We start from the raw sequence: 288,358 nt of genomic DNA, 5'->3' as shown, positions 1-288,358 counted from the left end.
TGTTGGTCCAGGATATTAGAGAGACAAGGTGGGTGAGATAATATCTATTATTGGATCAACTTCTGTTATTGAAAGAGAAAAGCTTTCAAGCTACGCAGGTGTGATGTCTGCTAAGAGCAGAGCAGCTTGAAAGCTTGTCTCTTTCACCAGCAGAAGGTAGTCCAATTACTTCACCCACCTTTTCTCTCTATTATTTTAATGCAAACTTTAAACTGATACTTTTGGCCATGAACTAATAAAAGAGCTATTCAGAACTCATCTTTTAACTAACTGCTAGAGGCAGGCAGAATTGTTCTCTTTCCCCCTTTATTTATTGGCTCATAATAAAACCTCTAGAAGAAGGATCAGCCTATCATAATGGAAATTTGTCAAGCTAAGGTGTTGCATTGAGTCTTAGTACACAGTGCACAGAAGAAAATAATGATTATATATATATATATATATAGATATAGATGATATATACACACCTATGCCCTTACCTCATCCTTACCTCAAGAATATTACCAAGTACCTGAGAACATTCTAGCCTGGTTATAAATAAATAAAGACATTTATTTCTTAATAATAGTAAGAGCTTCCCACAACTGGTCAGGCTTTCTAATTATACTCTATTCTTTTTTCTTTAAATGTATATTATTCCTGTTATAAATCAAGAATATTGTCTTTGACTCTATTCTACTGTCTAGGAAGGATTTTCCTCTTTTTTTCTTCTGCTTCCTTAAATCTAATTTGTTAAATTAAAATTAATATTTTATAAGAAATGTTATGCTTTTAAACATTTTCTTTGAAAATTTTCTAGTGGGATTTTAAACAAACATTGATAAAATAATTTAGAAATTGGTGTGGAAAAACAATTGAGCCTGAATTAGATACATGTGTCAGTAGGTTCACTTTAAGATCCTCTTAAGGCTTTGGTGCAGTTTCAGTCAGATTAGTGGGGCTGTAGGGTGAGACAAATTGTCAAGACTTTTCTGAAATACCCAATTACCTCTGTTTAAGCATCAGAATTTTACCATTTCATAACCTCTGTACTTTTTATGGGCCTTTCTTAAAGGCTGAATATCTAAGGAAATAGAATAGCTACTGTATTTGATTAAGCACCTTCTTCAAGTATAAAAAGGACAGTAGACAGATGATCATGCCTCCAATACTTCATTTTGGTATGGTCATAACTTAGCAGGTATTTAGTAATCCAGCATGCAGAGACTGAAAAGAGGTCAGTCTCCTAACCCTAAATCACCTTTATGGTAATGGAAGTTTTTGTTCTTTTATTCAATTACAAGGCAAATTCCCAGTTTTGTAGAGGTCAATTCTTTCATTATTTACCACTTTGGTATGATTTAGGTGCTTTACACCTCTCTAAAGCCTTGGAGTTAAAAAAGTTATTTCATAACCAGCCCATCAGAAGAAAAATCCATTTCTCTACAGTATAGTCTTTCATCTTCTCCATTTCCAAATCTAACAACATTCTAAGACATAATTGGAAGACCAGTTCACTTTTCAGTTTCCATGGAAGAAATTTAGAACAGGAAATAAATCTGTTAAAACCAGTATCAGATAAAGTCATCATTTTGATCTTTTATTTTCTGTTAGCAGTGCTCGGGAGTAAATATAGGAAAGGAAGGTCCCAAAACATTCCCTGCTTGTGACAGATATTCGCAATTAATGTAGTAAGATTAATACAATCTAGTATAAGATGCAGGCATTCCCATCACTTGTTTGCTCTCTCACACACAAATATATATTTTAAACAAAGTAAAACTTGCATACATTTCTAAAATGATTTCCCTATGTGGTTTCCCCCCCTCAAATATAGCATGTAAGTATCATACAAGCTCCCATGTATAAACCAACCTTAGATTTTTTTCAGGACAGCTGTACTTGACATCCAATTTTCTCCTGAAACACAGGAAGGGTATTAATTATTTACTTATTGAACAGTGGCAGTATGCTTGGTTCTGTACATGCAGTTGAAGACCCAGACTGACGTACAGAATTGCCATTGTCAGCTATTTACTGTGCACAACAAGTTTTGTGAGTCCTACAAAATCAAGGAACTATGATACATATTCTTGAGTGCCACCTACTGCCATCTTGTCTAATGACTATTTACATGTATATGGATATTGAGCACTCTTGTAGCAGGTAAATTATTAATTTCCACTGGAACATTCAGTGCCTTGAAAAAAGTAATCTGAGTTAAATATCTATCACCATAAAGAAATTGCTAATTTGCCTAAAGAAGAGCTGAGACAGGTGAAAATCCTTTGGTTGCCTCTAAACATAAGTGCCCACCTGTCTGCAGGTAGATTAGATTTGGTTCCAACTAACTGTTTTTTCCAATGTTAATGGGAAGCAAAAGTATCAAGCATTGTTTGTTCTTCATTCCCATTACAACAGTGGAAGTTTGGAGACTTACATTGCAGCTGTTCAGAGTACCTAAGGGTAGCTTAGAGAGACCTAGAAGGCCGTTAATATGAAAGGGGGTACTTGCCAGATGGCTCATCTATGTGTTCATTTTTGCAGTTGTGAGGCAAGTTGTGAAAGGCTTAACCCATTGCAAGCCATGCCCTTTACAAATACCATTGGACCAGTGAAAATTAAGATCATATTTGCCATGAAATCACAATAGAGATTTCACGGGTGCAAATTAATTACTCTTCTTCATGAAAACTGTAGCCTATTATAGCATACAGAAAGTAAGCAGATTGTAACTTTGCATTATGTAGAAGACATGAATCAGTTGTTGACATAACTGCAAACTAGAGTACTTCTTCTCATCATTGGGTGGTCAGCCTTGACCACTATATTTTCACCACTACATTGTGTGAGAGAATGGGTTGGAATAGTTTACCCTACCATTCTTTAATTGCTTGCCACTGGAAATAGCTTTAACCTTTTCTTTCCAAATACCCCTAATATTAAATGACTCATGATATGTTGATTTCTCCCATTTTCTCACAGCTCTCTGTTTTAAACTTAAAGAAGCTTGCATAAGACTCATGGGAGCGCCTATTATCCTGACTTACCAAGTTATCACTGATGTTGTATGAACAATGCTAGGAAGGCAATGCAGAAGGGGAGTCTTAGAGTATGTCTACATTAGGGAAAAAAGTATATTTTACAGTGTCATAGCTAGACCAGCTAAACTGATGTAAGGCCTACACTATTAGCTATCATGTTGTAAAAACAACCCTTTTTCCATTGCTGGCCTATAATACATGGCATTTATCGAACCATTACTTAACTCTTAAAATAATCTCCTATCTGTACACTATTCCTGATTGCACATTACTAGGAGTGTTCAGAGTGGTGCACAATTGTGTTTTCATCATGCTTGCTGCTTTTAACTGAAGGTATGATCCAAAACCCATTAAAATCATTGGGAGTTTTTCTATTGATTTCAATGTTCTTTGGATCAGGCCTATAGTGAGATTGATGAATAATGTCTGTATCAATTCATAATATTCTTATTGAGATTACTATGCATGTTTACTAGATTTATGGTCTGATCACTAATTTAAACAAGCCAATCAGGTGTTTTAAAAGAAGCCCCAGTATCTTGGCGGTGCAGTGATAGAGTGATAGAGTTCATAACGATATGCAAACAGGGTAATAAATCATCAGACAATATCTTACCATCATATTGAAATATTTGATTTGCAATTACTGAAAGGAATCATCCTACTTATTCTGCCATAGTTTCAACTACATTAGTAATGAACAAAAACAAAGCACCGCTCTGCCAAACAGGAACGGCACTGAACAAATCAGATAATGGTATATGTACATTATTACCCGTATTTTTTCTTCTGTAGTGATCTAGCTATTAGGTAACATAGCAGGCAGAGAGATGAAGAATCTAGTATAAAAGATCTTTAGCTTAAGAATACTTCCACCTTGGACACACCCCTTTTATGTAAAACACACCCAGCTTTCCTACTTATGTCAGCCCCTTCCCACCCCAGCGGTGCAAAAACAACACAGTCTCTGGGGGTAACTTTCCTTCCACATGCACTTCCACCTCTTCTGTGCTTGGCACATCCATATACATGTAGCACAATCCAATACAGAATGTGAATCATTAATTATAGGGGCATATAAATGTCATTTAGAAGGTGGTCCATTATATTACACACTCATCTCTAGGCATCCCAGTGCTTAATAAAATAGACTAATCATATTATGTCCTCCCAGTGTATTAAAAATACTTCATACTCTGCTTTGCCTATCCCAGTAGTTTCTACTCCTTTTTCTGCTAGTGAAGTGACCTCGGTATATGACTTCATTTTGTCAGAGCCAGGGCAGGAGGAAGCTTTCATTAATCTTTTTATCTGAAGCCATTCATTTGGATTTGAAATTGTGCTCCCTAACAAAAAATTCATACTTTTTTATCTGTGTTCTAAGGCAGGTATGGGATGTTAAAAAACAGGTTAGCTATGGTACAAAGCAATGTGATTTTTTTGCCGCACCTTTAACTGTGTAAATTAAGCACAGCTAAGTCAATGAAAGGTGGAATAATTAGTTGTAAAGCATCTGCAGATTACTCAGAATGAAACCAGAAATTTAATCTATTCAGCTAAACGCCTGAAAGCCCAACTGGAGGCAGAGAGACAGCTGCACATGTCACCGCTGCAGTAAACAAATATGTTCTTCAGAGGCTGCAACTGACTGAATCAGCACTTTCCTAATGTCATGCCTGACAGAGGACATCCCTGGCATTCACCTCATTGTCCCCTTTTAGGGTTCTGTGATTCAGAAGCAACGCGATGATGATGTGGAAATATGTGTTCGGAACCTGAGTCAGCAGGACTCCCAGTTTGCAGCATTTTAAATAAGAGAGACTCCACATGGTCATGTGAGTGCACAAGAGACCGAGCTGTTCAAGTCATTGCACGTACCTCCGCAAAGAGATGACTAATAGTGTAACATTTAATAAACAGGTGGGATGGGATTTCCCCACGTATCTGTACCTTTCCCTGTACTATAGAGCCCCAACCGATCACAATACTTACTGAAAAGATGAAAGCCGTGGCAGATGCATCCTGACAATTCAATCAGGGACCCCAGAGATAGTCTTTGGTGCATTATTAACTCTCCACCCAATTCTACATTTAGTTGGTGATTCTTTACCAAAAAAAATTTTGAAGTAAAATGGAGAACTCCTATAGAAAAGTTGAATTCCTGTGCAAATTATAACTTTGGGTACAGGGTATAATATTAGAGATCAAGATAAATTACTTTTTGTAGTCCACAACATTTTACATGGTCTCTCAGAAGGCTACATTATTATTATTATTGCAGTAGTACACACGTCACCAACAGGTGCAGGGTCCCATTGTGCTAGGCACTGTACAAATATATGGAAATATACGATCTTTCCCCATGAAGAGTTTACAGTCGAACTTCTAACTTGATTTGTACTCTGGGTCAACCCCATTCACTGGCTCAGGTTATTTGCTAAGTGCCTCTAAGTGGACCTGTGTGGTGTCAGTTTGATGATCTTTAACACATTGGAAAAAAGGGAAATACCGTAGCAAGTGTATTTGCATCTCCATGAAATCCAGCATCTCCAAACTCAGGCACAGGCCTCTAGCACTTGAGCTCCAGCAGTAACTCTCACTAGCTGGTAGCAGTTATCCTCCATGTGGACTAGCTAGCAGAGAGAGACAAGGCACACTTTGTCTGCACAGGTGTGTAAAGAAGCTGCTGTGTCGCGCCCAGACATATTCAAGTACTTACAATAAATATAACAAATGAAATTCAATTAAAGCTATCCCTAAAACCAGTAGGTAGGCTTATCTCATAGGGTATCATCTCAGAGGTGATTCTGGTGGGTGATTTATGTACCATAAGAATCTAAAACCATCAATATTCCATAGAAAAATGAACACCAGAGTTTTAACATCTCTGATCAGCAGAATCTAAGGGAAGCAAATCATCTGCAAAGACTCAGGGTTCAACTGATATTTTCAATTGCATTTATCATTCTCTTTAAGGTGTGATTATTTTTACCCTGCATTCCTTGCAATATACCATCTATTTCTATAGTTTCTTTTTAATTTCAAATAACTTCAGACCTGGTGTAAGTGGGTGCAGCTCATTGGCCCATTGTGTAACAAAGACTGAAGCACAGACAAGTGTATCTTGTCTTTATTTTGGGGAGCAGAGCCTAGCACTTTCACTGGGCAGCAATCCCTAATAATCCTCCTGACACACCAGCTCTTCTTCCTGGTAGTGTTCACTTGCTTCTGAACTAACATCCTGTTAAAGTTGCATACCTGCAACAGCTTTACTCTCAGACTTTGAACTCTAGATGAAAGTCATTCCCCTGCACATAGGATACAGGATTAAATTCACCATTAACCTTGCAAATTCCACACTGTTTTTTAATTAGATCAGTAGCAAACAAGAAACTATCCCTTGCACAATTCTGTGTTAAGCTCATGTTGAGATTTTGGGAATAAAACTTTGCCCCGGTATCGCTGAGATTTTAAATGTTAAACAACCTTAATGTTCTTCTCTGGCAACATTTTTCAGAGGTCAACTCATTATACCACAACTCATGCAGAGAAAGATGATGAAAAGTTATGGTAAAAGAAAGGACTGGATGACAAACAGAGGTATCCCAATACCATTTGGCCTCACTAAATCAATTTAAGTCTCTTGTGTAATTTGATCGGTTTTTACAAGCCTTGTCAGGTGCAAAACAGTTAAATTGCCTTAGTATTTGATGGATATTTACTGTGTGTGGATTTTTTTATTTGACAGTTGCATGTGATTTATGGATTAAGGCAAGAGTAATGCAGAACATCTTAAATCACATTGGAGTATTGTGTTAAGTCATGTAGTGCTGATGTATATGCTAGTTGATAGTATTTCTTAATTGTGCTTGTTAAAATGTATTTTAGAGGTATGTGTCAAGCATAAAACATAAATAGATATCTCCTATTCATGAATAATAAATATTGCCTCATTCATAAATATATCTTGCCTACCAAAAGTTCATAAGAAAATACAACATCCCAGTAGCAGTCTGTTTGATTCCCAGAAATAAGTTTCCAGATGTTCGGTTTGTGTCTCTCTTAGGGTTTTCTATATTGCCTACACAGATATCATATATTGTATCTGCACTATGAGGTCCCTAGTGTTCTTGTGCTAGCAGCTTGATATTCTGCCTCATGTAAAACCTCAGCTGCAGCCAGTGGGGATGTTTTTAAGAGGCAGGAGTGGATCCCACCTTCTGCAAATCCTAGACTAAGGTCACAAAGGAAACCTGTTGCCAAGCATCCCACTGAACCCAAATCTCTCATGTCTCCAGCAAGCACCCTAACCACCAGACCATCTTTCCTCTTTTGCTTTTAGTGCTGTCCCATCATTTATGGTAACTCACCATCTAACAGCAAGTATTATGGCTGAGACTTTCAAAGCTACTTGTGGAATTTGGATATGCAGTTCCCATGACTTTGGATGGGAACCGGGAGTCCAAATCCCTTAGGTGGCTTTGTGAATTTTAGCCTCACAAGAGTTCTTAGATAACAGTAAGACTTTGTACTTATAGAAAGCCTATCATCTGACCATCCTAAGAACTCTGTAAAGGTAGGTGAAAACTAAGGCACAGAGAAGCGGACACCCCCACGACCATGCAGTGAGTCCGTCACAGAGTTGGACAGAGAACACAGAGCTCCTGGACCCTGCTCTATCCACTAGACCACGTTGCCTCACAAAGATGTGACAAATGGGTCTATTCACGTTTATTAAACAAGTTATTCTTATCGGCAGAGATGAAGTTTAAGCTCTTGACTCTTACTTCCAAAGATCTCAATCCTCCAGGTCCATTAAATGTCTGGGAATATTTCACTTGACTGAAAATTTATATGTAAATATATTCCATGAGAGATACTGACCAGTACAGATATGCACATTTCTCTTTCCGGCAGACATTTGAAAGAGTCAGGTGCAGTTATGCTTACTTGGGGCTTGTCTCCAGAAAATACTTGTCTCCATAGGTGCTAAACTTTCAAGTGGCTACACAGCCCAATACCCACACAGCTAATCTAATTTTGAAGCAACTAGAAACCTAAGCCCAAATCTTGTGTCATGGAATAATATTCTAGGGCTTTTAGTTTAGCTGCTTTTCGTGAGACCATTCTTTTGGTTAATCTAATGTGCAAAACAAGGGCCAAATGTTGCTGTTTGTGTATAAACAGAACTTGCATTGAATGCAATGGGAGATGTCTGTGTGTGCACTGATTCCAAGACTGGGACAGTACTGTAGGAAACAGGAATGAATGTCAAGAATGGGAAGTCAGGGCTTCTAAGTTCCAACCCACCTCTGCATATGACTTGTGGGATCCTGTACATGCTATTTATACCTCATCTATAATAACACTTACCAGTGCCACTGTCTGCAATGATGTGTGGCTTTAATTAATGAAGGTTTGTAATGCTCTTTGAGATCCACAAATGAAAGTGCAAAATGTTATTTATTTAAAGACGACAGTATGGCTTTACCAATAAAAACTGGAGATTTTACAAGTGCATTTACATTGTTTATGTGGGAAGAGACCAGAGTGGCTGAATCAGAGCCAGGCTACCCATAGTACATAAAGCCATAATGGAGTTTTTTAAAAAAAAAAGGCAAAAGATAAATTGAATCAATTTTATCCCTTAGCAAACTTGGAAGAACCCAAGGAATTGATGGTAGATTTTTTATTAGTATTATTTATTATTTATTTTATTATTGGACAAAAATACAAACTAGAATAAATCTAATTACAGTGATTTCACAGTCGGCTTCCCTTTCAGAGCATTGCTGCATAAATGGCTTGCCTCCATTTTTTTGCTGGGATAGCTCCATACATATGATTTTACAACCCATCATGTGCCCGGATACAAAATATCTTTATCAGAATTAGCTCTTTGATTAGTATGTGGCCTGCACCACCTCTCCCTTCAGCCCAGCAGGCTCAATCACACCAACATCTAGCCTGGCCTAATGTTTGAAAGAAATGTGTGTGGGCCTCAAAGTTTCTTGCAAATACGGTTCCTGAGACATTGCTATGGTGTGGCAAAGAGCTTCCATATCACTGATCATTTCTGCTTGTTCAATTTATGCTTTATTCTGCTACTCGCAGGTCAGTATTTGTACATTTGGTCTGGAATTGTTCAACTATAATGAGCAATGAAAATCAGTGGAATAATTACTAACGAAAATCTAACCTATTCTATGTATAATTATTTTCTATTGAAATCTGAATCCTTATAATGTATATAAATTGACTTGGTTCTCCTTTAACTGGAAATTTTAATGTAAAGGCTTTAACAAGCCATGTCAGTTTTACAAAACAGGATGTCCAATTGAAAAAGCAGCTTCTTTCCTTTATAGATGCATACCTTCTTGAAAACTAATATACCGTTTCAAATGAGAAATTACTTCAAAGTGACCTGAAAGTATGGAGAATTATTTGTACCGAAAGGGCCCCATCTTACAAGGAGCTGAAGCTCCAGTCATAAAGTCCACAGAAAGATCTACAGGAGGAAAGCCCTGATCCATTCAACCATCCAAGGATTCCCACATCAGAGGAAAGATTGGCCCTGAAGAACTCCTAAGCTTCTCAGGGCTTCCCCTACGATCCTAACTCAAAGAGGTGAGCAGCCAGGTCCAGTGCAAGCCTGTGGAGCTGAGGTGTTGCTGATGATTTTTGAAGCCTTGTATCTCAGACCTAGGTAGCTGATCAATTCATCACCTCCTATCTCCTCTCATATCAGCTAAGTTCATCTGGCAGACTCTGGCTGTTGGTTTCTGATGTCTTGCCAGCAGATATTTTTCTACCAAGGGGCTTCTTGACTGGAATGTGCTGTCCTTTGTGGTCCCTAACAAGCTAGCCTTTCTACCAAGTGTAGAGGCATGATGAAATCCATTATTTGAGGTTAGTTTTTTTTATTTTTTTTTTTTGGTTGCTAACATTTCTGGAACCAGCAGCATCCGTTCTTCCATGGTACCTGATTCTTCTGCTTGTTTTTGTTTGTACATTATGGTTTTTTTTATTTCAAGTTTTATTATCAATCATCATCTCACTGCAAATAGAGCTCTATAAATCAATGCAATAAGTAAATGGAAGTACTTAGATTTGGATTTGTTGATTATGAAATCCATTATTGTAAGTGGACGTTGCAATACCTGCACACGTAACGAGCTAGGATCTCCTAGAGATTTTAAACTCCAGGATTCATATATGGCAAGGGACACTCATAAAATCTGTAGAGATTATTGGATTTTCTTACTTCTAGGTCTCTTCTTCATTGATGTAAAATCTGATACCCAGAAGGCTTGCTGACAGGATGCATTTCTTTTACTGGGAAGAAAGCTACTCAGCATCCTACTTCTTCCGATTTTGGTGATGTGCATAATTTTATGTACAGACTTTTAATAATGCACCAAAAGGATATGCCAGTTAGTCAATGCCATTTACTTGCTTGAAGTCCATTTCAATAATTCTTGTGAGATAAAGAAAGGATAAACTATATGTATTCATTTGGATCAAAAGAGCATTGAATACAAGTTTTTAAGGATACCTCGAGTGCCTAATTTGTTCTACAATGTAAATCTGAATGGGAAAAAAATGTGCAAGAGCAAAATGAGGTAGCATATACTGGGTACTACTTCTACTAGACAGTTTATAATGAAGTCTAGCAAGAAGTCTATCACGCACATGCTGTTTTGGACCTTCAAAAAATATTAAATTCTTCACCAATTATTCTGACCCAATGTCTTGCATGCATTCTGGGATTAAATACGAATGTTTTAAACACACTGGAGGTTACAACATATACATTTCTGTTAACCAATTGGAGATCTCCAGGCTTTTTTCATGGCATGCACCCTGAATTTAGAAATAATTAGGGTCCAATGTACATTGAGGTGGCCTGTCACATTCCAAAGGCACACACTTGTGCAGCAAATAACATATATAAATGTTAATAGACCAGTCAAGGCTATTTTGTACATGCTAACATACAAAGTTCACTGCTTCCCAGATACCCAGGCTAAGTGCTACCTACTGGTATCTCCTTCAAGTCTTTCAACAATAAAGAAACTAAAGCAATGGCTCTTCATCTGGGAAAGTGAGGATGAATTATGACAGCAAGGGGTTCTTGATTCAATTTTTCAGATGCATCAGAAAATTCAAAGTGCCTCCATCTTGACAGTCTTGGAATCAAGCAAAGAATTTTTTGATGTGTGAGGGACGCTTGATCAACTCACCACAAACTCTCTAGCTACTCACTCACTGCAAACCTTGGTTACATTTCATCTGAAAGATAGCATCTCCATCAGTACGCTAGACTCTTGCATTGTGGTGGAGCATTGATTCAGAATTGACTCACAGGGAAGAATGGCACCTACAGAATCACCAACACCTTTCCTGCAGCCTAGGGTGATGCCTGGGCTATCCACGCCAGGGGAGGGTGGGTTGTTCAGTGGTTGCTTGGTTTGTAAGATCTGGCAAGATCACAAACCAAGGAAATACGGCTTCAAACACTATCAAAGAGGACAGGATAATTTAGGGTGAACAGGGACCTTTGTCTAGGCGGGCATGTTCTTGTAGTCCTTACTAATGGCAAGGAACAGATAGTGTTCTTCATTATCATTGTACTTTTTTTAGAGACTCAAAAACATATCTAGTATGATACAGTTGCTGGAAACCACCTGTACATGTTTATGTTGCACAGTTTGGCAGAACCTAGGCTCTTTACAGTTACTGAATTGTCATTTTAAATTATTTTAAGTTCTAGATACTCTACAATGGTAATGCTCATTTAAACAACTAACTGATCATGAAATTCCCTACTTACACTGACTTTTGTCAGCAGAATATGGTGTAACCTTAGGCAGAGCAGTCCATTAAACATGCCAAGCAAAAGTTGTTGTCTTTCAGTCTGTTTGAACCCTGAAAATGACAGTTGTAGGTATTTAATTGTTAAAGCAAAAAAAAATTTTAAAAAAAATAAAATAAAGAGCAGTAAGTCTGAAGATGCCTGCAGGTGCTGTCATTTTCAAAAGCTTGTATGAAGGACAATAGCAATTGGAAAGTTAAAGGAAAACCATAAAGTTGATTGGAGTATTTTGCAAATTCTAGCTGTATACATTCCTATAAGTGGCTGAAATATTCAGAAATACTATTAAAGAAAAGTATCTATAATGATGATTAAATCTGAATTTAATTTATGGAGATTTCTCTCACGGCAGATTTCTGAAATTATTAAAGAGCAAGATTAATAGCTTTTTAGTATTCAACAAATGGCAGCCAAACAGAAAAGCAACTTTTTCTTCCTGGTCCAATTAAGAGGTATACTTTGAGTTCCTTGTTCAAGTAAAACTGTCCATAAAATCAACTGGAGGTTTTGCCTGAAGGACAGAGTGAAAACTGATTGTGGATTACAGGATTTTGCCACATATATGTAGGCCTTACCTTAATGGCCCAAACCTCTATACATCCTATTAATAATAATGTGTTCAAGCCTATTGCATAAAATATATACTGTAATAAACTTGTAATTAATTTAGTTCAGATAATAGAAGAAATAAAACAAGGGATTAGCAGAATGCACTTTGGAACCATTGGTATATGTCAGCCAGCTCATCTCCACAGAAAACAATGAGAGAGCCATCACCATTGCAAAAACAATTAACTCATTGTGGCTATTCCAGTGGAAGTGGACCTCCGGCCTATAGTTCGGACGTTGTTTGCTTTTAATGCAATTAGTAACCCCCACTGTAGTCCTGGGATTGTGTTGTTGGACAATAAGCCTTTTTTTAAAAGGCAAAAAGAGAAATGAAATGAAAAAACTGCTGACTAAAAAAAAAAATTTTGTCGGCCTTGCATGAGCAATGAAAGAAAACAGAAGTAAGGAAACATAGATTAACAATGGACAAAGCATAAACTCACAGGTGGTTTTATAAATAATATATTGTTAGTAGATTAAGAAATAATAAGATAATATGTGATAAGCTTGTACCTGCTGCTTTGCTTACTAGCATACTTTGCAACTCATGGACAGTTTCTGATTGGTCTACTAATTTTTGTAACCAATCCCTGTACAGATCATAAAGTGCATGATATGATGTATTAACCAATAGTATTGAGCATAAGTGTGTATATAAGCTGGTTCATTAGGTCCTGCCTAGTATATTTCTGGGAAGTATTTATTATTAGAATGTCAATATTATTCCTTCTTTGAATTATTTGCATGAAAGTGTGTGCTTGCTATGGATATTTATGTATTGATGGTGCAGGTGTGATAATAGCTGCTCCCTGAAGTATTACCAAATAACCTAGCTTTCATACCCTAACACTGCAGAACAAGAGATCTAATAAGGCTCATTAAACAACCTGAAGGGAGGCTGAACAAAGAAAATCTTTGATTTCCTCTTGTTAGAGACTGGCCCACTAATCCCCTGTATGGTCACCAGTGTGTTGTAAATGGATCCAGTCACCAGGCACAGCCCCACTGATTTCTGTGGGGACACCCCACACATTGTAAATTGTAGGATTGGTGTTTTAGATTGCAAGCTCTTTGGGGAAGGAACTATCACTTATTAGGTGCACAGTACCTTGTACAATATCCCTTTATCTCAGTTGGGGGTCAATATGTCTACTATTACACAAACACTAAATAATGATGGTAATAATGGCATACAGCCAGCATAAGCAAGTCTTTAATACAGATGTCAAAAAAGAAAAGTGTTTATTGGAGAAGTTTGTATTTCAGCAATGCAGTATCATACTGAAGAGAACTCACTGTCTTAACTGAAATTAGTTATATGGCTAGAAGCTACTTGTTCCTTTAGTGTCTTGTTCTCCTGTTTATTTCCCTGTCTCAGAAAACTTTCTTCCCAGTGTTCTTTCTAGACTCACCAGCCTTTTGTAGGCAGGTCCAAAATATATTTTAAACCATATCAGCTGTTATTCAGTGATAAAATTATACACTTTCAGAAATCTTTATCAAAAAACAGCTCTACCTATTGTGCTGAGCCCTGTAACCTAGGATGGTATTTTGGATTATCCAAAGTGGGAAGTAGGTAACAAAAGGCCACGGTGATCTATAAACATATTACTTTAAAATTGTTTATAAATAAGAATAAACAGAGTTGAAAAGGTTTGGTGCAAAGCAGATGTGTTTAAACTGAAAGAACTGCAGTTAGTTAGTTTCAGGGCTCCCAGAAATGTCATGCAGTTTTTTTAACAGCACAATAGATGACGTTCAAATGGGTAGACTTGTCCAGACATGGGCACTTGGATATTTGTTTTGATTGGTCAGTGTTCATGGGTTGAGGGATTTTTCCACAGGGGAAAATCTGGTAACATGTTTCAGGAAGGACCTGAGCAAGATTTTGCTGCTGAGCAGAGGAATGCGTTTTGAAGAGTTTGCAGCCATGGGGCAGTGTTGTGTGGTTGAAGGTGCGCACCCACAACAGACCAATTCAATCCATAGTTTAGGAGTGCTATTTAGGAGTGTTGAGGCTAATCTTTCACACAGCAGCACCTGTGAGTAATGCTTTATACCATCTCAAGTTGGCTGGGAGACTCCATCCCATCCTGGCAAACAATGACCTGGCCTCAGTTATTCATGCCTTTGTCACCTTCCATCTGGACTACGGCAATTCAGTATACCTGGGCATGAAGCCATCAGCTCTTAGGAAACTCCAACTAGTGCCGAATGGCGCAGCTCTAACAGTAGAAAGATATCTGTCTGTCTGCCTGTCATTTTCAAGACAGCCTCAAGCTGACTCGTAATGTCACAGTAGCCAAGAGAAAGACAAATGAACTTAATTAAAGATAATGGGGAAGCAGGGATGTCAAAGTTGCCTAAGTGATTTAGAGTCACAACGCCTGGTCATTTAACTGAGAATTAAATGTCTAAATGTTTTACATGCTTTTGAAAATCCCTTCCAATCATTTTTCTCTAGGTAGATAAACATCATTCTACCTTGATGTCCCTTCTTCCGCATTAGATAAGAGGCTGATAAATAACATGTGACAAAGTAACTCCATAACACACACTCTTTTTATACATTTTCACAAGGATAAAATAATACCTTTGTAAAAAGTTAAAATGGTTTAATTCTGCCATGTATTAGTAAATATTTAAACCATAAGACAGATATTGATGTCTTGCCAAATCTCATTTGGGTTAGCACTTTCCAAGTCCCTCTTCCATTTCTGTTTGGTTTAAAGGGTCAAAGAGGTTCCATTCCCCAATAAACCCTAATAAATTGGGGAGATTCATCTCTCAGATTCAAATTGAATGATGATTAAATACTAAAAACTGTATTTATGCTAGAGTTGGGCCAATACTATAAAAAAGCATCCACACATACTCATTTAAATAAACCAGCACATTCATTCAACAGCGCTCACAATCCTTTATATTCATTCTCTGTGAATGTTCATAGGAATGGCTTTTTTTCAGCCCTGATGATGGAATGTGATAGTTGAATCTACACTAATGTGCTTGCATTAATATTTGTGCAACCCACAATGGGAGAGTGTGAGTTTTGTTCCCTTCTAGTGTCACAAAGCTGCACCAAGGGTGCTCCAGCTCATCTGAGGAGCTTCCCCTTCCCTGGGATAATCCAAAGCCCAATGAAGCCAGTGGAAAGATAACCATACACTTCAGAGGGCTCTGGATCAGGGTCTGTTTACACTAGTCACAAAATTTAAAGTTATGATCCCCATGCCAGCTGTAATTAATTCCCCATGTGTGCCTATGCAGTACTGTGTATTATAGGTAGTGCAAGTAGCAACACCTTTAGTTAAGGTTGTTCGACACTTTTTATGTAAGACCCTGTTTTCAATTACTTGTAACTTTGCAAAAATTAAACTATTTGAACTGAAATTTTCCATGCTGAGGGTCTGCCTCAAGTTGAACTTCTTTTCCTTTTTGCAAAGTTTCAACTAAAATCATTTGGCTGTTTCTCAGAATGAGGTTAGGGGGAAATACATTGTTTTGACAAAGTAAACAATTCTCACAACTGCTTAACTGAGAAACCAGAGACTTGAAATCTGGCAAAGGGGTCTCGCTACTGTCAGGCATGTGCCTTTTGCCAGCTTTGTGAAAATGTATCCAGATTTGGCCAAGTGCTAGACCTCTGAAAAATCTCAGCTCACGCATGCTCAGTAGAGACTTGTTAAAGTTTGGCAACTAAATTCTCCAAAGATTCTATTTGTACTGAGCATGCTCCAGCCCCTCATATCTCCTGCTTCTGACTGGTCTATGGATGCTCCATCCCCACAGAGTGACAAAGCTTGCTCCAAACTGGGGCTGTAGGGACAGAGAAAGACCTTCTCTGCTTTTGCTCCTCCCAGCTGCCAAGGGCCACCAAAGTGCAGGACACAGTCTCTTCTGAGCTCCCAGTGTTCCCCATGCTGGTAACCAAGCAACATAGATGGGAAAGGAGAATGCTTCCTGACTTGAATACAAAGATGCAGGGCAGAGTTACAGGAGTAGGATCTCAAGAGGTGGGATGGGGCAGGAGCAGAGGAGGAATAGGAATAAGGGGCGGGCAGAGGCCTAAGAGCAGAAAGAGGTGAGGATAGAAGCCTTATTAATTATAAAACCCTTTCTAATTCCCAGAGTGCATGTTCTGTACACTGAATGAGGCCGGGGTTCCTGTGGAAAAATAATGTATGATAGTGTAAATAAAAATTGTATCGTAATACATACGCGCCAGAAAGGGGGTGAAGGAAGGTGGTGCAGGCAAGCTTAATATTAAAATTTTCTAAATTTTGAGTGCTTGACTTTGCAACCTTCACATTTAATGCAGATTTCTTTAGATGTATTTATTCTATTTAGAGTTGACTTTTATACATTAAAATCTGATATAGTGTGTGTCTATTCTTCATCTGCTTTCACATGCTCTCTCACACATTCAAATTAATGTAAATTTTGGTTAAAAAAAGTAATCTTTCAGGTTGAAATGCCTTATGTTTGTGCACAGCCAAAGGTGGGGGGAGAGGTATGGTTTTTGTTGATATTTGAATGGTAAGAATCCGTTTGGTAATTTGATTTATTAGAGCATGGAAAAATATGTTATACACCAATTAATTTCAGATGCTATATTTGTGCTCAGATAACGGCTATAAATTTGCCTTTATTTAGTTCTTAATAAGATCAAATGCCTTAGGCATGTTTAATGAAATCTGGCATAGAAATAACAAAGTTATACATATTTGAAAATCATATACTTAGTTCCATTTCCATTATAAATGGTGCCCAGCTGCAAAATTTAAACCTGCATCTAGATCCAAACTTTCCAAAATTTCAAGATGTTTGCATCTGGTATTTCAGTTTGGCTCATTATAGCAGTACCAGCCCGCTATGCAGTTTAGCTCTACATCTGAAATTCCTCAAAGGCTGAATGTGTTTGGCTGAGTAAGGCCCATTTCTAATTTCCCTACTCCCCAATCTTGGCTTCTGAGAAAAAAAATAATGCATTTCTAGGGTGACCAGATAGCAAGTGTAGAAAAATTGGGATGGGGGTGGGAGGTAATAGGAGCCCATATTAAAAAAAAACCCCAATATCAGGACTGTCCCTGTAAAATCAGGACATCTGGTCACTCTATGCACTTCAGAACAGACAAACTGAAGTCAGAAATATAAGACAGGGGGACCGTGTGCTGAGCAGCCTGCTAGGCAAAGCTGAGAGTTTCTTAATGAGACTTTGATCCCTAAGCCCTTTAGCACCCATCAACCCTTAACCAGGGGGCAGGGCTACTCAGGAAGACCAGGGCTTTAAAAAGCTCGCTCCTAAGAGACCAGAGGAGCTAGTGAACAGCAGCAGCTAACAGGGGAGTTTTGTGAGGGAGTTTAGAAGGGAGTTTGAGTGGTGGCTAGATACAGTTAACATTCTTTAAACTTAAAGCCAAAAACACCACAAATCAAAACATCAACAAAGAAAGGAGCTGTAAGAATAAAAAGAGAATGCAGGCAGAAATCCAGCAACAGAGTGGGGGCTATCCAGTTTATTGCACCCAATGCAGCATGTATGATTACCTGCCCTATGGGCAGGTCACATATGTGTGCATTTGCTGCAAGGAGCTCCTGGTCCTCAGAGGCTGTGTACAGGCTTTGGAGACCAGAGTGGTTGAACTGGAGGAGTTAAGGGAGACAGAGAGGTACATAGATGAGACGTTTTGGAATACAGTAGAATGGTCCCACCCCTGGTCTGACAGCCTCTGTTCTGTTGAGGAGGGTGAAAGTCTCAGGAAAGGAGAACTTCCAACTGGATCAGAGGGGAACAATCCCATAGTGGGACCCTCCTTCCTGATGATGTCGTGGTATCCTCTCGCACTGAGGAACCTCTCTGGGAGAAGGAACACCAGTTATTAGGAAGAGACAGGTAATAGTTATGGGGGATTCGATCATTAGAAACATAGATAGCTGGGTTTGCCATGACCAGGAGAACCACATGGTTACTTGTCTGCCTGATGCGAAGGTTGTGGATCTCTTGAGACATCTAGATAGGCTTATGTGTAGTGCTGGGGAGGAGCCAGTAATTGTGATACATGTAGGTACCAATGACCTAGGGAAGGAAAGGAGAGCGGTCCTGGAGGCCAAATTTAGGCTGCTAGGTAACTCGGGCAAAGGCTTTTCCCATAATACTAAGAAGGGAAATGCCACGATAGTTGTTACAGTCCCTCCTGTCACCCTTGCTTTTATAGAGTGTGATGATGTTGACATCTCTCATTTCTTGTGGTAATTTACCTTCTTTCTAGCACAGGCAGAGCAACTCATGAAGATGTTTCAGTAGAATAGGTTTATCACATTTTATGACCTCGGATGGTATGCAGTCTTTTCCAGGGGTCTTTCCATTGGGGAGGCCATCTATGGCAAGGCTAAGCTCCTTGACAGTCGGTTCATCGTCAAGTTGGTTCATAATGGGCAGCCCTTTTGATGGCGTTGATGGCTGCGTCAGTAACAATATTTTCATGGCAGTAAAGCTCAGAGTAGTGTTCTACCCAGCAATCCACCTGCTTGATGCGGTTGTTGATTGTTTTCCCTGTTGTTGATTTCAATGGGGCTGTCTTCTTTGAAGTTGGACCCAAGGCTTTCTTGATCCCATCATACATGTTTCTTGTTGCCTGCATCAGCTACTGCTTGGATGCTTTCATATAAGTGCAGCCAATAGTCATTGCTGCAGCGTCGAGCAGTTTGTTGTACCTTGGTTCTCGCCACTCTCAACGCTTGTAAGATTTTTTCATTTGGGTCTCTTGTAGTTGGTTTTGGCTGTGCATTTGGCCTCTATTACTGGTGGCAATAAACTGGAATACACGTCAAACCAGTCTTTGGTCTTGTTTTCCTTCTTCCCAAAGACTGACAGAGCTGCATGGTAGATTGTGTTCTTCAGTTGTTCCTACTTCACCTGGGCACTTGTGGCACAATCACTGGTGTCAAGGGCTTTTTTTTATTATGTTCTTGTACTGCTGTGACTTTTCTTGGTCTGCTATGGCACTGACGTTAATATGAAGACATACATATCTAAAGTAAAAGGATATTTTCTTTGGTTTAAGTCTAACCTTCCTGCATACCAGAGAGCAGTCTGTGTCGCAATCAGCACTTTGATAACTGTGGGTAATGAGGACGATGTTAAGGTTGGCATGCCTTAGTGATGATAAGATCCAGCTGACGCCAGTGGCCAGATCTGGGATGTTTCCAAGACACTTTGTGTTGCGACTTTGTCTGGAAGAATGAGTTTGCTACAGAGAGGTAGTAATAGGAACAAAATTCTAGCAGTCTCTGACCATTTACATTCATCTTACCAGTTCCAAGTTGACCAAGACAGTTGGTCCATACTTCGAGATCAGCTCCCACCCTTGCATTAAAGTCCCCTAGCAGGAAAACATATTTGTGTTTCAGAATCTTGCTGATGGTGGTGTCCAACTGGTTGTAGTATTGGTCCTTGAGGTCAGAAGACGAGGAGCATGTTGGGGCATACACACTCACAAAGTTTGCTGGGCCCTCAGATGTGAACAATCATAGTGCCAAAATTCTCTCTGATCCATTTGTATGTGGCTCAATCATCCCCAGAAGTGAGTTCTTGATGGCAAATCCCACTCCATGCTCTGACGTTTCTTCTGCACTTTTTCTCTGCCAGAAAAATATGTAGTCTTTTTCTTGGAGAGATACGCTTGATGCTAGCCGTGTTTCTTGGAGGGATGCGATATCTACATTGAGTCATTTCAGCTTATCATTGATCATGGTAGTTTTACGTGCATTGTTGATCTGTTGAATGTCCTCAGATAATCCAGTTGTCATGGTGCGAATGTTCCAGCACCCTATCGTTAAGGAAGTTTTCTTTCTTTTACTTGATTTGCCTGGTGCATTGGTTACATTCCACTTGTCAAGTTATAAAACTCTAAGCTCCAAGCACCAATTGAAGCAGGCAGACTGTGGCTGGACAACACCCTATTGTCTGCAGGCTGCCCAGTTTTATGGTGAGCGGTGGTTGTTCAGTGAGATACGATGATCTCTCCCACCATCGGAGACAGCCTCTTTCGCTCAACTCTATGCCAGTCGAGTAAGAGCTTAGAACCCTGCTGCCTCCCATGTTGTGTCAATGCTCAAGGCAAAGCTGGAACCTCTCCAGGGCATAAGCCTGGGCAGATGATATCGAGGCCCTGAGTTGCCCATGAATCAGGACCCCCCCCTCTCAGCATCACCAGTGAAATCCAGAGGAGAGGAAAAACCAGTACACGTGGTACCCGATCTGCTGCAGGAGTTGCCAGAAAGATACTAAAATATTAGTACCTGAACACCTTAGGGGCTCCACTCCAGATTTTCTGTCTGAGTTTACTCTCATGGCCTTACATTCTCCCAAATTCCCCCACAAGGCAGTGGGGCTTTTCTGTCGGGGGTTGCTCCCTTAGCCTTATAGCTTCCTGGGCTACCCACAAAACAGTGGGTTTGATGAGCCACAGGTAGTACCATCTACCCTCATTACGGTAGCAGGCATAGCCTGACCTGACTCTTAAAAAAAACCTCCCCATATTGACTGGGTACATTGTCGCCTCAGGAAGGAGTGTAGAGATAAAGTTTCTTGACACCTTAAATGACTACTTCTTGGAGCAGCTGGTTCTGGAACCCACAAGAGGAGAGGCAATTCTTGATTTAGTCCTAAGTGTAGCACAGGATCTGGTCCAAGAGGTGAATATAGCTGGACAGCTTGGTAATAGTGACCATCATATAATGAAATGTTTCATCCCTGTGGCAGGGAAAACACCACAGTATCCCAACACTGTAGCATTTAATTTCAGAAAGGGGGACTACACAAAAATGAGGAGGTTAGTTAAACAGAAATTAAAGGGTACAGTGCAAAAAGTTAAATCCCTGCAAGCTGCATGGAAAAAATTTTAAAACACCATAATAGAGGCTCAACTTAAATGTATCCCCCAAATTAAAAAACATAGTAAGAGAACCAAAGAAGTGCCATCGTGGTTAAACAACAAAGTAAAAGAAGTAGCGAGAGACAAAAAGGCATCCATTAAAAAGGGTAAGTTAAATCCTACTGATAAAACTAGAAAAGAGCATAAACTCTGGCAAATGAAGTGTAAAAGTATAATTAGGAAGGCCAAAAAAGAATTTGAAGATTAGCTCGCCAAAGACTCGAAAAGTAATAGCAAAAAAAAATTTAAGTACATCAGAAGCAGGATGCCTCCTAAGCAACCAGTGGGGGCCACTGGACGATTGAGATACTAAAGGAGCACTCGAGGATGATAAGACCATTGCGGAGAAACTAAATGAATTCTTTGCATTGCTCTTCAAGGCTGAGGATGTGAGGGAGATTCCCAAACCTGAGGAAGTGTCCCAGATTGAGGTGTTACTAGAGGAGGTTTTGGAGCAAATTGATAAACTAAACAGTAATAAGTCACCAGAACCAGATGGTATTCACGCAAGAGTTCTGAAGAAATTCAAATGTGAAATTGCAGAACTACTAACTGTAGTCTGTAACCTATCATTTAAATCAGATTCTCTACCCAATGACTGGAGGATAGCTAATGTGACACCAATTTTTATAAAGGGCTCCAGAGGTGATCCCAGAAATTACAGGCCGGTAAGCCTGATTTCCGTACTGAGCAAACTGGTTGAAACTTTAGTAAAGAACAAAATTGTCAGACATGTAGATGAATATAATTTGTTGGGGAAGAATCAACATGGGTTTTGTAAAGGGAAATCATGCCTCACCAATCTACTAGAATTCTTTGAGGGGGGTCAACAAGCTTGTGAACAAGAGGGATCCAGTGGATATAGTGTACTTAGATTTTCAGAAAGCCTTTCACAAGGTCCCTCATCAAAGGCTCTTAAGCAAAGTAAGCTGTCATGGGGTAAGAGGGAATTGCAAAAGGTTCAGAAAAGGGAAACAAAAATGATTAGGGGTATAGAATGGCTGCCGTATGAAGAGAGATTAATAAGACTGGGACTTTCAGCTTGGAAAAGAGACGACTAAGGAGGAATATGATGAAGGTCTATAAAATCACGAATGGTGTGGAGAAAGTAAATAAGGAAGTGTTATGTACTCCTTCTCATAACACAAAACTAGGGGTCACCAAATGAAATTAATAGGCAGCAGATTTAAAACAAACTAAAGGAAGTATTTTTTTCACACAACACACAGTCAACCTGTGGAACTTGTCAGAGGATGTTGTGAAGGCCAAAACTATAACACGGTTCAAAAAAGAACTAGATAAGTTCATGAAGGATAGGTGCATCAATGGCTATTTCCCAGGATGGGCGGGGATGGTGTCCATAGCCTCTGTTTGCTAGAAGCTGGGAATGAGCGACAGGGAATGGATCACTTGATGATTACCTGTTCTGTTCATTCCCTCTGGGGCACCTGGCATTGGCCACTGTTGCAACACAGGATATTAGGCCAGATGGACCTTTCGTCTGACCCAGTAAGGCTGTTCTTATGTTCTTACAGGGTGGAAGGAGAATTAGCCAAACTGAGTTCTGGAACCCAAGGATGATCAAAAGTTTTAGGAAGAGAGATGGAAAAATTGAGCATGGTGAATTATTTCCTGAGTAAACCCGGAGTCTGTTATCTCTGACAACTGGGGAAAACAAACATTTTAAGAAAGGGAAAGAAACTAGTTCATTTACCTTCTTAGAGACCACCTTTTGTTGCTTGTGTGTGCAAACTCCCTGTTTCTCAAACTTTCCTCCTCTGAATCCTCAATCCAAGGTGACATCTTTGGCGGAGGGAGGAGAAAGGTTAGCAGTAAGAGCATTCCAATTTGGCAGTAACAGTAGCAAAATGGCATTGTAAAATTTACATGCCCAGGGTAACAAACTAGTCAGTAGGATAACTACTCAATCACAACAAAATAATATTAGAACCTTTGTTGTTGTTATTACCAAGCACTGAACAAAAATCCATCTGAAAGTCATTTCTTTCCATTTCTTTATGGTTTACAATGTCAGTGCCTTATACTAGACATTAGCTCTAAAAACTATGATATAATGGCTTCTTACCTAATCTTAAGCATTGACATTATAAGCCATTCTGGTATATTTTATAGAGTCAGTGAAAATCTCATTCTGTGAGGGATTGTAATAGAGTAGAGCCCTTGATATGAAATACATGATGAAAAGTACAGCATACCAGTGTGTGCCGTAGATACTATAGAACAGGAGTTATTCAGAAGAAATTAACTTTCCTGATCACTGACTCATGGAATTTAATAGGCCTCTGGAGCTCTGAGGCCATCTGGTTCTCCTCTGTGTTGATGGTTGTAACTGGGTTGCTTGCCTATGGGCTGAAGAACCTGGGGCTAAACCAGTCCTGATTACAAGATGAGCCCCACCTGATTAGAGGATGAGCCCCGTCCCACCAAGGAGGAAAAGGTGAAGCACTTCAAAAAGTGGGGAAGATCCAATGCCTGTCTATCACCGCGATGCTTCCCACTTGGGCTGCCAGTATAATTATGTTGCCAGTCCTCCTGGAGGGACACACTACCTCCAGCCTGGTGGATTCAGAGTCTGGTCTGGAAGACCTAATGTCCTCGAAGTGTTTGCAAAAATTAGATATTTTTTGCATCCATGGTGATGAAAAACTATACTTTACTGCAGTTGTCATAATGCAGGTAGGAGAACATGAAGATGAGATCTGAGTAGGTGTCTCAAAGAATTTACCCAGGCCTTTTGTCAAAGGACAGGACTGGAAACAACTCCAGAAGCTGCTTTACACCTGCCCCCATCAAAACAAAGGCGGGGAGAATTCCTCAGATGATCTGGCATGCATAGTCCCCCTAGGAAAAGCAGACCTTGCACATTTCCCATCTCCTAGAAATCTCGAAAACAGAGGTGGGAGGCCAGAAGACCAGGAATACTAGCTCTAGTACGGGAAGTTTTTGGAAGGTCATCCCCTTGGAATACTAATGTATCCCCTACATACTCCAGATGAGAGAGCAGCTGGAAACACTGAGCCAAAGAGAACCTAGCCAAAGCACAACAGTCTCAGGCAGAATGTTATAATAAGCACTGCCAAGAGAAAGTATTCCAACAAGGGGATAAAGTTCTTCTCCTCCTCCTCCTCTTCCCGCTCTCAGAAAGAAAATTGCTAGCGAAGTGGCAAGGGTCATATGAACGAGTGAAAAGATCATGAGATTTGCTGTCCTGACTAAAAGAAAAAGCATTTTCCTTGTGAACCTATTGAAATCCTAGAGGGAGCAGGAAAGCTTGTTCATCAATCCAGTCCCCCAGGCATCACGAAAAGCTGGACTTATGTCCAATATGGACACATTTGAGAACAAAGAAGCAAAATACTTAGGATACTTGATGGTGAATGGACTCTGATGGACAAGGTTGATGCCCTAGAGAAAAGACCTGTGCCTACCATGATGAAACAAGTACAGACATTTTTTGGGTTTAGCCAGATATTATCAGCAGTTCATGCCCCACTTCATGATAATAGCCTCCCAACTCACAGATCAAATAAAATAGTCAGTACTGACATGAGTACGTTGGACCTACCAATGTGAAAAAGCTTTTAAAACATGAAAGATCTCTTGTGTTCTCAGTTGGGGCTATGGAGCCTGGATTTCAAATGATCCTTTATATTGCAATCTGATGCAGTCCCAGTGTGGGAGTGGGAGCCTTTCTGTCACAGGAACTTGATGAGGAAGAGGACCTCATTGTGTTTCTGAGTTGCAAGCTTTTCCTCAGAGAAATATGTTATTTGACAGTTGAGAAGGAATGCCTACCTTACTGGAAACCTCTTCACACTTGTCACGGACCATGTCCCATTAGGTGCCTTAAAGCCATGAAGGGCACAAACTCCAGAATCACACACTGGTACCTGGCTCTGCAGCCCTTTTCTTGTAAGGTGTAACATAGGCCTGGGAAACAATGTAATGCAGATTTTTTCCCTCAGGTTGGACTCGCTGAAGCAAAGCACAGAGAGTAGAACCCCAGGGCTGTTCGGCGGTGGAGGAAGGGTGTGTAACAGGGTGGTCTGCCTAGGGCCTGGTGAACCTGGAGCTAAGCCAGCCCTAATCACAAGATGAGCTCCACCTGAGAGGAATGTTTGTTTGGGATTTTCAAGTTCTGTTTTTTGGCAAACTCTGAGGAGAACTTGTGGAGAGTGAATTAACAGATTGAGTTTAGAAGGTCACTGGAGATTGAGTGAGTTCTTAAAGGGGCCTAGATGGGGCTAAAGCCAGGGAACAGCCAGAGAGGCAATTGTAGCCACACAGGAGCCAGTAAGTGGTTTCCATGCTACAAGGGGTAATTACCCCATATGTAGCAGTCAGAGAACACCATAGTCTGTAACTCTGCCACGCCTGCTCATCATATATCATGTTATTTGGGAATCCTCAACTAACTGTCCCTTCATGAGGATGAATTTTAAAGGGGAAGCTGCTCAAAGTTATCAGACACAACACTTCTGAGCTGTACAGAAGGATCTGCACAGCGCAAGTTCATGCCCTCTCCAATGTGAAGAGCGATATGCACAACTCCTAGCCCTTCTCCCCCCCAGTTAGAAATTGCACAAACTGGTTTTAATAATAAACAAAACAAATATATTAACTTTAAAAGGAAGATTTAAAGTGATTATAAGGGATAGCAAACAGAACAAAACAGATTACTGAGCAAGTTAAATAAACACGCATACTAAGCTTAAGATCTTAAAGAGACTGGTTTCAAGAAGTAATTTCTCACCCTAAATGTTATTTTAGGCAAGTTGCAGAGTTTCTGTAGCTTAGAGTTCCAGTTATTTCTTCTTACAGACTGGACCCCTGTCTTAGTCTGGACTCACCCTTGCCTTTCCCCTCAGGTTAGTTCCTTTGTCCCATCATAATGACAGGTTTCAGAGTAACAGCCTTGTTAGTCTGTATTCACAAAAAGAAAAGGAGTACTTGTGGCACCTTAGAGACTAACCAATTTATTTGAGCATAAGCTTTCATGAGCTACAGCTCACTTCATCGGATGCATACTGTGGAAAATACAGAAGATGTTTTTATACACACAAACCATGAAAAAATGGGTGTTTATCCCTACAAAAGGTTTTCTCTCCCCCCACCCTACTCTCCTGCTGGTAATAGCTTATCTAAAGTGATCACTCTCCTTACAATGTGTATGATAAACAAGGTGGGCCATTTCCAGCACAAATCCAGGGTTTAACAAGAACGTCTGAGGAACAGTGGGAGGGTGGGGTGGGGAAATAATAAACAAGGGGAAATAGGTTACTTTTTATAATGAATCAACCATTCCCAGAATAAGTGGACACAAATCAGATGTGAAGAATTATAACATTCATAAACCAGCCGGAGAACACTTCAGTCTCTCTGGTCACTCGATTTCTAATCTCAAAGTGACTATCCTTCAACAAAAAAACTTCGAAAACACACTCCAATGAGAGACTGCTGAATTGGAATTAGTTGCAAATTGGATACAATTAACTGAGGCTTGAATAGAGACTGGGAATGGTTGATTCATTATAAAAAGTAACCTATTTCCCCTTGTTTATTACTTTTCTCTTCCCCCCTCCCCCCACTGTTCCTCAGACGTTCTTGTTAAACCCTGGATTTGTGCTGGAAATGGCCCACCTTGATTATCATACACATTGTAAGGAGAGTGATCACTTTAGGTACGCTATTACCAGCAGGAGAGTGGGTTGGGGGGAGAGAAAACCTTTTGTAGGGATAAACACCCATTTTTTCATGGTTTGTTTGTATAAAAACATCTTCTGTATTTTCCACAGTATGCATCCAATGAAGTGAGCTGTACCTCACGAAAGCTTATGCTCAAATAAATTGGTTAGTCTCTAAGGTGCCACTAGTACTCCTTTTCTTTTTGTCCCATCAGGTACTTTCAGCAGTCTTTTTTTCTTGGGTAGGCAATGGAAGAGCGCCCAGATCAACCCCATCCCCAGCCTTTAAAAGGATTTACCTGTGGCAGGAAACCTTTGTTTGATCCCTATCCCCCTGCAGAGGAAAAGTACCAGTAGTGTCCAAGGTGGTATTTTGCATCAGGTGATATTATCACCTGATCTTGTAGTGTCAATGCAGCATCCCAAGAAACTCCTCGGGAAGGTGGGAGATTAGTATCTTCAGAGTTCTATTGTCCGTCTTAAATGGCTTATTCTGGATGATTGCCAACGGTCTGGTGGGCGTTTCCCCAAATACACACACAGTTGTAATTGTTACATAGTCAATATTCCTAACTTCAGATGCAGAAATGATACATGCATACAAATCGGATAATTACATTCAGTAAATCAGAACCTTTCCAATAATATCTTACAAGTCATCGTGCATAAAGTATATCTTAGTTATGCCATATTTATATCCTAACTATATTTCTATGAAGAATACGGGGTGTAATGTCACATACACTTCTTGAACCATGGAGACACGTATGAACAGAGATCATGCAGAGGGCTTCCATGGAGTCAGAGAGAAACGAGATGATGCCACTTGGTCTCAGTCCAGCAGGATTTGATCAAAAGGAGCAGGTTTTCCATTCCTTCCAATATTCTCTGTGGCAAACAGTAGCGAGGATGACATGGCCTGATCTAATTATTCCTCATCATAACTCTATGAGATACTGAGTGGCATAAATGAGAATCTTATGCAGAACCAACTATGAAAATTCATGCCTTCCATAACGCTTCTGAATTAAAACGTCTAGATGTTCTAGACTGTTCGTGTCGTAATGAATATTGAACAGTCAATAAGGCACTGATCCTGAATCCAGGGCCATGTGGGCAAAGGGGTGCCTCTGCACAATTCTCAATGTGGTATTGATGTGTAAGTGTGATCAATACACTAATCAACGTTATTTCCCTCATCAATTTAATAGACATTTTTAAAGAGAAAGTAGGAATTCTCCCCCTCTCCCACCCATAGAGAGGAACAAAATGACTCAATATACTAAATCTGACAGGTAGGACATGGCTGATCTGTGTATACTCTCAAAAGACCTCAACCCCTCAAGTCCCCACAGACTCATGCTTTAGACTGAAACTATATTTGCATCATTTTTGCATCATTAGGTGTAAACAAACATTTACACCTAATGATGACAACTGTATCCTTTTTATGCCATAAACAATTGATTTTCAAACAAAGATAAGAGAATTATATGTTTTGTATTCCAACTGTACAACTAATTAGCTCCTTTGATTTAGCTGAAAATAGGTGATATTTTTTTAAAGCACAGCTTTACTGAAAATTGACCTTTCCATCTACAAACATACCATTTAATTTACAAGAGAAACAAACCCTTCAGAATTCTATTTACTCAGTTACTTTAATAAAGGTCAAATCTTTTCAGAAACAACTGTAAATGTGGCATTTATTCTTTCATATTTTGGAAAGCAATACTTGAGTCTCCTTGTCCAGATAGAACATTGCTTTTGTTTGGTCTGAAAACAACTAAATAAATAAGAATAAGGAGCTTTTTAAAAAATTCTGTCTATGTAAGGAGATGTTTTAGAGACCAGTCTCGTACATTTTTCCAAGCCCTATTTCCCATTAACATCTGTGGTTGTTTTAAGGATTGGGCCCTACATGGCATACATTCATGGCATGGCATTCAGGATTAATTAAATATATTTTAAAAGAGATATTTTAAAGAGTCACCAGGAAATAGGAAAGGCCATTATTTTGACATTTAAGAAAGAAAGTTGGTACGTTTACTGAAGAAAAGCTTAGTAATTTGAAACAGAGGCCCCAGTCCAGCAAAGCACTTAAATATAACATGAACTTTAAAAGCACGAGTAATCCTATTGAAGCAAACAGGACTATTCGCTTGCTTAAAATCAAGCAAGTGCTTATCATTATTTAATATTTGTATTGCAGTTGAGCTGCAGGAGTCCAATCATGTAACAGTTCCCCATTGTGCTAAGCGCTGAACATAATATAAAGAAACGTGCCCTGAAGAGCTAACAATCTAAGTAAGTGGTTTAGAACTTCTGGATCAGAACTTCTGAGAGACCATGAAATTCTATTGTCCTTAGGTCAAGCATATTAAGGAGCAGTGGAAAAGAGTTCCCTTGTTCACCTGTTCAGTGGTAAGAGAATCTGGCTCTTAATCTACCATTTTTCTTATAGAAACAACAGCAAATTAAATCCATATGTATAAACTCTCCCTGTCATTTGTACAGCATGGCTAAATAAAATGAAAGACCAGGCAAGATTTAAACATGCTGATTTTACTCCTATTTCATTTAACTTCCTCAGAGACCTTTGAAAGAACAGGCCTATCTTAGGGCAAGCAGAGGAGATCACGCAGGGAGTTGTCTCCCCTCTATTCATGTTGCTGGAGCAGGAGACTGGGTTGCAAGTTGCAGTGGGCCCTAAGAAGTTGCTTATTCTGAAGAAATACCAGCCCATCAGAAATACTTGTGATGCTATTCAGTGCTATCCATAAGCAACTGCACAACCCTTCCAAGATGTTCAGTGAAGAAAGGATTTACATAAATCCAATAAAATAGCTTACATTGTGTCATCATATGATAACATTTCAAACTAGCTTGTGGAAAATACTTCTTAATAGAATTAGCCAGAGAATTGGATTGCTCAGTATATTTCAGTCAGATTAATGCTAATCTTACAATGATTTGCAATGTGAAGGGAGGTTAGAGAATAAACATTTTGGAACCAGTTCATTACTGGTATAATTCTATTGATTTCAGTGGCATTACACCAGGGTTGAAATAGATTTGCTGCTTTTAGGAAGCCAATTAAATTTTTTGTGCACCCCAAGGTATCACTTCTTTAAGCCTCTCTCAAATTTTCATGACAGGCCTGATTTTAGTGGATTAAGAGTGATTTAAGTTTGGGGACTGATGAGGCAATGAATTTTGCAGGTCCACCAGAAAATACTGAAAAAAGTTCTCAATGTGAACACCCATGGTAAGGCCAACCGCTAAATACTTTGTCACGCTCAAATGGTTCAGGTGCTTTTGACTACTAGTGCCAGATAAGATTTCAGAAGCATCCCCCCTTCCCCCCCCAAAAAAAAAATTACACAAATGTCTTGGAGAAGAGGTGAACAAAGTCCCCTGATAGTAAGGCAGGACACATCACCACCATATATTCAAACGAAACCACTCCCTCCAATCCACTAGCATCATCTGCATCTTTCCTGGAATGAGCTTCATTCTGCTCACTCTCATTGAAGTTCCAGTCTCAGCTGGGCAATAGTAAAGTAAGGAGACTGTACCATCTAGTTATGACTGAAAAAGTTATCCTCATATACATGTTGAACAGGAGAGGTGTCAGAAGAAAACTTTGCTGTTCACCACATGGAACATCCCTAGCTGAAGAAGAGCAATTTCCCTAAACCTCCACCTGCGATCTCTCAAAAAACCAAGAACCAGAACTACTCCAGAGTGGCATCATTCAGTCCAGCTATGGTCTGCAGAAAAGTCAACAAAACCTTACAATCTATGGTATCAAAGCATAAAATCAGCATGGTTGTGTGACCTTTGTCCATCATTCAGCTCATCAACCAACAAGACGAGTGTGGTGAAAGAGAGATCAAGAAGTTTGAGGACTCAAGATAGCACCAAAATGGGTTTGCCAGAACCCACTCAATAGTCTTTCCCAGAAAAGGAATAATAGGTGCAGTGAGATTAATTGTCGAAATTGCCATTGTCCAAGAGACAGCTTCTTGACCATGGCCCGAACAACTGAGAGAATGAGCTGGTATCTGGCTGTCCCATGGAGAAGCATTAATAATATTGACTAAAAGCAGATATAATACCATTCTGCTTGATTTCACTAGCCAAGAGGGGCTTCTCATGAGAGGTTGGAAGTCAAAGCTCCATCAGCACCTCTAAGAACTCAGTGAGCAATACTGGTCCAAACTCAAATAGAGAAAACATTGCTTTGGTTACCACCTGCAGACACGTTTCCACCACCACAAATAAAACCAATCCAATCTGAGTCCAATTGCTTGTGTCCAAATAGGAGTTCCTTACAGTGAGGCAAATCTGAATCTGTTTCCAAGCAGAGTTGGACAGGACTCACCAAGTTTTCAGTCTGGGGCAAGGACTTTGCAGACATAATGGTGACATAGAAGGAAACTTTCCACAGCCAGGACAGAGGTGCAAAAGAACAAGGCCAGCATTGTGGCATGCAGGGCCCTAAGATGCTGCAGGGCACGCAGCATGTGCTCTCCCCTCCAGACACAATGCTGGAGAGAAAAGTCAGACAATCAGTCTGCCTGCTGCAAATGACCTGACTCGGAGTGTAATTTCCTCATGCCATCCATTTAAACTGTTGGCAGGTTACATGTAAACCGAGGCAAGGGGTTGGGGTTGGGGTTGATGCGGACGATGTTCAGGAGCCACCGTTATCAGTGACTGAGTACAAAAGATGTTCATAGAGTCTTACAGGGTTATCAAAACATTTTCAGACTTTGTTGTGTTTGAAACCTTATTCTGGGTTCAAATTCTGAAGCTTGAGCCCATCTCTAGTTAGAATGGGAGAGTTTCTGATAGTTTAACTATTGAAACTGTTTCTTCATTAAGTAGCTAGAGATTTCACTTGGAGAAATTTAATTTTCAACTCACTTGCTCTTACTCCAAGTCTTGGCTCACACTCTGATGTACTAATTCCTAAACCTCTGAATGAATTAATGGATCCAATAATAATAATTCTAACTAAGGAACCTGAAACATTTTTTTCTGTAGGAAAGATCAGCAACATTCAAGGATAAAGTATGTAGCTCATTATACAAAGAGTATGAATTTCATCTTATGGTAAAATATACCCTATAAGTAAGGGATGACTGTACTTGTACAATACAGATGTTCTTTTGTGTGATCAAGGTTACGCATACTTCACCTCCAAATCAGGAACTGTAGCCTTACAAGTCTTTTGAAGTCCTTTACAGTGTTGTCACTAAAAATACAATCTCACTCAAGTCATTCACATCCTGTGTGAAGGAGAAGTCAGTAATAACTCTCAGAACCAGCAGAAGGAGCCTTTGTAATGTATTTTAAGCCGAGCTTCTGTCTTGTCATTTGTCATCTGGACAGTAATAGAATGGCAGTGGTTGGCATGACACTAGAAAGATCAGGCGGTTTTAGGTTGTCTGACAACTTGCACAACTTCATCATACATATGCATTTTCAGGCTAAGGGAAAAAAAATCTTATTTCCCAGAAACTAAAACAATTAAAAAAAAAAGGGGGAGAAGCAGTGGCTTGCAATCGTCAGCTAGTACCAATAACGCCACTGAGACAAAATCCAACCAGTTCTATCTGAGCTCACACATGCTCTCATTGTCATTGTTTTAAAGCAGAGTTTCCTTCCAGGTTCTCTATCCAAAAGGTGAAATCCTGGGGTCTCTTTGCTAGTGCTCTCTTTGTTTCTGAACTGAAGAAGCACAGTGTAGCTTGCACAACATAGGGATGGAAAGGAGTGTTCTGTGTATAAGGATGGAACACAATGCAAGAAAGATGAGGGGTAAGGGGAAAAGACTGAACATGTCAAATTATTGGATATATAAAGGAAATCCATGATGTTATTTCCTGATCTCAGCTTTGGAAATAAAGCTTAAACATTAATAGATTTCAAAAAATCCTGAAGAAACATTAACTTTTGGGGAAACCTAGTGTTCTCAAGTTACCCTATTTTGCAATAAGCACTGCCTTGAACCAAACAGTAAAAGAAATCTAAGTGTGAATACTAAAAAGGTTCTTTTATTAATTAAGAAATCCCTTAACAAAAAGCTAGAAGAGACAAATACAGCCACTGTCAAGCACCAGCTGAGCTAGAAGCTTCATGTTTATCTTATAGAGACCTTGGTACTAAAATGTACCCTTCACCCTCTGAGACTGGGCATGAATATTTCAACAAAGGGAATTCTGAAAATACTTCCTTTCCTCTTTTGAAGAGAGAGTTGGGAGGGGCAGGGGGGAAGAGGGAGAGAGAGAGAGACTGTGTGCGTGTTCGCGTGTGTACTTAAACTTTCAGACATTTGTTATTGTAACATTATTTGTGAATGGGATTAGTCTTCATATCTTCCATGCACCATTTTTAAAACTCATTCTTCAGGGATTGCAGATACTGTACTTGCAAATGTAACACTTCTGATTGCAGTATTGATGATTCAACAGCCTGTAGAGGAATAATTACTGTGGGAGCTGATTTGAAAAAATGTGCTTTGAAGCTTTATCAAACCTTTTTTAAAAGTGCTAATATGTTTTCCCTGGGTTGATACAGATTTCTCCAAAATAGAACAGGTTAGAAATTGAGGCAAATATAACAAATACCTATGCAGCCTTTTGCATATGCAAAAGTCCCATTGATCTGAGTGGAATTTTTGCATATGGAAAGAACTGTTGGGCTGGGCTGGAACCAAAGTGTATATTTGAAAAGTGGCAAAAAGATATTATTCTAAGATTTAAACATGATTAGAGTGCAACTGCCACATCTTTCTGCTCAGTTGCTGTCCTAATCCAGACAGATGGGCATCATAAAAGTGAAATAAATCAAAGAAACCTATTAAAACCAAAAAGTGGAAGCCACCACACCATTATCTACCTTAAGCATTTGTATTTCTTTATTCTTTCTCACATCTGTCTGGAGGAACTAAACAAGAGAGACTGCTGCATCTAAAAAGAGTGTGTGGGGTACAAGAAAAGTTGAAGCTAATTATTACTTTACTTAGCTCCTGTCATATTTCAGCTCTCCAGTATTTATACTCCACCTGTGGCTTCTGAATTGCTCCGGGCTCTTTTCTCACATTTGATTAAGGCATCACACGATGTCCTGACGGTGATATGGCAGCTGCCCCCAGGCAATTTAAAACAAAACATAAAGGTGCAAGTACACCCACACATATATACACACACACACACGGATTGCACTGAAAGACCATAGAGCTGGTCTTCTTGAAATGGATGACAGATGTCGAGCGATGCTCTGTCTCTGGTTGAGCCCTGAAGAACACTACTCCAACTGTACCTTTTACTGACTTGTTTGCAGTAGTGTATTAACTCTCCAATAAATTAGCTGTGCTCACTTTTCTGTTTTAAATATGGTTCATTCTTTTGTGACTTTGTGAGCCTGTGCTTGATGCCCAATTAGCTCTTTGGTTGTTGGAGGCTGAATGCCACTTCTAGACGGCATTAAAGCTTTTTGTGCCTAGCTATCAGTGCATGCCAGTGCTGAACAGCAAAATGATGAATTCACAAAATGTACTAGCTGCCTAGAATTAAAAATTCTGCACCACCATGACGTGATCATTTTGCAGTAAGTCTGCATGATTTTTTGTCTTTTGCTGTTACAAAAGGTATCTGTATCCCAGGGGTCTAGACCTAGTTCTTTAACCCTGACCGACATGAGTAGGTGCGTGCTAAAGCTACTGTGAAGAGGTATTTGCTGACATGTGTTCATGTTGATGGTATCTGTGAACCCTGTCGTTCGCTTTTCACAAACACTAGTGAGAGAATAATGTTATTCACAAGACGGTTGGTGGAAAGGGAAGGTATCATATATGCATATAAGATATCACATAATCCAGTATGTATTCATTCTGGAAGTCTTTGGAGAGTGTGGTAAACCCAGGACAAACAGCTACAAAAGGGGGGGTAGTAATTAGTCCCAAGGGATTAAAAGGCCCCTCCCTATCCACTGAGGAGAGAACCAAGGGGCAATAAGATTCAGCTGGAAAAGGGGTTGCTAAGGAACCAGTTAGGTTCAGCTGACTCCAACTACTTGGGACCTTTTTAAACCCTCCCCGGGTGGTAGGAGAGGGAGAGTGATGGGAGTAGGGAAGTTGCCAGTAGGCTATTTGCAGCAAGATACTAGACCTTCCCAGTAGGGAGGCTGTACTCGCTCCCCAGAAGGGAAGGAAAACAAGCACAAGGGACTGACTGAGGAGAGGAGTAGCAGGACCCTGTGCCACCTATAAGGATTCGTCTTGCCCCAAACCTGAGTCTCCAAGGCTAAAAAGGACTGAGCCTACTGAGGTGAACAAGGTATTTTGCCACAAGAGCTATCCTGAAAGCTCTTGTGGGTTAGCAAATCATACAGTTAGGGAACAGAAACAATACCATCTGGCCTAGATGACCAATAATACTGCCCAAATAACAGTTTCCTGCAAACTTGTATCTAGTTAATCTCTGCTTAGTTGTGGTACCTTACATACCTGAGCAGCCAAACTATTTTAATGTTACCTAACTGTTCCCTACCAAGTGCCTATATTCTGCTTCATGATTGTTGTTGTTATGTGGATGGTACTGGTGGTGGTTGTGAGTTTGCAGGGCTAGCAGTTTGAAAACACATTTTTTTTACTGGTAAATTGAGCATATTTAGTGCAGAAAATATTGAGACAATAAACATGGGACCCCACAATGCTATTTTTACAGAGTTGCTGGGAAGTAGTTCAACAATCTTTCAGTTTGAAGAAAGTTAGTGAATCACCAACACAAACTTCCTTTTGCAGTGCATAGTACTGTATATTTGAAAGTCCGGTAATCATGACCCAATCACAAGAGACAATCAGCATCAGATTAGAGTAATGATGTTTCCTTTTTACTTGCGACAGCAAAGATGGACTAGACGATCCAGCAGGTTCCCCGAGCCCAAATATCTATGATTTTATTATTGTGATTTTAAGTTGTATGCTCTAGACACTTGTCAAGATTGTCTGTCTGTTGGGCCAGAAGGTTATCTGATTTAGTGAGAATTTAATTTGGTTGGATCCATAGTTCAACCAAAAATACATAGCAAACATATGACTTTACTGTGAGACTCAAATTAAAAAAACCTTTCATTTATGCTATGATAGCAAAAGCAGGTGTACAAACAATTTGCTTGCTGTGAGTCTCACTAGTAAAGAAAGGAAAGATGGATTGAGGACAGATTGCAATGGATGAACTGTAATACTGCATTAGCAATTCCAGATGTGTCAGTCACGCTAACTAGAATTTTCCCTGCTTAACTTCCTTGTAACTCATATTCCACCTTGTGGTTTAGGACCCAATCCAGTGCCCATTGACTTCAGTGGACATTGAATCAGGCTATTATCAAAGAACTACAACTTTAAATTTTTAAGGCCTAATGGCTGTCAAGGTAAGCCAACCTTTTGATCTAACAACACTGACAGTGTCTTTTTAAGCTTCATTGTAAATTGAATAATTTCTGATATTTCATTGTTTATTAAAATATCTGACCCCAATGAAAGGCATGAAATGAGTAGTACAATTGTATGAGTTATACTGCACACATCCCATGGGATAGCTTTCTGGTCCAAGTGACCTCTCTCTCTGTATTCCAAATCCCTTCTCAAATATCACTATTTCTGCAAAAACCTCAGTGATAATCCACTAAATTGAAAGTGCATATCCTCTGAACCATATTTGAACATTTTCATTATCATTTGTCATCAAAAATGGCAACAGTGGATAGATCTGAGAAGTTCCATGAGCTGATCTTTGTGTATCTTAAAATAATAATTCTGAATAAGGGAACTAACTCTTTTTGAGTTTAATTTTAAAATTTTAAACACAGTGGCCTATGTCAGAAATATTACCACAGCCGTCATCATCTTCGTATGACTGATTTAGATGTAGAGCAATAATTATAATTTTACATTCAGATGATTAAACCAGATAATTGTCTGGAGGAGCAGATTGTATTGCTGTGATGCCTCCTTCATATTTGTGAATCGGGCATCAAGTTGTGTGTTCCATGCTCTGTTATGGATCGCTACAGTTGCACACTGGAGAGTCTTTCATTTTTTTCATTTGTGCAGCAAGCGTCCGCATCTGCCATAGTTTGTGCGGATGCAGTTTAGGGTTGCCCATGAGCTTCATGGGAGATCAACACCAGGGATTTTCTGCATTATTTGTGACTTCTTGTGAACTCCATTCGGCTTTCCAAGCTTCATTAGGGTTGAAGTTGCATTATTAAAGGTTAAACACGTGGGTCTAAAAGGGCTTACGCAACTTCAAGCGGCAGTGAGGGACGTTGTTAAGGTCCTAGTGGATGGGAAGACATTTGTTTTCCATGATCCTCTGGGATTCCTGAAGGGTTGCAGCATACGACGAATGGATGAGAGATCAATGTGACAGCACCAGCAGCCAATGTATTGGGGTCAACTTGAGGGTTCCAGTGATCCACCACCTTGCAATGTTCAGTTGGACATCAACAAGTCTAGTGTGGCTACTTCTGGTCCATAGCAGTGCATAGTATTCACACATTACCACAATGTGTGCATGTCTGAGAGTGAAGATTGTGGTTGTTTAGCTAGAGGAACATAAAAAAGTGAGAAAAATAGGGCAGAATTTCTAAAAGGGAGCATCTGTAAATATTTTCACTGCAAAATTTGGCTAATATTTTTCGTACAGAAATTACATAGAAAACTTATTTGTCCTTTGAAGAGTTATTATGCATAGAATGGACGCTAAATTCAGCCACTAATATGTGAGACAGCAGGATTTTAGTCCTGCTTTAAATGAAAATCTCAATTCATCTTAACTATGGAATTAGTAGTGGCACCTCTAGTACATAATAAGGCCAAATCCTGCAGTCTTTTGCTCAGGCAAAACTTTCACTGACGTCTGGAAGGTTTACCTGGGTAAGGATTCTCTAAGGGGCTTTCACTTTTGACAGCAAAATGTTTTCTTAAGGAATAATGGAAACATATGCTTTCGTAGGGGGAGATTTCTATCACGTCTCTTGTTTATGTATATTTAATATTTTAAAGCTGTATAACAGCAATCTGAACATTTAGAGCACTGAGGAGACCCATTTAGCAATGCCTTGTGCATTACCCTACTTTGTTTGGTGGTTGGGGGGTGGGGAGAGGAGGAGTTCAGCCGCATAATTATGGTAGGAATAAGGAAAGCAGTGATGTATTCTTGGTCCAATTCAATAGGTCCCAACACTTTGCTAAAGCACTGCAGTGGATCAATTGGAGTTAATTATTATACAAGATTAACCTGCAAATAACTGCAGTACATCAAAGTAATGTGGAAGGCTTGCTTTACAACACAAAAGGAAAGAATTTCAAAGTTAAGTCAGAAATTATGTGTTTGCATTCCCTAAACTCACCCCCTTGCAACTAAGTATTGCAGCACAAAAGAGACCTGTTGTAAGATCAGTCACTGCTTAGTGACCCCCTCCGCCCCCACAGCAAGTAAAAGCTTATTAAGGGGAGGTTATGTAGCATTAACTTCATATTGTTGATTGGTTCATGGGTTTAATTAGAAACCAATTCTGTGGGATGGCTGATTTCAGTGAAGCTAATTGCAGAGTAAGGTGCAACTCAGCATAGTATGTGTCTGAGAATCAGGCCACAAAAGGCAGCTATATTGATTATGAAGGGGATTTTTTACATAACTGTTTAGGTTCAGCCTGTGCTTTATAGGTGACCTGCCAAAAAAACCCAAAAAACCAAGCAATGCCTGTGCCTTTTTTTGCTACTTTATGGTGTATGCAGAGGGGCTGAGAATTTTACCAAAATATTTGTTTTACATTGTGTATATATTAGAAATTCAGGTCTTGTTTCTCCCAGTTTTTCTTGAAAGACTTTATGGACATTGAGGGAATAAAATGGACTATGGACCTCATCCAAAGCCTGTGGAAGTCAGTGGAAAGATATTCATTGACCTCAGACGTTCTTGTTAAACCCTGGATTTGTTCTGGAAATGGCCCACCTTGATTATCATACACATTGTAAGGAGAGTGATCACTTTAGATAAGCTATTACCAACAGGAGAGTGGGTTTGTGGGGGGAGAGAAAACCTTTTGTAGTGGGAAACACCCATTTTTTCATGCTTTGTGTGTATAAAAAGATCTTCTATACTTTCCACAGTATGCATCCGATGAAGTGAGCTGTAGCTCACGAAAGCTTATGCTCAGATAAATTGGTTAGTCTCTAAGGTGCCACAAGTACTCCTTTTCTTTTTGTGAATACAGACTAACATGGCTGTTACTCTGAAACCTGTCATTGACTTCAGTGGGTTTTGGATCAAATACCACAGCATCAGAAGTACAATAGAAGTAAAAGCAGATTAACTGAGAAAGGAAGGGATTTTTATTCACAGTTTTTGTGTTTGTAAGTATCTGTTTAACTCAAATAACCCATAAACAAGTTGGAGACAATCTCTTTGTTAAAGATTCATCTCCTCTCCCCAGCAAAGAGTTGTGAAATCTCTCACAACAGTTCTCAATGTCCTCCAAAGAGATCTCCTGTGACTACAGTCAGATTAGATTTGATATTCTTAATATTTCAAAGATAAGAAACCAGGAGAAGAAAAAATATTTTCTTTAAAGCAATCAACCTTCCAGGCTTTCTCTAAAGATGACAAAGAAGAAAAATAGGCCAAGCTCATTGTTTCCTCTTTTGCAGGTGCCCTTAAGTGCTTGTGGCTCTTTAGGCCTAGTTCTCTGTTTGCATTCCATTGGATTTATTTTTAAATACAAACCTTGAATAAAAGAACATTCCTGCTCAAGACTTCATCTCTGGAAATGCCCAAAGCATTCAGAGCATCTTTTCACCTTCTTCATGAAATAATCATAGGCGTGTGCACGGGGTGTGCTGGGTGTGCCCAGGGACACCCTAATGCAGGGCAGAGTTCTGGGGGGGCGGGGCTGCTTGCTGACCCAAACACTGCTAAGAGCCTCATGGTTAGGGGGCCAGGGGCTTGGATAAGGAGTGAGGGCAGTCAGGGGACAGGGAGCAGGGTGGGTTGTGTTGGGGACACTGGGGCCTGGCCACTAGGTAACTCGAGGGGATGGAAGACCATGAGTGTCGATGAAGCCCCCTCGCACTAGGCCCAAGTGTCCTTGGGGGGACCCCCCTTGCCTGGAGGCACTCGCAGCAGCTCTGCATACTAGGCCCAAGTGTCATTGGCCCCTCACCTGGAGGCACTCACAGCAGTTATGCTGAGGATCTGCAACAATATGCTGCAGAGTCAGATTGCCTGAAACTAAACAAGGCCAAACAGGGCAGATATGGAAGAACAATGCTGAATAAAGCAGCTTTATGTATGGTTTAACAAATGATACAGAGAACAAGGGAACTAGCTGGGAACTGGATTGGCTGGCTATATGGATACTTAGGGCAGCTTGCTATTGGATAAGTATGCTGGGAAAAAGGATGTATAAAAGCCTGTGTAACTTCCTGCTCTGTGTGCAGGATTTGAGATTTTATTCTCCCTGGACCTTTCTGGAGCTGCAAATAAACTTTTCTGCTTCTCCACCCTGTTGTGATGATTGGGTGTAGCACACCGGGCAGCGAACCAACTCAAGCTGTTGTTCAGCCTCTCGGCACTGGATGCCGGCAACAGCTTTTGGCGTCCCTGGGTGGGTGACGAGGCTGCTATTTAGCCTTGCCTGGACCCCTCCTGGAGGTCGAGGATTGCGGCGAGAACCGACGCCCAGCGCGCACCGGTGAGTTCATCGGGGGCCTCGGAGGAGACGCGATTTGATCGACCCCGGAGGGCACAACAGTGCAACGCACTCATATAGTGGAGAAGCAGCTGTGGACGACAGTGAGGAATCGGTCCCTTGGATAAGGTAGGAACCTTTTGAAATCCGGATTGTATGCTCTGTTGGAACCTGGGGATGCCCAGAGTTACCCTGTAGGTATGGGACAGGGACAGAGCTCGGGGATTAGGGCACGGTGTACACCCCTAGAATGCATTCTAGCAAACTGGAAGGTATTTGGTGCGGATCCGATGACTAAGAGCCAATTAAAACGATTCTGTACAGTTGACTGGCCTCAATATCAACTAGAGGACCAGGAGTGGTGGCTACCAGGAGGGTCAATTAATTACAACACGATCCTCCAATTAGTTTTGTTTTGTCAGTGAATGGGTAAATGGAATGAATATTTGTATGCACAAGCGTTTATGGCTTTAAGAAATAGAATAGAGCTGTAATTCTGCAGAGTTGTAATTTGACTCCGACTGGTTCTGTAGCAGCTAATGTTAGTCCCCAGACCCCCACCCCTACTGTAATGGCAGAGCCGGTGTCCCCTTCGGCCCCCACACCCCCACCTTATAAGGGTAGGATGCTTCGGGTTACAGAGAGAGAGTCCCACCGAGGGGGCAATCCTTTGCTTACCAAGACTGTTGTGGCTTGCCCAGGGGCAGAGGGATGTCAGGCTACCACTCTGCAAGTTTACACCCATGTGCCATTCAATCCAATAGACTTAGCAGGCTTTTAAAACACAGGCTGGGGAATTCTCAATGAACCCAAGCAGGTTTATTTCAGTCTTTGAGCGGTGCCTCAGTAGTCACAAGCCGGATTGAGACGACTGTAATTTCCTCCTGAGAACCCTGTTGTCTGAGGTAGAGGGATCAGGTTACAGCTAAGGCAAGGGGAGCGTCGGCGTTCAAGCGGGGGAAAAAAAAAAAAGAAAGGAAGTTATCTGTCAAGTTCCTACCCCAAGTAATTGTAAGTGGCTCAGGGCATTTCTGGGTATGGCAGGCTTTTGCAGGATATGGATCCCAGAATTTGGACTGTGGGCTAAACCCCTGTACGACTGTGTAAAAGGAGCAGATCATGACCCCTTCTATTGGACCCCAGAGGCTGACAGGGCATTTAAAATCTTGAAAATTTTTGGACCTGCCGGATCTCTCTAAGCCATTTCAGTTGTATGTACATGAACGAAAGGGGGTGGCCCTAGGAGTGCTCACACAGCTGTTAGGAGCATGGAGACGTCCCGTGGCTTATTCTTCTAAGCAACTGGATCAGGTTGCAAAGGGTTGGCCAGCATGTTTACGGGCGGTCGCAGCTACTGCCCTGAAGCAGAGAAGCTAACATTGGGAGGGGTTATGCAAATTTATACTCCCCATATGGTCCGAGCCTTATTGGATGCAAAGGGAGGGCTTTGGCTCACCCAGGCTCGGATTGCTCGGTACCAGGCTAAGCTGTTAGAGAACTCTGAAGTCACCTTACAGCCTTGCCCTCCCTTAACCCAGCCACCCTCTTGCCAGAAACAGAGGAACAGAAACATGACTGTTTAGAGATCATAGATGCCCAGTACTCCAGCCGTCCGGATTTAAAGGATGTACCCCTCCCAAATGCAGATTATGAGTGGTACACTGATGCAATAGATGGGCAAAGGAGGGCGGGTTATGCTGTTGTGACCCTCCATGACACTGTGGAAGCTGAAGGTTTGCCTGCTGGGACCTCTGCCCAGCTTGCCGAACTAATAGCCCTGACCCGTGCACTTGAATTGTCAAAAGGAAAGTGGGTCAACATTTTTACTGATTCAAAGTATGCTTTTGGTGTGCTGCATGCTCATGCTGGCCTATGGAAGCAAAGGGGAATGCTTACAGCCCAAGGCTCCCCAGTCAAGTACGGGCCCCAAATCCTCCGGCTCCTAGAAACCGTACAACTCCCCTCGGAAGTGGCAGTGGTACATTGTAAAGCCCATCAAAGGGAGGATCAAGATGTGGCCAGAGGTAACGCCCTGGCAGATAGAGAGGCTAAGCATGCTGCCACCCTGCCATCCCCTCAGACTGAGAACGCCCATATGCATGCCCTTATCCCATCAGTAGGGGAGCTTCCAACCCCTCAGTAATCTGGGGAGGAGAGACAGCTAACTGACAAACTCGCCCTCCGGGAAAAGGAGGGATGGCTCCATTTCCCAGAAGGGAAGGTCCTCTTACCGAAGGGCCTGATCCAGCTGGTGCTGCAGAAACTACATCAAACCACTCATGCTGTCAGGGAAGCACTTATCCAGCTAATGGGAAAATACTTTATCACTTCCGGACTCCGACCCCTGGCTGCCCAGGTACAAGCGGACTGCTTAGTCTGCCAAAAGAATAACCCCCGACCGGGACATCCTGTGCCACCAGCTGCCCTAGAACCCACTCCGGGCCCCGGACAAGTGTGGCAAATAGACTTTACTGAGTTTCCCCAGACCCAAGGGTTCAAATATCTCCTTGTCATAGTGGATCAGTTCAGCGGATGGCCAGAAGCCTTCCCAGGCCGTAACTGCACTGCCAGGACAGTGGCCCTCAAGTTTGTTAAGGAGATCATTCCTCGCTTTGGACTCCCCCTGTGGATGGAATCTGACAAGGGGACACACTTCACGTCAAAAATCATTCAAAGCATCTCACATGCCTTACAGATCCCCTGGAAACTCCATACGCCCTGGAGACCGCAAGCCAGTGGGGTAGTGGAGCGTACCAATCAGACCCTTAAACGGCATCTCTCAAAAGTGTGCCAAGAAGCCTCACTGCGATGGCCTGATGCTTTGCCCTTCGTCCTACTTCGTATCCGCATTCTCCCTAAGGGTAGATTAGGGCTTAGTCCCTTTGAAATTATGTTTGGCAGGGCATGGCCTATGAATGGCACCCCGGTTCTGTCAGGGGAATGGGAGCTGGGTAATGGTTTTTTGTCACAGTATATGTGTTCCCTGTCTGCTGTTCTCTTGTCTCTTCACAGGTAAACCAAGGATTCCCAGCCTCTCCCCTTGGACTCTCCCATCCACTCCTTATAGCCCGGTGACTCTCTGTGCTTGTTCGTACCTGGAAAGACAAGCCTCTCCAGGAAAAGTGAAAAGGACCTTATACCGTCCTGCTGATCTCCCATACAACGGCAAAGATCGAGGGACACAAGAACTGGATCCATCATTCTCGTCTGAAAGCAGTACCCGCCCCCTCATCAGCAGAACAGTGGACCGTCCAACCTGCTGACTCCTCATCTAGTGACGATCTCGGGCTAAAGCTACTCTTTAAAAGACACAAATAGTGGGCACCTTTATGCTAAAATGGGCCCACCCAGGTACTAAAGACCCTGGGTTAAAAAGACTCTGGTGGTAATTAATTGGGTTACATTGTTATTCTCTGTATTGGTATTTCCAAACTGTGCATATCGGGAGCATAACTCCTTTGTTTCGCTTGAGCACCATGTTGCTACATTAACAAACCAGATTGATTGTTGGGTATGTGCTCCAACTCTACTGACCCCCAAAACAGGAATGCCCCTTGACATGCTGCCCTTGACCCTAGCAGAATTAGCCGCCACCAAAGAGCAGGAAAGAATGGACTCGCCGTTCTGGAATAAGACCTCTTTACAGCAAGCCACCTATCAGGACCAAGAGTATTCAGTTGCAGTACTCACTGAGGGAGTGTTATGTTTTACCCGAAACCAATCTGATCACTATGGGCATCCTGTGGGAAAAAGCTCCTGTGTTATTACACAGTGGGCTGATGGGTATTGAATAAAGACCAAAAGGGGAGGCCAGCAGTGTGGGTGTAATGGTTCCTCCCCTTTTAGGGAAACTCTTACAAATCTTACCACAAAAGAAAGGTTTGGAAATATAATTTGCCATCGAGTTAATATCTCCAATGTAGCAAGCCAATGGTGGGTTTGTAGTGGTCCCTATGGCGAGTGTAATTTGAACAGCACAATTAGAAACGCCCCCCACTTGTACCCAATGAGGAGGATGGGATGCCCCCTTAGGGGCATATGAACTGTTTGGAAAAGCAGCCAAAGCAGCTTTAAATATCCCAGGAATCCCTTTAAGAAACAGTCCTTACTGGGCCCTACAGGGTCACTATTTTGGATGTGGCAGAAAGGCTTACAAGGTGCTGCCAGCCAACTGGACAGGTAGCTGTTATATAGCTCATGGAGTTCCTCATCTTTCCATAACTGCCACATTGCCCAAAGGAAAGATTAGAAAGGCCCAAGACACCTCTGTTGAGTCATGAGAAAAGACTCTGCGGTGACTGACTACGGCATTGGAGGGCAATATGAAGAATTCCCTCACAACCAAGAAGCTTGTAGGGTGCTCTGTACTGGGAATAGCACCACTGTTTACCGGGCCAGCCATGGCATGGATAGGCCGCTATATTGTAAGGCTGCAAATGGTACTTGAGAAAGTGGCTTTAGAGTTAGATGACTCGGTTAATGATTTAGGATCAGCAGTAAAAACATTAAATAAAGAGGTACAGCATCTCAGGATGTTTTCCCTCCAAAATAGGCTGGCTTTGGACTATCTCTTGGCATCCCAAGGAGGGGTTTGTGCCCTCGTCGGGCCCCGAAACTGTGTATATGTAAATGATAGCAGTTATGAGATCTATGAAAAGGTGGTACAGGCTGAGGCCCATGCCCAAGCTGGAGCACAGGTTGCCTATACTGACCCAGAGAGCGATTGGTTGCAAACCTTGTTTTCAGGCTGGGGTTTGTTGTTTTGGCTTGGTGGTTTATTTAGCCTGTTATTGAAACTTCTCTTTCCTGTATTGCTTGTATTACTGGTATTATGCTGTCCAGTATCATGTGTTAGGGCCCTTTTGCAAAAGTTAATAAATCATTCTCTTCAGGGCTATCACAAAGTGCTTATGCAAAGTCCTATTGTAAAGAAATAAGTAGCCCAAGTGAGAAAACTCAGAGCCAAGGCTGTTGAGTGTTCTCAAAGGAGGGAGTTGTTGGGGACACTGGGGCATGGCCACTAGGTAACTCGAGGGGATGGAAGACCACGAGTGTTGATGAAGCCCCCTCACACTAGGCCCAAGTGTCCTTGCCCACCCGCCTGGAGGCACTCACAGCAGTTATGCTGAGGATCTGCAACAATATGCTGCAGAGTCAGACTGCCTGAAACTAAGCAAGGCCACACAGGGCAGATACGGAAGAACAATGCTGAATAAAGCAGCTTTATGTATGGTTTAACAAATGATACAGAGAACAAGGGAACTAGCTGGGAACTGGATTGGCTGGCTATATGGATACTTAGGGCAGCTTGCTATTGGATAAGTATGCTGAGAAAAAGGATGTATAAAAGCCTGTGTAACTTCCTGCTCTGTGTGCAGGATTGGAGATTTTTTTCTCCTTGGACCTTTCTGGAGCTGCAAATAAACTTTTTCTGCTTCTCCACCCTGTTGTGATGATTGGGTGTAGCGCACCGGGCAGCGAACCAACTCCAGCTGTTTAGCCTCTCGGCACTGGGTGCTGGCAACAGTTGGATACACAGGTGGCGAGATGGGCCATGGTGCCCCTGCTCCATGGTTTAGCAACGTGAGGTAGGCGCTCTTCCCTCGGGGGCAGCTCCCCCCTCCCCGGCGTCCCTGTGCGCTGCGGAGAGTCCCAGCAGAGGCAGGGCAACTCCGCACGCTGCCGCCGTCCCCCCTCCCAGAGCTGACCCAGTTCCCAGTCTATTGGCCAGGAACCTGGCCAATGGGAGCTGTGGGGGTGGTGCCAGAGCTGCCTGACCACGCCTCCCAAGCATGGAGTGGGAGGGAGCTGCAGGCAGAGAGCAGCAGGAGTCTGTCACTGTCAGACACAGATGGGGGTGCGGGGGCATTGTGGGGGCGGACAAACAGATGGAGCCAGGGGCAGGAGAAAGGAGCAGCGATGTGCACCCTGGGGCTGACATAAAATACACAGTACAGAGGGGGTTTCCTGGGGGGGGGATAGTAACACTCCATTCCCCCACAGACCAGACCTGGGCTGCAGCTGGCTCTGTTCATCACTCCCCCCACCCCACAGAGACCCACACAACCCTCTGACCCCGTGGAAGATCCCCACCAGCCCCTGTGCCCATATTACCCCTCTCCAGAGAGCCCCCCTTTGTGCCTCCAGAGACAGCTCCCCTCCCCACTGCCTCCCCTGCTCCTGAGCTCCCTACAATCTTCCCCTTTGCCTTCCCCCTCCCGCCACCAGCTCATTGGCCAGGAGGCTCCCAGACTGTTGGCCATGAAGGCCAATGGGAGCTGCACCTGAGGCAGGGGGCCTGCTTGCAGATGCAGACCTGCCCAGCTGTGCCTCCTCGGAACGGGGAGGGGGACCCACAGGTGAGCAAACCCCGGTCGTCGTCGTCGTCATCATCATCACAGGCACAGCAATTCTCTGGATATTTAATTTCACTGAGGCAAGTAATTTAATCTACTCTTCCTTTCCAGACAGTTTGTGGCTTTTCTTGTAAGAAAACTTACAATTTCTTTGCAAAGAAGTCCAGTTATAGTTTTTCACTTGAGAAGTATATTTTCTGGTTGTTCATAAGCTCATTTATTTTGTTAACTCAGTTTCGTAGGGAATTTTAAAAGTCACTTGAATTGTAACTGTTTTTTTCCATTGGTCCAAAAACCATCTTCCATGGAAGATGTGCAGATTTTTATTTCTGTAGGCCAAACCATGTAGAAATGTAAATGTCAGAGCTAGAAGAGCTCTGTAAGGGTATGGGTCCCTTGGGAAATTGTCCTCAAGTCATTCATTCTTCTGGGCATTCCGTTCTATTGTTCCCTCTTACAGTGAGAGATCAGTGTCTCCACCCACAGGGGAGATGCAGAAGACTGGGCAACCCTGCAGCCACTCTGCCTCTTGTTCTTGTTCTCTGTCTTGTTCTCTGTCTGCTCCCTCTACCAGCCCCTTTGGTCTCCCTGGGATTCCCCCTACCATTACTCCCTCTGGGTCATCTTTCTCTGGAGCTTCTCATGAAGTAAAGTTGTCATTACAGGTTCTTATCTCTGTAATGTATTTAATGTTGATGTATTTATTAAGATGTTAATTAATGTACTATGGGAGTCCCCCTTCAGCCCTCTGTATAAATTGATCCTCTTCTTTCCATATGTTTTGTCCAAAGGGTTTTCTGCAGCCCTAGGGCAGCCAGCAATAACACCTGCACCTTTGCAAGGGGGTGAAGGAACGGGACCACAAGATCCCTATTTGTGATTTGCAAGAAGTGTTATCATTCCTCAGGGTACCAAATGTGTTTAAATAATATAAGTGCCTTGTAAAATCCCAAAGCAAGCTTATTTTCATTTCTCATATAATAATCTCATATACAGTATATACACATTTTTCATTAATTCTATGAGTTGATTTTTATTACTATTTTATTAATTAGGTTACTGGTTTTTTTAGTGTGGAAAATTGTGTGCTAAATGTTCGCCTTTAAAAAAATAATAATAATATTCCCTGGGTGCACACACTAATGAAATATGCTGTGCACGCCTATGGAAATAATATTCAAGAATGGGTGAAGAAGAACAAAACTAATCACAGGGAGATTACTTACTGGTCTAGGGGTCCTAATCAACATCTTTCTGCAGTCTAATTTAGAAGACTGTGTTTGCAGCACCATAGGGATCAGGATTACATTTATCAGAGTAGCAGCCGTGTTAGTCTGTATTCACAAAAAGAAAAGGAGGACTTGTGGCACCTTAGAGACTAACAAATTTATTTGAGCATAAGCTTTTGTGAGCTACTGAATGCATCCGATGAAGTGAGCTGTAGCTCACGAAAGCTTATGCTCAAATAAATTTGTTAGTCTCTACGGTGCCACAAGTCCTCCTTTTCTTTTTGCGATTACATTTATGTTCTCCTCTTCAAAAGAATAAAATAGCATTGGTTTAACTCACTACCTGAATAACTCAAGACCTCTCTTGTACAATCTCTTGTACAAGACCTCAAGACTAACTCAAGACCTCTCTTGTACAATCAGTGGGGCAGAACCTCAATTTATGTAGATTGTTGTGACTCCATGGAAGTCCATGGTGCTAAAACAGTTTACACCAGCTGGCCTAGTACATTGAAAAGACATGAGAAACACAATAGAATTAACAAAACCTACTAGTATGGCTGCTGCTCCTTGATCTTGCCAGAGTCAATTACATTTCAGGGTCTTAACTCAACGTTGCTGAAACCTTGCTGTGTTTATAATATAGCATGTATTCATTGAATGTAGTAAACAATTTTATAACATTGTGAGTCAGACAACAAAAACAAGAAAATTCAAAGTTTGAGTTGACACTCTTTATCTTACATTCCCCATTGTGCCTATAGCTGTATTGTAAAGACCTCAGAATAGTGAGTGCAACGTTGCATATTATGGGTCAGATGCTAACCTGACACAGCACCATAGATCTCATGGAAAAACGTGATTTTAGCTGATTGTGGACCTATGAGCAGTTCCAGATAATATAGCCACATTCTACCATACAGTCATAAACATTGCTCTCCCTTTCGGTAAACTCTCTGTGTGAAAATTTGCCCTCATTTAAGCCAATAAGAGTTTTGCCATAAACTGAGTCAGCATTTCACCCTCTGTTTTGGCACTGAGAGCACCCAAAAGGAGATGAGTTGTGGGAGAGATGGGTAATGAACAATCCATTAAATCTTGAGCTCTGGAGTGATGGAGCTCCACAGCAGTGTCCAGCATAGGCATACTGATACCTGCTAATCGAAGTCTCTCATTGCAAGTATTTATATTCAAGAGCACTCATTTGGAACAGTTGCTGGAGAAATTTTTATTCACTAATTATTATGGCATTTTATTGACAGATATATCATGCATGCAACATTTCATAAACTGCAGCTCTTGTGTATTAATGTGGCCACTTGGCATTCTCTAGCAAAATACTTAATTTGTTTTAAACACAGTTTAAGTAGTTCTAAGGTTCCAATGCAACAATCTGCTGTCTCCCAACTCATATCTCCCAAACATATGCAGACTCTTACAAATTGCAAGGAAGTGTTGCCTTTTCGAGTTCCCCAGAATAGGTACGTGTTGTTCTAATTATGCCATTTCCAAGAATCAGTTAACTCTTTAATTCCTGACTTTAAAAAAAAGTGCATAGCTCATCAATAGCAAATGCTGGAACTCATTAAAAAAAAAAAAGTGTCTAACCTCTTAGTGTCAGTAAATACAACTTGTCTGAGAGTCTAGCCGAGGATTATATGATTTTTTTTCCTTTTTATTATTTGAATTTTCTGAAAACATTTGACAGTGATCATGTCACAGTTTTCATAGCAAGAATTCCATAGCGTTAAGAATAGGGAGTTAATTGATTAACCAACATACTTGTTACTAATCCAAAAGTATGTCTTTGGTATATCTGCCATATAAAGTAAGATAACTTAAAATGACACAATAAGATTTTAAAAAATAATAAAAATAGTTGCCCTTTGCATTATTAACAACACACTGGAATCAAACTAAAAACCTTAAAAATATGAATCAAACTAAAAGAACCTTAAAAATATTGTTTACTCGTTGTTACTTTTGCTCTGTTTTTACCAGTGAACACAATGAAAATAGATTAGTCAATTTCACTTCCCATTTGTCAGGTACTAGTACAATAGGGCAATGTGTAAGTTACAAAGTCAAAGACAAGCCTAATTTCTTTAGGAAAGTTTTTTGAAGCATGAAAAAATTGCTGCTATTATAAGGTTTTGTAATTTTTTTACGACATTAAACTGTGGGCCTTAAATTATCTGACAGTCCCCCTTTAAAACAAATCAAATGCCGAGAAAGAAAGAATTGTGTTAAAACACACACCTTGCCAGAGATTTGTGTCTAGAAAAATGTTCTGAAACCTAGCTTGACCTGCTGGGATTTGAACTAAAAATAATGGCCTGATTCGCTTTTACTCCCACCACTTTTACACCAGTGTAACTTCATTGACTTCAGTGGATCTACTCACAGTTTAAGGTCCTGATCCTTCTCACATAGAAATGAATAGCAAACTTCATAGTGGGTGAAATCTTGGCCCCAGTGAAGTCAATGGGAATCTTACCATTCATAACAATGGAGTCAGGATTTCCTCCAGTGATTTATATGGGAGTAGGAAGAATCCCTATAATAGTAAATGTGAAAGGAGGGTCAAGATCAGTAGACTGCTTTTTTTAAAGTTAAAATAGATCTGAATAGTCCAGATTTTAGGAGGTTCATCTGAAATTTTGGGTGGGAGTCCTGTACGTTTGGTAAGCTGAATCATGTTTGAATCAGTTTCTGTAAATGTTCTTGGATGACCTTTCTTGCTATGTCAGCAATTTTCCTACCAAAGGATAAAGAGGGTTTTGTATCCTCATTCGTCAGGGTTACAGTAAAAAACAAAACCAAACCCTTGACTGTTAGTTATTCTGGACGGATCTGACAGTTAAACTGAGTAGGACAGATCTTCAGCTGGTAAAAACCTTCCCAGCTCTGACAGGTTTCAGAGTAACAGCCGTGTTAGTCTGTATTCGCAAAAAGAAAAGGAGTACTTGTGGCACCTTAGAGACTAACCAATTTATTTGAGCATGAGCTTTCGTGAGCTCATGCTCAAATAAATTGGTTAGCCTCTAAGGTGCCACAAGTACTCCTTTTCTTCCCAGCTCTATTGACTTTACTGGAGCTATGACCATTTACAGCCACTGGGGATCTGCCCCAGTGGGTCAAATCACACTCGCCTTTCTCGCACAAAAGTCACATGCTAGTCAGTAAGAAATTAAGGGCAATTATTCATGTGCGTAAGTATTTTCAGAATGGGAACTTAATCCTGTATCCTGCAATGTACAGAGTAGATGGAACCAAGTATAAAAAAAAAGATCTTTCAACAAATAAGTTAGCACTAGATTTTCATCATCTAGCAAAACGGAATTTGACCAAAGTTCTACATTCTTTTCAGAGCTACAGAGAGTTCTTCAGGTTTGGCTTTGTGCAGCTCAAAAGCGTGTGTCTTTTACCAACAGAAGTTTCACCCACTTTGTCTTTCGAATATCCTGGAGCAATCATAGCTCCAACACTGTAAATTACATTCTTTTGGGACTCACCAGATTGTGTTCTAATTGCACAGGGCCAGCCTTCTAAGCCTAGAACAAAACTTGAGTGATTATATTCTGCTTACTTATATCCCTCATGCACTGTGAGTTAGATTTGATGTTTTTCATAACTTTCTGGCCTTTACTGTTGTGAGTAACATGTATCAGCCCAGAGATGGCCGCATTTCTGTAGTGAGTAAAGGGTTCCTTATACAGCAACTCCCAATTTCAATGAACCCCAGTTGACTGAAATGCTCAAATAACCTAAGGTTGTATATATTCATTGATTTAGTGTTCTAGTGGGATTATCCCACTGTCCCAATATCTGCTTTTTTTACTTGTGGTTGTGCTCTAGTATTTTTCGCACATCGTGGACCATGCAAAGAGCTGCATTCAGAAAACTTACTTACAGCTCCCTAGCATGATCTGGCTTTTTGCTCAAGTTATTTGTTCTGTTTGTACAGTTCTGGCCAAACCAAGCAGAATGTCAAATTGCTTAAATAGGAATTTAGTCAAATGTTGGTATGTTAAGTAAGGCAACTGGCTGCAAAGAGTATATCTGTTTCCCATTCTTGCCATGTTTGATATGAGTTCTTGCCATTTTGTTTCTCTTTAGTCAAAGGACACCAAAACAGTAAAATCTTCAAAAGTTACTTTGAGACAGGGACCTCAGGGCCATAAGGTTTTAAAGCACCTAAAGATGCAGATAGGTGCTTAATGTAATTTTCAAAAGCTCTTAAGCAGGGTAAGGGCCTGCCTCCCAATGTGGACTGTTTCTAGTCAATTTCACTTACTGGTTTTCCTGGACTAACCTAATACTGCAATGTTTAGGTTGTCCTTATTTCAGAGGAATGATTAGATCTAACAAAAAAACCAGTATTTTTGTGTGTGAACAGAAAATACCTTTATACAAATAAATAACCTGACAGTTTCCTTATACATTAATATAAAATCTCTGCTATGGTTTGGGTCTGTTCAAGGCAGAGCCATACAATTTTAGAAAGATATATTCTGCAGATAAAATCAATCAGCCTACTGAATTGTAAAACAATCATCTGAACTGATCATTACCACTGCCTAGGACCACAATGTTGTTACATGCAATGACTTTTTAAAATACATTTTTTTAGGTCCTGGCACATGGAAACAAAAGTATTCAGCACTCAGATACAGAGCAGAGGCTGAAGTGTTTTTAAACATGATATAATTACTCCCAAAATCACTTGAAATGTGCATACGTGTATATGTGTGTAAGAAGGAGAGTTGATTTTGTTAATAATGTATAATGGACAACTTTACTTTATGGTTTGTACTGTTTGCTTAAATATAGACTAGCAGTAAAAAGGTACAGCTTTAAATAAGAATTGTCAGGCTTCATTGTGCCAGCAATGTCTAGTGAACAATTAATCAGAGTGCAGAAGTTAGTATAAATTGTTTCTGCAGTTATGGAGATATAATGATACCCTGCATTTCAACCAACCAAACATCTCCGTGTTTTCCAGACTTTAATTAATTAAGCTTCCCAATGCCCTATTATGCCCATTTGCCAGATGAGGAAAATCAGACCAAGAGCAGCTACATTTTCAGAAGTATTTGGATGCCTCTAACTGTAGCAACAAAACCTGCGTCATCAATGACCATTTGTTGCCTAAACTGTTGGAGTTCGGCTGGTTTGAAAATCAGGTCATCAATCAGTGTCTAAAGTTGTGTACTCAGAAACAGAGTGCTTTTGGTATTTTGGGCCTAGAATATCTGTGGTAGAACCAAGATTTCCAGACTCTTAGTCTTCTGGCTTAATCGTATGATCATTCTTTCTCCATATATTAGAATCTAATCTGATTGGCTGCAATGTTCCATTTGTAGTATGATTGAGTGATAACTCTTCAGTAACACAGGAGTATGTATAATAAAGATACTCCAGACCCATGCAAGATGAAGACGTTTATAGAAGGTCACACTTATTTCCATTTTTTCATCAGTACTTTTGTTGTTGCAATTATAGTATATTTGATTATTATTATAATATGAAGAATGCACCACAGTCATCTCTGAGCTAAAATGGTTGTCATTCCCATTTAACCTAATGTGAATTGCTCCTGTTTATGTCAACACTTGACTGGACTCTAACAATGTATTAATACAATATATTCATCTACAAGTCAGTCTCCTGTTTCACATTGTTCCTTAGGCAGAATAGCTCAACCCATCTTGGCAATCCCCAAACTTTCACAGAAAATTCCCATTTGCTAGGAACATACTGCTGTGCCAGAACACATTGATGTCAATAGCAAAACTTCTGTTGATGTCAGTATGGCCAGGGTTTCACCCATTGTCTGTAATTCGCAACAAATAAATAGCAATAATAGACTAGCAGTCTTGTATACCGACTCCAGCAGTGACCAATGCAAGAGAAAGTGCAACTCTGTAATGTACCATAACTTCCCTTAGTGCACCAAGAGAAAATTTCTTCCTGACCCCATGAGGTAGTCAGTTTTTGCCATGAATCATGGGGTTTGATAGCCCTGGTTGATTTTTCCTAGCTAGTGTAGTTGCATTTGCTATTCTTATTCATATAAAAGTTTTACTCTCTTTTGCAAACCTATGGAGCTACGTTCATCAATAATATTCTTCATACACGGCACAAACATATTTCTTCTAGTCTGTCATTTGTGTTGTCTTCTAATTTCATTGTATGCCCCCTGGTTGCATTATAGGAAAGGATAAATATGGGGGCTTGACTAGTTTGCTCTATCCCCATTCATAATTTTAGCATACTTTTACTATGTCCTTTTGACCTTCCCCAAAGTAAGTAATCCTGTAATGTGCTCACACTCCCTCTTCCTCTTTTGTCACTATTCTTTCCCATTGACTCCCTTTATCTGTTGTTCCAAATCCTTCCTTAATTCCCTTTCATTTTGCTTCCGTCTATCTCCACTATCGCTGTATCTGTAAGCTGTCTACTGTAAAATTAATCAGGTTAGCTAATCAAAATGCTGGCATTTACATAAAGTTCAGTTAATTGTGTCTCCTCTATTTTATGAGGAAATATCGCTAGAAGAATTTTGTATTCTGATTAGCTGAAAGGTTCTTCTTGTAGTAAAAAAAAAAATAAAAAATTAAGCAGCAAGACACAATAGACAGTACATTTCTTGGCAACTATAGCCTGCATTGGACTGTGTTAAGAGAAGCATAATAACTGCTAGAACTACACTGCCTGGAGTTCTCCCTTGCAATTAAGAAATGGAAATTACAAAAAGGATCAAGTCAGCCTGGTGCATTTAGGGTGAGTTTCATGCCAGCAGATACCACCCAAGCTCCTCTGCACTTTTGTGAATTTTGTCATTACTTTGTATTATTGTCATGAGTACAGCTCACTGACAGTCAGAAAGCACCATGTGTGTGTTGTGTCCCAAATTTCACAGCCCTTTGCTAATCCATTACTTGATGTTACAATTGGAACATTTTATCTAATTATAAATCATTAACTTCTCCACGTCAGGCAGACAGTGCTCAAAATTCCGCAGTATCCCAAATTGCTAAAAATTGCAGCTCTGACCACACTGCAGAATCTAGTTGTATTTAGTTAGGTAAGGTTTGGGTAGAATATGGTATGACCTAGAACTCCTTAAAACTCCATAGTGAAGTACATAAACTATTTGCATTATATAAATATTCACACAAAACTAACTGAACTCCCAAAGACCTGTCCCAGGACAGACTGGGTTTACTGTAAAACTTGAAGGATTATCTGGGAGGCAGTCTCTTGGGTTGTCCAAAATCCTGGTCAGGAACGAGAGGGAGGCTATTACGCATTTCACCATGAGAAATATCGTGTCCCTGTCTTCCAAAAGAAAGGCACAGTGATTGATAACAATGCCAGCAGTACTGGGTGATAGGGGCTACAGGAAGACTGATAATGAAAAAAAATACATTAACACCTTTGGACAGAGAAGATATTTTTAGAAAGATTATAACTAGATTCCCCAGTTTGGGGATGAGCAGAGTGCCAGATTCCTTTGATGATGGAGCACCCATCCTTCTGGCCTCTAATGGACACCAGTGGGGCTCTCCCACCTCTCCTCCATCCCTGACTGCTTTTTCTGTTCCTCTGCCCTAATCTCTATGGCACTAAACAGCATTTCTTCCTGTGTGTTGCCGGCTGTGTGTAAGGCAGGCAGCACTCAGTCTCCGGCAGAAGAGAGAGAAAATGTGGCAACAGAGGCAAGACAAAGGGAAGTGGGGCTGTAGGAAGGGAGAGCCAAGAGGGATAGAACTGAGGTGATGTGGGGAAAGAGACCAAGGCAAATGTGTCATGGCAAGAGTGGAAATGGGGGCAGAGTCTGATATAGTGGAGAGAGGAAGGAGAGCTCCAACCAGAAAAATGTTGAGAAATACTGGATTATAAAATATACAGTGTTATATCCATGTAGGTCCCAGGCTATTAGAGAGACAAGGTAGGCGAGGTAATATCTTTTATGAGACCAACTTCTGTTGGTGAGAGAGACAAGCTTTCTACCTACAGAGAACTCTTCTTCAGGTCTGGGAAAGGTACTCAGTGTTACAGCTAAATAGAAGGCTGAAGAGATAGTTTAGCATAAGTAGTTAGCATATATTGTAAGGGACCATTCCAGGTGAACTGGCCCATTAACACCCATTGGACAAAAAGGGGGTTTAGTGAGTTACAGATTGTTGTCATAAGCCATAAATCCAGTGTCATTATTAAGACCGTGATTTTTAGTGTCTAGCAAAGTTAAATAGTTAAGCCTTCGGACTCATATTTCAGAAGTGTTGTGCAGGTTTCCTTCGAGGATGAGGACTGATAGTTCAGCTAGAGAGTGATCACTTTGTGAAAAGTGTTTGCCCACAGGTGATAGGGTGTTTTTGTCTTTTATCATTTTCCTGTGAGCTCATTTGAGAGCATAGTGATTGTCTGGTTTCACCCACATAGTTGCTATTGGGGGTATTTCGCGCACTGGAAGAGGTACATACTCCCTTGTTGCAGGGTCCTAGTGTATAGGCTCCAGCCCGAGCCCAAACGTGTACTCTGAAATTAGACAGCCCCTTAGCCCAAACCCTGTGGGCCTGAGTCAGCTGGCACAGACCAGCGGGGGTTTTAATTGCAATGTAGACATACCCTATAAGGCCGCAGCTAATTACAATACACAGGACAAACTATACTAACCTGTAACAGAGAACATAGACCAAAGGAAGTAGACTCTGAGCTAAACAAAGACAGAGGTTGATCGAGGAAGGATGTCCTGCTGGAATCAGAGAAGGGGAGGCATCAAATAGGGAACAATCTTGCCCTGGCTTAAGGGATGGACTAGGTAACTAGTAGCTCTCTTCCATCTCCATTTCCAACATTTCCTCAAAGCATCATGAAAAGAAAAGAGCTGTCTTTATACTGAGACATTAATAAACATGAGTGGAATGCAGTATTTGCACCTCCGAGAATTGTGCTTTCCAATAGCAATGTCATAGCCCCACGTGCATGTCTAAGCCTACAGTGATAACCTGTACTCATCAGGGCATATGGGATGACTTTGCTATCTGTACCCTATCTCTCTATTCCCCTGTGGCCATCATGTAGGCCAACCTACATTTTGTATGCTCAGGGCTATCTCGAGATCTTTCTTTTCCTGGCAAAGTAAATGTAAGAGCAATGAAAACTGCATTGGGATCCAATTCTCTAGAGACCCAGTTTGAAAGGGCCTAATATTCCTCATGAGCAAGATGAGCCAATCGTTCACAAGGAGCTTTTTTATTCTGCAGAGCACCAGAGGCGAATGAACAAGGGAATCTACAGAAATGCATCAGCGGGGGGGGGGGGAAGGGAAGAGGGGAAAAAAAGATGTGCCGGACAAACTAGGAGCCAAGGTGCTAGACAGGCAGCCTTCCCGGGAAAAAGGGAGAGGCACCCAGTCTGGGACCCCTCATCCCTTCCTCTCTCCAGGGCTGGATTCTCTTTGCCATCTTCCTCCTGTCCCTGGTGGTTCCCCCTCTCTCCCGCCTCTTCACAAATGCTTCCCCTTCCAATGGCTCCAACACCGCTTCTTGGAGGGCTCCTTCACCAGTGTTAACACCCCCTCTGCCCAATCCCTGTCACTGGGGGCTCTCCCTCCTCATCCGTCCAGGCCCCGCTGCCTCTCCTCACCCCCTCAATCTCTCAGGGCTTCCCTTCTCAGAAGCCATTTTCTCCCCTTCTCTTCCTCCTTTCCATCTCCTTCCCCCACCGTCTTGGTCTGTGGTGGTTCCTCCACTCATTGCCTCGTCTCTGCTGCTCTCCCCTTTTCCTCACCACTAGCTGGAGCTTCCCCTTTGGCAACCCTCTCCTTTTATCCCCCCTTCCTGGTGGGGCCCCACTCAGCACCCTTTAAACCCAGGTGGGTGCCCCACTCAGACCCTTGCCCATGGGGATGGGCAGAGGAATGGTCCCTGGTGGCTCCCTGCTTCTCTCCCCCTCCCCTTCCCCCAAATCCTAGGGACTGTCCCTCCCCACCGTATCTGGTGGATCCCTCCCCCCGCCTAGTCCCTTCCCCCCACCCCATCCGCTCTTCCCCCTGAAGGGTCTCCTTTTTCTCCTCCCCCTTCAATCCCAGTGGGTCTTCTTTAACCTCCCTCCCCCCCCCGCGCATCCCTGCTGCCTTCCCCTCCCCAGCCCTGCCCCTCCTATTCCCCGCACCCACTGTTCGGTCCCCGGGGCAGGCAGCGCTCCACAGGGAGCGTTCCGCACCAGCACCAGCTGCAGCTGCTCCCTGACTAGGTCGAGCAGCCTCTCCCTGCTCTCCCCTTTTCCAGTCCCCCGTCCTCCCTTCATCCTTCCTTCCTTCCTTCCCTCCTTCCCTTTCCCCTCCCTCCCTCTCTTTCCTGCCCCCCCTTCTCCCCTCCCCCTCGTCTCCCAGACACACACACACACACACACGCACGGGCAATGCAGCTTTAAAGGCGGCTCCACGTGAGGCTGGTGTGTGCCTATTGATTGCATCGCTGGGCTGCTGCTGAGGCGGCCGAGCGCCGGCGCTGGGGCGGGGGGGGGGGGCTGCAGTTTGCGGGGAGGACTTGAAGGATGTGCGGCTTGCATTCAACGTCAGATCAAGTTTGATCAATAACCCCCATCCCGGCCCAATTGGAGGAGCCTCTCCGACGGGGAAGGGGGCGATCGTTTCCTCTTCTCTGCCCACCATCTTTGGGGGGTGGGGGGGGGAGGAAGTCCCTGCTTTTGGGGGCGTCTGCGCGGGGGGCGAGAGACAGGGGCGCAAGCCCAGCCTCGCAGTCCAGGAGCCCTTCCCGGCTGGGGTGGAGAGGAAGAAGAGAGGGCTTGCAGCATCCGCCGCCTGCTCGCCAGCGTTGTTCTTATTCATCGCCTCTCCCGTTGCGCCCCATGCCTGTTCTGTCAGTTTCGTTTTAGGAACTGAATTGAAGGGGCTGAAGAAAAATGGGGCAAGCCGTGCCTCAGACTCTCCTGCTTTTGGTGGCGGGTCTTTTGGGGGAGTCTTTGGGAGGATTTCCAAACACCATCAGCATAGGTAAGCACCATCTTTTCGGGAATGGAACTTGAGCCGAGCCGAGTTATTTCATCTCCTTTGCATTTTCAGCTGCAACTCTCTCACCTCGAGGCATTAAACATAGACCCCCCCCCCCATAGGGGAAGAGACAGGGGTCTGGTTAAAACAAGGCAGCTGTTTGCATGAAACGGGGAGGGGGCGGGTGCATTGCTCTCCTAGATCCCTGGTGGTCTTAGGAAGAGAGGGACTTTCTCTGGGGAGGGAGGTGGGAGATTGTATTTTCCTTTCCATCGGGCGCATTCCTGGAAGTCACCAGCGTGGTTTCTTCTGAAATTGTAAAAACCTCCCAGGATCAACTTGCCTTGTTTTGAACAGAACGAAACAGCGGCGTGGAAGGACTTCCTTGCCCTGTCCAGCGGCAGAGGCAGGGGGCTGTGTGCGCCCTAGGCTGGCACCGGGCGTGGGAGAGCAGGGCAGTGCAACAGAATCACGAAAATAATCACTCGCCTGCCTACTAATGGCACAAAGAGGGGAGCTTTATGAGCGTAGTTTTCGTTATTATTTAGCTGTAGGAAAAAAGTTCCCTGCCTATGGGCCTTGGGGGTTAAGAGACTCCAAGCCATGCTGAATTACTCTTCGTATTTGTTCACCTCTGTTCCCAAAGGGAGATTTGACCTATGTTCGTAGGAAATCGTGCCCCACAGCAGCACACTGTACATGGGAAAAGCAGGGAGGGGGCATGCCCACATTTAGTCTCTCAAATCCACATTTGGGGACCTAAACAAAAGTGGCCTGATTTTCAAAGGTGCTGCTGAACACCTGCAGCTCCCCTTGATTTCAGTGGGAGTTTGGGGTGCTCAGCACCTCTGAAAAGCAGGACACTTCTTTATTTACATGCCTGTATATGGCTTTAGGAGCCTAGTTTTAGGCACCCAAGGCTGACAATTTTGGAGTACAGATTTAATATATGCACTATATGCACCTCTCTAGCTTCATGTGTTCACTGCTGCTACATATGGCCTGTAAATGTAGCTTCTTACGCCTGCTATTTCTAAGGAATCCTTTTCAGATCTTTGTCCTTTTGGTTTTTTTTTTTCACCATAGGTGGACTTTTCATGAGAAATACTGTTCAGGAACACAGTGCATTTCGATTTGCTGTGCAGTTATACAACACAAACCAAAATATCACAGAAAAGCCCTTCCATTTGAACTATCATGTAGACCATTTGGACTCCTCCAACAGTTTTTCGGTGACTAATGCTTGTAAGTATCTGCTGTTTTTCTGTAATTTAGCATGCTGGTGTCCCTGTCTGCATTTTTTTAAAAAATTCTCCCTAACATAGTGGAGCTCTAATTAATATTTCGTGTACTCTAGTGCAACAAATGTGGTACTGACAAAAGGCTTAATGGGTTTGCAGCATTGCATGGTTGGATAATATCTTAGGGAAAGTTTTATCACCACTTCTCTTCACCCCTTAAAAATGTAAATTTTTTTAATGGTTTTCAGCTAGACTTATTTATAAAGACAAGATTTATAGTCTTAGTTTAGTGAACCCCTGCTGATGATACATATTACTTTATTGTTAAGCATAATTGCATAATTTGACAAGCAACACCATGTAGGAATAAAAAATGAAAAAAAGCCATTTTCAAGTGACCTTGAGGAAACAGAGCTAGATGGGCTTACTGGCCTCCTCCTACCCTAAAATATCCTCCTTTTTTTTTTCCTGACCGAGAAAGTCCTGATCAAAACCAACTAGACTGCAAACTGATGAATGCTGTTAGAGCTGAGGGGAGTGGGAAAGGGAAGAGAAAACTTGGCATTTCAAAAAATAGCTCTGCACATGCAGTAATTCCATATAATTTGATTCTCCAGTAGCAATCAATGCAAACTAGAGGCTGGAGAGGAGTGTCTGTATGTTTAGAAACAACATCCCTGCCTGAAAGTTTGGTTTGTGTTCTGCATTTATCAAGACTTATTAAATTACCCATAACAGTGGTTATATCTGAATGAAGTTGTTATACAGATCCTAACACTTGGAAAGTTTTCTGAAAAGAAAGCATTGTACTAATATGCAGTACTACATTGTTATTGGTAGGTTTAAAACCTCGTATCTTGAACTGCTAATTTAGAGAGTGTTTAATGTTTTATTTTGTGATATAATCATTTTTGTACAGTTCCTCTCTAGATCACTATAATTTAAGTACATATTTTGTTAGACTGGATGACCAGATAATTTAACTTCCTCTGGATTTGAAATATTTGGCCAGAAATTTGACAGTTCGAAAGTATTCTGTAAAGATATTGCTGTGAAAAATGTGGATTGCTATTCTAATACATACCCCATGTGCCTCCTTCCTAATAGTACAGGGTTAGCCTTTTTTAAGGGGTTGGGATTAGGACTTAAAAATCTAAGATACCCAATTATAATATTTGGTAATGTGTTAAAAAAGACACAAAAAAGTATGTCTGTTCTTTGCATCTTATTTTACTAATCCTATCCTGCCTCAACAGCTCTTACAACAAACATCTGGCTGTTAATCCTTAATCAGTGTAATCCCTTCAAGAGGCTGTATCTCAAATATAGTTTCCTAAATATCAATTATATGGATTTAAACTAAATACATTAAACAGCGACGCTGATTAATAATTAAATTGGGTTTTTTAAACTTCTATAGGTTCCTCTTAAGATAAGTGGGCCATGCTCCCTTTGTCAATGGTCAGTTTATTATTTAGTCAGCGCATTGCTAATTTTCTGAGAGCTAACCATGTTTGAGGGTTGTTTAGCATGTGAAAATTATGGTAATTTAGCAATTTTATGAGTTGGTTTTCTGTAGCAAACTGAAAATGGTGCTGCATATTCCAGGGAACATATCGTGTGGTGAAATTTGGGAAAAGATAAATCCCTGGAAGCACCTTAGTCCAGGGAATATCAACTTCTACAGTGTATTGAACAATAACATATGAGGGTAAATAAATAGAAGAAAGGAAATGAAAAGGTGACCTTGGGTCTATCTATGCCACTGACCTCATATGCTGATAGAAGAATATTTACAATCCTACCTTCTGAACACGTAGGGTCCTTGCAGTTACAAATAAATAACTAGAAGGGCTGTCCTTCTTCTCAGATCTGCAAGCAATTATCTTTGAAAGTCGGAATGCTCATACATACCAATGTACTAGGATGAACTAATGGCTCTTCACACTGCATGGCTCACATGTAAAACTGTTTGGCCTAAGTATCCTCAATCAGCTTGTCGTTTCCTAATGCAGTAGTGGGTAATTTCAGGGGGCAGTGTATTAGTGAAGGAAAGTTCGTCTCTCAACATTTTTACTCCTCTTGAAAATAAGAATAAATTGTCTCAAGTGCTGTTACACACACTTTTTATCGATATCTGCAATTGGCAGGGATCCACATTCGAGAAACCTGCAGTGACTCCACTGATTCCCATCGCCAGTAAGAATCACTGTGACTGACTCTGTGAGGGGCTGATGGAAAGGAATTGGGGGGCAGGAAATCAGTGACTGTCCCATATGTAGTCCAAGCATAATGTGGGTTTTAGTCAATATCCATAAACCATCAAATGTCATTACCCTGCTGTTTTGAATTGGAAGTATTTGCAGGTAGGGGCGTGTGAGTGAGAGAGTGAAACAAGAGGGCATCCTACTCCGAAAAATGTTTTGATAAGACTGTACATCCCACTTGGTGCAGTCTGGTGCATTCTAGAGGAAGAAAGAAAAGGCTCTTCTAAATATCTTCGCAAGACCGAGATAAAAAGCCACCTCTGCTAGGGGTGATTTGGCAATATCCCAAGAGGGGGAAAAATTCCTTCAGGGGCAAGAAAACCCCTGCCCCAAACTCCCTCTAATGCCCCTCTTCAATTAAAATACTGCATAATCTGGTTTTCTTATATAGTCTCTGTACACCCTGCTTCCATTCTCAGTACTGAGCAGATATATCTACAGTAGCTTTCCATCCATCTGTTTATTTAGAGTTATGATATCTGCAGAGAGAGAGAGAGAGAGAAAAAAAGCACTCAACTAAGAATTCAATTTTTCCCTGAAAAAGCTGAATTAAAGTTTATTGGTGAAGTTTTGCTGATTTATTACGTATTTTAAAATATGCACCCATCCATCTGCCGAGAAAACACCAGGGGGAAAAAGTAACTGGAGCTGTATATAAATAAAAAGGAGGTAAAACACAGACATTAGATCTTTTCTTCAAAATTTCTCACAAAGGGAGTGAGTAGTCTTTGTCAAAATAATTTGAATGTAACAGCTGAAATGTATAATAACTTCATCACTGAAGCACGTTTCAGGTTTATATTATAATCTCTGATGGAGTATGGACATTAGCATTAATGTCGAATTATGCTTAAGGTTCTGTAGATCACATTCCCTAGAAATAACCCGCCTATGTCTGTCCGCTCTGCACTTGTAGTGCACTACAATACATTGCTCTAGCCTCTGCAGTGTCCGCTCATTAGCACACAGATCTCATATTCCCTCTCTGCACTGTCATTGCAAAAATTGCTGTTGTACACCTTGACAGCCAACAAATGTGCTCCTGGATTACATACCGTTTGCAAGAAGTATTTAGAAAAGTAAATCCAACCTTAAGGTTATTCACGGTGGAATTTTGCAAGGGAAAGCATTACCTTTAATAAAAATCTGTTGATCATGTAATAGTGATGGTGGGATATGTAAGAGGAGAAAAAGACTTTGATTGCAGAATTTAAGTAATCTACACACAGACTCCCTCTCCCAGCTCAATCCAACCCATGAGCTGCAAATTCCTGTCCCATCGGTTTTTTTAACTCATTTCTCATATCTGCTAACCCACAAGGTTCCTTTTATATTATAACAAATTCTGATGTTTAGTGTCCTTTCCACAGGCATTTCTTCTTTAACTAACCAAAGGGAGAGAGGATAATTACCTAATTATCCTAATTTGCCAAGATCCATTGAACTATTTGTTTGGGTCCTTTCTTAAGGAGTAACATTTGTAGCTTTATTTGAATATTGTTATTCATTGTACTTATGTTCTTGGTAATTAATCTTTAAAATTGAGTCTGACAGGATTTTAGAGAAGGAACAGTTGCTTTTTGTTGCTGCAATAACGTTGTAGAAATAGATACTGCAAAGAATGTAACAAGAAACATTTCCTATTTAATTTTATTTATTCCAACACACACACACACACACACACACACACTTTCTTGTTTGCTGCTGCTCAGTATTTTTTTGCCAGTGGGCAGACAATTTGCTTTCCTCGCATCTGTGCTCTCTTTGACCAGCTGGCAAAGGACACTGATGCTCAAAGTGGTCAGATCCCTGCTGCCAAAGACTTAAATGTGTCTGTAAAATTCTTGCGAACTTTGGGCCTGATGCGGGTGGGCTTAGCCTGAGTAAAGACTGCAGATTAAATCTCTTACTAGCCTGCGTGGGGAATGGAATGAGGGTTGTGTCCGTGTTAAATTCTTAATACAACACTTTAAAATGTGCTTTCAAAATTATTCTGTTCCTAACAGATTAGCAAATAGCTTTAATACTATGGATATTCCATAATTAGGAATCATTTTATTTAGTACTCTGTTTAAAACAAAAAATCCCATGTTCATTCAATTGTTAAAAATTAAAAGAGCTGATGTTAAAATTTCTGTGTCTTTGGGCATATGGGACTATAGCAAAAAGTTGTGTTTGCACTAGAAGTTGTAACCATTTAATGGAAGAGAGTTTGTGATTAACCTTATGGTGATTTTGTTGCTAGCAAAGAACTGTGATATTTTAAAATAAGATTCGATTTTAAAATTAAATTGAAAAACTTCAATGACTAAGTTCCTTCTCCCTTTTCAGATGTTATGATTTTATTCAGTTGATTTAGTACAGAAGGGGGGAAAAGTCCAATATGAATGAATACATATTGATAAAGCTCCATAAGTATGCATAGTGCTTTACAAAGCAAGCAAAGAAGCAAACGTACAATCTAAGACACCACACACAGTCCCCCTAACATCAGTTAATTTTCAACCAGAATTTGTGCAGGGGTAGAAATCTGCACATGCATTTCCTTTTATTGGACTGCGAACAAAGGCGCACGTGAATGGTCTTCATTACTCCAGTGGGACTAGTCACATGAAACAGTGAGCTGTAGGGTCAAGCCAAATCTATGACAATTTTGAAACAGTGGACAGCAGTTCATCTCCAAGAGACTATGGAGACACACCCTGATTGGGAGATAAGCATTGGTGAGTGGGTGTGCTAAAACAGATTCGTAAAGGGTAGAGCACTTGGGACTTGATCCAATAAACATTGAAATCAGTAAAAACAACAAGGAGTACAGTCTGAAGAAGTGGGTTTTTTACCCACGAAAGCTTATGCCCAAATAAATCTGTTAGTCTTTAAGGTGCCACCAGACTCCTTGTTGTTTTTGTGGATACAGACTAACACGGCTACCCCCGATAATTGAAATCAGTGGTTTTTTCCACTGAGTTCATCAGACATTGGATTAGGCCCTTAGTGACTGGGAAGTGGAGGCTATGCCAAGTGTTGGGTTGTCATGAAAGAAGATGAGAAAGCAAGAGTGGGAGAAAGTGCTAATTTTACGTGTAACTTTAATGAGTCTTTATCAGCACAATCCAGCAATTGTATGTTTTTCCCACTGAAAGAGTTTAAAATGCACACTTTGCCATCACTCGTTCATGGAATACAAATTTAGTTAAGACTCTTTTCATGTCCTAGTCTTGTGTTATCAATATAGCCGAATGATTTATTTTGAAGTTGCAACGTTTTTGTTTTCTACTTAGTTCAGTCGAGAGTCAAACAGACCAATATCTTTGAAAAGTATTTCTAGTGCATTTAACATAAGATATTTTGGCTTCATATTTAGATATTTATGTTATAGTTTAGACTATCTGTCTTAGTGAAACTTTACATGACAATGTACTAAAGCAGTCTCCAACTTTCATGCACCAGGAGGATTTTTTTCTCTTCCCTATGTGTACATGTTTTATATGTACAGGGGGCTGCAGCTGTCCCTAAATGTCATGCAGAAATGCTGGGTGCTTAACATTATTCCTGTTTGTCTTCAAAATGTTACTGCATCTTTGCCTTATGATATAGAAATCTAAAACTTAAACTATGAATTTTCCCTTCAACCTTTGAATTTAGTTATTTAACAATATAGACATTCAAAGAACATCTTGTTAAGAAGGCTGAAAGCACTGTAATAATGTATGTTACAGGGATCACAAACTGGTAGTCCATGTTCTGAAGTTTCTATAGTTTCTAGGAATCTGTCCTACACCAACAAAGTTGTGGGTGGAACATGTATCGTTATGCGCTTGGAGATAACATTTTCAAAGAAAGTCTGTGCCTTTTTTGGTTAATCTCTCATAAATTAGTCATTAAGGCTGAAACTACGCCCCTTTCCTTCCCACAGAAAGCTAGAGTGAACAGGGAAATTGGCTTTTAATGTTGAAAGGAAGCACGTGTGTGGGGGCGTGAGGGAGAGAAAGAGAAGGTCAATGAATCCATCCTCAGCTCAGTCTGGGGACAGGGCAGCCCTTGATGGCTGCTTCTGAAGCCCGTTTACTGAAACGGCAGCCACGGACTCTCTCCCCCTTACTCTGGGTTCCCAGCTGTTGGAGCCTCATAACCCTCTTCTTCAACCCTTAACATTTCCTTCCTTGCTAACGTAGTCAGAGCCAGTGCATAGCCCACCATCCCCAGCATGCAGAAGGTACAGGGACCCCCATGTGCAAGTTCTCTTACAGAGGGGCACTGTGTTGCAAAGGACCTTGCACAGACACTTGAGCAAAGGGTGAATTTCACTTTGTGTTGGAAAATAGCCCGTGTGAACAGCCTCTTGCTAGAGTGGAGTGACCTCTCTGATCACTGGTAGTTAATTACTTTGAACATGTAGATATGCTGAAAGGTGTCTTTATTTATATTTATATACACACAGTTTGATCACTTTCACTTGTACATCATGGGGTTACTTTTGGAGCATCTCGTATTATAATCAGAATTTGCTTAGGTGCTGTAGAACCTACCCACATGAATTCCAAATGAGAATTTTTTTAAAGGTAGAGCTGCATTGTAGCTCCACCCTCTCAACCCCTTTTTCTGTCATGGAAAAAGAATTACATTAAAAAAATTGAACCCGCTTAATGCATGAAATGTGTGTCCATTCCTATGTAGCACTGTCTGAATGTGTGTATATGATCTTCTTTCATTGTGTTCAGTCCGATATTTCCTATCTTAACTTGAGAAATTGTTTTAGTTCTTAATTTCATTATCAATAACTTTTCATACATGAGCATCCAGTGTGTGGCTTAAAAAGCAGAACTTCTGTAAAGATATGGTATGGCTCGGTGGCACCAGTAAGGCACTTGACTTCAGGAGTCAGGAGTTCTAGGCTTGGCTCTTGCACTGACTCAGTGTGACTTTGGGTAAGTCAGTTAGGCACTCAGAGCCTCACTTTTGCCATCTCTAAGACCGGAAGAATCAGATTTCCCTGCGTCAAATAGATATTACAAGGCTGAAGCAATGTTTGATTGTAAAGTACTTTGAAAGCACTGGGTAAAAGTACATTTTACATCTTAATCAGCATCCCAACCCTCCCCCCGCCACCCATCGTCAAGCTTGACAAAATAAAACAAATGTTGTGCTTATTAATGTTGTGTCCTCTCCAGAAGAATAGTCCACAGCCTTCTGACAGTCCCAGAACACGTGTTCTAGCTGTACAGCAGACCACCTGTCACTGCAGAGAGCCACAAAGGAAAAATACCCACTTCCACACCTGGAATTTGCAAAGGGGGAATTAATGAGTTCCTCACTTCCCACTTGCTACAGCTCTGTATTCCAGGTCTGGTCCACATTACTACAGCACTTGCATAGGATGTGAGAGGACGTGGGAGCATTTAGTGTAGACACGCATAGTCCCCCTAGCACAGGTAAAAATAGCAGTGTTGATGGGGAGGCATGGCTTAGCCAATAGCGTAAAGCTGCCTGAAAGGTGTGGGTATTTACTCGAGTACATTACCATGCACGGCATTCTACTTGCCCAAGCTGTGCCCTGCCATCTGCAAGGCTGTGTTTAGCCTTCAGCAGACTCCAGCAACAGGGAAAGTCTCTGGCTCTGCCTTTCCCTGCTGCCTCCACCCTGCTAGATACTTCCTTCGGCACACTAAAAGCCTCCAGCGATGGACAGCTGCTGAAGTCATTTCCCACTGACCCCCTCTGCCAGAACCTTTCCCTGATACCTGTAGCTACACACTGCTGTGTGGGCATGGTGTGCTTCTCAGCATAGTGTCTAGCTATGCATACACTGCAGTCCATTGCCAGTGGTATAGTGTAGACATAGTCATACTTCCATGAGTGGTGGGAGGAGAAATTTCTCTATGGGAGACATGGCTGGCTGCTGGTTCCCCTGTTCTTCTCTGTTGATGGTGCTATGGGCTTGCCCCCATCAGAATCCCACCGTTGCTGGTTTTGGCAGGACACCTGGTACAGCAAATGTTTGGGGCTTGTTGCCTCCTTTCATTTCCTTGGCTGACTTCTATTTGCAGATGTCAGCCAGAGGAAAGTACGATGGCTCTCGTGTCTGAACACTAGTGATGCTTTGGGACACCCTGTGATGTTGCACAGAGTTTGCAATACAACCCCAGGCGAGAAGGCAGCCTTGGGTTGCTGTGTAATTCTAGTGTTGATCTCTGGGGGAAATGACCCTCAAAATAGGGTGCAGAGCCTCTGCCAGCTACCAGCAATAGCAGCTACATTGAGGTGTTCTGAGCCACTAGTGGTCATGGTCAGTTGCACCTTTTGCCCTAACAGGAGGCTGCTAAGTTGAACCGCAAGCTTCTTCTGAGGAGTAATAACTGGAAAGTCAAGATGTAGTGAAAGTTCACAAATGTATTCGTCAGTGCTGCTGTCAGTAATGTCAGTGGCACAATTCCTAGTGACCTCAATGGTGAAGCATCAGCCCAATGAAAATAATATTGGTCAAACAATGCTGAAAAATTGAAATGAAAATCCAGATCCCAATCCTGAAAGGCTTCAACATAACTCCCCTTGATGTCAGTGGTGAAGCCAAGAAGGGAGTTGATGGCACTCAGCAACTTGCAGGGCTAGTGCTTTTTAATTTGTATTTTTATGCTGAGGCTAATGGTTTGTCAAATGACTGACCAAGAGAGTGTGAAGAATTCCACAGTGGCAGATCATGGCATGGCTCTTTGTTTGTCTTTGTAACCATGATACAAATTATAGTGTTCCATTTTTTAGGAAGTTATTTATTTATTTTTTCCAGCTGGTGAACTTTCCCTGGGCTGCCTACACCATGGTAGTTTGTGAAATTAGTTTTCATAAACATGTGGGATTGACAATTGATGTCTCTATGTTCAAATTCTAATGAGGCACAGTGGTCACAGAGCTCAGGTTCATAAGCATTTGTTGTCTTCCAATAGTTAGACAAAAGGTATTCAGCTGCATTCCTCTGTTTGTGAACTACCAGTCTGATGTCCAGCTTTGCACTGAATCTGGACTAACTGAAACGGATATGGAGCTGAGGGTGAGAGATTCTAAATTGCCTTATAAGTTTAATATACTTTGGTGTGGGGTTTTTCTTTTCATTAAAGTGTTTTAGCCTCAATCCTGCAAGCAGAGCATCGATGGCACAAGGTGTTGTGCCTGGGTAAAAGATACAGGATTGGGCCCTCAACATAATTCCTTCTTTCTTTTTTATGTCCATTCTAAAGATGTTTCTTTATGTTGTGTATTATTTGTAGCAAGCCTAAGAGTGTGTGTACTCCAGATAGGCCCTGAATGGGTTAATGTGAGCCTTAGTGGCCAATTAACATACCTGGCAGTACTAATGAGGGGGGTGGGTGGGGTGGGGGGGCTTAATTGATAATGAAGCAGGGCTGGGGAAAGGCTGGGTGGTAATTATAAAGCCAGGAAATTTGCAGCTAAAAGGGGCTGCAGGGAGAGAGTCTGCCGTCACTCTCTGGGCAATAGAACAAGTAGGAAGCCGCCCAGGGAGTCTGCAATGAGTCTGAGGGAGCAGATCTTGGCTGCCAGCTACAGGGTCCCTAGGCTGGCACCCAGAGTAGAGGATGGGCTTGGGTTCCCCATCAGCCTCTAGGAACCTGACATAAAGCCCCTGATGTAAGGGGATAAAGACATTCAAAGCCTTAAGCCAAGGGGGTGCGTGGACCATGGGGCCCGGAACTGGGGTTGAAGACCATGGGGTCCAGAGTTGGGGTTCCAAGGGCATTGGACTGTTATTTGTGGAACTTTGTTACCCCAGAAGGGAAGGACTATATAGTGATCTGGCCAGAGGGCCAAGTCATGATGAGGGAGTATCCCAAATCATGAAGAGAGCGAGAGGGGTCAAAGCATGAGTAACCAACAGAAGGGGGCACCAGCCACGAGGGGGCTCTCTTGCAGTAAGCGAACCTCTTTGCAAAATGTAGTAGGTGTTTTAGCTAAATATAAATGCATGTATGATCTCTAACCTGATGAGCAATGAAATAATGTCACAGGGAGAAAGTGGATATGGCAGCCCTATTCCAGCTACCCCTGTTTTCTTCTGGTTCCTTCCCTTCGAGCATGCCTGTGCTAAGCTCCTAACTATTAACAGATACAGATAATGATAATCCTAATATGTATTGACTTGAGTGTCTTAGATGGCTGTGACCTTATCCTTGACAGCAGCATTACTTCAGCAGAGTAATTCATACCCTGCAATGGGAGAACAGGGCCCTGAACTTCATGTAGCCTGATTCTATAGAGACATGTAGTTGGTAATGATTCACAATGGATGGCAGACATAAGACAACTTGCAAGGTTTTGGAAAAAGCTCTGTACTTTTCACTAGTGTGCATGTGTATTTCTGTATTTTTTTAAATTTAAAAAGCACACCTGCCCACACAATCGTCTGTAGACATTTACAGCCACCAAAATAGGATATATTATTTATTAACAGGCTTCATGTGAAAACCATTCTCACACCAGAAAAGAGCTCCACCCACATCCCACTATCACAGCACCTTAGGCTAAGGCCTGAAGAGACAGATGGGCTTCACTTTGTCAACAAACTCGTGCTTTGTTGGGCAAATGGAAAGGGAGTGAATTCCAGAGCCCAAGGGCTCTCTGCCAAGAACACCCTACTTCCAGGCTCCAGCTGTGCAAATCTGGGAACTGCCAGCAAGCGTGTCACAGCTGATCTTTGCCATTGCAATGGCACATGAGGAGAAAGACAATCCTTTACATAGCTAGTTCCCAAATCATATAGGGCTTAATACATCAAAGGCAACATTTTGAATGGTACACTGAAGCAAGCCAAGTAGTCTTTGAAAAGCCGGTGTAGTGTGCTCTCTGTCATATGGATCGTGCCAAATACACCGTCACTGCCAAAAGAGGAGAGACTGCATAATTTTACTGCAGCTAGAACATACCTGCAAAGCAGTATGGGTAAAGTAAAAAACAACAACTTTGTTTGAAGGTTGCTTCGTTTGCTTTCTGTTGTTTAGATTGTTCTCTCTTTGGGGCAGGGACCTGTCTTTTCTGTGAGGAGCCTAACATACTTATTAGCAGGCGTAATAATGTTCTGATAAAAAATGGACATTCATATTCATCAGGTATGCCTCACTGCCTAGTGCACTATCCTGCTATGTAACACAAGAAAAATCACGTGCAATAATGCAAACCAACTTATTCAAGATGATTGATGGGATCTAAATGTCTTTCTACTTCACTGCTCCACTTTTGAAAAAATTGGTCTATCCAGATCTTATAAGAAAAGCATTGGCCATCAAGATATCATAGGACCTGGATATACTGAGCCTGATTCTGAGCTCCTTTACACCAGTGTAAATCAGACATAACTCCACTGAAGTCAATATATAAGCTGGTATAAATCCAGTGTGAGCTCAGAATTACCTACTCTGTAATGTAACACTTACTTGTCTTTTGGAACTTCACAAAATGTTCAAGTTCTGTAGTGAGGAGTGTCTCTTTATAAACAATACCAGATACCTCAGAAGTATGTGTAATAGACAGTGTTGTACAGAACCTGACAAGGAAAAAAATCATACTGAAACAAAACAAAGTACCTCAGATGCAAGATGCTGACTTTGCTTTTAGCCAGATTCATGTACACAGTCTCCATGTCCATTTTCCATTTCTTCCAGTCATGTTACTACTTTTTCCAGTCAGCTATATCCCTTTCCCCACTTTTATTTTCTGTCTCTGTTTCCATTGATGGATTTTGCAACCCTTCCTTAATGAATAGAGAGGTTGGGGTTGGCTCCAGTGAAATCAATGGGAGTTTTGCCACTTACTTCAGTAGGAGTCAAGATTTTACCCATTGTGTCACTTACTTGCCTGGGTAAAGTGATGTTGGAATTTAAGAAGATGGCACTTTTCCCTCAGAGTCTGTACAGAGCCAATACAAGAGTGGACCCTGCCTGCCAAATGTGCTGTCCTTTGGGTGAAACACAAAGCTGGCACTTGGCCAGTTGTAAACATCCCATGGTATTTTCATGAGTAGTGGAGCTAACCCTGGCATCCCGGTCAAATTCTAATTTGGAAAACATCCCCTTGAAGTTTCATTAGATATGTGATTCTGTACTTCCTGTCTTAAACTCATGTTGCTCTGCTCTGCTAACCGCTGCTGTTTCACACCAGCAGTGTCTGCATTTCAAGTGATGAGTGAAGTGATCTCTATGTACACTGTAGGGCCCAATCTTGATGTTTAAAATGTGTTTTGTCTGAGAAAGGACTGAAAGGTCAGCTCCATACTTTGTGTGCCAGTTAGTTAACCTATAAAAACAAAAGGTTGAGATCTTTGTTATTAAAAAAATAATTATTATTATCGATTGTAAATTGTTGTTAATACAGATTTACTAAATTCCCAAAGTGCAGGCTTTGCTGGAAAATTTTTTACACTTTCCCAGTTGTGTCGCAGATTCCCCAGGTTAATGAGAATTATTTTATTCATTGATTCTAGAGTCTTTTACTCTGGTATGGGGTGTCTTGTCCAATATCTTCACTTGAACACGTGTGACAGCCTTCTGGACAAGGTTGCAAACTTCATTCATTTTGATTCCTTCTTTTTACTGTGTGGTGTTTAAATTGTGTGTATTTGTATCTTGGATGCTGAGGTGAGTTGGTGGATGGTGTTTGAGCCTCTCTTCAGATATATATCAGAATGTTACAGTAAAATTAACATATGGTTTTCTTTAAGGTGCGAAAATTCTTTGGGCAGTTAAAAACATTTTATGTATTTTATTGATTGATCATTAATTGACCTTTCATGTAAAATCTGGAGATAATCCTTTCGGGTTCTCAGAAACCTTGTTGGACTATGAAATATATATTATTAGTGAATTTAGCACTTGTAAAAAGCGTCTGACTGATCACCCTGGAGACTAGAGTCCTCTTCCTAAAAACAGGTACAGGACTTTTTTTCAGGGTGGAGGGATAGCTCAGTGGTTTGAGCATTAGCCTGCTAAACCCAGTAGTGTGAGTTCAATCCATTGAGGGATCTGGGGCAAAAATTGGGGATTGGTCCTGCTTTGAGCACGGGGTTGGACAAGATGATCTCCTGAGGTCCCTTCCCACCCTGATATTCTATGATTCTATGAAAGGCAGTAGCAGTGTAAGTTTCCCCAGTGCTGTCCTGCCAGTCTCAATTCTGAATGAAAGATGCTATAGAAGTGTGAAGTATTATTATCAAAACTATTGGATAACAAGATTCTCTGTGGCTTTGTTCTGCCTATGGTTCATTCTCTGCTGACTGGCCTCTCTGCTGTGACAGCCAACAAAGGGGTCAATTAGTGCCAATTGTAGGGGTGTGGTTTTTGTCACAATGGACTGTTTTCCTTTAAGAAATGCTCATTTCAGCACCCACCAAATGAACTGTTGGTTACTACCAATCTGCACTGCTTTCTAACTGGTTACCTACAGTTGAAAGGCTTTATGTTCCTCATTGCCAATTTCTTGAGCCATCCAGTGCCACAATTTGTTTTTTGTGGTTGTGTTCAGTTACAGTGTAGTTTAAAGCTAATCAATGGGGGAAGTAAGCAATGTTGTGGTGTAATGATTACAGTGTCTATTGTACAGGGGGATAATCCTCAATTTAGTGCTGGCTAGGAAAAAGAGCAGTAATATTGAAACAAATATAAAACAATAAAAAAATCTGCAAGCGTGTAGAATATACTAATGCTCGAGGATTTAGGGTCTCCCTGTGAATTTTCTGCAGATACTGCAGCCTTTAAAAGTTTAATCCAAGCTTTCATTTTAAAACAGTTGTAGTCTTTCTGATTGCCTGGTGAAGTTATCTTTGCAATCTGAGTCCCCAGCGACACTGAGGCAATAGCACCAAGAGGGGTATGCATTTCCTCTATTCCTTTTGGAGAGTTTGTTTTTCTTTAAAACCTAATTATGATCACTTAGGAGTTAACATTGTTAACCTCTTCACTATTGATCACGACGTCCGAGACAGCCAGCTGATGTGCTTTTCTGTTATGGGTGGAAGCACTCATTGTGGTTGGACGTATTCTGTACAGGTAAGGCTGGGCGTTTTGATGATGCTGGCAGTGAAACATCACTTTGATTGCCAACATCTGAATACTTGAACATTAGCAACAGTCTTTAAAAGTGAAGGTATCAGTGATAATTATTTATAGTGTTGTCAGCTAATGGGTTAGATTCCTATGGAGCGACTTACAGAATTTTGTGACTTTTCTATGAAACTTGACAGGCAGCATAGAAGGTTGTTCAATGTAATAATAAAGATTTATATCACAGCTGCCTGCAGTAAAAGTTGCTCAGAGGGCCCAGGAATCTTTTACAAGGTTCACCTTATAGAGTTTCTATTGAGTGCTGCACTCTGCATAGAGGCATTTGTGGTGACAAGGACCTTGGCTCCCATACCCTGGGCATCTACTTGGGGGAAAAGGCTGCTGCAATCCTGTGCTGCAATCCTCTGCAGTGATGTCTCATGGCAGCAAAAGTCCCTCCTAGAAGCAACAAGCTCCTTGGAACAGCTCTGATAGCTTTTCTGTTCCTTGGGGATCCCACACCAGGGCTGTTGTGATTTTTTCCCCCCTCCCAAACTCAATTAAAAAACAGCCATGTGTGGGGGAAATGAGAGAAAATCAGATCATATATTTTTCTGCAGGGGGAGAAAGCATTTTTGGAAATCCTGGATCAGAGCAAGCCACAGATTCCAAGTCTCATGGATTTGGGGCAGTTTTCTATGGGAACTGAAGCTAGGTTGTTGAATGCCATAGAGCTGTTTTGGTTTGGTTTGTTTTCTGTCAGCTCTCTGAAGCCCAGTTCCTCTCCCTTGCTGTCAGTGGACAGGAGCATACAGAACTTTCACAAATAGAGCTATTCCACTTCACAGGGATTGTGAGCATTGCCTTTGTTTCATATCTGCCTGGGTTCACCTCCAACCCTTCAACCTGCATTGCAATCTGATTCTCTGATTTGAACAAACCCAAAAGCTCAAAGAGAAACTCCATCTGAAGCTGCTGGATTTAACATTTAAATAGTTCAGAATGTGAATTTTGGTGCCAACCCATAAATTTATCCAGGTTTTCAGTTATCCCAGGCCCACGCCCACTCAGGTCACTAAATGAAGCTTTCAGTTAATATGACTTTTGAGTCTATTGCCAAACCCTGAGACCATATGATCTTTTTTCCCATAGCGTTGACGCTTCCTTGAGAGGTTTTATCTCTATTACAGTACATGAAAGATCCCCCATATGTTTATAAATGATCATATATTGAAATATGAGGGTCAGGTGAAGCCAAATTAAAAATAAAAATAATTCTTCAACAGTTCTTTAGATTCTCGGAACCTGACTTGCCTCCCAGGGATTTTTTGCGCCAAAATTAGATTTCTATTGTCCTTGATGGTGACCCCAACAAAAAACAACTAGTAAGATTAACTTTATTTACAAATAACCATGGAGGTCATTCCATCATCTCAAGCTGTTTATTTGTGGACAGCCCAGTGAAACTGATGAAATTGCCCATTGTCTGAAATGCTATTTCCAGTTGTTTGAATGAACTGTATTGATTATTTACAGGACTATTCATCTCTCACTGGCACACATACAATACATGTATTATGAAAAGGTTGTGTCTCTGATGACAGCTGGGATGTGAAGTGATAGACTGAATTATGCCTTCCTTGTATGCTATAAATACAGAGACTTAATACTTTTTTAGTGTAGGTTACATTTTAAAACATTTCATACTTTGAATACAGTAAGTTACTTAAAGGAAAGTATAATGGGGTATTGCTAAAGTAGACTCAGGAGATTACTATAATGCCTTCAATAAAGTCAGCCAGTTAAGAAATTTTGCCTGAAATGACCTCATATGATAAAACCCCAATGAGCGCTAACTGGTATGAACAACTGTTTGCTATACATGCTAAAGAAATTCAGTTTTATTAAATTAGTAAAGGCTCCATTATAAGATAAAGACATATATGTGCCTTTCAGTCCAGGTTACAACCATCATGTGTGTTGAAAGAGAGACAAAAGCAAGAAGCAAAATCCATGTATAGTGCATACAGTAGCAATCTTCTGGGCTTATAGCTCATACTTTCATCTTTCTGATTTTCAGTAAAAAATGACTATAATTTGTGTTTTCTCTACAGTGACCCTAGAAAGTTTTCAATCCTTCATTCTGTCACTTAGTTAATGGTGTGTATCCCCATTGCTTGGGTTCTTCAGTCACCTACTTCTTCTGGTATTGAATTCACCCGAGAGATGCTCAGCAGATGGCTCTTTGGCTGCTGCTTCAGTACCCTTACTGCAGCAATCTGTTGTTCTAAATCAGAACGTTAACAAATACATCGAATGAGAAGCCAATGTCTGACTTAAATGATGTGTCCTTTCACTGATGCTATATATATGATTGATTCATATTTGTACTTAACTATGCTCGTTAAATTAAAGAGTAAAATGTATATGTGCTTTGCTTTATAATTCCCATTGTCTTCTACTAGGGTAATTAAAATGTGGGTGGCCAGAAATAAATTAAAGTGTGCTAAGGGTTTCTTAGTTCTACCATTACTTGCTAGTGTAGATCTGGAGTAACTCCATGGACTACAATAGTTATTCCAAATTTAAACTGGTGAAATTGAGAGCAGAATATCACCATATATGCTCTAGATAAATGCCATCCACTTTCCCCCTTTGGTGCTGGCCTCATCAAGCTCCCCCACTCATTGAGGAAAGTCCCAGCAGCGAAGGAGGAGACACTTACCAAGGGACACACGCAGCTCCTCCTCCACTGTGGGTCTCTAGCACCCTTTGGCCAGCTGTGAGGGAGCAGTGTAGACTGGCCAGCATTCCCCAGCTCCCAGGATTTAACCTGGAGTGAGAGTCTCTTTAGGCTCCACTCCTCCAGCCCCATCCTACCCACTAGGAACGGGAACCCAACCTGATAGATGCTTTGGGTCTGGCTGATCACCCGTTTGGGGGGTCAGGAAGGCTTTCTTCCCCAGTGGGCCAATTGGCAGAGGACCAAGGAGTTTTTCTGCCTTCCTTGCAGCACCTTCAACCATAGTGGGTTAAGTAGGAAGCCGCTTAGTGCCTAACTGAGATACTTGGGTTGAATTATTAATTCGTCGCAACTTTTGGCCAGTTTCCAGTGCAGTTAAAAAAATTAAAATGAAGGGTCTCCAGAGGAAAAGACCTGTATTTGGTGGTGGGTCTTGAGCTTGTAGCCTTTGCGGTCTGATGTCAGACCTTGTGGGCTGCGGTCCCCAAACTTCCGCACCCTCTGTCCCTCTCGCTGTCCCCCTCAGGGAGCTGAGTCCTGGCAGCGTGGGTGGGGAGGGGGAGGCTGAGAGCCTATCTCAAGTTATGGGTGATATGGTAAGGAACCAATTAAATGCCTGGCACAGGAGAGTACGGTTGATGGACGGGCAGCGCCCATCTCCTGTGCTGAAATTTAATAAAAGTTGCAGTCTGCCACTTAGCTCCATGCATGTGTCTGTCTTCATTTCGCTGCTGGGTCAGCATCAATTAGCTTTTCACTTGTTGAGCACAATTTGAAGGGTAAGTCGTAGTTAAAACTATTGACAATTGTAGTTAGTTTTATATAAATGTGCATAAGTCTACAACTCTAGCAAGTTTACTAAATAATTGCACTTATGATTATGCAAAATATATAAAACCAGAATCTCAGCTAGTGTAAATCGGCCTAGCCACTCTGACTTCACTGAACCTTGGTTGGCTTACACCACCTGAAGGTCTTGCCCATAATTCTTAAAATGCTATTTTGATCATTGTATTTATGCTGATGAAAATAATTGCAATGCTGTAATATTCTTAAAAGCAACCCATCATTATGCACTTGCTTGTTATTTAGTGATCAGAAGCTTAATTTAATTCACATCTTACCTCTCTATTGTAGTTTTTAAATATAATGTTTAAAAATAACTCTTTTCCCCTAGCACAAACTACCAGTGACAAAAACTGAAAAATTATCTTTTTTTTTTTTACAAATAATAGCTTAAAAATATATAATCAAAATGCAGATAGAGAGGTGTTTCCTTAACAGTATATTGGACCATTGTAAATATTCATTTTAGCTTGAGATGGTGTGTTCATTTAACTGGTAATTCAGATCTTAGTGAGCCATTGCTCTTCAATAGTTTACTAACATTCCAGACTTTTGCTTTCTTTTCCCTTGTACCAGTACCTGGAATGAGTCTACTGTACCTTGCAAGCTGCCATATTAATTGATGATATCTTTTTTGAGCAGATAATATAATAACATTGTCAAGGGTCTATTCTCTTATCAGCACAGAATATTGACATGCCCAAACTCCGAAAAAGCTATTGAGAATTAGCTGAATATATCTCATATATATCAGTTGGAGAATAGACCCCCTCTATCTTGTTAGCATAGAGCCAGTGTGAGTTGGATTCTTTTGATAATTTGTGCAATGCCTCATCTGACAAAATACAGCAGAAAAGGTAAAACAATAGCTATTGTAGTTGACAAAATTTAGAGCCTGTCTTCAGCTGTGAAAGTCTCTGCTTAATTGTTATAGAAGCTTTTCCTGCTGAAATTATGCAGCAAAGCAGCACAAACCAAACATTTGTGATGGACAAATTTGCTCCCACTGTTCATGAACCAGCTACATTATAAATGCAAACAGTAGGTGTTCATCGTACTTCTAATTAAAACATGTGCAAGCTTGGCTATTCAGCTGCGGTATCAAGTTATTCCAAAAGCTAACCTGGGAGTTGAAAAGCAGATATTTTTTCCTTGGTAAACTATTCTTAACAGCTTTGCTTTTCTAACTTTCTCAGCAAAAAGAGCAGTTTGAGGAAAAACAACATACAAAAGAGTCTTTATATTTTCTTGTTACTGAAAATTGTGATTCTTTCCATAGTTTACCACAGAGCAAAAAGGAAAATCCTCATACTATCCTAAGGGCTCTAATCTTCTCTAGGTTTTTTTATTTATAAAGTGTGCGAGACATGTTACAATACAAACTATAAATACTGGTTCCCTACTCTGATGTGCTTACAATCTAAGAAACAATCTTACAAACTCAGTGGGACTACTTGCATGTGCAAAGTGAAGCACTTGCATAAGTGTTGGTAGGCTTATGGCCAAAGACCCCAATCCTGCAAACCCTGGTTAGTGTCTGTAGTGCTTTCTGTCCTGAACAATCCTATTGGTTCCAATTGTTTCCACTGACATAATGAAATAGCTCACGATGATAGGTTTCAGAGTAGCAGCCGTGTTAGTCTGTATCCGCAAAAAGAAAAGGAGGACTTGTGACACCTGAGAGACTAACCAATTTATTTGAGCATAAGCTTTCGTGAGCTACAGCTCACTTCATCGGATGCATTCATGATGACAGTAAGCACTATACTTGATAGAGGTTGTAGGATTGGACCTCTATTAAGATTAAAACAAAATGAAAGAAGGAGAGGAGAGTATGTTGTATGGTCACTAGGGAGGCTGATTATATTGTTTGAAGATAACAGACTTTTTTTTGTACACCTGTATAAAGTTCTTTATTACAGCGCTTTCAGGGAGCCCCGTTGTCAACCAAGCACTTTAATAAGATATCCAAATCCTGCTTTCAGACGTAAAAAGATGGTTAAGATATTGCTCATTCAAATGTACACTGACCCTGAATTTCCTTCAGTTGTCTTTAATAGCAGACTGCAATGGGAGCTCAGAAGTGGTGGTGGTGTTCCAAGCTCCACCAGAAGTCGTCTTCATACGGGATCCACAGCCCCAAACATCCACTTGTGCCTCTTCTCTTCATTTTGGCCCAGCACACATCCCAGAGAGGATGTGTGCTGGGCATGCTGGCTTGTTTAAATGGCTTTATTTTTCAGAGGCAAGCATAATAACAGGTACCTTGATTAACCACAAGCCTGAGCATCTTCTGAATGTAGCTAACTACTTTTCAGAGTGTAATTTGTTTAGTAACTTTTTTTAAAAAATTTTTAGACAATAATGAACTTTTTCAAGCAAAAGGAAAAAAGGCATTATTGTTTTAATGGCGGAAATCTGTTGACTGAATCATGTTTCCTCTTGGAGTGATATTCCTAAGCTTTAAACATCTTGATTTATTATTTTTTTTGTATTAACATTCTTTGTTTTTAATATTGTTTTCACTGCCATAGCCTCCTACGAGGTGTATCTCATTTTTGTGCAGGTGCCGTCAGCTCTTATTAATGGCAAAATTTTAAAAGTTATAAATGTAAAGTGGCAGTGTCATATAAAATTATGATCAATGATGTTGCTTAATAAACCTACTCTACAACATGATTGCTTAGGAAATTCTGTGTGGAGACCAATATTAAAGTTTTATAATAGGAGATGAACTTTACTACCCAATTCCCCAAAATCTCCTTCTACAATTCACTTTCAGAGTTAAATCTTTTAAAACAGGCAATTAATTATCTAGCATTTCCCATATCATTGGATCTAATTAACTATAGACTGGATTCTCTCATTCACTTGGGAAATTATAATGGACTCTGTATTAGAGTACCTGTAAATTCAGCCATTTTAGAAATGGTCTCCAGAATGTGGCTTACTTTTCAGAGGGCTACCGCATGGTACAGCGTGATTACCCTCACTTATTTACTTGACCTCTCACACTTACTCTGGGTATTTGAAGTTATGAAAATACGCGATGACACATTTGTTTACTTTAGTTTGAAAAGTCCCTTTGGTGAATGAAAATGTGTTCACTGTGTCTGTTTGATGGTTTCTGTCTACTCCTACTCTGTATCTTCCGTGATGTGATTTCATTTTACTTGTCAGAACTACTTGGAGCGGGTGGCAGGGTCAGCTTTATTTGGAATGATTTTCATTTTCTTAAATCTTATTTAAGAAAAGTCATTGTTTAGAGCACCACATGAAACCAAGACGGTTACGTTGCTTGCCTCTGTTTAAGACCTGACTGGGTAGATTTTTATAACCACTTTACACAACAACAAAAGGAAGTCCAGTGCAAAGCATATGAACAAATACAGCATGTCAAATGCACCTTTAGTGTTATAAACAAAGAGAGTCATCACTAGGAATGCAAAAGCTGGAGTAATTGGTGTTTGCAGTGGCCCCAGATATAGGGTTGCCAGGAGTCTGGTTTTCTACTGAAACGCCTGGTCAGAAAGGGACCCTGGCAGCTCCGGTCAGCACTGCTGACCGGGCCACTAAAAGTCCGGTCTGTGGCGCAGCGGGGCTAAGGCAGGCTCCCTGCCTGCCCTGGCTCCATGCGGCTCCCGGAAGCGGCTGGCATGTCCGGCTCCTAGCGCAGGGGCAGCCACGGGGGCTCCACGCTGAGCCAATGGGAGCTGTGGAGGTGGCGCCTGCAGGCGTGGGCAGCATGCAGAGAACCCTGGCCCCTCCGCCTAGGAGCCAGACATGCCAGATGCTTCTGGGAGCCACCTGAGGTAAGTGCTGCCTGGCCGGAGCCCGCACCCCAAACCCTCTCCCGCACCTTAATGCCCTGCCCCTCCCACACCCTAACTCCTTCCCAGAGCCTGCCCCCAACCTCCTGCCTGAGCCCCCTCCCACACTCCGAACCCCTCAGCCCTAGCCCAGAGCCCCCTCCTGGACCCCAAACCCCTCATCCCTGGCCCCACCCCAGAGCCCTCACCCCCTCCTGCACCCGAAGCCCCCTCCTGCACCTTGAATCCCTCATTTCTGGCCCTACCCAGAGCCTGCACCCCTAGCCATAGCCCTCACCCCTTCCCGCACCCCAACCCTCTGCCCCAGCCTGGTGAAAGTAACTGAGGGTGGGGGACAGCAAGCAGCGGAGGGAGGCTGCAGGGGAGTGAGCAGGGGCAGGGCAAGGGTGTTTGGTTTTGTGCAATTAGAAAGCTGGCAATCCTACCCAGATATAGCTGTGTCTGAGGTTTTTTTCTTTTTTACTTACAACAATATGCAAATCCTATAATGTCATATAAACACAGAGGAATCTCTCTGATTACAGTAGATAGCATTTTAATGCAATGTCAGGATCTTGAGTAAAGGTTTAACAGCGAATACTCTTGGGTAATAGTAATTTATATCCTTCCCTGAATGATACCTCTCCATCAAAGAGGACTACGATAATTCAACCAAGGGACTGCAATTAAAAATAGATATACAGTGCAGCTGAGAAAAGAGTGATGCTTAACATCAATCTGATACGTGCTTTCAGAAAGTCCTTCAGTCTCATACCCATCCTAGCTCCCATGTTAACAGAAAGGCTTCTCCACACATAAGCACTAAATGCAGCAGTGAGAGGCATCCTGAATTTCAGCAGACCTGAAATGGAAGCTGTTGACAATGGGGGCCTTTTAGTCACATTATGGATTTGTGTGTGTGTGTGTGTGCAGGTACACCTATATGTAATTCTGTGGGTCAGATCATGGCTTTATGCTTCCGGCTGTGTTGCCACCTTGTTACAGGATTGTAACATGCATTCTCCCACAGATTGTGCTGGTTTAGCACGTACAGAGGGGGCAGCCTTCTTGTATCTCTTTGGGGAGCCTAGTACTCCTCTCACTGCTAGTCTGGAGTAAATCCGTATGTGATGGCCAGCGTCATGGACGGGACACCAGCGACTGATCCGGGACCTTCAGAACTAAAGCCATGAGCTGCTACAGTTTGAGTTAGAGCCAAGGTAGGACTGTCACATCCACATATCATCTGGGGATTAGGCAAAAAAAGGGGACCTGTAACACACTCACCAGTATATTACACAGGCACATGGAGAGTGCAAGGACTGTAACTGTGGTTGTGACCAACACAGAGGCATATATGAGAACTAGGCAAATCTTGCTAACGTCTCTGGAATAGAACAGATTACCGTAATTATCTTTAAAGCTCCTTATACTCTGCTAGATCAAAAAGTTCTCTCATTTAAGTACCTTAAATAAAAGCACTGTAGCCAGGCAAATAAAATGTATCTTCTACATATACCGGGTGTGATACATTCTTTCCTTTTTTGTTTGAAATATTCTTCTTTTTGAGTTGGTGAGCACATCAAATGATGAATTGTTTCTAGATTCTAACCATCCCTTATGATTAGAAATGAAGTGTTTACGGGAGATGTTTGGTACATATGCTGAACCAGAGTCAGAACCCAGATACACCTGGGCATTTCAGTGGGAGTTACAGTGTTGTAACTAAGATATGCATTTGGCTTTAGTTCTAATGCACAACCTGTGCTGTGCTTGCAGCTGCTGTTTGAGAGACTTTCCATGTGTGAAGCCATGTGGTGGTTTCAAGGGGTGGATGAGTATATCCTAGCAATCAGAATGAAATCCCTATATTTGTTTTATTTGTAACCTGCACCATATTTACATCCATAACTACATAGAATTATTCCACTTCTGTCCCATTAGTCCTCCAGTAACATAAGTGGTCAACTTCACAGAACAGTTGATTCCTGCAGATTAAACGTGAAATGAAGTAATGGTACAAAGATCCTGAGCAGCTACTTACATCTGCAGTAGTGCTAAAGCTAGGAAGAGTGAATAATCTTTAGTGGCTATTACATAGACTCAAATCCTGCAGGCAATTTGATTAGAGATATTGTGAATTTCTCAAGCACACTTATGCAGTCTGAAATGTCTGTCTTTACAAGGAGCATCAAGGTCACTGAAACTGAAAGAGAGAGACAAAAAAGTCTCTATTTTTCTGTTTATTTTTTGCATAGTGACAGCAAATTGTCACCAGGTTTCCCTTCTACATTAGCCAATTAGTTCCCCCTTTGTTCATCTGGGTCTTTTTATACAGTGACAGAAGAGAGAGACATTAAAAAAAAATAGAAAAATGTAATTGTAAAACCACAAAAATTGGCTGGGAGGACTTGGGCTGAATGTAGTACCTGAAACTGTTTTTAACTCGTCACTTTAAAACTGACTTTATTTCCAGTTTGACATGGAAAACTAGACATACTCGGGAAGCAGAGATGCTGGAACTAGGAGTGCTGGGGGGTGCTGCCGCTCCCTCTGGCTTGAAGTGGTTTCCATCATATACAGCAGTGTTTCCAAAACTTGGTCTGCCGCTTGTTCAGGGAAAGCCCCTGCCGCGTCCGCAGGTTCAGCTGATGGTGGCTTCCACTAGCTGCGGTTCACTGTGCCCAGCTAATGGGGGCCGCAGGAAGCGGCAGCCAGTACATCCTTTGGCCCACACCACTTCCCGCAGCCCCCATTGGCCGGGCACAGCGAACCGCGGCCAGTGGGAGCCGTGATCGGCCGAACCTGCGGATGCAGCAGGTAAACAAACCGTCCGGGCCCGCCAGGGGCTTTCCCTGAACAAGCAGCGTCTGAAGTTTGGGAAACACTGATATACAGGGTTAGCAGTTTGGTTCAGTGACTCTCAGCTCCCCCACTATACAAATTGTTCCAGCACCTCTGAAGGGGAGAAGGACGCTGGCATAGCACAAAACTACTTCTTGAACTACGGGAAGACGCTATCATAACAAGACAGTGAGCCAAATCTAGGTTGATTTACTTAATGGGAATAATCTCAATGGGACTTCATTTTAGGACTGTTTCGATAGCGCTCGATTGATATAGCCTGGCTCCCAATGAGTAGCATCTTACTTCACAAGTAATCCCAATAACTTTGTTGGGACTAAATGTGGAGTGAGGAACTATTGAAACCAGAGTGAGTAACTGTATTGCAATCTGACCCATGCTAAACACAGCAGGCTTTGTCCCAGTGTCACATTTGGAAGGGTCATGTGTAATGTAGGGATCTAGGGGTTGTATTTTTTTTTACACAAGCATCAAGACCTCTTAAAATATGGACTGAGTGCATTCTTTATTGGACCAATTGCAATCTGACTGCGTGCTTCCTGATTGCTTTCTTTTAAAAACACCTCATCTATAGTGCCATATTCAACATTGTCTGTGGACTTCTGTTACTTCTGCAGAAAACCATGTGAGTCAAAGGTCTGCAGTATACATAGATGGCAACTTGCAGAGTCAGAACTATTCTCCTAACCTCAAAAAAGGATTTAGAAGTGTCTTCTTCTTCCTTCCCATCAAGATGTGCAAGCAATCTGAAATATTTTAAGAATTCTTCCTGTGTTTATTCAGCACAGATTCACTGGTGGCTTCAAAAGAGTGCACAAGAGGTGAATAATTCAAAGAGACAGAATTACCTTTTCCCTTCTTATAGGTAATCCCTCCAGAACAGGGGGTCAGACAGACTGGTCTGGCACAGTTGGGAAGAATTGCTCCATTTCCTGTCCCTTTTCTGTGGCACTAATGGAGTATTTAAGACTTTGTGTCTTTCAGTTTGCTACCTTTCACAATCATTAAATTCACATAAAAGAAAATCGCTACATTTTATTCAGTACATTTCTGTTTTATTGCATGCTTCCTTTCTATTGTTATATAGAAAGGTTTTGCTCGGACTGATAACACGCTGGTTGGAAGAAAGGCCTGGATTTGTTCACGTTGATTAAAACATACAATCAAAAGAGGCAGTATTAGTACAAAAAAATCTTTTGTTCATGGAAAATGAGGCCTCTTGTCCCTTTATATTATAGTCTGAAGAGACACTTCACTTAAATTATTAATCTGTCTGAAAAGCTGTGCTACCCCAGTTCACCAAAGAAATCTACTTCGCGGAATACCACAACCATCATATTCAAAAATAAACTGCCCTGATGCCGACGTTGTAAAGATTGTTGTCAGAGAGTCTGGTCTGCTGGGAAATCAGCCTTCATAACCTTGGAACGTTCAGCGGGTGAAGGTGAACAATACTAATCCGATATACAATCCATGACTTGTTCTACATTAAACAAAGAACGGTTTGCCTCATCACAATATTGATGCTCATGCTTATACACTATTGTGGTGGACAGTATAGAAATACTTGAGATAGGTAAATACAAATTATGGTATTGCCCCATTCCTAGCATCTCACCATGATATTAGATTCTGTAAGTTCAGTAAAACAAATATTTCCTCGTGAGTATAAATCCCTAAATGACTATTATATTGGTATTAACACAGAGAACAAATGTTTATTCTAAATTGAAACTGAAATTTGACCGTGATATTTGCAAGTTAAAAGTCAGAATCATTAAATTATAAAACAGGAGCATATTGCAAATTAACCTATAGCAAATTAGAAATGCACAAACTTAATACATTTCTATTTGGTAGGTCTTGGGCAAATTTCACTTAAAACAAGGCATTATTTACAATTTCTAACTGCAGTTGCATACTAAGTTCCACTTCACTGCATGTGGCAAGTCGATCTTTTGAAAGGTTATTTAAAAGGAAGTTAAACTAACTGAACCTGATTCTTTGCTCGCTTACACCCATGTGCATTGGCAGTAAGGGATTGTCGACTGAAAGTTTTAGCTTATGTTTATCCATGTTACGTGATCCAGAATAACTGTTTTGCAAGCAGCGTGTCCACTCCGCTTTGTTCTCTTGGGTTAGCTCCTTCCCTTTAGGGTCATTGTGTCCACACAGTGCTACGTATTGAAATAAGAACTCCGTTTTCTGGACAAAAACCTTATGGTGCATTGTTTTGCTGCTAGACTGTATGCATTCTGAGATTTGTCTTGCTGCACATATGCCTGCCATAAGACACTGGAATTCTGGGACTTGCGGTCAAACTAAAAACTTCCCATGAGTCCTCTCCTTTCATCCCATTATTCATCTATTTGTGAGCCAGTGCCAGCCAGTCAGCATGAGTAAATGCTGCTGAGAGTTGTGAACTGATGGTCATTAATATGAACAGCTGATACATCTGTATCTCAGATGCGTGATGACTTGAGAGGCAGCGTGATACAGGCACCTGTCGAGAAGGAGAATGAAACTGAGCAGTCTCTTTTTCATAAACTTTTCCTGGAGCGGCTTCATTCGGTGAGCAGCCACTTCTGGACTCAAACACTAACTAGCCCTGAGTGGTGGGATTGGTTAGTGGTGCAGACCCGGGGTGACTGGCAGTGGTGGTCTAGAAATCTGTGTGGAGTTCACCCTGGAGCCACAGCACCATAACACCAACATGAAAACTCTCCTCAGTGCACAGAAGTGTGTGACCATCACTAATGGGAAGCTTGCCACCCCTGACAACTACTGGTCAGTAGCTAACCAGTTTGGTGTTGGTAGTCCTCTGTCAGGACTGCTGTCATGAGCTGTGCCCTGCTATCAAAAGGGTGCTCTCCCCCGGTGTGATTAAGCTTGGTAATGCACAGGAGGCCATTGATGGATTTGCATGGTTGGGATTCCCAAATTGTACTGACTCCATTGATGGGGGACACATGCCTATTCTGTGGCTCCTTCACATGCCTTCATCAGCAGGAAGGGCTATTTGTCCATGGTGTTGTAAGGTGTGGCTGATCACTGTGGTAGGCTCACCAAAATTAACATAGGGTAGTCTGGAAAGGTCCATGATGTCTGGATCTTTTGAAATTCTGGCCTGTTTTCTGCAATGAACTTTCACTCCCAGGACCACTGCTGTTGTGATTCACATTCTGGGAGGCCCACCTTACCCTCTGCCTCCCTGGCTTCTGAAGCCTCAGGTAACTATATCCTGAGTAGCTGCAGAGTGACAGTGTAATGGGAATTTGGAAGGCTGTAGTGGAGATGGAGGTGGCTGATATCATGGCTGGCAGCTGCTAAGCACTATCTGCGTACTGTCTTTCATGCTATGTCTGTGAGAGCAAGGCAGAGAGCCTTGACAAAGGGTGGGCAGAGGAGGTGAGCAGACTTGAAGCACATTATGAACAGCCAGGGAGGTAGCCTCTGACAAATGTTGCAGTGGGTCAGGGCACAAGATTAGGGATGTGCTGTGCTTTTACTTTGAGGCTAGGGTGTTGTTGTGAATAGATTGTGGGGAGGAGAGGTGCATGCCTTTTGCACAGGGATTTTATCATGCTTTATACATGGGTTTGTGTAAGGATTCCTGGTACTTTTAATAAGGATTTTTTTCATGCATTGTGCAATGATTTAATGAGTTTTTTAAACAGTGTCATGACACTTCCAAGGATTTATTTATAATAAATAATAAGCCACATCACAAGTTGCAAATAAGAAACCTTCGTTGAGCATAACACAGTGCAAAATTGAAACCCAGTGCACGTTTTTAAAAAACTAAGTGCTGCAATGGAGCCTACAGTATTTAAGTAGAAATGCAAGTTTAAGAAGTGTTTGCAGTGTTGTTCGGATTACCTTTCCTAGACTGGAAGAAGGCCTCTGTGGAGCTCGAAACCTTGTTCCTTTCACCAACAGAAATTGTTTCAATAAAAGATATTAACTTACCCAACCTGTCTCTGTCGTATTTCAGAGTGGCCCTTTGACATCGTCTTCCTGAGATAAATCAGAGGTTTCATTGTAATTTATTGCAATGTAATTGAACATTCTGGGAAATAAAATAAATTAATGAATATTGTGGAATGTTAACATTGTTTAGCACAATGAGTACTAACCCTTGTTAACATTTTAATAAGAATAATAAATCCTTCTAGGCAAGATCCAGAAATATCCTAAGCAGCACATATTAAAGTATGGTCCTCAGATGCTTAATTCATTTTGAAATCCTCCAAGAAAAAATTAATTGATAGTCTGTCAGGTTCTCATTCCTCTCACCTTTAATCTAGTTTAATCTTTAAACCTCCATTTTGGTTCCCTAAACCTCCAACAGATTACCTTTTGTATTTGGCCCTGGTAATCTGTTTAATATCCTTTGACAAGGAATATTCTTATAACATGCTGAATCCTGCACAGTTTAACATCTAACAAGTATCAAACTTCCCAGGATAAAGACAAGCAATGCTTATACATTTGGGGCCTAGCAAAAGAGATGCTCTGATCAGACATTTTGAGAAAACAGAAATTTGAGTTAGGAAGTAGAAGGTAGCACTCTTGGGTTCCTAAGCATTGTAGAGGAGGTAGGAATATAAAGAATTTCAAGAGCTTTTGTTAAACTTTAGCAGGTTGTAGGCCAAAGTACTCATTTTATGCATACTTTCTCCAGCTTCTACATAATTGTTAGCTTTGGGACAATAAGCTACAAGTAAAGACAGTGTAATGGCCCAAATTCTACATAATTTTTATCTTTGTAAGCAGCTAAGTAACTAAATAGCAAGTGACCAAGTGATGGCAACAAACATAACACAGCATGCTTCCAGTCATTCCAAACCCCATTTCCCTTTGCAACACTTCCTATCACTACTCCAAAAATAAATTTCAGAAAGTTGAAAACATGATTCATATTTCTTGGAATTTCTGAAGAAGGTAAAGGGGCGCCAGTAAGGGCAGAGAGAGGGCGGTTGTTGTTTTTTGGGGGGTTTTTCAAACGATTAAAATTGCAGTGTTTGTGAATGTCGTGCACATTACATAGGACATTTAAAATGTGCTAATTTTGAAAACACCAAAGCTCACAGATTGCCTTGCCTTTATTAGTACATATGGCAGGCAGATTTTTATTGTTGGTGTTCTACTTGTTGAACGCAATGAAGTCGGTTGGCGTAAATCAAACATAAATTTGTGAAGAATGAATAATCTCAAGGTGACTGGAAGGTTCAAAGGTTTGGGGGAAGGGAGACTTTCACAGCGAGGTCAATGGTTTGAATCTGGCCTGGATCATTATGGTGGATGTCTGCATTTCATCACATTATTTCCATCAGGTTTCTGATGGAGAAGATAAGGTGTCAGTGAGTCAAGAAAGCTTGCGTGGAGTTTCTGGGAACCACTGAAGGAGAAATTGAAGCAGGTGTGCCTGTTCTGTGTTAGCCTGCCGCAGGAGGGTGCTCTTGGTGGGGCCACCCTATGACAATCCCAGGTTCAGGGAAATGGGGAGCATAAAACTGAAGAATCTGTTTTGTGAGAAATACAGGAGAATTACAGTAATGCTTGCCTGACAATGCCATTGTGACGTAGGTAAGTTTTATTATGCCCATTTTTCCAAGAAGGAAACTGAGGTAGAGAGAGGTGAAGTAACTTGTCCAAGGTTACACAATGAGTTGGGGTGAAGGTGGGAATTAGGTCCAGAAATCCTAGTCTCCAGTACCCATTCTAACAGTATTCCGTCTCTTCTTAAGTACACTATAAGCCAGGTGTGTAAGGACTCCATTCTAACCTTTAAAAATTGGCTATTAGTGACATCATTGAATAGAACAAACAGGCTAAAATTCACTCATCATCTTGTCAGTATTGTTGGTTTTATCCACAGTTTAAAAAAAATAACCCTTATAAATCTCCCCAATGACACACCAATTGTCTGTAGCTGAAAGCAGGTGATTTGGTTTGGTTTAACTAAAGACCTCAGAGAAAAGAACCTGCACTTGAGGAGAAATTGCCAGTTTTTTCCCTAACCAGGGCTATACTGTCAGCTTCCACCTAACAGACTGCAGAAATGTCACAACTAATACAAACTCCCTGTGTCATGAATATTCATAATCCACAAGAAGCTGCAAGAACTAAATAGTGTTAGAAAACAAAAATCAAAGGAACAGCAAGACCACCAATAACCACTTGGAAAGAATCAGGCACCTTTGTGAGGCTCTGTCCCCTAGAGCCTTCCTAGGAACCTGCAGTCTGGAAATCAGGTGTAACCACAGCATTCTGCATGGAACACTCTTGTGGGTGGGATTGGGAGGCTGGGATTCTGATGTGGAAGTTGGACTCTGGTTTCCTTTTGGTGAAATGAGGTTCAGGCTTCAGCTTGGGCAAATCAACTGCTTTTGAGTGCTCCATCGGGGATTTGTTTGTGGGAAAGAAGTCTGTTAAACATGGAGCGACCAGGAACCTGGTCTAATCAATATGTTTCTCTTTCCTGCTAAAGTACAGTACATTTAAGAAGTGTTACAGTCAAACCATGTCTTTCTGGACCAGATGTTTTAGTCAAACACAAGTTGTTGGTCTCAATACAGGAGAAGCTGGGTGAAATTTAATGGCCTGTGGGATACAGGAGGTCAGACTAGATGAACTAATGGTCCCATCTGGCCTTTTCTATGAATGTCCGAGCATTAGAAAGGAAATGTGTACCTAGGGTAATTATATCAAATTGGTGGTGGTGGTGGAATGTGAAGACACCCTACATAGCCCTGACAGATTAGGCTATGTCTACGCTGCATTGTAAACCCAGGGTTTTTGAGACCCAGGCTTGTGGAGACTGTTTCCAAGTCCTTGTTTGAGCATACACACTGCATTGTAAACCTGGGCTTACAGTTGCTAGGCCTACGTCTCACAGCCAAGCTAACGAGTCCATACTACACTTCTGAGTCAGATCTGCAGCTTGAGGTATGTCCACAGTGCAAAATGACAGGCTTTGAACCTGAATCCAGCAGGACTCAGGCTCTGACCCCTAGCAGGGTCCTAGGACATGGATCCTGAGCAATTGCTGACCCGAGTCAAACTGATTTGTGTGTGGAAAGAAAAGAGGATTGAGCTCAAACCTGAGTCGGAACCCAGGTTTAGTGTTCAGTGTAAATATACCCCTTGTGTTCTTGGGTGCTACATTTGTTAGCCCTACAAACATTTTCTTCCCTTGATGGGAATCACTTCAAACCTGCATGAACCTAAAGTTCTTCATCTTCTCTTGACATCCTTAAGGATTCATCAGTTTCTGCCATCTCATCGCTTATGCCATATGAGTGGAGACAAATGGCAGTTAACTTCTTATCCTGTTAGCGGGGGTGTCTCAACTATTCTTGTATTATGCTGCTTCTCTGTATTACCTCGTGCTAAAATGGCTCTCCTCTTCCCTAACTTTATGCTTGTTATTGCTACTAGATGAGCTTGAGTGTGAACAAAAGAAATGGGAACAGTGGGTCTATCTGTTGCAGAGGACAAACATAGATGGTTATGGGCTTAGACTCATAGAATCATAGAATATCACTGTTGGAAGGGACTTCAGGAGGTCATCTAGTCCAACCCCCTGCTCAAAACAGGACCAATCCCCAACTAAATCATCCCAGCCAGGGCTTTGTCAAGCCTGACCTTAAAAACTTCTAAGGAAGGAGATTCCACCACCTCCTTAGGTAACGCATTCCAGTGTTTCACCACCCTCCTAGTGAAAAAGTTTTTCCTAATATCCAACCTAAACCTCTCCCACTGCAATTTGAGACCATTACTCCTTGTTCTGTCATCTGGTACTACTGACAACAGTCTCGATCCATTCTCTTTGGAACCCCCTTTCAGGTAGTTGAAAGCAGCTATCAAATTCCCCCTCATTCTTCTCTTCCGCAGACTAAACAATCCCAGTTCCCTCAGCCTCTCCTCATAAGTCATGTGCTTCAGTCCCCTAATGATTTTTGTTGCCCCCCGCTGGATGTTTCCAATTTTTCCACATCCTTCTTGTAGTGTGGGGCCCAAAACTGGACACAGTACTCCAGATGAGGCCTCACCAATGTCGAATAGAGGGGAACGATCATGTCCCTCGATATGCTGGCAATGTCCCTACTTGTACATCCCAAAATGCCATTGGCCTTCTTGGCAACAACGGCACACAGTTGACTTTTATCCAGCTTCTTGTCCACTGTAACCCCTAGGTCCTTTTCTGCAGAACTGCTGCAGAGCTGTTCGGTACCTGGTCTGTAGTGGTGCATGGGATTCTTCCGTCCTAAGTGCAGGACTCTGCATTTGTTCTTGTTGAACCTCATCAGATTTCTTTTGGCCCAATCCTCTAATTTGTCTAGGTCCCTCTGTATCCTATCCCTACCCTCCAGCGTATCTACCTCTTCTCCCAGTTTAGTGTCAGTGGCTTATCTAATACAGCTGCCACTGGTTTATCTGTGTCTCTTCACAGCATAGCTGTTGCCACAGATGCAATATTACACTTTGTCTTCTCTCTCTTCTATGGACAACCTTTGTACTACTTATGGCTGTACTGTTTTCAGGCCGAATACGTTCTGACTGTATGGAATGTACAGGTAGGTCATTTTTGCTGGGGCTCATATAGTCATAAGCAATAATGAATGCATTAGGAAAGCTAGGGAATCACCAGCAAGGTAAAGGGGTTTAGTTATCGGATAGGCAAAACACTTACTTGGAGAGTTCTGTGGATCAGCCTTCTCTATATGTGTGTAGCGTTAAATGCTGTGTTGAAATATATGCTGCTGTTGTGTTATAAGAAATGTGTGTTGCATTCCTTGTTGTACTTTCAAATCATTCCGGCCTTTCCATATAACTAATAATGTTGCTTCATTTGTTACTGATGCATGTAACATCAACATGTTATGTTGATTCATGTTGTTCATTTGTTATTCATTTGTAAATTTGTTACCAAAATTACTTCCTAAATTAGATTTAAGACATCCTCCCTCTTCTGTGGGAGTGCATACCAAATACTGTACTGTACTTCATCTCCTTGCCAGATGAACAACCCCCTATGACGTTGCACTCCATATGATGTTATGAAAATATGGTAATGAGTGTGAATATAATGTAACTGGATTATGCTTCATGCAAAAGGTCTCTTGTTAAGGTATGATTACAAAGCTTATCTACTGAGTGTGGTCATCCTATTTGTATGTATCATTCTTGTTTCTGAAACTAGGAATATAAAATATAACTCTGAGGTCCTGTTGTAATTATGCAAAGTGTGGGCCATTAATGGTGGTTTAGAATCTTGATGGCTCCCATCAACTAGGACAATTGACTGTAGATGGCTCTGTTCACTTGCAAGTCTTCCTGTGAGTCAGGCTGGGGAGAATGAAGGCTTGGGGTCTTACAGGACATGTGACCATGTCATGTGGTACCAGAATCCATCTTTAACCTGGTGCTTTTCCATTTAGAAGGAGAGGTGGGGACCCAGAGAGACAAAAGATTCCCGCCTTGTGCCAAAGCCATATAAGGGGGTGGAAGAGAACAAAGGGGCTGCAGTCATGAGAAATCCCCTAGCTACCACCTGACCTGGAACAAGAACTGTACCGGGGAAAGGATTGGGCCCAGACTAGGAAGGAGTCCAGTCTGTGAAAGAAGCTTATTGGAACATCTCTGAGGGTGAGATTTACCTGCATTTAGTTTCCTACTGTATTAGGCTTAGACTTGCGTGTTTTGGTTTTATTTTGCTTGGTAACTAACTTCATTCTGTCTGTTACTACTTGGAACCACTTAAATCCTACTTTTTATATTTAATAACATCACTTTTGTTTAATAATTAACCCAGAGTAAGCAATTAATTCCTGGGGGAGCAAACAGCTGTGCATATCTCTCTATCAGTGTTGTTAGAGGGCGGACAATTTATGAGTTTACCCTGTATAAGCTTTATACACAGTGAAACGGATTTATTTGGGGGTTTGGATCCCACTGGGAACTGGGTATCTGGGTGCTAGAGACAGGAGCACTTCTTAAGCTGTTTTCAGTTAAACCTGCAGCTTGTGGGGGACGTGGTTCAGACCTGGGTCTGTGTTTGCATCAGGCAAGCGTGTCTGGCTCAACAAGACATGGTACTGAAGTCCCAGGCTGCCAGGGAAAACAGGCTCAGAGGTCGTCTCAGCACATCAGGTGGCAGTCCCAAGGGGTTTCTATGACCCAACCTGTCACACCCCCATTGCACTTAAAATACTAAAATTAAATTATTAGTGTTTCTTTTCCTATATTAGAATTAATGATTATATTGCAGTGAGTAAAGAGGGAAAGCAATTCATAGAATCAGTAATTACGGGTGTGATGAGTCTGCCTCTGACATCGCTTCTTAAAAATTAATTGCATTGTCTTTTGCTGCAACAAAATTGCTTATTTAACAGTCCCTTTCTGTGTATGACTGTTTCTGTATTTCCAATAAGGAAAAGCAAATATAAGTCAATTTGTGCTGAACTATCAAAAATAATAATAATGAAAACTGGCCCTGCATTCAGTAGAAAAGTTGTATATGGGAGGAAAATAGAATTGGGTGTGTAGTTTGCTAATACACCTGCTTTTAAATGTGGCTCATTGATTAATGGCATTAGAATGGTAAGGAAATTTAAAATTCACTTAAAGATGTATTTGTTGGAAAGCCAGCTACAGTAAGTCCATGGGTGAGCAAAACACTCTGTGAAAGAGAGTTTTATGCTACAAAATCATAACAGAATTAGAAGTTCAAAAAAGCAAATGAGCATTGAGGATAAGATAACTGTCCCTTTATCTTCCCCTTATAAAAATAAAAGTTTATTTGCCCTTTAAATGGGCCAGTAAAATCAAATTGGCACCCTACACTGTGTGCTGAATAGGTAATCAGAAGTCTTAAGCTGCAAAGAAAGAAGTAGGGAAGCTTTAAGAGATGAAGATATTCTGAAATAATGTAGCTTATCAAGTCACTCTGTAAAGTATTAAATATGTAGAGTTGTAGTGAGTAGACATAATTCAGGAGAAATAAAAGATGCTCTTTTTCTTTTAAGACAAAACTAAATTCTTTGATCCAACAAATGTATCTAAGAAAAATAGAATTACAAGTATCAGGTGAGAGGCAGTTTCAAAGTAGTGAATAACTGTCCTAAGATGCTCCAGGCTGGCAATATCCTGCTGTTGATTTTTAGGCATCTTTTGGCATAGATGCTGTCATGTACCCAATCTGCCCACAATCACTAAACAACTTCCCTGCTCATAATACCCATGCCCATAGAAGTGGGGATGAGCCAGTCAGAACACAGACACAATTTAATTCTACTTTTTAAAATGGCAAGAGAGAGAGAATTTGGCTGAAGAGATGGGGACTACATGGCCTAATCTGAGAGGTGCTCAGCACCCACAGATTTGAGCCAAGTTGTGAGTTTTCAAGTACTTCTGAAAATCAAGCCCTGCATATCCTCTGTTTGTGAAATAACAGAAACAAGGTAGTTTGATGGGAATTCTAAGGCATTGGACTTTCAAGATCAGGAACTTAAATGTTGCTCTACAATGAAGGGGAAAAACAGGATATTTTTAAATTTTGTTTCTGTTGGTTTAGTATTTGGCAGCTTGTGAACGTAAAGCCAGTTTTCTTGCAAGCATTCATTCTGATCAAAAATAAGAACTGGTACCCTAAGTCAGGCAGGTTTCAGAGTGGTAGCCGTGTTAGTCTGTAGTTGTCTTTGATACCACGTAAATCTATGGAAAATGTTTTTCTGTAGTTCTTTGGGCATATATATCAATTTCTGCTGAAACCCTTTCAGAATCAAAATTGCTGCATCAATGTAGCACTTAAAGTGTTTACCTGACTAGGTTCTAGCCGTGCACTTATTGCCATGGCATCAGGAAGGCTGATGATAACAGAACTATGTTGGGATGACAATGGGAAAACATATGTTGGGTACAGCCCAGTTCAACATTATTCATTTAGCAGTAGTAATCTCGGCAAGATTCACACCTGCCAAGTTGTTTTAAGGTTTATGTCATCTGTAGGTTGAATCCACAAAAGGATGACATGATGATACACATTTGACCAGGTCTGATATTGTAGCCAGTAGAGGGCAGTAGCAGTGCATTCACATTGTGGGGTGACAGCATATTGCTACAGGGATTGTATGTCTATGGTTGTTTACATTTTGTTGGGCCCCATCCCCAGAGCAGAGAGAAGACAGAAAGGGATGGTGAGGACCTAACAGTTTTCAGATTTCAACAGCACACTTCTTGCTTCCCTGACCAGAAGAACACTTAAAAGAACAGGGCATTTAGCACAAATGTATTCCTTTAAGTGTTCTCTACAGTACATGATCCATGAGAATGCATTAAGGGTCTGAGTCTACAAGGTGCTCAGTCAGTGGAAGGTTAGGAAACTCATCATCTCACAGGATCATGCCCAAACTCGCTAGATTTTCTTATAGCGTTGACATAGTTTAAGCTGTTACAATGATCCTGATACTGTCATAATTTCTGATAGAGCCTTTATTTTTTCCCTTCTTTTTGATACACTTCCATTTTGCCTGTAACTCTGTTTGTTTTTATTTGTTTCTTCAGCAGATACTTTTTATAGCAGACTTTCTGTTTTTATTTCCTACTGGTACATAGTTTAACAAAAATGCATTTTTGTTAATGTGTTAATTCCTGTGTGCATCATACCCCTAGGAATAAATGCTGGTTGTACTGTGGTTGCCTTTGTATCTTTTCCTTTTTACTGCTGTGGAGGCTTTTTGAAAACCTTTTCTTTAAAGTCGGTGCTTTATTTATTCCTTCCTCTTTTCTCTCTAATAGCAGCTGCTATTATTTGCTGTTGGTATCCACTTTTGCTCACATCCATTTACAATGGTCAAGCTCTTAAAAAGATTCTTTAATGCCACCTATATTTTTGCATCTGGGTCTCCTGGAAGAAAATCAAATGCTCACAGTTGAGTAGCTATTCAAGGTGTTATCTATGCTGCCTTGTCAAGGACCTGATATTGGGGAGAGTCCTTTTTAAGATAAACAGGCTTTAATGATTCTGAATGTTAGCATTTGTGGTCAAAATGAATGTTTCGGTGTAGTATTTTGGAAAGCAATATATCTTCATGTAGAAGACCTGGCTTCTTTTATATGTAATTCATTTCCCTTGCATCTTGCTAGGTAAAATGTGTGGCTACTAGGCAAGAGTGATGATTAGGGGTGGCTGAAATATTTGTGTCTCATCTGCCTGGTTTCAGTTTTCAGAGTAGCAGCCATGTTAGTCTGTATCCGCAAAAAGAACAGGAGTACTTGTGGCACCTTAGAGACTAACACATTAATTTCTATTTCCCCATGTTAAGTATCCTCACACCTTCTTGTCAACTGTCTAAATGGGCCATCTTGATTATCACTACAAAAGTTTTTTTCTCCTGCTAATAGTAGCTCATCTTAAGTAATTAGCCTCTTACTCCACCTTTTCATGTTCTCTGTATGTGTGTATACATCTTCTTACTATATGTTCCATTCTATGCATCCAATGAGGTGGGCTGTAGCCCACGAAAGCTTACGCTCAAATAAATTTGTTAGTCTCTAAGGTGCCACAAGTACTCCTGTTCTTTTCAAGAACATGAAATAGAACATGCAGTGTAGCTCAGAGATAAAGGGCTTGTCTATCTTGAGACCTCCTCCTCTCTCCAGGATAGTCCCTAGAGGCTGAGATTAGCTGGAATGTTTGAGTTGACAATCTCTGCGTTAAACGTTGGGGGATGAAGGCAGGTGGGCTCAGAGCAAGTACTTCTGAGCAGGGGACTTTCCACTCTGGAGCTTGTTACTTTCCTTGGGCTGACACTGAACACTTCGCAACCAGAACTGCAATTTTCCTTTTTTCCCCCAACCCCTCCCATTGATTATATAACACTGCTTCATGGTGGTTTCATATTGTAACATCTCTGTTTTTTGTTTGTTAGTTTGTTCACAGTTTTCTAGAGGAGTTTATGCCATCTTTGGATTCTATGACCAGATGTCCATGAACACACTGACATCATTTTGTGGAGCTCTGCACACTTCCTTTGTCACACCCAGCTTCCCAGCAGATGCAGATGTGCAGTTTGTCATTCAGATGCGGCCAGCGTTAAAAGGAGCCATCCTGAGCCTTCTGACTCATTACAAATGGGAAAAGTTTGTATACCTCTACGATACAGAAAGAGGTAAGAACTGTCATTTTAGGAGGCTTTCCAATATCTAACTTGCTGGAAATATTGATGTCAAACAATGCATCCATGGTTGGCTTTGAACACAGGTCGTTCTTTCTGATTGATTGTCCTAGAAAACAAAAGGTTCAAATATGTTTGCAGGAGGAATAACTTACTGCTGTAAGCATCAGTTTTGGAATACCTGTGTTCCCTGGAACCAAAGGTTTAAATCCTGATAGGGTTGCTGACATCTTCCAAGTAGGTAAGGTAAACGCCATGCAGTTTATTGTTACACAAGACCTACTTTGCACTGGCATTAAAGATCCCATAGTGCTTTTCATAACTGTGTGCTTTTTCCCTGAAATTGGGCAAAAGTAATGCATGTTTTCCCACGTGGCTACCAAACTGCACCCCAGAGGTGGCTGCACTTCAGTGCTGTGGTAAGCATATAATTTATTAAATGTTTTTTGGTCTTTGGGATGAAAAGTACTACATAGATGTGTAGCATAGAGTGTCAGAGAGAGACTGGACATGTACATGGATAACAAGAATATCTGGAGTTATGATAGCTAATACTAAAAATAAAATGGAAGGGATATTAACCTCATGCTTCAGGTTTTAAATCAGCCTCTAACTTTTATGAATTAGGATGAGCTTTTTCATGGGAGTGGGAGCAGATTATCCCACATCTGTCTGTTGTAGGGGTTTCTCTGAAATATCTGGTGCTGGCCATTGACAAGATACTGAATTAAATGCGCCACAGGTCTGATTCAGTATGGGAATTCCTATGTAACATTTTATTGTAATGAACTAGTAATGTATATGTGTACCACTGCCCTCCTTTGCATAGATTCAGAACAGGTAACTGTGGGCCCTATGCCCTACATGGCTCATGGAGATTCTCCTTTTGTTTAAATAGCAGGGGATGTCACTTTTGGAGCAAAAGGATCTGGGTTCCATCGTTGCCATGAAGTTCTGAGGGGCTTGGTGTATAGCAGAGTGACAAAGGGTCAAGTCCCAAGAGGCCACATTTGACATGTTATTACTAAATGGATTTGTGCAAAGTTTTCATAATGTTTGGTGCAGCTAAAGGTTGAGCAGACATTTTGTGTAGACTAATATTTTTAAAACATGGGTCTGAATGTGCAGAGAGACATAAGGGCACTGATAGATTTTGGGAAGCATAGATCATGGTAAAGTTAAAATGTACTACAAATCTGTGAGATCAAGTAGAAATACATGGAGAATTAAGAATTCTCTGCAGTTGAGAATGCTGGTAGTTTTGAAACTTTTGACAACCACTGGGTCTCTGATTTAATTCAGTGTATGAAACTACCATGTGTATTTTTAGATGAAATCTTATGTGAAGATAATGTCATTTATCACAGAACCAAAGGAACAATATCAACAAATGATCATTACAAAATGGTATTTAATATTTTCTAGGGTAAAGTGACCTGAAAGAATTAAGATGAACATGTTTTACTCGGAGAAAGAAACACATTATTGCTCCAAGTTCATGATTAGCAATGGTTGAAAGTCAAAAGGTTTGGGGGGTCGATTTAGTTTGGGAAGTCATTTATATGTGTAGAGCCTTCTCTAAAACCTTTCTAAGCTCTAGGGCAATTACTACACCAAGAAAAAGGGTGTATTTTAACAGGTTAGTTAAGTGAATACAAGGCAAATTGTTGTTTTAACATGAGTTGGCTCGTCACGGTAAACTGTAGGAGAGGTTCTGAGATTTACCTTGACCAGCAAACACACATTAAAACTACAACTGACCTTGTCTTTGCAGAGATTTTAAAAATGTTAAAAACACACCTTTTTCCTAGTGAAGACGAGGCCTAGGAGTCTGGGTCTGGCTCTGTTATGCTCTCTCTCCCTACAGTTGTCATGTTGGACCGAGCTCTCTGCCTCTTCATTCATATCATCTTAATAGGTCCTTACAGTTGTTTTTGAAGATCCCATTATGAGTCCAGCAGTTCTGGCTAGTGTGGATTTCATATTTCATGTACCTTGGGGGTACGCACATGAAAGCATGAGGGAAATTTGAATTCAATGACAGCCAAGGGCCAGCAAGAAGCCTACAGGAGTTACTGAAGTATCAGGGGTGCTCTTCCAAGATGAAGGAAAACTCTGTGTCTTTGGTTAGCTTGTATGGATGGAAGAGATGTCAGTACTTATTGGAGCATTGCAGGGATGGCAGAGTAGGCAAAGAGAAATCCTTCTCTCATTGAATCTGGGCCTGGGAAAAGTTTTAGCTTGGTTCTGGTGTGTGGCGAGACCAAAGGTTCTTTCTTTGCCTTCCATTACATTTGTCCTCAGCCACCCTTGTTAATAAATTATCAACTTCATGTTAAAACAGGAACCAAAACACTTTGATCCTGTGTGTTTAGTCTAGTGAAAACAACCTCAGTGTTTGTATCATTGTTATTGACATTAAAATTACTGTATTTTAAAGAAACATGAGAGTAAATTAGAAGCAGGGCATTATCCAATGAGAAGTTGACATTAAATCCCATCGTCTGATGAGCAGTAATCCTGACTGACAGCACCTGAAATATCTGGCAGTTTCAGAAGCCTGCCTAATCTATTGTGATGGGTCTTCAAATAAGAGAGCATCTCAAGAGCCTGAACAATAATAATGGTGAAAGGCTGCTTGCACCGGATAGTGAATAAAAGACTTACATATGCCTGCGCTGAGATTCCATTGAAAATGAAAACACTGGATCTGTCATACTTTTTCATAATTTATACCATAGATAGTCAACTGCTTTGGGACGTAAATACTATAGAGAGAAAATGTTGAGCAATTTGCTGTCAGCTCCTGAAATAAATTATCATTTAAATACCTCCTCTCTGTAAAGGTTATCTTTTTACTGGCTTGTTCTTAGAATTGGACTATCTGTGAGAAATCATGATACATTAAGCTACTCCTTCATATGTTTAATATTAGGTACTGAGCAAATTGTTCTTGCAGGTAGTTTTACTGTATTCTGCTGAAGCAAGAGACTGCTAGCCATTAAGCTCTGCATTTACTAGGACTTAAATACTGTTGCATATTACAGATGTCAAACAAAACAGAAGAAGCCTATCTGTGGTTTTATGTCATTTACTGAACTACTTCAAGCTAAGCCTATGAGAGTCAGCTTTCCTTCGAAACTGTTCTCTTTAGGCAGTGATATTTTTTTCTTCTTCACCACATGGTATAATCATATGGTTAACCCTTTGACATCAATAGACATGACAGCATGATTTCATGTCTCTTGTGGTGCAGAGAATAAAGATGCATCCCAAACAGAGTAAAGTTGAGAAATACAATAAAATAGACAAACAATAATGCTTCTAATTCTGCAAGTAATTGTGTGTGCATTTCATAGCATTTAGACACCTAATTACCTTAGTTATTTTCTGAGGCTACTAGGTGCCTAAGTGCTATAAATTGCACCCACAAATGTTTATATAATAGGTGAAAAATCTGATGCCATTTCTCAAAAGTGGGAGCTGTGCTGCTAAATCAGGTAACAAAATCTAAGAAAATACAAGGCACCTGAAATCCTGCAGCAGAAATGAAAACATTTAAAATGTGTCTGTGGTTTGACTTATACTGCAGTAAAGCCCTTAAATATGAGGGACATTTAAACTCACATGATAACAATTGAAAAAAATTATGCTTTATGGGAAGTCACGGTACATTAGGAAAAATCTGTTAAGGAAAAAGAAGACAATCAGCAATGTATAGTAAAGGAAATGTGTCAGAACATTCATTCTATGCCACGTACCTCATGTCCTTCAAAGGGGAAAAGGCAGGGTTAATTTCTGTTGGGATTAACTCCAATCAATGAATTGACACTGTCAGTTGCTGTCCTGCTTTTATATTGCGCACAAAATATCTGATTAATTAGCTGGTGCTAAATGCCTCAGTAGGCTTCTCTGCAGTAGAACTAAGGCTAATTAAGATCATGTCAGGATGAAATTATGACAGGGTTACAGGCAGAAAGCCATTCTGAACTCGGATAGCATGCATCAAGAAAGCCTCCTTTATGTATTTCACGCTGAGGATTATTTTTCATTCTAAGCATCATGTTTGTTTCTAGTCTCAGTTTCACTGGCGTAAATCAGTAGTTATTCCATTGAAGTCAGTTGGGCTTACACTGGTGTAAAACTAATGTAAGTGAAAGAAGATTCAGGCCTTTGCATTTTAGATTCTCCTTACTTTCATATGAGAGTTACATGTCTCTTTTATTTAATTATACAGCTAGTGTTGTGGATTGTAATACTGAAGCTTTTGTTTAATCTGAATTTTTAATATGCTTCTTAACTAACGTTTCATTTTATGTTTTGTATCAGAATCACTTGTTTGTATAGTTGGTTTGCTCTCTAAAAGCCTCCAAATTAGGCATGCATTTTTGACCTAAGATCTCACCAGATTTGACACTTAACTATGTAAAAGTATATTTTAACACACAGATGGCGCACTCAAAAATTACCATACACTTTTTGGCACAAACATATTTATTTAAGTAATGCAGTTCAGAATCAAGTCATACAGAATAGCCTGTATACTTGTGGGGGTATCCCTTGCTCCCTTCTTTGAAGGTCACTAGTCAGCTTAGAATGTAAATTCTTTGGGGCAGGGACGCTGTCTTCCTTTGTATAGTGCCTTGCAGCACAAAGGGGCTGCAACCTTGATTGAGGTGCTGGAATGTTAATAAAATATCTGGTCATACTTAGCGGATTTGCACCCATTTAGACTGACTCTGAATTTCACCTATTTGTTGTCTAAGGTCCAGTTTCTGAAGTTAGTAATTTAATTAGGTATCTGTGGATGGAATATCTTGATTAAACAAGCGACTCAATAGCTGTTGTCCCATGCATTTTTAAAAGGTTGGTAGTGGATCTGATCACAGCTGGATAAAGGCACAGGCATTATAGTCCTATGCCTAGTGCCACAGCTCCTGGAGTCGCATGAGATCAGAGTCTCAGCTTTCATGTAAAATATAAATTATGTAGCTAACCTTCAATGATGCAAAGAAAAGCTTCAAAATGTGAACCAAGTATAAGTGATGCCTGAGTCTGCAGACAGCCTGAAACAGTAGCTCCACGAGATGTGATCTGTGTTGTTTATCTTAACTCTGAAACCCACTGTCATCTCTAAGGTGGGTGAGGTCATGCCTGGAGAAAGACCACAGCATAGAAGTGGAGCTATGAGCGCCCCACATGAGTTGTGTCTAGGGCCATGGATTTTCTTGATTTGGCCTTGGACACATTTGATGACTTGACACCTGATCCATTACATCTGCAGACGGCCAAGAATAGCTCTTCTGCATACTACTGCATTTACCCAATGAGGCTTGTTATCTACGCTCCATATTCACGGTCAAAGGACAAGTCACTTCTGCAGTAGCTGTTCTTGAAGGAGGAGAACTGAAGACTGCTAAAGGGAGAGGGCCGCAAGAAACAGGCTCATTGCAGATCATGCTTAATTGGCCATAGACAAACGTCTTCATAATGGAAAGCATGCACATTGCTGCCTTAGCAAATTGTAGATAATTGGCTATGTACACACCACAACATAGCCAACTCTGCCCAAACCAAGATGGGATGAGCCAGTATTCAATGATAAGGTGGCCAAATGCTAGTAGATACAAAATGAGCTTATCTGAGGAACATCACACTGAGTATCTGCTTAGATGAAATCACTGTGGCAGGTGGTGAGAGCAGGTGTCAGCTGAGACACTTGTGCAATATGTTGTGTAGGAAAAATTTTTACTATAATCAGCTTAAATTTACAAACAACAAATTGTTTTGAAGTGGAAAACTGGAATTTTTCATTTTGAAAATGTCAGAACAAAACATTTTGGACAATTTCAAAACTTTAAAAAAAAAATTACGAGTCAAGAAATTGGTTGAAACTGACCCTTTCCACAAAATGGGTTGGTTGCAATGAATCACATTTTCCAACCAAAAAAGCATTTTAACAAAAAAATTCCCAACCAGCTCAAACCACCAGACAGTGAGTAACACAGGGAACTAACACACTGGCCTTTCACCTCTGGAAACCTGGATTCAAATACCAGTAATGTCAAGAAGAAAAGAGAATAGGGTGGTTCCTTGGGGGGATGTGAAAGGTTTATGAGTCTCTGCATAAAACAAGTGGAAGAAGTAATCTAAAACAGAATCACTAAATCCTGCATACTAGCATGCTACAGGGGCAGAGAATTTTCCCTGCTGCTAAACAGCTAATTTCTCAAACTCTGTGGATGACCTCAAGCTACCATATAACCTTTCCATGTAAGGCCATTTGCATACTCTGTCTTACATCAAAGAAAACTAATTGCAGTGGTTGAATTGTCAAGGAAGTTCACAACAGTTGCAGGAACTGGTGAATTTCCAGGTTTCACACAACAACTTTCCTGTTTGTTTCATCAGAGTGGTCTTTTCTCAAGGCCTTGGATGTTATTCCTCCAACCAAAATATTGGGCTGAATGTGTTACATGTGGAAATATGGGAATCACAACACTGGCTAGAGCCAAATATAATTTTCTCTCTATTAATCACAGTACTCTTTTCATTTAAAAAATGTCACGACTTATAGGCTGCAAATATGTTCAAGTCTTCTTTCATTCTCGTCACTTTGCTTATATGTGTAAGGGTTGATGCAATGTGTTTTGCTTACACTTTCAAGATTCCTAATGGATTAAGATTCTTTACATTGTCTTCTGGTAAATATCAGCTTGTGGAAAAGAATAATGGAACATACACCATATGCTTGGAAAACTATAAAACATCTAGGGCTCTATAACAGGAAAGAATTACTGCTAACCTTGTCTGATTCTTTTTGAGGTTTATGGCTGTACTGCTGGAATATTTTGGATATCAGCCCAGAATACTGTGCATGACATTGGGACATTACATATCTCCAGCATTTAGATAGCCATTCTGAGGGCCATCTCATTTTCTCCTTTCACTTCCAACTGCACAGAGCGGAAAAAAGGAGAGGAAATCTTGGTGGGATAATGAGGCTCAGGGAGTTGTGAGCAGAGGTTAGACCTCTGTGTGGATGATCCATAGCATCAGATGTCAGGATGGCTTGGAGAGCCATACCTCCTAATAGCTGAAGTTTCAAGACCTACTGGTGAGTTGGCAATTCAGCAAACCGCAACTTGCAATTTTGTCCCTCTTACATGTTTTTCCCTGGAATTATGTTTTGATGCTTACTGTCTGATAAAGAGGGTAATTTGGTGTAAGAAATTGAAATGATTGTTTTCACACTTTGCTACAATACAGAACACAGTGTAAATCCTGTGGTCTGAAATCTATTAATCAGAGTTAAAGAAAAGACACATTCCATGCAGCTAAGTGTAATACGAAAATGATCAGTTTCTGTTTGATGGAATATTACAGTGCCTAGAATTTGCCTGCAATGCCTAGGAAAAGCAGTGTTTGGTTTCAAGCAATTTTAGGATACAGCACAGGCAATTTCACCTAAGAGGCAGATACTGACACCCTTATTCACGCTGAGTAGCCCCAACGACTTCAACAGGACTATGCACGGAGGAAGGTACTGCTCAGTGAGTGTGCCAGAATCTGGCCCTGAGCTGACATGTTCTGTTTCATTGGCCACAGGATAGTTTTGCCTTTCCTGCCTGTGTGCCTTAGGTAATAATCTCAGAATGAGATCATCTAAGTCTCGTTGGCACTCAGCTTCCTGAAAGAGCTCTTCTGATGCTTTCCTGGACAAACATTGGGTCCTCCAGCTAGACATTATATTGGCTACAGTAAGGATGGACTGAGAGCCTTAAGCAGTTTTCTCCTGGTGCTTCACATCAGCTGCTCTTTGATTTGCTAACCCTTGGTAGTCACATAAAACTTTTTCTCTAGCATCAGCCAAACAAGTGAACCAAACCTTTAACAAAAGGGACAGAACAACTTCGACAGTCACCCAGCAAGGGATGTGTCATATTGGCACGGGAAAGGTGTGGTTAAAGCCCAAGAGCATCCAGAGTTCCCTGGTGTTCTGTAGAGCGCGTTGTGTGCACATTTTAGATAGACATGCTGGGCTCGGTGTTGAGATGCCCAGGCAAAGTGCCCGTGCATCCCCTGAGGCAATTTGACCATGCACTGCTGCCGGTGACATTTTCCAGCGAAGGGTAGAATACCTGCCCATGCAGAACAGATCTGTACCCTGCCTCATGGAGCTCCTTGGCATGAACAAGTGCTCCAGCCCGTTCATGAAGAAGAGCAGGGGAACCAGAGCAGGAATGTGGGCGTAACGGGAATGTGGGCCCAATACTGTTATTGCAGATCCTAGTCTGCAATAACATGATAACTTTCATTCTCCCCTGAACAGCTAAGGACAGGTTGTGATAAGTCCCATTCAACATGACTGAGGCTAAGCGTATGAGTGGTCCCACTGAAGTCATGAGCAGAGCGCTGAGAATAATGGATTTTTTGGTACATTGTCAGTCCCCAAAAAATCAGGAAACAATTCACTTCAGGACAACGTAAAACAAGATGTTCATGTTGGCATGTTCAGGGAACCAAAAACTTAATAAAATAAAAGTTTCAGATTAAACTAAATCTTTTGTTCAACCCAAACTGAAACATCATCTCAATCTTCAGCCTTTTATAACTTTTTTTTAAAAGAAATTGAAGGATATTTTTAAAGAAAAAGTTGTGTCGAATAAAAACCCCCAAAGGTTTCATTTTGAAAAAGTCAGAACAAAACATTTTGATTTTTTTCTTTAATTTCTTCTAAAGTAATTTGACAAAATTGCCATGAATTCTCAGAATGTTTCTGCTGACCCAGATCTGCATTTTTGCCCCCTGCCCCCCAAAAAAAAAAGTTTGAAGGAAAAATTTAACCCAGCTCCTACCATGAATAAGAGCATCACAATCTGGCCCTAGGTGTTTGGGTTTTCTCTTTTCCAAATTAATATGAACTCTGAGTTTTTGAACATGAGTTTGACAAAATATGCTCGGGTACAGATCACAAGTAGGGAACAAGACATGGGGAAGCGAAATACATAACCCAAAACCACTATATGCACTACACAGCAGCCCTAAAGCAAGCTCTCGGGAGCATAAACTGACATCCTGAATGTAGTATATGGTGAGCAGGAGAAAATAGCTCTGGCACTGTAGGCTTATGATATAATTCTAAAGTCAGAGAGTCATTGTGCTTTTATAAACTGATTCTCGTTTAAATACATGCCTCTTAAATATTTATCACTTTATGAATATGCATGTTTTATTTAGTCTTGCTGAATAAGGTATAGCACATCTAATTTTTATATTGTGTGTATATATAAATAATTTAAGTAAAGGACTCTTTGGTCTTTGGTGATTTTATATGTGTTTCAGTAGGGTTCAAAATAACAAACTCTCGCATTTCCAGGAGAAATCTAAACTCAGATTTGCCTCATTTAAGACCATCTGAAATGCCTCTATAGTAAACCCCTACCCTGCCCTTTTCCTTCTCCGGGAGTGATTATGGCACTTGTGTTTTAAATTGTCCCTCTGAAAATTCAGAACTGTGTGTTTCCAATATCAAACATTCCCAAAAGCGAAAAAAAGTGGTACTCAAAATGAATCCTATCTTGACAACAAGTTGAACCTCTCATACACAGACTGAAAGGTGGGGGGAAGTGCTTTCCCTACTGGTGCGTGTATGTGAAGCCATAATGGACTTCTATGTGGAATAGGACTCAGGAAATGCTTATTCAGTTCACCTGTACAGTGGTATCCCATAGAAATCTGACACCGCAATAATTTGAGCTTTAATACAACAAAGTTCTACATAGTTTCATCATTAATATAAAACAGCTATTTTACCACTATGCTCTGAAGCCAAAATCAAAATCTGCATGTGACTGCTGATTGTAACCACTGCAGAAATAATTTGAGGTCCCTGTGAAATATGTGAATTTCACACACACATACACCCCTCAGAGTTATGAACACCAGAGTTATGAACTGACTGGTCAAGCACACACCTCTTTTGGAAATGGAAGTATGTAATCAGGCAGTGGCAAAGACAAATAAAAAAAGCAAGTAAAGTACTGTGTTAAACATAAAAAACTTAAAAAAATAGAGACAGTTTTAAAAAAAAGATTTGACAAGGTAAGGAAACTGTTTCTGTGCTTATTTCATTTAAATTAAGATGGTTAAAAGCAACATTTTCCTTCTGCATAGTAAAGTTTCAAAGCTATTTTACATCAATGTTCAGTTGTAAACTTTTGAAAGAACCACCATAACCTTTTGTTCAGCGTTATGAACATTTCAGAGTTATGAGCAACCCATTTGCACACACACACAAAGTGCTGCAGAGCCAATAGGAAGAAAGTGAATCGGTTGCAAACTAGTATATGACTGTAGCTGCTTCATTTCACATATCAAAGTTTGAGGCTTGATGTTATTAAAAAAGAATCAAATGTAGGCTGATTAAACTTTGATTCTCTTCCTGTGTTGAATGGACCCCCTCCAATACCCGTTATAGTCAGTGGGAATCTTTCTATTGACAACAGAAGTTGGATCAGGCCCAATGTGCTTGTAGGGCTCTGTCTTGCAAGTTGCTAAGCAATCTGTCCCCTGCTCAGGAAAGCACAGAGGCACATGCTTAACTCTATTCACATGAGCAGTCCACTGACTTCAATGGGACTATTTCCATACTTAAATGCTTTGTTTGAGCCCCAAGGGGCCAGCACTTTGCAGGATTGAGCCCAGTATGAAGCAGGCACCTAATATGTATCCGCAACTATATATATGTTCAGCTTTCTCAGCATATTAAAAATTAATGTATATTTCATTGAAACTATGCTTTCCAGTTAACAGTTGACTTCCCGGAGGATTTTGATTTTTTTTTAATGGCCTCCCTATATTTTTATGTGGTTGCGAAGGAAATAAATGTGTTGTCTTAAGATTTCTTTTAAACTTGAATGCCATGTCACCATAGTTTGGATTGAGTGTTTGCCCTTCTCTGTGTGCTCGCCTTCACTGGTAAATGGTTAACTTTCATCCTGGCCAAAGGGTATCAGTGTGGCACTGCAGTGATCCCCTAAATAAGGAAACTTACTGAGTTATTTCAATACTGCTCAATGCAGGGCAATGCAAATGCTGACTTCATAACTGTGTGTGTGTATATTATACAATAGAGATTGACACCAGCTGAAGATCTGCCTTGTTGTCTATCATCAGAGCTCCCTTAATGGAGCTATGACAATTGACACCAGCTGAAGATCTGCCCATTGGTGCGGGAACTAAGGGTGTTGGGGGTGCTGATGCACCCCCTGGCTTGAATTGGTTTCCAGGATACGGGGTTTATAGTTTGGTTCAGTGGCTCTCAGCAGCCCCACTATACAAATTGTTCTAGCACCCCAGGATCTGCCCCAGAGAAAATACACTGTGGTGTGATTTTAATGGATTGAGTTTGGGATGGCCATAATGTTTGCAAGAGATGATGCTACCAAACGAGTGCCAGTAAAACGTTTGGACCCTCCAAGAAATATAGATCAAAAGGAATGTCTGAACTACATCAAGAAGTCATATCATTCTCATTTGATAGAATGACCCCAGGCTCTCTTTGCTTTCAGTTCAAGTACGTAGTGATACCTTCCTTTGTTACTTCAGCTGAAGTTCAAATTTCCTATGATAAGAGGGTGCATACAGTACTGGATGAATGAAGCATAAGGTGTTGGGATTATAAAAAACACTTTGCACTTCTAATGCACTTTCCATCTGATGACCTCAAAGCACCTAACGAAAAATAATGAATTAAGCTACACAATACCCCTGTGAGGCAGGCATGTAGTATTATCCCTGTTTTTCAGATGGAGAAACTGAGGCACAAACTGATTAAGTCCCCTATCCGCTGCCCTTTTAAAATCAGTGGAAGTACTCCCCTTGAGATCAAGCCTTAAATGGCTAGTCCAATGCCACACTGGAAGTCTGTGACAGGGCCATTAATAAAAGCTCAGGTCTTCCCATTCCTAGCTCTGCTTTCAACACCAAACCATGCTTCTTCCCTTAAATTTTACTTTCCATTTCCCTTATCTGGGAAACAAATGAGTCTCTTTGAAGGGACTCTTAATTGATTACTGAACAGGCTGTGCATGCAGGGTACTAATTAAATTGTATTTGTGGTACAGTTTATACAGAGGAATCCAACAGCTATGATTTCAATGATTCCTTGTTCCACACAGGAATGTGTGCGTTCTATGTGACTTTGTCCTTTTAGAGAAACAAGCTGGATGAGGTAATATCTTTTATAGTCTCTCTCACCAACAGAAGCTGGGTCCAGTAAAATATATTATCTCACCCCCCTCCTCTCTCTAATACCCGGGGACTGACACTGCTACAACACCACTTTGTCCTTTTAGATGCAGTTGAGTTTTTCAAACTTCAGACAATTGAATAAACTAATTTCTCATCTGTGTAATTATCCATGTCCCATTTTCCAGAAATTATTGTCTTATTGAGCATAAAGATGACTCAGATGTTTCATAGAAAATAAATAAATGTGAATGCAGACAAGACAAGCCTCATTAGGGAAAGAAGGAAGCTTCCTCAGATTGCATTAATTTTAAGGTAGTTTTTAAAGCATTTTCCTCCTGTGAATATGGGTTTAGCTCTGTGTTCTCAAGAGACGTTTAAAATCTCACTTATCCCTTTTTTAAAGTGTCCCTCATGCAGATTCATCAGCTTGACAGCATGGTGAATATGCATTTCTGGATCTCTATCACACTGTATGCTACTGTGGTAAAAAGGAATAATAAATACCACTATAAAGCAATTGAGTGTTAATCTCTGAAGGGACAATGGGAAAAGTTCCCTAACAGGGAATGTAAAATGAGTGTAATCTGTATAATGTTTAACACTTAATCACTGATTTGGTTTATTCCACATACAGAGACTTTTCTGGGTGGATCCTTGCCAATGACTAATGCCCCAAAGAAAAGTCATGTGACCTAAATTTCACTTTCGTATTCTCCTGATCCTGCGCCCACTCTGTGGAGGCCCTGTTGACCTGCACTGAGTTAAACACTTCTCATATATGCTGATGGCTAATGTTCCCAAAACAGCAGCCAGGGATCAGCACCGTATAGTGGTTCTCAACCTATTTACCATTGTGGGCTGCATCCACACATATATATATATAGTACCTGTATGGCCCTGAGGATATCACATGGGCTGCCACTGTGTGCTGATTGGGCCGCAAGCAGGCCATGGGTTGAGAACTATTGGCATTGAAGCATCCTGCCAGGTTCCCTACACAGGCAGTTAGAGTAATGTAAGTACCAATCTGCCATCTTTACAACACCAGATCTGCTGGGATGATCCTCCTGGAGCAAGATACACCGGCATTTTCATCAGATTCTGCAGGCAGTGTGGGTCAAAGTGGGCGTACCACGGAATTTGGTTGTGCACAGGTAATGCAGCTGGGCTGATTCTAGCTGGTTGGGATTCATCCCTAGGAAGATGAGGTGCTACTGCTCAGCTCTCTAAGTGTAGTAGCAGGGCATGTGTAGATCGCTATTTTCTAATTCAGAAGAGGTGAATAGTACAGTTCAGAAGCCAGAATTGAAACTAATGAAAACATAAACTCCAACTCTGTTTTGCTAGCCCCCATTGGGGTTGTCTTGTACTAGAATCGTACAGTTCTGTTAAGCTATCTGAATTGCAATGCCATGTTGCAAGGATAAAACAGTATCTGCCAGTGAAGGTTGACAGGGACGGAATGATAGTTGTTAAGGATTCTGAGGAATGTTGTCACTGAATCCCAAAATCTTTGAACTGTCCTTTGCCTGGGAGATATTTCTATCAGTGCTACTACACTGAACCCCAATAACATTGATACTCCGTGGATTGCTAGTGTAGTTTGCATACTAGCCGTGAGAATGTCACTGTTACTTGTGCTATGTCCTAGGCATGTGTTTTACCCGGTGGGGCTCGTTCTGCTAGCTATCAAGTCATTTTTCCTCTCTCAGTCCATAACCCAGAAGGCAATCAGAGAAGCAATGATTGATGTTATTTTTTACTACCATTCGAATATCTGCCCAACTGTACTTGATATTCCCTCTGTGCAGGCCAGGTTTTTAAAGGAGTAGGGACACTCTGCTTCTTAACTGATCATATTGCCAAGCTCCAAGGGCAGATACAAATTAGGTTTGCTTCCCTTTTGCACCAGCGTAGGTTTCTTGAGCATTTAAATGAGACTCCTTCCTAATTTGACAAGTGGGGACCCAGACTTTGATGCTTTGCTCATCCTGTTTTTATAGAACCCTGATCATCTATTTGAAAGTTATTCCATATTTTCCTGTCTGCAGCTATCAAATTGCCTTGCTTGAATTTGACTCCTTTCAGGTTGCCCACTTCTGTCTGTTTTTGTTTGGTCTGACGAAGTAATGCTTTACCACTAGTAACTGAAAAACCTATTAAACTCCCTTTATGTTCTGTCCTTGGCATATGATGTAAAACAGTCCCAAAGACACTTGCCCTGACCCATTCTTGCACTGTCTAGCTCTCGGTTAGCTAAAAGTCTAACCTAAACCTTCCAAGGGCAGTTTTAATGCTTTTTTGATGATGCAGAGTTTAAACTTTTCTTTCACAACTGCGGTTGTGTAATGATAGTCTTGCCCAGGGGCAACAATCTGTGACAATAATAATTGCAGAGGTTTTTTCAAAAAGGGTACATTAGAATATTCTAAATGCCTTCTAAAATTGTCAGATAAATATGGTGATTATTATATACACTTTCCAAATGTCTTTCTCAGCTGACTAAAATCAGTGATCCATGCAGATCACTTCAAAGTCATGTGGTTGCCATCCTTTCAGCAGAACAACAGCTTCTGTGTGGCCTTATGGTTTTACATTGTGTGCCCTTGGGTACTGAGAGTAATGGTATAATCCCAGAGTTGGCAGTAGGAGGCATTTGCTAAAGATACCAAGTGGTTTGCATTTAATGCGGGTGCTGAGATTAATACCCAAGAGTACAGTTCTAATAGGTACACTAAGATGATGGATAAATCTATGACATAAACTCATCTTTCCTCTTTTAGGTTAAACTTTCAACCGCCATTACTGCTTAGAAATCTAAAGTATGCAAAAAAAACCATGGTTGTCACACATCTATATGAAATATCAATCCATGGGTCTGGTTCCTGGAGAACTTTAAATTGATGAGTTTAAGCAACAATTTCTGTCTAAAAAACTTTTAATTTAAATGTATTTATTTTGCCAGCATTTTATCACACTGGATTACATATTGACACAGCTGTCAGGATGACTTGGATGGCTAAAGTTACATATTTCTTCATCACATAATGTAATCTGCTGCAAAAGCATGTTTCTCATTGACTTCTTTGGCCTACCAAGAAACATGTAATTGCAGGTTAGTCTCCTGTTTGTGGGTTCTGGAATTCCTTTTACCATCAAGATAGGATGGCTTTAAAAAAAGAGAGAGAAAGGAAAAGGAAAAGTCAGCCCTCCTGCATTGTATTTCGCTCAGCAAGATGAAACCTTCGATCTGAATACATCAGTGACAGTAATTGCTTGGTAGCAAGGATTGCTTTATTACTTAATAGTAGCATTATTGATCAGCTGTGTTTGTCCATGAACGGACAATGATAACCTCAAATTAGATCAAGTTTGATTAAAGAAATAAAATCTGATTATGGTCTATGCCTGGTTGTAGACAAGCAGCAATAACCTGTGTGAAAAGATAATTATTGAAACAACATTTTTGCAGTGCTTTCTTAAAAAAAAACAAAAAAAACCTCTTTTGTTTTTGCTGCATGTATTACTTTCTTTAATTTATGAACCTATTCTCTGCCTCCTCCCCTGCACATGTAATTGGCAAACCCACATATTTTAATGACATTATAACAGTTGCCCTAGAGGGAGCTAGATAAGCTGGGGGGGGGGGTCTAAGTCTCTATCTGACAGAAAAAGAAAGAGATTTCAGGGGAGGTATATTGGGGTTGAAAACAAGGATGCATAAATTATTGCAGCCTCAAGGCAGCAGTAATTTATGCACTGACAATTTGAGTTTTATGCTCTGCTATTTACAAAAAAAAAGCATTAGAAACAAACTGCCTCTGATACATTAGTGTATGTGTTCGTTGTAGAGATGCTGTGCATCACAGAGACAGTCTGAACATAAACACTTGAAACACATACATCATTAAATGGCAGTTGTCCTATTTCAGAGAAAAGAAAACTAATTATAAAAGGGACATTTATTTCCCCCAATTTTGTAAGAGTATGGGTGTCTGGAAGGATGCTCCAGCTCCAGTATTATTTTCCATAGCTTCTTTTTATGTCTCAAGCTCAGAATTTGTTTTATGTTGAAATATGTTAGTGAAGGTAGAACTGTGGTCCAGGACTTGTGTGTGTGTGTGCTGCATTGTCCCAGTTGTCCTCTGTGGCACCATTTTGCTACCCTTCTCCAAGAAAGCAACAAAATGGAGGGTAGCGGAATTAATTTGAATGTCCATTCTGGATTCTAGGTGTTCGTTGTATTAGCAGCCCTAGAAAAGTCTACCTGTACACAATCCTCACTGACCTATAGAACCAGATAGGGCTTCTACTTTAATGGGAACCATATGTGTCATACAATAACACTTAAAATTATACTGGTGCACCATTTTCTTCATGGTAAAAATAGAATGTGCCCATATACTTTTGCTTTCCCCCTTGAGATGGCATGAGCTCTGCTTATGGGCCTCACTGCTATAGCTCCAGTCTGATCCACCGAAAGAAGCTGTGGCTTAGAAAGCTTGAAACAAAAAGAGCTGCACTGAGTTTTCATTAAAATATATATATTGAGCTAAGCATATTAACTACAAGTAGCTGTAGGCAGTTCTCATCTAGATTTAATTTAAGTCATCTCTATATTGACCTTCTTCGGAAACCGGCCACATTGGGCAGCACTTAGTGTCATCGTTGTCCAATTAACAGTGGAATTAGGATGCTAGCTGCATCCTAGTAGCACTTGAAGAGGTCTCCTATGAAAATTCTGTGTAAAATGGTAATGGCAGCAAAAATAATATTGTTCTAAAGTATCAGTTTTAAGGGCTATTTATTTTGTATAGATATGTTCTTAGCTTATGGAATGTTCATCTTCATTTTTATGCAGATAATGTGTTTTGTGTGTCAGTGGCTTTTCTCTGAACATAGCCCTGGACTCATTTCTAAGTGCTTTAACATATTAAAAAATAGACCACAGGATTTTCAAATCGGCTGCTGAATACAAACACAAAATAAAGCAAAGTTACTTTAACTCTGTTAGAAAAAAAAACAGAATTTGAGACAGAGCCTCAGCTGGTATGACTCTTCAGAATTACTTCAGAATTAGCCCCAATTTTATCCATCTCAGGGTATTTAAATTCATTACTCTAGGAAGTTTGCATGTCACAACTATTGCCTAAAACAACAGGATTTAGCAGTGACAGCAAGCAAAAAAAAAAAAAAAAGAAGGAAATCACTGTGCTCTTAGGGGCAATTATTTTATCCCGGGCAAAGCTGATCTTTTTGTGTGTGATAGATCAATAAAAATGCAGTTATAGCTATTTAAATTGGACATTGAGGCATTTTATAAGGATATATTTGCCAGACTTGAAATGCAGTTTTTTGGCTTACAATAGCAAAGTTCAATCTTTTTTTTTTTTTTCAATCTCTTCATGTAGAAAGTGATTGCCCTTAATATGCCTTTGCAGGATGCCTTTTAGTGCCCTGCCTTCTCCTTCAGCTGCAAGTCATAGTCTTGCCTCACCTCCTTTCTGTGGCTTTGTACTTTACTCAGTGATAATGTAGTGATACATTCCACCGTGGAAGTAACAAATGCATATTTTCTCTCCTGCATTTTGTGACACATTCAAACGATATGTCGGATATACATTCCCATTTGATACTGCATTTGCTCTTTTTTATGTTCTAGACAGTGAGTTGGCCGGCACTGAAATGATGAATATTACAAGGAGAAAAATGTTGCAGGGATTTAGAAAAAAGGAAAACTTTGACAAGAATGAAACAATACACAAGGTTTAGCATGTTACTCTCACTGCACTGAAATACTGTCATTACAATACCCTCCCCCGGCCTCTTTCTTTCTATATTTCTGTAGCAGATTGTTTTTTGGAAGTACAGTATGTGAAATGCAGACCCTCCAGCTTCCACCGCCACAAGTCTTCCGTTATTATTACACAACATTCCATTGTAGAGTGAGAGTTTAAATATATTTCTTCTCTCTGGGCCTGACTGTGCATCTCCTGGTGTTTTTGTTTCATTTTATAGGACTTTTCATTGTGGTTCTGGACAGAAAAAGTGTATATTCCTGGAGAGGGATTGAATTTGTGGGGCAGGGCATGCTGATAAGATACACTACAGATACACCAAGCCTATGCCTAATGTAACAAACACAAGAGCAAGGCCAGATTCTGGGGCAGGCGACTGCCTGGGGTGCTGGGTTGGGGGGCACCAGGCTTGGGGTGCTGCTTTGATGTAGCTCGGCAAAGCAAAGTACTACACTGTGATAATGGACTGCACTTCCGACATTAGTCACAATGAAAAGATGTCATTTACAGTGAGATTTGTTGACAACGAGGATGGCTGTATCCAAGTAAAGGAACATATTATCTGCTTCTGGTCTGTGGACTACTCTATGGAAAAGGCCTAACAGAACTGTTTATGAACATTTTGAATGAGATAAAATAAAGCTTCAGGACTGCCATGGCCAAGGCCACAACAATGGGGTGAACATGAAGGGAAGAAACAGTGGCATCCAGGCAAGGATCCTTGTGCTGAATCCAAGGATATATGTCCTGTTTTCAGCATCAACTAGCAGGTGGAAGATCCTCACGGACAATGTTGCAAATCTGACCGTGAAGCTGCTAATTGACATTCGCTGGGAGAGCCGCATTGACCGTGTAAGGACTGTGAGGTACCAAGTGACTGAGGTTTACAATGCCGTGGTGGAACTGGCACAGTCGATTATAGCCGACACTAGAATCCGACACCAAGTGCAAAGCCCAGCAAAAAGATCACTGACTTCAAATTTCAGGTCTCAATTGTAAACCAGGCATTACAAACTCAGTCAATGAGAAGCTGCCTTGATTTCATTGTGGCCTACAGAGACAACAGATATGAAGATGCCATAATTGTTGCCAAAGAAATGGTGGAAAACTTAGACTTGAGCCTGTCTTCAAGGAAACTTGTATTCACCGGAAGAAGAGACAGTTTGGTTACAGGGGCAGAGATGAGGTGATGGGAAGCTCAGAAGAAAAATTCAAGAGGGAGGTTTTTTGCTCACTCATTTACACTGCTCAGGTATCCATCAGGAAAAGGTTTGGAGCACCATAAAAAGACGTGGGTTTTTTTGTATGACCTTAGTAAGCTACCAGCGGACAGGAAAACACTCTTGAAAAATTGTTCAGATCTTCACCGGATGCTGACACACAGGGAATGTTCGGACATCAGTGATAAAGAACTGTATGTCAAATTGGACAATATCCATCATATTTTGCCACATGAGAAGGACTCTCCACTCCAAGTTTTCTAATTCATTCATGATGAAGAACTGAAGGATACTTTTCCTAATGTGTGGATAGCTTGGAGGATCCTGCTCAGGCTGCCAGTCACAGTCGCGAGTGGTGAGTGCAGCTTTTCAAAGCTCAGGCTCATTAAAACAATGGCCAACGAGAAACTGATATGGCTTGCTATTTTATCGCTTGAAAGTGCCATTGGCCAGGCTTTGGATCTCTCTGGCACTGTGCTTCAGTTCACGAGGGAAAAGGCAAGAAAAGCAACCTTTTGAACTAAAGGACTAGGGTTAACATTCTAAGGCTGTCAACTACTGTAACATTATTTAATACTGGTCCACCCAATGTTGGTGTTCCATTCAATTTCTTGATGTTAGTACATTTCAGTTATTCTTAAAATTAAAAAGTTTCTATAAGCTTAGAGGAAACCATTTTTTTTATTTACTTATATATGGCATGAATAAATACAGATTTACAGATCCTAGCATGCAAATTTAACATCTTATAGGAAACGGATAAATGATGCATGCAAATTGTGCATCGAAGTCATGAAATGGGCTACAAATGCAATAAAAAATAAGGTATTCAAAAGTTTAACAAATGGAGCGGAGGCGCCATTTGGTCTAGGGCTGGCCCTGAACAAGAGTTTCTTTCATTTGTTCTAGAATGGCTAGCAGCTACTCTTTCTGTCACCACCATCAAAAGTATTACTTGTTGCCAAAAAGAAACACAGTAGGATTTACCTTTGATAATCTCCATACTTGGCCATATCAGTTTAATGGTACTAATTCTACAGTGGGACTCCTTTTACTGAGACCCCACTATTGTTACTAGCTAAATCAGTATATTATTGAACACACTTTATATTCAGCATACATTTATATGTAGTTTACATAAAGGGAGACATTAGCAAATCTGAAGAGGAGGATGGATTTCTCAGTGGTTTGAGCACTGGCCTGCTAAACCCAGAGTTGTGAGTTCAATCCTTGAGGGGGACATTTAGGGATCTGGGGCAAAAATTGGGGGTTGGACGAGATGATCTCCTGAGGTCCCTTCCAACCCTGATATTCTATGATTTATTGATGGTTATAACCCATGGTTATTAGCAACCTGTTGGACTCTAACAATTGATTAATAAATGGTTAATAATTTATTAATCCTTTATAAACTTTATTAATGTACCTGTTATATAAAGTGTGACCATTATATGTAGTCCTCATAAAAAATTATTAAACCTTTTTATTGTGACAATTATAAAGAATATTTTATTGTATGCTCTTCAGGTTCACAGTGCGTTATCCTAAGTGTTTGTGCAGCACCTCTCACAATGGGGCTCTGATTTCAGGGCTTTTGGGCACTATTGTAATATAAATATTGATAATTCATCATCCCAGTCAGCTTTGTTAATGTTTGAGTAAGTGAACAATGCTGTACAAAATTCAGTCATTCACAGTGGGTCTCCGGGAATGTACTGGGAACTAGTGAGGTTCTGCTCTATGCTTTATATGTTACTTTTATATTTACCTTGGGACAGATTTCCATTCTTCAGATATCATCCTCTGAAACATGCATGTCTTTGAAATGCAACTGGTTTGAGACAATACTCCAAAAACTTAATGCAAATTATCTGTGGGGAACAAATTTTTAGCACAGAGCCAGTCTAAGTAACTGGGCTCTCCATCATTGGGTTCCTCTCAGGCTCTAGAACCAACAGATCAAAGTGGATGAGTTAAGTATGGTACATCCTCTGCTTGACTTCAGACTTCTTGCATGCTGTCTCCCTGGACTTAATCAATCTGACCTCCTTGCTATTTTTGTATAACCTAACGGAGCAGAAGACCCTCTGATTTGGGCCATTGCACCAGGCAGTCCAACAGAAGCAAAGACATCTGTCCTTTTAAACCTGACAAGTTTTTTGGGGGAGGGCTTGGATTAAATTTCTCAGGGCTTCCATGTTGTGCCTTAAAAGCATGTATCATTCCCATGCCAGGATAGCTGAATTCCTTGCAGATACCCTTTTTAAGTCCTACTACAAAGCCAAGAGACTCATCCAAAGAGCATTGAAGCCAATGAGAACCTTTCAGTTGACTCCAGTGGGCTTTGAATCAGGTCCAAGTTTCCAGAAGCAGAAATCCTGAGGAACAGACTAAAGCTACCAGAGGTCCAGCAAGCCAACTAAAAAGAAATTATGGTATTAGGGAAGCAAGCATCCCCACTGTGTACATGGGTGGAAGAGGACGCTCCACTTTTCCACCAGCCATGGAGCAGTTTGCAACACACCATTGGATACTCTCAGTAGTGTAGTTACCAGCTGGGGAATGGAGCTAGCTTCCACAGTGTAATAAGGGGAAGCAGCCCTGAGTCCAGGCTGCTGGTCTCCTTGGCAGGAAGTCAAAATGCAAGGTAAGGTCAAAATCTCCCTTTTCAAGTTAACAGTGATGTATATTCACATATATCTGTTCTGCTCTAGGTCTTTGAATTTTATACATCAAGCTTTAGTTTTTTTAATGGTGCTTGGGAGTTACTGTATGCACGCAATCCCTTTGCTTTCTTAATTGGATTGGTGCATTCAGCTACTGCGAATTGCATTGAAAATACACATCAGTGTAAGTTCCTGCTGTGGGTAGGGGTACAATTGCTGTAATCAGCCTCACTGTAACACTCCCACAGTACCTCTACTAAATCCAGTCCAATTTGCTGACCAACCCGTAAAAGCCACTCTGTCTGCAGGAGAACAAGCCTGGCAGAATTGAACAGGCCAAAAAAAGATTAAGGGCTAGATTTTTTTTTTCTTTCTGTCTTATTTTTTTTCCTGGGAAAGCTAAGGGAAGCTAAGTGCATTATCCCCATGGCATTTGGGAATGGGAGCATCCAAAATACTCAGCCTTTTATCAACTTGTCAGATACGAGCACCACAATTTCTCCTACTGCACAGTGTAAGGGCTTGCAAAGTCTGTGCTCTACGCAGCAAGCAAGGAAAAGCCCACTTCCACCAGTGTTGTTTCGTAGCCTTGTGTGGAAGAACCGCTTCAGCATAGTCTGTGTGCTGATGCTTTATAATCTGCTGCCTTCGTTTCCTCTGATGCTGATGTCATGGATACTGGTGTTTGATGAGACAGAGGGCGTGCGCTGGTTCTTCACATTCCAAGATAAAGAAAATCAATTTCACTGCCTAAAAGAAGGAACTACCGGTGCAGAATTTCATTGAGTACTACAAGTCACTTCTATGGCATGGGAGTGTTAAAGGAGGATCCATTCTGTGCTTGAAGATCTTGCTCTGCATGGCTGCCCTGGGGTACTACAAAAGGACCTAGGGAATTCAAGCTTAAATAGGATGTGATGCATCTCTTGCACTATCAATAATACATGTTCATTTAAGAAAAATGTAGAACAAGATCATACGAATGTCTGATAGTGAGGAAAAGCACCGTTATGCCACATTGGAGAAACAGTTTGGAAACAGTTCAGCAATATGGGCTAGACCCACCAAGGGACTTAAATGTTTGCGTTGATCATGTTGTGCCCTAAGAGCATGTAGCATTCCCATGCCAGGATAACTGAAATCCTTGCAGATGCCCAGTACTTGTTAGGCACCTTGCCATCCAATGGAATCCACAGGCCTGAGTTCGGCACCAAGGGTCTCTATATAGTACATGGGGAGAGTTATGGAACTAAGCATGGGTTCCACAAAGCCAGCACACAGAGCAGGGAGCTGCCTACGCTAGCCAATAGGAAATGCCTAATGTGCTAATACCTCACCCAGGCTAAGTTTCCTTCTCAAAGGGCATCTGGGAACTCCCTTCATAGGAGAACCTGCTGGTGGCATAAAGCCAAAAATAACACCATCTACACCACTGAGCCTTACCCCATCTCTGTGCAGGGGGCATTCCAGAATGAGCCGGTTGTGGGCTGAAGACATGAAGGGGAGTGGCCAGAGCACACTGTGCTCCTCGGCCACTGGAGCAGTACCTGGCCCTAGTCAATGGGACTACACAGCTGCGTCAGTTTAGGCCTGTGATTAGGTCTCTGGCTGGATCGGGGCCTAACACACAAACCTTCACTAGTTCTGTCAGCATTTGCTTTCTTTTTAATCACTTCTCACTCGTTGGCGAGATGGCAAAGACAAGTTGACATGGGGCCTTTGAATGAGCTGAAGGAGGAGCGCAGGGAGTGGGTTTGCAGAGGGCATACAAAGCATTAGGAGCAGGGGCGAGTACGGCAGAGGGATTAGTGAGAGACGGGAATGAAGGGGCATCAAGGTTTAGCAATTACTGGCAGAGCAGAAAAGGCAGGCCAGTTAAATGTCTCAAGGGGTAAGAGGGAGGAGATGGTACATGCTTAAAATGATGGGCAAGTGATTTGAGCACCAAGAGGCAAAATTAATATCAAAAGATCTGAGGGAAAGGGCCTGCAGTAGTGGATTGGGAAGATAACTACTGTGTGGATATGATAGGTAGACTATGAGATAGGAAGATATCCTATTTAGAGCACATGCATTTTAAATTTTTGACTATTTTATAACAGAACCCGTAGCCCTTTTCTTGGAAAAGGAAGGCAACCAATTCAATTCTTTACTGCAGTAGGAGGGTTAACATCGGGGTGGGGGTGGGGGGTGGGCACAAGAGAAAACTCCCCAGAGTAAATACAGGCATTACAGTTTGAGCCAGGTACATCTGTGTGTTAATAATTAGTAAGTTTAGATGGAATTTTTCTTGTAGGCAACTCCACTAGCTCCCAGGCAATATCAATCCGAGTTTCTCTTCCATTTCTGCCCAGCTGTAAATATCCTAGTGAGATAAATGTAAAAAGAACAAAATTTTCTGTTTGGTTGGCAGGGGGGGAGGTAGTGGGCCGGGGGGGGGGGGTGGAACAAGACCAAACCTCAAACAAGAAAATGGGGGAATTATCAGATTAAATCTTTTAATTTGAGCGTTCGTTTGAGCAGAACAGTTACGCTCTTTCCGTAGTATATGCATTTTATCTGTTAAATGTGTAACAATCTTCCCAGACTCCCTGATTAAGTTGATAAATATGGTGATAAGATCAATCACTGTTTGTATCTGTATTTCCTCATACACTGCACTCTATCAGACTAGTTAATACCGAGCTTGCTGCATATTTTATCATTGTGTGTTGGTAACCATAGAGTTAGATTTATTGTACTTTGGAGTGATGGAAGAGTAGTCATGCATGAGCTGCCCTATCGTAACAAATGGACTACTATAGTTCTTTTGTTTCACTGGATCTTGGATTGAATATTCAAATAGCATATAAATGTTTCAAGTAACAGTAAACACTTGGCAGAGTAATTGGGTGTGAAGCCTAAAGTAATGTGAGTGCCGGGGCTCACCGGTCCCAGGGATGTTTGTTACAGCTCTCTCATTTTAAAAAATAACTCTTAAGGAAACAGAGAGCAATAAAACAAGAAAAATAAAGAACTTGCATTGCAGCCAAGATGCAACCCTGTCTTTCCTTTCATAAAACAGATCCATGACTGTGAAGCTGTTTTTGCACTCTGCATGCTGGGAGTGGGAGGTGGGGGGAGGAATGCTTACCCCAGCCCAGCCCCTGTGAACTTCCCAAACTGATATTTGAAATTCACACTCAGACATGCCTATGGCTTGTTTACTCTGGTAGTCCTTGTACAACTTGTGTGCACTGTACATGACTGCAGCTTGGTGAACACACTGTTGTAGAATAACCAATAAACAATACATTGTTATAGATAATGTAAAAACATCCCACTAACTATATGCCTTTTCAAAAGCACCTAAACTGACTATTTTGAAAAGTGACTAAGATCCCATCTTAATGAACACTTATGTCTCATCTACACTTAAAAACGTGGTCAACATAACTTCAATGCTCAGAGATGGGGGGAAATTCACACCTCTGAGTGCCATAGCTATGCCAACCTAACCCTCCCATGTAGACACGACTAGGTTGGTGTAAGAATTAGCTAGCACTGCTCTGAGAGTGTGAGACAGAAAAACAGTGAAAGAAAAACCACTTCTGTCGCTTGGGAAAGCATCTACACCAGTGGTGGGCAACCTGCAACCCATCAGAGTAATCTACTGGAGGGCCACCAGACAGTTTGTTTATATTTGCACGGCCACCCGCAGCTCCCACTGGCCGTGGTTTGCTGTTCCCAGCCAATGGGAGCTGCCAAAGCGGTGGCCAGCACGTCCCTGCAGCCCGTGCCGCTTCCCGCAGCTCCCATTGGCCGGGAACGGTGAACCACGGCCACTGGGAGCTGCGGGGGGCCATGCAAATGTTAACAAACTGTTTGGCAGCCTGCCAGCCTGATGGACCGCAGGTTGCCCACCACTGATCTACACTACAGCATTATAGTGGCATAACTGCAGCACCATAGCTGTTCCACTGTAGCACCTGATGTGGCCTTAGTTTGCAGCAAGCTGGGGTGTAATTATATCCCTCACTAGCCTGCTGTGTCAGTGTGGACCCTGGCTGCTGCGCACTGAAAGTTCCCTGCTGCACTTTGACCTACACCCACTTTGAAACAGGAGTTGATTAAAGAGCACTTGGGAACATTTAGTGCCTAGCCGCAGGGTTCACATGGACACTTAGGCTACATCTACACTCTGAGATGGGGTGTAATTCCCCTGCTTGTGTACATATACTTGGGCTAGCTCACATGGACCTAGCAGTGTAACTGCAGTTGCATGGGTAAATGACAGTGGAGACTTGGCTTAGCCTTGCTAAGTACGTACCCACTGGTTCCAGGGGGCTAAATCCTTTGCATGGCTAAGCCATGCCTCTGCAGCCGCTGGTGTGGCTACACTGCTATTTATACTCACTCTAGCTTGATGAGAGCGGGCATGAACATGTGTACAAGAGCACAGGAATCCCATCCCTCGCCTAGTGTGCAGATGGCTAATGTGGGATGGATTTACACCCATGTTGCCATGAACAAAGTGTTCATTTAGAACACATAGGAGCCAGGATTTCAAAGGCATTTAGACACTTAAAGATAGGTGTGTAATGGGACTTATAAAAGCACCTACATGAGTTAGGTGCCTCTCTCCTAGGGAAATCAATGGGAGTTAAGCAGGTTAGGCACCTAGATGCTTTTAAAAATCCCATTAGGTGCCTATCTGCACCTATAGGCACGTAAATATCTTTGGAAATCTTTTCCTCGCTGCCTGGGACCCACTGAGACTTTTGAAAATGGGACTTTGAGCTTAAGGGTGTGTCTACACTGCAACTAGACACCCATGGCTAGTCCATGTGAGCTGGCACGGGCTCGCGGGACTCGGGCTAAGAGGCTGTTTAAATGCAGTGTAGATGTTCAGGCTGGAGCCCGAGCTCTGGGATCCTCTCCCCTCATGGGGGTCCCAGAGCTTGGGCTGCAGTCTGAGCCCGAATGACTGCACTGCAATTAAACACCCCCCCATGAGCCTGAGTCAGCTGGCACAGGCCAGACTTGGGTTTTTAATTGCAGTTTGGACATACCCTAAGTCACTTCAACACTTCTGAAAACTTTACTCTCAGTACACTGTGAAGTTACCCCATATCTGAGAAGTTTGTGGGCAAATTAAAAGGCAGTTAGGAAATTCAATAATATTTGAAGGCATTGATTACCTTCCCTCAGTATCTAATGTAATCTTTACATTTTTACTCTTTTGACATTTTTACAGAATAGCAGATAGACTTTAAAAAAAAATCAGTATGTGCTATTAGTTTCATTCTCTTTTCCCGAATACTCTTCACTGGTACAGTAGCAAGTCCATGTGGTTCCATAGAGTTTGCAAAGTAGTATAACTGAATCTAGTACAATAGTCCAATCATAATCTTTGAAGTGTGTTTTAACGATCATACTGTGCAATAGACAGGCACTTATTCCTACGCACCACGTCCAAACTTTTTTTTTTGTAACAGTTAGTAAGACATGGGATGCCAAGTTGACTTCACCACTTAAATGATGTGTAAATTAATGTTCCTCTAAGGTAGCTTTTCCTAGTGTAACCAAAACAAGCAGCTCATTCTACATTATGACAGGATCATATGTTTCACCTTCCAACAATGTGCCAGGATAAATTACAACAGTATAGGCAGACTCAACCTACCAACCATCTCCATTTAATGTAAACATCCCAAGCATTACTCTTAAAGGAAGATTCCTCTTGGCAGGTTATTATGCACAGTTTACACTGCATGTTAGGAATTGCGCTGCCCCATCATACAGTATGGGCAAGGACATTCCCTCCATTGATGTTTGATATTGAAAACCAAATACGCTTTTGGCCGGATTCCAACCAGCAGCTTATGATTTGCAACGAAATCTAAACATCCTTTTGCCACTCTTTGATGTAGTATTCTTTAGATGCATGGCTAAGAGGTGCATTTTCTTCTGCTTTCCGTGTTTTGTCATTTGGTATTCATCTAGCAGCTCTTAACTAAGATATAATGGCCAATAGTCCTTCCAAAATTCCTTGACCTTTTGTTGATACTGCTTCATAGTCCTACTAGTATAACAGTGTTCACTTCTTATGTGCTAATATTGGGAAGAATTTTAATAGTTATGAGCTGCCTAATTTATCATTGAGCCATTCAATTTTATGTGTAGAAACTCTGTTATTGTCTGAGATGCTCATCCGAAGCAAGGTTGAGTCTTTGGTGTAGGTCACTGCTAGTGACCTATTTATTGCTATCACAATTCTATTTCATTACCTTCACAAAGTCCCTCACAATGGCATTTTTAAACCAGGGTTTATCCAGGCTATGAATTAGACAAATTCTCTCTAAGCCCAGACATCACTGTAATTTATTTTTGATTCGTCAGAGTTCCTTGATCCTTGTTCATACAAAGATCATTTCAAAAGGCACAGAAATGAATAGTGTAACACAGCTGAAAAAAGCCCATCAGCCAGCTAAGTGTCTGTAACTGAGGAATGACCCAAAACCTCCAATCCGATCAGCCCGGGACAATGTGGAGAAGTCTGGATTTGGATCCAGACTTTGCTATATTTATAGTCTGCCAAACCAAACCTCCTGATCTGAACATACCCAAACTTGGTTTAAAACTAGATCCGCACTCAAATTTTTAAGTCAAATCCGTATCTCCTCTTAACAAGTATTGATGCTGAAATTTTCTCAGCTCTTACTTGCAACAATCTGTGCTGGAAACAGACTTCTTCCCCACTTGAGGGTCAAGTTGTGACAGTTGTAAAATCAACGTTCCTTTAAGAGCTGCAAAAAACAAACAAACGGGTCGTAGATGCATTTTATAAAGTAGCAAAAGTGTAATGTGCTTGTTAGTAAGAAAGGGGGATCTACTGCAAAACTTCTCTTTGATTTGTGACATAATGAATCCGCTGTCTAATACAGTATTTGCATAGGAGCATAAGATTATAATGGGGGAAGAATGTACTTCCATATATTTGTCTTTCAGTGCTGAATATAAATCTAGCAATCTGTCTTGAGCCCATTCGTGGTATATTCTATAGTTTTGGGTTTCAATCCCATCATGCATCATAAGCTCAGAGGTGTAAACTGGATCATTGCTTGGAGGAAAGACCTCCAAATTCACACAATGAAGAAGCAGGTTGTAATGTCAGTGAGATTCTGTAGGTGGCATGCTGAACAGTGTTTGAACTGTTAATTTTTAATTCTGCTAGTGTATTATTTTTACTTGGAATAACTAATGCATCTTAAAATCAAAATCCTGTTTCATTTGACTGCTAGCTTACTATTGTATTTACTTCATTAAGTAGGATTATAAAAGAGATGCTCTCTGTAAGACAATAGGGCAGTACTTTTGTTGTAATATTTCTATGGGTAGTGTGTCAATACTGTTTATAGCAGATATATATGGATCTTTAACCAATAGCAACAAAACCTTGACCAACACAGTAGTGCTTTATCTGATGAAATAAATTCAGGATTACAAATTAGAAGGTCATGAGTTCAAATCCTGTCCTTGCTTCTGATTCACTGATACAGCCTTGACAATTCATTTTCCTATTCTGCTTCAGTTTTACTATCTGGAAAATAATATTTGCCTACCTCACATGCGTGTTGTGAGGTTAAATTAGTTAAAGTGCACCATTTAACCCTACATAACTGTCAAGTGTTATTCATCGTAAGGTGAAGGATTTCTGATATTGAATGATAGGAGAACATCTGTTATGACATACACGCCTTTGTATTGTAAGCAGTATATTCTCTGTGGGTCTGAGTGCAAAGCAGGTCCTCATGTAACATACATATAACATGATGCCAGGCTAAACTGTGCCATTGAGCCCCCACTCCCACAGAAACCTTAAAAGCACAGTATTTCAGGAGTCCCTGGGAGCTGACTGGTGTGGAGAAAGGCAACAACCATGACCCCTCCCACACTCTTCTGCATATAGAAGACCAGCAACATCACTACCCCTGAACAGTTCTTGTGTTCATGGAGCAATGGTGAGATCCACTGCACCGTCACTGCCCTGCGCTCCCAGAGACCAGGCACAGTCAACCCCTCTCTACCTGTTAAACACAATGGTTTAACAAAAACAGCAAGAACAAAACCCTACTACTCAAACACCTCTCTAAGGTTCATTAACGTGGTGATTTTTTATCTTCCATCTTTCTCCAAATGGTACACTAGGCTAAATTTCTCCCTGATGTCCTACCTTTGCCATCAGCAAAATTACACCAGGAATGAATCTGGGCCCATGAGTCTGGCACTTACTAAGCCAGTGGCATCCTATCCCCAACTGAGAGCTACCCGAGTCAGGGTTTTGTATGCCCTGTCTTTGAGAACCCATTCTTCCTGCAGTGCAGCTCAGCTGTCTTGTCCAGCAGACTAGGTTATCTGCTAACCTGCAAATTGCTAACTGCATGATTCCTAATCCCCTTTTTGCTTAGATAAATATATAAACATAGTCAGATATATTATTTTACATGTAGTAATTAGCATCATCAGTTGAGCCCTAGCCGGGGATATTTTTCCCCCTTTGATTTTGTACATTGCAGGTTAATGTCATGAGCTAAACCACAAGATACAATTTCAAGCAGAGTTTCTTCCCAAATTTTATCTTATGCACATTTCTACATTGTCCTGTGTATCTACTGCTCAACTGCTGTGCCTTATGCCTGCCTAAACTATAGTTTTTATGGACTTCTCCAGTCTCAGGACCCAAGGGGAAAAAACGGAATAACAATTAAATAAGTCTTATCTGTACAGCTGATCTTGTTCCAGAAATGTATCCACAAATTTTGAAGACATTCCCAGTTTCTTCCAACAAGACAAGCTCATAGCCTGGTTCCAAACTAAAATAACTCTTCAGCCTTGCTCCCTGAGGATCTTTCCCTAGGCTAGCTTCAAATAACCAGTACACCTAGGGCCCTGTTCAGGTCATTTTTCTCAATCCTTACTCCCAATTGTGGTCACATTGGTATCAGCCGAATGATGCATGCGGATAAAGGTTTCACACTGCTGAAGAAAATGCATTCCAAAATGGCTCCAGTACAGCACTTCTTTGGCTGTCCCATAATACTTTATTCTGAGTTCCCTGATGTCGATGGCAGTTTGGCCTGATTGAGTGCAGAATTCAGGCCACACAAAGGAATTGTGGTTGGGGAGGAATATTGCCGGATTTGAATTCCAAGGTGTGGTATTCTGCGGGGCGTTGTAGGCAATTGTCTTTATTGCCCCGCTCTGGACTTCGTAACGTGAGCCCTGAGCTCATCCTAAGCTTTGCCAGATAAAGGTTCCTCTGATTTAAACAATGTTATTTTAATCTATTTTTATTTGGAACGTTAACAGCTGCAAATTTAATTAAATTTATTAGGCTAAAGAAGCTTTAACATTTAACAGTTCACATTTCATATGGCTTTCCCTGTGGGAAGGCTGTTCTCCACTACCTCGGAAGCCCATGGCTTCCAGACCTCTGCATCCTCCAGTGACAGAATGCCCTTAATGCTACCTCTGCCAGCTTTCTGTTCGCATCAGTAGCAAGAGTTCTCAACATTCTCGGCAGTAAGTACTCTGGGAATACCCTGCAGCCCCTGCCCACTGGATAGCACAGTGATCTTCACCTTCTGTCACTTTGCAACCCATACTATTATTTCCCTCACTGGTTTCCTGGGCTACTTCTGCTGTCTTCCCTGGGCAGTCATTACCTGCTTGTTTTGTTCTGTTTTTCCCTCAAACACAGCAAACAGAGTCTGCTTTCAAAGAGTCTCTCAGCCTGGATTATTCCAAGCTGCATTCAGAAAACTATAAATTACTCTTTCATTACTGTGCCCTTGAAAACATTTATATAAAGAATCCTATGACAAAGATTAAAAACATGGAGTTACCCCTTTCATAAACCCTGGATCATAAAATGGGTTCAAGATATAAACCACATTTTCCCACCAGCATGAGAGTTGTATCCAAATGAAAAGGCCAGTTACATCACATCTTCATCTGGCCTTGATCCTCACAGTCTTTGGGCCTAGTTCTCCTCTGTATCACTCTAGTTTATATTGGTGCAGCTCCATTGGAAGCACTGGCGTTGCACTGACTTAAATCTGGAGTAATGCAGTGGTGATTGAGGCCTTGTATTATCAAAAAATGCAGATTAAAGTGAGCTGCAGTCAGTAAGAAATAGTGACTTTTGAGCATCCATATTTCTTTTTTTACACACACCATTCCATGCAGTGGATCTGAAATCCTGCGTGTTTAGCTGTATCCCTTCCTGAACAAATACAGACCAGATGGTTCCTGTAAACTATTTTTCAGCTGACAAGGCAAGACAGGTTCACTTTCACTCATCTGAATTGGCATATCTGTTTGTGAGGATTTTTGTGTTTATGGACGACCCGGGCAATAACGTAATTCACAATGAAAGAGACAATAGGGGGCATAATAAATTAGTGGTATAGAAGGTGAAAGAAAAAGATCACATAAGGGTTTATATGCTTCCCATTCTAGCAGTTTGTGTGACATCAGAATAGCAGCGCATAGTCCACCATATGCAAGTTATTGGTGCATTTCAAATGACCAGGTAAGAAACACTTGAAGTGAGATTATTCCATTTTTTATTTAATAATTCAAGCTGCTGAGCTTAAGTAAATGTAATTAGAATAAAAGAGCACTGCAGGGCCGAGGCATTTGCTAAGGCTCGTATTCGTGTCCAGCTTGGCAGAGATCCCTGGCTTGTTCTGCTTCTTTACAGAAGTATTAATCATACATGAAGCATATAAACTTATGTTACCTTTTCCTTTCGCCTTCTGTATGCAAAACACACCTGCCCTTCCTCCTCTGCTCTGATGCATGCATTATTTTACTCAAGTCTAACAATATTAGATAAATGCTTTTCCTTATTGGTGTTTAAACTAGTGCTGAGTTCAAAGGTAAGTAACCAGAATATCCAAATACAGCTAAACTTCTAGTGCTCTGAGTAGATTTTTAGGTGTAAATACACATCATAAAGTTCATATTTGACATTAAGGGGAAACTTTCACAAGGGTGGCCTCATTTCTCTGGCTCAGTCTACATCTGCCGATTATGGGTCCGCATTTGGGTGTCTGCAGTTCAGTTGTGGGCCCAAAACATAGTTCTTCACCTCTGGGTAACTGATTGTTCATGCAAATCGGAAGTTAGAAGCACCAGAACACAGATTTGTATGCACAATTCATTTTTCTGGCCCACACATGTTGTATTCATGTTTCCCATCGGAAAATATGTCCCTTAAAAAATCCCTAACACTTACCAACACAGAAGAAAAAGGGATTGCAATTTAATGCTTCATTTCTGAGGTCTAGGATTTCCTTCATATGGTCCATTAAGAGGATCAGTGATTTAAAGTAATGTTTGTACTAATTTCTTTGGTGCCAATCATAAAGAGTTTCATGCTATGATAGAGATGTTCCAGTATGGTCCACTGGGCAGAAAGAAGAAAAATGCCCTCCATGATACCATTGTATACGCGCTTTTCAGTGATCGTTGCAATCTGATCAAGAATAAGTTCAATCATGTAGTATGCGAAATTCCATCTGGTTGAATAAGCTGTTCAAGCAGAAGATTTTTGCTTAGCTGGATTTGGGAAAGAGACTCACATGCTTTGGTAAACTGATGGAAGTGGGTGAAATGTCGTCTTTATCTGTGTCAGTAGCGCTGGCTGAGAAACACCCATCTCAGAAGGGATGGTTCATAACAGTAGCTAAAATATAGGCTCTGCTTTCCCTTTAGAAGAGTGAAGATACTGGTTTTGTTTGTGTTTTAGTACGGCCAGAGAAGGAAGTATGGCTGCAGCGTTGGGATTGCAGAGGGTGCAGCTCTGATGGAGACCTTTGGGCTATTTAAAATGCATAGACAGCTGCAGTGGCAGATAATCCATTCCTGGCCTTTGCTTTATCTTTTTGGGGTCCTCTTTCAGCAAAGCACATACTTAAAGATAAGCACATGCTTAAGTGTTTTGCTGAATAGGAGTCTAGCTACTTATGTTTGTTTTGTTCAGTTCATAAGAAAGGCTACTTCTGCCTTTGCCTCCAGCTCATTCAGTTGATAATGACAAGGATTTGATTTTGGATATCACCAATATCTTTAGAACCGGCGGACACATCCTGACATTGGCTGGTTTGAATGTTAAGCTTCGGTCCGAGTTAGAGGATGAGAAGAAGGTCTTTCTTATGAGGGCTTAGTAGTGGTATCAGTGAACACATTTTAAAAACATGTCCTATCGCGGTCACCTACAAGAGCATTATTTTAGGTTTCAGAGTAACAGCCGTGTTAGTCTGTATTCTCAAAAAGAAAAGGAGTACTTGTGGCTCCTTAGAGACTAACCAATTTATTTGAGCATAAGCTTTCGTGAGCTACAGCTCACTTCATCAAGAGCATTAGTTTCTCTTTGCTGAGCTCATATTTACTTTCTTTGATTAACTCTTATATGGAACAACTGAACTGAAACAAATTGGCAACAAAACCTTTCCCAAATGGCTTGCTCATTGACCCAGACTGAACTGGAAACACTAGTTGCCCATTAACTACTTATGAGCGTGACTCAATGCCTACCATACCAATAGCCACAAAACTGATCAAGACACCCTGTAGCTGGCTGGCTTCCTTCTGGGGTTCACGAAATTAGAGCCATTCATGAGTGCTAGACACCTGCCCTCTGTTATATTAGAATATCTTTTGTGAAACACTCACCCTAAAATAGATTTATCTGGAAGGGAAAAAGTGATTACACTGCCTCACTCATGGATGTGCAAGGAACTGGGAGTGACATTTCCCCATTCACTCCCTAACAGAGAGATCCCCATGGACAATCACATTTTTCACTGTTGCTAAGTTAAACAAAGAAACTATCAGCGACTGAAATAAGAAAAACAAAGAAAACCTTTTTAAAAATAGCCCTGCTGCTAAATATAGCAGCATCCACAAGGGTAGAGTACAACTGAAGTCGGGAACATGTTGTTCATGCAAATGTCTCATAATGGCTAAGGATGTACATTACAGTAAAATGCTGCTGAAGACAATACGCATAAAGAGATGTTGAAGGGTAGGGAATAGTGAATACTGTGTTTTCAGGGAACTGGCTGATGGTTTCTTGAAAATGTGGAAGAGGTGAGTTTTGTGCTGTTTCTATAAAGCAATGGAGACTCAGTCAGGTGTGGGGAGGTAGGTAGACTTTCCCAGGAGGAGCAAATGATAGTTTGTGAGTGAGATGAGGAAGAGAAGGACCAAGAAGAGGACCCAAATGTCAAAGCACAGAAAGAAATCATGGGAAGGATGGAAAGATGAGAGGGGAGTATTGCCATAGAGGTTCCTGAAGATAAGTTCATAAGGGATACAGAAGTGGGGGGGAGTCCATGGAATTCTTTCATGCTGTGAGCAATTGATTATGTTTACATGTATCAGAGAAAAGTTGTTGAATAACCCTCCCCACTCCTCGCACTTCTTTGAAATGGTAACTGCTGGACAAAACACACATGTGCACACACACACACAGAGAATTGGGTATACCACACATGAAAGGGCTTTCTTGTAATATATCCTCTTTTTGATTAAGTCAGATAAGGCCTAATAGAGCTTCATCTGAAATCAGGAAGTGCAGAGACCAAACTGTATGGGTAATGTGAACATAAGACCAGCCATACTGGTAAGACCAATGGTCCATCGAGCCCAATCTCTTGACTTCCGAAAGTGGCCAATGCCAAGTGGTTCAGAGGGAATGAATAGAACAGGTAATCATCGAGTTATCCATCCCCTTTGCCCATTCCCAGCTTCTGGCATTCAGAGGCTAGTGCCTTCCAGAGCATGGGGTTGCATCCCTGACCATCTTGGCTAATAGCCAGTGGTGGACCTATCCTCCATGAACTTATCTAATTCTATTTTGAATCCCATTATAGTTTTGGCCTTTGCAACATCCCATGGCAACAGGTTCCACAGGTTGACTATGCATTATGTGAAGAAGTACTTCCTTTGTTTGCTTTAAACCTGCTGCCTATTCATTTCATTGGTTGACTCCTGGTTCTTTTGTTACGAGAAGGAGTAAATAACACTTCCTTAATTCACTTTCTCCACACCAGTCATGATTTTGTAGATCTCTATCATTCCCTCCTTAGCCTTCTTTTTTCCAAGCTGAAAACTCCCTGTCTTTTTAATTTCTCCTCATATGGAAGCTGTTGCATACCCTTAATAATTTTGATTGCCCTTCTCGGTACCTTTTCCAATTCTAATATGTCTTTTTTGAGATGCAGCAACCAGAATTACACACAGCATTCAAGGTTTGGGCAGACCATGGATTTATATAGTGGCATTATCATGTTTTCTGTCTTATTATCAATCCCTTTCCTAATGGTTCCTAACCTTCTGTTTGCTTTTTTGTCTGCCGCTTCATATGGAGCAGATGTTTTCAGAGAACTATCCACAGTGCTTCCAAGATCTCTTTCCTGAGTTGTAATTTAGATCCTGTTATTTTGTATGTACAGTTGGGATTATGTTTTCCAGTGTGCATTACTTTGAGATTGTAGTAAAGTACATGCTTTCCAATATATTTATTTTTAACTTATTTCTTTGGGAATATCCATAAGTGTTTCTGTATCTTTATTTGCAAAAATATAAGAGCAATGCCATTTCTTGCAGGTGCCTATATGGGATCAGAATGTTCATAAACTGAAACGATTAGTACATTTTGATTGGAAGATTTCTAAAGATTGTGGACCAATTTATTATTAGTTTAGTACAAGCACAAGATTTGTATTTACACATGAATGATGTAAAGCAGAAAGGTGTAAATAGTTCTTATTTAGTAGAAACAAATATTATAAAAGCAAATCTTTACATACAAAGCTTTTGTAAATTCCTGTTAATTGTATTTATGTTTCCATATCAGAATTCATCATTTGTAAGCTTGAGTATCTTAGTCTTATATGTGAACTTCCTCCTGTACGCAGTGAAATCATACTACTTTCTGAGACATCACAGCCATCTTTGTAAAATATGATGTTGAGGAAGATTGAGTTTATCATACTATAGATATGTAAATGGCTCTCTTTTAATAGTGTCAGTGGAAAGGGGATGCCAGAAAAGATTCCCAGCCAGAGCATGTATAAATTGTCACCACCTTTGACAAGACAATAACATGCATCCATACAAAGGAAAACCAATAATACTCAAGGAGCTTTAGGTAGCCACTGTGTGGGCCCTTTGAAGGGAGGTGGGAAGCCCCATGAAAAGTTCTACTAATGCTCTACATGCAGGCTCGAGCAACAGAGGTCAGATTCTGCCCTCGATTACACCAGTAATGATCCAGAGACTCTCCATTGATGTCAGTGGAGTTGTTGCAAATTTACACCCGCGTAAATGAGATCGGACTCTTTGTCCTAGTTATTTAGTATAAAAAACATCATTACAATGAAATCTCAGATTTGAGCTCAGAATAGTAACTGGTATAGTTCAGATCTTTAATGCTTTGTTCCTGTGTGTCTCTCAAGGATTTTCAGTCTCAAAAGCAGGTGAGGGAGTTTGCCATAAAGTACTAGTAAATTTCCATGTTAAAATATAAATAATTAAACCTAGCAAATGTGCGTGTACGTGTGTATATGTATGTGTGTGTGTAGAATATACATGAAGGAATTCTGTGCTTCTAAAGTAGGACTATGAATAAGGACCCCAAAGTGTAAATAAATTTTAATTCAATAATTTATGAATAAATTATTTAGATAGAACATACTCTGCTCGGAAGTTTCTGTACTGAAATGGATGCATTCCATTGGAACCCAAGTAGGTACATTGAGTTGTCAAGTAGGTGAACTATGCTATCTGAATTGAACTCTTCTAAATAGGAAATAATTTAAAACATCCTACAGTCTCTCAACCTCCGGAAAAAGGGGGTCAGTAAACACAAACTAAATGCTACAAGACAAGGAATACAAATCAGTGCCCCCAGGCTCCCACATAAACTACCTTTGGGGAGGAGATTTCCCTTTCCAGCTTCATTACAGTTAGCTCACGGCTCTTTGCTCAAGTTTGTCTGCATCCCAGTCACAGCTGTGCGCAAGGAATGAACTGCAGTTTGCTTGCATAAATTTCCCACTGTGCAGCTCTTTGTTCATTTCATGCTGCTTTGCTGCTCTGTTGAGGCTGCTGAATGAGTCAATGTTACCTTAATATAAGCTTTAAAAGTTTAGTTAATACTATTGCATTCCATATTTAAAAATATTTCTTGAAATAAAAATGAATATCAGCAAATATGCTCTACAGTACATGCCTCCAGTAGCCAGCTCGATGATTTAGTTGGCATTCTTGTATGCAGTGGTTGGGTCTGTACCAATTAATGCTCCATTCCTGCAGTCTCTGTTCAGGCAAATCTCCCACTGGATTCTGTTCATCTCCTGAATCCGATGAGAGTTTTGCCCATGTGAGGACTGCAGGGTCACACCCTTAGCTGGCATGGACCCTAATAAAACCACAAACAGGCCAGGTCAGACCATCAGAGCTATTAGGCCAGCTACCAATCTCATTGAATTATTTCTGAAGTAATTCTACTAAAGTCAATGGAGCTGCTCAGAATTGACACCAGGGTAACAGAAAGCACAATCTGGTCCCTACCATCTTGTCATTCAGGTCATGAACTGATTGCAGGCTACTATCTACTATATTGCTTTTCATACAATATAATTTTTAACCTGTTCTCACATGTTTAAACCATTTTTTTTCAGTAAATGATTGCATTGTATTTTTCTCCCCTCTAGGATTTTCCATTCTTCAGGCAATTATGGAAGCAGCGGTACAAAACAACTGGCAAGTCACAGCCAGGTCTGTGGGAAGTATAAAGGATGTTCAGGAATTTAGGAGAATTATAGAGGAAATGGACAGACGACAGGAAAAAAGATACTTAATCGACTGTGAAGTAGAGAGAATAAACACAATTTTGGAACAGGTATTTTTCAAATCTGTGCTGTATGTGACATAAGGTTTTGGAATTGTCTGTCTATAGAAATAAATTAAACAGCTCTTTAAAAATAAGTCATAAAAACTTGCCAATTACCTTTCTAAAATTAAATATCCTGGATGGCTTTCACATTTGATGGCAAATAATTTGAATAGAACCCAGCAGAAAACATCTCTGTAAATTTGTTGTTGCCTTCTAAATTAATAAAAAAGACGGCCAACCTTTGCTCTCAGCAGTAGCTCTTATTGAAGTAAATAACCCTACTGAAGGCAGGGCTACTCTTGTGGGTAACGGTTGCAGGATTGAGTGCTGTTTGAAAAAAGGGATCACAGTAAAAAACTAAAATCAGCCAGTGAAGGAGGCCGAGGCACTGACTCATGTATGAATAAAATTGTCACATATGGAAATATTTCTGGGGGTAAATTCAACTGACTCTGGCTGGCCTTTTCGGGGGGTGCAAAGGAGCCTCCCCCACTATATTCTAGGGTGTGGTGGAGTGCCATTCACTGCTGCTAGAGAGGGCAAATGCTGGGTGACTTCACACATGACACAGTCCTTTCGGAAGTGGGCTTCCCTCAGAATCAGTTTAAGATCCTCCAATAGCCCCTTGAGGCTGCCCAGAATGTCAGTCTCCATGTTGGTCTAAGTAAGGGGATCGGTTCCTGGTAGGAGCCTCTGGTGTGGTAGTCTTCCAAAAGCAGGTGGGAATGAAGTGGGCCCATGGTCCTATCCCCCTCCAGTACCAGCTACCATGGCTGTCTCTATGGGAGAAAGTACACTGTACCCCTGAAGGGCTGTAAAAACAGCAGCACTCCACTTACACATCAGGGATCAGAGACAGGCTGGCTCCCCACTGGCCACACTCAAAGCTGTGGCTCACAGCCCCAGCAGAGCCTACATTACAGTTGAACCAACCCATTCAGCCTGTTTGTTCATAGGCACACAGGGATTTGCTCAGGGTTAAGACTGCAAACTCCTATGATAAATGCCACTTTATAAAGCTGTAGTTAGAGTTATGGTCTGGAATAATCAAAAATAACATTTAAATTTCATGAAGCGTTAGCATATTCTTGTACAAATGGTATATTGTCAACTAATGGCAAACTAGCCACACTACCACAAACAAAACCAAAGAATTTCAGGAGACGTGAATCAATTCGGACAGCATTCAATTCCAGTCAAGCCCCAAGCTGAATCATTTCCAGTCACTGGAGTTATAGGACCTCATCTTGCTGCCTTTCAATTTAATGGGAGTTTTGTCATTGAATTCAATGGGAGCAGGACCAGGCCCCTCCTGCATGAGAAAGGCCTGTATTGTTAGATAGAAGCTAAGTACTGGGAAATTTATCATAAATGTCTCTAAGACACTAACAGTCTGATTCAGGCTTAAAGTCTGGGGAGTGACTTGAAACCATGTGAGCGAAAGAGAACTGCAAGTATCTGTAACGGACTCAGAATGGATGGGTCTGTCCTGATAATACTAAGCCCTGCAATGCTGTTGGCTGCATATGCTTTCGTTTAGCCCTAACCACTCTGGACTTAGTACTGTCCCAAGGCATGTCCACAGCATGTAGCCGCAGGGACTGGTGGGTGGTCCTATTCCAAGGGAAGTCAACCTCTGAGTGGGTTGTATAACATATACATGGCCACCCAGCTCCAGTCCTCCTTACCAAAGGTGTCTGTGACTCCACCACCTTGACTGCCAGTGACATGGTCAAGATGTTGGGATGATGTCAAAGGAGGCACAGGATGACTTCCAGCTGACTAAATGTGCTGCATAGCTGCAAGAAAATATCATAGTGACTATTGTTGCCAACCCTCCAGGATTGTCCTGGAGTTTCAAGGAATTTAAGATTAATTTTTAATTAAATATTATGCCATGTGATGAAGCCTCCAGGAATTTGCCCAACCAAAATTGGAAACCCTACTTGTGACAAGCTACAAAACAGAGCTTTTAACCAGACACGCAACTCAGCCATTGGGTCCAAAATACCTCCTCTTGCCCAAAAGCAATTGGGTGGGGAATGTCAGAAGGGGGAGTGGGTTTTCCATCCCCCAACCCCCTCACAGCAGTGGTGCTAACTGGAACATGCCTCTTTGTGGAAGCTAGTGAAAGATCCACAAAAGGCTGCTTAGAGATGGAAAGGAGTTTTAGTTTCCTACTTCCCAAGCAGCTTCATGGTTTCTACCTATGTGGGAGATGGAGAATCCCCCTCTCTCCCTTAAACACTGAGCCCAACTGCCCTTGGCTCAATAGCCTCATTTCGCACCTGCTTATTCAGGGGAATAGGGAAGGGAGTCATGATCTAATTTCTTCTTCAGAAGCACTGAGTTCAAATGTGGGTAGGGTTATATTTTTGTTAAATGTTCGATTCAACTTTCCATCATTATGATTATTGATTTGATGAACTCTTAACTCTCACATAGCTAAAGGTTCACAGCACTGAGCACCAAGTTATCCCTAATTGTCTGGTGTTTTACTTTAGATATCACATTTCTTTAGATATCACATTTCTGAATTGCTAAATTATCCATTTTCTAAGTCTGTTTTATTTATACTTACCAGTCAGATTCCATGAAACAGTATAATAATCTTTCTTCTGAATGATCTCTAATGTAATTTTACTTGCACGAGGACCAGAGGCACCAACTTCCTGAGTTCCCGAGGGGTGCTCGAAACCCCGCCCCATTCTGCCCCCAGCCCTGCCCCCACTCCACCCTTTCTCCCAAACCCCCACCTCTGCCCCTCCCCCCACCTCTTCCTGCCCCTGCTCCTCTCCCCCCCACCCCAGCACCTCCTGCGCGCCGCTGAACAGCTGATCGTGGTGGGCAGGAGGAGTAGCTGATCTGGGGGGTTGCCAGTGGGTGCTGAGTACCCCCTATTTTTTTCTTGTGCGGCTCCAGCCTCAGAGCACCCCAGAGACGGTGCCTATGACCAGGATTTGGTCTACAGTTTTCAGAAGCAGTGGTTTTCAGTAATGCAATAGCATAGAACGTGATTGACTAGTTAATCATTTGACAGTATAGCTTAAAGCCCAGATCCTGCAGACATTTACGCATATGATTACTATTATATATGTGAGCAGTCTTACTTGACTTCATTGGAATTGCCCATGTGTAAAGGCATTTACATTTGTAGGATCAGGGCCTAAAAGGGATTTTGAGTTATTTGGTTATGAAACAAAATAAACTAGTTAGTAAAGCAAACCAAACACAACTTTTGGGATAAATACTCTATTACATACTAGACAAAAAAGATAGTGTCCAGTTGTGCATCACTTACCCATGCATATTGTCCTATGGGACCATTCATATGAGAAAAGGTTGCAGGACTGGGCCCCACATTGGTGTGCATTATGATAAAATATCTACAAATAGCAGCCTCCAGAGATTTTTCTGGTCCAAGACTCAAGAACAATGACCTCTTTTTCTGCAGGTGAAAGTCAGTATTGGTCTACCCCTGGGTCTATTGCTGTACAATTAGTTTTTCAGGCTTTTACGTCTGTCTCTTCAGCTTAGCTGCTTATCTTCTCATAAGGCTAATCAAATCGTACAAAAATTCTAACAGTAGTTAGTTCACTGTAGTTGAAATACTCAAGGGAATGGTGAGATATCCTCCTTATAGACAACTGTGCTTTGCTGACAGTGGAAAGGATAACTCTAGATTTGCATATTTTAGATTGTTTTTCACATAGTTAGAAAGTCTACCAAAGCCAACAAGAAAAAAGTGAATAAGCTCTTAGAAAAATGAGCAAATACCATTGTGTGCTGACTGTTCAAGGTTTAGATGTTTAGGGAACTCGTTTTATTGAAGGTGATGACTGAAAACAGTAGTATATTCGAGTTAATCCAAAACGTCCAAAAGAGAGTAGGGATGTTGGCTGTCCAACATAAATGTTACCAGTAAAAGGGATTGATTATCAGAGAGTGCATGGCACCTGCCGTCTGAAAATCAGAGCCCGTTCAGTTGGTTCAGGTTGGGTACCCCCAAAATATTTAGTTTCTCTTGAAAATCTTGGTCCCAGAATATAGTTTAAGCCATTTCATGTGTCAGTTCAACCTGAGGATTTACAGTCTTCCGGTAATACTAAATTGGTAACTTTGAAACTAGCCTCATTGATAAGATATAGTACACACAATAGTATTGTTTTAAACTTAAATGTCAATTTAAATCCAAGGGGCTTAAGTCACATTCTAAGCAATAATTAAACCTCCCAACAGCTCCGTGAGGTAATATTATCTCTAGTTTGAAGATTGAAAAACTGTGGTAGCGAAGGTTGTGAGACAAATTTTAAAAAGAGTTTTCCTCAGATTTATCTATTCTTCAAAAACATTTGACAAATGTTGAGGTGAGTGAGGTAACAGCTTTTATTGAATCAGCTTCTGTCGGAGAGAGAGAGAGAGGCTTTTGAGTTTAAGCAGAGCTCTTCTTCAGCTCTGAGACGGGTACTCCGAGTGTCACAGCTAAATACAAGGCAGAACAGATTGTTTAGCACGAGTAGTTAACATATTTCTAGGAACCATTCAAGGTGAAGTGTCCTGTTAACACCCCTCCACTTACAGAGGGGGAAAGAAGGGAGGGGTAAGGCAACTGGGGGACATGGACGGGGTTAGTGGGCCATACATTGTTATATGTCATAAATCCCGTGTCTCTGTTCAGTCCATGATTTTTAGTGTCTAGCAAAGTTATGAATTCAAGCTCCCAGGGTCGTCATTTGAAGTGTTGTGCAGATTTCCTTTGAGGATGAGGACTGTTAGGTCAGAGTGATCGCTTTGTGAAAAGTGTTCACCCACAGCTGATGTGGTGCTTTTTATCACTTTCCTTTGTGAGTTCATTCGAGAGCATAGTGATTGTCTGGTTTCACTGGGGCATTTAATGCACTGGATGAGGTATGCCACATGTTGACAAATGTCATCACTTTGAGTTTTTGCAAAGTCTGAATTCATCATGAATAATTCCCAGTGAGCATTCACTTAGGCCCAGCTTTTTAAAGCTATTTAGGCATTGCTGTGCTCAGCATCACTACACCTAACTGATTTAGGAGCCTAAATCTCATTTTAATGCATAAATATAGTTAAAAATCTGGGCCTTATTGCTCAGTTGTTATTGGTCAGTTAAGTCACATTGTACTGTTTCTGATCTCTAATTGGATGAGTGCTGAAGTGCTTTTGATGCAAATGCTTGCTAGAGCAAATTTAAAGTTCAGTTTTGGTGAATATACTTACGTATAGTCTTGATCTTTTTTTCCCCAGGAAACAATCATACCGTTCATGCTTTATCATTTATCCACATAGATTCTGAACTATTACTTACATTGAATAGTATCTGACCTCACAAGTGGTTTCACTGAGGTCAAGAAAATCTGGCTCTGGTTCTCTGTTTACTAATACGTACTAATAAACAATAAACCATGGGCCAAAGTCCACACATAGGCATTCTTCTGTCTTAAGAAACCATCCCAGAGTCTCTCTAAACATAGGCCCCATGCCTGTAATTATAAATCTCAATCTAAAATTAAACATGTGTGTTATTCTGGCATTATATTGGGGTTGTCTTTTACACGTGTAATTTACTACTCGTATTGCCATCCAATCACTGTTTCTCACATTATTGTTAATATTTACCCATAGATGTGGTCCTGTATCTGTGAAATCCAGTAAATTAGGCCCATATCCATCCTTCCTTTCTTGACAAAATTATATCTAGTTTAATCTTGTAGCTTCCTTTCACACATACTGGTATTAAAACTGATTCTCTGTAAAATTCATGAACTCCCCATTCTTCTTGTCCCTTGATGCCAAAATATTCCAATATTATTTCACAGGTAGATATAAAATGATTTTATTGTCATGAACAAAGTCATCTAGTTCTGGAAAATAGCATCAGGCTTTAGAGTTTGACTGTTTATTTAGAAACAAGTCTTCAGGTTCAGAAATATGGCTTTCTTATAACTAAGATAAGTCATATTTCAGACTAGAGTGGCTCAGTGTCCATTTAGAAGCAAATCCCCGAAGGGAAAATAAGACGGAAGAAAATCATTCAGGATCAAAATGGTGAAACATTACAAAAGACTGGTTTATTTCAGAGAATATATGCTTTTATCAAAAGAAGACTATTGCCAAACAAAATCATAAAGGTTAGGCTCCAAGGCAATCTCAATATTGAATGGACGCCTCTTGTAAACAAAACATAAGCAATACTGTAGGAAGGACTATAATGCACAAAAATTTTAAATAATGGTCAAATTGGCAAAAAGCCTTCAAGTAAAGTGACCCTAGGAACACAAAGGGGAATCTGATTCTCTGCAGTGGAAGTATATAACCTGATTTGATTTTTGAGTCTGAAATTTTAAGATTAAGAAGATGTAAAGTTTTTCAATATTGCCATTGCTGTATAACTTTGTAGAAGCATTCAGTCCTCAGTGAGGGGTACTGTGCTCACTGCAAGAAGGCTCCCAGGTTTTTGGTGTTTTAAGAATAAATATAAAAAAATGTTTCATTTATATTACAGAGTTTTAAAAAATCACCAAAAAATATCAGGAAAAATATCCAAGTGCACAATTAATCCAGATCCAACCTTGCAAGTCATGTATGCTTTAGGTTTGTATAACATACACCATAATTACTGTACTGGCCTGTCTTTTTCATGCAATTTTTAAAAAAATGTAATAACCACCCCATAAATAAACTGGCATGTTTGGGGGAGGTACCAAAGTGCTGGGTATCCTTAGGCTCTATTTTCTCCATATGTCCCATTGGTCTCTTCCTCACTCCAGTGAGTATTTTCCACTGCTGTCACAGAGCCAGGGTGTGCTGCTGAGGTTCTCAGGGCTCTGTGCCACAGAGGAGTCATGGACCAGCATTTCATATTCTGTGAGGACCTTGATTTGCCTGCGTAAGGGATTCAGGGTGAGGCCTTGAGGGGTGTCTAATATACGCAGACTCTTGTTACAAGTCACTCTGTGACTGACCCATTTAATTTCCATGACCCTAAAGAGCTCGAAACTTTGTCACCAAAAGATCGTCAGTCATCCTTCCACACAGATTTGACCAGTCCAAACGCCCATAAATGCATTTTAGGGGGAAGAATGTACAAGTATAGTAGTGGTCTCTTCTTTGAGGTGATCATGCTGGACATGAAGCCTCCATTGGGGAGAAAAGGGGGTCTCCTGAGGTTAGCAGCCATCTCCATTGGATTTTAGCCAACAAAATTGTGGAAGGTGAGCAAGTGTGCTCATGCCAATGTCAACAGCCATTTCTGCCCAAAGGGAATGCTACTAAGAGGTATTGAACTAATAAGTAGCCACAGGCACAGTGTCTGAACTATAGGGAAGCAAATGTCCTTTTCAGATCGGGCTAATCCTCTGCACATATAAAACATTTCACACATTCCTATGGGTAGAATTACCATCTTGTAAATGCTAATGCCGTCTGAAAGCCATCATCTAGCTCTCATAAGATTTCCCAGTTTCAGAATGACAAGAATTTAACGATCAGAATGTTATTCATACAGCAGAGTGATTTAAGGTAGTGTCACCATGGATCTGAACAGATTTCAAAATAGAATAATTCAGAAAACCAGTAGAACTGCAATTCTGTGCTAATATGATTATTAATCACATTTAATGTATATAGCATCATAACATGCATGGTGCTGTACAGTTAAAGATCCATTTCCAACACAAATCGCATTTCCTACTCCAAAGAGATTACAACCTGAAGTCACCATTAAGATCTTTTATTATTCTGTATTAGCAGCATTTAACTATTTTGTACTAGTAACTTATAATCATTAGCCATAAGTGCACACGTGTGCACACATTTATGCATATGCTTTTGACATTTTGCATATTTTACCATGCTACATATACTGCATATGTGTACACAAATAGATCTATCTATATATAGTAATTAAGTGTACAATAGGCCTAAATATGGAGTCAATGGAATTACCATGAATTAACTGGAAAGAAAATTAGAATTGATATCTCATGCCCTGAGTGATAGGCGCGTATAGCTAGTTTGAACCTTAATTAATAGATGTCTGTAAAAAGCCCCTTTTGCATTTGTTGTACAATTAGCCATTTTTTGCTGCTTTTTCAATTACAAGAAGTTTTGTGGTCCTGTTTGGTTACTCTTACCAAGCACAGCCAAAAAATCTTTGTGCCCCTTCCGTTATTTAAACAGTGTTCACATTATATAAATCACTACTACTCAGTAGAAAGGCAAAGGGTCAAATGGGCCCCTTTGGTACTGAGGTATCCTTTCACTGTTTGATGGGGTCAGGCCTGATGTATATTAGTAGGGCAGCGTGTGGGAACTTGCACTGATGCTTCTCAGCTGTACCTGTTCTAAAGGCAGACAGAAGACTTGAGTCTTCGGGGCTGCCAAGCTGACACCTTTCACAAACGAAACTCACATGAAATGCTTTTACGATATATATGACACAATATAAAAAACACACACAGCATGTTAATTGGTTGGAACTTGCTCAAAAGCCTGTCTATTCAATTTTATTTTTACCAACCCATTTGACCATCTAACCATCTCTAACTGCGTCAGATGAAGCGAGCTGTAGCTCACGAAAGCTCATGCTCAAATAAATCTTAGTCTCTAAGGTGCCACAAGTCCTCCTTTTCTTTTTGCGAATACAGACTAACACGGCTGCTACTCTGAAATCTAACTGCTCTGGGAACCTTTTCCACATCACATGTACCACCTCGAAACAGAGCCTGGGTTTTAAAATCTCTTGCTCAGTATCACCAGTTCTCTCTTCTTATCCTTTAAAAATCAGTGCTGCATGAAAAGCTGCTGTGTTACAGTCCAAACAGTTAATGCAGTTCTTTCTTCTTCCCAAAATAAAGGATGAATCCTTTCATCTTTTCAGACATTACCTTAATTTCTGCATCTGTCTCTCAAATAGAGTTTAATGCTTGCAACTCCACTTCCAACCAAATTCTCTCCTTAATTAGTTTCCTAGGCAACCATTATCAAGACAACTCTGTTGAACCATCTGCAGGGAGAGGAAGGAAACATAATATAAAAAAAATCATAGAAGTGTAGGACTGGAAAAAACCTCAAGAGATCATCTAGTCAGCCCCCTGTGCTGCGGCAGGATCAAGCATACCCAGACCCTCCCTCACAGATGTTTGTCTAAGCCTGTTTTTAAAAACCTCCAGTGATGGGGATCCCTCAACATCCCTTGGAAGCCTGTTCCTGTGCTTAACTATCCTTATAGTTCAAAAGTTTTTCCTAATATCTAACCTAAGTTAACTCTCCCTTGCTGCAGATTAAACTGACTACTTTTTATTCTGTCTTCAGTGGACGTGGAGAACAATCAATCACCATCCTTTTTAATAATAGCCCTTCATGTATTTGTACACTGTTATCAAGTCCTCCTCAGTCTTCTATTCTCAAGACCAAAAATGTTCACTTTTTCTTAACCTTTCCTCTGGATTCTCTTCAATTTGTCCACAGCTTTCTTAAAGTTGGGCTCCCAGAACTGGACACAGTCATCAAGCTGGGTGCCGAGTAGAGTGGGACAATTACATAGTTGACTTTCATAAGACACTCTTGTTAATACACCCCAGAATGACATTAGCCATATTAGAATAGGAATAGTATAATACTCCTGTGCAAACGGACAATACATATAACCAGTGACAGCATAATAGTGCTGGTATGCTTGTGATCTCATTTGTGAATGGGAAGACTCAAAGAGTCAATAGGCGCAAAGCTGCACAAGAACTTACGTCTTTCCTCAGTGCTGACCAAGCCAGAACTAATTGCACTACAGCTGTGCAAAGTGTCAGATAGGGTGGGAACAGGCACCTGCAGTGCTGTTCAAAGTCCCACCTACATCTTGTCTGAGTTTCCTGGAACATTATAACAGCACAGTGTAAATCATAAGGCCTTCAGGGAGGTCTTTCAGTTGACTTCAAAGGGCTTTGGATCAGGCACCGAAGCAGTTAAGTACTATCCCATTGCAAACCAATAATCCTTAGGTTTCAGAGTAACAGCCATGTTAGTCTGTATTCGCTAATAACATCAGCCACACTATCAGAGGCTCGTTCACCTGCACATCCACCAATGTGATATATGCCATCATGTGCCAGCAATGCCCCTCTGCCATGTACATTGGTCAAACTGGACAGTCTCTACGTAAAAGAATAAATGGACACAAATCAGATGTCAAGAATTATAACGTTCATAAACCAGTCGGAGAACACTTCAATCTCTCTGGTCACGCAATCACAGACATGAAGGTCGCTATCTTAAAACAAAAAAACTTCAAATCCAGACTCCAGCGAGAAACTGCTGAATTGGAATTCATTTGCAAATTGGATACTATTAATTTAGGCTTAAATAGAGACTGGGAGTGACTAAGTCATTATGCAAGGTAGCCTATTTCCCCTTGTTTTTTCCTACCCTCCCCCCCCCCCCCAGACGTTCTGGTTAAACTTGGATTTAAACTTGGAGAGTGGTCAGTTTGGATGAGCTATTGCCAGCAGGAGAGTGAATTTGTGTGTGTGTGTGTGTGTGTGTCCTGGAAAAAAGTGGGGGGGTGAGAAAGCCTGGATTTGTGCTGGACATGGCCCACCTTGATTATCATGCACATTGTAGGGAGAGTGGTCACTTTGGATAAGCTATTACCAGCAGGAGAGTGAGTTTGTGTGTATGGTTTTTGGAGGGGGGTGAGGGGGTGAGAGAACCTGGATTTGTGCAGGAAATGGCCCACCTTGATTATCATACACATTGTGAAGAGAGTTGTCACTTTGGATGGGCTATTACCAGCAGGAGAGTGAATTTGTGTGTGGGGGGGTGGAGGGTGAGAAAACCTGGATTTGTGCTGGAAATGGCCCAATTTGATGATCACTTTAAATAAGCTATTACCAGCAGGACAGTGGGGTGGGAGGAGGTATTGTTTCATGATCTCTGTGTGTATATGATGTCTGCTGCAGTTTCCACAGTATGCATCTGATGAAGTGAGCTGTAGCTCACAAAAGCTCATGCTCAAATAAATTGGTTAGTCTCTAAGGTGCCACAAGTACTCCTTTTCTTTTTGCAATAATCCTTAGTCTATCTACGTTTATCTCCTTTGAGCGTGAGTCTCTTCTCACTTGCCGCAGTTTTACACCAGTGGATTCCATTAGCTTCATTGGTGTGGCTCCTTGTTTATACTGGTTTAAGCAAGAAGAGAACCAGACCCTTTACATCCTCACCTAAACGTTCCCCCTGTTCATGCAAGTTCTGTGGACAAGACCGTGTGACTAGTCGATTGCTCTGCAACCAGCTTGCTTAACAAATTTTGAGAATGAAAATGACGCAACACTTTAAAAGGAAATTATATACTACCTGAGGAAAAATAGGCCCATATTGTTACATGCATGACCCATTTTGTCAGGATGTGTAAGCATGTTTAAATATTTACTGTTGGAATTTGGTTCCGCCAAAATATAACAATGAACAAAAATATTAACAATATACAACACACAATCCCTAAAAAATACCCAGCATTTCTTATCTCCTGGGCAATTGCTGGTAAAGTTAAAGTTGTGAAAGAAAAACATGGCTGTAACTCTTACTACCTCATATGAGTAAAAATGGCTACACTGTAGCGTAGAAGTCTAACAAAAATGAATTAAATCTTCATAATTTCTCCTGGTTCGGGTTTTATGCATAATGGAACCCAGTTATACAAAGAACTCAGATACTGCAGCACTCTGTTTATAGTGAAGCACAATGAACCTCTCAACTGTTTCAGTGCATTGAAATGAGCAAATCGTATTTAATTCCCGTTGTTGTTAATCTCTGTAGTGAAGTTCTATGAAAAAACCCTGGCTTCCCTCTCAGAGATTGCAATGTATTTTTTTTTTTATTTCATAAGATCTAAAAAAAAGTAAATGTTAAAAGGAAGAAAGGATGGCTGTGGCTCAGTATTTTCCAGTCTGCTTGGAGGCAATTCTCTACAGTACAAACTCCTTTTTAAAAGATTCTTATGTGAGCATTGGGACTAAATTACTGCGACACTTCTGGGTTATATCCAAATAATAGTCTGGAGTAAGGCTGACATGGTTTCTGAATGCAGTAATGCTTTATATAAGCAGAGTGCTCTGTTTTCAAGGACTCTAGTTCAAATCTTAGAGCCACGGCTATGATTACAGTGATTGCTGTGAAATACTGATGGGATGCAAAAGAATTTTAGAGTTAATCTCCCAACAATAGGAAGATAGCATGCAATGAAGAGGGGGAAATAAATTAGATGTACATCTCTTCGGTATTTTATCTCTCTCCTGAAATGATTCTGTGTGTATGTGGACGCGCTAGGGACATTTCCCTGTACAGACAATTGACTTTAAACATATGACTCAAACATTTTGGATAAACTTCTCATCATACTTACAGCAATATAAAACAGCTGGAATCTTTAGGAAATTTTCAAAATGGAGTTATTTTAAATCTATCAGAGTTCTGCAGAGAAGGCTTTAAAGGGTGTGAATAGTACGGTACCAAAACCAACGGATTCCTCCTTGAAGTAGTCCATGTTTGAGAATGATTTCTGTTAATGATCATTTTTAATTAAGTGATTTGTGCCATCCTTTAAATGGAAAACTGAAATTTTAGTGAAGTTACACCAGTGTCAGAGTGAGGCAAGTGCGGGGGAGAATTAGCTCCCTTAAGCTTTGAATATACTGCAACATATGGGAACTGGGCTTAAAGTAGCCAAGACTGCCGTGCTCACTGTTACCAAGAATGGGCAGTGGCAGTGGTCCTTCTCTTTGGGCAGTGCATGACAAAGCCTTTGTGTAGCACAATAGCCATGGTTAGTACAATCAACTTCCTCTTCAGCAGAATGTTGCATTGTGTGGGGTTAAAGATAAGTACCTGCAGTGTGACTGTTTTCAGGGATTCTTTGGGGTTTGCAATGCATATTACCATCTCACCAAGCGATGAATCGGTTTCACCACGTATCAAAACTTCAGGGTGAGACTGGAAAGTAGTGGCATGCTTTAGTTCCATGAGACTTCTGCTGCACAAAGTCTAATAGGGCTAAATTCCACCTCTGTTCCACAGATATGAAGGTAAACTTCTAAATTGTCCATGTCCCAGTCTTTCAATCTCTCTTTGTAGACCATGCCCTGTAACTCTCAGGCCAGATTCTGCCGTTGTCCATATCAAAGCATCTCACAAACTTTAGTGTGTTCATCCTCCCAACACCCTGTGAGGTACGATAGTACCATTATCCCCATTTTACAGACAGGGAACTGAGGCTCAGAGAAACTAAGTGACTTGCCCATGGTCACGTAGGAAGTCTGTGGCTGAGCAGGGAATTCAGTCCTCCGAGTCTCAGGCTAGCACCCTTAACCAATGGACCGTCCACTCGTCTCTGGGCCAATAAAGGTTGTAACTGAGCAGGAGAGCTAGTGAGTAAGGGAGGCAGCATCGATGAACAAACGTCCTCTGCTAAGCCGTAGTGTTCTGTCAGCCTTCAAAATGAAGAATAAAACAGTTATGGCGAACAAGCTAAATAACATAGGGCTGTTTGAAATTTCCCCAGCCACTATCCTGGGCTGTGCTTTTCTGTAGGCTCGAGCTCTGCGTGAAATTTTAAGTTTGACTTTTGAGACTGCGAGGTTACAGAGGACTGAGAACACATGAGAATCTCTGGGAAAATTTCAAAAGGGAGTGGGTTTCCAGTCTATTAGAATTCTCCAAAGAAGGATCTAATCAGCCTAAGGAGCACCTAGGAAATTAAAGCGTGTCCTCCTTCCTGAAATAGTCCATGTTTGAGAATAACTGCTGAGAACGAGAGTGTTTAATTAAGGGATTTACACCCTAGTTGAAATGGAAAATTCAATGTAGGCGTAACTGTGGAGTTGCCAGAGCACCTCCATAATACAATTGGAATTTTATTTAATTCATTATTCACTCTTGTAAAGTTAAAGAGGAATTCACCATTTTAATAAAAGGATAGTAAAACGCACATACAGTAGCTACAGTATGCTTGCTCCTGTCTTTAGTGGAATCCCCCGTGGGAGTAAGGTTCTACTCTTGCGAATCGCTTTGCAGGATAAGGGACAAAGATGTCTCTCCAACAAGTACTATGTGCCTGCCTTTTTGTTTATCCTTTCTGTTTCCTAGTAAGGCGTTGTCATACATTGTAACAAACTTCTGCTTCTGATCTTGGTTTGACTGGAATGCTTTGAGTGGTGGAGAGTAGTTGCTGTTTTTGATTGATTTTTGGCATCAAGGTATTTGTTCAGAAGGACATAGCCTGTGGAGATAGATGCAGTGCTGAGAGGTACAACTCTATTATTTTCTGTTCTCATCTGTCTAGACAAAGAAAAGGTCTTGATTTAAAGGAGAGGTGCTTTAATGAATTTTGCTTGGCTTGATGAGTAAACTATTGCGATTTGAATGTCAGTTACTATGGGTTGTAAATCTTTCCATCTCAATGTCCTCAAGATCCTGAGGCTTTTGAGGTAGCACGTGTCCTTTAACAATAAGAATACCTCCAGTTTGGGTAAACAAGTTATACTGTTAACTCCCCAAAAAGAAGGAAGTGGAACATAAACAGGTTTTGAGAGACTGTTTTAGAGCACAATAAATTCCTTACACACATCACATCAAATTGTAAGAAAATGGGGAAGAATAGTGTGCCCTCAAAACCTATGTGTTGGATTGTGATTTTTTTTTAAAAAGCACCAAGTATAAATATATATCTAGATAGTAAATGCACCTTCCATTGCATGGCCTTCAGTCAGGAAACACTGACTCATTTACAGAGAGAGGAACTATTAGTAGGAAAGAATGGAGGGGGAAAAGCAATAGTGCTTTCATATGTTCCTTGTACTTACCTGAGACGACCATAATGCATAGCCATCGCCTAACTGGGAGATGAAAGATTTTTTTATTCTTGCTGCAAAAGTGAGGCAGCAGATGCGAGCAGGCAAAATTCATAGACACATGAGGATATGGATGAATGAGTGCATGGATTTTTATGCTACTTTCTGCTACCTCATTTACTGTATGAAAATACAAAATCTGGCAATTGGGACAGGGCGGAGCTACATTTGTGACACTCCATAGAGGAAACTAAATCAGTGAAACAATGGATGGATTATACTCATCCATATAAGCAGTTATTTTTCATCTGTGTCAAAAGATACGTTTGGAATCACCATTTAAATATTTTAATACAGTCTTCATTGAATATTTAACTCAAGTATAATGGAGTACTACTCACTAATACAAACTGAAAATATTGTTTACCTTATTTAACTATATCAGAATCCCTGGGGGCTAGATTCTGCTCCCCATTAACACTGGTGTAGGGTTATAAATTGCCTGCAGTGTTGGGATCACTATCTGACTCCGTGTATGAGAGAACAGAATACATGATTGAAGCTGCTTCTGTGGAATGTGGAGGGGGTTTCATTTTAGTGAAATCAAAGGCATGTCACATATCACCTTTTCAGTTGTGACCTGTCATTGCCAGCTGTGGCATGCCTTTCATTGCCACAAAATGCTGCAACCCTGTACTGCTTTCTTTTGGAAATTAACCTTGTGGTGACAGTGAACATGGAGCTACAGAAAGACCAACACAGGCCTTATATGATACTGGCCAATTGGCAAAAATTGAAATTGTGGGGATATTTGATCAGAGGTAATTTAGCATGGAATAAATATTCAGAGCACTTGATGCGACCTTGATTTTGCCACCAAAATGTATTTGTGCTTCAGATAATGTTGGGGGAATGGGTACTGCAATTTCAAGTAATGAAATGATGCCGGTGAGGTAACAAAGTGGCTCCTTCTGCATTTGATAGAAGTAAGCACTGATTCCTGGTTTGATAGTTAAATCATTTTCACCTCAAGGGAAGAAGTTTCCCATTTTACAAGGGCTTTTCATCTTCTGCACTCTTCTCGCTTGTCGTACCACTAGTTGGATGCTGAGAAGTGACCTATGCAAAATAAATTGAATAATATATTAAATAAAGATTATACCTTGGATGTCACATACTGTTCCCCTAGATTGTTTGCCCTTTGTATGTATGATAATGATGTAGAAGATTAATAGATCTCTCTTAAGATTAGACTGTCCACTGCAGAAGATGAAACACAGACGGCTCTTGCAAAGCATCAGCAGCAGGCAGATAAAAACATGGTGGCGTAAGTGGCCATTTTTCAGCTTGAGAAGGGCTTTTTCAGTTGCCCCTTTTCTTCAGCCTTAGACACTCAGCTAGGTAAGGCACACTGCTGATGACCTCAAGACAACCTGAACGTTTGATCTCACACACTGGGACTTGGTTCAGAGGACCTCGATTGCAGCTTGTATTGAAGTAATAAAGTGAATCATTATCTCAGTAGTCGCTGCAGTCCTCTTTTCTCTGATAAAAGGTCCTGAAGCCCAGAGAGGAATAATTCCATGCCTTAGACCCCATTGGTGTTGTCTCACAAGCCACAACTCCCCAACCAGTCAATCCAGTACCAGGTAGGATCAACTTCATATATGGGGCACTGTGGCCGGATAGATTACCCCATCACCAGGGGTCAGGTTGCATGGGACAAATAAGGGGTTATGGCTCAAGTGGCTAGAGTAGATAGGGCTCTCCTAGCAGGGCAGCATGGCCTAGCGGCCAGAGTCCTTGGGGCTGCCCTAGGTCTCTGGGCAACATGACCTAGCAGCCAGAGTCCTTGAGCAGCACCCACATCCTGTAATGGGTGTACGGTAGGGTAGGGTGACCCAGGCCCACCCTTCTCCACCAGGTCCTGACCCGTGGTCCTGTGAAACCAGTAGTCAGTGATTCAGTTGGGTTTCCTATTTTAACAGTCACGTTCCTTGGGTCACTTCCTGTCCTTGGTTCCTGCTCTGTCAGTTCTCTCTGTCAGTCAGCCTTTCAGCTCACTCCCATCCTCTGGCGTCAGCAGGGATTCTGTTGTCGATCCCACTGGTTTGGCCTCCATGGTCCGCAGCTCCAGCTAGTCCCTGGCAGGAACCTGCAGCTCACATCTGCCCTCCCTCTCCTCCAGCCCAAACTGAGCAGGCCACTCCCTTTTATATCTGTCTCCATGTTGAGCATGCCCAGCAGGGGTGAGGGGGCATGGTTTCTTTGGCCCACAGTGTGAGGTTAACCCCAACTGGGTCAGTGTGAGGTAGATACACCCCATCACAGACATACTGTACCTATAGTCATTTCACACCCAAAATTCTTCCACCACAAGCAATACAAACCAGCATGCACCCAAACCAAGATCTGAGCTTTAACAAAGGCAATTAAGACAACCAACATCTCTAAGAAAAGACTCAGTCTTAACAAGCTGAGATGTAATAAACATGATCTCACTTATGTCCAGAGTATGCTCTAAGTCTTGCCAGACTCAGTAGCTATAGGACTCTCCCTAACATCTCAAGCTGTTTTCAGCCCTCTTGAAGAATGATGTGGTCCCCTCCCTTTAGCATGCCTATAAATATTAATATCCTACCAGATGATCACTGTGGAAAGCTCCAAAGGAAGGGGGAGAAAAACCCTAGTCAGCCCCGGTGGAGAAAATTCTCCTGTATCACAAATATGTCACTCAGATTCCAGCCTGAGTATATGAATGAGGCTCAGTCCATTTGGGGCCAATAGATTGTTTCTGTACCATATACTCTCTTAGCCAGACCTGAGGAGAAAAGAGTAGGGTTGGGTGCCCTATAGCTTATTTGGTTTATTGACCTGCTGTATGTGGAGTCAGGTGTAAAATCAGCTGTACTGTTCAAACAGAACTGCCAGACTTAGAGATCACTGCTGAGTGCATTTAATGTGACATCTGATGTGGCTGAGGATCCCTGCCACCTCAAGGTTGGCAGCTTGCCATCCTGTGGAAAATTTGGCCCATATTATTTGTTTGTTTTGCTGTTGAAAAACATCATACCATACCAGACAGCTGCAGCGGCACAGGAGCCAGCAAACAGAGCTGTAAACAGGGGAGTTTGAGTGGGAGTTCTGTTGGAGGAGAAGGTATTTGTGTTTGGTTTTGTAGTGGTAGTATTTGTATGTGGAGAGGCTTGTAGGGGTTTTGTGCTGGGAGAGAAGCTGAGCCCTGATTACGGGGCAGGGCTTCTCTGACTAGGGGTCCTATAAAGGTTTGTAAGGGGAGTTTGTATTGTGGTGCTTGTTTGGGGTTTGTTTTTCCTGTGGGTGGTGGTGTTCTGGTGTGGTTTGTGTTTCCCAGATTAACAGGATTTAGGTGGGAAGGATACAGAGGCAGCAGTGGGAGTGACCCGTCATGGAAGACACAATGAAGATGACTGGATGTGGAAGCTGCGGTATGTACATGATCCTGGAGGGGGTACCTGGTAAGAGTTTTGTCTGCGTGAAATGCCATCTGATAGAGCTGATGGAGGAAAAGATCCGAGGTTTGGAAATGCAGGTGGAAAGTCTGGTTGAGTTTAGGAGGGGGTTTGAGCAGATTATGGAGCAAAGACATGAGCTATCTGAAGGGAAAAAGCTCAGACTTGCAGATGGAAGCAGGACTGAGGAATTCTGAGGGGAGACTGCTGGGTGAGGAAATTGGTCAGTGGAAGCATGTGACTAAAAGAACCAGGCAGAGGAAAAGACGGGCTAGTGAAGGAGAAATAGAGCTCAAGAACAGGTTTGCAGAGTTGAAAAATGAAGAAGGGGCTCAGCAGGTAGTCACTGAAGGTGGAAGGGCAAGAAGAAGAGAAGAGCAGCTAGCCCTATAAGAAAAGGGGAAGAGTCAATGGAGCCTATACCAAATATGAGCCCCAGGAGGATACAGGATGGTTTGAAGAGGATTACAAGGGAGAATAGGAATGGAAAGAACTTGCAGCCAGAGGGAACAGGGGATAGACTGGAGAATAGCACTGTCACCAGGAAAAGGCAGGTCTATGTGATCGGGGACTCTTTACTGAGAATAGACAGGCCTGTAACCAGAGCTGATCCAGAGAATAGAAGGGTATGCTGTCTTCCAGGTGCTAAGATACGGGATGTAGACCTGAGGTTGAAAAGGATCCTAAAGGGAGCAGGAAAGAATCCCCTAATTGTCCTTCATTTGGGAACAAATGATACAGCTAGATTCTCACTGGAAAGTATTAAGGGAGACTATGGTAGGCTGGGGAAGACGCTTAAGGAAATCGCGGCTCAGGTAATCTTTAGTGGGATTCTGCCTGTTCCTAGAGAAGGGCAACAAAGGTGTGACAAGATTATGACTATCAACAGATGGCTTAGGCAGTGGTGCTATAAGGAGAGCTTTGGGATATATGGCCACTGGGAGGCATTCATGGACAAAGGACAGTTCTCTCGGGATGGACTTCATCTGAGTAGGGAAGGAAATAGACTTGTAGGATGGAGGCTGGCACAACTGATTAAGAGAGCTTTAAACTAGGAATCTGGGGGAGATGGTTCGGAGATGTCCAGGTAATCTCCATGCCAAATTTTAGCATTGAGAGGGAAGAAAACAAAGTAAGAAAGGATACAGCTGTAGGTAGGAGAATGTATATAAGGAGGAAGGGCAGTGTGGATACCAGTCTAATAAGTTATACTGGCTGTAGAATGACCATGCCTAATAGAGTACATAATGTGAGCAAGGCCAAACAGCAAAAATTAAGATGTTTGTACACCAATGCGAGGAGCCTAGGTAACAAAATGGAGGAACTAGAGCTACTGGTGCAGGAAGTGAAACCAGATATTATAGGGATAACAGAAACATGGTGGAATAGTCGTCACGACTGGACTACAGGTATTGAAGGGTATGTGCTGTTTAGGAAAGACCGAAATAAAGGTAAAAGTGGTGGAGTAGCATTGTATATCAATGATGAGGTAAAATATAAAGAAATAAGAAGCGATGGAATGGATAAGACAGAGTCCATCTGGGCAAAAATTACATTGGGGAAGAAAACTATTAGAGCCTCCCCTGGGATAGTGCTTGGGGTGTGCTATAGACCGCCAGGATCTAATTTAGATATGGATAGAGCCCTCTTTAATGTTTTTAAGGAAGTAAATACTAATGGAAACTGCATGATCATGGGAGACTTTAACTTCCCAGATATAGACTGGAGGACGAGTGCTAGTAATAATGATAGGGCTCAGATTTTCCTAGATGCGATAGCTGATGGATTCCTTCATCAAGTAGTTGCTGAACTGACTAGAGGGGATGCCATTTTAGATTTGGTTTTGGTGAGTAGTGAGGACCTCATAGAAGAAATGGTTGTAGGGGATAATCTTGGTTCAAGGGATCATGAGCTAATTCAGTTCAAACTGAATGGAAGGATTAACAAAAATAAATCTGCAACAAGGGTTTTTGATTTCAAAAGGGCTGACTTTCAAAAATTAAGGAAATTAGTTAGGGAAATGGATTGGACTGAAGAACTTATGGATCTAAAGTCAGAGGAGGCCTGTGATTACTTTAAATCAAAGCTGCAGAAGCTATCGGAAGCCTGCATCCCAAGAAAGGGGAAAAAATTCATAGGCAGGAGTTGTAGACCAAGCTGGATAAGCAAGCATCTCAGAGGTGATTAAGAAAAAGCAGAAAACATACAGCGAGTGGAAGATGGGAGGGATCAGCAAGGAAAGCTACCTTATTGAGGTCAGAACATGTAGGGATAAAGTGAGACAGGCTAAAAGTCAAGTAGAGATGGACCTTGCAAAGGGAATTAAAACCAATAGTAAAACATTCTATAGCCATATAAATAAGAAGAAAACAAAGAAAGAAGAAGTGGGACCGCTAAACACTGAGGATGGAGTGGAGGTCAAGAATAATCTAGGAATGGCCCAATATCTAAACAAATACTTTGCCTCAGTCTTTAATGAGGATCTTAGGGATAATGGTAGCATGACAAATGGGAATGAGGATATGGAGGTAGATATTACCATAGCTGAGGAAGAAGTGAAACTCAAACAGCTTAATGGGACTAAATCAGCAGGCCCAGATAATCTTCATCCAAGAATATTAAAGGAATTGGCATCCGAAATTGCAAGCCCATTAGCAAGAATTTTTAACGAACCTGTAAACTCAGGGGTTCTGCCGTATGATTGGAGAATTGCTAACATCATTCCTATTTTTAAGAAAGAAAAAAAGTGATCCGGGTAACTACAGGCCTGTTAGTTTGACATCTGTAGTATGCAAGGTCTTGGAAAAAATTTTGAAGGAGAAAGTAGTTAAGGACACTGAAGTCAATGGTAAATGGGACAAAATACAACATGGTTTTACAAAAGATAGATTGTGCCAAACCAACCTGATCTCCTTCTTTGAGAAAGTAACAGATTTTTTAGACAAAGGAAACGCAGTGGATCTAATTTACCTAGATTTCAGTTAGGCGTTTGATATGGTGCCACATGGGGAATTATTAGTTAAATTGGAAAAGATGGGAATCAATATGAAAATTGAAAGGTGGATAAGGAATTGGTTAAAGGGGAGACTACAACGGGTCCTACTGAAAGGTGAACTGTCAGGCTGGAGGTAGGTTACCAGTGGAGTTCCTCAAGGATCAGTTTTGGGACCAATCTTATTTAATCTTTTTATTACTGACCTCGGCACAAAAAGTGGGAGTGTGCTAAATAAAGTTTGCGGATAATACAAAGCTGGGAGGTATTGCCAATTTAGAGAAGGACTGGGATATCATACAGGAGGATCTGGATGACCTTGTAAACTGGAGTAATAGTAATAGGATGAAATTTAATAGTGAGAAGTGTAAGGTTATGCATTTAGGGATTAATAACAAGAATTTTAGTTATAAGCTGGGGACACATCAATTAGAAGTAACAGAGGAGGAGAAGGACCTTGGAGTATTGGTTGATCATAGGATGACTATGAGCCTCCAATATGATATGGCCGTGAAAAAAGCTAATGCGGACTTGGGATGCATCAGGAGAGGTATTTCCAGTAGAGATAAGGAGGTTTTAGTACCATTACACAAGGCACTGGTGAGACCTCACCTGGAATACTGTGTGCAGTTCTGGTCTCCCATGTTTAAGAAGGATGAATTCAAACTGGAACAGGTACAGAGAAGGGCTACTAGGATGATCCGAGGAATGGAAAACTTGTCTTATGAAAGGAGACTCAAGGAGCTTGGCTTGTTTAGCCTAACTAAAAGAAAGTTGAGGGGAGATATGTTTGCTCTCTATAAATATATCAGAGGGATAAATACCGGAGAGGGAGAGGAATTATTTAAGCTCAGTACCAATGTGGACACAAGAATAAATGGATATAAACTGGTCATTGGGAAGTTTAGACTTGAAATTAGACGAAGGTTTCTAACCATCAGAGGAGCGAAGTTTTGGAATAGCCTTCCAAGGGAAGCAGTGGGGGCAAAAGATCTATCTAGCCGTAAGATTAAACTCGATAAGTTCATGAAGGAGATGGTATGATGGGATAACATGATTTTGGTAATTAAATATTCATGGTCAATAGGTCCAATGGCCTGTGATGGGATGTTAGATGGGGTGGGATCTGAGTTACTACAGAGAATTCTTTCTTGTGTATCTGGCTGGTGAATCTTGCCCATATGCTCAGGGTTTAGCTGGTCGCCATATTTGGAGTCGGGAAGTAATTTTCCTCCATAACATGGCTGGACCACCTCTAGGAGAGAAAGGAGGGCTCGTGCCTATGTAAAAGTTTTTGACCATTGCTATAATTTCCTCCAGCTCAACAGCAAAAAAATTATCGCCTCCTCTTATGGGGCATTCGCCTTCTGAAATAAAAACAAAACAGTGATATTTAGCTTTTAAAAAATATTTAAAATAAGTAACACTGATTGGTCCCCCTCACCTATGCCACTCCTGCCTGCCTCTCCATATTTTCCTCTTTTCTCTCCATTCCCTCCAGGCCACTTTTGCTTCTTACTCCAGGTTCTGTGGTTTCCCTCTGTCCCCTATTTCCTTAGCTCTGCCCCACTGTTTATGTTCACCTCCTCCCTCTACTTCCTCACTACTCTGGTTTCTCACCAGGTCCATGCCACGCCAGCTGTTTCTCTTCTGTTCCATCTACTCTACCACAGTTTAAGGACACACTCCTCACACATACCCTTCCCTACCTGACAATTCACTGGTCTCCCAGTCATTGATTTTCTCCTCCCACCAGCTCCAACCCTGAATCCTCAGGAAGAAAATGAATAGGTTAATAGTTAACCTATTGTCTGGACCAAATCATAAGTAATTTTAAAACTGAGTCAAAGGGTATGTCTACACTATGAAATTAGGTCGAATTTATAGAAGTCTTTTTTTAGAAATCATTTTTATATAGTCGATTGTGTGTGTCCCCACACAAAATGCTCTAAGTGCATTAAGTGAATTAACTTGGCAGAGTGCTTCCACAGTACCAAGGCTAGCATCAACTTCCAGAGCGTTGCACTGTGGGTAGCTGTCCCACAGTTCCCGCAGTCTCCGCCGCCCATTGGAATTCTGGGTTGAGATCCCAATGCCTAATGGGGCAAAAACATTAGGGTGGTTTGTGGGTGGTTCTGGGTACATGTTGTCAGGCCCTCCCTCCCTCCGTGAAAGCAATGGCAGACAATCGTTTCACACCTTTTTTCCTGGGTTACCTGTGCAGACACCATACCACGGCAGGCCTGGAGCCCGCTCAGTTCACTGTCACCGTACGCCTCCTGGGTGCTGGCAGACATGGTGCTGCTTTGCTACACAGCAGCAGCTCATTGCCTTGTGGCAGCAGACGGTGCAATAGGCCTGATAACGATCGTCATCATGTCCTAGGTGCTCTTGGCCGCGTCGGTGAGGTAGGTCAGGAGCGCCTGGGCAGACATGGACGCAGGGACATAAATAGGAGTGACTCGACCAGGTCATTCTCTTTAGTCCTCCTGGCAGTCGTATCGCACCATCTTCTGGCAAGCAGCCAGGAGATGAGGATGGCTAGTAGTCCTATTGCATCAACTTCTGCCGAGCAGCCAGGAGATGAGGATGGCTAGCAGTCCTACTGCACCGTCTGCTGCCAGCCTAAGATGTAAAAGATAGATGGAGTGGATCAAAACAAGAAATAGACCAGATTTGTTTTATATTCATTTGCTACCCACCCCCCCTCCGTGAAATCAATGGCCAACAATCATTTCAGTGAGGTCTGTCAGGGGCACCTTGAAAAGTTTAATGGAGATTCAGTCCTGCCTGGAATACCAGGGGGAGGGATAGCTCAGTGGGTTGAGCATTAGCCTGCTAAACCCAGGGTTTTGAGTTCAGTCCTTGAGGGTGACATTCTGTATAACAGTTGTTTTTGTTTCTTCTTGATGTAAAGCTACCCCTTTGTTGATTTTAATTCCCTGTACGCCAACCCTGTAAACATTGTCATCAGTCGCCCCTCCCTCCGTCAGAGCAATGGCAGACAATCGTTCTGCACCTTTTTTCCGTGCAGACTCCATACCATGGCAAGCATGGAGCTTGCTCAGATCACTTCGGCAATTAGGAGCACATTAAACACCACGCGCATTATCCAGCAGTATATGCAGCACCAGAACCTGCCAAAGTGAAACCGGGCGAGTAGGTGACGTCAGCACGGTGACGAGAGTGATGAGGACACGGACACAGACTTCTCTCAAAGCATGGGCCCTGGCAATGCGGGCATCATGGTGCTAATAGGGCAGGTTCATGTGGTGGAACACCGATTCTGGGCCCGGGAAACAAGTACAGATGGGTGGGACTGCATAGTGTTGCAGGTCTGGGACGATTCCCAGTGGCTGCGAAACTTTCACATGCATATGGGCACTTTCATGGAACTTTGTGACTTGCTTTCCCCTGCCCTGAAGCACCAGAAAACCAAGATGAGAGCAGCCCTCACAGTTGAAAAGCGAGTGGCAATAGCCCTGTGAAAGCTTGCAACACCAGACAGCTACCAGTCAGTCGGGAATCAATTTGGACTGGGCAAATCTACTGTGGGGGCTGCTGTGATCAAGTAGCCAACGCAACCAAAGATCTGCTGATATCAAGGGTAGTGACCCTGCGAAATGTGCAGGTCATAGTGGATGGCTTTGCTGCAATGGGATTCCCTAACTGTGGTGGGGCCATAGACAGAACCCATATCCCTATCTTGGCACCAGAGCACTAAGCCAGCAAGTACATAAACCGCAAGGGGTACTTTTCAATAGTGCTGCAAGCACTGGTGGATTACAAGGGACATTTCACCAACATCAACGTGGGATGGCCGGGAAAGGTACATGACACTCACATCTTCAGGAACTCTAGTCTGTTTCAAAAGATGCAGGAAAGGACTTTCTTCCCAGACCAGAAAATAACGTTGGGGATGTTGAAATGCCTATAGTTATCCTTGGGGACCCAGCCTACCCCTTAATGCCATGGCTTATGAAGCCATACACAGGCAGCCTGGATAGTAGTCAGGAGCTGTTCTGAGCAAGTGCAGAATGGTGGTGGTAGAATGTGTATTTGGATGTTTAAAAGCGCGCTGGCGCAGTTTACTGACTTGCTTAGACCTCAGCAAAACCAGTATTCCCATTGTTATTACTGCTTGCTGTGTGCTCCACAATAGCTGTGAGTAAGGGGGAGATGTTTATTGTGGGGTGGAAGGTTGAGGCAAATTGTGTGGCTGCTGGTTATGTGCAGCCAGACACCAGGGAAGTTAGAAGAGCACAGGAGCGCGTGCTGCACATCAGAGAAGCATTTTCATGGCTGACCTGGCTACGGTGTGAAAGTTCTGTTTGTTTCTCCTTGATGACCCCTCCCCCACTTGGTTCACTCTACTTCCCTGTAAGCTAACCACCCTACCCTCCCCCCTTCAATCACCGCTTGCAGAGGCAATAAATTCATTGTTGCTTCACATTCATGAATTCTTTATTAATTCATCACACAAATAGGGGGATAACTGCTAAGGTAGCCTGGGAGAGGTGGGGGAGGATGGAAGGACAAGGCCACACTGCACTTTAAAACTTAAAAAATTTAAAATTTATTGAATTGCTTGGGCAATCCTCTGGGGTGGAGTGGCTGGGTGGCCAGAGGGCCCCCCTCCCACGGTCTTGGGCATCTGGGTGAGGAGGCTATGGAACTTGGGGAGGAGAGCGGGGCTGTAGCAGTGGTCTGTGCTCCAGCTGCCTTTCCTGCAGCTCAACCATATGCTGGAGCATATTAGTTTGATCCTCTAGCAGCCTCAGCATTGAATCCTGCCTCCTCTCATCACGCTGCCGCCACCTTTCAGCTTCAGCCCTCTCTTCAGCCCACCACCTCTCCTCGCATTCATGTTGTGCTTTCCAGCACTCTGACATTGTCTGCCTCCACGCATTCATCTGTGCTCTGTCAGTGTGGGAGGACAGCATGAGGTCAGAGAACATTTCATCGTGACTGCGTTTTTTTCGCCTTCTAATCTTCACTAGCCTTTGGGAAGGAGAAGATACTGTGATCCTTGAAACACATGTAGCTGGTGGAGGAAAAAAAAGGGACAGTGGTATTTTAAAAGACACATTTTATAGAACAATGGGTACACTCTTTCACGGTAAACCTTGCTGTTAACATTACAGACTTAGCACATATGCTTTTGTTCCAAGGTTGCATTTTGCCTCCAGCCAGCGCGTGGCTAGCCTCTCCCTCCTCCCCCTTCCCCGTGGCTAACAGCGGGGAACATTTCTGTTTAGCCACAAGCAAACAGCCCAGCAGAAACGGGCACCTCTGAATGTCCCCTTAAGAAAAGCACCCTATGTCAACCAGGTGACCATGAATGATATCACTCTCCTGAGGATAACACAGAGAGAGAAAGAATGGATGTTGTTTGAACGTCAGCAAACATACGCGGCAATGCTTTGTTCTGCAATGATTCCCGACTACATGCTACTGGCCTGGCATGGTAAAGTGTCCTACCATGGACGGAATAAGGCTGCCCTCCCCAGAAACCTTTTGCAAAGGCTTTGGGAGTACATCCAGGAGAGCTTTATGGAGATGTCCCTGGAGGATTTCTGCTTCATCCCCAGACACATTAACAGACTTTTCCAGTAGCTGTACTGGCCTCGAATGCCAGGGCAAATTAATCATTAAACACGCTTGCTTTTAAACCATGTATACTATTTAAAAAGTTACACTCACCAGAGGTCCCTTCTCCACCTGGCGGGTCCGGGAGGCAGCCTTCGGTGGGTTCAGGGGCTACTGGCTCCAGGTCTAGGGTGAGAAACAGTTTCTGGCTGTTGGGAAAACCAGTTTCTCTGCTTGCTTGCTGTGAGCTATCTTCAACCTCCTCCTCCTCATGTTCCTCGTCCCCAAAACCTGCTTCCGTGTTGCCTCCCACTCCATTGACGGAGTCAAAGCACAGGGTTGGGGTAGTAGTGGCTGATCCCCCTAAAATGGCATGCAGCTCATCATAGAAACGGCATGTTTGGGACTCTGACCCGGAGCAGCCGTTCGCCTCTCTGGTTTTCTGGTAGGCTTGCCTCAGCTCCTTAAGTTTCATGCGGCACTGCTTCAGGTCCCTGTTATGGCCTCTGTCCTTCATGCCCCTGGAGTTTTTGACAAATGTTTTGGCATTTTGAAAACTGGAACAGAGTTCTGATAGCACGAATTCATCTCCCCATACAGCGATCAGATCCCATACCTCCGTTTGGTCCATGCTGGAACTGTTTTGCGATTCTGGGACTCCATCATGGTCACCTCTGCTGATGAGCTCTGCACTCACCTGCAGCTTGCCACGCTGGCCAAACAGGAAATGAGATTCAAAATTTCGCGGGCCTTTTCCTGTCTTCCTGGCCAGTGCATCTGAGTTGAGAGTGCTGTCCAGAGCCGTCACAATGGAGCGCTCACAATGGAGTGCTCTGGGATAGCTCCCGGAGGCCAATACCATCGAATTGCGTCCACACTACCCCAAATTTGACCCAGCAAGGCCGATTTCAGTGCTAATCCCCTTGTCACGGGTGGAGTAAAGAAATCGATTTTAAGAGCCATTTAAGTCGAAAAAAAGGGCTTCATTGTGTGGATGGGTGCAGGGTTAAATCGATTTAACGCTGTTAAATTCAACCTCAACTGCTAGTGTCAACCAGGCCCAAGAGTAAGAGAGTCAGTTTCAGACTAACACAAAAAATGACATTGCTGCCCCCATCTTCTTCTTGCACTCCCAGATGTGCATACCATGATAGTGACAATTTGAGAGAGATGTTCTTTCTGAGAACAAACACTGACCTTCCTCAGAATCCTCCCCATATTGTTCCAGTTCAACTCATTCCCAAGAGAGGCCTGTAAAGGTCAGCTCTGGGTGTGAACTTCCCTGTAGTAAGGGGATTTCAGCTCCACTATTCCCATTTAGTTCCATATCTCTAAATAATACCTTTGTTGCACAAAATGATCTGTTCGTGCTGAAACGCACGAAGCTGCGTTGTATATCACATTCCGTCTAGACAGGACGTATTGTACTGTCTGAAGAGCACCACCTGCCTGAAAAAGAAATCAGGGCTTTTTGGTGCGTTTTTTCTTTGGAACTATGCTACTCTCTCAAACCTAGTTGATTTGTGTAGCCACTTAATCATAAGAGCATGCTTTTTTCATCATTATTGTTAGAGAAATGCCAAGTGGTTTTGTAGCAATTCAACATGGAACAAATACAGCAAATTTAGCTAATCTCTGTATTCAGCCTTGGAAAATTGCACTGGAAATTTACTGGCCCAGATACAACCTCTACTTGCCTGCTTGTTACCATGGTGATTGATAATAATTATAACCAAATAGTGTTTTATGTACCCATTCAAAAAAAAGTATTCACCCCAGGCAAGTGAATGACTAGCAACTTGCAAGGCAGATGTAATCACTCAAAAATGGTACATAATCCAAGACTCCACTCAGCATAAACAGCATCAGATCCTGCCCAGTAGCTTGAGATGTTTATTCTAAAGCCAAGGACATTTTAATTAGGACACTTTTAGGTTTTTGTGCTTATTAACTGGTGACATATTTTAAGGGTTAATTATAAAAAACAAACCTCTGTTGTTACAGTATGTTAAACCTGACATAGTCTTTCTACCTACAAGATAAAATTAGGTAGGATCAGAATTTTGAATTATTCATGACTTTTTCTAACCAATTTTTCCTCCTCTCCTCCTCCTTTGTTTAGTATCAAATCTTCTTTGCGTTCCTTTCACTCAAGATGAAAGCATTATTAAGTCTAGGAAGTGAAACATCCCAAAGACATGTAGTTCAGTGAAATCCTTGTCCTGTAATCCTAACATTCTATTCAGTGCCAGTATTCAATATCCTCCTTCCTATATAAGCGCCACAATATATCAGCAGTTGATGAGATTTATTTGTTATACTCCTGCTTTCCTTCTTCATGAAAACCTTAATCCATTCTTTTACTCCCTTAGGAGCCACATTGATGTGGGTGATTGGTTCTGCTATGCTTGCTAATCCAGCAACTCTTCTCTTCATTCAAATTGCTGTAATGTTTGCCGAGGGGATATGCTTGTTTAGGGTTAGGCTAGCACATGTGCCGAGTTTTAAAAGCATTATTAATATCTAATTATAATCTGACATGCTTGGGTAATGTCTGAATATAAATATTAGCAGGGTTTCTTCTGGAAACTGCTTTGTAAACTAATGCTTGAATTAAGCAGTTTGGCCGTTTTTTAGGGCAATCGGAATTATTTCTGGCAATTAATGGAGACAGGCTACTCGACTAGATGGACCTCGGGTCTGCCGGCTGGGAGAAAGGGAAGTGCAGTGGGGAAGGGGCTGATGGGACTTGTAGTGCCCTGCTTTGCAGCGCCATCATCCTATGTTTCCTAGTTGCTACATTCCTGTTGACTTCACTGGAAGCCCCGTGCATGAGTTCAAGGGAAAAATATGGCTTTTAGTGCCATGGTGTTGTCTCTTCAGAAATATACACATTTCTAGTCAGAAAAAAGAAAGCCTCAATTATTACTGAGACTAAAAGGTCAAAAGAATGTTGCTCTTGGTTTACAAGTGTAAAATCCTTTGCCTCTAACCTTTCAAAAGTAAATCACCTCTGTTAATGTAAAATTCAAAATACAGAGAATTTAGTATGCAAATAGCATGTATGCCAAATGCATCTAAGGGGAGCATGCATATTTCCATAGAAAACAAATGTGAGTGCAGAAAAGCAAATGTTTTCTACCAATAGAGCGTATACACAGTTCTCAAGAGGATCTGTCTAGCAATTTATTTTCAAATTGTTGGAAGTATGCAAATTCCTCAGAATTAAACGTGAAGTTAAAAGAAATGGCTTCTATTAAGGACAAGGCAGTCCAAAGAGGCAACTGGGAATTTAATAATTCAATCAAGTATTGTAACCAGCCCAGCAGTATATCTAAAGGCATCGACTCAAATGTCCGTTGAGCTTATCAAGGAGATAAGTGGCATTTTTGGAAAGATGTCTTCTAGAGTGTTGCATTTGGATCCTTTATCTGTCATTCATACAGAAGCCGGAGAGTTGTGATAATGTGGCATGCGGGATAGTTCCATTTAACAGCTGAGTCTACTCTGAAAAGGGTATGTTTAAAAGTGGCACCTTCTTACTCAACAGAGCTGCTCCCTGTGTGTAGTCAGTGCTACAGCTGATTTGTATAGCAACAAATATAAGTGGTGACTACTTGTTACTCCTGTTAGCACAACAAAACTAAAGGAGAGTGAGCTTGAATCTATCCTGTCTCATGCATAACCAGCAGGATGAACTCACTTGTAATTTCAGGATCAAATCCTTCCTGAAGACTATAGGGTTGCACTGCTGTGGCTGAGGTTATAATCTGAAGACAATGGGATTGCAGAGATGGAATTGCAAAGTTACAATCTGACCTGCACAATTTTTATTACTGGTGATTCCACATGGGCGTAGGTGCTGGAATAGGGGTGCTGCCACAAAAGTGGTTTCCATTATATCCTATGCTTACAGTTTGGTTCAATGGCTCTCAGTACCCCCACTATAAAAATTGTTTCAGCACCTCTGAACATGGAGAGTGCTTTTCTTCCTTTCTCGGCATGCGCCAAGTGGTATCAGGGCTGGCTTGTGCGTCTGGCTTGCCAGACAGGGGTAGGACCTAGTAACCCTCCTTTTTTCCCTACATATCACAACCCTTCAGCTTATGGTGCATTTCCTATTGTTTTCTTGTGTACCACACTGTCTGCCAAACTGCTCCACTTGCACATAGGGGTGCCTGCATGGGGCTTTTTTATCTGGCTGCATCCTCTTTGTCCCCTGTGCATCACCAGAATTCAGACCTAGACATACAGGGCCAGTTCTCGCCTTGTCTTTGCTTGCACAACTGCAGTGGGAGTTGGGGGTTCTCAGCACCTCTGAAAATTGGGCCACCTTTACTTAGGTGATTAAATATAACCTTAGGAGCCTAACTGTAGGCACCCAATGTTGCAATGTCAGGACCAGCTTTCCCAAAGACACGTAGACATGTAGCAGGAAGCCCCTCGGTTTGATTTGTGCCCTGCTGTGGTATAATTGTGATAGTGACATTTTAATCAGCACAAAGTCAGCTGATGGATTGTTTCACGTATCCCTAATGTTCTCCACAAACGAGGAGCAAAGTAAACAGTAGCCAACTAAAAAGTGTGTCAGGAAATAGAGTGTTACCTATTTACTGAGCAGATATAATTAAGCGGATACCAAAGTTTGACAGGGGAGATGCTATGAAAGCCAAGGTGATTTTGCCAGAGTTAGGATTCCCCATTGCACTCTGGGTGTGCTTGGCTCTCGTTTATGGTGGTAGGGCTTTGCCCTTGCGTGTTCCCCTGGTGAAAGAGAGAATCTTAAGCCTCACTGGCAAAACTCAGCTGTTGCAGCATCTCAAACCACTCTGCCCATGAGCTCCTGGGGGCCTTCTTTGGCTGCATGGCTTTCCCTTCCCCCTTTGCCAGTCTTTGCTTTTCTCCTCTGTTTCCCTTCCTGATTGTAACTGATGCTGAGCATTGATAATGATGGTGGCAAAACTTCCTTACCTTACCTCTCTCACACCTGCGTTCCCCTTTCCCACAAATAAGGTACCAAGTTTGTCACTTTATAACAACTGCAGAGGTTCCAGACTACCAGCAGCAGCTTGCTGTTGTCTGAGAACAGAGTGGGTATAGTACAGGCAAGGGAAATATGAACATGCTCACCTTTTACTCACAGAAATGACTGCACTGAAAAAACGCACAACCAGGATCTTTGTATGACTAGTGGTCACTCAAACAGCAGATGGCAAATATTGTTCCTGTCTAGTCTAGCAAGAAATAACACCAAGAAATCTAATAAAATGAAGCTGGCTGAAATCAGGTGGAGAAGAACAGTTGTTTGATAAAATTTTCCTATGACAATTTTTTTCTTTGAAGAAGTGAAATAATTCATTCTAAGACTGGAATCCATAAATAACTGCTGGTTAAAAAATTATTTCCCATGTTCAGTCAGCAATGTACTTATCCATTTATGATACATTTGTCTGTGCTACCGTTAAGCCTCTGGAGGCCATTGGTCCAATTCTGCTTTCCTTATTTCTGACAGTTCCTACTGACCATTTTGAACTGGACTCCTCAGTGGCTACACAGGCCACATGATCCTACTGTGGCCTCATCTCTTCTTGAGCTCTCAATTATATTCTGTCTAGTAACCTGCTGGTTCTGCAATTCCCATCTGCTCTGCACCCCACTTGGTCAGAGAATTCCTACCTCTCCCCAGTTAGCTGCTTGGATGCAGGGGTTAGTGGAGATGAAGGGGAGATTGATGATAGAGACAGAGCTGGTTGGAGGACTTTCACATAAGGGCCTCACAAAAGCTTCAGGTAGCCACGAGCTAGGTCCCAGTTGCACGAATTATTAATAAACCAAGTAGTGGGCATAGGGGTGACTAGATAGCAAGTGTGAAAAATCGGGACTGGGGTGGGAGGCAATAGGTGCCTAAAAAGACAAAACCCTGAATATTGGGACTGTCCCTATAAAATCAGGACATCTGGTCACCCTAAGTGGACCCAATTCAGCCTCCAATGAAGACAATGAGATTTTGCCATTAATTTGAATGGAAGTGGGTCCTGTGTTCCTAAAATGTTCATGGTTTTTGGTTTTTTCCTTATGCTTGTTGAGACTCATTCTCTTACATTAAGTGATACATGTTGTTTCTTCTACACACAGGTTGTAATCCTTGGTAAACATTCCAGAGGTTATCACTACATGCTAGCTAACCTGGTAAGAACTTTTTCATCAGCAGAAGTATAACTAAGTTTTAGAGGGTAATATATTCTATTTAGGTTGTGTCAGCTTTAATCAGCTAAGAAGGTAATGCATGAAGGAGTGCCTGGATTTTGAGAAATGACTTCAGTAAATACTAGAACTGGTATGTAATAGTAATTTCTACTCAATTACACAGTCTTTGTTTTGTCTAAGAAGTTCATATCCTTTACTAATTTAAAAATAACAATTCAATTATATGTTCTCCACTAATTTATATCTCTTAAATAACTCACTAGATAATACTAATCTTCTGTATAACAGATTTTAAATTTAAACACTATAAAAATAATTACATTTTATTTGTACATAATACAAGTGATATAAAGAACCAAATTAAAATTTGTAATTCCATCTAGTAAAGTAGCCAGGCTATTTAACAACTTATCAGCTTTATATAGGTAGAACCTCATTGCAGAGTTAGTACTTTATACATATTCATTGACCAGGCAGAGGACGGTATATTTTTATCCATATTAAAAATCCACTTCTCCACACTCTATAACTGACTTTTCAGATATTTCTTTGATATTTTTGAAAAGCCATCAGCTAGACATGCTGTAGAAAAGGGTTATAATGTAGTTGATCCTGCAGAAAGAGTCATTTTTAGCTTCTATGTGTGGAAAATGTTCTTCTAAAGTCATATCACACTTTCTAGTTAGTAATCCTACTTTGTAGAAGAGTCTTTATAATGATTTTTTCTGTGTATGATTAAAGCAGGTTAGATGAATTTTAAAATGCCATTTTCATTATAAATACTGTGCGGCTTTAAAATGTGTCATTGTGCATTATGGAACTGATCCTATTCACACTGACTACAGTGTACATTGCATAAACCAAAAAACAGTGGGCTTAAATTGCTACTACCTTGTGCCACGCATAGCCTTTACACTTCTGCAAGGTGACTGCAAACGCTACCCAATCAACTTGCTTTCTATATCCACTTTGCGCAGGAGTAAATGACAATATGAGGCATAGGGCAGTGGAGACTCAGGCCCACAAGGCTTGAAAGTGAAACATTAAGGTAAATATTGTGATAATTAACACTGCACTGTCTGGTGTGAGAATCATGCTTTGCCACAACACAGCAGTGAGAACAACAAGAGGCATCAAGGAGCCTCTGAGTCACAGAGCTTCTTGGCACTCTCTCGTAAAAAAGGGGGACTGTTAAGCATTTCCTGCTCTGCTGGCTGGTGCAAAGGAGGTATTGGAGCCAGGCCCCAACTTTCTCCCCCTCTTTTGGTGTGGTTTGCACCTTAAGGGTGTTAATAGTGGCTGACTCTTCAGCAGAAGCATCAAGGAGGCTCCTTGCACCCCATCTCCCCTTTACCCCCAACCTTTAACACATGCACAAGGTGCAAGAACCAGCTATAGCAACCTGCATGGAACTTGGAGGGAGGAGTACAGGTTGCAGAAGGAAAGAGTTTGGAAGAGGCACTGAGAAGCTATTGGGAATGCACGTAGCTAGAATGCTACCTGCAGATGCAGCATCTCTGTAAATAGTTCTCTTAAGGAAGAGGTAGTTTAGTTTTACAATCATGGAATCCTTTCACATTATTATCCAGCATGCAGTATATGAAATACCAGTTATCATCTGATGCTACATATTTTAACAAAAGAGTCTGAGTAATTCATTAATCCATATACCAATCAGTCCTCTTCTTCTGAGCTTTATGTGTAATATTGTGTACCCTTTTTGATGTGTTTTGGATCACATGGAAACTTTGCCACACTGGAACAAGCCAGTGTTCCATCACAAAGGTCTGGAATCCATGTGTTTCCAAATTCCATTTTATTCCAGTACTACAATCTACTGCTGCAAGAGATTGTCCCCTAGACAGGGTATCTTCTACTAGCGGCAGGGAACTTTCATCAGTTTCTTTTGTGCTAAACTAGCCAAAGATTAAAAAATAGCATCTTATCAGAATGTTTGTCTTTAAAACTGAGCCAAGTTGCAGACACTTCGTATGACACTGATTCTTGTTTTCTGCACATATTCTTCCAGGGTTTTACAGATATTATGCTGGAGAGAGTAATGCATGGAGGCGCCAATGTTACTGGATTTCAGATTGTTAACAATGAAAACCCAATGGTTCAACAGTTTCTACAACGCTGGATTAGACTGGATGAAAGGGAATTCCCTGAAGCCAAGAACTCTCCATTAAAGGTAAAATTTTGTTGACAGTGATGGAAGCCTTTTGCATTGTGTTCAGCAAAAATCAGATTCATTTTTAAATATATACGTGTATGGATTTTCTCTGCTCAGAATGAGTCAGAACACTCACTGCCAGACAAAAAGAGAGAGAGATTGTTAGCTGGAAACATGAAATAAACACATAATGGTGGACTCTGAGGCAAAGAGCCCCATCCTGCAGTCATTCCACATGTAACACTGCCACTGACCTCTGTTAGAGAGGACTGAAAAATATCCCTTTATTGTATGGAAGTATAGATTTGGGTCCAAACTACGTAGCACTGGGCAATTCCAGCTGCAGAATGATGTAGGATTGGATTCACGATGGGGCCACCATGAACCCCTCCCAATATTCCCATTAGGGAATGGAGCCCCAATAACTCCATACAGCCAATTGCCCTTATAAGGAAATACACTGTTATGCATGCTAGGCTATTAGACGTCTATGAACCATTTTCTTTGTATGTTTTTACCTGCTGTGTTGAGGCACATAATATAAACATGAACATGATTGTACATAAATATATCTATGCACAGGCTGAGGTGGGTAGGAGCCTGTTTTTACATTGTCTACACACTTATCTTCAATTATGTCTCACCCAGTGAGAGGTGTTTCTCCTCAGGAACGAACATTTGCAATGAGCATTTGCCATGTCTTTTTTATTTTCCTTTCGCCTTATGTAAAGGACTGTTTAACATCCCGTCTTTACTGATGGTTGACTCCTCAAGCAAGCGCACAACTTGTGTGATGCTGTTAACTTGACGCCATTTGTGTTTAAGATGCCTTAGTTGTTGCTATTGCTCTACTGTGGAATCTCATACACAAGTGATCTTAATAGCTGCCCAGGTATCTTCTACAACAAAATCCTTCTTCATGGTTGTCAGAAGAACTCAATAACACCATTTCTTCCAATTCTTCATTGTGCAGCTAATGTTTGTCTTGGCAAAGTATCTACAAACAACAGTCAGTAAAGAACCACGTGCCACGAACTGACAGTGCTGTCACAGATCAGAGAGTTCTTACAGATGCAATGCAGGCTACCCACTGAACGCATGGTTATTTAGCACCTAGTCAAACCAGCAGCAGTGCAAGTAGAATCCATTTCTTACCCGTACCGGGGGTCACCAGCTAAGGGGGGGCACATGACTTCCTCATATCGCCCTCCATGTGACTCCTCGCCCGCAGCCTGGGGCCCCCACGCTCTCCCCATCCCCGCCCCATGAGCCATCCCACATTACCTGAGGGGGGGCTCTGTCCTCCTCCTGCTGCGCCAAAGACTTCGGAACCACAGCGGGGAAAGGAGCAGAACGTGGTCAGTCCCACCCCAGCAGCTCCTCAAGCATGGCTCCACCATTCCCAGCCCCGCCCCCGGCCCTTCCACACAGCTGCGCCTCCTCTGCAGGAGGACAGGGCTGGGAGGGATGGGGTTGGGGGCGGTACAGCTGCCCGAGGGGCTGCCAGCTCCTCCTGTGTCTTCACGGTACGCCGTACCGGCTATAAATATCTTGCTGGTACGGCGTACCAGACCGTACCGCCGTACTTGCACTGCTGCGTATCAGTTGATTTTGGGATACAAAGCCAGTCAAAACCAAAGGTAGACTTCCAGCTGAGCACTGCATTGTTAGTGAGCATAAAAGGTACAGGAGACGCAGCTTGCTATTGCACGTGTCTGGATAAGCGGGGTGTCTTCAGTTTAACAACTTGTGTCCATAGCTAGATGGGGTGATATTGCACCCTGTTGAATAAGGTCTAGTAGAGCATGAGGGGTAGTAAAAAGCATTATAGTTCCTCTAAGGTATATTTGCTACTGGGTTGTTGACTACCCAGTGCCACTTGGATGTGAAGTGCAATCTGCTTCATGATGACTTGGAACCATAGCCATGGTAGTTTTGGCTGTCAAAGAATCGGAATGATTCCCCCTTTACCACAGACCTGCTGGGGCACATTACGGTTTTCACCCTTTTTACCGATGTATCAGGAAACCTCCATCCACTATTTCCCCCCCTAAACATGTACGGCACTTCTGGACACATCACCGATTGATCCCCTTCGTTCTCCATGTTACCATGTCCCTTCAGCAGGCCTGGCAGAGTTGTCTAGGTGGGGTAAGCTGGAGAAAGCCCCATACAGATTCCTGGGGGGTTCCAGGACATAGCTATACAGCATGTCTTACATGTGCTAAAACTCACCCTCGTCTAATGGACTAAAAAGGGTATTGCTAGTAACAGAATCACAACCTGTTAATACCCCTCCCTGATTTTCTCTGTCTCTTCGTTTTCTTCCCCATCTGTAAAATGGAGGTGATGATATTGACTTACCTCCCCAGCAGAGGGTTTTGTTAGGGTTCATCAGTCAATGTTTGAAATCATAAAGGGCTAAACGAAGTACTTAGTATTATCATCATGCTCTTCCTTTCTCCCTTTCTCTTCCTCTTCTCCCTCCTCCTCCAATGGTTAGGCCTCCTCTACTGTGCCTACTGACATAGGTGAAAGGGGGAACTCCTCCAGTTCCAGAAGAGTCAGTGGGTGACAGACGAGGATGGTCCCACCAGTACTTATTCAGTGCAATGTAGCACAATTGGACCAACAGAGGAGGCCTCAAAGTCTGTCACTTCAAAGCAAATCTCCTTCGGGGAAGCTCATCCCCACACCTATACTAACCTTATAGGAGGGATGCTAAATCTGTCTACCAGCCATCTCATAGCTGAAGCTGTTCTTCTGTCTTCTCCTTAATTTTTACAAGGAAAGAAATTTCTTATTCCTTTACTGCATTTTATATTAATGAAATGGACACTTCTTCCCTAAGAAACCTAATGATCTCTGCTGTTTTACCAGCTCCATCTAACCATTTCATTCCAAGCTGACACCAAACTACTCGAAGATACACCCCAACGACAGGATTTCGCCTATCATGAAGGGCCCCTGCATGCCTCTATCTGACACAGACACACTACCACTGAAGAGTCCATGGGGGGTAGCTAGCCAGTGTCCCATAAAACAGGGCTAACCCTGATGTCCCCTATTAATTACAGAGCCAGGAGCACCTGTCACTTTAGAGGAGCTTACTGGAAGATACAGGAGTAAAGGGAAGTATCATACTAGTCTTAAAGCTCAGAAATATATGATGTTACCCTAGGCATATTTTAATCCAGTCAAAAGCAATTTACATTGGGGAAAAAGTTATTCTCTATCCTTTAAAAATAATCTTAGATGGCAAAACACAGAGATTGCATTACCTTTGTACAAATGTACTGCTCATTATAGAAACTTACACAGTATTCATCAATCAGTCAAAAAGCATACTTAAAAAATGGATGTACAATATTTTTGATTAGGGAATAAAATTACCTAGAGATTAAAGCCCTGATGTTTAATTTATTCTGTATTTTATCAGCCTTTCCCTTCTCTCCCTCTCTGTCTTTTCTTTTTCTTTGCCTGCTCATGCATTTGTAAGTAGAATTTGAATAAAGCAGAAAATTAGATAGCTCTTTTGGCATAACTTGGAAGGGACTGCATTTGGGTTACCGGCAATTGATCCAGTCTACTGAAAAAAATTATCACCATGCAGGCTTTATGTAGTGTTAGATTGGAAAGCTATTACAAGATTTTTTTCATGCAAGAATAAATATCTTTTTAAAATATCTGAATTCTGTGTTGTTATGTGGAAAGTGTTGTGTAATATTTGTTAATGTATGAGAGAGAGCGAGAGCACTGCAATGCCAGAACCACAGGAAAAAAAGGTAAGGTAGACAAGGATTGAAATAAGCAGCTGCATCCAGCTAATCACAGCTGTAAAGATGATCTCACCATGAAAAGGGCAAGGCAGTCAAGTGTTTATAAATAGGACCATAATTTAAAACTTGGGAAGAATGGCTGGCACAAAAAAACTTTTCCCTGGCACTAGTTGTGCTTTTTTTTTTTTTAATCAGGTGTGTTTCTCTGGATCTGCAGGCATAAACGCACACACCCCTTGCAGTTTTGTAAACGTTACCATATGTTTTACATGGTTATTATCAAAATGGGCAGCCTCCCACCATAAGAGCAAAAACATTTTTCAATGTAGTGGCCACCTGGGGTTTTATTCTCCCCTACAGGATAGAAGTAACTGCCATTGAAGTCAATAGGATTTACTCATGTCCTGTAGGAGAGCAGCTAAAAATGCTATTGAAATCCAAGATTCCATCCTTCCAACTAGTGCATGGGTAGTGTTTGTTTGTTTTCACACCTATGTAAGTCAAATGGGATGCAAGGGGGTCTAAATGATCACGCCGTAAGTAAGGTTTGCTAAGTACCAGGAGACAGGTGAGCATTCCGGAATGTGCATACATGCACTAGATTCTTTTTGGAAGTCAAATATTTCTCACTCATTTACATACAAATACTCTAGAGATAGGATGGGATCTAATGATGCAGCAGCGTCAAAATGAGGTCCTACAGATGTTTGCAAGATTCGATTTTTCAAGATTACAGTGGAACTCTATATACAGCATTTAAATGTAATGCTGATCCTGTGCACACAAGGTAGTCTAAATCCTATGCTCATCAGGAGTGCTTAGCCAGAAATTAATAGCTCGGTGTCCAGAGGTTGGGCCAGTCTCTAGCGAAGTACAGTTTTCATATGAATCAATGGATATGAAAAAATACAGACACGTCTCGTAAAGACATTTGTTGCTTATGAATTGGGCATGATATCAGATTTATAACCTAAGTAATGATTGTAGTTTTGTACAATATAAGGAAGTAGTGAGGGTGAGGTTGTTTTGGGGCTGGGTTTTTTGGTAAGAAAAGTAAACCAATTTGTGGCTGGTCATGGATCCTAGCTAACCAGAAACATGGGCCAGACAGAAACAATTAATGTTAATTTTAAATTACTCCTAGCTCTTTGAGTTGGTTAGCTCATTTTAAAAAAAAATCCAAGCAAAACTCAAATACGAGTTGTAAGTTGCAGTTGGTTACAACATGGCCTAGCATTGCATTATAGGTCTTCTTCATCAACCTGCTTTAGATAGGCAGCTCTCCAATTAAATCTAGTCAGTATGTTACAGAACTATAAACTATTTTTCTATATACTGTAGAAAATCATAACATTTTAAATTTCTTACTTGAAATATATGTAATTGTTAAATAACATGTGACATATGGGGGGGGCGGTGAAATTGTTGCTGCTCTAAAAACATTTTAATGGGGGAGAAATAATTGACCTTTATAAACCTGAGGCAATTTCCAGAGTGCAGTTTGTCACAATTATTTTATTTGCATCAATTTTAGTATACTTCTGCCCTGACCCATGATGCAATACTAGTCATAGCAGAGGCTTTCCGCTACCTCCGAAGACAGCGTGTTGATGTTTCCAGGAGAGGTAGTGCTGGAGACTGCCTAGCAAACCCTGCAGTGCCCTGGAGCCAAGGAATCGATATAGAAAGAGCACTGAAAATGGTAAGGGCAAACGTACCTAACCTATTGAACAGGAGTATCGCATTTTTACAACATATGTCTTTAAAACAACAACAAAGGCTGAGTATCTCCTGAGCACCATTTTTCAAGGGCACAATGAAGGAAGCAACTTTCAAAAGCTACCTGTAAATCTGCATGGGCAGCTTTGCAACAAATGCACTTGTAAGGACTCTGTCCGTGCCAAATGGAGCAGAACTCACATCCTTCTACTCCATAAGCACAAGGCCTTGGTGCTGAAGCTAACAATTACTATCCTGTACCTAGGCCAGTAAATAGGGTAATGACAAACACGAGAGTGGTCCGACATCCCATCCAATTAAGGGCCATGGTGACATATTCAGTGTGTTACACATGTGCCCTCTTCCCCAGGGCCAAAAATTTGTCTTCTAGAATTCAGTGTTCATAGGAATTAAAACGCGACAACTGGGCATCAACTGTAATAGCTAGCCAATGTGACACAGTGCCCACTGTACTGTATACTAGCATCTCTGCAAATGGTGGTGTTAAAAGCTTTGCGAACATATTCTGAGGCTAGGATATAGGCTGACCTATTTTGAGGTCAAAAATGTGGCCCAAAATAAAACAGAACTGGGTGAACAGTTTATCCTCAGGCGGTGTATTGTAAACCACATGTATAGTATGAGCATATGTACCTGTGTATGTTTATCTATATATCACACCAGTCAAAAACCAGCTTCTGTTTTTTTCCTAAAAGTGCACAAACAGTATGATCGACTATGTTAACAGATTGCAGGATTTCTGCATCAGCCTGAACCTTAGCCCTGCATTTTGCCTCACACCTGCTCTCTGAACCCTAACATAACCCTATTTCCAACTTGATTACTGCCTGTTTGGCCAATCCATAGTGCTAACCATTAGTTATTGCATCAGATCTAGTATTGATCAAATCCCTGTGGTTTTGTTTGTCTTTCTTTCCCTTTTGTATTGAACTGATTTGGGGGCATAGAAGTGAATGAAAACCTACCAGATACATAGGATCTGATTTTGCTCAGACTTGGACCAGTAGAAATCAGGAATAACTGCACTGGTTTCAATGAAGTTACACTGATGTAAGACTGAAGTGAGTAAGATTGGAATTAAGGCCGCATGATATAAAAAGGACCCCTAGATTAATCTTCATTCACTTGGCTTAATTATTGCTTTTTCAAATTTGCCAAATTGGAAGCATCAGATCAAAAGGGTAATTCCCTCTCTCATAGAATGAGAGACATGGTTCAGTCTCTCCCTGTCAGAACACTTCTTATATCACTGAGTCAGTTCCCTAACAAATGCCCTAACTGTAGGTTCATTAATGTAGCATTACACACTTTTGAAGATAAGTTAATTAATTTCAACCTTCATAACAGTTAAAAGATTTGTAGTGTCAGTTAGAACTTAATTAGAAGTGATACCTAAACCCTTCAAAAGAGATCCCAAAGTGCTTACATCCACAGGGCTCGAATGGGAATACAAACAGTGCAACAAGACACACCCTGCTTGAAAGAGGTAAAAATATCCAAATGTTGGTTGGTAAAAGGCTGCCACTTTAATAAAAGATTCATAAGATACAGAGCCAATTTCATGATTGAGGCAGGCACAGGATATTGAATTACATCAGGGTGATTTCAGCCCATTATATTTAAACATTCTAACATAAGTTGAAGAGGTTTATCCGTCTATCTCAACAGCCCCACTCAGTACCCACTCAGTGCAAGATCATCACACATCCCTGATTCCTACCAGAACCCACACTGTGAAATATGTTCTTTTTCCTGTTTAGATGGTGATCTTGTACCTTTGCTTCAGGAAGTTATGACTTCCAATTAATAATATTTTCTACCTACATCAGCCATGGAACACCTGAAAAAAAAAAAGAATATTCAGTACAAGAAATCGGCAAACAACCACTCCAAGCGTCCTACAAATAACTGATCTAAGCATCAGACTCAAAGTCAAACTGCAGTCACCTTGCCAACAAAAGGCAGATTGGTATTACCTGATTCTGCATCCTTATATCTTTGAAAAACTATTCAAGTCTGTATTTCCTCCCCTGAATTTGAACCTAAAGTGTCCGATAAGTGGACAACAACTGACCTGAACATTAAAGGAACTGGCACATGAAATTGCAAGCCCAACAGCAAGGATTTCTAATGAATCCGTAAACTTGGAGTTCATACCCTATGACTGGAGAATTGCTCATATAGTACCTATTTTTAAGAAAGGGTTGCGGGGGGGGGAAGTGATCTGGGAAACTACAGGCCCAATAGTTTGATCTCAATTGTATGCAAGGTCTTGGAACAAATTTTGAAAGAGAAAGTGGTTAAGGCATAGAGGTAAAAGGTAATTGGGAGAAAATACAACATGGTTTTACAAAATGCAGATCGTGCCAGACCAACTGGATCTCTTTCTTTGTGAAGATAACTGATTTTTTAGACAAAGTGCAGTAGATCTAATCTATCTGGATTTCAATAAAGCACAGTTCCACATGAGAAATTATTAGTTAAATTGTAGAAGATGGGGATTAAGATGAGAAGTGAAGGGTGGATAAGAAACTGGTTAAAGGGGAGACTACAATGGGTCATATTAAAAAGTGAAATGTCAGGCTGGAGGGAGGTTACTTGTGGAGTTCCTCAGGGACTGGTCTTGGTACCAATCTTATTTAACATTCAAAAAGTGGGAGTGTGCTAAAAAAATTTGCAGATGACAAAAAGTTGGATGGTATTGCCAATATAGAGGAGGACCGGAATATCATAGAAGATCTGAATAACCTTGAAAACTGCAGTAATAGAAATGGGATGAAATTGAATAGTGCAAAATGCTATGTCATCAGTTGGAAGCAACAGACGAGGAGAAAGACCTGGATGTTTTAATCACAGGATGACTATGAGCTGCCAATGTGATGCAGCCATAAAAAGGCTAATGCAATCCTAGAATGCATCAGGCAAGGTGTATCCAGTAGAAATAAGGAAGTGTTATTGCCATTATACAAGGTCCTGGTGAGACCTCATCTGGAATACTGTGTGCAATTCTGATCTCTCATGTTTAAGACAGATGAATTCAGACTGGGACAGATGCAAAGAAGGGCTAATAGGATGATCGGAGGAATGGAAAACCTACCGTACGAGAGGAGACTCAAGGAGCTTGGCTTGTTTAGCCTAAGCAAACAAAGGCTGAGAGGATATATGATTGCTTTATATAAATACATAAGAGGGACAAATACCAGAGAGGAAGAGCAGTTAAGTGCCAATATGGACACAAGAACAAATGGCTATAAACTGGCCATCAACAAGTTTAGGCTTCAAATTAAATGAAGCTTTCCAACCATCAGAGGAGTGAAGTTCTGGAACAGCCTCCCAAGGGGAGCAGTGGGGGCAAAAAACCCTAACTGGTTTCAAGACTGAGCTTGATGAATTTATGGAGACACTGCGTATGATGACGTTTGGCCCATCTGCAACTGCTAGTAGCAAAAGTCCCCAGTGGCTGGAGATGGAACACTAGATGGGGAGGGCTCTGAGTTAGTACAGAGAATTCTTTCCCAGGGGTCTGGCTGGTAGGTCTTGCCAACAAGCTCAGGGTTCAACCAATCACAGTATTTGGGGTTGGGAAGGAATGGCCCGCCACGTCAAATTGGCAGAGACGCTGGGGGGTTTTCACCTTCCTCTGCAGCATGGTGCATGGGTCTTTTGTTGGTATAAACTAGAATAAATAGTGGATTCTCTGTAACTGTAAGTCTTTAAATCATGAATTCAGTAACTCAGCCGGACGTTACAGGTCTATTACAGGAGAGGTGAGGTTCTGCTGCCTGCGATGTGCAGGAGGTCAAACTAGATGACCTCAATAGTCCCATCCGGCCTTAAAGTTTAGGTGTTATAAATAATCACTTCATTTGTGATTGCCTCCACATTCCTCTGATCACAGAAGCACCCAGCTTTCTTGTTTCTCCTTCTCCTACCTGTAACAAGGCCTGATCCTGCAAAGTGCTGGGCACCCTCCATTCCCATATAAGTAAAAAAACCAACAAACAAAATCTGAAGTTAGTGGGGATCAAGTGCACAGTAGCTACTCTGATTACCTTCCCTCCAGACATATTGTTCTACAAACACAGACCATAGCTTCTTGCTACTGAGAAAGTGACACCAGAGCCTATTTAATCCTTATGGATTAGATGTATCCTCAGCAGATGGATTATCAACATTTTGAGCAAACATAAACCTTAATGTTTTCCTAAACTTGAAATGGATTTACTCTGGCCCTGATTCAGGAAAGAACATAGAACACTGAGAATGGCCATACTGGGTCGGACCAATGGCCCATCTAGCCGAGTTTATGGTCTTCTGACAGTGGCCAGTACCAGATACTTTAGAAGGAATGAACAGAACAGGGTAGTTATTGCGTAATCCATCCTCTGTCATTCAGTCCCATCTTCTGGTAGTGAGAGGTTTAAGGTCACCCAAAGCATGGGATTGCGTTCCCTGACTATCGTGGCTAATAGCCATTGATTGACCTATCCTCCATGACTTTAAGCACATGACATTAACTTTAAGCACATGCTTAAGTCCCATTTAAACCAATGGAATTAGCATATGCCTGAAGTTAAACTCATGCTGAATAGGCCTGGATGGGTGAATCAGGGCTTCTATAGTTTCTATGTTTGCAATAAAAGTTCAATAAAGTTTGGAATCATAATGAGTTGAGCTGAACCTAAGAAAGTCAAGGATCTTCTTCCAGTCCAATCAAATTACTCTAACATTGACTCACATCCACTACAGACACATAATTTACACTCTTTATATATCACCTCTGAATTTGGCCCACCGAATAAATCTGGGGCAAAGGGATTTTACTGTATTATGTGATCCATCCCTGTGCATCATGACAAGATCGATCGCATCATCTCAAAACCATCCTTGGCAGATCAGTGACCAGCTTTGAACATCTCGAGTGACTATGATTCCACAGCCTCCTTAGCAGATTGTTCTATCATCCAACTCTTATTACCGCTATAAAATTTTTCTAAAATTTAACATAAATTATCCCTACTGAAGTTTCTGACAGTTACCTCTACTGTCTTAGCTTGTCAGGATTGATAAGTGATGAATTGAAGTATCTCCTCCTTTAATACTAGGGGAACAAGAAAGATTTTTTTTTCCTTTGAAACAAAGTACTTCATACTTCCTTCAAAATTATTACTGTGAGTAAGTAATGGTAACAACTTACATTTATATAACATCATCCATCTAGACAAAGCTCAATCTCTTTACAAGGTATAGACATAATTCTGCCACTCTTCCTCTAATGAGGCTGGAGTCTGATACCTTCAATCATATTGACTTCATCAGGTCTAAATTGTGGAATAAGGTGCTACTCCGTGTAAGAATATCAGGATCTGGCCCTGCAGTATGTATCACTTGCACCCTAATTGTGAGGGTTTATGTGGCACTTCAGTGGTATATGCACCCTGTGTTGGCCCATTGAAAAGGAGTGAATTTCACCAAGTGTGAATAAACATGGCAGAATTGGACCTTGTATATAATATATATGCAGGATTCACTCAGCACTGAAATACAGCCTTCCTTGCAATGGAAGGTGGCAGCTCTGCATCAGCTTATAGGCAGTGAAGAATAATAATGTTTACAGCTGAAACTGGGAGAGCTGGGGAATTTTAGGTAGACAGAATGCAAATGTCCCTATTGGACGCTGGACAGGGCACAGGTATTAATGGAAATGCTCACAGAGATAGTAAATTCCTTCAGGACATAAAAGAGGGGGGGAAATAGAAATAATGTTCTATGTAACTGTTTTACTATTTCCCTGTTTAAGGTACAAGTCCAAGGAATGACTGGAAATATCCAGTTTGACACCTATGGACGCAGAACAAATTACACAATTGATGTGTATGAAACGAAAGCTACTGGATCACGGAAGGTAAGTTCTCAAAATATATATTCTCCTTGGGCTTCTTAAAAATATGTATCACCGCAAAGTCATGAAAACAAGCAATGTCATACAACTGTTGTGAAGACATAAAACCTGATAAATCCCCCTCCTACTACATTTATCTCTCCTCTTCCCTAATTCTTTAGTTATGAAATTTTATAGGAATGTAGTTCCATTCTGCCCTTGTTATTCTGAATCTCCCCCCCCTCCCTCCCCCCCCACCCCGGCCCTTGAATCCCTTCACTCCTTGAATACCTTCCTACAGCAAATGCCTTGGCTTCACATCTGAAGTACCTACCCTGCCACATCTCAACTCTGATTTCCTCCTACAATGGTGTCCTGAGACCCTTTGCCCAGTCCTCTCTCCTAAATTCCTTTTCATCTCCTCCTTCCTCTCCATTATAGGCCTCAGAGCAATAAAGAATTTGGAACACATATATTTTAAAAACCTCTTAAAAACAGTGTAAAACAGCATTTGCTTTTTAATCGGGATGTTCAAAGGACGATTATCTCATGTCCTAAGATAAAATATTCAGAAGTGCCTATGTCCCATTTTCAAAAGTGTCTGGGGGCCAGATTTACAAAAATATTTAGGTGCCTAAAGATGCAAATAGGTGCCTAGTGGAATTTTCAAAAGGGCCTAAGCAGGTTAAGTGCCTAAATCCCATTGATTTCAATTAGAATTAGGCACCTAACATTAAAAATTCCAGTAGGAGCCTATTTGCATCTTCAGGCACCTACATACCTTTGAAAATCTGACTCTGATGCACTTAGGCCTTGAATCTCATTGCAAGTCAATGGGGCTTATGCACCTAAATCATTTAGGCACTTTTGAAAATTGTACCCTTACTCTAGAAATGGATGCTTCTGTATAACAAGAATCCCAGCTCCTCAGCCTGTGTATGTAACCCTAGAGCTACATGACATCAGGTCTTGAACCTTGTCACTGAACCAAAACTAAATATTGCCCCTCCAGGACATAGGAGCTGTGTTATTTTTATCCCCTGCCTTTACCTGACCTACACTTGTAGCAGCTTATATTTTTGTTTTGTTTTGTTTGAAAAGGGTGGGTTTACTTTAAATAGTAGCTATTTGCAGTGGGTTAGAGATTTAGTGTGCCAGAAATAGACCAGGTTGAGACTGATTAAGTGCAGAGTTCAAGTGAGACAGTTAAGGCTGCAAATAAAAACTAGTTCATTCAAAATTCTGCAATTATTTTCTTGTCCTATATTGCATTCCCTGGTTGCAGAAATGCAGGAATTATTCCATGGGTATTCTGATAAGCTATATTATGTAATAATAATATATATATATATATATATATATATATATAAGGAACCATACATTACTTTCACATAGTTTTTGCCTATCTATTTCCATGCTACACCCTCAGCGATGGCACTATGTAAAAATTCAGCAAAAGGTTCCCACAGCCCAATGTTGGCAAGAAAGTGTCCCATGACCTTGCTAATAGCTGATGAGATACTTATGGGGTCCTAGAAAAACTTTTAGATCAATATTCATTTGTTTGTATCTTGAATAAATCTAAGTAAAAAATCACTTTTTAAAAATAAAAAGGGCAGCTCTATTTAAGCATCAGTTTTATGCACCAAAATCATTATAAAAATATGTAACTAGGTAACACTCTCTGCTTTTGTAGGCTGGTTACTGGAATGAATATGAAAGATTTGTGCCAGCACTAGACCAGCAAGTGTCTAATGACACTTCATCTGTGGAGAATAGAACAATAGTAGTCACTACCATCCTGGTAAGTTGCATGTTCTTAGTCAGTATGTGCTTGGGTGGTAAGACACCTGTATTGTGAGATTTATTGGAAGGCCCAGTGTTGAATGCTGTGTGACTTCAAGTGACTGAGAAGTTCAGCAACCTCCAGGGATGTACGGAGGGCTTGATCCTGCCAACACTTACACACATGAGTAAATTTACTCACGGGAGGAGTCCCACTTTCTCAACATTGTGCTTTCCTTCTTCTCAGTTACTTGAACTCAGTGGAACTCCTCACGTGAGTAAAGTTACTAATGTATATACGTCATTGCAGGATCTGGCCCTTACTGCTGTAGGACCAAATCTTGCAGCCTTCACTCAGGCACAGCTCCTGTTGATTGAGTAAGGATGGCACAATCTGGCCCACAGTGAATTGGAAATGCTTTGATAATATGTAAAGACATCCAATGCTTGTGGAGAATAATGCTCTTCTTGTATCTCATAGTCTGTGTTATCTGTGTCAGTTCTAAAGCCTATTGCTTATATGGTCTGTAATACAGAATTATTTGTGCCTTTGGTGCCTGTTACAATTGTCCTGAGCGTGAGTCAGTTTCATGACATTGCGAGAAGGATCGTATTTTACTTGACTATAATTTACTGAGACACACTCAGCCTTTCAGCTGGGATTTTCAAAGAAGTCTACGGGAGGTAGGTGATCTGCGGTGGAGCTGGGCACCTAAATGCCTCCGGCTTCTTTGAAAATCCTAGCATCATCATGATCCTGCACCATTTAAATAAGTGGGGATTTTGCCATTGACTTCAATGGGAGCAGGATCGGGTATATCACTGCTTTATAAGCTGTGTACTGCATTATTATAGTGTGCTTATCTTTGATCTACTGGAGATTCAGGCCTGATCCTGAAAAAGACTGTAACTTTATTCATGTGAGTAGTCCCATTGCCTTAGTGGGAATACTCCTGTGATTAAAGCAAATTGCATATTTGTTTGCAGGATCTGGCCACTGATGAATTTCAGGTGCGCTTCTAAGGATTTTAAACTAAACTATTCTGTCTTGCCAGGAAGCCTTTAATGTTTATGTGAAGCTGACTTGGAAATCTTTCCAATTATTATATAAGAGCAGCCCAGGAAATATTGTTGATATTTGCCAATAACATAAAATAATGCTAATAACAGCTCTCATTTTGCATAGTTTAAAGGCATGTGTTATATTCATAGACTTTTGATCTTTGCTTTTGTTTCAAAGGAATCGCCCTATGTAATGTATAAGAAAAACCATGAACAACTAGAAGGGAATGAGAGATATGAAGGATATTGTGTAGACTTAGCTTATGAAATAGCAAAACATGTTGGAATAAAATACAAACTGTCAATTGTTGGAGATGGGAAATACGGAGCTAGGGACCCTGAGTCTAAGATATGGAATGGCATGGTGGGTGAACTAGTCTATGGGGTAAGTTTCCCTTAACGTTCATTTTAATGTTCTTTTTTTAAAAAAAAATATGCACAACGTTAATAAACTGCAAAATAAAAAATCTCTGTTTAAATTTGTTTTACAATCTCTAGATATTTATTTTTAGTCTCATTTTGTAGTCTGTTTAAAAAAAAAAGGTTTTTTGTTCCATCGCATGGAGAGTGGTTTTTTTCACTGCCACTCGCAACTAGATTATACACCAAACCATTACACAATGGTATTTGGGGTGAACATATTTACTTTGCTTAAACACAGCGGAACATTTCTGCTCTTGTAGCTTTGACCTAAGCTAACAACCTGTACATGTTGATCTAGTGTGCACCTTGCTTTCTGCTTGCAGGCTGACAGTCATTTCTTCCTTCTCCCTGTAATCTTTGTGAACAGTAAGGGATGTATTGTGCCCTTCACAATGTGGGTGCATATGTTTGCAAGGAGAGGATACAAGGCTCTTCCATCCCTTCTTTGTGCATATGTAAGGCAGGAGCGTATCCTTCTCTCCTCTGAGCACTGGGACTGCACAAGGCTACCAGCAACACTGGTGCTGGATTCCAGAAAAGAGTGCAGAGCTGGCTTTGCATGAGGAGACATTTGCCCTGTCCCCTTGTAAAAAGATGGGATAGAAGCTGTCATCCGGGCTGGAGGAACTCCATCTCCAAAGCTGCCAAGGGACCTGATCCTACTCTCATTCAAGTCAATGGCAAAACTCCCATTAACTTTCCTGGCCCTAAATGGCTGGTCCTGCAACATGGAAACCAATGGGAGTTTTGCCATTGACTTCAGGCCAAAAGATGCACCGATGTGTTATGCCTTTTCACCAGGGCATATTTCATGATACAGGCCTAATATCACCACATTTATGGAGTATTACAACCTCAACAAGGTCTATTTCTCCTAAACTCTGGATTTAGTTTTTAAATATCTGCTATCAGTGAATCAACTGCTGTCTAGTTAATTGTGTTGCTACTTTTCTGTTTGCATATCGTGTGTACATCACTTTGAGTAATAGGCACAAAAGACACTGGGTAACTGTTTTATTGTTGCTATATTTAAAAAACAATTAACAGAATTTAGAATGCTGAAGTAGTAACTCAGGCCTGCCCAGCCCATTAAACTTGTATGTATTTTAAACCTTAGAAAACAGTAATTTTATGGTCTGACTTTTTAGGGAGGAAGGAGTGGAGTCTAATAGGGACTAAGTGAAGTGGATGGGAAATCAGGACTCCAGGATCCTATCCTTGCCCTCCCACTGACTTGACGTGTGACCTGAGCAAGTCACCAAACTTTATTGTGTCTCAGTTCTACCACCTATGAAACAGGAATAATAATATTACCTATCTCACAGGGTGAGGCTTTATAAGACACTTTGAGAGTTGCTAGCTCAGGGCATAGTATATTTACATTGCAGTGAAATCCTAAACTCGCAGTGTCTCTGTCCAGGTCAAGAAACTTCCACAGTGTTATCTATAATTAGGTCATCTGCAACTGCCCTAGTCATCTAGGCATGTAGCAGCCAATAAAGCAGATATAGTCGCTTTAAAAATGCATACTCTTCCCAAAAAAGAACCAAGTGACAAAGAGAAAAGTAAATTCCTAAAGGAGTAGTCGCAAGCTGGGATTGAGCTTGTTGGCGAGTGTGTTATAAGCAATGTCACTTCCTTTGGGACTTGATGCAGGTAAAATTAACCTCTGCAGCTGCTGGACCATGGAAGATGCCTCTGTATCAAGGGCTTGCAGCCAGGAAGACTAATACCAGTTCTGCAAGGTGCTCCCAAAGAGCAGGAGAAAGTTTGCCCCCTTTTTCAAGCCAGCTTTTCTTTGAATAAGCTGGTTTGATGTAGAGCCCTCAGCCACATCCTTCTGGAACTAGCGCAACTCAGAAGGCTGTGCCAGTTGTATATTGCCGAGCCCCAGGTGCTTTACTTTTTTTCCCAGTGCAGTTGGGAAAATGAACAGCTATTCCTTATTCTTGTGCAGTTAGCGCTTAATTATTTGACTCGCATTTAACTGCAATGCTCAGTTATCCAAAGGGCAGACATGTCCCCTGAGGTCTGACTGAAGATCCAGCCCAACAGAGTTGCCCAGTTCTGCTGGGCTGGTGCTGGAGTGGAACTGCAGGATCCAGCAGGCCTTAGGGAGACCACCTGGATCTCTGTAATCAGGGAAGGCAACTCTGCTATGTTGAAGTCAACACAGACTTCAAAGCCTCCCCCGATCATCTGCGGGCTTCGGGTGTCTTCCTGAAATGTTCTTATCCTTTCTCCATCTTCAGAAAGGGGGATAGCGACCTACAGCACTCTCAGAGGTGGGGATAATGAGCATGTAGAAAACACTTTGAAGATGAAAAATGCTCTGTAACCACTAATTATTAGGAACTGGTGTCTCATTTATGTGATGACTCTCATTTGTCTCCCATGAGCTCAAAGCTCTATTATGAAACTGAAAGTAAAGGTGCACGTTTCCCCAGGTGCCACTGTGAGCCTTGGCTGTGAAAAGACTGTCACGTTTGCCTCCTCTGGATTCCATTTTGTGTAAATGAGGGGGGGATTAATTTTTAATTTAATACATGCCTTTATTAGCATGTATATAAGCCAGACAAGTAGGGATAAAAGAGGCTTGAGTTGGGGTTTTTTGGAGCAAGTTTATCCAGCAGTTGAACAGAGCTGCTGCTGAACGCACTATTTCAGATTGTATTTGTTTTAACAGCTAACTGCTGTGCAGTCGCATGTCAAATAAGATGTTACCATGTTATAGAATCACAGAAATGTAGGGCTGGACGGGACCTTGAGAGGTCATTTAGTCTAGTCCCCCATGCTGTGGCAGGATCAAGTAAACCTCGACCATCCTTGAGAGGTGTTTGTTTAACCTGTTCTTAAAAACCGCTGATGATGGAGATTCCACAACCTCCTAAAGTAACCAGTTCCAGTGCTTAACTGTCCTCAGAGTTAGAAAGTTTTTCTGAATATCTGACCTAAATCTCCCTGTCTGCAGTTTAAATCAATTACTTCTTGCTGCTAATCTGACATGTTTGTTGGCATCGCTGGGAAGACAATATGCAAATCCTATTTAATATTGTCCCTTTTGTGTGCATTGCCTCCTGGTTTCTGACCTTTTTTACTGAAGCACTTAGGGCCACGATAGAGTCTGAAATTTCAATGCTAGAAATCTAATTAAAGTTAATTGATGTTTAGCTTCATTTTTGCCATGTCTTCATTGCTGCCTCCCCCTTACTGCTTCCTACCTTCTTTGGGGGCAACCAGGCACTGTCAGGAGAGAAAAGGCAGAACAATCCCTGTGCTTCTACCTTCTGGCCCGTGTGCAGGGCAGATGGGTAGGGACAGGTTCCTTGTGTGTAGGTTCCAGGCAGATTCTTGAATGCAAAGCCATTTGCTTTCATCACATTTTTGTAACTAAAATTTGGATTTCTCATTTAGCTTCATTTTTGCACATTCTCCTTCAAACTAAGAGCAAGGTTCTGAGCTGTGCTGAATTTCTACTCAGTGCAGCCGAGAAAGAGCTGTCAGAGCGACCTAGATTCTGAGGGCAGAGCTGTATCTGCTCTAACCCAAGCATAGGTTAGCATAGCTGAGCGTCTGCTCTTATCTAAGCCATCTAGGAACAGCCCACAACAGACTATAGCCCATATGCCAGCTAGTGGTGGCCAGAGAACAACCTTCTCACTAGCACTGCTCCCTGCCCCATGACATATCCCCAACTTCAGGCCTGGGTGGGGGGCCTGGTGATGAAAGTTCTCCCAAGGTGGATGAAATTCTCTGCCGGCAGGATGTAGCTGCTTTCTTGTCCCTTTGCACCTCAAGAGTGGCGCAAAAAGGGGTGGGACACACTAGAGAATTGGTGGCTGCATGGGGATGATGGCAGTGGGGTGACTCCCCACTGAAAGGAGAGTTAAACTGCTCCCAATCTCTGAACCTGAGTCAATGTTTACATCTGACGAGCAGAGCACCCCACCATGGCAAGTGCTGTCCTCCAATGAGCCATCCACTAACAGCATCCCCTCTACTTCTGCTGATTAGCAGCACCTCCCACCTCCAAGTCCTGCGCCCCAGTCAAATACACACCAGAGTCTCCACAGCTACAGCCTTTTATAGTTTGGCTCTGCCAAACAGTGTGGCAGGAGGTGGACAAAGCCATGTGGCCACCTCCTTTCCCTCCCCCTCACCCCCCGTAATAGTTTTCCACTCATATGGCATAGGATCCATCACTCTGTTGAGATTTACAATAGAGCTGTGCTTAGGATGGAAGGAAGATGGTCCTGTGGTTACAGCACAAGACCTGGCTCCAGTTCCCAGTCTGTCCTGAGTGATCATGAGCAAGTTGCTTACCCCAGCCCAGCTCTCACTGCTAGCAAGGGAAGCAATATGCCTTTACCCCTTCCATGGGCTGGAAAAGAGAGTTAGACTGCTCCTGATCTCTGAACCTGAGTCAACATTTAAATCTGAACAGCAGAGCAAAGCACCAAGGCAAGTGCTGTTCTCCAATGAGCCATCCCCTCTACTTCTGCTGATCAGCAGCAGCACCTCCCACTGAGTGCACACAGGAGATGTTTTGCTCAAGGCTTTAAACCTACCAGCCATTGAGGTCTAGACAATGGCTCTTCTCCCTAATGTAGGGTAAGCCTCTTTCCATAGGCTTTTATTTAGTCTCTTCCTTTTGAATTATGCTCCTGTTCTTTCTTTCCTGCTCAGCTAGGGAATCCTCCCCCGCCCAGGTCTGATCTGGTTTTCACAGCAGTGAGGCTAATTGAAAGCAGGTTTAACACATTTCTTAGTTGTGAGAACAAAATACTTTATTGGGGGGGGGGAAGAACCCAAGCTCTACAAGCTCCATAAACCTTCCCTTGATAAAAGAGTCTTTAGTAGAACCGCTTTACGAAGGTAAGATGCTGCAAAGGAGAGGAGCAGGGAATTCAGGGAGATGCAGCCTCTCCGCTGTCATATGTAATGTTTGAAAGTGCTGATATACTTCACTGCATTAAAGTAGCCAACTAAAAGGAATAATGTTCTGCTTCAAATTATTCTGGCCACTTGTGCTTAAGTAGCATCATGCTTTTGTGAATGGGATGAAAACCATTCTCATCATGGGGGCAGCAGCAGCAGCTGTGTGCTAGGAGAAGAAGGATGGGGAGGACAAGACATTGTTCTGTTCTGAACTCTGTCCCTAACTCTGCCCCTAATTCCCAGATCAAGAAGACAGACCCATGCTAGCTCTGACCGAATAAGCGTGCTAAAAATAGAGTGTAGTCAAGGCCAGCAGGGCTAGCCACCCTAAGTATGTACCCATCCAAGATGCTAGGCATGGACTCAGTACAGCTGATTCCTCGAGCTGAGACTATGCTGCTATTTATAGTGCATTAGTTCAATCAGAGCCAGCATGGGTATGTCTCCTCAAGCTGGGAATTCCCCTCCCCTCTGCCAGCTCAAAGTGGGGCTGTTCCCTAAGTCCCTTAGTCTCCCTGAGCCTTAGACTCTCCAGTTGTGAAATGGGAATAATAATACTTCCTTCTCTCACATGGATGTATTGTGAGGATGTAATTACTAAACACTTTGGCCATGTCTACACTAAGGGAAAAGGTGCATTTTTAACATGTTAGCTAGTGCAGTGGTTCTCAGCCAGGGGTCTGGGGCCCCCTGGGGAGCCAGGAGCCGGTTTCAGGGAGTCCGCCAAGCCTGACCACTGTCAGACTCGCTTGGGCCCAGGGCAGAAACTCAAAGCCCTGCCACGCAGGCCTGCAGCCCAGGGCCCTGCCACTTGGGGCTGAAGCTGAAGCCTGAGCAACTTCTCTTCGCGGGGGGGGGGCCTTTTGCATGGGGCCCCAGGCAATTGCCCAGCTTGCTACTCCCTAATACTGGCCCTGGCTTTTTTATGCAGAAAAAACAGGTTGTCTGGCACAGCTTGACTGTGGAGTTTTTGTAACGGGGGTGGGGGGGAGGCTCAGAAAGAAAAAGATTGAGAATCCCTGAGCTACTGTGTTAACTATCACATTTACCACCCTAGAGTAGACAAGGCCGGTTGCAGTTTTAACATGCAGTAGCCCTGGGGTTTACCATGCCCAGCGAATGTGTTAAAACTACAATGTGCCTCATCTACACTTGGATTTTACCATGCGTGTGTTAACACACATTACTTCATGAACACACATGTTCATTAACATTATCTAATTTGTTAAAACACACCTTTTTCATTAGTGTCAATATGGCCTTTGAAAGTGTTTTAATATCTTTGAAGGGAGTGGTCAGCATTCAAACATCCACCTTTAGATACTACCCGTAATACATGAGATAAATGAACTTATTTCCTGTTCTAAGTATAGGGAGAAATGATGGCATCTCACATGGTACTGAACAGTGGCAGATGCTGATCTTTAATCACAACCACCGTATAAATCCATAGCACTATCTTCTATTGGCCTACTGAGAGGAGGAATTCCCAGTCCCTGAGAGCAGGGAGCATCTAATCTTTCTTTCTGAGTCTCTTTCCTTCTCCTGCAAGGAAGGATGTTTCTACATGGCTTTTTTTTTTTCCTGGTCCCACAGGGGACTCAACAGTTCCTGCCCGATCAGGCTTGAATGGGGAGCATTCTTTTGTACTGCTCAAATGCAACATGAGCAATAAAGAAGATGCCTGAAACCAAATTATTCAGTAATATTTCTCAGAGATTAGCCAGGCTAGTTGTTTTAGAAACCCTCAAATTCTGTAGTGGGTGGGTGGTTGGTTGGCTGTGTTTTTAAATCTGTCTTAATTTTTATGGGCCCTGTTTATTCCATGTCCATCATCAAGAGAGACATTCACTCCAGTGCTACAATTATTAACAATGAGTTAGGGCACCTAAAGCCTTAGGTAGATAGATTTAAAATAATTAAAAAGACAAGTAAGTAAATGAATCCTGGCTAGAAACCTGGGGCCTGATTCTAACCTCAGCGGTGTAAATTCAACAGGGTTACTCATTATGAATGCTGCTAGGAGGGCGATAAGAATCAGGCATTGAGGCTCAAGCCCTAGCTGATTTACCTAAATTTGAGACCACTCAAGTACAAAAAAATACTGATTACGTTAAGAAAATCCAATATATTACACTAGGTAGCAGTGTTTATGTTAGTAATAAATTAGTCTAAGTGTAAATGCAAGGCTGCCTGTTAAAGGAAGGTAATGTAGTGGAATATTCACACACGTACACACACACACTTGCACAAGCATATGTCGGTGCTCTACTCCCTAAAAAAGGAAGTACTGGAAGTCCCCGGTCCCTGCTCCAGAAGGACCAATAGTGGCTTGGTAACCTGGGCCACGCAGGTAACTGAGCCACCGCCTCTCTTCTTCTGGAGTTGACTGGATGAAGGAAGAAGTGTGAGCAGATGGTACCTTCATCTCTTCCACCTATTCCGCTTCCGGGCCTGTTCCAGTAGGAGAGGTGGCATGGTAACCTGGGATGTCCAAGATACTTAGCCACCATCTCCTTCCAGCATGGAGAGCCTGATAAGAAGTACACTTACTTTTCTCAAAAAGAAAAGGAGTACTTGTGGCACCTTAGAGACTAACCAATTTATTTGAGCATAAGCTTTCGTGAGCTACAGCTCACTTCATCGGATGCATACTGTGGAAAGTGTAGAAGATCTTTACTACACACAAAGCATGAAAAAATACCTCCCCCCACTCCACTCTCCTGCTGGCTATAGCTTATCTAAAGTGATCACTCTCCTTACAATGTGTATGATAATCAAGTTGGGCCATTTCCAGCACAAATCCAGATTTTCTCACCCCCACCCCTCCCACACACACACACACAAACCCACTCTCCTGCTGGTAATAGCTTATCTAAAGTGACCACTCTCCTTACAATGTGTATGATAATCAAGGTGGGCCATTTCCAGCACAAATCCAGGGTTTACCAAGAACGTCTGGGGGGGGAGAGGATTAGGAAAAAACAAGGGGAAATAGGTTACCTTGCATAATGACTTAGCCTCTCCCAGTCTCTATTCAAGCCTAAGTTAATTGTATCCAATTTGCAAATGAATTCCAATTCAACAGTTTCTCGCTGGAGTCTGGATTTGAAGTTTTTTTGTTGAAGAATTGCAACTTTCATGTCTGTAATCGCGTGACCAGAGAGATTGAAGTGTTCTCCGACTGGTTTATGAATGTTATAATTCTTGACATCTGATTTGTGTCCATTTATTCTTTTACGTAGAGACTGTCCAGTTTGACTAACGTACATGGCAGAGGGGCATTGCTGGCACATGATGGCATATATCACATTGGTGGATGTGCAGGTGAACGAGCCTCTGATAGTGTGGCTGATGTTATTAGGCCCTATGATGGTGTCCCCTGAATAGATATGTGGGCACAGTTGGCAACGGGCTTTGTTGCAAGGATAGGTTCCTGGGTTAGTGGTTCTGTTGTGTGGTATGTGGTTGCTGGTGAGTATTTGCTTCAGGTTGCGGGGCTGTCTGTAGGCAAGGACTGGCCTGTCTCCCAGGATTTGTGAGAGTGTTGGGTTATCCTTCAGGATAGGTTGTAGATCCTTAATAATGCGTTGGAGGGGTTTTAGTTGGGGGCTGAAGGTGATGGCTAGTGGCATTCTGTTATTTTCTTTGTTAGGCCTGTCCTGTAGTAGGATTGTCTGGCTATGTAGACTTCCTCCTCAGGCCCTATGCTACCAGACCTTCGAGACACCACTCGAGGTATTTTTTCATGCTTTGTGTGTATAAAAGATCTTCTACACTTTCCACAGTATGCATCCGATGAAGTGAGCTGTAGCTCAAAAAAAGCTTATGCTCAAATAAATTGGTTAGTCTCTAAGGTGCCACAAGTACTCCTTTTCTTTTTGCGAATACAGACTAACACGGCTGTTACTCTGAAACTTACTTTTCTCTATTTGTTGCTTTTTTTTCTATCTTCCCATCCCCCATATAGTTACGCCAAAGTTAATTTTTGCACCGATTTTAACCTGTGCTTTAATTTCTGTAATAAACACTGAAAAATTCATGGGCAATTTTAAACAAAATGCAAAGTGTGTTTATAGCACAGCCCAGACTCGTTCCCTCTTCAGGAAAATTTCCTCCCACATTTGTTCACTTTGCTTCTTTTTGGGGATGTTTGGCTTGGGGGGGAGGTGGTGTTTGCTTCCAGATGAACATTTAGAACCACTAATTAATAATAGAAAAGAAATTAAAGTATTGTGAATAATGAAGGCTGCCCATAAAATGTATCAAAGGTAACTGGTAACTTATTTCTAAAACTACTGTCTCATTATCATATTTTATTATTATTTTTTAAAACAACTTTCTAACCATTACTGCAGACCAGGGTCAGAATAACTAATTACATTCAAAATGAATTGCCAACATATTTATTCTATTAATGTAAATAAGATAGTAAGAGAGTCTACATAACAATCTATCCTTTGACAGTAACTGTCAGTGCAAAAGCAAGCATCTGCCAATCCGTCCAATGAATCCTGAAATAAAATACTACTGGATACATAATAAATCTTTGCTCTTATAAGTACAGCATAGAGTAACAGTTAATCACATGATGATTCAGCACTTAGGCACCTAAACAAGCAGATAGGCCCCCAAGAGGGATTTTCAAATGTGCCGAATTACCTAGTTCCTTTTCTGTAGTTAATCATCCAGCAATGGATTCCTGTTACACCAGCACATTCACAACACATGTATTGTGAGTCACATGTATAACGACTGTGTATGGTTAATACTGAACCCAGTGTGGTTTATTAACCATTAATCTACCAAGGGACTAAAAATATGTGTTGGGAGATTCTTCAGTGAATTAGTGGCAAAACCATATAATTCCTGTAGTGGGTTTTTAGCTGACTTGTCCCCCCAAAGTCTCATCATTATGTACATGAACCAACCATACATTAATTTACAAGCATAATAAATGACTGGCCTATAAGAAACAAATATAAAATTCAAGCCACCTGAAAATAGATTTTGCAATAATGAGTTGTGGGTGTTCCTCTCTAGTGGAGCATAACCACTCAAGTGAGTAGGTCAACAGACATAGTCTACATGAAAGTCTACAGAAGATGTGCAGCTCTATAAGAATATACATGATGGGCCAAATTTTCAAAGGGCTTCCTTATTTGCATTTCCATAATGTGCAAGTATATATTCATAACAACAGATTCGTATATGTACCAAATGATTGCACACTTGAGAAGCTAATTAGAAACACACCTGATTTGCTTGAGCAAACATGGGGGAGGGAACTGCATGCAGAAAGGCTTTAGTAAGGAGGCCCTTACAGGGCCCAGTACTGCTGTCCTTGCTCAGACAAAACCCTCATTAAAGTCAATTTAGTTTTTATTTTAATAAAATATGTGTATGGAATAGACTTTAGACTTGATTGTGCAATCAAACTCAGGCATTGGCAGGTATTTACAGTACATAACTGTGACTAGCTCTCCAGGTTTCTTTTTTCCCATTTCTGCTTATTAAACTTCCAAAGAAAAACCCTCTCTGGTAGAACCAATAAATGACAGGCTGACTGAAAGGCATGGACATTGCAATCAGATTTAAATAAAGGCAATATTCACTTCTTTTGTGGCACAGCTCTTAATCAGCTCTTATTAACCTTTCCTATTAACTTCCACTCAGGCATTTTTCATTGGAAGAAGATAGTTTTTGCACAGCTGGAAACCAAAATCTGTGTATAATGGTGTGCACCATGTTAGTTACTGATAAATTACATTTCTTGAAGATTGGGTTTTTTTAGTCCTTTGAAATGATGCTTTACTAATGAAACTTCATTGACTCATTAAATAATATCAATGTTGATCATTACAGAGTGTTTAAAATGAGACAGAAGATAAGTAACCTTGTATAACGCTAAGTGGACTTTTTATAATAAATAGGGCATACATTCATCAAAATGTTTAAGTTTTTATCATGAAAAGGGCCTAGTTCTTTCACTTGCAGGCATTGTAATTAACTGTGATTACATTTTGGGGCTTTCAGGTATCTCTTCCGCCTGCCTGCCCACCCACCCCAAACTGCATTATCTGTGTCTCTGTTCCAGCACAACTTATCACACATTTTTCACCCCATTCTAGTCACTGCAAATATTTTCCATTAACCTGAACAGTTTTTACACTTACAGTGGTGTTACAGGTTTCAGAGTAGGACCCATGTTAGTCTGTATCTGCAAAAAAGAAAAGGAGGACTTGTGGCACCTTAGAGACTAACAAATTTATTTGAGCATAAATGAGTGGGGTTACAGTACACTATGCCCATTAGCTGGTTTTTATATCATTGGTGTAGATCAGTGGTTCCCAAACTTGTTCTGCCGCTTGTGCAGGGAAAGCCCCGGCCAGGCTGGGCCAGTTTGTTTACCTGCCGCGTCCGCAGGTTTGGCCGATCGTGGCTCCCAGCGGCCGCAGTTTGCTGCTCCAGGCCAATGGGAGCTGCTGGAAGTGGCGCAGGCCGAGGGACGTACTGGCCGCCACTTCCCACAGGCCGCCACTTCCAGTGAACCGCGGCCACTAGGAGCCGCGATCGGCCGAACCTGCAGATGCGGCAGGTAAACAAACCACCCCGGCACACCAGGGGCTTTCCCTGCACAAGTGGCGGAACAAGTTTGGGAACCACTGGTGTAGATTAAATATATTGTGCTTTCTGCATATAACTAAAAGGACAAAATACAATGGATGTTTATTTTATCATTTTAGAAAATACCATAGTTTTACTGTTGCAGAGTTGTAGAATCAAATGCTGTAAATTAACTCTTCTAAAAAGAGAAACATTAACACAGTTCATTCTAGCATTCCAAAGACCTCAACAGACTTTCCAGACTGATTGCAAATTATGGTCTTATCCCATAACTGAGAAAAAACCCTCCTGCAACTGTCCTACATATGGAAAACCCATTGAAGTCTCCAGGCTATAAGATCACACCCTGTATATACCAGTGTCATGTCACCAACTACTAAAATGTAGCCATCTCTGAAAACTGGCAATCTCTAACCAGTGCACACAGGATCAAATGCACCCTGTACAGAGAGCCAACACAGGTCCAATATTCTATTGTAAGTTCTCAAAATAGGGCTCAAGAGTGTTAGCCCTCTTCACAGGGGTGAATTTCACCATGCAGCACCATTATTGAGGTTAGATAGAGAAGAATACCATAAAAGGTTCCTGCATGTGCTGTACATTGTAAGTGGACTAAAATGTTGCTTTTTAACTATAAAAAAAATGTATGAGTTAGTTTATTAATGGTGAAAGGTCCAATCTTGCTCCCATTAAATCCAGTGGGAGTTCTGTTGTCAACTTCAATGTTAATTGGCTTAACATTTCTGGGTACAACACCTCCTATCAACCGTATTAGGAAATGCTGCCACTGGATTACTCATATTAGCATAGTAACAATGTGTTGTGTTTGAACTTTGAATATAATTTAGGAGCCATTTTTATTTGTCTCATTGAATTCTATAAGCTCTAAGAGCTACCCTCTTATGAATCTCATTTTCTTTTAGTAGGGCAGTAAGTCTGATTGAAATGAATGGGTCTGTGTACTCGAAAACCATCACATTCAAGAAGAATTAGGAGAAATCCTGCAAATGGGTTTAATTACTATCAATTTCATAGTTATCTGCAAAGGGGTACAAACAGAGCAATCTGTTCCTCATAACACAGAAAGATGTAGCATACACAGAAACCTTGCAGGAAATGGTTCCTGCAGTAGCCTTCAGGAACTGTGAAAGATACACAGACCCTCACGATGACTCATCTAAATGGAGTTCCTTGCTACCCTTTGAAAAAAGCCAGTGTCTGACCCGCAACAGGCCACAGAGGACTTTCTGCTAGAGGAATGATGTTGCCTTGTTCTACCATGGGCAGATCTCAGAGGCTGAAAACAGTTCTCATAGCCAGAATCAGAGGTTGCTGTATTCATCAGTCCTTTCCCCATTGATGCCTTCAGAACCCACTCGTGATGTTGGCAATTCAGTATGCATCACTCTTCTCTTTGAATGAGTTTGCACTTAGCTTTTGCCCCAGCTGTTGCCTTTCAGATATAGTGTGAAACAAATGTTCTGACCACTTGTGGTCATTAAAAACTCCATGGCAATTACAAAAATAGGGATGGAATCCTTGGAATCCTGGCCAAATTCCAGCCAGAGAAGTTCTCTCTCAGGTATTCTGCCTACATAAATCCTTGATTTCCTGTTCTAAACCAATGTGTGGTAGTTGTTAGTTACTACAGTTCCTTCCAGAGGTGGTTAATGAAGAAGTGAGCATCATATGTAGTTCATAGTTCAGATTAAGTGTGTTGAGATGCTTCAGGATACAAAGATTGAGAGGCAAAATTTTCAAAAACACCTCAGCGCCTGAGATTTAGGAGTCTAAGCCCTGGTCTACACTAGGTGTGGGGAACGATCTAAATTACGCAACTTCAGCTATGTGAATAATGTAGCTGAAGTTGACGTACTTAGACCTATTCACCACGGTGTCTTCACTATGGTGAGTCGACTGCTGCCGCTTCCCCGTCGACTCTGCCTGCGCCTCTCATGGTGGTGGAGTACAGGAGTTGACAGGAGAGCGCTCAGGGGTCAATTTATCACATCTAGACTTGACGCAATAAATCGATCCCTGCTGGATCGATCGCTGCCCACGGATCTGGCGGGTAGTGTAGACATACCCCAGTCCCATTTTCAAAAGTGATTTAGGCACTCTATTAGCTTGAGGCTACTAAATGCCTAGGTCATTTTTGAAGATGGGACTTAAGTTCCTAATTCAATTAGGCACTTTTGAAAAATGTAACCCTATGGGACAGATTCTGATACTCTTGGTGAATACTGCCTTACTCCACCAATAGTCTAATTGAAGTCAATGAGACTAGTTCTAGAGTAAGGTACTATTCAATGTGAGTAAAATGTTCACAAATGGAACCTATATTATTATTTCATTTTTCAGGCTCCTTTTGCAAGCACTTCAGCATTTTAGCTCAAGTAGTTAGTAATGGGTTTAGAAAAATAGAAACAAACAGCACTGTGCAGTCCTGCACACATGCATGAGTAGTCCCATTGAATTTGCAAGCTCAGTTTGCAAAAGAAGTCTGACTGATGCTGGAATAAGTGCACCTTTGTATATAAATATTATCTGTCTATCTGTTTTGCTTACATTAGATTGCCCCTTCCAAGATGATTTTTTTCCCTCTCAGATAAGAGACATGACCAATACAGCATGGGCGTTCTCTTTGTTTTAAAAGATTAAAATCTCCTTTCTACTCATGCTCTAGTTATACGCAGTGCTGCGTTAGTTAAATAGCAGTTTCTGATATTTACACACACATTGTAAACATTAGGTTAAACTGAACTCTGCTGTAACTCCACTGAAGTCAATAGTTTTACACCGGGGGGCACAGATGATTGTTAATCCCAGAACTCAATCATTTGACATTAAAAGCAGCAGAAAAATTAGGGCACAAGCTTAAAAGTCATATATGTTTAAAAATTGCTTTAAGTTGGTTCAGAAAAGCTTTTTGGTGCCTTCCTTAACTGCAAATATACTTCAGAAAGGAGTATTCCAGATTGTTAGTTGGAAATGTGCAGACTAAACCCTTCTGGTGTATTAGTTCTGGAGGAATCCAGCTGAGACAGTTAGCTTACAAAAGCAGCTACACCTACGCCATATGTTTCATAGCTACTTTTCATAATGCCTCTAAGGCAAATTGCATTCCATCGGTAGCAAACATCAGGCAAAGAGAAACAGATTATTTTCATTTAGACACTTTGGGCCAGACTCTCAGCTGGTGAAAACTGGCATAGGTTCATTTCCTTCAGGGGAGTTACTCTGGCTAACACCAGATGGCGGATCTTGCCCTTTTTATAGAGAAAGTGAATACTTTTGCATTGCAAAACTTTTCCCAGTTCTCTGGAGCATCATTACTTTGTGAAGGTTACAGTACAGTGAAAGAGGGAGAATTCCATCATGAGCTTTCGCTTAAGGCAAAAACTTGTGAAGCTGTAATAGTTAGAACATGCTATCTTCCCCCTTAAGCTTTTCCGATAAATCTGCCCAAATTGACCCAATTCAGTTTCATTAGGTGGTAGAAAAAATGTTGTATAAGGCTGGTTAAAAATCCCCAGTGTTGTCATATCCCTCAGTACTGGATTCTGTGCTTACTGAAGTTAGTGGAGTAGAACTGGGCCCTGATTTGTATAAGACCAGAGGTGGTGATGCAGCTCCATTGGTTACCTGCACCAATCCAGCCTCATCAGTAGCCCTCAGCCAAGCTTTATGCCAAAATCATTAGCTATGATACTATAAGAAAAGATACATGTTGAGTACTACTTGCTATATTCTTACTACAACCAAATGTGAGAAAGTAAATGGGGAAATGCCATGAGACTTGCCTTGTAGTGTTTCTAGATCATAAAAGAAAAGTAATCAGCCAAACATGGAGACAGCTATCAGGTGGATTTTAGACACATACAGCCTAGGGTTGCCAGGTGTCCAGTTTTTGACCGGAATGCCCTGTCAAAAAAGGGACCCTGGTGGCTCCGGTCAGCACCACTGATTGGGCCGTTAAAAGTCCGGTCAGTGGCGCAGCAGGGCTAAAGCAGGCTCCCTACCTACCGTGGCTCCATGCGGCTCCTGGAAGCAGCAGCATGTCCCCCCTCCAGCTCCTACATGTAGGGGCAGCCAGGGGGCTCCGTGAGCTGCCCATATCCCAAGTGCAGCCTCTGCAGCTCCCGTTGGCTGGGAACCGCAGCCAATGGAGCTGCAGGGACGGCGCCTCCGGATGGGGGTGCCTGGCTGCCTGGCTGCGCCTCTGCGTAGGAGCCAGAGTGGGGACATGCTGCTGCTTCCGGGAGCCACCTGAGGTAAGCGCCGCCCAGAGTCTGCACCCCTGACACACACACCCCGTGCCCCAATCCCGTGCCCGAGCCCAGAGCCCCCTCCCACACTGCAAGCACCTCAGCCCCAGCCCAGAGCCCCCCTCCTGAACCTCAAATCCCTCATCTCTGGCCCCACACCAGAGCTTGCACCCCCAGCCAGAGCCCTCACGCACACCCACTCCCCCCCCGCATCCCAACCCCCTGCCCCAGCCCAGTGAAAATGAGTGAGTGAGTGAGTGAGGGTGGGGAGAGTCAGTGACAGGGGGGAGGAGGGGAAGTGAGGGGGTGGAGCCTCAGAAAAGTGGTGGAGTAGGGGCCTCAGAGGAGGAGCAGGGCAGGGGTGGGACAAGGGTGTTTGGTTCTGTGTGCGTAGAAAGTTGGCAACCCTAACACAGCCTCCCCCTCCATCAAACAGTTAGATGCAAGATCCATGTTGTATTTGAAACACACTAACATTGCAAAAAGAAAGCTTATGCTCAAATAAATTGGTTAGTCTCTAAGGTGCCACAAGTACTCCTTTTCTTTTTGCGAATACAGACTAATACGGCTGTTACTCTGAAACTAACATTGCAATCTTCCCAAACAATACAAGCTATTTATTACATATGCACTGACTGACCTGTATTACCACTGTTAAATTAGCATTAGAGTATTCCATGGTTCCAATGCAATGTAAATGAAAAGGATCGCCAGAAACACTCGCTTCTGCAGAAAACCAGAGGAAGAGAGCTCTTCTGCAATTACAGTACTTCAGGGCTCGTCTTCACTACCGGGGAGATCGATGCTGCTGCAGCGGGGATTGATTTAGTGGGTCTAGTGAAGACCTGCTAAATCAACAACAGAGCACTCTCCGGCTGACTCCGGTACTCCAGCTCCCCAAGAAAAGTAAGAGAAGTCGACCGGAGAGCGTCTCCTGTCGACGCAGTGCAGTGAAGACAGCGGGGTAAGTCGACCTAAGCTATGTCGAGTCCAGCTACATTATTCATGTAGCTGGAGTAGCATAATTTACGTCGACTTACCCCGGTAGTGAAGACAAGCCCTTAGACTAGAATATGATGAGATTATGGTTTGTGTATAAATAAAAACTGCTCATTTTTTCTGGATGCTTCATCCTTATAGTAGCCAATTGATTGCCCTTCTTGATTTTACAGTGAAAATTCCACCTGTGCTAAACAATGTTGTCTCAGTTAGGTAGGAAAGTCACTGTCTCATATCCCATCACAACGTTTCCAACTTTATTTGCCTATTTTGCTATAAATCAGTGGGATTTGGGTGCCTACTTCCATTAGATCCTTTGAAAATCCCAGCCTACATTAACAAATCAATCTGAGCTGATCTTGCTAAAATAAAAAAAAGAGAGCGAGAGAGAGAGAGAAAATCAAACCATAGAGAACCACAGTATTTGTCCATTATGTCCTCAAAGCATATTCCAGACACAGATTATCACTGGTAAACAACAAAAGCAACAGGGAGAAAACCCTTGTCATGTCATAACACTTCTAGATTGTATGTAAGAGAAATATAACAACAAACGTTCTCAGCTAGTCCTGATAGTTCCAGGTGTTGTTGTTATTATCCCTTCCTAGAATTTAGGAAAAAAATTAACAAATGCCTTGTTAAGGAATCAAAATGGACACTAAAGGCCTGTCATCAAAATAATCTACATGTGCTTTCAATTTTAACATAATCCTGTTGAATGACAGATTTTGGCTTTATGACAGTTTTAATGAGAGTTTATGACTACTTGATAAAGCAAAATTCAATGTGAAGATTATAGTAAAACTGTGTTACATAACCCTCTTCATATTCAGGAAGTACAGAATTATTTAATTGGACAGCTCACTTTTTTTATCCATAATAGTTGGAAAACATATGTAGCTAGGTTACACGCCCCTTCTTCATTGTGCCCCTCATGTAGAATTATGCATAATTTTTCATTATTATTAACTTTCTATCAATAATATAATGTTCTTAATCATTTTAATGATTCCAAAACACATGCAATTTGCAACGAAATTTTAACCCAATGATTCTTGTAATTCTTTATTGGCTTTATCATTTAATTATTTTGTTTGAGACTAGATTGTAATACGTGGTGACTGTTTTACAACTAACTCCAGTATGTTCTCTCTTTTCAGAGAGCAGACATAGCTGTTGCTCCACTCACCATAACCTTGGTACGAGAAGAAGTCATAGACTTTTCAAAACCTTTTATGAGTCTGGGCATCTCCATCATGATCAAGAAGCCTCAGAAATCTAAACCTGGCGTATTTTCCTTTCTGGATCCTTTGGCTTATGAAATTTGGATGTGTATAGTCTTTGCTTACATTGGAGTCAGCGTAGTTCTTTTCCTAGTCAGCAGATTCAGTCCTTATGAATGGCATTTGGAAGACAACAATGAAGAACCGCGTGACCCCCAGAACCCTCCCGACCCTCCAAATGAGTTTGGAATATTTAACAGCCTTTGGTTTTCCCTGGGTGCCTTTATGCAGCAAGGATGCGATATTTCTCCAAGGTTTGTTCCATATCATTCCATCACCTTTTTGCATTTTATGGTCATATGCTGATGCCATGGTGCATATATGTTACTTTCTTAATTTTTTCAATTCCAAATTTTTTGTTTAACATTCCATCCAATGCTAAGCTTCATCACCAAGCCACTATTCTTATTCACTAGTAAGTGTGCGAGTGGCATTGCCTTTAATGCCATTCACGCATTTCTGAAAAAACTTATATACACCATGTTGAGACTGTAAAATGCATAGGGTTTTACATTTTCAGCAATGCTTGGAGGGCTACCGTGTTTTTGCTGCATATCTCATTTTACGGTCATCTGCTTGGTGCATATAACATATTTATTTTGCTTTGCAAAATAAGAACTGCTTCAAAAACCACATGCAACAGCACTTTAAAACACCTCCATGCCGGTCTCAGCTTATGCTGACCTTTTAATTTTCCTTCGAGCTTTAATTTTCTATTTGTTTCCATTGCACCATCCATTCATCTATTACTAATTTGTTTACTATCACATTCATATATTCATTTCTCCATAGGTACATCTCTAAGAGTCGTTATGTATTGTACTGTATGTGTATCATTATGTAAATCTAGTCTTGTCTGATCTCCTTGTGTTCATAGTCAATGTGGACTTCTAAGAAGTGTTGCCAGTGTTCATAAAATTAATTTTTTTCATGCAAATAGTCTTTCTAAATAAGCCGTTAGGAAAACAGATTTGATGTTAGCTCTATTTTAATACAAATACTGATATTAAGTAGAATTTGATTGCTTTTTAAAGAAAAATTTACAAAGCACTGGAGAGTGCTCAAGTTCTCTTGATTGAACAATGCACACTTCAAAATGTTTTTTAAATAACAAAGTAAAAATGTTTCTATGCATACATCATTAAAATACATTGGTGACATCTGTGATAAGCACTAAATCTATGTAGCTTTATAGTAATGGATCTTCACTGGTTTGTATAATAATATTTTTAAAGTCATTGTATAGCTACCATAATTATAAAAAAATTAGACTTATTTAGTACAAACAGTATGCCCTTTCCTCTTTAACAAAGTTGTGAACGTATATTTATTACCTTAGAGAGTCAAATGATTTCTCAATCAGCACTCATATTCAAAACAAGTAGAGCCCATTTCCACATGCTTTCTGTGCCCCTCTGAATGTACAGACAATGCCTAAGTCTTTGACAAATTACCAGATTTTCATAGTCTATATAAAAAGAGAAATCTTGGGTGTAATCCTAGCCCTGTTGAAGTCAAGGGCAAAAGTTCCATTGTCTTAAAAGGGCCAGGATTTCATCACTTATAATCTAGAGTTGATCCTGACCCTGTACTCCTTTCACGCCCAAATCTCCTATTAATTTCATTAGAGATTTAGGACATGTAAGAAGTGTCGAACTAAATGTGTTATATTTGAAGGTTAGCAATTTGTATAGTTTAGCAGTGAAGAAAGAGAAGTTGATTACAGTGATTAATTTTTTTTTTAAAGTTATGTGCACAACACATTTTCCTAAATATGTGCATACAGTAATGTTAGCAAGAAATCTGTTAAACGAGTAAGTGTTCCAATGAGCTACCTGGTGGTGTATCTATAGCTTTTAGCTTGTTCCTCATGTTTATGCACTGTGTTTGTGGTTTAGTCCCAAAATCTGTACCCAAACTATGCCCCTTTGCTTGCTGTTAAAGATACGGAGCAGTGATAGCATTTAAATTGCTGTTGACCATGTGTTTGCCCAATTTAAAGGACCGGGAAATAAGCACCGGGACATCACATGGAAAGCTGCAGGCATTATGCTGTTTCCACTAGACCTGTTTATTGACAGTAAACAGAAGTGCATAGGGTTTTTTTTGTTAAGTTCTCATGTGACTCTTTGACCTGTTTGGCCTTGTATATTTTGCATAATGAATTGAATATATTCTATCTTTATCAATACCACAATTATAGATGACTTGGAAATACCAAGTATACAGAGATGGCAGTAAATACGTCCAGCTATAACTTTTAACTTAATATTAATACATGAAACATCCACTGAAGACAACATTCAGCTGTTCTGTTATCTTTAATGATAACAGAAGGCCAGACAGTTAAATGAGTTTTTACCAAAAAAATGTAAAATGTTTTAAGTTCCAGAAACACTGTTACTTTGAGTGTTGAGTCTAGTTTATTTTCCATAGAAAAGGACTATTCCCAAGCATTCCATTTTGAATCCATACCTTTGTCAGGAAGAAACATCATTCATAGCACATTGATTATATTGACTGTTTCATTATATTTTATTGGCATTAAAAGGGATTCATTCTTCCATTGTGAGTTTGCCTGAATACATTTCTTGTGTGAGAGTGTACAGCACTTTTAGAGAGATGCCAACGAGCATTCTGGAGAGGTCACTTTTGTGCTACCTAATAAAGGCTCTTTCAGCCACCTTTGTGTGGAATAACTGACATCTCTTGGCTAGTTAGATCTATAATGGATGAGTATTCTCTGTGGATATTCCAGAGGATATATCCAGTGATGAGCTGCCAAAATCTTAACAACTGGTTCCCTCCTCACCCCATGAGGGGGTCATTGCCCACCACCGCCCCCCGGGACTCCTGCCCCATCCAGCCCCCCGCGTTCCTTGATGCTCCCCAGGTCCCCTGCTCCATCCACTCCCCTCCCCGTCCCCTGACTGCCCCCAGAACTGGGCAGGAGGGTCTTGTGGGTGGCTGGAGCACCCACGGAGAAAATTTGGTGGGTGCAGAGCACCCACCAGCAGCTCCCCACCCTGCGCCCGGCCCCAGCTCACCTCACCTCCGCCTCCGCCTCCGCCCCGAACGCACCGCCCCACTCTGCTTCTCTGCGCGTCCCCCACCCCCCCGCAAATCAGCTGTTAGGCGGGAAGCCTGGGAGGGCTGAGAAGCAGGCGGCGGCTTCCCGCTCAGGCCGAGGGTGGCGGAGGTGAGCTGGGGCGAGGAGCGGTTCCCCTGCCCCCCTCCCCCTCCCAGGGTTACCTGATGTGGCGCGGGCAGCCCTCCTCGCGCCCCCCACCCCCGCCCCAGCTTACCTCTGCCTCCCTGGGCCTGAGTGCGAAACCACAGCCTGCTTCTCAGCCCGCCCCGGCTTCCCATGCGAACAGCTGATTTGCGGGAAGCCTGTGGGTGGGGGCGGAGAAGCAGAGCGGGGCGGCGCGTTCAGGGGAGGAGGCAAAGGCGGAAAGGAGGTGAACTGGAGCCGGGGGTGGGGTGGGGCGAGGAGCTGCCGGTTGGTGCTCCAGCCCCGGAGCACCCACGGAGTCGGCGCCAAGGCACCACTTTTGGCCAGTTAAATTTAGAAGGCCTTTTAGAACCGGTTGTCCCTCGCGGAACAACCCGTTCTAAAAGGACTTCTAAATTTAACAACCATTTCTAGCAAACCGGTGGGAACCAGCTCCACCTCACCACTGGATATATCCCTGTACTCCACTCTCTGTGTTTAATAGGATTTGTCTAACCTGAATCAGATAACAGCTATTCGCAGTGTTCAGTACATCCCTCTATGGAATCAACATTTGTTCCAGCCGTTTTGTTCTTCTATCAAAGACTACTGTGTTGTCAGCATAGTGAGCTAAAGTATTGAGAATCCACTCGTGGTAGTTCAGACATAGATTACCTAGCTTTCTTTAAATGGAGAATCTACACAGAAAATGAAAAGCCACACAAAGCACAGTGAAAAGAAAAGGAGTACTTGTGGCACCTTAGAGACTAACCAATTTATTTGAGCATGAGCTTTCGTGACACGAAAGCTCATGCTCAAATAAATTGGTTAGTCTCTAAGGTGCCACAAGTACTCCTTTTCTTTTTGCGAATACAGACTAACTCGGCTGTTACTCTGAAACAAAGCACAGTCAAATTCGTAACTTGTTTTGAGCAAAATCGTTTCCTTGCAGGTTCTACGAGTCAATGTCTTTTCATTTTGCTCTGTATTCATGCAGAAGTAAGGGGACAGAGTAAGCAATTGCTGCTGTAAAAGCAAGGTCTTTTATTAAAAAGTATTGCATGAGTATGGTAGGTTAAGGCTGTCAAGTTCCAGGGACCTATTTCTTCCGCGGTTAGAACCAAGTGACTCCTCTAAAGGAATTGGGAGTTACTTATAGTGGGATTTTCGGCACCTAGGCATGTAACTCCCATGGAGTTCCTGTGGTGGGAAAATGGGAGTCAGAACTGGAAATGCTGTTATTGTAATCTTTCATCAGCTGGGGTTTGGGTCATGTGGTCAAGTCCTGTGAAAACGTATATCTCATGCAGCTCTATCACACTCCATGAGCTTGCTGATGATGTAAGGGCAGAACTTGGCTCACGGTTTAGCATATAGCAAATTGCATGTATACTTGAAAGAAAAAGTGGCTGTAGAGATTCAGATTTTGCCCCAAGGAAGTCAGTGTTTTCCAGTCGGCCTTGCTAGTTTTTAATTTTATTAATCTTTTATTAGTGATAAGAGGCCAATTAAAAATGGATGTCTGCAAAGCCAAATTTTTTTATAATTTTTATAGGAAATAATACACATTTTTGTGTTCAAGAGTACAGGAAAAATTCAGGTGTTTCTGATTAAAAGATAAGAATTTGTTTCTGTATATTACTGTTCTGCAAAGTGAATGCAACTTTTACATAATAATGTTGTGTTTTTCTCTTGTTGCTAATTTGCTCTCATTTAACTCCATGCTTCCTTTCAAATTTCCTCTCAAGGTATGCTCACTTTCTGTTTACTTCCCTTTCAAAGCACCTCTTGAAAACCCTATATTGATAATGCTGTTGTTCAATTACCATGTCTTTGTATCAAGCTCAGTATGAATTAGTTAATATAAAAAAATTCATTTAAACTGAATGGTGTACAGTGTGCCGCCTCACTGAGGAAATGTGCATTTTATAAAACATCAAAAGTTGCTTGCATTTTTTAAACAGGATCTTTTTAAACAGCAATGCTGCATACCTTGTACAGATGTGACCTCTCTACAATAGTGGTTGTAGGTGTTTTAAGTTGTAATCCTTTTTCTCTGTAATCGTTATCTGAGTAATGGACAATAAGTTATGTGACAGCTCAACTAAAATTATAAGTATTCTCTTATCATCAGCCTGATTTAAATTCAGAGTTTACGTGCTAACTCTGTTTTTCCTCAGTCCTCTGCACCAGCCCATGCAATGAGTATAAGGAGCCTTCAAATCAGCAGATGGAGTTGGGAGGAGAAAGTCCTGTGTTGTTATTTTCTCTATAAAAGAGGCTGGCAGACCCTGCCCAATTGCATTCTAGATCTTTGGCTGGCTAGGCTAGACACTGGCTTTCCATCTTTATTTTCCTCAGAGATTTTTTTCCAATCCTATCCAAATCACCACTTGCAGCTACTTTAATGTAGGTTGCTTCAGAGTGGTGGGTGTTTAATTTTTCTCCACATGCTCTCTGGAGCACTCTGGGGGAAACAGCTCTATGGTTTCATCCAGCTTTTTCTGAAATGAGCTCAGCTGTTGGAGTGAGCAGAAGCTCATTCCAGATTTAACAGAAATAGATCAGAGAACTGGAGAACTAATCTGCTCCTCATCCTCCAAGAACCATCTCTTGCACTTCATACATCCCTCAGGAAATCCCATCTCTTTGAGCAATCTCTCCTCCCTTCATCTCATCACTATCTCAATGCCCAGACTCTCCAGCCCCAGAACTGTCGTCAAGTATTTTATCTTTTGTCTGTTTGTCTTGTTTTATATCATTATAAGCACTTTAGGACAAGAATCACTTACCTTTCTGAGTGTGTACAGAGCTGTATAAATTATTATAACATCATATAGCTCTGTGGTTTCACTGTTCCTGTATTGCTTGCCTTTCTGACTGGTAGCCCAAACCTGGAGTCACTAGAGAAATACCAGTAACGTCTCCTGCAGCAGGCTCATGTTAAATTTGTTGTACTTTCTTGTCAAAGGGACCAGGTCACTTCTTTTTAACCTGGTTCTGACAAGTCCTAACTTCCTTTTGGGTAGTGCTCAACCCTGGGGCTTCCTCGGCGGAAGTGCTGAGATTTTTTTTAATTTTTATTTTGGCAGCTTATAAACTGAACTGAAAGCTCTGCCCTCTCTTAGCCACGTCGGATATCATCCAATTGCTAACACGCCCTCATAGGTACTCACTTTATTTCTCTGAGGAACATCTTAGAGAAATTCCTCAGGCTGCACCATTACTTTGGCTTGACACAGGTGTAACTAATCTTTTTAAAGCTGCCTTTTTAGTGGGCTTCTGTTTAGGCAGATGCGGGGGCTGGAGCTTCAAGCTTTTTCACTGCTCATGTTATCAGAATGAGGTAGTGATCAAGTCTGTTCCCCACCTCCCTAATTCTGTGTAGGTGGCTGAAAGGAGAAAGAAAAGACTCATCATGCACTTACTGCGAAGAGCTTTTCTTATGGACTCTACAGGAGAACTGGAATTTAGAAAGTCAAGTCACCTATTTATCCTTTTGAGAGGCTCCAAGGAAAGCCTGACAACCTCTATGCCTTGTATGTCTTATTGAGCGTGAGACTGCATTAAGAAAGCTTATGCTGTCCAAAACACTGAAGGTTTCTGTCATAGCTCATGCCTTGAAAGCCATCTCTTCCTCCTGGGCAAAGAGGCAATACTTCCCTTCTAGAGCTGAGCAATGTGGCTATCTGAACAGCCTCACATACTCTTTCATATCATTACAGTCTTGATGCAGTGGCTTCTGGAGATACTGACTGCAGCAGGTGGGTGATGTGTGCTATAATCCATCAGTTTTGCAGTATCTTTGGATACCAGACTGCAGCTGTTCTTGCAGTGGGATTTGCTGTTGATGTTCCCTGGGCTAGATATATACTGGAGAATTGCAACTTCATACCTGTTAGTGTGATTTCTCCATGTCCCTCTAACCCAGCCCAAATTTCCCACTCTGCTTCTGTTGTTTTGGCAGTATTTTTATGAATGTGTATTTTGATGTTGGGCTTTCTTAGAATTGAATAGAATTTTTATTACTCGGGAATCCCATCAGTGGCGCAAGGCCAGCCAGCTCCCCCTTTATGAGGTTAGGGGTAGGGTGATGGCACAAGATTATTGCCTTTTTCTCATCTCCATCTGTTGGTGGGTGAACTTGTACTCCCTGCCTGGGGGTGGCACTGAGGGGCTTGAAGGAACCAAATAATCAGGTAAGAATTTCTCATTTTCTCTGCATCAAAGGCAAGAATGGCCTGTCTGCTCTAAACCCTATTGCTGAAATTGTCTATTTCTTTATCACTGCAAAAGATTGGCGTCTACTCACACTTTTTTTTGCATACACCATGTAAATAAACATTAGCAATTACATGTATAAAATTACTTATATATGGTAGGGTCCAAATCATAAAAATAAATATTCTTAAGGATTTTCATATGTCATGCTTTTAAAAAGTAAGAAAACTTTAGGTTGTAGGGGGGCTTGGTTTTGATTCTCTCCCCCCCACCTTCTATTCAAAATAGACACTTTTCCTTGTTTATAATAGGAGAAGAAAGAACCCTTAGCTGTAAATGTTTGGTAGGATATTTCTGTACACATAAATAACAGACCAAAAAAAAAAAGAACATTATTAAGTTCGTGAAGTCAAGAACTGAAAAGTTAGGAAATACCAGAATTATTGTTGCCAGTGCATGTAAAGTTCCTCGTTTCCTCTATTCCACATAAAACCGAGGATCATTTTCAAAGCGGAAGAGATACAGGTTTGGCAAGAGGCATTTAGCAACAAAACCCTGTACTGGTGCATTATTAATCAAACATATCAATGACTAATTCCTCAATGGGTGGTGAGTGTGCTGTTTCTAAGGTAAAATATACTGCAAGTGTGCAAAATGGGGCCCTATTTTTCAACCATTTCTAGTGAATTTGTTTGTAAATTTTGGGCTACAGAATCAAGGTCCATGGACTTTAATATATGTGGGACCTGATTTTGCTTCCACTGAGATCAGCGAGAACTATAAGAACACATATTTGAATAGATAATTTTGTACCAATCTTCTGCAGTGTAACTGATCACAATGTCATTGATCAGCAGGTGCTTACCTTGAAGTATGGACATAGTCTGATTGACTTCAGTGAAACTACTCACATGCTTAAGTGCATTTCTGGATTGGTACCAGAGTTCTCAGTACCTTGTGGGACCATGCCCTAAAATTGGGGTTTTGCTTGAGGAAGGAGTACAGGATTGCGTCCCAGACAAACATTTAGGGCTTTATGCTCAGTTAAGATCCCTTGTCTACAATGGAGCTACCCTCTTTTACATCAACTGAGGACTGGCCTTTTATTTTACAATGATTTTATTTTATTTCTTTTGCATTTTTAAAAAAGCTAAGGGAAAAAACAGGCAGTGATTAGATTTTTTCACCTCACTCCGGTGCTGCTTTGGTGGTGTGGGCTGAGATGGGAATTTGGCAAACCCAAATTATTAAATAGTAACATGCATTGTTTGGAACAGTGGGTTTTAGACATGCAAATTTTAATTAACATAAAATATACCAGAATGTTTCCTCATTCTAATGTGTAGGATTCAGACTCCCTTAATTCCCATTGAGCCATGGCATGAGCAGACCTCATACTGCTCCCTTGGAGTAACTCCCCTTTTGCAGGCCTCAGGGGGGAGATTATTTAGCTCCAGGTCTCGCATGTAATCAGCTAGCACTGAGCATTGGATGGGACTTTTCTGCCCACTTCCTATCATTGATCTGCTGCAGAATGAGTTGGGAGGTGGGGGAGTGGGAGGGTTCCTGTGTTCACCTTTCTCAGGGGTGGCCAAACTGGGAGAAGGAGCCAGAATTTACCAATGTACATTGCCGAAGAGCCACAGTAATATGTCAGCAGCCTCCCCGTCAGCTCCCCCGCCCTGCTCCCAGCGCCTCCCGCCACTGGCAGTTCTGCCAATCAGTGCCTCCCCCTCCCTCCCCACACCTCCTGATCAGCTGTTTCGTGGCATGCAAGAGGCTCTGGGGGACAGGGGGAGGAGTGAGGACAGTGCAGGCTGAGGGGAAGGGGAGGAGCGGGGGCAGGGCCTGTGGCAGAGCCAGGGGTTGAGCAGCGGGCGCCCCCCGGCACATTGGCAAGTTGGTGCCTGTAGCTCCAGCCCTGGAGTCGGTGCCTAGCCAAGGAGCCGCATGTTCACTTCTGAAGAGCCGCAGCCTTCTCCGGAGCCACAGGTTGGCCACCCCTGACCTATCTTCTGCCTCCATCGGTCAACTGCTGTTGACCTATTCCTGGCCCCCCCAATCCCCATGGACGACTTCCTTCATCTACTTATCCTGCCTGACTTCTGGAACGGAAGTGCCTGCTTCAGGTTCTGGTTCCTTTAAAATGCCTACCCAGGATATGCCACACAGTAATAACTGCATCCATTTTTCCTTCTAAATAAATTACAAATTACCTTATTTATACCATGTTACACCTGTGTATTTTACACTACACATCCAATGAACCTTTGAAACACTCTGCACATCACCTTACTCATTCCTTTCTCGGGACAAAACTCATCACTAGGTTTTGCAAGGACCAAGCAAGAAGTGCACAAATAGAGTCTTAAAACATTAGTGGTATCATCCTCGGCTTCATTGCTGAAACTTTTCTCTGTCAACTTCAGGCCTCATTAAAAATTAATTTAAGGCCAAAATTTCAAGAAAGTGCTTTGATCTGTGTCCAGGGCCGGCTCCAGGCAACAGCGTTCCAAGCAGGTGCTTGGGGCGGCGGTCAGAACCGGGTGGCAGAGCTTCCACGGCAGCAGCAACTCGGCATCAGCTTCTCTCTCTCCTGCCGTCCGCGGCGGCAAAAACAGTAGAGCCGGCCGTGCCTGTGTCTATACCATTTGTACATGTCCCCACTTGCACAGATACGTAGGCACACACGCACTTAGTCTCAGATCTGCCAAGACTTATGTCTGTACCAACAGTGCATAAAATTAAGTCATCCCATCGAAATCCTAGTGTAAGTCTTGGCAGGATCACGGCCTTAGAGACAACTCTTGAGCTCTGTACTGAGTTTTCACTCATAGAGTGAAACGTCTCCTAAGTAATGCCTGGGTAAGGATATCAGGAGTTGGCTTATGATCATCCATTTTATGTGCACAAGAAAAGTCTGCAAATATGGAGATTGTACACCAAAAGGGTTGTGCATGCAAACTTTACAGGCCCACTTTAGGATGCTATAATAAAAACATTGCTTCCCTTCTAGAAGAGAAACACAGAATGGATTAACAATTTTGACCCTGTCTGTTTTACCGTAGATCTCTCTCAGGACGAATTGTCGGAGGAGTCTGGTGGTTCTTCACACTCATCATCATCTCTTCTTACACTGCCAACCTTGCTGCCTTCCTTACTGTGGAAAGGATGGTCTCTCCCATAGAAAGTGCAGAGGATCTGGCGAAGCAAACTGAAATAGCCTATGGAACCTTGGATTCAGGCTCAACCAAAGAATTTTTTAGAGTAAGTAGTCTGGCTTACGGCAGCTTTGTTAAACCTCTCTCACAGTGTTCCTAAATAATAAATGCCTCATAAACAAGGCCCTGAGTCTGCAAGCACTTATACATAGGCTGAACTTCGAGTCTGTTAGTAGTTCTACTGACATCAGAATGGAGGATCAGAACCTTGGAGCAGCAGGGTTAGTTATCTGGGGTGATTTGGGTAGCGAGGCAGCTTCCTTTCAAAAATCCAATATTGCAAGAAGAGTTTTGGCTCCCCACTTTCAGAAGCTCAGCATGCTGTGCAGCAATATAATGGCCAACGTAACATTTACAATAAGACTCTTGGAGCAGCGACTTTGGGTGTTTCACATTGCCAGCAGTCCATAAATAATAATTAGAGCTTCCAATTTTGGCCTGTCTTTGCCATAATTTAAAAAAGCAGGGTGGGAAGCATGCTTTTGTATTTTTATATGATAAATTGCATGCTGGAAATATTTCAGTATTGTACAGAAATTTGCTTCCCTCCCTCCCCCATTTAATAAGACAATGCTTATGTTGGGGGACCGGGGCCAGAGACTGGATGTGGTGAAAAATAATTTTCAGGATTTTTCATGGGTAAATATCTGTTTAAACTGGAAACCAAGGGCAAGATCTTCCACTGATGTAAATCAGCCCAGGCTCTGGCTCCAGAAGTACAAATTTGCACTAGCAGTCTGCCATGTAATCACTATATTCACTGCTGTCCATGACCAGAAGAATTTGGGAGATTGGATCATTTTTCCAGGTTAAGGGGCTGAGGGCCAAAACCCTACTCCTGCAATCCCACCAGAGTAAGCCTAGAGGATCAGTCCCCAGATGCTGTATGAGTGGCATATGCTAATAATTTAGTGGCGAATAATGGCCGTATTGTTGTGTTGGTAACAATTAGCTTGAGGAGCTTATCCATTTTAAGGTCACTGTCAGATATCAGGTATTTGCAGGGAATCCCAGGTGGCCAGGAATCAATTGTTGAAAGAAATGGGAGGTTCCTTCCTTACCATGAGCTGAATAGCACAGGCTCAGTGGAAGCCAAAAAAACCTCAAACTCATATAAACCAGATTTTGCATACTTAAAAATGTTATGACTTTAAAGTCCCTTCTGGCCTTTCCAGGCTGAATGGCTCTGCAGCTTTGATGCTATTTAGATGCACCTCACTTTTCCTACAGGAGAATTCTGCATCTGAATAGCTTGCACCTATGAATTATAGAAAAAGGAATTGTTAGGGAGAGTTCTTTGTTTTCTTAATAGTCTGATGTAATGTGCAAATCCCTTCTCAGAGCAAGATCAAAGGAGCAAGTGTTTTTTTTGAAAGGATACAAAGTCTAGTAAATGTATGAATACTTTATTGTGCTGATAAGAGTCGGGATGTTCTCTGACACTCTCCTCAAGCTAGCGGAAAGCAGGGTTCTAAATGAGGATGACCTATAAAGAGCTGCCAGCTCTGTCGAGGCATAAAGAAAAATGAAATGGGGTGGGAGGAGAGCAGAGCACTGGCAACCGTGGGAGCAAGCACAAAATTCTGCTTTATGCTAACACGGAGGACAAAAGGGGGAATTGGTGGCACAGAAACTGGGCCCTCTCAGTCCTTCATATGCACTGTAAGTGGCGCTAACCGATCCTTGTCTACATTTTACTTTCTTGGGAGCTCTGCATTATTTCAGTTGTACTATTAATTTCTAGAGAATAACCACTTTGCGTGTCATGATGGAGCATGGAACTGCTTGTTGTACCCAGTCTTCTTCCATTGATTTGAGAAGGAGAAAAAAAGTACCGGTATGTCCTTATGTGAACACACACCTTTAAGAAATATTTCATTATACGATCTCTATTAGCTTCCTAACTTGATAATAATGTTGGCTTCAAACTCAGAATAACTCTTCAAGAAGTTTGCAGTTTCCGAATGCCTGCTTCATAGATTATATTCACTCTGTGCTTTGGGCTTTATCTACACTAGGACATAAGAGCACTTTTCTCAGCACTGCTGGGAGTGACAGAGGAAGCAGGAGTGTAAGCTGGCCACAGGCTACAATGGTAAACGTGACTGTTCCCTATCTCGCCCTCTCCACATTAGTGCTTCCTCCTTTGTAACCACCAGCAAAGCTGCACCAGTGCTAGCCAGGAGTGGGCAAAGTGCTGAAGGAATTGGCGGCTGTGATTGCAGAGCCACTGGCCATTATCTTTGAAAACTCGTGGCGAACCGGGGAAGTCCCGGATGACTGGAAAAAGGCTAATGTAGTGCCAATCTTTAAAAAAGGGAAGAAGGAAGATCCTGGGAACTACAGGCCAGTCAGCCTCACCTCAGTCCCTGGAAAAATCATGGAGCAGGTCCTCAAAGAATCAATCCTGAAGCACTTGCATGAGAGGAAAGTGATCAGGAACAGCCAGCATGGATTCACCAAGGGAAGGTCATGCCTGACTAATCTAATCGCCTTTTATGATGAGATTACTGGTTCTGTGGATGAAGGGAAAGCAGTGGATGTATTGTTTCTTGACTTTAGCAAAGCTTTTGACACGGTCTCCCATAGTATTCTTGTCAGCAAGTTAAGGAAGTATGGGCTGGATGAATGCACTATAAGGTGGGTAGAAAGCAGGCTAGAGTGTCGGGCTCAACGGGTAGTGATCAACGGCTCCATGTCTAGTTGGCAGCCGGTATCAAGTGGAGTGCCCCAAGGGTCGGTCCTGGGGCCGGTTTTATTCAATATCTTCATAAATGATCTGGAGGATGGTGTGGATTGCACTCTCAGCAAATTTGCGGATGATACTAAACTGGGAGGAGTGGTAGATACGCTGGAGGGGAGGGATAGGATACAGAAGGACCTAGACCAATTGGAAGATTGGGCCAAAAGGAATCTGATGAGGTTCAATAAGGATAAGTGCAGGGTCCTGCACTTAGGACGGAAGAACCCAATGCACAGCTACAGACTAGGGACCGAATGGCTAGGCAGCAGTTCTGCGGAAAAGGACCTAGGGGTGACAGTGGACGAGAAGCTGGATATGAGTCAGCAGTGTGCCCTTGTTGCCAAGAAGGCCAATGGCATTTTGGGATGTATAAGTAGGGGCATAGCGAGCAGATCGAGGGACATGATCGTTCCCCTCTATTCGACATTGGTGAGGCCTCATCTGGAGTACTGTGTCCAGTTTTGGGCCCCACACTTCAAGAAGGATGTGGATAAATTGGAGAGAGTCCAGCGAAGGGCAACAAAAATGATTAGGGGACTGGAACACATGAGTTATGAGGAGAGGCTGAGGGAGCTGGGATTGTTTAGCCTGCAGAAGAGAAGAATGAGGGGGGATTTGATAGCTGCTTTCAACTACCTGAAAGGGGGTTCCAAAGAGGATGGCTCTAGACTGTTCTCAATGGTAGCAGATGACAGAACGAGGAGTAATGGTCTCAAGTTGCAGTGGGGGAGGTTTAGATTGGATATTAGGAAAAACTTTTTCACTAAGAGGGTGGTGAAACACTGGAATGCGTTACCTAGGGAGGTGGTAGAATCTCCTTCCTTAGAGGTTTTTAAGGTCAGGCTTGACAAAGCCCTGGCTGGGATGATTTAACTGGGAATTGGTCCTGCTTTGAGCAGGGGGTTGGACTAGATGACCTTCTGGGGTCCCTTCCAACCCTGATATTCTATGATTCTATGATTCTATGAAAGTGCTAACCATTCCCACTGTAGATGCATGAATAGAGAGATGGGGAGGTTAACAGACTTTGCAGCATTGGACCAGGAAGGACATAGTCTTAAGACCCATGACAAAAGCTTGCATGTGAGGGGTAGTTCTCTTTTCTAAGACACAAAGCTAAAAATGTCTGGAAACACTCCTCTCACAGTGGATTTTACTGGCTGGTGAATGGAGCCAAATGAGCAGTACTGGGGGGAAAGCCTTATTTTTCTCTCTAATGGGTACAGCACAAGCAAGTTTCATCTGCCCAATACCTTCGCTGCCTTTAAGGATGAAATGAGTTCGCAGCCCGTTCAGTCCTTGGCCTCTTTGCAGAGACAGTTGGCAAGGTTTCCAGTTAGTATTACTTACATTGGTGTTTTTTGTAACGTGGACATTTATGCACTGGGAACTGGATTGAGGCCAGCAACTCATTCCACGTGAACAGATGGTAACAACTTGAAACCACTTCCGCTCTGGGCAGGTTCCAGCCAGTGACCTATTTTATATCATTGACTGTTTCCTCACCCATTCCAATGTCTTCCAGCCAGACACCATCGATGCATATAGATCAAAGCTAACTGTAACATCCCTTTTTCAAATGAGCCTGCTGAATGCTGTCAGTCTGACATTTATTTCAAAGTCATAACAGCAGGCCATATTTACCATCCTAACTAATTGGTGTGCTGCTGTTTAAGGATATTCATTACCCCAGAATATCTAACAACCAAAGGAAATGTGTGTTTTTGATGATAGTCGCTTATCAGAAACGTTTAACAATTTTGCAATAATTAGCTTATAAAGGCATCATTTAAATGGCAATCAATGGATTTCATCAATTCCCAACATGATCTCAAAGGGCCTTCATCCCTATTGTAAGGGAAAATGAAAGGAAAAATCTCTCCTTGGAGATTTATTAACATAAAGACTTGCATTAAAGACTCAAAAATGTTTCTATCTTTCTCTAGAAAAAACTGCTAACCTGGAAAGCAATTTCAAAAATGTAGCTTCCTTCCTTTATGGGTTTTATATGTTAGAACCAACATCTTCTAATCCATTCAATTAAAGTTTCAACAAATGTGACCAGCACATCAAATCAATATGGTGTAATTAATCTACATTCAGCACTGAAAATGTCTAATATCCCATTCTAATTGGTTTCAGAATTCCAATACGCATATATTCCGAAGAGGTGACCTTTACAACCAGTTAGTAATTCTTCTGTAAATGGGGCTGTACTGAAACTTCAGATGAAGAGGAAGTACACATTTCTGGACATTTACAAGTGTAAACTGCTCTTCAATTCAGATGGCTTCTTTTAACTGATCACATGTGACAGCATTAAAGGGCTTAGCAATAGAGTTCTGCAAAACAATATGTATAGACCATTTTAGTTTAATAAGTTGTTGATAAACTGACTATTTAGATTTTACTGAAAATATTTGAAATGACATAAAGGTGTCAGTGCTTTAGTGCAATGTGGTGCTTTACAGAAGGACATACTGCTGTATGGGACATTTTGAATGATCTTGCCATCTTGCGTTTCCTCCTTTTTATAGAGAAACTGAAGGCATCTCATAGTCAGACCGCTAAAACTGTGTTAAAGTAATGTTTTGGGGGGAACTGGCTGAGTCAAAGGATTGGTAGTGGGTCACAGAATCTTTCACTTCCGGACCACTGATTTGACTCCAGTCAAGAAAACTAGTGAAGAAAAAGAAGTGTTACCATCTGATGGCTATTTGTTGCCCACGTGAAATGACTTGCTGCTCTATATCCTGTTCCTAATGCCTATCACAAATGACACCAATTGTCAGCTTTGTTAGATGCTTTGGCAGAGCTGCCCTCTCACTTCTACGGCTGGTTCTGGATATTTGTTAGCTGTTGTACAGGGAGGCTGACACTTGACATTGCTACTATCTGTGCTTTATCTCAGCTGGGAAAAGTGCGAGCCTCAAGGCCGTTGGAAGTCAAACAGACCAGCCAACACTTCTTCACTTAAAACTGAAATACCTTGAATGTTGGGTTTTTTTTTTTTTAAAGAAAAGAATGATTCATATTGGCAAAAGTCAGGGACATCAGAGCTAAGGCTGAAATCCATAGGTGAAATGCAGGGGACCAAAGAACAGGGAGTGACTTCATACCATATGAGCTGCAATGCCTAGACATGATTGGGTACACCAGGGGTGAATTTGCAGCCTTAGCTCTGACACGTCTTACTTTTGTGGGTTTTAAGCAAATGATTATGACTTTAAAGCAAAGCATCTACAATCTAAACTGGGCAAGTATAGGACGCTATTACAGCAAACGGTGTTATTAGCAAGCATAGGAACTGGCAGGCTGGATCAGCCACTATCCTGTCTCCGACCATGGCCAACATCAAATGCTTCAGAGGATGGTGTAAGAACCCCACAGTAGCCAATGTGAGATAATCTGCCTCCCACATTAGGCCTTGTCCTACTCCCTGTGTTTTTTTCTGGTCCTGCTTCGGGGAAGCCCTTTTGTCTCACTTCACAGGCCAGTTTTCATCTTCCAACCCCAAATTTTTACTGGTACTGTTTTTTCATCTTATGTCTTCATGTACACATTAAGAAGATGTCCCTTCTTAATGTGAGCATGTGTGCCCATCATGTCTTCACTCTATCCCATCGCTTCTTGACAACCCATTCCTTTCTAACTAATATTTTGCCTGAAAATTTTCCTATCTTACATGGTTTTGTGGATGCACTGAGCACTTGGACCTCACTTGCAGCAATTTCCACAGAAAGCTACAGATACTGCAGTCTCCTAGTATGTGAAACCAGGCTCAGAAATGAAGCATTTCTGTACTAACCTTCTAGGTCGACCACAGGCCAATGTAACACAGCATCCAATTTAAAATACCCAGAAAGTTGTTTTAAGGATGCCACAAAGTGTGATACCTCTTCCTCCTCTTAGTTTCTTTCATGAAACCAGAATCTCTCAGTTGACATGAGAGCAAACAGTGACTGAAGGATTTGCACAATCCCAGCACCACTGAAGATGGGGTACACAAAGGAGGCTTTCACTTATGGTGCATTCTACACCTCTTGGGGCAATTTAAAGCAGCTCTCAGGCACCTTTCAGACCTAATCCTGCCCTAACTGCAACCCAGGACCTGTCCCAATATCTTCCTGTGCCTACAGAGGAAGAAATCGTCATTGGTAGAGGAAACAACCAGAATATGTTCTAAAGCAGTAGCATGTGCTAACAATTACGTTATACCTGTTACAATTTAGCAATCATGTTACAGGCGGTTATGCTTTTCTGCTGTAATACTGCATGAAGACAAAGAGTGTTGATCACTGAAATAAATTGTGTCAGAAAATGATTTAGTAAACTGAGAGTGTCAAACGAAAACCAATACTTCCCATGCAAGATTTATGCATTTAATCTAATCAAACTATAACCCAGTGTTTTTGAGATCAGTAATAGAGCCTGCTAAAAATACCATGGGGAACTGCTTTTGAACCCCACGGACTTCATCTGTAGCTAAACTCTGTTTGATTTCTAATTTCAAAATACAGTTTGCTTGTGAAGATATAGGGATTGTTCAGAGAACAGCATTCATGCAAATACTTTGCTCTTGCCTTTGGATAAAACTAGGATAAGGAAAAGGTTTCTGTGTTTTGGCATCAAGCACAAAGTGATCATAACAAATGCCTGACAAAAATATTGAAGTGTGATTACATGTATAGTCTCTAGCAAATGGAATATCACAGAAAACAGATAGCTTCCAAAACATGAGATAAATAGATCTTTCAGATTTGATGTAGAAAGAGAGCAATCAGGCAGAGCACTGACTTAAACCTCCCTTAAATAGTCTGGTGAATCAAGGTTGTTGTTTTTTTTATTCCTTACACAAGGTTTGATGGGAAATGTATAGGTCAGTATTAATAACTGCAACTGGTCATTATTTATTCAATGTTACTAATAACTGTTAACACCACATTTCATGGTGTATCTGTATACAATATTTGTATAGATTCAATATTTGTTTAAAACAGACTAGCACGGTATGAATTTTAAGTGTTTTTAATAAATAAAATATGGAAAACAGCATATATACACACACTCAATATAAAAAACATGCAGAGTGTGTATGTATATATGTGTATGTGTCTGCATATACAAATATTCATAAATGCATGTCTATGCATAGCAATCGCAGTCTTTCCAGTGAGTGCATAATGAATGGCCTGATAGTAGTTATTTTCTCTAACAATCTGCTTCTTTTGTCTTTCCCTTTCTGTGCAAACACTAACAAGTAATTTTAAAGAGAGGAGCAAAGCTAGCGTTATATACCTACAGAGCAATGGTGTTCGACGAAGTGCTCTAATTAAATGCGCTATTGTCTTTATATGTTGCATTGAGAAGGAAAATGCCTCCTTATGGAAATTAAAATTAGCAGGCCATTCATTATCCACTCCTGGGACAGATGTCATTCATCTGAAACCTAGGGTTAATAAGATTGGGCCATTTAATAAGGAAGGCAGACTAGCAAGATTTCTAGCCAAAGCTTATACTGATTAGGTCTTAGTAGCAAGTGTTTGCATAAGTATTCACATTACCATAAACTATTCAGCATGCACGCTTCTATCCACTCTGCTTGTGATTATAATTGGGCTTTCCAATGCACATACATGTAACTATAACTTAATCATGTGAACTTACATATTTAAATAGACATTTAGTTGCCAAGAGCTTTGTGTAGGTGACTTATTTTATCAGGTCAGGCATAATATATGGAGGTAAAATAACACAGTGTCGGATATAGCTGTGGATATACCACCGAAGCAAAGCCGTGAGTGCCCAAGGGAGAAATCACTTGCTGTTTGTATGTTCTAGGTTTTGGAGAATAGCTATATGATAATGACACTCTCAAGACAGTGGGGACCCTAGTTTCTCAAGTTACCGCACTACTTTATGTAACCCTGCTGTGCCACAATAAGGTGTTTTGAAAGGGATTCATTTAAAATGCATGGGTGCTGACAAATTACCCACCGTGCTGCTAGTTTTACTTCTACATAATTAGCAAATACATGAAGGTTTAGAAACTTTAATGATGTGAATATGAAACATCATCTCACGCAATGCACTGGGATTGCACCATCATTGCCGGTATTTTGGCCTAGTCTGACTGGAGCTGAAAACTTGTCAGGCCTAACAGTGTTCAAATATCATGCTGAAAAACGCTGCGCCATGGAAATTCATCAAGGGCCAAATCCAGAGCATGGCCTGAATAGCTGAGCTGGGTGATAGGAAGATACCGAGAGGATTCCTCCCTGCTGTAGAGCAGGCATAGAGCCACTCCAATGACGCGTCTTAGCCCAAAAACTGAAGTAATCTCCACAAGTCCTTTCATGCCACTCCCCCAAAGGAGGGCAGACAGGATCCCACCATCATCTCTTCTCGTGCCTGCTTCTGCTCCGACACACTGTGGCCTCCCCCACTTCTCCAGTCTCCATTTTCACAACAGAACCACATCGGTTCTATTCCAAAGGAACCCTGGGGAGTTGTGGATGTGCCCAGAATGTACGGGCAGGAATAACTTTTGCCACAGGCTAAATGTAAGAAGTTAGCAGGACATGAGATCTTTCCAGAGTAGGATACCAAGGGTATCATCTCGTCTAAATTTCCAGAATTTACTTTTCCATTGAATGTGAATACACCTAGAACTGGCTCAGCTAGTGAAACATAAAGAAGTTTGAAAAACCAGCCTGTCTGTTGGTAAAAGGAGTCATTTTAATTTTGAGTTCAATATTGCAATGCAGAAGAGTGAATATCAGCAATAAAGTGCAGGGAGATGAATACAGGCTTAGCCTGGTGTTCAATATTGTGCAAGGAAAGGAAATTCTTTAAAACTTGATTTACAATCTATTACTCAGATGGTTATTGACATTTCAATGAAGTGTAGGCTAGTTACAGCTTGAATGGTGATTTGTTTGTCTGTTTATATGAATTCAGCTCACTTGAGAAAATAAGATTTGTCTTTTTAAAAAGAAACTACAGCATATTATATGTTTCCTGCCCACACATCTTTTCAAAATGATCCAGACTAGTATGAATAAAATATTGAAGAGAGACTAGTAATGGGAAGCTTCTTTTATGGTGAGGGCAGAACAATTGTCAGGGGGAAATTTGAAAAAAGTTACAGATGGCTGAAGGAAACTTTGGATTAGTGACTGATTCTCAATTTTTGCAAACATTTTCTGCCCCTTCCTACATACTTAGTCCTGACATTTGAGCTTCCACCCAACCTGACCCCCATCAAGACCCCTCTTTGCCGCCAGTCCTGTTCTGAGCAAGGATGGGAATTGTCAAGGTTCCTCCCTACTCTGAACTCTAGGGTACAGATGTGGGGACCTGCATGAAAACCTCCTAAGCTTACTTTTACCAGCTTAGGTTAAAACTTCCCCAAGGTACAAACTATTTTACCCTTTGCCCTTGGACATCCACTGCCACCACCAAACTTTATCTGGGTTCCCGAGAAAACGTAGTTTGGAAACGTCTTTCCCCTCAAAATCCTCCCAACCCTTACACCCCACTTCCTGGAGAAGGTTTGGTAAAAATCCTCACCAATTTGCATAGGTGACCACAGACCCAAACCCTTGGATCTTAGAACAATGAAAAAGCATTCAGTTTCCTTTCAAGAAGACTTTTAATAGAAGTAAAAAAGAATCACCTCTGTAAAATCAGGATGGTAAATACCTTACAGGGTAATTAGATTCAAAACATAGAGAATCCCTCTAGGCAAAACCTTAAGTTACAAAAAAGACACACAGACAGGAATATTCATTCTATTCAGCACAGCTATTTTCTCAGCCATTTAAAGAAATCATAATCTAACGCATATCTAGCAAGATTACTTACTAAGTTCTAAGACTCCATTCCTGTTCTGTCCCCGGCAAAGGCATCACACAGACCCTTTGTTTTTCTCCCTCCTCCCAGCTTTTGAAAGTATCTTATCTCCTCATTGGTCATTTTGGTCAGGTGCCAGCGAGGTTACCTTTAGTTTCTTAACCCTTTACAGGTGAGAGGATTTTTCCTCTGGCCAGGAGGGATTTTAAAGGGGTTTAGCCTTCCCTTTATATTTATGATGCCCCCCCAAATCTCAGCTAGGGTGAAACGCTGGGTGGGATTTCTTCCTGGTGCTCTAGGAAAAAACAGAGTTAATAAGACACATGCACCTCTAAATAGACTACCAAGTACATAAAGACTAACAATATTTTCCACATCTCAAGGATGATTTTAACCAGTTGATTCTGGGAAACTTTCATGGGAGAGTGCATCAGCCACTTTGTTAGAAGCTCCTGAGATGCGTTGGATGTCGAAAATCAAAATCTTGGAGAGCTAAACTCCACCAAATAAGTCTTTTGTTATTTCCCATGGCAGTATGAAGCCACTGTAGCGCAGCATGGTCGGTTTGCAGGTGGAAACACCATCCCCAAACATATGGGCGTAGCTTTTCCAGAGCACAGACAATGGCGTAACATTTTTTTTCACTGACTGACCAGTTGCTTTCCCTCTCAGACAGTTTTTTTGCTGAGAAACACTACAGGGTGGAATTCTTGATCCGGTCCTTTCTGCATTAAAACTGCTCCCACAGCACGCTCAGATGCATCTGTGGTTACTAGGAACGGTTTGTCAAAGTCTGGAGCCCTTAGTACAGGGTCAGACATGAGTGTCGCTTTAAGCTGGTTAAAGGCCTTCTGACACTCTTCGGTCCACTGAACAGCATTTGGCTGTTTCTTTCTGGTTAGGTCTGTCAGTGGGGTGGCGATTTGGCTGTATTGCGGTACAAATCATCTGTAATAACCGGCCAAGCCTAAGAAGGATTGAACCTGTTTCTTTGACTTTGGGACAGGCCACTTTTGGATAGCATCCACTTTGGCCTGTAGGGGGTTGATAGTTCCTTTACCCACCTGGTATCCAAGGTAAGTCACTCTGTTTAGGCCTATTTGACACTTCTTAGCCCTAACAGTTAGTCCTGCCTCCCGTATGCGCTCAAAGACTTTTTGTAGATGTTTCAGGTGTTCTGCCCAGGAATCCGAAAATAATGGCCACATCATCAAGGTAGGCGACTGCATATTCTCCTAATCCTGCTAGGAGACCATCTACAAGTCTTTGGAAGCTCGCAGGTGCATTTCGCAGCCCAAAAGGGAGTACATTAAATTCATACAGCCCGACATGTGTGGTGAAGGCTGACCTTTCCTTGGCTCCCAGGTGCTCTTGGACCGTGAATGGCCCTTCCCATGATGCTTCCATTTTATGGGCCTGGAGCGCCTTTAAGACCATGACCTGGTCCCCTACTTTGAAGGAACACTCTCTGGCATGTTTATCATACCAGGCTTTTTGCTCTTTTTGAGCATCCTGTAAGTTTTCTTTAGCAAGGGCTAAAGAGGTTTGGAGGGTGTTTTGTAGGTTGGTTACAAAGTCCAGAATGTTAGTTCCTGGAGAAGGGGTAAATCCCTCCCATTTCTGCTTCACCAACTGTAATGGCCCCTTAACCTCGTGGCCATATACAAGTTCAAATGGGAAAAACCCTAAACTGGGATGTGGTACAGCTCTGTAGGCAAAGAGTAACTGCTGCAACACTAGGTCCCAATCATTGGTGTGCTCATTTACAAATTTACATATCATGGCTCCCAAAGTTCCACTAAACTTCTCCACCATGCCATTTGTTTGATGGTGGTAAGGAATGGCAACCAAGTGATTTACCCCATGAGCTTCCCAAAGGTTTTCCATAGTTCCTGCCAGGAAATTAGTTCCTGCATCTGTGAGGAGGGCCAATCTACCCTGGCAAAAATGTCTGCTAGTGCCTGGCACACACTTTTAGCCCTGGCGTTGCTTAGAGCTACTGCTTCCGGTCATCGGGTGGCAAAATCCATGAAAGTCAGTATGTACTGCTTTCCTCTGGGTGTCTTTTTCGGAAAAGGACCCAGAATATCCATAGCTACTCGCTGAAATGGAACTTCAATGATGGGGAGTGGCTGGAGAGGGGCTTTGACCTGGTCTTGGGGTTTTCCCACTCTTTGGCATACTTCACAAGACCGGCCATAGGTAGAAACATCCTTGCCCATTCCCTCCCAGTGGAATGACCCCCCCCAAACGGTCTTTGGTCCTGTTCACCCCAGCATGGCCACTAGGATGATCGGGGGCTAAGCTCAAGAGCTTGGCCTGGTATTTAGTTGGAACTACCAACTGTCTCTGAGGATGCCAGTCTTCCTGGTGTCCACTAGAAAGAGTTTCCTTGTGTAAAAGTCCTCTTTCTACAACAAACCTGGATCGATTAGAAGAGCTGAGAGGCGGTGGGTTGCTCCATGCCACCGTCCAAGCTCTCTGGAGGCTTTCACCTGCTTCCTGTTTGGTCTGGAACTGTTCCCTTGATGCTGGAGACATCAGTTCCTCATTGGATTGTGGACCTATGCTTGGTCCCTCTGGAAGCGAAGTAGGGGATGGGGCTGTTTCCGTTGACTGTGAACTGCTCTCCGCTGGGGCACTGTGTTGGGGTTCAGGCTCCAGCTGAGCCTCTTGTGTAGGGTTATGGGCTGCTGCCGGTTCAGGTTCAGTGGGGCCCTCTGGTGTTGAGGTTGCAAGTACTGGATTCAGTGCTGGCAATGGGTCTGGTGCTGGTTGTTCCACTGGTTCCGGTTCATGGACTGGTTCCGTCTGGGTCTCTGGGACTGGATCCACTGTTGCAGACATTGGCCTGGGGTCCAGGTCCATCACCTCTGACCGGGTCCTGATAGAAGTTTCCGGAACAGAGCTAGGCATCGTGGTTTGTTTAGCCTGGCTGTGGGTGACCATTCCCACCCTCTTGGCCCACTTCACATGATTGGCCAAGTCTTCCCCCAACAGCATGGGGATGGGATAATCATTATAGACTGCAAAAGTCCACATTCCTGACCAGCCCTGGTACTGGACAGGCAACTTGGCTGTAGGCAAATTGAAAGAGTTGGACTTGAAGGGTTGAATCATCACTTGGATCTCTGGGTTGATTAAATTGGGGTCCACTAAGGAAGCATGGATAACTGACACTTGTGCTCCGGTGTCCCTCCACGCGGTGACCTTCTTCCCGCCCACACTCACAGTTTCCCTCTGCTCCAAGGGTATCTGGGAGGTATCTGGGCCTGCGGACCTCTGGTGTGATTCCGGTGCAATGAACTGTAATCTGTTGGGGTTTTTGGGACAGGTAGCCTTTACATGCCCCGACTTGTTACATTTAAAACATCGTCCAGCTGACGGGTCACTGGGGCGAGGTGGGTTTCTGGAGAATGGTGTGGCGGGACGATAAGGTGTCTGGAGGGTTCTTTGGGGGGTAGGTCAGGTCTCGGGCGGCCCCCGGTAATAGGGTGTGATCTGGGGTTGTCCCTTCTGGTCTCCGCCCAAACTGCGACCTGTTTTCTTCTTCTCTGCTACCTCCACCCATCTGGCTCAATTTCTCCTGCCTCGATTACAGTTTTGGGCTTCCCATCTAGGATGTATCTTTCTATTTCCTCAGGAACACCCTCTAAGAACTGTTCCATTTGCATGAGGAAGGGCAACTCTTCTGGAGATTTAACACTTGCTCCTGATATCCAGGCATCCCAGTGTTTCACAATGTGGTAGGCATACTGGGTAAATGACACGTCCGGTTTCCACCTTAGGGCTCTGAACCTCCAATGAGAATACTCGGGTGTTAACCCCATTCTGACTCTCGCCTTGGATTTAAACAGTTCAGACTGGTTCATTTGTGCCTTAGGCATTTCTGCCGCCACCTCAGCTAAGGGTCGACTGAGCTGTGGCCTCAGCTCTACCACGTATTGGTCTATAGAAATGCCGTACTCAAGGCAGGCCTTTTCGAAGTTTTCTAAGAAGGCCTCAGTATCATCGCCTGCCTTGTAGGTGGGGAACTTTCTGGGATGGGAAGTGGTACCTGGAGAAGGATTGCTAGGGTTGTTGGTATATTCTGCTGAGCCTTTACCTTCTCCATCTCCTCCACATGCTTCCTCTCTTTTTTCTTCTCCTCCAGTTCTTTGGCCCTTGCCTCCATTTCTTTGTCCCTTGCTTCCATAGCTCTCCTGTGAGCAGCCGCTTGGTGTTGTTCTGCCTCTTTTGCTGCCTTCCTTTCTTTGTCCTTTGCCTCCATTTCTTCGTCCTTTGCCTCCATTACTCTCCTGTGAGCAGCTTCTAGGGCTTTTTCGGCTTCTTTCATTGACTCCAGTTTGGCTAACTCCAATTTGTGTAGTGCCTTGGTGTCTGTCATCTTTACCTCTCTGTTTTTAACTAAGTTTACACCCAAGGGTTAGAAATAAAACAAACAAAACTTGGCTTGAAAATTTTGCTGTGCTGGAATAGGATGCCTATATTCTCGGATAGTGATTGTCAGCCTACAGAAAAATCCCCCCCAAAAAACCCCACAAAACCTAACACCTTTTGTCTCCAGGCAAATTGGCAGAAATCCCCTCAAGTTACTCTTAGGAAAAAAAAAAACTTCAGGTCTTGTGAAGACTTGTGAATTTCCCTGCAGGAGGTTAACTACTCTGTCTCCAGGCAAAGAAAACCTGCAATTCACAAAGGTAATTCCCTTTTGTCTCTGCTCTGGCCCCAAAGCAGAGAAAAAACTAGCTGCTTTCAGTTGGACCTCCTTTCCAGTAGCCCCAAAGGAAAAAAAAATATTTCCTTTTTAAAATCTGTTTTTCTGGTTCAAAAAATCTTAAATTGATCTCAAAATGATTTCAGGTTAATCCCACCACTCTGCCACGGATTTTAAAGGGGTTTACCCTTCCCTTTATATTTATGACAGGAATATATAAGGGGTTCAGGGGTGACTCTTTCCCACTCTGCAAAAGTGATCAGCAGCAAAGAATCTCTCCTACAGGGAGGATCTGAACGGAGTCACAAAGGTCCCAAAAGAAAAACAGGAAGCCACAGATTTGAAGGCCCTGATTCTCAGTGACACCAGTTTATACCTGAGAATGTCACTCCAGTGACTTCAGGTGAGTCAAACTTCAAACCACTGTGACAAGAATGAGGCACGACTCCCATCACAAACTCACTGCCTTCCCTGTGAAATATTAGAGCCCAATAGCCAATTTTTTATTTTAGATATGATGAAAAATTAGTATATCCCAGCAATATACAAATAAATTCAGTACACACAACAGAGCCTTGCCTAAGTACAGTCTCAGACATTTGGAACTTGGTAGAATGAGGAGCTGGGATTAGTGAGGGAGCAGCACATGGTGCATATTTCTTGGGTGGGGGAGGATGCGGCTAACTTCCATTTCACCAGAAGTTTTGAACCAGGATGTAATAAAACCAAGATGATTATGGAACTGACGACCCCTCAAGGGAATCAAAGTGCTGGTACTATAAGTAATATGTAGATAAAAGCTGTGGCATGTATCTTCTACACGAGCATAAAGTTTGGCTAGTTCTGCCACACGTTTTCCCATGTGACCTTCAGTAAGTAATTTAACCTCTCTGTACTTTAGTTTACTCATTTGGAAAATGGGACTTCAAGGGGGAGCTATGAGACCTAATTTTTTCTTATTAGTAAAGAGGTTTGATATCTAGGTGAAGGCACTAGAGAATTGCCATAATTATGTTATTAGTACAGTGTTGTTATAGCAGCCATTATGTGCTCAACAGTAGCTCATATACAGTCTGTGGGCCCTGGGTCATCTCCTGCTCTTTCAAATATTGTCATGTGATCATTTACTCTCACCTGAGTATCCCACCAGGGAGAGACAGAGAAGACATGTTAACGTATCATTCAAAGAACAGACCAACTAAAAGTGCAGCAGCCAGGCTGAATTGCACTGTCAATTCACTGCACTGAAAGCCCAAGATACTGGTCCTCTACCTGATTTATATGAGAGTTGGACCCTAGGACCTCAAGGCCATGAGACAAGAATGATATCAAAGGAATCCTCTGGCACTCTTTTTCACTTTAAGTTAGTAGCATCCACCTGGCTGTACATAAATTGTTGGATCTAGCAACTGCTATGGAAAAGCTAACTGCATTCAGGAAAGAAAAACTCTGAAGTGTGGGAAAGAACGGTAATATTTACACGTGACTAATTAGACTTACAGCAGCGGTGGATTATCCAGTAGGCCCATGGGGCCCGTGCCCAGGGGCCTCAGCCAATGGGGGGGTCCCTAGAAAAATGGGCACCCCAGCAAAAATCTGCCACAGGGCGGTGGAAGCTGGAGCCCTCGCAGAAGCCGCGGGGCAGCCAAGGGAAGCCCAAGCACCCCGACTAGGATTGCCAGTTTTGGTTGGACATATTCCTGGAGATTTCATCACATGACATAATCTTTAATTAAAGATTAATCTTCAATTCCTGGAGACTCCAGGACAATCCTGGAGGGTTGGCAGAAGCAGTGAGTGGGCCGGGGAAGCCCCAGTGCCCGACCCCAGCTGTGGCCCCGGGACTGGAGGAGCTCTTGCTCCCTGCCATGGCCTCAGAGCAGGAGGAGACCATGGCGGGGAGACAGAGCTTCTCTGGTCTTGGGGCCACAGTCTGGCGGGCACAGAATGGGGTGGGACTGTGGGCAAAACAAGGGCAGGGCCACAGAGGAAGGGGCAGAACGAGGGCACAGGCGGAAGGGGTAGGGAGGAGGCCCCCCCACTTGTTCTGGCCCAAGGAGCCCTTAATCCACCTCTGATTTACAGCACTGTGGTATGTACGTGTGGCTCTATATAACAATAACATTGTATCATTCAGATTAAACAGAAACTGCACTAATTTTATTGTGGACATTAGCATTTTGCATAAGTAAACAGTCTTTCAGTATCGACTGCCCCTATAAAGGAGCTGAAAGTGGTTAAAAATGGCACACAAAGTAGAAGAGCATGTTAAACTGTGTTATTGTTGTCTCTTCTCTTTCTGTCCATGCCTATTGTTCTGGCCAGAGTGCAATGGACCCTTGCTGTTGGCTTCCTTACCTTACCGCCCTTCTTTCTGGTATCCTAAGAGCATTGACAAACCATTGCAATGTGTAACTGACTTAAAAAAAGCTCCAAAATATTTGTAATGCAACAAATACTAAAGAAAACAAGATCACAAATGGCCAGGTTGTGACATTACTGAGTTACAGAGGGAACTTGAGGAGGGATTGCATCTCCTAAGCCACCTTCTTGCAGCAATTGGTGAAGGGAGCGCAGAGGGGATGTGGACAAAATGTGCTACACATTTACCATTCTCAGTTGGTGGGTGGTCCCGGGGGGTCCATAATCAAATGGTAGAGTTTCAAGAAGTTCCTAGGCTGCTCTAAGGTATAGCAGGGTGAGAGCGGCCTTAGAACCAGCCCCAGGGAGCTACAACAGGTGTTTTCTGGTCCCACCATCTGATCCCAGTAAACTCAGCCAAGATTTGGCTGTGACTCAGTGCCTGCCAAATTACATGCATTGAAATTCTATTTCGAGATCCGCGATATTGTGTGTTTTTTCTCAAGCCCCACCTCCTGGATTCTTATGAACACATGAGAATTTCAGCGTTCTTTTTTTATTTTTTTAAGTACATTTCTAGCCTTCATTGTGCAGAAGAGAGCTTGAAAACATGTCTCCAATTGTCACCTAAAAGTTCATAAATCGGAAAAATCCAAAACATTGGGGTGGGTTTAAATCTCATGATTTTGGGAACCTCATCTGAGATTTTGGAATGCTTGTGGTTGGCAATACTGACATAAATAAGGTCATCTCAGATGTTATACCCATATTTTATGGGGAAAGAATTCTCTGGTGTATCTTCTGGGAAAAGGAGAAAATGAAGTAAGAATAATTTTAGCCATATTTTTAAAATATTCTAATACAGAATATGTGAGGCAGCATTTTTGAACAGGGACTCTAAGTAGAAGAGAGGATAGAATATTCTAAAAAGAAACGGGAACTCTATTTAGAACTAAAATACTTTAAGAATAGCAGTAAAAATATGTCAAGTATCAGAGGGGTAGCCGTGATAGTCTGGATCTGTAAAAGCAGCAAAGAGTCCTGTGGCACCTTATAGAGTAAAAGACGTATTGGAGCATAAGCTTTCGTGGGTGAATACCCACTTCGTTAGATGCATGTAGTGGAAATTTCCAGAGGCAGGTATAAATATGCAAGCAAGAATCAGGCTAGGGATAACGAGGTTAGTTCAATCAGGGAGGATGAGGCCCTCTTCTAGCAGTTGAGGTGTGAACACCAAGGGAGGAGAAACTGCTTTTGTAGTTGGCTAGCCATTCACAGTCTTTGTTTAATCCTGAGCTGAGTAAAAATATGGTTTCTTTCTAATATAATGGCTTCACTCCTTTTCACTTTTGGAAGAGACTGACAGGAAATCTGAGGGAGGAGACAAATATCTGCACCGAGGCAAAGATAGTTCAGCCTTTGGAAGAAAGTATTGGTTCTCCCAAAGATATTTTACTGTGAGTTAGAGGTGGAGTTAGCTAAGGGTATGTTTTGGTTTTGGAAAATGTCATCAGGTAAGTTTTGATATTGCAGAAACAAGACCAGACTTCGTTCAGATTCAGTCCCATTTTATTCAAACCAAGTTTGCTAATTCCAGATTTAGCCCATTTCTGCCATTGAGTGTAATGGAAAAAATAATCCACGATTTACAGGTAAGCAGACATGCTAAACTGCAAAAAAAACCACAGAAATTTGGCTTGTTTTGGATTAATTGGCTTATAAATTGCTTGTTGGCTAGTTTTTGGCTTATAGCTTGTTGCTTCTTTTTTTTGATCATCTCCCGGCAAGCAGGGGCAAGGGGGGGAGGAGAGGGAGAGAGTCAGGGGTGCACAGCGGGCCCACCACAATCCCAGACGGCATACCAGGGGGATCTAGTCACAGAGTATTGGGGTTCTTAGGGATCGCCTTGTTTTGGCCTTGTTTTGAAATGGGATTAGCTGGATTTTTGGCTTATTGTGAAAGTCAGGGTGCTTATTTACCGCGTGAAAGTTGGCAACTGTGCAGGTAAGTCTGGTCTATTTTCTGATGCGTGTAATATTTAAATCCAGCCTGGATCAAGCTTAATATTTATGTTGGAAAGTATTGCATTTTTTTCATTTAAAATATCAAAATGTCTCTCTCTCACACACACACACACACACACACACAAACAATGGGAGAATTAGAAAGTAAAATAAGATTAGTGAAGGGTGAAAAAATCTGGACTGATTGTACTGGGGTTTTATTTTAAAATAAAAACATTGCTACCTAAGGGAGACTTATCTTTGGATAGTGATTAGTGATGGACGGAATGAAGTAAATTCTCAGCGAGTCAGTCAGGGAATTAGATGCACTGCTTGTGTTAACATTAAAAGCTGTTGTGTGCATGGCAGTGAAAATATACTGTTATGTCTGAGATGAAGAAAATGTATGTGGTTCATGTTTTGCATAAACTTCTCACAATGAAGAGGGAAAACAGTTGCTGACTAAGCTAAGGTCATGTCTATTTATATCTACAGCAAGCTTGTGATAATGAAAAGAGGCTTTAATGTGTCCCAAGGCCTAGATGAAACACACTGAAATTTTAGCATGTGGATTTCTGAAGCGCGGTATCAAAGAAATGAAAAGGAATTTCAAAACACAGAAATCCATTCCATTTTTGGGCTTAGAATATGTCTTAGATCTGTGCTTTTAAGCTTTTTTAAAAAAAACAACAGTACTTTAAAAGTCATCTTTTAATCAGAGGTGAAGTATTTTATATGATTGTATTTATATCTGTAATATGACCACCAACCCAAATATGTCACCAGTGATGGCTACCTGGCCTTAAAAACTGCACAAGCAGGGACTTCCCAAGGCTGGCTCTCCCACACTGGTATAACAGCGAACTGTGGGAGGAAGCAAAACAATAAGTAATAGAAGCTGCTCAGAAAATATTTGGGGGGGGGTGAAAATTTTTCTAAAAAATTTACAGATATATTTTGATTTTATTGACAAAAAAACAAAAAATTCAAAAGGCTGAAAAATGTTCTGTTTATAATTGGTTTTGATTTACACTTTTTCATGAAAAACTGGAAACATTTAAAAAGAAATGCAGATTTTTCCATGAAAATTTATGTTTAAACAAAATGCCATTTTTGATCCAAAAAATCCCATTTCAAATGAAAATTTTTGACCAGCTCTAGTCAGTGGCTGCTTTACTTTGTGTGTGATGGTAAGGGCTGACATTTGCTGATCTGTCTAAGGCAGGAGAATCCCTAGACCCAGCTATACCCACTTTTCCCTCAGAAGTTTTCAGTCTTAGCCAGCACTCACACTCCTACCTCTGCCCAGGGAAGCAAATCTCTAATTTTTTTTCAACCTTTTCCAGCCGATACAGACAAACACTCATTGCCGGAAGGTAAGTTATAGTTTTGTCTGGTTAGAGGGAGCACCCCAGAATGTTACAGTCCTTCTGCAGAGCTGAAGTTAACAAAACGTGGCTTCTGAGAAAAATCCTGTTTGAGGGAGAAATCAGCAAAATGCCTTTGAGATGTGAGATGAAAACTGATACATGTAAAAACGTACTGATTTATTTTATGATCACATACAAAAATTAGTTAAGAGAAGGGAAGAGTCTGTGAGCAAAGTTAGGCTAAATACTGTTAATGCTGACTGGGGAATTGTGGGGTTTTTTTATGAATCACATGGAATTTAGTATTTGGAAATGCAATGATAATAATAGGTCACCCTCCTGGAGTGCTTACCGTACAAAGATTGGAAACACTTCCTGAAAATTAACAAACAACCCTAGGAAGTAGGCAATTACTGGTATCCCTATTTTACAGATGGGGAAACTGAAGCTCAAATGAGAAGGTTAATGAGAAGGTTTTTAAAGGTATTTGTGTGTCTAAAGCACCTAGCAAGATTTTCAAAAATGCCTACGTACCTGTCACTGACAAATCCCACTAGGGTGGGATTGAGGCACGTAACTACCTTTAAAAATCTGCCCCTAAGTGACTTGCAGATGATTTATAGACATCTGTGGATGAGTGGAGAACAGAATGCAGACCTACCCTCTCTTCCCCTCCTCTTCCCCCCCACCCCATGCCCATTACTTCAGCACAAGGACATCCTCTCCTCTAAGGAAATGTTCATCTGTCACTTACATTATAACATCTTCAGAGCAGGGAGCACATCTTTATTTGTGCCTTATATCACTGAGCATGCTGTTGGCCTTTATCAAATAAAAATATTAATAACAATTCACAGATGCATTGCAAATTGCTTTTAGGTATTCATGCCAGCTGGAAACAGTAAGAGAGGACTTATTAAAACAGAAATTCCAATGTGGGCTAGGCATTGAAAAGGAAAAAACATGTTATAATTCAAGTGTTTCATTAAAGACACAATCTAGATGCAAAAATGAACCAACAATTGAGCAATACACATTTTACTTCATGTAAAATCTTGACAAGGAAATCTTTAGCTTTTAGAGACAGACAATAAAGCTCTAACTTAGGCACACATATGCATGTGTTTTTTGCATTACTTACAAAAAGCAACGTTAAAAGAAGATTAAGGTTTCAAAGTCAATCACTCAGAAATTAGGAAATGTCAGAATTAAGGCAGCTGGTGCAATCTTAAGCCATGTCGACACTAAAATCACTACATCAATTCACCAACCAATTTGCAGCTCTACCTATAATATACTACTGTATGTGCAAGTGTATATACACACACGAAAAACTGAATATTTTATAATATTTTGTAAACATTTTTAAAGTTCTTACTCAAGGCTAGTTACTCTGGTTTCAGTGTTAAATAACGGGTTGCAGAGCCCAGAACTGTGTATAAAGCATACGTTATTATTTGTCTGATCTTGCTCTGGTCTTTCAGAAGCTTGCTTGTGCATTCCACTCCTGTGTGCTGCCTTGGGGCACAGGGCTGCTAAGCTAATTCTCTCTAGGATTCGGATTCCATAAAGCTTGTTTGGCTTTGATACAGGCAACAGTAACAACTCCAGCTCCTGCCACTACCTAATAAACCAGCTTCTCCAACTCAGCTATTTCCTATCATGTGTGCATGGCACAGCTGTGCCTTGATAGCCCCTGTGCAGGTGTGAGATGTACTGCACCCCACAAAGCACTTAGACAAGACTAGCAACAGAAATATGTCACCTAAATTCTGAGATTACCTAGTCAACAAAGGCAACATACTCGGTCTTCTGAAGTTTTGCACAGAGCTTTGACGCTGCAAAAGAGTCACTAAGACCCAGTTCAAAATTAAAGTAACGAAACCTACATTTTGTAATGCACCAGGGTTGTCTAATCCGTCTATGAGCTCACATCTTGTTAATGGGCTCAAGAGGAAGGTTTAGTTAACGCTGCCCTTACTAGCCTGGAAAAGGAAATACTCCCCTAAGGGAGGTTTTTCTTCAAGTAGGGAGGTCCATACAAAAGTATGACAATTTCTGGTTGTATTACATATCTAATCTTAGCTCTGCCCATCTTCTCCTTCCTTCTCCTCATCCCCATGTATCCCTCACCTGTGTGAAGCACCCTCTGTGGGGTTCAGAGGGAGAGGGAATGCTGCTACAGAGGGTAGTTCTCTAGGGGAGGAGGCATGGGCAGGACAATGCTATTTATACATCCACCAGCAGCATCTCTGGGTGTATATTATAGTCATCACAAGTGCAGGGATTGTGCTCTGGGCAGCTTCTGAGATGTAAGGTGGGCTGAAAAAGTCTGCCGGAGATGAAAGGTATAAAACGGATCTAAAGACTCGTATTCTAGACTTTCCTTCACGCAATTATTTCTTTGATAGGAAACCTCCAAGGAAGCTCTGTTGCTGCATAAAGCTAGGTTGGCAATTTAGTGCATGACAATTTGCTCTAAGTTAGTATGTAACCAATGCCCCAGCTTGGCATTATAGCTTCTGGAATTGCCCTTTTTTATATAAAAGTAGGTTCTGGTCCTGAAAAAGTTCACAGAACTTCAGTAGGAGCTTAAACCGCATGGTCAAGGTCAAATTCTCACTAAAGTCATTACATTCCTGGCCTAACCCATTACATTGTGGTGCTGTGTTTTGTTAAACATCTGCCATGTTTTAACCCACAGGTGGCCGTGTTTGAATAGTGGATAAAGGGATTTCTGCATATACTTTGAGTGTCAGTTTAAACTTGCTAAAATATGTCAGGATACTTTGGTAGAAAGATGCTGGATAGAGTAAATATAAACTTGACCAAGCTGATATATTATAAAAGTGGGCAGCCATGCTTTTACCTGTCTCTCCTAGGTACTTATACGGCTCCCCTATCTGAGCACCTCCGAGGTATTTATCACCACAGCACCCCTGAAAGGTAGGGCAGTGTTATCCCCATGTTACAGAAGTAGGGTACTGCGGCACAGAAAAACTATGTGATATGCCCAAGGTCACACAGGAAGTCTGTGATAAAGCAAAAAGAAAAGGAGTACTTGTGGCACCTTAGAGACTAACAAATTTTAGCCACAAGTACTCCTTTTCTTTTTGCGAATACAGACTAACACGGCTGCTACTCTGAAACTTGTGATAACTTGTGATAAAGGGAATCAGACCCAGGTCTCCCAAGTCCAAGACTAATACCCTAGCCCCTTCCCCCCCTCGCATGTGGAGTTTATTTCATCACCCCACTTCCATAGACAGCTACCTCTGCAGTTCATGCCTCACCCTTTAAAAAGCATCTGAAAAAGCTATTTTTCTCTAATGAATATTTTCATTTTTAATCTCTTGACTACTGTATGGTGTCCAACCTACCTCTTAATGAAGGCACACTATTCTGCCTTCTCTCTGACGTTCTGTTGTGTATCATGATGGTTTTAACTGCATTGTATTTTCAATTGGTTTTCAGCTCACTAGGAGAAATAGTTATAATAAAAGCCTGGCCCTATACTCCTCTCTATCAATCACAGCTACATCAGGATTTTAATACAAGGAATGAAGGCAAGATTTCCTATCTATAAAATGTTTACACAGTAGTTGTTAGTCACTGTATTATCCAAAGCACACTGAATTGTCCTGAAGGAAAAGAAAAAAAGCATGTCTTGAGCTCAAGCTGATCCGAATGAAGAGTCTTCTGCTACAAGTTCACAACAGAAAAAATGAGGAGTACTTGTGGCACCTTAGAGACTAACAAATTTATTTGAGCATCAGCTTTCATGGGCTAAAACCCACTTCATCAGATGCATGCAGTGGAAAATACAGTAGGAATATATATATACACAGAGAACATGAAAAAATGGGTGTTGCTATACCAACTGTAATGAGACCAATTAATTAAGGTGGGCTATTATCAGCAGGAGAAAAAAAAACCTTTTGTATTGATAATCAGGATAGCCCATTTCAAACAGTTGACAACAAGGTGAGAGTAACAGTGGGGGCGGCGGAATTAGCATGGAGAAATAGTTTTTACTTTGTGTAATGACCCATCCACTCCCAGTCTTTATTCAAGCCTAATTTAATGGTGTCCACTTTGCAAATTAATTCCAATTCTGCAGTCTCTCGTTGGAGTCTGTTTTTGAAGTTTTTTTGTTGGAGAATTGCAACTTTTAGGTCTGAAATTGAGTGACCAGGGAGGTTGAAGTGTTCTCTGACTGGTTTTTGAATGTTATAATTCTTGATGTCTGATGTGTGTCTATTTATTCTTTTGCGTAGAGATTGTCCGGTTTGGTCAATGTACATAGCAGAGGGGCATTGCTGGCACATGATGGCATATATCACATTGGTAGATGTGCAGGTGAACGAGCCTCTTATGGTATGGCTGATGTGATTAGGTCCTATGATGGTCCTTGAATAGATAAGTGGACAGAGCTGGCAACGGGCTTTGTTGCAAGGATAGGTTCCTGGGTTAGTGTTCTGTTGTGTGGTGTGTGGTTGCTGGTGAGTATTTGCTTCAGGTTGGGGGGCTGTCTGTAAGCGAGGACTGGCCTGTCTCACAAGGTCTGTGAGAGTGAGGGATCATCCTTCAGGATAGGTTGTAGATCCCTGATGATGCGCTGGAGAGGTTTAATTTGGGTCCTGAAGGTGATGGCTAGTGGCGTTCTGTTATTTTCTTTGTTAGGCCTGTCCTGGAGTAGTCTTCCTACTGTATTTTCCACCGAATGCATCGGATAAAGTGGGTTTTAGCCCACGAAAGCTTACACTCAAATAAATTTTTTAGTCTCTAAGGTGCCACAAGTACTCCTCGCTTTTTTTTTGTTGTTGTTGTTGTTGATACAGACTAACACAGCTATCACTCTGAAAAAAATTCACAATAGTTGCACTGACCTTAACCACTGTGTGTGGCACCTACCGTAATAGCTTTAGTGATTCCAGATAAGGGTTGACAAGGAATGTGACAAAGTTAGATGGCTTAGACTGAAAGTTTTGTATAAATCCGGAGTTTGCAGTAATTAACCAGGCATTACCACATGGTGCGGGACAGAGAGGGGGAACATTAAGTGATGGTGCAGTATACTAATGGTGTCAGTCTCGGTACATTAAGATGGTTTATTGTAATGTGTGGAGGGTAGGATGAGGAGATTCCCCAGCACGGAGTTTTCTGCCATCTAAGGTTGCGACACGAAGAGCGAACAGAAAGGAGAAAGGGGAAATAACACACCAACTTGCTGTTTTAAAAGTTGTTCAGCCTCCCTAAGTTACTAAGCATGTGTCTTAGAGCCAGGATCATTATATTTGGCTATCTCCAAACTGAACAAATCAACATGCACTTAAAAAATGCATAACCAGCAGCTGGTTATAATAAAATAGCCTGTTGTCCATTGAGCTCTTCACTTTAATGAGAGCGAGAGAGTGTAATGTAGGTTGTCAGCTTCTTACTAGCATGCTTGTTATTTTTCAGCAAAATTTGAAACGATCTGAACAAAGAAAGTTGATCAATGTTTAATAAAGTCTTTGTAATCACTGAACATATCTCCCAGATGGGTATCCTCATCTTTTAATAGCCCAGTAGAGCTATTGTCGTCTCTTGGCTGCAGTTCTAAACCTTACATCACCACTATGAGAAGCAAATCCTTTAATAAGCAAGTGTCTGTGGTTCACCAGTGGTGTGTTATGGAATGAAGTAAACTGATAGCAATGATTTGTGTGGAAAAGTAGAGGACTTTCATTTTCATGTATTAGCCATAAGAGATGAGCTAGGATTTAATATTTTTTATCTGGTTCGATCTTACAGCAGCACGCATACAAGCGGAAAGATCAAGGGACTGGGATGAAATGCACTGTTTTTCATTTTGAATGTTAAACTGCCAATTAAATGTCAGTTAGCAAGAGAAATGTCTCAGCTACATTTCTCTCTTGCCTACCACTTTTTTCCTTAACTTCTTGCTGTGCCTGGTAATTGTTTAGGGACCAGTACTGTTCTCCATTAGCTAACTTCACCTGTTGCATTTATTATTATTCACCATATATAGTGTGTTAGCAGCTCGAGGCTCACCAGTTCAGGGCCCCTTTGTGCTGGTTACTGTCCACAAAACCATAGTTACTGAGTTATCTTCAGTCAGTTGCAACCTAATCTGTATTATGTAGACTTTGACAGCACAACACTTACATACTGTGCAGTGTGCATACTTAATAAAAATCTCTTTCTCTGCTTTCTGTTATTTTTCTCAGAGGTCGAAAATAGCGGTCTATGAGAAAATGTGGTCGTATATGAAGTCAGCAGAGCCATCTGTATTTACCAAAACAACAGCTGACGGGGTCGCTAGAGTGCGGAAGTCAAAGGGAAAGTTTGCCTTCCTCCTTGAATCGACCATGAACGAGTATATCGAGCAGCGAAAGCCATGTGACACAATGAAAGTTGGTGGGAACCTGGATTCCAAAGGCTATGGTGTAGCAACTCCAAAAGGCTCAGCATTAAGGTGGGTGGAATAATATAACAATATATATGTTGTTATAGTATTCCACCTACCCTGATGTATTGTGTTGTCATTTTCTTTCTTGTGGATTTTGAGGTAACTTTAAAGTTTAAAATCTTCAATATTCCATGGAGTAAAATAAGACGGTAAATTATGGTTTCATTTACTTAATGCATCCATTTTTTAATGTTCTCTCTGTGTTGTCCTTTCTGATTGTTTGTTGCTGTTTTAATTTTACAGTTCAGTGGCTTTTTCAATTTAAATGGTAAAAGCCGGGTTAAACTGCCATATGTGACGAATGTTAATTGCATGATGTGGTGTTCTTGTTACTTTTTTTCCTCAAAGACAATTTCCCCATCCCGCACACTTCAGTTCTGAGCAAATGTTATCCTCCATGCCACCTTCCAATATTGAACCCTGTATTTGCTGTAGAAACATTTTTATAGCTCCACGGTCTGTGAAATTTAGCCAATTTGTCCTCTTGTGCTCCTTTTTTCATACGTTACGATTTCTTAAGCATTTGTGCATTTTCTTACGAGTTATGTTTTATCGTTTCAAGAAATGCTGTTAACCTGGCAGTATTAAAACTGAATGAGCAAGGCCTCTTGGACAAATTGAAAAACAAATGGTGGTACGACAAAGGAGAGTGCGGCAGCGGGGGAGGTGACTCCAAGGTCAGCCTCAATGTCACCACAATCGGGTACCGTAGTCAAGAGTAATCGGCAAGGCTGTTATCTGACTTATCAGGGCAAAAAACACAGATTAGAACTATTTGAATAATCATGGGGAAAGCCACTTGCTTGCACAGTAGCTTTTTAAAGGAGACACGGTCTTATTTGCATCACATACAGTTTAATCAACCTTGGGAACCTTATTTAACTAACAGATAGAGGCTCCAGTCGTGGTGGCCCTGCCAGGGGTGCATTAAGGTAATAAGTGTTCATCTGAGCTCATCCTTGTGCAAGAAAATAGCGATCACACGTTAACGCAGCCCAAAGCATTGAGCACAAGGTGTTTCATAGTTCAGTGATTTAAGGCTATTTGTTGTATTTTTAAGAGACCTTTTTATAAGGGCAAAACAGCAAACAGCAAAAGTCTTGAAGTCTGCAGGATCAGTTCTCCTTAGCCCTTTTCTGCTGGCTTAAGATCAGCATAGCAGTCTACTACCAGCATACACAGGTGGCCTCTCCAGTGGCCAGTGGGAGCTGGATCAGATTCCAGAGGAGAGATACATCTTACCTTAGAAAAACAACAAGGAGTCCGGTGGCACCTTAAAGACTAACAGATTTATTTGAGCATAAGCTTTCGTCGGTAAAAACCTCACTTCTTCACTTGCATCTGAAGAAGTGAGGTTTTTACCCACAAAAGCTTATGCTCAAATAAATCTGTTAGTCTTTAAGGTGCCACCGGACTCCTTGTTGTTTTCGTGGATACTACCTTACCTTAGGTTACCTGTAGCTCAGAAAAGTAAGAAAGAAAGAAAAGTAAGTTTGGTTGTAAAACCAATTGCAAACGAGGCTCAGTAGATGAGGGCAAAGCAGTTATTACAGCAGCAAGATTGTGTTTAACACTAAGGACAGATTCTCCTGTGACACCCTACTGGCAGGAAACATTTTATAAGTACTTGCAAATTGCAGTATCTGTGGCTAGAAATAGGAGATGCACTGCCTGCTCAGGATAGCAGTCTCTGCTTGCACAACTGAAGTGTGTGGTGGTCTGGAAAGGATTAATTTCCAAACGTAAATGTAGCTTCAAAAAAAGCAATTTCAGTGGCACGTAACCTAGAATAGAACATAATCTTTAATACTACAGAGACTGTCACTTTGTAAATATCCTAGGTAGAAGGGTATAAAACTGTATTTGCTGCACTAGTTAAACAGATATTGGGTCCAACTCCCATTAACTTCAGTGGAGCCAGGATTTCACTCATTATTTTAACAGTAAAAAGAAAAGGAGTACTTGTGGCACCTTAGAGACTAACACATTTATTTGAGCATAAGCTTTCGTGAGCTAGCTGTAGCCCATGAAAACTTATGCTCAAATAAATTTGTTAGTCTCTAGGGTGCCACAAGTACTCCTTTTCTTTTTGCAGATACAGACTAACACGGCTGCTACTCTGAAACCTATTTTAACAGTGTGGATTTTAGCAGATAACTAAGTTCGTTCATCTTTTGCAAAAGCTAATCAGTTGGTGTCCATATTATTGACCACTTCCTCACAAAACTAAGTGATTAACAATTACATTTGCATTAGGGCTGTCAAGCGATTTAAAAAATTAATCGTGATTAATCATGGATTAATAGCACTGTTAAACAATAATAGAATACCATTAAATATTTTGGATGATTTCTACATTTTCAAATTTATTGATTTTAATTACAACACAGAATACAAAGTGTACAGTGCTCACTTTATATTTATTTTTATTTATAAGTATTTGCCCTGTAAAAAAACAAAAGCAATAGTATTTTTCAATTCACCTAATACAAGTACTGTAGTGAAATCTCTTTATCATGAAAGTTGAATTTACAAATGTAGAATTATGTACAAAAAAACTGCACTCAAAAATGAAACCATGTAAAGCTTTAGAGCCTACAAGTCCACTCAGTCCTACTTCTTTTTCAGCCAATTGCTAAGACAAACAAGTTTGTTTACATTTACAGGCGATAATGCTGCCCGCTTCTTGTTTACAATATCATCAGAAATTGAGAACTGGCATTCACATGACACTGTTGTAGCTGGAATTGCAAAATATTTACATGCCAGATGCACTAAAGATTCATATGTCCCTTCATGCTTCAACCATCATTCCAGGGCAGGGGACATGCGTCCATGTTGAGGACGGGTTCTGCTTGATAACAATCCAAAGCAGTGTGGACCAATGCTTGTTCATTTTCATTATCTGAGTCGGATGCCACCAGCAGAAGGTTGATTTTTCTTTTTTGATGGTTCAGGTTCTGTAGTTTCCGTATCAGTGTGTTGCTCTTTTAAGATTTCTGAAAGCATGCTCCACACCCATCCCTCTCAGATTTTGGAAGGCACTTCACATTTTTAAACCTTAGGTTGAATACCGTAGCTATCTTTAGAAATCTCACATTTTGTCAAATCTGCTGTGAAAGTGTTCTTAAAATGAACATGTGCTGGGTCATCATCCAAGACTACTATAACATGAAATATATGGCAGAATGCAGGTAAAACAGAGCAGGGGACATGCAGTTCTCCCCCAAGGAGTTCAGTCACAAACTTAATTAATACATTATTTTTTTTAAGCATCATCAGAATGAAAGCATGTCCTTTGGAATGGTGGCCAAAGCATGAAGTGGCGAACGAATATTTAGCATATCTGGCACATAAATACCTTGCAATGCTGGCTACAAAAGTGCCATGCAAATGGCAGTTCTCACTTTCTGGTGACATTGTAAATAAGAAGAGGGCAGCATTATCTCCTGTAAATGTAAAAAAAACTTGTTGTCTTAGTGATTAGCTGAACAAGTAGTAGTACTGAGTGGACTTGTAGGCTCTAAAGTTTTACATTTGTTTCTTTTTGAGTGCAGTTATGTAACAAAAAAATCTACATTTGTAAGTTTCACTTTCACAACAAAGAGATTGCACTACAGTACTTGTGTGAGGTGAATTGAAAAGTACAATTTGCTTTGTTTATCATTTTTACAGTGCAAATATTTGTAATAAAAATACACTTTGATTTCAATTACAACACAGAATACAATATATATGAAAATGTAGAAAAACAACCAAAATATTTAATAAATTTCAATTGGTATTCTATTGTTTAACAGTGTGATTAAAACTGTGATTAATCGCAATTAATTTTTTTAATCATGATTAATTTTTGTGAGTTAATTGCAATTAATTGACAGCCCTCGTTTGCATTTACCTGTGTGATTTGCACAGGGAAGCTGTACTGGACTAGGTATTATCATTACCATGACATTGCTGATCTTATGGAGTACAGGAATTGCTAACACAATTAATTGAAAATGCCTTTTTGTTCTGAAAAGTATTCAGATTCATTCCCAGAATTACATTTTCCAGAAGTATAGTTAGTTTAATGAGTTATTTAAGGAACAACGACATGCAATCTCTCCTAAAAAATGCTTTTGTATTGGTCCAAAATACTGCAGTAACATTTTTAGTAAGCTGCAAAGTTTTGGACAATTATTGCAAATTACTACCGTGTTTTATTAATAAAAGTCGATTACATCTGGCTAGTTAGTGAATTAATCTGTTAGTTCAGTCACCTGGGATATTGGCAAAAGCAGTTGTATAATAAAAGGAAAGAAAAGACTGAAATTCAGATTAATTTAATCACACCAATTCTTCAGTACTCATCAGCAGCCTGGAAAAGAGTATGGGTTTTAATAGGCTTCTTAGTTCTCATTCTTGTCCCTCATGCAACCTTTTATATAAGGTTGTGTGTGCAAGTATATTAAATGTTCATTTTCCTCCCAGCATCCAACACTGTATTGTCTGCCTCTACCCCATGAAAGAGATTTTTGTACAATGCAGCTTCACCAGTCTCCTGAATTACAAACAGCCAACTAACATTTAAAGTTCTGAGAAATCTAAAACAGGTTTTTTTTATAATGGTAATAGTAAGGGCAAGGTCATCTTTCTATTTTTGTATTTGCTCAGGCATCATTTAAAGGAAATAATGCTCTATGTTAACAAGTACTCAAGCCTGTGTTAGTAGATGCTAGAAAAGCAGTTAAGTTATTCCATGATCAAGTATATTTCAGGGAAAGAAAATGGAAATGAGGAGAACCTTTGATTTGTCCTTTTTAACCATGAATGACAAATCTCTCTCCTATTTATTTGTTGTTTATTGTAATGCTTGGGGTTAAGGGCTGGATAGTTATTTTAGCTATAAACCTCAATCATCAGGGTTTATCACTCAGCAGCGTAAGTCCCCTGGGAATAGAATGTGGGCCAAGCCAGTTCTCAGGCCAGATGCATACTTTCTCCTTGGAGGGGTTGGAGGAGAAAGAACCTTAAAACTGATTAAGCTAGGTTTTTTAAATTATTACTTCTAGAGTTGTCAAAAAAAGGTTTGTTATTTTAGAAGTGTTAATTTCCAGTGATGACGTTTTGCAGGCACTTCATACCACAGGCTGGTGTGTCTTGGCATTAAAATTTAAAGAATATATTCCCAACTGTGCAGTAGGTAGCACAGGTTTAACAGTGTGGATTTTAGCAAAGAACTTTAAGTTACTTTGGACAACTCATCTTTTGCAAAAGCTAATCAGTTAGTGTCCATATTACTGCAATAATTACTGTACGTTAATTTAACTGTAATGCTTTTGAGGGATTCTGTTGACATCACACACCCTTAAAGCAAAGCTCAGGTTGTCTCCTGAACCCCGAAAGAGAACCACAGCCCTGCATATGTACATATGGCAGGTACCAGTACATCATTTTGTATTATATATGGTTAAAGACAAATCTTTACCTGCATTTTCTCCCTCTTCTCCTGTTTCTCTCTCTAAAGTCTGTAGTCCCCTCCCCTGCCCCAGGCTGACAGTTTGAATTTTGCAAGTATCTACATTATTTTAATGCCAGGGTCTTATTATGACATCAAATAAGTATGTAAAACTTAGACCATCTTTTATGTATTGATCAGAAACTCGCAAGGTAGTCAAAGATTGAAAAGCATCCCCTGAAGAGCCTGTACATTAAGAACAGACTTGAAGTATTTCCTAGATATCAGCTAGCACAATAACGGTAGCAATGAACTTCTATTAACGTGTCAGCTAGAAAGGAGCTAATGTAACGTCAGTGGAGGTGTCCAATGTAATGATACTGCTTAACGCTGGCATGGTATCAGTTCTGAAGAGGGGAGCCATTATGATGCTAATGCAAGTGCTAAAAATATTTACATGCTGTTTTTTTCTTTTGATTAATTGGTATGAAACACAAACACAGGAGGCTGAAATTCATTCCTAGTGTAACTCTACACAATCCACTGGGGTTACACCAGGAATGAACTTGGCCCAGGATGTTGTTAATTGATTATTGCTTGGCTTTAGCATGGATTTCATACTGTATATGGTAAGGGCTGCAGTGAAGTCTTGTGATCTGTTTTAAGAGGGTTTAAAACCCTTTTATTCCTAACATTACACTGTTTGCACAGTGCATTGAGATCTTCAAATGAGATACACTATTGAAGAGCAACGTATTATTACTGTAATTGACTTTTCCTATTCCAATAGTGCAACTCAGAGAGATGGCTATAAGGATGTACATTTTAAATAAAGGTGAGCCCAACCAAAATTCAAATCCAGATTTGGATCCAGACTTCTTCAAAATCTAGGAGTGCTCTGATCCACGATTTTACTTCAGCCCAAGATAGGACTAGAGAGAGACAGACTGAAACTTGGATTTGGATCCAAACATTCACAGAGGTTGAAGCAGTTTGGATCCAGACTTTTGGTTCAGGCTCATCTCTAGTTTTAATGCATAAAATATGAACATTGGTTTATTTTTTTTAAAAAAATGTCAAGAGAAGAAGATAAACAGCCTTTTCAAAACTGTTTTGTTTTTCCTTTAAAGGAGGAAATATTTGGGGAAAGATAGAAGCTATCGCAACAAGGAACAGATGCAAGGTGTATCATGGAATGAGATATGCATGTGTCATTGACTTATGGTGCAATATGATGGAGCTTACTCACTCATGACAGCTTTTTCTACTAGCTAAGCTAATGGAAAAGCTCTGTTAGCTTACCGGGTAGAGGCCCAAGCCTTGGGGAATAGGTGTCCTGAGTCTGTAATCAGATACTTCCTGCTGGTATTTTAGTTTCTGTGTGTGTGAACTGTATATAGGCTTGAATCATTACAGATTGATGGTGCCGTGGTCTTAGACTGAGCTCCTCTGACTTCCTGATATTCTGTTGTGCTCAAGATATGGGGTGAGTATGTGACCCATTTGCTTGTGTCTGTGCGTGCTGTTCCCCATTACTGGACTACAAAGAACCTAGTCACATAGAAAAATTGGTTCCGTAGATGCTTGTCTTCCTCCCCTTAGTTTGTCACGTGTACTTTAAGGTCAGATGGTTCCGAGTTTTAATCATCCCTCCTCTGGATACTGTATGTTCATTGCCATCAGACAATTACATTCTAAGACTAAAGGAACCCCAATGACAAATAAATCCTATGATGTTAAGGATTTTAAGTCTCACAACTGAAAAGAAACATGGAGATTTTCCTGCTATTAGATTCCACTAAACAAATTGGTATTATAAGGTTTATCATTGTTACGTCCAAAAATAGATGTTCCCCTTTTATTTTAAAACTGAAAAGATTGTATTTCTATTGTGAAATAATTATAGGGAGCCAGATCCTAGCTGGTATAAATCGCCATACTGCCACTGAAGTCAGTTAACACCAGCTACAATAATTAACATCAGCTAAAGATCTGGTCCACAAAGTCTCAGAGGCTGCCAGTATTTCACTGGGAATGGTAGTTATCAAATTCCAGCAGACACAATTTATTCCATCAGACTAAAAGGAGGTTTTGGCATATCCATCTGTGGTTTCTGTACGATAGTGTGCATATGCTTATTTAAACACTGCTGACATGCTGGTATGCATATCATAATTCATTCGCTTATCTTTCTTAAATGCAAAACAATTAATTGAACCCATAGAGATTCTTGGCAAAATTGTACAGTATATTGTATCCAGATACCCTTATTTGAGTGAGCTGACTTCTTAATTGTTTGAGAATCTGTAATAGTACTTAGAAAAGCATATGCCAGGAAATTTGTTACTGAATACTGTCAGTTTTAGGCCCAGTTATTTTATTATACAAGCATGTCCCCTCAAACCTGAGCAATTACTGAGCAGGGATTTAACCAGAAATATGCAAGACATTATATAAATAAAGATAGCAGGATGAGTGGATAAGTTATATTAATTAGTTGTATGAGAAAAATTTTCTGTTAAGATATATTTCTGTAATTCTATAGTTGATTCATTTCTGGTCTTCCCTTATCTTGATGGTAGCATTTAATGACCGCTAACTTAAAAGTAAATTGTGTGTGTGTGTTTAGTCTTGAAGTCGATTCCACGTATATAGATTCCTTGCTAATTATTTGACTGAATTTCTGTATCAACAATGGTGTTTTTCAAAAAAAAGACATTGAAGTAACGCAAGATGCTCCGGTATTTAATTTCCCAGCCTTTTTGTTAATCATAAAATTAAATTTGTAGGGTTCAAGCCCAAGGGGTTTCCATTATATACAAGTTTACAGTTCAGTTCAATGGCTCTCAGCACCTCCACTATAAAAATTGTTCCAGCACTCCTAAGCTAAATTCTGTCCTTGGATCCGTGCAGCACATATTGTCTTCAGCGAGACATATTCATGCACATCTGAGAGCAGAATTTGGCCTTAAGCAGAATGAATTTGTTCCCCTGGTTTCTCTGTATCAGTTTGCTTGTGTAAGTTTACAGCATACCATTTTATTCATTTTTAATACGGATGTATTTTTAGAAGAAATCTGTTATGAATAATTTTAGATGTGATTTGCTATCCTAAGAACCCCATTGGAAAACTTCTAATGCTTTGCTTTTCAAATATTATCTTTAAAAAAAACAACCATGTGTGATAAATAAAGGGGGGGACAGCTCCCTTTAATGGACACCCAGCCAGCCTCTTAGCTGTAAAATCCCTCTTGGTAGCTGTTCTTTACTTGCTTTACCTGTAAAGGGTTAAAAAGTCCCCCCAGGTAAAGAAAAAACAGTGGGCACCTGACCAAAAGAGCCAATGGGAAGGTAGAACTTTTTAAAATTGGGAAAGAAACTTTCCCTTTGTCTGTTGTTCTCTGGGCTAGAGGGACAGAGCAGCCGTGCTATAAACAGCTTAAGCCAGGTATGATCATAAATTATCAGATCATGCCTAGAACTACTTATCCTAACTCCAAATGTTTAAGTAGATCAGAATGTTTAGCAAGACGTAATTAGGGTTATTTCTTTTATTTCTTATTGGCTTGTGAACTCCTCTGTGCTAACCCCAGATGCCTTTGTTTGCTTGTAACCTTTAAGCTGAACCCCCAAGAAAGCTATTTTAGGGTGCTTGATTTTTGAAATTGCTCTTTTAAAATCTAGCAAAAGCCTAAATTCCAAATATATTCCTGTCAAGGCTGAATCCCAACTCTGTCACTCCAATGGCAGAAGTGGGGCCCGCAAGGATTTTAAAAATTAATACTGGCCACTCCAGGCTTGTATTACACTCCCAAAGTTACAGCTTTTCTCTGACCTTGGCTTGGTAAACGCTGCCACCACCGAAAGGCAAAAAAAACCTTTGAACCCAGGAAGGAGCACTTGGGAATTCCTCCCTGTGGGATACCCTCAAGCCCTTTCGTCCCCCATCCAGGGAAGAGCTAAGAAAGAAAACAAAGGAAATTAGCTGCGGCTACCAGCTAATCAAACATGCACAAACCTCTTAGGACACCAAAAATCCAATTCTGTTCTTAAGAAAGGTAAATTTTATTAAAAACAAAAAGAAAGAAAATGCATTTGGAATTTAGGCTTTTGCTTAACCCTTTACAGATAAAGCTGGTAAAGAACAGCTACCAAGAGGGATTTTACAGCTAACTGGCTGGGTGTCCATCAAAGGGAGCTATCCCTCCCTTTATTTATCACAACATGCAACACAACTCATTCATTCAATTTGTATGAAAATAGTGTTCATCAACATGCAGTGATTTGCTCATCCAGTGGATGTTATAAGCATGGGCTATGAGTTGGAAAGAAAGTAAAATGGCAGAACTGAGCCAATCATAATAGCACTGTGCTAATTCACACTCATGACTAGGAGAGCAATTGAAAAATATTGCTTTTTGTAAATTAGTAAGCTGAACAACATTTTAAAAGGAAGGCTTCAAAAATTTATTTTGTTCATTTATTTGACAAAATACTTTTCACAGCATACTATTAAATAATGTTGTAGCATATTTTGTAACAATAATGAAGTATTTTGTAATATGAGACTTCATTACAGCGCTCCTCCACTGATATTATCACAGAGGACGGAGAGCCTGCTTTAGTTTGTGTGAGATTTATAAAATGCACTCTGGCAAGGTTCTATTATATAAGGATCATAATTTAGGAAATCAGTGAGAGAGTTTCTAAAAAATGTGTTACCCAGATTGGAAAACAGCTATTGGACTTAGGAAGTAGATGGGGTAAAAAGACACTCCCTTCGGAAAAAGTACACCTACACTGGAATAAAAGACCGGCAGCACAGCCATGGCTGTCCTGAGTCAGCTGACTTGGGCTTGGGCTGCAGGGCTATAAATCACACTGTAGATGTTTCGGCTGGAGCCTGGGTTCTGGGATCCTCCCACTCATGGGGTCTCAGAACTCAGGCTCCAGCCCAAGCCTGAATGTCTACGCAGCAGTTCTATAGCCCCACAGCCCGAGCCCTGTAAGCCCAAGTCAGCCGAGCCAAGCCAGTCGCATGTATTTAATTGCTGTGTAGACGTACCCAAGTGCTCAAGTCTGCCCCCCTTACTGAGTAGTAGATTACTGTCTGTAAACCTCTCTACTCAATGGTAAATGTGGCAGAATATTGTCAATAAGCAGGGCCCAATGTCTTGTCACTGGGGCTAAGAGAAAGCTGAAAAAAGTTTTTGAACATCTGTTCACCAATTCACTCTGACAATAGTTTGTGGATCTTTGTATTTACCTTTCATGCATATTTGTAAGAGTTTATTTTTCCTCAAAAATGTTTGAAGAAAGTGAACATCTGGTGAATATTTGCGTAAATGTATTTACACAAAAGTTTATTCCAGAAAGGTTCACATAGCCACCTAGGAATCTCTTTGGATTTCCTTACCCCAGGCTATAAGAGTTTCAATCATCCAACCAGGGAACATGAAAAAATGCCTTGTGACCTTCAGTGATTAATCACACAACACAACTAATAAATAGCAAATATTTCACAAACAACCTATATCTGGTCACACAGGGTCAGACTTTCAGAATGACTCAGCAGCCAAAATTGGGGCCAGATTTCCAAAACAACACAGCACCCATGAGCATCCACAGAGAACAATGGGTGTAGCAGAGTGCTGAGCACTTTGGAAAATCTGATCTCAGTTGTGGGTCATGAGCCCCTCAGAAAATTCTGGTCATGAAGGTTTTGTCTAACAGTTTTTAATAACAAAATATTAGCAAAAATAAAAGCCCATCCAGGGATAATTACTGGCATAGAAAAATAAAAAGGACTAAATTTTTTGAATAAGTGATTCACTCTGAATCATTCACCCAGCAATATCTGTCACTAAGGGCCACGCTGAGACAAACCTCCTTGGGATGGGATGGGATGGGAAGGAGAAATAAGACTGGAGGAAGACTACTAGAATTCACAGTTTCCAAAGGAATTTCATTAAATGACAATGAAATCCAAGCAACTGAATCTATGTCCTTAGTTGTACAGAATTCCTTTTTGGGTTTTTTTGGTGGTGAAGGATGGGAGACATAAAGCTTGGATATTTTTATCTAACACGGCTAGTTTCATTTAAAAGGAAAGAGGAAAAAAACTCAGAAAAAAATACATGTTTTAAAGAAATCTCTCTTTTTTTGTGCTTCAAAGCAACCCTAAGGTTTCAGCAATAGAAGTTCATATTGCAGGCAGATGCCTACATTCATTCAGGTAGGTTCTCGGTGATGTAACTCTGTCCCCATCTACTGCTGTAATAAAGTTTGTGGGAAGCTTTGGCTTTATATAGCCAACCAAGTATCCCAGAATGACCTGAGCAAGCCCTCAAAGGAGGCAGCAACAAACTGAAGCCTGTAGATGATCCAGAAAATAGGAGTCTCCAGTGAAGCCTTTACAAGGGAAAAAAATCTGAAGGTGGAAAGGAAGATGTATATAAAAGCGAGCGAGAGAGAGAGAGAATGAGGATGCTGGCCAACGTACAAGGTAAGTGAAGGCTCTTGCACATGTCCATTCATAGCTACATCAATGTAGTTTAGAAAAGGTCAAGGAAAGGTGGTGTGGAAATCCCCATAGAAAGCAACCATGTTGCTGTGTAAGGTATCTTAGGAAAGGATTGTAGTATCAAGCTTCCAGCCTTCTTTGTACTGCTTCCCCACAGCATTCCTGGGGTGAGATTTGCGAAATTTCACTAAACCCCCAAATCTCTCTTTCAGTTGTTCATGCCATATCAGTATTTCAGTCTCCGGCATTGTTACAAATGAACTAAAATGACTTGTAACGGCTTTCATTTCCTAATCCAATATGCATGCATTATTGCATTAGCACTTTGCACTTATATTAAATTATGATCCTGCTAGTGTAGTTTAATGTGTTTGAGCTACATTAATGAAACATAAATAAACTTTCATAGAGCCTGATGCTGGCATCAGTCACAGACTGCAAACTTCCATAAGAGAAGAGAAAGAGGAGCCTGCAGCATCAGATGGTCACACATCTGGCTCTATGGAAAAGTATGTGTGCGTGTCTGTGTAGGAGTAGGTAATTAACAGTAATTAACATCTGTTTATATAATACATATGATATATACACATACAACCTGATACACACACACACACACACACACACACACACACACACACACCAAGCTGGGGCAAACCTTGTTGGGATGGGAAGGAGGAATATGGCTGGGCTATTGAAAATTATATGACAAAAGAAAACATATTCCAGATGGCACAAGCTCATGACCTAGTAGTATCCAACCCATTCTTTACACAAAGAGATGAACATCTTATTACTTACAAGAATGGAAGGACTAGAAGCCAAATTGATTACTTGCTTGTTTCTCAGCAGAAAATAAAAGATATAAAAGACTGCAAGGGCAGGAGAGAGTCTTATGAGTCAATATAGACCACCTAAATATTTCTCTTAGAACAAAAGTACAAAGAAAAATCAAAGAAGGTAAAACCAAAGATAAGATGACAAAAATTAGAAGGTAAGGCTAAAGAGGATTTTACTTCATCTTCTCCATAAGTGACTCCTTAGACACCACACGCAGAAGGAGTGGATAAATGTGGGGGGTTTATGGCAACAAATATATTGGACAGTTCAAAACAAGTTGTGGGTATTAAACAAGAAACTTGGAGTGAAGAAGTACAAGGCATGATAAAAGAAAAATGTTTAAACTCTGACAAAGAAGTAGGAGCAAATGAGACCTGGAAGAATACATGGCTATAAAGAAATTGACCAGGAATGTAGCTACAAAAGCAAAAGCAACGGCTTAGAACAAATGAAGGAGAAAGGGGAAAGTGTATAGATTGGCAAGGAACAGAAGCACCAAAAATAAAAAGGAAGTGAGGTTCGCCCAATATTAAATTAATACGGTAGCATAAAGAATCAATGGAAAAAGGTATTTTGAACAGCTTTTAAATGAAGAAAATCCAAGACAGCAAAGTTACTTCAAAATGATGAACTTTAGTGTAGTCGAGCCTATCACACCAGATGACATGGCAAATACTATCAAAGAAATAACTAACAAGGCCCTACATCCAGACAAAATCCCTGTTGAGGCATGGAAAACATTTGTAAAGAAGGTACCCATCTGTTGACATCCCTGTTCAATTCAATCATGAGATGGGAAAAGATCTAAAACACAGAAAGGAAAAGTATCTTGGTGCCAATATACAAGGTGAAAGGTGATGCTGACAACTGCACAAATTATAGAGGTATAAAGCTGATAAGTCATACAAAAGAAACTGTGGGAGAGAGTCATCGATAAGAGACGAAGAAGTGAAGCAGATATTAGTGCAATTCAATATGGCTTCATGCCAGGAAGGTTGACAATAGATGCTGTTTCTGCATTGAGACAGCTAGTGAAAAACTAGAGAGAAAAGGAAAAATATTCACTTGATGTTCATGGATCTGGAAAAGGCGGAGTTCCAAGAAAAGTCATCTGGTGGTGTATGAGTGAGAAAATGGGACTAGAATGTTCAAGTCTCATAGACTATCAGAGTTGGAAGGGACCTCAGGAGATCATCTAGTCCAACTCCCTGCTCAAAGCAGGCACAATCCCCAATTTTTTTTGACCCAGATCCCTAAATGGCCCCCTCAAGGATTGAACTCACAACCCTGGGTTTAGCAGGCCAATGCTCAAACCACTGAGCTATCCCTCCTCCTCCCCTGTATATAGTCATGTATATAGGGGCAATGTCAATAGTCCGCCCTTTTAGTAGTGAAACAAGTAAAGGTGGGAGTACATCAGGGATCAGCACTGAGCCCTTTCTTGTTTATCCTTGTCTTGAAGACCCTCACAGGGAACATACAGAAGGAGGCACCTTGGTACATGCTGTTTGCAGGTAATATCATTCTATGCAGTGAGAAGATAGTGTAAAAGAGGATTTTGATAAATGGAGAGATGCTTTGGAGAGGATGGTCCCTTCTGACCTTAATATCTATGAGGCATGGGCTCAAAATAAGCAGAGGAATTATCCTTGAAACTAGATGGGCAGGCAGTAGTGAAAATGCAAAGTTTCAAGTATCTGCATTCCAGAATCTGGGAAATGGAGGATGAATTAGAGGATGATAAACACCTGGTTCAAGTGGAGAGAGATAAGTGGTGTAGTGTGTGACAGGAAGATACCAGTAAAATTAAAAGGGAAAGTCTATAAAGTGGTCTGTCCAGGTTTAATATATGGCTCTAAATGTTGGGCACCAAAGAAGAAACATGAGGAAATGATCCATTCCACCAAAATGAAAATGTTGAGAGAGATGAGTGGTAATCAGGAAAGACTGTCTGAGGAATGTATATGTTAGAGACATGATCGAAATAATACCCATAAGTGCAGACTCAGATGGTCTGGCCATGTAAAGTGCAGTCCTGACAATTATGTGAGTAAAAGAGTCCAACAGATCAAGATTAAAGGAAAAGGACAGAGAGGCCAAACCAAGAAGTAGTGGGATGTCACAAAGGAAGACATGTTAGCATGAGGTGCGATAGAAGATATGGCATTGAACAGAGCACTCTGGAAGAAGAAGATTCCTACAGTGGACCCTATTTGATGGGATTAACACAAGGAAGTAGAAGGAAGTAGAAAAAAATATAGATAGATAGATAGATAGATAGATAGATAGATAGATAGATAGATAGATAGATAGATAGATAGATAGATAGATAGATAGATAGATAGATAGATAGATAGATAGATAGATAGATAGATAGATACACACCTCCATAGAGCCAGATGTATTACCATATTATACTGTCGTGTGTGTGTGTGTGTGTGTGTGTGTATAGAATTTATACACAAAGATGTATTAGACCAAATCCACATTACAGAAAGCATTATTTACAGCCTGATTTTAAAAATTAAATCCAGCTGCAGCAGTGAGGAAACCTACTGACAACATAACAGAGATGCTCTTACATGCCTCATGACAACAAAACAAAAAAATCTTTTGTACTACCAAGGAGAACACTAATTACAGAAAAAAATATTAATGAAATTTGTGACAGGATTCCTTTTGTTGTGAAGCCCAAGCCTGCAGCTTTTAACTACACAAAAATAATCAAGGAAACTTACCCATGATTGCAAGTTTGGATACACTACAAAAGGCCATACCAAAACTGCCAATGACTGCCTACTGCAAAGCTACTAATTTACAGACACTCATTGTCAGAGCAGAATTAAAACCTAGTATAGGAGTGCACTCCTGTCATTTAAAGAGATGCAGCCTTTGTCAACATCTGCATCCAGCTTCCATATTCACCAGCTGCACTACAGGCAAATATGACAGAACAAAACAACATCCGCATCCACCTTCTGCATTCACTACATCTGTTACAGGCAAAAATGATAGCAAAAAGTGATTCCCAATATGCAAATTCACAAATAATGGTTTATTTCATCACGTCAACATGCAGAAGGTAAGAAACAGTATGTGGGGAAAACATACAGCGACCTCCATAAAAGATTTAGAAATTACAAGTAATCTATCATTAACGGAAAAGTTGACCAGCCAGGGGCCAGGCACAACAGCATCAGCAGCTGCAGTGTATCAGATAAGAAAATATTCCTCACTGAATAAGTGTCAAGGCCCGAATAACAGGTGTAAAGAGAATTTCTGGATATACTGTTTGAAAACAGCGTCTACTGAAGGATTTAACACTGAGGATCCTTCATTCTAGCCTTTTCAACGTGAAATCTTGAACGTTGTAGACATGTAATTGATTATTAAACTAGGTTAGAAATAAAAGTGGACCCAAGATTGGAAATAGTAACAAAGTTGTAACAGAGCACCGATTCTTTAAAGGAATTCCTTATGATTTTTAAATGAAAATTCAATATGCTTGTTTATAACTGATGAGAACAAGGACTAACTGATAACAAGTGACCATATTATTTTGTATTGGGGAGGCATCTGGAATCCCCAGCCATGGACCAGAACCCCTATTGTGCTATAGAAACACAGAACAAAAAGACAGTCTTTGCTTATATATTGAGAATTTGTCAGTTTCCGCCATGTTGTATTCTGCTTGTACAAATCAATATGCATCCTATGCCCAGAGGAAGGATAGAATATGGTCTGCACATATTACCCATGTATGATTGTTATCCTTTACAGGGCCCATTAGAAACTCAGCATTCACTTTGCAGGTGCCTACAGTCACTATAGTGCCTTCCTATATAGAGAGCAAGAAATACTCTGGTACTGCTGTCACTGCAAGGAGGCACATGTTGAGTTTTTAATATCACCTACTGGGTGATAATACAGGTAGGCCATGATGTATAACCCATTTAATATATCTGGCTATTTACTTATTATGTATTTATGCAGCAAACTTAGATAGACTGGTACGTTATGATGGGCTGTATCTTACAACAGAATATGAAAGTTCTGTTCTAGGAAAGGCTAGAAGAGTTGGATAATACATTCACCCTTAAAGGTTTGTACGTAGCCATAAGGTATTTCAATTACAAGATCTGACAGAGAGTCTATTCAATAGCTATAGACCGGGATCTACAGGCTGGGAGGGGCTTAAGTGCCTTATTTCATTTAGACTGGTCTTTAACCTCCAGTAATGCCCTCCAGAGAATAATGCTGATTTTGGTATCTCTTACAGAAACATTCTATCTTTGTGTTCTAAAAAGACATCAAGATGATAGTTCAGTTAGCTTGGTATGGTGTCCTGTCAAGCTAAACAGAGCATTCAATCTTGATTAATACAAACATTCCTAAATTTCCTTGACTGCCATACATCCAGTCTTCTTAGAGGCATTGTTTTGATGGGTCAGGAAAAACAAATTACAATGTGCAGATTGAGGGTATGTCTACACAATAGAGAAAAACCCATGGCTAGCCTGTGCCAGCCGACTCGGGCTCATGGGGCTCAGCGGGTGGGACTGTTTCATTGCTGTGTAGACTTCCGGACTCAGACCCTCCTACCCAGAGGGTCCCAGACTCCAGCCCATGCCCAGAAGTCTACATAGCAATGAAACAGTCCTGCCGCAGCCTGAACCCCCCCGAGCCCAAGTTGCCTGGCACGGGTGAGCTGCGGGTTTTTCTTTGCTGTGTAGACATACCTTGGAAGGCCTAGTTACAGTTAACATGTACTTCTCTTTTTAACTTTACAACAGAGCAGGAAATGTAAATTTTACAAACTGCAGCTCTTTGTTTTAAGGGGGAGGTTAAATCTCTTGTCCATAGAGTAGTGGATTGGTTTGGGGACTTTGCCCTTCCCCCAAAGATATTTAGGACCCAGGGGATCTTTGCAACAGAGTAAAGGTGTGTTAGAAAAACACTAGTTTGCTTCCCATCCCAACCCACTTATTTTAGCAAGAAGAGGTAGATACAGAAAACCCCCAGTTTGAGCATTCATTTAAGGTCTAAACTCCTTGATACCACAATTTTCTGTTGGTTGGGTTGTGTTGATGTTACCGGTTTTGGTGGCACTAAAGCAAACAAGCATGGCTTTGTGTCATAAAGAACACAGAGAGACATCCATGTCTGACAAAGTGAAAGTGCAAAAGTGCTTTAAACATTTTTAATATCCTGATTTTAAGGCATATTGCATATAATAGGGATTAAATAAAATAGAACTGTTCAAATCATTTTACAATATACTTGCAGAATACAATGGAATAAGATGTTGCAGGTACAGTATATTCTACTGTTAATCCACTCATGCAACTAACTACTCTTCATGTCACTGAGAGTTGCACATGAGGATTGAGAGAAGTATATGGCCCTTGATTGTACTGCCTTTAGATTACTTTTGGCAAAGAGGATGTTTCTTTATGAATCTTGTTGGTTTTCTTTTGGTGAAAACTTTGTTTAACCTACAGTGGCCAGAGTCACCAGCAGTCTCCAGCTGCTTTATGTTGCTCTGATGACACAAATCACTCAAACCTGGTTTAACCAGCTAATTAAACCGAACAGCTACTTTATATTATAGTGAAGTGCAAAGCTGCCAGAATCCATCAGTGAATCTGGCTCAGTATATTTGCCTAGCCCATGGATTTGTCTTATAGCCATATAGGTATATATGCCACTGCTAACAGCTCATTTGAAAATGCCACATTTCTGGTGATGCAACTGTGTGTTTCCATAGGACTCTGATCATATACTTGATTGGCATGTAATGTTATACTGTAAGAAAGCTGGAATGTACCAGTGAATATTTAGCATTTCACATTATGGAGATTATTGAAATAAGTATATGATGGAGTTATGTCCTGTGTGTCCGAGTTGTTTGCAAAGAAATATGCTAGTGTTGGAGAGAGGCACCTATGTTTGGGGCAGGCTTCAATCTGCTTTATGAGATAGATTTGCAAGCCAGTTCATAAGATCTATCACTGAGACAGCTCCCTTCCTCAATGTCTGAGAAAAAGGCATTTCCAGCCATGCCAACCAGAACACAGATGGGCAAGTACTGTAGTTCTGTGGCAGACCAGTTAAAAAAGAACAAGAAATATCTCTCTCAATACACTGGATCCAACTAGAGGGCTGCATTTATAATATGAGCATTGTAAGGCAACAGATCAATGAGATTGGAATACCGTTTTAGCTCTTGATATGTTCTCTTCTCAGACCTTCTCAGGCCAATCTATTTAGCAATTGAGCACACAGGTTCTCAGACACTGAGATGGTAGCATCCTTCCCCTGAAACACAGGGGGGATACAAAACTTTTCCACACTGTTCGATGCATCAGGATACACTTTAAAGATACATTCATTCTCCCCTCAACAACTGAGCCAATGTTTGGGGGTTTTAATTATAAGAATTTTATTTGATGTTGTATCTGGTCCCCTCACATTTTCTCCATCCCCAGTTCTTCAAAGCCACATATCACTGCTCTTCAGCCTCTCTTCATGACACACTTTCATTTTTATTTATCTTTCTCCTTCCACAAGTCACCCATCCTCAGTCTGTCTTTTCCAATAAGTAGTCTGCCATTTGGCCGATTCAGCAAGATAAGTAGGAGGCATAACATCCTCATCACACTGAGAGATGGTAGGTGGGGCTAGCTCCTAAAAAATCATATCTATCATATCACGTTCACTTTGACAGCCACTCCTCCACAAATCTGGGCTGACAAGGGAGCCATGCATTTCTACAAAACTCAGTCCTATCCCAACATTTGAAGAAGTGATCTACACTCTCCTATAATTCCTCTCTCTCTCTCTGTTACTATCCTCTGCCTCTCGCAGTATCAATGATTGCAGAAAGGAAGTTTTCAAGGCCAGGACAGGAGATTTGTGTGAAGCATCATTTGTTGCTGTTATTATTTTTGTCTTGCCTGAAGCTTTTTGAGGTTTAAGAGATATTTAGACTGTAGAGCTTGTGGGTGGTGTCAGAACGGTTCTGACAACGTGCAGTGCTGCATCCGTCTCTAAACTGGCATCAGCAAATGGTAGTATGTCCATTGATTATGAATAGAAGATATTTTTTGGTTCACAGTGTGCAAGCCCCAATCAGTAAAAGCTACCAGATCAGCATTCATTTAGTCCAGTTTTGAAGAGGTTTGCCATCAGTCATTTGTCCATCTAGCTATATACCATCCTTGCGCTGTTTAGATGCCAAGAAATGGAAATAATTAGTGCTGAAGTGAGTCTTAATTGTTAAGTCATTTCTTCTCAATTCCCTTTTCCGAATGATTGCTCAGAATTAATTTACAGTATTTCATTTAGTTTAGAGGGTAACAATATGCTATCTGCATTGTACATTTGCTGTCCTGAACAATGAAAAAATTTTCGGGTAACATTTATATTGCATCCATTAGAGTAAGGTACAGGGCATGAATTACCCAAAGCTACAACAGTTGCCAGTGAAATCTTTATTTGCTATGCAAGCAACAAACATTACTATTGTATTCCCTATAATTAACATATGGTAACACAAATGCCACAGTAATATCAATTACTTTCAGTTGACAAAATTTGAAAATCTCACCCTATAATGTTTATGGCATGCCTAAATGACTTGCGCTCTTAAGTCACTTAGGGCTAGATTCACAAAGGGGCTTAGTCACCACTGACATTCACAAAACCACCACTCAGCTGCTGCCTAGTCCTGTGGGTGCCTAAATACCCATAGGCACCTCCGTTTTTGCAGATTGGCATATGCAAAGCTGCCTAAGTGCTGATGCTGCTTGGGGCCTTAGCTCACACCTAAGCCCTGACAGGATTTTCAAAACAAGACAGTCTCCCCACCTCTTTTCCCTGTCCGGCCCTGACTGAGCACACCTAACCCTCACAAAAGACAGCCAGAGGCAAGCAGGCTGGTAATCTGGGAGGCTGGCCGGCAGAGGTGTGTAATGTGAGAGATGCAGGTTTGAATCCCCACTAGGCCTGACTTGGAACAGAGACTTAAAAGAAGCTCTCCTACCTCCCAGGAGAATGCCTGAACCACCTGGCTACTGGGTATTCTGGGGTGGGCGTCTCTCCTCTTGAAGCTGTTCACTTTGTATAAATAAATTATTGGAGCAGGGACTTCCGGGTGAGTGCCCTAAACACTGGGCTAGAGAGCCACTCTCACTGTTCCAGGCCCAATGACTATGTAATTATTTATACAAAGTGGAACACCCCCACCAAGAGAGATTCTCCACCCTAGAATACCCAATAACCTAGTGGCTAGGGCACTCACCTGGAAGGGGGAAGACCTGGGTTCAAGTCTCTTCTCCAAATCAGCCAGAGGAGGGATCCGAGAACAGGTTTCCCACATCCCAGGTGAGTGCCCTAACCACTGGGTTATTGGCTAGCATCAGGGATCTCGCTCTTCTGTTGTTTTTTTTTCATAAGAAAGGGCTGAATTGCCTTCAGCACCTAACTCCAGGAGAGCGTTCAGGGCTAAGAATGCTAAGTGGAGAAATAGAAGTGCTATTAATATACTACGCGCCTCCCTCTGAACTGTCAGTCAAGAACCTAGCATCTAGATCAATCGAAGATAAGCACCTAAGTACCTTTAAGGATCTGAGCCCCCTCCCCTCTGCATTCATCACTGGCTAGCTTAGGACATCCTCTTTTTGAAACTAATCCTTTGGCCTAGTCAGAAGTGCCTACCATAATGGTCACCTCTGTAGGTTCCAGGGAACGTTTCTGGTGATCACACAAACATGCATTACTGCCCAGCGTTTTTAAAAAACCCTCAACCAACCTCATCATGCAAAAGGATCAGCAGCACATGGGACAGCTGCTCCAAAACAGAGCAATAAAAAGCAACACATGTAGCTGCTGAAGACCAGGTCCCACATCAGGGTGGCTGGCCGCTCCTCTGGAGCATTAGCAGCAAACTTGGCTGGTCTGCATCACAAAAAGAGGAATGAAATACCACCAGCCTCCTCCAAATAAAAGACAATTCCATGCAACGCTGACCCTTCCGCTCTAGCTGTATCCAGAGATTGAACTGGTTCACAGCAGAGGAGCAAAGAGCCATAACAACTGAAATCTTGTGGAACGCAGATAACGAAGCCACCCTCTGAGGGGCAGAAGGATACTTACAATGATTTACAAGAACTACCCATGCATATTATTATATGCATATACATGTGGATAGAAGACCCTCATGATCTACATACAAGGAACAGTTGAGTAGACTAGGTCTTCACATAACAGTACGGTAACCATCGTGGTTAGTGGAAAATGCAAATTCTTTGGTGAGCTCTGTGAACTGGACATTTTTTTAAATATATTAATAGCACTTCTTCCAGGAAGTGACCTAAGACTCTCCAAGATGCTGTCAGGATTTAGTCAGTTAAGTGCACTGCTTGCAACACTGAATCCCCATTAACTCAAAAAAAAAAAAAAAAAAAAAAAAGGAATTGCTAGTTCTTGTGATTTTATTGGGAGTCTTAAAGCCCCAGTTTCTGGAATCCTGTTACTACATGAGAATCTCAGCTTTATTTTTGTGGTTGCAGATGAAAGCTTGAAAATAAACCCTAAAACGTTCAAACAGCAGAAGGCAAATGAAAAGGACTCCCGAAGAACAAAAATCAAAACCCTTATGGTTTGGAAGCCAATAATATGATTGGGGGGAAAGGGGGGAATTGTCTGGTTTCCAGGCAAGCTTTTCTTTTTGTGATTAACCTGACGCACAATTAACAGTTTCTTTGGACAATTAATTTTCTTCCCTTTCCTCCTGGAATCATCCTGGTCGCATCAGGATGATCACAAAGGAACAGATTCTGTTACCTAAGAAAACTATGAGAATTGAGTAATAGGAAGCTGTAATTTAGCTAATCTGGAGAGAAGCGAGTGCCTGCTGAAGAAAGGAGTCCCTCCAAAAGGTTTTAAGTTTCACAGTGATGATGGACATAAGAGTGAGTTGACAGTGTTGTTTCTTCTTACATTAAATGTTAAACATTTTGGATGGAAAATATGCAGATAACATTGAGATAGGAAAGCTCCAACAGAAAGCAGAGGGAAGCCTTGATATGGGGTAGATGTGCCTTATGAAGGACAAGCCTTTGCACGAAAACAGGAAGTCATATTAAACAGAGAATCAGTATTACATTTCAGACAAGCTCCACTTTACCAAATGTTACAATGGAAACCCCCTACAGATTTATAACCTTAAACATTAGAGGGATTAGTGATCAAGGTCTTCAAAAGTGACTAGTGGTTTTGGGTCCCTAACTTGAGACACCTTAACAGGTCCTGATTTTCAAACGATGGCTGCTCAGCTTTTTCTGAAAATCAAGCATCTCAAATTGGGCACCCAAAATCAACTGAAAATCTTGGCCAACAATCTGATTAAGTACAGTGAACTTTCTTCAGTTTTTGAAGACTAAAAAGGAGATTTTTTTCATGCTCCTTTGACGCAGCACAACGGCCAAGCAGAGGGTTTTTCCTCTCATAAAAATAACTGTGGTGCCGCACTGCATGTGGGTAAAGAACTGAAAATGATGAAGGGTGTTTTCTAATGGAAAATGGAAGCCAAAATGGGAATGCTGAGATTTCCATTATAAATGTGGAGGCTTCTAACATAATACAAACTCTCATAAAATGGTCCTTCATTTCTAGGGGTAATCTTTGGAGAAGATTTAAATACAGTGATGAATATGAGAAAAGATGGACACCAGTCTTAGTAACAAAGCCACTTCCATATTAAACTTAAAACAGCCAGTGGGTTAATTGACAAAGAGAGATGGTATCACTCAAAATTAGAATATTCATATCATTCCCTTAGATACAAATCTTAATCCAGGCTTAATATCTTATTTTATGGAACAAAATCGTAAATGAGTTTAGTTTGAACTATGCAATGGGACATATAAGTGCTGTCTAATCACAGTCTTGTTAAGAAACACCTACTACTAAATTCAAATAAAAATAAAAGACAATTATGGTCAGCAAAAAGACTTTCGCTGCACATCTCTGAAGTAATCATCAAGATCAAGAATGCCAGAAAGGACTATATTCAACAAGGATACTCAGGGTATCAAATCTAATGTTCTCTGGGATACAAAGCACAAGCTCTGAAGCCTCCAATTATTGTGCTTTGATAAGAACAAAATTGAGTGAAAGCTAGCCTGGAAACAGCATAAGCAAAAGTTAAAATGATCCTATCAGAAATTAAAGCCAGTAGAGGGAAAATAGCCAAAACTACCAAAAAAAGTACAAAAGAATTAACAGAAAGCTCCATATAGTTCTGAGAAAGAAAGGTAACAATAACTTAATTGGAAAGCATAAAATTATCACAGCTAACTAAGCGAAAAAATGATGCTTTAAAACAGTCATCTATAAAGCATAGAACAAGTCATCCTTCAGTTTAACAATAGTAAATCTCAGTCCGTAAGCCAACTGACTGTACACTCTTAAAAAGAAGGGTAGTGTTGTGGTAAATCCCTGGATTAAGACTCAGGGGAATTTGGTTAATTTCCTAGCTCTGGTATAGACTGCCTGCATGAGTCACTTAGGTGACTTTAAGTGGCAAAGTCCCATGTTTAGGCACCACTGAAATCCTCAGACCCTGGCTCAGCTGCCATTTAGCCCTGTAGGAACCTAAATTTCCACTCTCCAAGTCCCATAAGTGCCTACATTTCTGCCTGGATTACCTTGCATCTGTTCTTATATTTTACTACATTGCTGCCTTTACAAATGTGCATGTCTTAAAAAAAGAACTAAAAACAAACAATATAATTTGCCCTTTTGTCCTAATTTACCATGGACCATACCATGTGGGCATGGCACACCTGGAGCCTTTGGGGGAGTTACAGACAGGTACTCAGACATAATTTGCCTTCTATGGCACCAGGAATGTTGGGTACCCCAATGCTAATTTGAGCAGACTGGGACTTGTATTCAAAATGCAGCCTTTAGCATTCATTGCACAGATGATGTCTACTAAAAAAAAACAAAATGAAAAATCAAGATCCCCATGTATCTCCACAGACCCGCAGGGACCAGGCCTAAATTCTAATTATTTAGAATGAAAGAAGCTAGACAGCTATTCAGAGGCAAGCAATTTTTGGAAGGTAATAGACATGCAAGAGTTTATCAACAAAGCGGATCCCACTTTCAAATATCTAACTTGGCAACCCAGAAATAGAGACAGAACCATTAAGGCTCTAGACCTGCAGAGCTCAATTCGCCCATATAAAGCAACTGTTTGCAAGACTGGGGCCTATTGGAGCTACCCCTGCAGACACAGCAAGCAGAACTGGCCTCTCACAGCCAGAAGGGACATACTTCTTAACGTTGTACTGCATGAGGCAGTGGGGAAATAAAAAAGTGGGAATCAGATCTCTGGATTAATATCTCAGAAGCAGACAAAATTGTAGTTGAGGACTATGATAAAACATGCTTCATTTCATGTTCTCTCTGTGAAACACACTGTCAGATTGGTAGTGCCGCCTCACTAAATAAAGAACTTGCTATTAAACCAACCAGTGCTAGACAAGCTGGGAAACTTAAGGCACCCAGACCTATTCATGGGCAAATGTCAAAGATGAGGGTGATGGGAGAAAGTGCAAACCCTGGCAAAGACAATAGCTCATGGGTATTCTCTGTCCCCGAAAACTACTTTATTTGGAATTTTTCAAGAAATCCCCTTCCTTATGCAGCATATTAAATGATCTCCCCATCTCATAACATTAGTGAGAAACAGAAATTATCTACAAAGCTAGTGGCATTATCTACAATGCCCTTGCAAACAGAATTTGGGATTTCTTGACTGGATAAACTGTACAACAAACAAAAAAAAAAGCAACACCGATAAACATACCAAATAGTGATGAGGAGATCACGCACCCAGCTACCCAGCCCTGTTCATGTTTTTTTTTAAATTGGGAATGGGAGAAGGTCAGGAAAAAAGGAAACCAAAATTGTTGCTCAGCTTTAATTCCTGCAAGCAGTGTTATTTAAATGGACCATATGACGAAAGGGAACATGAAAAGCTATATAGAAAACCATGATTCAGGCAACTTCCCATCTGTTTAGTTCAGATAATTTTAGTTTACTTTTTTGGGAACTTGGATGAGCATAATTAAATGTAGCATTGGCTTTAAAAAAAATTAAGAAACCCTAATTTGCATGTTAAGCTGTCCTCATTTCCCAATACTGTGTAAAGTTTTGAACGCTAATCTGTAATGTATTGGATGATATGCAAAGTCTTTTTACTGTGTGTGGATTTTATAAAGACATGCAAATTAAGAGAATGTTTGGAATGGGTAGAAAAATAATTTTCCAATAATTATATGCAGGGTGGCAGAAAAGGTGTTTATAAACTTTTCCCCACTGAGGTCTTTTATTCTTGACTGCACATTATTTTTTAAAGTATGTTGCATAAATTGGATTTTTCTTTTTAAATGTAACTTCAGGTTAGAGTGCTCTACTCGGAGCTATAACCCACTACAGGGTTTGTACTGGACCTGGCCACTGGTGGGTAGAGGCATTCTGCTTTTAGTGTCACGCCATGCATTAGCCTAACAAATGCATAACTTGTTATGGTTTATTCTACATTGTGTCTTCAAGTCCATGTGACAATATAAACACCTGATCTGAAGATGCAAATACATAATCACTGCAGGAGGGCTGGCTAGGATGAGACTGGACTCATTCAAACTAGGCAAAAAACATTTATGCAGGGCAGGAATTTATAGCCCTTTCAATATGCTACATATGTAGCCATCCTTCCTAGGACATAGGTTATTTGCACTGTTTGTCAGTGGCTTCTGCTTCCTTGTTCACTCTGGATTCATGAGCAAGATCACATGACATTGTGAAATGCTACACATACGACAGTGCGGCAAAAAGGTACCAGTGATATGTCTGACTTTTTAATTCCAGCAGATGCTGGTTGAGGGGGCTCCATAATTGCTCTGCCAAGGCTGAAATAGCAAACATGTCATCCCTCTTGGGGCTCGTCACCGCAATGCAGCACTTGTCTCCAGCAGACAAAATAGAAGCTTCCTGGATTGATAGTTAATTAGATTACAGTGACTGCTAAATAGGAATTTTACAAAGAAAATATCAGAAAACGTCAAGACTAGTGATGTGCAGGATACCATCGGCATGCCAGGAGCTGTGCGGTCTGTGTCTGTCCAGTTGGAGAAGTTCAGAGGAAGATATACTGCCCCAGATCCACTGTCATTGAGGGTAGTTCCCTGCATCAATTGAGGGCAATGTGTGTCTGGGCTGGCATTTACTGACATGAGAAAGAGATCATTTTGCTCTTGTCTAGCTGGGAATTTGCACAGCCTCATGGCACACAATGATACTATGATTTTTTCTTTTTAAATTGCTCCATGTTGGTTTTTAAGCACTCACCCGAATGTTGTGAAATGCAGTAGCTGGGTGTACAGCTTTGGTGGTGGCTGTGTTCTGGAAGTTTTGAAGCATGTTTATTTTTCTCCTTTTAAAAAAGAAAACCTATTTGAATCTAGGTTTGCAAGCACATGACTGAGTATATTTTGATGGGAAATATATTTATTGAGATGAATCTGAACTATGGAGGTTGGGGGGGGCAGGCTTAGTTTGGGATGAACGGCTCAGTCATGCTACTTAGGCACAGCCCAGAGTAAGGGCCAGTGTGGAGCTGCATTGCTCCTGAGGGAGCATCCAGAGGTATTCTGCCTCAGGGAAAACAGTTTCTGCTACACCTTTTTTGCAGTCCTGCTGCTTTCTGGAGGTAATGTGGGCCATGGCCCACCTCCTCTTCCCCAGGTATCTCCCCATTCAGAGTACACTCCAACCCTGAGGGAATGGGGAGGGAACAATCCTCCCTACTTTTGCCCTTTCTCCTCCCACCCTGCCCTTGCTTAAGGCCCAGACAGGATCTAAGCCTAAATCATTTAGAACGGTTCTGTCTTTTAGGCAGCCATTGAACACATAGGTCCAGATGTCCCGATCTCCACAGCTAGTTAAGGGTCCCACCCTATTTTTCAGGGCAAGGAGTAAGAAAGACACTCTTGCAAGTTCTGGTATCAGAGATGGATGGAGCACATTTCTGGACTGGCAAGAGTGAACCGAGCACTGATCCTGTGAGATTCTGAGTACCCTCTGACTTCAGCAAGAGTTGAGGGTACTAGCTGCACGGCCCATTAACAACAGATACGGACACTTTAAGAACTTCTTGATATTTTGTTCCACTTGTTCTAATGCTGCCTTCTTTGCACTTGATCACCCTTTCTTTAGTAGGGAAAGCCAGACTTTGTCTCAGCAGTTAGAGGTTGCACTGATTTAATTAAAGGCATATTTTTTAATTGATTTAGCTGATTAACACTTAAGCTAAAAGCCATTTAAGCCACATTTAAATCAATTTAAGGATGTCCACACAGGGGTTTGCACCAGTTTAACTAAACTGATTCTTATTAACTGCTGCAGCTTTTATCAGAGACAAGGCCTTACCATCATATCAGCTACCCCAGTTCTATGGTGGGAGTTTGTTTAGTACTAAGGCAGCTCAATGCAGCCTTCGACTTTGAAGCACTCCATCTTCTGTCCCCCATGTCAGCGGGCACAGGCCTCCACTGTGACTATTTTCTGCCTCAGGCTGCAATGTACCTTGTTTCCCCGTCACACCAAGGGCACAGACAGTCTTACTCTGAAACAGAAGCGTCCATGTGGGGGGCAGTAGGGGGGAAATGTCCTATAGGTCCTTGTCCCTGCACGGATTGAGTTACTTAACCAGGGTTCCTCTTCTGGGATGCAACCTTTTAGGGTAGCAGCCAGCAGAGCCTCAAGTTTCCTGAGGACCAGGAGAAGCTAAGAGGATGTGTGGAGGCAAAAGGCATCCAGAAAGATTGTCTGGGCCTTCAGTGGATCCCCTGAAACCTACCATAGGTCTGTGGACTCTTTGGCTTGAACTATCTGCTGGTTCTGATGGCAGTGAACCTCACTCCCTCTCCCCATCGCCCCAAGACACGTGCCCAAGAACATGGTGTACAAATTCAAATCTCCAGTAACCTTACGCAGGAAAGATCTGCATCACCAGTTATGGTTGGTGCCGACGCAAAATCAAGGGGCTGGGCACTCCACCATCCCGTACAGCTGACCACAACTTGCACCATACTGACATCCTTCCAGGCACCCCCCAGCTCACAAGCAATCAGCTTTGCTGAGCTGCAGAGCAGAACCCCACCTTCTTACTGGGCCCACCCACTGCCTCCGTTTGATGCAGCTGGCTCACAGTCAGACTCCTTGTACAGCTGCAGAGGAGGGGATGGAGCTCTGTACTTAGGCTGTTCAGGTTCCTTTTTATTCCCAGACAAGACAGCCTGAGACCATGTTCCGGCCATTCAGGAGAGGGAGCAGCTCTTTTCGGGGCTGAAAAAAAGCTAGCCTGTTCCCACCCGCAACAGCACTCTTTAGTGCTGCAGCTAAATATTGCCAGTTCTTCCCCTTGTGGACTGTATCCTAAGAAACAGAAAGTGATAGGCCCAGCCCAGTCCTTTTCTCTTTGGGACCTGCCCAGGGAGAAAAGGTCTCAGCTAGTTAGCAAAGAAATCCCTCATTGTCGCCACCACCAACTATAGTGGCCACTGTGGCCCACTGTTTCCATGCCTGGCAACTCATTCTGTAACACGGTATTATCTATTGTTATTTTATGTAAATATTGAAGTGTTTTATGCAAATATTGCCTTTAAAGTATATTGAAAGGATCCTGAACTACAATATTCAAAAAATAGTGAGTTTAGGTCAAGAACATTCAATTGCTTTGTTTTGTGTGTAGGAAGGGAAAGGTTCCAGGTTTTTTGCTTTAAAAAAACTGGTGTTAATTTGTTCAGGACATGAAAAGCCCCGCTTACCTATACTAGCTTACTCTCTGTTAGTGCAATAAGATATCTTGTAAGTTCAAATTTCTCAGTCTACTTGTGAAGCTACTGTGAGCTGTCTAATTATTCTACTAAAAAGGGAAAATTTGCGTTACTGGATTTCCATTCTCTTTATTTAACAGCGTGTGCCGATTACTCAAAGCGATATGGGCAGGGCCTGGTAATATAGTGTTGCTCTAGTATTAACTTAAGGGGATGATCCAGTTGCCTGCAGTAGAAATTACTTTGTGGCCAGGAACCCTGCTTTATCGCTTTGTGTAGTTTTAAAGTAGTTAAAAGCTTGAATAACATAAAATAACATAATATAATGTTATTTATGTTATTTCCCACGTGAAGAACTCCTGTAAACCTTGCAGTATTGAAACTCAGTGAACAAGGCATCTTAGACAAGCTGAAAAACAAATGGTGGTACGATAAGGGTGAATGTGGAGCCAAGGACTCCGGAAGTAAGGTCAGTCGCCGAAGGTCTTTTTGTACTGATTAGAACTCACATTTTGACCCACTGTGTTTATCCAAAAATGATTTTCAACCGTTAATATTTACGTTTCCAAGGTTCAAGGAAAAACGACTAAAAAAATTAAAGATCAGAATATGACAGCATTTTTCTTTTACAGTATTAAAGACTTTAGTTGTAAGTACATTTTACTACTTGGATATTTTGCTGGGGGAAAAAAAAAGGCCATGGAAAATGCCTAAACGAACCTCAGACTGGTATCTCCATTTAACCTACAAGCTTCATCACAGTCAATGTATTATTTAGTCCAGCATTGCTTTTCATTTTTGAGTTCTGAGTACATAAAATTTTGTTTCAAAATTGTACCTAAAATTCCTGTCCACACTGGTTGTGAGCGATAGGTCACGCATGCTTCTGAAGGATGGATATTTTCATGAAAGACATCCCATTGATGAGCATGAAACACCTTCCCACCCCCACCACCCCCAAGAAAGTTTAGATTTTCTGTTTGAATTTTTTTCTAAGAAAACTAATATTGTGATATTATTGGTAACTCATTTCATAAATCTTGGACATTCATTTTATTGTGCATTGAACCATTTTGCTACTGTATTACTACATTCCATACCAGAAATTTTTTAACTGTTGGAAAATCTGAATACCTGGCATACTTTAAATCAGAGGTTTTCAAACTGTGGGGCATGCCCCCCTAGGGCAGCATGGAGGAATATTCAAGGGGGCGAGTGGTGAGGCTGGGACCAGCCCCACAAGCCAGGGCTCAGGGAGGGAACACCACCTCCATCCCCAACTCACCTCAGTGGGCCACCCAGCCTATGGGTCAGTGTTAATGCCTCCACACCCAGCACTGGCTCTGTCCCCAGAGTCCATTGCACACGCCTTCCACCAGTTGCAACCAAAAATTGTAACTCAAAGGGGTGGGGGGCTCAGCTCAAACAGTTTGAAAACCACTGCTTTAAATGTATTGTTGGTACAGTTCATGGTTTAATGTAACCAAGCTACATACTAAAACTAATCACTGAGGGCCAGGCATCAGGTAGCCCTGCAGCTGTTCCTCCTGTAGAATTCCCAGATACTTCAGTGAAAGTTCCACATGTGGATTAGTGGCTGGATCAGGCCCATGATTTTTATATTTCCTGTTTTATTTGGGGGAAAACATTCTGCTTAACCCAGGTAATGAAAATACAGAGGTTTAGTTAATGCTAATAGAATTATTGAGGAAGAACAGAGCTGACCCAGCATTAAGCATTATTGGAAAGGATATTGAAAGACACCAAGAGGAGATAAGCAACCCAACTCCCATCAGAAAAAAAATCACTCCCCTTGGTGCCTTTGCGAATCTCCCCATTATTAGGTGTTTTACTATTTTAGAGCTGTCTCCTGGTCCTCCTGAAGTCAACAGCAAAACTCATTGATTTCAGTAGGATTGGAATTTGCTTTCAGGGCCTGATTTTCCAGCTGTTGCAGAATAATTTTGGATCAATGAGAGTTTGAATGCACAATTGTAGGATCAGGCTCTACATTCTTGAAATACAACTGCAAACATAAAATTTAAAATTGCAGGTAATTTAAAAAACTGCCTTTATCCAAAATGCCTGTATTTCCCCCAGGCTGTTACTAGGCAGATTATATTTTCTCCTAATTTTACAGAAGTTTTGGACATCCCCAGAGAACTGACATACATCAAGGTGTACCTGCAAATATTTTAAATTAGTAAAAATATTTACTGCAGATTGCTCTGGCATCTGGCTTGACAACAGCCACCTAGATTCTATGTGTTACAACTCAAAGAAGGAAAGTATGAATAAACAATATTTAATAAATGCAGAACACAATTCAATTCAGCAGCAAAATGGTTACAATTCTGTATAACCTGATTACAAAAATTCTATTTTTTTGAAATGAAGGACTTCCCCCGTCTGCCATGCATTGAAGGTGCATCTAGACAGCTTTTTAAAAATTAATATTAATTTTATTCAGTAAGCCAACCTCTTTTTATAACAGCGGGTGCTAGTGTAGTTAGCTGGACCTGAAAGTAACTGACCGTCTTCCTCAAAAAAAAAAAAAAAAAAAAAATCTTATTGTTAAATAGAAACCTGATCATTTTCTCAACATCCAAATTATTTTCTCTACATTCACCAAAAATAACTAAATCTTGTGTCTTGTTAGTTTTAAAATGGACTTCTGTAAAGTCTGCCTTATTTTATGCAGTCATTGATCTACCCAGTGGGGAATTCCAAAAATATTTGAGATTCTTTGGGGAGAATGAGGCTAGGTGCCTTCTGTTTGCTACCAGATATACGCAGCAGCACTTAGGTTTGCTGGGTAGAATCCTAGCCCTATTGACGTCAATGGCAAAAGTCTTCTAGATTGCACTAGGGTCAGGATTTCACCCACTGAACAGGGTGAGATAGCACAATAACTGTCTTGCGAATCCCTAGTTTAAACCATTTCTGTGTCAGTGGGATAAAGTTGAAACTAACACTGATAAATGAGCTCCAGCATGTAAAGTAACTAGGTAAGAGTATTTGGGGCACCTGATATTCTGAGCTGGGATTTCTGGATGTGTGGGCGCAGGGAATCTGATGCAAACAGAGTTATATATGTCCGAGCTAAGCCAATCTGACCTTTTGCTGCAGAAAAACTAATCAAGTGGTTCATTTTTCTTAGGACAAGACAAGTGCTCTGAGCCTGAGCAATGTTGCTGGGGTTTTCTATATTCTTGTTGGAGGTCTTGGTCTCGCCATGATGGTTGCTTTGATAGAATTCTGTTACAAGTCTCGTGCAGAGTCCAAACGAATGAAACTCACAAAGAATACACAAAACTTTAAACCTGCTCCTGCAACCAATACCCAGAATTATGCTACATACAGAGAAGGCTACAACGTGTATGGAACAGAAAGTGTTAAAATCTAAGGGTACGATTCAGGTCTAGTAAGCTAATAAACTAGTTATATTTTGCTAATATCTGTTCTTCCTCCCCTCCCTCGCAACTTGAGTAATTTTTCAGAGTTATTGTATGTATCAGAGTGAATGGGCTACAATAATTTTCATAATATAGTTTGGAAAAGCTCTTTCACAATACTCAGTAATATTTGTGATTTTATTTGTTTTCTTAATCAAAAAGAGACCAGTTTCCATTCCATACCTTTAATGGTGGTGCCAGACTTGAGGCTGAAATAAATGACTGTTGTATCTGAGGTTCTGGCATTTCAATAGCACAGTGTTTCAAACAGTTCCATCGTCCCTTTAAATATTAACTGTAAATTTAGAAATCTTTTCTGCTTTGCTTGTGATGTTTTCCCCTTTATTTAATTTATTTATTTATTAAGAAGTTGTGCTCAATTCAGCTAACTGCTTCGAGGAAGTCTGGTAAATATTTTACATGCTCTTGATGAGAAATTTAGAAAAATATCTCAAATTCTACAACAGAAGTGGGTGATTTCCTCATGACAAAAATACAAGTTAATTACTAAATCAGTACCTTTCTAGAAGTTATTTGAACAGAGTAATTCACATATTACACCTATAGCTAAACTAAAAAGCAAAGGAATTCTAACTTTCAGATCATCTTTGTTGCTGTAAATGATGAGGGGGAAGGTTGCATAATTAAGTGTAGATTAGAATTATGGTGCCTGATGATAACACACCTCTGAGTCTACAAAATGAGGGTCCACTCCTGCTTCCATTGACTTGAATGGAACCTTTCCACTGCCATCAGTGACAGGAGCAATGGGCTCCCTCAACAAGTTCTCTTCCCAAAACTTCCCACTTCCCATCAGGTTGGAAATGTTACAAGAACTGTCTAGCTTGTGGCATTACAGCTTCTGGCCAGAAGCAGAAAGGGACAAGGTGAGTAAAATCATGATACGTTATTTTTAAAGAGTCTAACTGGACATTTGCAAAGCCTCACTGCAAACTTTATCATCAGGAGTAAATACTGGTAGTATGGGAGCATCCAAAGGACTGAATGGGGATTGGGGCAGTATTGTGCTACGGGCGGTACAAACAGAAGGGGGGGGGGGGGAGAGAGACACACACACTATACATGACCTGAATAGATTTTAATCCTTCCTTTATGTAACCTGGTTCACTCTCCCCTAGATATAATGGTCTCCTTTCAGAAGAAAACAACTGAAATATTTGTATTCTTATCACAGATCCTCGCTTCTCACAGCATGCAACAGGAGGAGCAGCTGAGAATGTGGATACTCCATGGACCCTGAGCCAGGTTTACTTTCTCCTCGGTGTCAGGCCTGGCACACATTGATGTTGGTGCAATGAACTTTTAATAGGAAAAACTGCTTTTTTTTTCCTTCAGTGCCTTATTGAAGACTCTGAGACTCAACAATGCAAAACCATCACTGAAATATTCTTGCTTTGCTTGAAAATTTAAAAAAAAATGAACTGGTAAAAGATACTAGTATGTGAAAAAAAATTCTTGTAAAAAAAAAACAAAAAACAATCAGTTCAACAAAAGCCATTCTTTGATACCACTGCACAGATATGAACTTATGTCCTAAAATCCGAAAGAGTCAGTTTCACCACATGCCCCCTACCTAACCAAGTTCTTAAACTATTCCTGATATAAAGCCTCAGAATTCCACGACTTATGAACAGACTGGCCTGTCCCTACTTCTGAGAACTGCTGTCAAGATGCTCTGGGGGGTTGGTTTGTTTGTTTGTTTGTTTGTTTTAAGCAGTGGTGTGATTTTTTTTTCTAACCACTTAAAATCCTCCAGCTCATTTGAGGAAACGTGTATATCAATAAGAGATTAATGTAACACCACACACAAAAGATGCTTTAAAAAGTTAGGGTCAATGATTATTCATCTGTAAATCCAAAAGAAAGTGATTTGTGGAATTCTCTATCTTGCTTCCAGATCAGCAAATGAATTCTCTTGACAAGTTAACTATAGTACAGGCAAAAAAAATACTTCTTTTTTCTATCACCAGGCATACCTACAGGTGCTTTATTAAAATGGCATTAGATGGCTTTAGAAGAAGCTATTCATGATTTAGGTTTCTTGCTGTGTGTTTGCATTTTAATTCAATGTTTAGTATCACGCAATGAGGCAAGAGAAGAGCAGGAGAATAGTTTTCTCCACAGATGACTAAACCACTTTTCTCAAAACTAGCACTGAGAGATGATGCTTTTTGGCGAATTCTCATTTTAAAAAACAGAAATAAGGAAACAGAATAGTATCTCAAGTTAGACCTGCAGTTCCAGACTATAGTTACGCGATCTCACATTACTATTGCTAGTACTGTTATATCAGCTCCTGCCAATTATTGTTTCATGGCTGTTCATCAAAGGAAGTCTGTGTCCTTTCCTAGTTTGTAAAGGATACAATGTATTCCAAAATATACTGCTAAAGATAGAGGCTCAGTATTATTCACTTCCAACTTCTCAGATATGGGCAGTTTTTCAAACTTGACACTCTGCCAGAAAACAACTTACTTAACTGCATCTTTTTAAAACAAAAATCTTAAACATATTGTCAGTTACAAGAAAAAATGTTAAAGGAAGTATCTGCATACTAATTACCTCTAATATGACAATATCTGTAGTTCAATAGAGTTTTATTTCATCAGTAACAGACACTGAAAAATCAGAGACAATGAATAATCATTTTTAAAAAGAAGTTTGACCCATAGGTCTCTAGTTCACTGACAATATATTTGATCTTTTGTGAGAATAAGAAAAGATAAAATGGGAAAGTCTTGTTAAAGAAAAACATATTTCTGACAATGTAATATACAAAAGTTAAAGCTCATAAGAGAACGATTCACTGTTCAAGTTTTTAACAAGGTCATGAAGAAAATGAAAATGTTTTTTCTTCTCTCATGAAACTGTGATTTTCAACTTCTGAATGCTATAACATCCCAGCAAAGGGAAAGCTAAAGCTGTGCAGTTATAAGTTGTATTTAAAAAACAAAAACATTTTCTTAGAAGCTGTATAAAAAAGATGTGTGTTTATCAAATCAATTTTTATGAGTGGAGGCTTCACACAGGTGAAGAGGCTTGGTAAACCATTTGTTATTTTTTAAAACTTGCATGTAAAAAACAAAACAAAAAAAGTGTTGATAGCTTACAAATTCCTGTTACTAACTTCAAGCTCTGGAAGTTCAGCAGTAGTCACTTGAGGATTTTTTTTTATTATTATTATTTATTTGGTTTGGTCCTTTATTTTGTTTTATTTATTTTATTTTATTTTTTAAATTAAGTTCCTATTTTTGTCATTAAAACTGCACTTCAGTGAACAGAAAAATTGCCAAGCAAACTAATGGCTGTAAAAGCATAAACTGCATGTGTGGGTATAAATTACTGAACCTCATTTTAATGAGGTGTTGTACAAAGTTTTAATACATTTTGTAAATAAAATTGTAAAGAAAAAAGATCCTCTGCACTTTTTATTCAAGGCTCCTTGCTGGTTGGGCTGAAGAGAGCAGATGGGATTCTTTAGATTACTGTATATTGTTTAAGTACCACTTTATTTATGATGTTTCAGTGGAGAGAGTTTCTCATCCATCTGGAGGGCTTAATGCAGCTTACTGAGGGGACTCTGCACTGGGCCAGCTATGGGGAAAAGGTGCAGCCCAAATTTAAGAGCTAACACTGGGGTCCAAAACAGCGAGGTGCTGAGCATCTTCAGCTTCCATTCATGCAGCGCAAGTTACTCAGCTCTCCAACTAGAGTTGCAAAGGTTCACGTGTGTCAGGAAGCTCAGTTCTTCATCTCCTACACACCACAGCTCCCATTTCTCAGTCTGTCCCCTCCCCTCCATCAAACAACCCAGGAGTTACTGCTACCTTGGGATAGGGCAGGCACAGGTGGTCCACCAGGCAACTAAATTCACCACTATGTGGCAGCACGGAGATGGGTTGTCTCCATCTGGAATAAGGAGAAGACTGTTGAGTAGAGCTGGTGAGGAAACAGAATTTCTAACGTTTCAAAACTCTCCTTCATTCTGAGTCAAAAGGCAAGTTCCTGTCATTGCAAAATAATAATTCCAAAATATTTTGTTTCTGAAATATCAAAATTAAACTTTCTGAGAAGTCAGAATGTTCTCTTGTGGGATGGCCCCACCTGGGGCACCCTCCAGAAGCAGGCTAGAGCATGGCAGGTGCACTTGCCTCAGGTTTCCCCCATTTCCTCATGAAAGGAACAAGTCTCTCAGCGTGCAATACAAAGCCTGTCTCTGGGTATAATGTATTCATCTACACCAGTAAAGTTAATCCCCAAAAATCGTGTAGTAAAACCATTCTCCAATTTCCTCAACAAACAAAGACACAGCAGGTTTTTCCAGCTTCCCTCTTTAGGGTCATCAGCTCCAAGTGACCTACCTGAAAGTCAAGAGCAGCACTTTGTTCTGGACCTTGATCCGGGCCTCCCTGCCTGAGTATGACCAGTCTTCTCACAGCCCTTCACTCAAGCCACCTGAGGGCTCCACCCTCAAACAATGTTACACTCCTCCAGGCCTGCCTACCTGGGAGTCCAACCCTTGCTCAGGGGATTCATCCTCCTGCAACAAACCTCTTGTTCACGGGCTCAGCTTCCCCTGACCCAGCTGGATCTTTCCCTCTCCCTAGGGGCCACTGCATGAGCCTTCCACTCCCCTGGGGTCCCCAGCTCTGATCAGTCTCCTTCCCTCTGGGGTCCAGGAGCCCTCTCTCAAGCCTAATTGGGAGGCAACTAACTAGTCTCAGAGGCACTGGCCTCTTCCATCTTAGAGGACCAGTGTCACCCTGGGACAGTTACATTTCAATTTTGTTTCAATTTTATGTTCTCTTATAAAAGTTGAAACAAAGTCAAAATTGAGCATCTCCACCATATTGAAACAAAACATCGAGATAATTCCCCCATCAAAGATTTCGCTGAAATCAGTAATTTACAGCAAAACATTTCAGTTTCATCACATCGGCATTTACCAATGGGAAACTGTTTCATGAGGAATTTTCAACTAGCCCTGCTGTTGAGCTTCAGGCTGTATTGGACTTGAATAGTTTCCTAGGGCCCAGGCCAACAAGCCCTTAACTCCCAGTTGAAAGTGCACAAGAGGTGAGCTTTAAAAAACAGACTGATTTATCCTGTCTGAAATCCAAGAAATGTATGATCCTGCAAGCTGCTCAGCGCCTCCATCATCCCATCTGATGAAGTGAGCTGTAGCTCACGAAAGCTTATGCTCAAATAAATTGGTTAGTCTCTAAGGTGCCACAAGTCCTCCTTTTATTTTTCCCCATCTCCCATTGACAGTAGTGGAGGGTGGGGGCACTCAGTTCCTCCTGGGATTGGGTTCTTATTTGTATCTTCATTGTATAAGCAATTAGTGCCTGAATCTGCAGGATGCTGAGCACCTCCAGGGTCCACTGAGCACCTGCTGCTCAGTCACGGGGGCATTTGCTGGATTGTAGGAAACAGACACTGAGGGGAGCTTGAGAAGAAGCAATACCAGAACCAATTAGTGGGAAAGCAACATGGCTGGTCCTGAGCTGGCCAATGCTAGTTCCCCAGGACTGGAGAGATGATAAAAATTGAAATGGTTCTTTAGTTGCCATGGAGACAGGGTAGCGCTGAAGTGTAAAGAAACTCCTGAAATATACATATTTATAACCCAGTAACTCCCAACCTTTAAATACTACATTTTTGACACTGCTGCTATAAATACATTCAACAAAAGAACTTCTCCAAAGTGTTCTATTCCACCTCCACCACCACCCCCAGTCACAATACCTGGCACTATTTTCTCTATTCCAACTCTGTTCTACATTTGCTTGCTTTCCTACCAAACTCAGGAAAGTTGTGCTATTTCTGAGTAGTTACTTTAGTGCTTTACAAGCTATAATTATACAAAACCATCATAATAAATTGTCAGGATGCTACAAAGATAGTCACTGAGCAGCACTCCCTCCCACCCCCGTGTGCTTGGCCCTAAAGCTGCAGCACCAGCCCACAGAACATAATTTTAAAATATAATTTGGTCCTCTCCACAGAATTCAGATACTAATATCTAACATTTTGTCCAGTGTCTACAGGTTTAATTTAGGCACAGCCCACAGGCATCACCACATAATTCAGGAGAGAAGATACACAGCAGGAATGATAGTCCCTTATCTGAGCCTTTTAAGGACTTAAGAGCTAGAATTTATAAATACAGCCTGATCACAGAACATGAACTATCAGCAAGAGACCAGAGTTATGAATTCACTGAAATGCAAGGCCAAATGCTCCGTCATACTCTAGAGAAGAAATGCACGTTAAAACAGCAAAAAGACATATATTGTATAAACAGTATAAAGCCAAAGCAAGAAAACCTGTGAAGTGACTAGATTTGTACTTCCCCTGCTCGCCCCTGAAAATACATGCAGGCTTTTTGGACATTACTACAGAAGCCAAATACATAGGATTATAAAATCTGCAGCATGAGGCACAGGTCACTTGCAGGTTAAAACTAGTGTAATGGTGGATTCTCTGTAACTTGAAGTCTTTAAATCATTATTTGAGGACTTCAGTAACTCAGCCAGAGGTTATGGGTCTATTGCAGGTGGGTGGGTGAGGTTCTGTGGCCTGTGATGTGCAGGTTCAAGTAGATGATCATAATGGTCCCTTTGGACCTTAGGGTCTGTGAGACTAAAACTTTCTAAATGCTACTATAATCCTCCGAGGGATCTACCCTTCAGCACCAGTGATATCCTCCTGCTGTGGTAATCAGAGTAGGGTCTGAGGAGCCCGAGCAGCCCTTGGAGAGTCGGTTGTCTGTTGCTGTCAACAGTTAAACTGCATTAACCATTGCTTTTTCAAATCAAGAGTGGCTTCAGTTGCCACAGAAATGTTATATGATGGCAGAAGGGGAGGCAGCAGTCCACAGGATTTGCACAGCAAAGGGGAGGTGTCTGAGACTCCTCAATGAAGGTTTGGGGTTCTCACTAGGAAAGCTTTGAGACTGGTTCTTCTACAAGGACATGTGCAACCATGTGACACTGATGCCCTAGTCCTGGAAAGGAAGGCAACTTGCCAACCAAAACAGAGTAGATGTAAACTATGGCACTGTTCGGTGATGAATAAGGTGACATCATGCTAGCTAACAAACTACCAATACTCCCTGATAATTTGATCCCCTTTCCAGCTAAAGAGGAGCTTGGGAATAATAAAATATTGCAGTCAGTAAAATCCAGTTTGAATAAACTTGTTCACGGAGCCCTTATATCTTCCTAACATTGAGGCCTATAAACACCAAACTGCACTGGCTTGGAGTGTCCTGACCAGAGTCAAGCTCACGTTTGTTACTTTTAGGATTAAAAAGAAAAATGGGGGGGCATTGTAAGACAGTAAAATAGTGACACAGCCCCTTGCCTACTCCCATTCTGCTGGGAGCAAATGCAGTTTAGATTGCGCAAAACCCCAGACTAGCGCGATGCACCATTCTTTGGGGATGGACCCTAATGAGGGCTCCCAGCAGGCAAAAGGGAATGTGAAACCGGTATGGTGTAATGCCGCTCAGCACACAGACTGGACTCTGAGAACAGGATTGTGACCGGCCTGAAAAACACCAATGGTAGGTAGCTTCCCCTACGTGAGCTACCTGCATCGTGGGAAGTGTTACAGGAAAGTGATTAGAGGAGTATACATAGAGAGGTAAATGTAAAGCGTGCCATATTACACATTTTTACGTGCCAGTATATGACTTTGTAGGACCAATAACGTTATTTAACGCTGTTATGCATTTCAAATGGCTTCTTGATTATAGCTTTTAGCGGAGGCTGTTCACCTCCAGCACGGGGGGCAGGGAGTGATTTTTCAGGGGACAGATGAAGGAGGCTGGAGCTAGAGAGTAGAGCCATCCTTCAGGTCCCAGCTAGCAATCTACTCCTGCTATAGGCCCCTAGAGCTGAAGAGGAGCCAGGCCAGTGTGACTCACAGTTAGGGTAGAGGAGGCCTCAGTGTTCAGGAAAACAAAGTAAACATGTGGGGGGCGGGGGGGGGGGGGGGGAGATACTGAATAATCATCCACGTTCTGTTTTCAGAACGTATTTCAGCATAGTTTGGGGTTGCTGACATTGCCAAAACAAAACATTTTATTGTGAGACAAAAAGTCTGATAATAGCAACCACACAGAAGTAGCGTATATACTGAAGGCCTTGGTCCTGCTGGGATCCTATCCATCAAAGGTGGTTTTGTGACACCTGGTCTTCATTGTCATGCTTGATACAGGCCACTAAAAGTGGTACCAACAAACACCCTGTCACAACTTGTTTCTTAAATATGCCACCCTTAAGCTAAGATCTGTAGAAGGATACAATGAAATTAATCCATTTTTGTGAAAAGCATCCCACACAATATATGCAGGGAAGCATGAAAAAAAAAAAAAGATAGGGTTCCTTAATACCTTCATTTCATGCTCAAAATTCAGTCAAATACAGAATATTCTAATCTGTCCATTTCTTTTCCTGGAAAAACTGCAGTTTTGACTCAATGTACAAGAAGCCAGAAAAGCAGAACCAGCAGCATGTTGGTGATTGATATTCTACCGCCTGATGTACATGTCAAAATTTCCAGCATGCCACTGAGAGATTGGGTGTTAATTTGTCTGCTTAGTCACAATGTGAGAGCTATAAAAGTGTGAAAAACTGTAATGACAGACTAATAAATAATACTTGCCCTGTATGTGCAGCCTCTGCAAAGCTACCCCTGCAGTTGTCTCACTGAGCTTCAAGAATGTAGCAAAATAGTTCGTTTACATTTTTCTAATGAATATTCATTAAGCTGAACAAGTCAATTAATGCTGCAGTTGCTGTTTATTAGAAAGATGAGCATAACAAAACCCAAACCCTATACACAGCCAGCCCCAACCCCTAACACTAGCCTGAAGTCAATGATTGGCAGCAAGAATCCATGATCACTGGAAAAGCCCCAAAGTGAACTATGGTTTGGCGCTCCCAAACAGCCCCACTTAAGACCTATACATAGTCCCATTTGAAAGTTTGAAGCCAGTCTCTAGCTCAGTGTCCACAACCTGTGTCAACCCTAGCCTAGCACCCAGGCAAACAACGAATATAACCTTAGCTCAGAGCCACCTAACACCCCTATCCCTGTAAGAGGGAGCACAGTTGACCTCCACCTCAGACTAGCAGCATCAACAGATCCAAACAGGAACCCTGCATGGGCCTCCTACAGACTTCGATGCTAGTTTTAGTCCATGAACCGTATTGGCACTAATCCTAACCCAGAGTAGGCAACCAGCCTCAACCCTAGCCCAAATTCCTAGCCCAATCCTAAATCCTAAATTAATTCCTTAATCCTAGCCCAAATTCCCCAATCCACCTCAACCCTAATCCTTGCACAGAGCCCCGAAAGAACAAATCTAACCCTGGGCAGGGATCTCCATCGAGCCCTAACCCTACTCAGGACCCATAATCATCTCAAACTCCAACTCTCCCCCATAGTACCCTATCAGACATTACCATGAGCATAGTTTGGGGGTCCATAACTGACTCAACTCTAACACCAGCCTTGCGCCCATACCAACAACATTAACCCAAGTCCCAGGCCCACCGCAGGCTCCAACTTCATCCTAGCCTAGGGCCCAGTACTCATCACAATCCCAGCCAGGAGCCACAACCATTGCCACTGGCACGCTAATGTATGGGCCACAGCTTGTGGACCCTGCAACTGGTTAGAACTCTAATCTTAGCTCAGTGGCAACTACCAGCCCCAAACCTCATTGTACCAGCCCCAATCCTAACTCCAGTCTGAACACACATACCAGTATAACCCTAAAACTGGCTGATACACCTCCCCTGACTCACAGGAGCTGCTATTTAACAGCTCTAACCAGGGCCCAGTCCCAGCCAGACTCCTAGCGTATGGTCTAACATTTGTCTAACCATAAGCAAGCACCTAGTTTAGGATCACCTAACAGCACACTAACCCAAGCCAGGCTGTCTACCAGCCACAACTCAAACTCTAGTAGATGTCTCCAACTGCTCTAGCAGTAACACTAGCCTGGGACGTGGCCAACTCCAAGACTATACCAAGTGTGGGGATACCTACAAACCACAAGCACAAAGTTAGCATAGGACCTCCAATAACTATGGGGAAGCCCTTGGTCCTGAAACTAACCCTAATCACACTACCCTACTAACCTTTCAACACTAACACCATTACCCATAGGCCATAGCCATCTACCCTAACACTACCACTAACCTAAGGTCACCAAGCAGCCCCAAATTTATCCCTAGCCTAGCGCCACATGTTTGCCCTAATCCTAAGGCCACCATGACCGTAGACATAGGCCATCTAAGTTCCATGTTCTGACAGTCTCTGGGTGAAGATTAGGTTTAAAATGATGTCAATAAACTAACAAATAAAAAATGTTACATGCACTGGAGTAAATATACATCCCGCAACACTCCAGTAACTTTCAAAATGAAAGCCATAGTGTGAATATTATTCCTGTT

General features: G+C 41.3%; 1 protein-coding gene across 7 annotated transcripts; it reads left to right on the top strand.

Moving 5' to 3' along the window:
* The first annotated feature begins 58,925 nt into the window (after positions 1-58,925).
* GRIA3 (glutamate ionotropic receptor AMPA type subunit 3) lies at positions 58,926-281,229 on the top strand. 7 transcript variants are annotated; one of them, XM_084638760.1, is made up of 17 exons: positions 58,926-58,970; positions 59,404-59,532; positions 60,616-60,774; positions 99,279-99,518; positions 138,236-138,423; positions 171,489-171,542; positions 173,590-173,751; positions 179,047-179,214; positions 185,053-185,157; positions 186,830-186,937; positions 188,159-188,365; positions 206,396-206,772; positions 217,022-217,220; positions 244,456-244,703; positions 274,765-274,879; positions 277,571-277,818; positions 279,061-281,229. In XM_084638760.1, the coding sequence occupies exons 2-16, from the start codon at positions 59,442-59,444 to the stop codon at positions 277,814-277,816; spliced, it is 2,667 nt and encodes an 888-aa protein (XP_084494886.1). In that variant the 5' UTR covers positions 58,926-58,970; positions 59,404-59,441; the 3' UTR covers positions 277,817-277,818; positions 279,061-281,229. The 7 variants fall into 7 exon arrangements, 6 of the variants coding, with proteins under 6 accessions (XP_084494886.1, XP_084494888.1, XP_084494890.1 ...); XR_014712945.1 differs by lacking the exons at positions 58,926-58,970; positions 279,061-281,229 and adding an exon at positions 245,260-245,374 and having other exon boundaries at positions 59,230-59,532; positions 277,571-277,710; XM_084638761.1 differs by lacking the exons at positions 58,926-58,970; positions 274,765-274,879 and adding an exon at positions 245,260-245,374 and having other exon boundaries at positions 59,231-59,532.
* The last annotated feature ends 7,129 nt before the right edge of the window (positions 281,230-288,358 follow it).

This window comes from Lepidochelys olivacea (genome assembly GCF_965140295.1).
Source record: "Lepidochelys olivacea isolate rLepOli2 genome assembly, chromosome: 9".
Classification (NCBI taxonomy): domain Eukaryota; kingdom Metazoa; phylum Chordata; order Testudines; family Cheloniidae; genus Lepidochelys; species Lepidochelys olivacea.
The sequence above is the reverse complement of the archived record's forward strand: the minus strand, read 5'-3'. Positions and strand labels throughout refer to the sequence as shown.

What these genes read in the sequence shown, in the direction of transcription:
- GRIA3 (XM_084638760.1), top strand. Translation starts at nt 59,442, where the DNA reads ATGGGGCAAGCCGTGCCTCAGACTCTCCTGCTTTTGGTGGCGGGTCTT. An exon ending in TTTTTCGGTGACTAATGCTT is followed by an intron (nt 60,775 to 99,278) that starts GTAAGTATCTGC and finishes TTTGTTTGTTAG; the next exon opens with TTTGTTCACAGTTTTCTAGA. An exon ending in CAACCAAAGAATTTTTTAGA is followed by an intron (nt 217,221 to 244,455) that starts GTAAGTAGTCTG and finishes TATTTTTCTCAG; the next exon opens with AGGTCGAAAATAGCGGTCTA.